Genomic DNA, 288358 nt, shown 5'->3' on the forward strand with positions numbered 1-288358 from the left:
CAGTCAGAATGGTCGGAATTAAATCAGAAATCTTTAAGCACTTGTCTTGAGAGCTAAATTATTGACACGGAAAAATCAAGACAAATAATGTTGCACTTACATTCTAAGAATTTCTTTAATGTACAACGTATTAAATCCACAACTCGGACACTTTGGAGTTTATGGGCTTCCATCACTATCTAAAAATCAATCTGTGGTCTGTTGAAGCATCCCTTATATGTCAGGTTATAGCCATGCAATACAATTGCTAGCGACCGCAAAAGAATGGCCTTATTATTTGTGCGCAATTGAGCTAGCTGCGGGTGGTATTGACCCGTTTTCGAGAGTGCCTTTCAGACCTCCACAATTTCCGAATTCCCCTTAAAGCGGGAGCGATTTAAACAGCCACGGAAGCAGTTTGCCACCATTCTTCTCTCTCGGCCCACTCGAGAGCTAATTTGGGCAATTCAATTGCCTGACCAAGGCGAGACAAAGTCGTCGTCCAAATTGCATTGCACAATCAGCGCGATTGCCACGGTCCAAACTGCGGAGTTTGGCCAAGAGCCCAGGACAGGCATAGAATCCAGTGCAATTGTCGTTTGGCAAAATCGACGGCCAACTGGAGCCAGAGTTTTGGCCAGAGTCAGACTGCGAGAAACGCGATCAACTAGAAAACATTTAAAATTTTAGAAAATAGATTTTCTCAAAAAGCGAACCTTTGCAAGTCCACAAACAAGTGTTAAGGCAAATTAATATACATATACTTGCAGATCCTACATATCGTATGCGAATGCATTCTACTGACACAAAATCTTTTTTACTGTGTCGCATTTTAAAACGAAAGCTAAGCCAACAACTTCAGGTGGTAACTTGGCCCGAACCACCTTGATGCATGGCCGACATCTGCCATTGAAACGTGCGCTCGGGTAGCCACAAAGTTTTAGGCCAAATGTCGGTGGGCGGCAAGTGCTGGGTGACTCATCAACCCGATCAGGTCCAATAGCACGGAAAATTGCAGCGAAACCGAAATTGTTGTCTTATGAAAAGTAAAAGCAAACAGAATTGGCGCCCAGCCTTGGCGCGAGTTGCTGCCATTTCCAGTTACCATTAGCCGGAGGAAGGACATGTCGCACCCTCTGCGAGGGCGTACAAAAAGTGTAGGAAAAACTGGAGAAATACACAGGTCCTGTGCTGCATGAGCGGACTTGGCAGCGATGTCGTCGCCGTCTGACGATGTGCAAACTGGCGAAGTGACAGCAAATGGCGCGGAAACCGTGTGTGCGCCAACGTCAACTAATCGTGGGTGAACGAATTTCTGTATATACCGTCATACCCATATATAGATATACCCATGGAGTCAGAGGACTTCGATACCTGGGCTCCCGGACAGGTAGCCGTTGTTGTTGACGCCAGTAGATTGCAGGTGCCCTGCCTGTGGGTATTCAGGACGGCGCATCCTGATTTGCTTTGACATCTGCATCGGCGATGTGCTTTGTACAATAGTAACTCCGCCAAATGGCAACAGTTTTATTTAATTGAGTGATAACTAAGTTGATGGACAGGTTATCTAAAGCTGTTTTGATCCACATTAATCATTGGACAATATATACATATATGTACATAAATATATATAAATGTCTTAAACTGGTTTTACCGAAAACGAATTTATTTGAAGGGACCCACATATTGCCTTATTTCCCTTTTATACCAGATTTTATGTATCAAACTCTTGTGTATTTTTGTTTTCCGAACTAAAATAGGTATTAAAGAAATAATAAAGCCGCTTAGGAGAAGTAAACCGCACCAATTTGGGAATACCAAACCAGCAAAGCCCTGAGGTGCATCATTCGCCCACCATAAGTGCAATGGTAAGACATCCGAGTGCATCGGATGCAAAGAAAGTGGTCGGAAAGTGCGAAAATATGCTTTCCAGCGGGCCAATTCGTTCCGAATGTTCGTTCCATAAGCTCTGCTGTTGGCGTTGTCCGAAAAATACCACTATTGCCGGCTAATTTCCCAGGTGCATGCTTGCTTGTTAAATTGATGTATAGCTTATGGCATATAGCGCAGTAGCAGGCCAAGTCCGAGCCCAAGTCCATGTCAGGGGCGTGCGGCAAGAGGGGCGGCAGAGAGGAAGGCAGGCAGACAGGCAACGTGGCCAAAAGGGTGTTATAAAGGGTGACTGGGAGGATAGGAGCATAACTGAAAATATTGTGAAAACGGCATTGGCCTCCGCACACAACAATGGCTGCAATGGAGGCACCTGTACAGGTCCCTCTCCTCAGGTCCAACATCCAGGTCCTGTATTTGCGGTCGGGTTTTTGACACAAATTTTGCCGATGACATGTTCAATACACAAAGCTGCGTGCTTAAGTTCGCTCATCCGTATTGTTGTACCATCGAGCCCCGACAGCATGTAGTCCTCGATATTTGCAGCCAGCACGTGTTTAGGGTTGCCACAGCGCCGTTGTACTCTGTGTGCGACCTGGTGGCGTAGGAGTGGGCTGCCTACTTGTCTGCTTTTGAGCCAACAGTGGGAATGCTTTATATATTTTTGTTCATTATATATTTTGAAGTTCAAATTCTATGTTAATATGTGTGCGTGGTAATTTGGTTAAATTGGTAATATTAATTTAATATTTAATAAATTTAAGTATTTAATAATTTAAGGAAGTAGAATGTCTGCATTATGTATTTATATAACTGTGTATCCTGATTTGACCAAGATTTGCAAGCACTGTTGTGACTACTCTGTGCACAGAGCTCTCAACTTCATTAATCATGTTCAGAGGAATGAAACAAATACGCAGCGCCATAGCCATAGCCGATGCTGTCTTCTCTATTTAAAGTACTCTGGCCGGTTTAAACTTGCGTTTCAGGCTGTCAGCGGGTGTCAAATAAATTTGAGAATATATACTTTTTCCCGTTGCCTATTTCCGTAAGCCACATTATCCTATTAAGGGATTTAATGGAGTCACACACGCGCGCAACTTTGTCTCATCATAAATCTGAGAAGCCAGCACAGCGGGTAATTCTCCCTGAAGCGTGAAAAATGCCGGAGGACAGGACAGAAGGACAGAGGGGAAGATGGAAGCCACAGCATTGTTTGATATATTTACCTCATATCGGATATTTATGCCTTTCACTTACCAGGTAGCGTATGGATTTATGCCACAACGATTATGGCCAATGGCCAAAGTTGCCACACAGCCAACTTACCAAAATCCCTCAAATTAGCCGAAAGTTTAAGGAGCGGTCGGGCAATACCGCCATACGTATTGCCCGACCGCTCCTTAAACTATTTAAACTATTTAAATTATTTTATCTGCACCGCAAAAATTTATGAATTTGTAAAACTTTGTAATAACACCCGAGGGACCGCTTTTGGCCGCGCTGCAAGTGGAAATATATTGCCGGCCATTCGGAAAACAAACTGTTTTGCCTCCTTAAGCCATCCAAATGTTGACGTCTCATCGTGTCTGGTTTCCTCTAAAAATGAATTGGACTAAAGTAGAGTTTTGTAAGTTTTTGTTTCGCTGAGTAAAAAAGTTGGCTTCTATATCGGTGGAAATCGAGCGGCCATCGGACTTTGCTCCTATTTAAGTCGGCTTGAACTTCAACCACTGGAGACGGTTTAATTGGTTGTGCCATAGTTGCGGTCTCTTCTCTCCATTTACCCCCGATTCCTTAACCCCTTAATTCATCCCAGGGCCATCACATTCCATAGCCACCATACTTTTTCTGTTCGGCTTGCTGTGCATAGTTTTGCATGTCGGCTTACCACAAAAAGTCTTTTCGATTTCGAATTTATGTTTTCTTTTCCCTGGAGTGCTAATACACAGCGAGAAAAATGTGGATCCTTCATATAAACTTACTTTAAAGAGCTTTACAAAATGGATTTTAAAAACTAAAAAGCCAAAGTTTATAATGTTTCGTTAGATATATATTCGTGCTGTACAGCAATAAGGCCCTTTCTTTGTTTGCTATAAAATAATATAATTAGGAATCGGCCTTTGTGTTCGTGCCGCATTCGTTTCCTCTGCATAGCAGCAACAGATCTGCCATAATAAAATTCGTGTTCTGACATTTCTCAGCAGGCTTGTCACACGTGTCGAAGCGTTGCAGAAATCTCGGCACCCCTCTGGTTCTATTTCCCCTTTTTTATGCCGAGCCCCCGTGGACAATTCAAATTGTTCATTTGCGCTCTCTATGCAAGCGGCGTCCTCCTCGTTTTTATTCCTTGCTGTCAGAGGTTAAAGCCTAATGGTTTTTGCTTTGAAACTTTTGCAAATGCTTTGAAAAGCAATTAGTACTGACAAATGCGAGCCTTGACATTGCTCGAACTGAAAACAGTGCCTGTCAATGCGTTCAAACGATTTGTCATGACAGAGAGGCGAAAGTTTAATAGCCGGACAAAGTAGTGATTGATGGGCTTGAGAGGCAAACGACTCACAAATAGTTTAAACAGATTAATTGTGGAACAATAATCAGATTATTTATATTTGATTTAAAAGTTATACATTCTAAGAAATTGAAATCTGATTTCATTGGAGAAGATGTATATACCAAGACACAGAAATTATTTTGCCACGCTGATCATGTTATCAGCAAGAAAGACTGGTTAACCTGGCTGAAATTTAATTTAATTTCGACATTTTTGCGCACTCAAGCTAAGTAAACCAATAAAGCGAAAGGCAGGTGTACAGGAGCCGGCTGAGACAGAGGCGCAGGATCCAAGGATCCAAGGGTTCCTCTTCTCCTTGCTGCACTGCACCAAAGTTGAGTAAGCTGACTGATTAAATTTACACATCGAACCGCAACTGTTGCACACTGGCATACGAAAAAGTAATAAAAAAGCAAGGAGCCCGAACAAATTTTATATCCCCGCCAGCAGCGGGGAACAAAGCTGAGGAAGTCGAAGTCCTGGCTTCTGTGCATTAAAGTAGGAAATCAATTGATGGTTGCTGAGCAGATGGGAGCCGTTTTCCTTCGCCAATTGCTTGTAAGTGGGTGGTTGTAAAAGTTTTTATATCCCAGCCGAAGTGCACACTGCGTATGAGCAATGCCAGCTGCTTCGGGCTAAGGACCCCCGATGCACCGAATTAAGAAAGATTGAAAAATGGTCAAACTTTATATCGTCCAAATCGAATATCTCCAGTGGCAATTTAGGATTTTTCTATGGCCTATCCAAAGCAGGGATCGCTCACTTCAAATGTTAATCAGAACCGGACAGGCAGGACCCTTCTCCTGCGTCCTCTTACATCCCTTCCCAATGTGTCAAGTGTAGCAATATTGATGTGCAATCTCGAGAGCTGCAACCGCACTGCTCAATTTGCATGCGCCTGGGCACTCGACTGCTGTGCAATTTGAAATGCATTTTCAATGCTCCAGCCGCCCTTCCGAGTGGAAACTCCGGTTGCCGGAGTGGAATGGAGGGGCTTTTACAAGCCCTATGCATAAATTCAAATGTTTTCCCGGCCAATATATGGAAACGGACTCGCCCTGGACATTGTCTCTAAGATATATGAATCGGCAAACAAATGGTAAGCAATTTTTCACAGCGCCGCATAATGCATCGAGTGGTTTGCGATCAATAAGCTCAGTTTGCACCATGGCTGAGCACATTGGATGTGGCACATCCTGTGCAAAGAGTTTATTAAAATAATCCTAAATTGAATGTTGGCAAGGCCATTTTAGGAATTGATCAACTGTTTTCCTTAATAAATAACATAAATTAATCATTTTGTTGATTAAATAATATTTAACATTGTTTTCCGTAATAACCAGATAGCTGTACAACAATAATTAATTGGGAAATTAAAGGAAATATTTTTAAAGTATTTTATTAGAAAAATGTATACTTTTGGAGAAAGTTCCTCATTTGATCTCCTTAGATTCTTTTTAAATTATCTTGCAACAAAAGAAAATTTAAATTCTTAGCCATACCTCTCTTCGCCATTCCACATTTTTAACTCTAAGCCGTGACTCTAATTCACCGACTGAATTTACCAAATGCATTCATGTTATGCCAAATTTTGACTAAATTAATCGATTTTACGTCCACTTCAATTACTTTTAAAGGGATCTACAGTCCCAACCCCCGACCTCTTCGGCCAAATCAGAGTAAACTGATGCAGCGGCAGCTTGTTCACAATGCAATCAGCAACAATAGCAATCCGAGTGCCGTATCCTAGCCACCGCGGAAACGGAAGCAATTTTCATTTGCGTTGAGATTGGTTTTAGCCTGGTGTCGTCCTTGCGGTCGCTTAGGAAGCGCTGCTCCGTCTCGGCGGAAAATGAAGGGGCGGAAAATGGGCGAGGAGGGTTGGGTGGGGTCGGAAAAGCCAGCACATGCTCGGCGACATGTTACCAACATAATTTCAGATGCCACACAATGGGATAAGATAGATGGGGTGGCGCAGGGCCAAGAACGGAAAACCGCAAATGATGCAAGTGTGCAGTGCAGTAAATGTGAATTTTTATTAAATAAATTGCTCGCAGGAAGACCTTACCATTTTTGCGGATTCCATTTTTGGTTTCAAGAATGACACGTATCTCCTTTGGTTTCATAAACAGTCACACTTTATTATGGATTACGGTTATTGCTGTGTAAAATAAATACAATTTTCCGACTTAAGGATACGTGAAAATGCCAAGTTCTGTTATTGATTCGAGGGGAGAACCGAAAATCGTTTGGGCTTCTAGTTGGGTTTCATTCAAATGATTGCCGACTTTTGCTTCTTTTGCTTCTTATGCTGTTGGGTTTGAACAATATACTTTGACATGCCTTAATGCTAGTTCTATATAGGTTTTGTATGTGTCTTGGAAATCTATGCCACTAACTACGTGCTATATTTATGTTTACTTTTAAATTCTCAAACAGCGGCTGCTCAATTTTGAATCGCATTGGCCAAATATACAAGTTTCTCTTTTATCGCTTACAGATTTTACACTTAGTTTTTATGGTTCGCTTGCCTTAATACTTATTTACAGAATACGCTCGGTTTTATCACATTTGAAATGTGTCGAAATGAATCGTGTGTTATACTTTACTTAAATTTAGACCAACTTTATATACAGATGCGCATATAAAAACATTAAAATTAAGTTATAAGTATCTTAGTGAAACACTGGTAAAGTTCGTTAATTGTGAAAATGGCAGTATGGAATATTGGCGTATTCCTTCGGGGAAAGGCCAAATTTGATGATGATCGTCTGGAGTGATTAATGAACTTAATTGCGAACTCAAATCCTAATTACTGCACTTCAATGTGACCCCGCATGGCCATTAATTATACGCCCCGTCGTCCTGTTGCAAACTGCAAATCCAACTCTCCGGCGACTTACGTCGGTGTCGTGCCAACTGTTTGCTGGGCAAACTTCGTAGCTGATGAGGACGCGGTGGCTTCCGATGGGCCCCTGGGTCAGTTAACGCTGACCAGCGGCTCCAGCGTGCTGCTCAGATGGACCAGCTGCTGCTGCACCTCCCGCAAGCTGGCCAGGCTGCCGTCCATCTGGTGGTGGTGCTGTTGTGGTGGTAGCGGTGGTGGGGGCAGGACCACAACCACAGCCTCGGCGGGAGTGGGTGTGGGCGTGGGCATGGGCGAGTGGGAGTGGGAGGGGGCTCCTGGCGGGATAACAGTCGCCGCCGCTGCCACAGCTGCCAGGGTTGTAGCCGAGCTCGGCGAGTGAGACACACTGTACATCAGGCTGCCCATATTGGGATGCGGATGCTGCTGCGGAGGTGGTGGTGGTGGTGGCATCAGCTCGTCAATGGTGCAGACGCGATCGTCCACGGGAAAGGTGAAGTTGATTTCCTTGCCCTTGTCCTCGGAGACTCCGTGAACGGGCGTGCTGCCGTTGGCAGGACTTAAGCTCAGGCTCTGTCCATTCGTCTTCGGACCATTTGGTGCAGCCGGGGAGGTGGCCAGGGTCAGCGTGGTCGTCGTGGTGGGCGAGTTGCCATTGCCCAGCGTTGTAATCGTGGTCGCCTCCAGATTTTTTTCCAGGCACTTGCTCTCGCCTGGGGAAGGCAGAATAAAAGGAAAGGGAGGAGAAACAAATGAGAACCAGCTATGGAATGGCGGTTCCTATCAAGATGCCTTTCAAAAACTAAATTGGTACATATATAGTTATTAAAGCTCTTATATACTCGATCAAATTTTAAAACATACATATAAAAACAAGATTCATTGAATCACACTTTTTTAAAATTAACATAAAGTTCAATAATATTTTAGTTTCAGTATTGGTTATTTTTAATAATTTTTTTTACAGTGCCGTTGTGCAAACTGGGACAGCGAAAGGCTTCGGCGGCGTCACAGTTTTGCACATTTTTTCTGAAGAACTCCACGGGTTGTATGGGTAGGGCTAGGAGTTTTTGTCAGCTACCAGCTGAAATTTTTGACTATTTTTTTCCGTTTTCCCTGCCCGTTTATCGTGGGAATCGAATTTTTGTGTGCGGCAAAAAGTTTTCGTTGTGGCTGGGCGACTGGTTCTAAGGCCATTTCATTGTTTGTGCAGATATGCTACAATTGCGTAAATTCAGAAGTTTGGTTTTGTTTTCTTTTTGCCGACCCTCTGGTCCTTTTTTTCCATGTATTTCGGCAAGGTTTCCCTCGAGTGCGTTCTGCTGAATGGCGGATGCCCGAAGGCCAACTTCAGGTGAGCACAAACATTAGCGCCGGCGGAACTTGGTCAGTGTGAAATTTATTTATTCCCACATTACGCTGGGAGTGGGAAGCGAGGTGCTCGGCATAATGAAGCACGTCCTTGTAATTAATTAAGTGCGGCGACTTTTTCCTTTATTTTTAATTTGGTGAATCATGCGCGTGCCAGTATCCGGCACATAAATTTCCGGATGTCGTTTTCCCCATTTTTACTTCTGCGCCTGCACTTGGCAATTTTCCCAGAGTTCGGGGCTTAAGACACCTCATCATCCCGAACTGCAATTAAATTTAAATTCAGGTACTAATCTGTACTTACTGCCATTCAGGTGGTCCTCCCTCGTGTAGTAGCGAGCCCGATTTTTCGAAAAGCAGGCAACCAAGGATAGTATAATGACGGCAATTAGCACAAAGATGATGCCACCCAGAATGGCCAGAGTATTGAGACCACCTGTCGGTTAATTAGCAGAGATTTAAATGTTAACGTAACTGCGTTTGCATTTTAAATACTCTTTTTAATTGTATTAGATGTAATGTACAACAAGATGGAGAGCTGAAGTCGACTATAAGGGACCTGTTTCCCGCACTCCCTGCTGGGGACATGGAGGTAAGTAAATCGACTGTTTCTGAAAGTGAACAAAAGCTCCACCTAGCGGTATGTAATGGAATTTCTTTTAACTGTTTTACAAATGGATAGTAAACAAGTAACACATTTAAGCAATATTCCCGAAAAGATATTATTTAAGAAATTAATCTACTATTTGATAGCAAGACCTTTACAAATTTCTGACTCGATTGTTTACATATTTACTTCCACATACTTTATGAAAGTACGTGCACCAAACTAATTTGATACCATGAAATATGTATTCTGTATTATGACCTTACCGTGCTCAAGAAAGTTATATGATGTGCTTGCTGCGTTCTGCTCCTCGTCGGTGATGAAAGTCAAGCACGTGTGCAGCCCGTTGATATCCAAATTATTTATTTCTGCGCCTCGTAGGCTCTTCGGCAGAAAGCAAATGGGGTAGGTGTCCCATTTCCACTGAAGCTGCAAGGATGAAAGCGAAAGTGAATGAGATCATGGTCGTGTTGGAAGACGTCATCAATCAGCAACTACTTCGACGAAACCTAATTGAAATTGAATTTTCCCTGCCGATAGCATTTATTTTGTTTGCAACTGCATTTTCACTTACTTGGCGCACGACATTTATTAATTTCCCCATGTGACACTCGTCGCATATCAAAGGATTGTTGTCGAGTCGCACGTTGCGTATGCCTTGGATCCTGAGGGCCGTGTCCTCGCTGATGCCGTGTAATTGATTCCGAGATAAGTCTAAAAACTGTTGGCGAACAGGGGCCGGGAAAATGGCCAGAAAAGTTCAATTAAAAGTGCATTTCAAGAGGATGGACAAAGGGGAGTGGTTGGTAGACAAAAGTTTAATTTTTATTGAAAAACTCTTCCGTTTAAATGACAATTAGCTTAGGAACACGCATGGCAACACTCAGAGATTAAGCTTACCCCAATTTTAGTTTTTGTATACCAACTGCATGTATTAATAATTATTAAGATCTTTAGAAACTAATTGTATTTTAAAAACCGTCATCTTTAAGCTCATAATAAATCCCTGTTGAAATTTTAACTAGTTCACCCAACGCGAAGAAATTATTTATTCCTGTGTGGAAGACTCTGAGAATCAAGCAAAACAATTTGGTAATTTTTGGGCCAGCCACAATAACAGTAGCCAAATGGCTTGAGTGAAGTGTATACACAATTAAATTCAATTAAAATGAAAGGCTTAATGGCTATAAAATGATTGTTGTTGCTCGGGCTGTTGATGCTCCTGCAGCTTTTGTTGTTGCCCAATACATTTGCCATAGAAAGCGGCAACAATAACAGAAAACTCGATGGCAGGACTGTGGCAACAATGGATCCCCAGCTCGGCACCGAAAACAATCCGCAAGCAGAGTGCAAGGACACCAGTTGGTTGGATATAAATTGGAGTGTAAAAAAGGAGCTAAAGAAGAGAGCCTGACTGACATGGGGCACGTACAAAAACCAGGGTGACATACAGACGGATGGGACATGATCCTCCCGGCTGGTAAACGGAATAAGGCCACGGCTTTGGCCCGTTGTCAGAAATGTATAAACAGAAACGGCAAACGGCAAACGCTAACGAAAACTGCAAATATCTCTTCCACCACCCTCAATGCCAGTGATGGTACCTGGCTGCTCGAGCTTCCCTCAATGCATTACAATGAAATATTCTACAAATTGGCCAGGAGGAATCAACAGTCCAGGATGCAGGACAATAGATCTCGGGGACAAATGTGTGCGGCATTCCAGGACGAATTATTGCCTAGGTCCTGCATCTGCTGTGACTGACTTACCTCCAGTTCTCGACACGGATCGATGACCTCCAATGCCGTGTTGTTTAAGGAATTGCCGGAGATATTGAGATATCTCAGCTGCTTGAAGGGATGCAGCAGGCCAATGGGCATTGTGCCCATGTCCGCAATCGCCAGGTGAGTTAGCTGGGGAATGAGCTGAAAAAATAGTTTGGAACAGGTATAGAAAATAATAAATCAATTGCCTATGCATGGCATTTTTCCGGACTATGAAATAAATATTTTAATCTGTAGCAATTCAAAAGGCCACCTCACCTCAAAGGTTTCTCTCATCTCCCTGAGATCCATCAGCACATTGCCACTTATGTTGAGCGTCAGTAGGTTGCTCAGACTTCTAATGGACTGCGGCTCCAGCCGAACCAGTTTGTTGTAGGACAAGTCTAGGAAGGTCAAGTTGGTCAGCTGTAGAAACGAGTCATTGGGTACTTTGGCCAACCGATTATACGACAAATCTAAAGTGGTTTCAGCAAAAAAAACCCAAGAAAAAGATGGCAAGTATAAAGCAATTTAGAGTTTTTAAAAGACCGTCGCGGAGTGAGTATAATGATGACGCACCCAAATGATTAAGACTCTTCTGCATGCGAAAGAGTTGGTCCACCACCACGGACAATTGATTGCCATCCAGCAAAACTTTGGTTAGTCGCTTCACATCACGGAATTCATCCTTGTCGAGAAACTTGAACTGCGCGAAAGAAAAAATAATTGGAAAAACTCTTTTGCGAGGGACAAATAAATGTGGCCGAGACAAACCTCGTTGCGTCCCAAATCCAATTCGCTTAAAAGCGGCAATAAATTGTACATCTGCGGATTGATTTTTTTCAACTGGCAATTGCGACACTTGAGCACTTTGAGTTCCTGCGACAAAACAAATCATCAAGTTTCGCTGCCATAACAAAAGATTAAACATTTGTATTTGTAGACGACTCACCGGCACATCGCGAAACACATCCGGCTGTAAATCCTGCAGCGGATTTCCGCTAAGGTCCAGATACTTGAGTCTACTCAGCATAAAGAAGTTGCGCTGCACGAGCTCCACAATCGAGTTGTCGGCCAAATTAAGGCGACGCAGATCCTTTTCGGTTAAGAGAAGCAATTTAGCAAGTTTATTACGGCACGCACTGAATTAACAATGTTTTATGATCAGGCACTGCAGCTACGGCTAATAATTCATAAATCAGGCAAATATTACCGGGTCCCGGAAACTGCCAAAAAAGTTGCAAACGCTGCACTGGCTTTTCCTGGCAGGGGGCGGTGTGGGAAAGCGGAAAAGTGGAAAAGTGGCAAAGGGAGGCGGTAGAGGAAGTAACTGGGGAGCAGTGCGCAGTGCAAAACAAAATCGAAAGCACATTGAAGACAACGAAACTAACTTCTGTGCACTTGCACTTCCGCCGGCTGCCGGGAAAATTGGGAAAAGTGGACCAGGAGAACTTGAATTCAAGCACGTAGAACTTTCTTCTTTTTCGTCCCAAAAAGTAGTCAACAAATTTGCAGCTGCAACAAGGCTATTAAAAATGCCACACAATTTATTACATGAAGGCCAAATGCAATCAGCTTTGAGACTAAGACTGACAAACTATTGCTTCATACATGCTTATCGGAAATTTACGACTCATTCATAAAATCGGAGATTGCTATTGCTCCCTCCCTACGTGCACAAAAATTCCTTACTGAATAAGCAATCTCCCTGTTATTCCTGGTTGTAATTAAACACCTATATGGGTAACATAAGGATATTCAATTTTAAGCACCGCACAACAGCAACAGATGCAAACATAAGGCTATCAATCTATCAATCAAAAGTATGTTATGTACTTACTGTCAAATGGCGAAACGTTGAACTGGCCATGCGTAAAACTTTATTTTTTGATAAGTCCAATTCCAGTAGATTATCCTGTCCTCGAAAGTTATTCTCTGTGATGTTGGTTATATTGTTCTTGGACAGGTCTGCAACAGAAATTAATAGTGGCATGTATTTTATTGTCAGTTTTCTACCAAAATCAATGCGTCAGGACAATACGAATGAGCAATATGAAAAACTATGAATGCAAAAATGCATTTAACCCGGTTTTCTAGATAAAACGTATTTAAACAGCGCAGTACTCCCTTAGTTTTGACGCAGTTTAAATAAAGGCATTACACATACGCCCCATTGTCTAGCAAAAAACCAGTGGTAACCACGCCCCCTTAAACATTCTGCAAAATTAATTTAAATAGAAATAGGAAAAGGAACAGCCAAGCCAAGCCAAAAGAAATGCCAATTGTTCCGTGCTGCTCTTTGCTGGCAGACCGGAAAAAATCCTTAACTGCAGTGCAACTCTGTTTTTGTAGCTCGTGAAACTCCTGACAAGCGAATGAAACACCAATGGCTGAGGGGGCCGAGCCAAAAAAATAAGATCCGAGCATGTAAATAATTGGAGGGCAGTACCATGGCTGTAAACCGCCAGCAGGGGGCGCTACGGCACACATAAAGCACAAATAAACAAGTTTAAAGCCCCAACGATATCGAGCATTGCTTTCGTTGGCTTTACACTTGCTTTCTGCCGCCACCAGTCCAATCCTCTTTTATTTTTATTTTTCGGGCGCTTTCTGCTGTTTGGCGCATCAATTTCAATTTTATTGACAAGACTACAAGCGTTTGGCAGGCTGAAAGCGAAGTTTCATTACTCTTTTATGTAGATTTTGTACCATCTTTGCAAACCCGATTTCGCTGCACAAAGGATTCTTTTCTATAATTCGGATGTTAAAGTGTACTAAAGTTAATTAACTTTTAGCCAGTATAAATAAGAATGGAGTTAAAGCTGTTATATAAACTTGCATCTTAGTTAATGTGCTTGTAGTCAATTAAAATGAATTATAAAGTGATTTGTAAACAAAAAAGCTCGTCGAATTATGAATGAAAAATGAGAGCTGATGAAAAATGTGGAAGACCCAGCCGAACATTTTAAAATCAGCGTTATCCTGCGCTGTCCTTTCTCGGCCTGCTCATTTAACGTCGTGCGACGCGTCCGCTCCTTTATTTGCCTTTTCGTTTGCGTTTCGCATTTTACGAGGCTGCAGGACAACCGCATCGCTGTTATTCCACCCGCTCCTTTTTCTTCCGATTGCTTCGTATTATTTGCATATCAGCGAGTGGGGTTTTAAGAGCGCGCAGCTGCTTAAATTGAAATCGCTGCCCCCTTTTGAAATTATATGTTCAGGCTGAATTTAAGAGACTCCGCGCTCGTAAAGGCATTGATTACTCACCTAATATCCGCAGATATTTGAGGCCCCAAAACGACTCCGCGCCTATTGCCGGCAGATTGGAGTCAGTGATGCGAAGGATCTCCAGTTTCATGAACTGCCTCAGGGCTGGTCCGATTGTAATGGAATTCCGGGGTCCTCGGATGATAATAACCTTAACATCGGCGTCCAACTCATTTGGCGACAGCAGTGAATTCAAGCCTCCTGTAAAATAAACAATAAAACCACAACAGTTAAAAGTAGTTGAGGTCAAGTAGTTATGTCAAGGACACTTGAACTAATTTTATGCAGCCGACGGTTGTTTGGCGGACTTTGCAGAGAGATCTGTGCTCTGTCTTTTAATTTTAAATTGGGAAATATATTTATTAAAGTATTTAATTTATCAACATTTTTATTGCCTGCGGATTTTCCTAACAAGTGCCTCTAACTATTTTTGAAAATATTTTATGAATTACTTTTTATGGAATTATCATTAACTTTTCCATGTTCCTGTCCTGGCCAACAAGATCATTAATTGCATCCCCAGGGGAGTCCGCCTTGTATATTTGTATGCCAACAATGTCGGTCATCTATTTAGAATTTGCCGAGTAACTGCGAGTAGTATACAACCAGGCAAACGGATCCCAGTCACCATTAACATCGCATTTGTATGCAGCACAATTTTTACTCTCCGCTCAGTTTCATTGTGTTTTTCGGTGGGGCTTCGGATCTGGGCTTTATGCACTTTGCATTTTTCGTGGCCGTGCTCTATGGGCATGTGAATGTCTAAGGGACGAAGTTTCACTATAATGCCCTCATTGTATTCATATTCGACGGGGTTGGCGGTTGGGGGTTGAGGGTTGGGGATTGGGATTGGGATCTTGTTGCTGCAGCGGTTTTATGTTGGCTGAGCACGCTGCGGGAATTTTCATAAAAATGCTGAGCATTAACACTGATTGTAACATATTTTAACGCGCGCACCCAGTTTTATTTTGTTGTCCTCATTCTGTTTTTATTTTTCCTCATTTTTGTTCACGAGCTTTTTGTTGGGCTAAGAGATAAGGGTTGCTCATTAGCTTAGCCGCGGAAATTCTAACAAATTGCAGCTTAGAGCAAATTAGTCGAATTTATTACCGAGGTTTTTGCAGCGTTTATTTAATCCTATTAGAATAAACTTTGTACAAAACAATATTTTAACCATGTACCTTGATTTCAATCTAAAAACATACGTCATAAGTTCCCACGTTTCTCTTTGATTTTAAGCTGGCTCTTCTACTTGTAAACTTGAGGACTTTAGTTTGCCAAATGTACGCAAACACTTAAAGCTTTTTTCCATGGGTTTATTTCAACACGATTAAATATAAATTTCGTTTTCCAATTCCATTTCTGGTGCTAGATCTAATCCAGTGCAATTATTAAAAGCCCAACAGTTTTTGAAATTAAATTAAAACGACGGAAGCATCACATTCAAAGCAATTCGAGGACTTACTATATGTGAGTGCTGTCCAAACAAGCGTTAAATTGAAATTATAGATTTTTGGGGGCGAAAAGCAGAGGAGCAGATGAGCTGGTAGGGGAATGGGGAATCGAAGTAAAAAATTCCCCAGCCACAGCGACGACGGCAAATGACAGTTGAACAAATTGAAATTGTCAGACATTTAAGGGAAATAAATGGCGAGCTTTAAAAGTAATGTCCGGGGAAATCCCCACATCCGTAGATTGCGTGTGAGCAGGGCATTTTCGCATCACTGCTGGATGTGTAATTATGATAGTATCCAGCAGAGAACACCTTATCGGTACTCAAGAAAACCTCCTTCTTTTTCTTGCATAATTTCCCAGCATTAAGTGGGGTTTTTCCAGCTTTCACGCACCCTTACCGTATCGGTTCCGCCTTTTGCATTTATTGCGCCACTTACCTTTTGTGCAGATGGCCTGATAACGATCCAAGTCGTCCATGCTGCATTGGCATTCAGTGGGGCATTTCCTCCTCGTATTGCTGAACATGGCCGGCATTATGCACAGGCTGAACAGGAGCCACTTGAAAAGCATCTGTCAAGGACGAGCCGCAGAATGGAAAGGGAGAAAAATAAATGGAGTTAGTTTAGCATCTCAGTCGGTGGTTAGTGAATGCAATTAGTGGTGGCCTGTTATGCTAAAAGCTAAAGAGTTCAGCAACATTTTCTGGAGATTAGAATATTAAAATGATTATTTAAAACGCTTTTGCACTCGATTTGGGGTTTCCTTTTTTTCAAACCTCAAGTCCCAACGAATGCTAAAACATTCCTCTAATTATCCCTAATTCAATTACATTGCTCGACTATTGAACGACTTGCTGAACTAGTTTACGGTTTCACCTCTGCCCTTCCTGCTTTCAATTGCCGCAGCTGCTAATCTATATATAAAACCACGCAGCCACATACTCCACCTAACAGCCACCGCAGACCCATTCAAATTGAAATCAACGTGGTGTCACATGTTGACATGGTTTCAGCTGCTCCGCCAGTTGTTTTTGCACTATACTATATTTTTTGTTTTAAGTTCAGTGGTTTTGTTACATACTTTCGTTTTGTTTGGCTCGGTGTGTGTGTGTATGTGTGTTTGGTTTGGGGTGTGTGTGTTGCGTATACGCCGTGTTGACCTCGGTGATTTGTGGTCGCCAGCAGCAGGACACTAGGACACAAGCACGCCGTGGCCAGCGATAAACTGTGGCGCTGGTCCCGTGGTCTCGAGGTCCCGATGCAGTCTAACAGGCCAACGTGCTGCATAAATTAGCCGCAGCACATTGCGGTTGCAAAACAACAGAAAAAACAAACTGAAAATCAAAGATTACAGTGGGAAATGCGTCGGGAAGCTACACAGAAACAAAAGCAAGGACGGGTACTTTAATTTATAGTTAAAATGTTATAAATTCATGAAAAAGTTGACTTATTTCTCTAGTTTTTTTCATTAAATAATATCTAAATTATGAAATTATATTTCATGAGTCAACAGTTATTGACTGTCCATATTGTAGATATTGCATTATTAGAAAAGAGCACTTTCTTTCTGTGTGCCGTGTTAACCATTTCCAATTTGCTTAAAGGCCACGTCCGGCGAATGCATTGGAAAATTAAATTTCAGCTCAGGGAATTTTTGGCTTGGACGCGGCGGCTTTTCCTTGCAGACGTTTGCCGGGAACACGCGAAAGCAGAAGGATTTATGCGCAGCATACTTTTCATTTTACATATTTGCCTGGATCGCAGTAGTGGCTCTGCAGGATGCAGGCTGCTGGCTGCGATGGAGAAACGCAAAGAAAGAGTTGTCTGGCAACCGGCAACCGGCAACTTGACAGTTGCCGGCTCATAGTCGGCACCTTATGCATTGTGCTTGCCGGATTTGTTGTCAGGATATTGCCTCAGGGCCCGGCTGAGTAATATTGCCGCAAAGTTGGTGCGGTAAAAGTGAAAAATTGCGACAGCCTCCGCCGCAACTTCGGCGTCAGGACAGTTTTTTGCACTCAAGTCGGCGAAATGTTCCAAAGGAGCACACTCTGGGCTCTTTATTCGCACACTCACACCCAATTTAACATGGCACATTACTCACAATAAAGTTCCCAAAAATGCATTCAAAAATGTAGAAGTTTCGTGAAATACGCAGTGCAAGTGGCACCCTAGCTGAATATAAATTCTTTTTGCATGCGAGTTCCTCAAGGCGAAAATTTAAATTCAAATTGGGTGTCACACCTGGGAAATAATGTTGTGGATTTAGGGATAACAAATAAAAATTTAATCGCATTCTCGTGTTCTATGGCTTTTTGGTCCATAAAGTTTGCCGAACGATAGACATAGAAGAAATCAAAGTATCAAATGGAATATATGTATTTTAAAATACATTACTTGATTTTAAAACTTACTAGGCAACTTACTGCCTGGCAGCAGCAGCATACTTTGAAAGCCATAATCCCAAGCATTAGAAGAAGTTCACATTTAATGCAGAGCAACGTTTCCCAGAGCCAAAAACCAAAACTTAATCACTCTGTTTTCTGTTCTCAGTAAACCGGATTCGTTTGAAGATGGATGGCCAAAAATCAGCATCTGTCTGAATCGTTGGCCCACAAACTGGAAAGCGGATGGGGCCACACACTCAGGAGTAGAGCAACAAAGCAGCTGACGTCCTACACGCTCCACTAGGACTTTTGGGAAACTTTGCGCCGACTGCAGATGGCGCACGCGAAGTGGTCGAGTGGCGAAAAGTTGTGGTTCGCGGAGGCGGAATCCTGTCCTGAGTAGATGTTGATATCGGCTTTCAGCAGGGAAAACTGTTTGTTATTTAAACATTGGCAAATTTGTTTGGCACGCTGCCCACTTCGGAGGACAAACAGAAGGCTGGAAGAAGAGGCAAAGATGGATCAAATTGGAAAGGGGCTGGGCACAAAGTTACTCATACGCCTCTTGGAACAGCGCCGGATGTGGCATTTAATACGTTGCTACTTTTGTAATTGAATATGATAAATCAAAGGCAACTCAGCCCAGAAACACTGAGCTTAAGCCAAAACGGAAGTGGTTGGAGCATTCTTTTCTCTCGAATTACACACACAATAAACTCTCATTTGCCGGCCAACTGAACGGTATTAAATTTACTCAAATGAAGGAGGGGTTGAGCCAAAAAGCCGGTTCAGTTCAAAACCAAATAAATCTCAATTCTAGCCATGGGAGCGAAATCAAATTACGTTAAATTCCCGACAAGAGGCTAAGGTCCCCATAATACGAAACCAAAAAATAAGCATCTGGCATAACATTATGAATTATGCCCGATGGCGGGCGTGGCCGATTTGCGCCTTTCGCTGACCGACGAGGGCAACATTAAAATTCATGAACACATTTATTGCCAATTACTGCAAGGACCCGGACACGTTTCCTGCATATACGTGTACTATATACACGAACAGGACCGGCGAGCTGCCAATGAAGGCCAAAAATCGCAGGTCACAGCCACAAAGAAAATAAATTTCGGACTCCGTTTGGTGGGGATTTTTGTCGGCTGGCCTTGCCAAACGTTTTTTTTACTCCCCGCTCACATAAATTGATAAATTAGATTTACGCTCGAGAAATTATATTACAATATAATATATATTTTCGACCGAAAATTTGTTTTTTATTTTTTTGTTTTGGCCAGACCTTTTGCTTAACGCGCCACCAAATTATTTTAAAGCCCGCGTGTATTTCACGCATCAGTTTCTGATATTTCGACCTGACATTTAATTTATGGCTCTATACGTTCATTCATTTCTTTTTTATTGGCGGCGGCTTTTAAATTATGGCTATCATTTGCGCGGGCCGAAGTGGAAGTGCTGGGTGATTTACTAATCATAAAACTGTTGATTTGGAAATTTTATCAAAAAAATGGTATTCAGCTGCAGTTTTATACGGCTGCCATTTGTTGCCATACTTTGGATATTTATTTCACTTCAAAAGTATTTCGCAAGCAAAAGCGACTTAAGCAAGGGTTAAAAGAATATTTCAAGCTCGGTTGATGTTAATCGTAAACCACTTGAATATTTAGCACTTTCGTTTTGCTCGGCAAATTAAGCCATTTGGAATCCTTACGTGTGGCGAATTCAACAAACATTCTTATCAATTTCCAGCCGCAAATTCGAGGTTCGCGACTACCAAGTAAGCTGCCGGGATTGAGCAAAGTGGCGATGGCGATGCGTGATTATGTCCAGCAGGAATACACTTAGCAAAATTGTTCAAAAATAAAGTACACATTAAATTAGAGGCAAAAAATATTAGTATTCTTGTACTTATTTATTTGTATTCTTTTGAGGCTTGATCCGAGAAACCGTATTTAAATCTAAAGTATAGATTCATCTTTCTGCGAAGTGTAGCAGGCCATGGAGAAGCAGCTCCACCACAATGATAGACACAATGCTGCATGGTCACGAAAGTGTTCCTGGCTGTCTGCCTTCTGCCAGCCTGCCGAGGGCATGAAGGACCTGAGCGATTAGTTGCAGGACGTGCGGTGCATGAGAGCGAGGAGTGTGCCATGTCCTTGGAGAGGGATCCGGATCAGGAACAGGACCTGGACTTGGAATTGGCCACGTGCTGTATGTTGGCCAAGCACATCGCATGCCGCCCGCCCATAAAGCTAAGCCCAGAAAACCGCCGAAGAGCTTTAAGCCACGTCGACCGCTTGGTGACCTTCTAGGGGATTTACATGAGAAAACCAAATTGCCGTTTATGGATACACTGGGATACATCTGTATCTGGGCGATATTGGAATGGAGAGACAGAATGAGAGAGAGACCCCTCTCACACACGTGTAATTGTTCTTTACAAGCCAATGGCACGTCCTCCGCGTCCTCGGTCTTGGGTGCCACTTTCCTACAAAAATAACGTATTTTCCTTGATTTATTTTCACACTCAAATGTGAGAATTTTCATGTAATTGCCCTTGTGTGGACACCAGCAAATTCATATAAAATTGCCAGGATAACCTCTGGGTGTGTGCAATCAGCTGCAGATTTTGTCGCTTGTTTTTTTGGGTCATTTGGTCAATGCGATTAGTTTCGGCCACACCCACAGAGCCCGCAGACGGTCTTTCTTTGTGTGCATGTGTGAGTTCATGTATCGGTGTGTGTGTCTGCGTGCTCTAGGCGGAAGTGCGGAGCAAACGAAGTAAATGGCGGAACGGGGGCAGGAAGCCAAAGCGGAGGGGATGGCATTAAGCTGACATTGGCCAATTAGGCACGGCAAATGAGCAGCAATCTTTTGAGGCAATGATGCCTAAAACAGGGATTAGTGTCCCCTTACTCTTGCACACCCACACCCACACTCACACCCACACGTACGCACACACCTTGACCACCGATATTGACAGCAGAAAAATGCACTTTACAACAAAATCTCGTTAACACAACCGCAATTAAATTAGGTTTAATGAAATCACTGGTTTCCATATGCTTAATTTTGCTAATCCCAAAAATTAATATAATTAACTTGAAACGCTTTTATGAGCAGCTAAATTATTTATTTTTGTAGTACTTTTTTAAATTAGCTTATGGTATTTTTTTCAGTGCAACCCTTTCTGCTTCCCTCCCTGAGATATTGATGCCAATTAGTTCTTCGCCCTTGTTGATCTTCAGCGGCATTAAAGAGCATTTCCGATGATTCCATTTACCTTTCACCTTCCCGGAATTCAGCAGCTGCGTGTGGTCAGCTTCTCTCAGCCGTCTTTACACAACTTGGGTCTTTAAGAACCCTTCACTTCCACTTACGGATACACTGTGTTATGTTTCACTTGGCCGAGCGTTGCAAGATATTAACTTTCAGCGGAGCCAAGCGACGTCGTCATCGTCTTGGCCGCGGTTTTCTTTCAGGCGGACACAAAAAAGACAAAAAATCACTAAAAGTGGGGCCAGTATATACAGAGTCATGGCACCTGTCCGGCTTTAGTTCGTACCTGAAGTCTGGTCATGGTCACAGTTACGGCTCCTTTTGTGCGCTTTGTTTGCCCTCTGATTGCATTTTTAACGCTTCACGCCGCGTGAGTGCATTGTTTTTGGCCCGCTTTCAGCCTCACCTTAATTGAATTGCAAATGCTGCAGAATGCTGCAGAAATGCTAAAGAAATACGCAGTGCACGAGGCACAGGATTATGGCGTACTAATAGCGCGTTGATTGAATTAAGGGATCTCCTCAAATGTTCTTCCTTCAGCCCGTTTAACTTTTAATTATCCAGGCACCTGGGCTCCCAACTCACTGATTTTAATGCACTTTATGTGCGGCAGGAGGAGCTTTAATTTAAAATGCACTTTAATTCCACTTAAGCTGACAGAGAACGCAACACGGAATTTATTTTTATTCAATTGCCAGCGGGCCGAATGAGTTTTAACAGGTAATTCCGTAAATGGTATAAATATTCGTTTGCGGTGAAGAAAATGTCATTGGATTTTGGCAAGCCCAAAGCTGGAACTTTCTCTTTTTCCTGCACAACAAAATAAAGTTGGACCTTTGGCGAAAGTTTTTGATTTGTCAGCTTTGCACTGGGCAAAGGCGCCAATTTGTCGATTACAAAGGAGTTCCAATCCTTAGATATTTCCCTGTTCCGTTTGAGTTTCCGTGGATAAACTTTTCGCTGGCCTTAAATTTCGTAAAGTATGTTTTCAATTAAGCTGCGGAGCCCAGATTCTTGAAGGGCACTCGAGACTGTCTGCGGATGCACAAAAGCCGTGGGGCAACGGCAGCCGAGGCAGAAGATGTTTCCATTTAAATTTATCATTTTTTAATGAGACTCTTAATTACAGACCGGGAAACCGGGAGGGAGAGATTCCCAAAAGGCACGTTACAAATAATGCTACAACGCTAATTGTTTCCGCTTGTTCATTTGGCCACCGCTCCCCACAAAACAACACTCACATACTCACACGAACACACACAAGCTCATTGTGGCAGGACCTGCAAAAGGACACAAAAGGAGCACGCTTGTGTGGCTGGTCCACAGGCTAAGTCCTCTATCTATTTGCTGCACATGCGACAGCCTCTTCATTAGATTCGTCTAATTTAACTGATTTGAGTCACTCCAATTAAATCACAGACTTTAAGTTGGATGGCTTTTGATGGTCTGGAAACAGACATCGAGACTTCTGTCTCTTAATGGTTAAGTCAAATGGCTTTCGATTCGTGGGTGGAAACTCATTCTTTGCTCGAAGGACAATTGAGAATGTCAAACATGGTATGCCTTTCACTGGCATATCTAAGTCAGGCATTTGGGACAAAAATAAACCTGTTAGTGTCAAGGCCGAATCCGAAGCTAAAATCTTAATGAATATTGATAGCTGACCCTGGGAATTATATTTAAAAGTTGAGATGTATTCCAAACGGTTTTCAGGGCTCGTAAAAGGAAAACTGATGTATTACCAAATAGTTTTAAAACAGATGAAAAGTTTAGTGAAAAAGTTTTTTTTTGATTTGACATTAAGTTGTGGTTGAAATTATACACTACAAAATTTTGGGAATGTAAAAGTAGTATAAACGTATTTATTTAATACAAACGATTTGAAAGTGTGTGAATTGATCCTGATCAAAAATATATTACGGCCGGAAACGCTTCCTTCTGCCTGTTACATTCTTTTCAACAAATCTAGTATACCCTTTCACTCTACGAGTAACGGGTATAATCAAGGGTTTTACTGGTGTAATTAAAAAATTTAAAAATATTACCACACCATCTTCTCTATTGCCCCCTTTAAAGCATAAGCCGTTGTTAAAAAAGCCGATTTCTTCATACCAAATTGCCATCCCTATTTCAATCTGTGACTCTTAATGGAATTGACTTGTTTAAACTCCATCAAATCAGGGTCTATCTTGACCCATCCTGCGACCCACTCAAAGCAAATGAAGCTGTTCCATTTCATCGCCACACGTTTCAATATTTATTATTGCCTATTGACACTGAACAGGACGATTGCCGTGAGTTGATGGCTCCTGGATGCCGAATGAAATGGAGACCACGAGTTCTCAAAAGCAGAGCAAACACATGCGGAATTTTGCGATGCGGAGGCCAGCGGTTGGGAGTGCCGAGCGCAAACATATTATTGACATTTTATGGTTGGAAATTCATGGAAAAACAATCAAAAGGGGTGAAGGGTGGCTGCTCAGCCCACGCACGGCTGAGATCCTGTGAAGGGAGTGCCCACTCCTGGCAATGGGCCACAAGTCGATTAACAGTTTGATTGAGTTTTCCTATATATCCGATGCGGTATTTGCGGTTGATGTGTTTAAAAGTCAATACAATGCGACACACCCTCATCCACACACATACACACACACACGGAAAACTGCACGGAAAAAGGGGCAAATGGTAACGAAAAATCTTAATGGAAAAATGCCTCGTAAAAATGTTATGCGGCAAATATTTGAGCGGCAAGAAAGCGAGTTGAGGTCCTGGCAATCGGAAAATGTAATTAAAAAGCCGCTCAGAGACGTACCCCTTTGGCAGAAGTTAAATGCGTCCGAGTGGCCTTCAGCTTTTGTTATAAATATTAAACGACGACACAGTCCAAGGATCCGTGGCCTCCTTTTTGCGCTCGGAAACGGGCCAAGTACTGCTTACCATTGCAAAATGTTTGCCAGTGATAAATTAACGCAGGCATTGACTGGAGCCACTGGGAACTGGGAGACGAAAAAACATATTTTCTTTTCACGTCAATTTGAACAAAATGCCAAACGCATGACCAAGGGCAGTGGGATGACAAAAAACAGGTCATCATCGGTTCACTGAATCTGCTGCTTTGCCCTGCTCTCGGTCCATCCTTCCGAAATGGATTGAAATAATAAGCCAGGGCAGCAAGTGGGGTAGTAAATTGATGAATGCAAATTTAAGAAGCATTTTCCCGATACACTCAATATTGCTTGCTTAGTTTTTAGGTGCGGGTGGACACCCAGAGTTCAATGAATTAATAACCATTTTGACAAGCACTCGCGATTGATCCGAATTGTGACAGACCGAGAATAAAGAGCAGGGACCCTGCGTCATTTATGGCATTTCAGATGAATAAATTAACGCCAACAAAATGATTAATGGGCTCAATTCAGCGGGAAAGTGGACAAAATACAATTTCAATAGCATTTACAAGTTCTTGAAAATTTCTGTAGATGGCTTCATTCATTTTCTATTAATTACTAATTATTATATTTATTTTATAATTATGATTATTATTCGAGTCTTAAGACTTATTATCACGCGACAAGTGTTTTCCGTATTACTCGTTTTGAGCGGACCTAACTTTCGATCGCACTACTAAAACAATTATTTAACTGTAAGCTGGCAGACGTAATGCGGACTTCAGAAAAAATCGTATTAATTAATGCTAGGTTATGATTAAGCGCAGGACCCTTTTCTTCCGCATCCGCTGGCTTTGATAACTAATTTACACACATTTATTAGTCGCTGTGCAGCTGGACAGATAAGCCGGGCCCGAAGGCCTGGTGAATGGTAAATGGCGAATAGCGAATGGTAAATGGCGGATGGCAGCGCGTTGCTCATACGCCATGTGGTGCCTGCGGTGTGCCAATAATGCTGGTGTCTGCTCTTCTACGTTTTCCCCATTGCGAGCGTGTGTCTGTGTCAAAGTGCGCATTTAAAGCTTTTGAGCTTAGATGGGAAATTCTCCCCGCCATTGTTCATCTCGCTTTTGGCTACTGCAATCTCAGATGCGCGACCGAATGGCAACAACCGCACCCCGGGATTCTCAATCCCTCCCCATTTCATCTACCCTACAGTTAAAGCGTCTTTAAACCGCTCAGTCGCCTAAGCTGGTTGCTCAAAGAATATCTCAGAAACTGGGGGAGAAAGTGTTAACAGCGCTGGCTGTAAACTGGCCCATTAACTAGCTGCTCGTTTTAATTAAAAACTACATTTCTAGTCCTTGCCGCTGTTTTTTCCTCCACTTTCGCTGTGCAGATTCCTTGAGCCAAAATGCTGTGATATATGCGTGTAATTTCGTTTTATGGCTCACTCGCACACACTCTCGCTTTATGAGCTATGGTGTTGCTGTTCGCATAATGATTAAAAATTCAATTTAGTCGACGCCCGAAATTAAATTATTTATGAGATGCTTGGCACACGAATGCGGGTCAGCGTGGGAGTATGTGATAAATGTGTCAGAGTTTAAAAATGGCAAATGCCTGGAGAGATAATAAAAGACCACGACAGCCTCATCGATTCAGCAAATTATTTCTCTTTCTTTGTTAATTAGAAAATGAGTGTTTTATCGACCCACTTTTTGTCATTGATTTACCACTAAAGCCACGGTATTTTTTCAAATGTGCTTTTCCTTTTCATTGTATAAAAGCTCATTAAACAATAAATTAAAACTGTTGCAAATTAATTACTTTACTCTGAAAAATCTGTATTGCCCTCTAAATTTCTTACTTGAAGCTTCAACTGACTCATTTTTCACCTGAAAAGCTACTGGGCAATATTTTCTAATTAGCAAAAAGGGATGCCAGAGTCTTGGAACTAAAGGCACGTGAGGAATCCGTGACGGTGGACTCACTCACTGTCTCTATCTCCATCTCCAAGGATGGGATGAGCCCTGTCTCTCTGCCCCTGTCACTGCTCATTTTCCGCTCACCAGTTTTCCGCCCTGCACCTCCCTTTTCCTCTTTCAACGGCATTGTTTGCATGCTTTTCTTGCTTTCCAGCGTCGACGTAAACTCATATACTCAAAGTCTTACACTCGGGGGCCTGCACTTCAGCTCATTCATCAGTCATTCAACGGCCACGGGAACACTGGCAGCCCAAACACAATCAAGGAGCCTCTCGCTCACGCCAAGGATGGCAACATGTTTTTGCAATTTACCGATTTGCGCTGTAACCGAGGCAGACAGGACTTTTTTCGTGCTCCATTTCCCGCCATCCCCACCGCCAACCCCCTTTTCAAGTTTTTCTTAGCCCAGCACAGAGTTGTGCTGCGTCTCCCCGATTTCCACTACTGTTCTCGTTCGTTGTCATCATCAGTGCGCAATTCAAGCGGAATTTCGCAAAATTTACTTTGACGTCTGTGCATTGTGCATCCTCGGGCGAAATGCAACGAGGCTGCCGCTCCTTATCGTTGGTCCCATATTTGATTAGACATTAAAAGCCACTTGTCAGACAATCAAAATAATGTGTCGATTGCGCTTTGATAAACAAATTCATGGGAAATCATTAATGTATGTATACTTTAGTATATAACTGTGGACGGCAGAACGCGTAGTGACGAAGCGCAACACGACAGTGTGCGACGGCAAATACTGTATGCACAAAGTAATGAAAAGCTGCTGTGCTTTTGCATTTTAACGAAAAATAGAAAGGTTGCTAAAAACTGAAGGAATAAAATTTTCTTGGGGATCCTCTGTAGAACCAATAAATAATTTGATGAAGAGTGCGGAATGAGTGTCAGAATGACATCCGTGCCTAATCATGTTAAAGAGGTGTATTGGTTTGATAAAGTCTACGGCAATGCCACAAGGTTGGCAATTTAGTCCTTTAAAACACAAAAAAATGCATTGGCCCAACTGTTTGTTTTGGCAAATCGTCAAAGCAAAGTAACGCATATTTGATTAGATATAAGAAGCCTCCACTTTCCAGACTAAATAATCTGTCAAGTGTGTATGATTGGACGTGTCCTCCGTTTTAATTGTGTAAGGAAAACCACAAAGTCCTTGAAGCGGACTTCGGCTGTGGTTTTATGAGTCCCGCAATCAATTAGCTTTGAGAGCATTAGCGATTCCATTCCGTCAAATATTGGATATCCTTATTGGGCTTCCTTTTGATGTTGTCACATCCTAAACCATTTACGCTCAGAGACATTTTCGCCCACACGCACGGGTGAGCTGTGGCAGAAGCTGATTTTGTCATTTGGTAATTGAAAGTTAATATTTGTGAGTTGATAGAGCGAAAAATTGGCTAAGTGCGGTATCGATAATTTTAATGTCAGCACAAACTCAATTGCCAGACTGAAAGACACACGACACATGTCCAGACTGTTTCAAATTAATACGCCTAATGCAGTGTTCCTTGAACTTAAATCAAGTAGCGAGAATTCGTCTATCTGGCCAACGCAACAGTTTCGAAACAGTAGGCTGTCAAGATACTTCTTCCGTTCGCTTTGCCTCACTATCACTGAAAGAAAAACCTACCCAAAAGCAATATACAGAAAAGGTTTGCAGCCCTCAAAGCTAATTTGGAAATTTAGATTCATATTTTTCTATTACTCTATTTTTTAATCTTTTTTATAAGCTATAAAGTTGTTATTGTAGTATTATATTATACTTTGGGATCATAATTTTGTTCTTTTTCTTTTTTATAGTATTTATTTGGATGCAATGATACGAATTGGCCATGGCTATTTTCCCTCTGTGTCGACACACGCATATGTGGGAGTTTGTTTTTTATAGATTAGCCGCTGGCCATGTTGGCCATAAGCAGGAGCCCAATAAAGGAACACACCACCGTCCTTTTCCAGGACTAAAAGCTGCGAGATTCTCAAGCTCAGTCGACGACTCAATGTTTAAATGTTTCGAATTGCCGACAAGGGATTTGGCATCATGGCATTCACGCCCAGATAAGCGCCAGTAGTGGGCCTTATCTTTAAGGATACTCTCATTTTTCCGCCTGGCCCCGTTTTCCGTGAGTGGAGGCCGAGATTTATTACAAGCCATTTCTCTCGCACAGGACCGGCATCCCACAATTAAAGCCCGTTTTTGCTTTTATTTTTCCGCCTCCGCCACTCAAATAGTTAGTGAAATACTTTCGAGTTGTTAGCCGTCGGGTTGGGTATGCAAATTATTTGCCTTTAATGTGTGCTGAGAACTCTGGCAAAGTTGCTCTCAATTTAGTCATTAGGCTTTGGGCCAAAACTTTTGCTTTCTCTGCGGGTGTGGGGGAAAAACCATTTTTATTTTCCATTTCCTCTTTACTCTGCGAGTATTAATGTAAGCAGTCAACTTAAAATATAATTAAGTCGAGCTTGAGCCTCGGATGACAAAGCAAACACATGGCCAAAGGAAAATGCCTCAGAGTGCAAGAAAATTCGCATAGTATGCGAAAGTGGAAAGAAAATAAAAGAGCCCGAGTACAAAGAAACTTGCAGCATGTGAAAGCCGGAAAAACAGCAAAGAAGGTGGGGTCGACTTTTGGATACTGAGTGCAATCACTTTACATCTAAAGCATCTACCGATTGCTTAAATTGTTTTTTTATTCTATAAAAGTGTGCCAATTTCAATTAATTCATTGTTTTTTCCTCATACTTGGCGCCTCATCCTTGAGCTTATCCGACAAGGAAAGTGCGAAGAATAAACGATGCCAAAGTCAGGCGCGGAATAACTTTGCAGTTTAGTGAAGTTCGCGCCATGAGAGACATAATTATGCGTTTAACACTTTAGTGCTGGCAAAGTGGAACGACCAGGCCTGCGGCAGCCTCGTCCTGGTCTTCGTCCACGTCCACGTCCTCGTCATCTCATCAACCTCATCCTAGCTGGCTGCCCGAGAACAAAAGGAAGCTGATGCCAACAAGAAAAGGAAATTTGTGCTGGAAGTGCACTTCCAGTAAAAGTGAGATGCGGATAACAGGCGCGACCACAACGCGATTTAATGAAGCTGCAAGCTACAAGTAAATCCTGGGCTGTGGGATGAGAAATTAGGGCCCGCCCAATGCAAACTGATTGCAGAAAATGGCTCATTTGCCGGGAAATCAAATCGCTTCACTTCTAAGTGGATAAACACACAAATGATGGCAAATAGCCATGAATGCATACCATCGCCAACAGCCGACGGAAAGGCACTCCGGTGACCTGGTCAAAACGCTGAACGAATGAGCGAAATTGAATGAAAATTATGCTGCCACTCGACTCACTGGGCAGCTGGGCCTTGCCCGTGCCTTCTGCTGGATGAAAAATAATTTTATAAAATAACTTGGCCCTTTTTTGCAGATCACTGAGCTTTCTGAGCTCTCTGCCTCCCGAAAAGCATGGGAGGAAAATTTCTTTGCTAAACAAAATTGAATTGTATTCTGACTGACGCCGGCCCTCAAGGCCCTATTTTGTTTACGTTCTTTTTATTTTCGGCAGCCAAATAAAATGGACGCATTTCAAATAGAATTTTTAAACAGCTCTTTAAGTTTGCATGGTTTACTTTTCACGGAAGGCAGTAGATTACTTTTAGTTCACTCTTTCTAATTTCATGTTATGTCCTTTGAAGCCCATTTAATTGTATTCAAGACGTAAAAAAGTTGAAAATCAATTTTAAATATTTTTATAAAGTTTAAAGACATTCCAAGAATACAATAAAATGGTAATTTGATATAAACAAACTTTTACACTCACACAAAAAAAAAAAATATATATTGAGGATACGTTGAAAAAAAGGGGAAAGGACTCGAAATGGTTACAAATTTTCATGAGCCAACCAGAATCACCGCAGGCATCGTAAAAATGAACATTTGAAGAGCCGAAAGATGTTGAAATGTGCAAACATAAAACTGCCACCAATTGATTGAGATGTAATCAAAAAGGCGACCCAAACAAAAAGCAAAAGGATAAGAGATTTTCTTTGGTTTTTTTTTAAAAGCGACAAATGTGTAAGGGCATAAAAATCATTGCCGAAACGGAAAAGGAACGAAAAATCAAATTACGCATACGCAGTGCAGGCCAAAAGAGAATGCCCATGCTGGGTTATCCAACACATGCCTCATTCCGTTATGGAAATTTGCCGAGAAAGCATATGGGGCAACTTACTAATGCTAACTGGGGTTAAATGTGACTGCCTCTGGGCCACATACATCAACGCAAACATAAATTACTCGCCATATATGCGCATGACTAATTTGCGACTCATGTCTGGCCTTTGATGCTGCCGCCCGCAAAGTTTTAGCATTCATATTTTATTAGCCACAAGTCAGTAAGTTTGTGTTCTAAACAATTTATTAATCAAATGGTCCAGCAAACTATGCTCCGACTAAAAAACCAGGCCAAAGTAACGTCACTCGAACTGAATGCGAAGCTGAAACCGAAACCGAACTGAAACCAAAACCAAAAGTCCAGTCATCTCCGACTCGTGTGTATATTTAATTTATGTGCCCTGTGTGTGACAAATTGTGTGCCGGAGGCCAAGTTTCGGATTTTGTTGTTTGCCTTTCGGATCTCGCAGGGATATTGCCGCCAAATAGAGTTGTCATTGTTTGGGACGCAAATATAGCTAAAAATTCCTACGGAATTTGTCACGCTCTATATTAATTGGGGAAATATATCGATACATTTTCTTACACTTCTATAGAGCTTCACTAAACTTCAACAATTTTCTTGATTGGAATCGAGCTTTTAATTTTCGATTTAAAAATAAACATACCAAATGTAATAAAAATAAAAAAAAATATACCTTTGAACTACAATCGTGATAAAAATTTCTTGAACCGCAACTCAAATCTTTCTTAAATCGAAAAATCTTTATTTATAAAGTTTTAGCTCCTGAAAAAGACGGGTAAAGTTAGAGTCTTAGCCGACTTTTCAAGATTTTAATATGTCTAAAATGACACCTAAAACTACATCACTGGCGTCTGCTGGCACTTTCCCTTGTCCTTTTCCCGACTCCTCCTTCCATAACACTGCTCGTCATCTTGTCTGGATCCCCGCAAAAGTGTTACAAATTTATGACATTCTCCTTTTGCATTCGTCGACCCTTTAAAGCAACTCGCAGCCAATGGCTAAATCCAAAGCCAAACAGCTTCGAAAAAGGTCAACAGAATGCTCGAGGTTAGAGACGCTGGCCAAAAAGCAAAAAAAAAATAAAAGGAAGTAGTAAAAATGTTGTTTTCTTCTCGTTTTACGGTTTTGGGTTGGACATTTACAAAAAATCCTAAAAAACTGTGGAGATGCTGGAAAACTGTAATGGGAGGGAACGAAACCAAGACACTAATGTCGCTCATCTTTTATTAATATTTCTTTGAGATTTTTATGCTGCTGTTTTCTTGCCGCAGGGTGCGCCGAAACTTGCGGAATAGCAGACAGTTGAATGAACTACGAGAAATATAAATCCAGCCAATATTTTCTTAAATTGGATCAAATAAACAAATATCATGTTTCTGTAGCTAGCGAACTTTTCAATGAACTTAATACATCCACGAAAATGCCTTTCTTTCGCCTATTTCCAGCGTTTTAGAACGCTGAAAATCAATAGCCTTTATACTGCGCCTTCAAGTGGCATAAAGCATTCGCTAAACCGGAGGAGTATGAACCCTGTGACACTTGATTTGTTACATAAGGCGTGTGGCTTACTTTTACTGTCATACTTTCTTTTACGCTGCAAAATTTCATAGCAGGAAAATTTCTTCTCAAGTCAGGTCTGCGATGACTTCCTCCCTGTTCCTTCCTGCTGGCGAAGAAAGTGATTTAGCGGAAATTGTTTTTTAATGTGGCAGACATTCCTGAACTATTTAACCTGGAGTGGCAGAGTCACTCTCGCCGAGGCAAAAATGTCAACCATTTATCAATGGATAATCAATAGACCTTAAACCATTTGTTCGTTTTGGGTTGGGTCGGTGCCGAAGGTTACATTTTATAGTTTAGTGTGCAGAAATTCAGTGTTGTACCCGAAATAACTGCGTGGCATGCGATAAGGCTCAGGTACATACATGTATGTATGTATGTTAGAATATGTAAGTATATATCCTCTTAGGGGAGAGGAACACTTTTTTCCCACGAGCTCACCCATGTCCGCACATTTGCCTAAACATCCGCTGCAGCATTTTGACATTGCGGATTACAATAAAAGCGGTTTTATTCGTTTCCATGACTGGCAGACGATCCGAGAGTGACTGACAGATAGGTGAAAGTTGAAAGGGGCGGGACGATTCGTACATTGCTCGTATATAGTGCTTGACATTCATTAGCAACTGGCATGATGTCGTTACGTGTCAACTTCCCGTTTAACCCCAGTATTGATTTTGTAGCCAAATACAGTTTGTTTTTAGCTGCATTCGCTGGGCTTCCAAATAGTTTTATACCCTACATACTCATCATACTACAAATTTAAGCTAAGCTTCAAAATGTTCCAAAGAGCCGCCAGCGGCTTTTCAATGTAAATTTAATTTGCCCGAGTGGAGATTATTAATTTGTGCACATGGCCCGGGTGCGGATAAAATCCTTTGCGTTTTGCACAGCCATAAACTCGGGCAAATAACTTAGTAATCATCATCAGCAGCACTTGCAGGATCATCAGCATTTTGCCAGGGCATTATAATTACATAAGAATGCGCCTTTTGTGGCTGTGTATGTGGCTCTGCTCTTTACAAAGGAATAAAAAAATACTAAAAACAGGACTCGACGGCAGTGAAAACGCGCAGACAGCTTACCTTTTCGTTCTGTTTATGACAGCTCCCAGTCAGCACACACCGAACACTTGCAAGTTTTACGATTTTCAAATGATGTACGTACAAATTCATAGAATTTTATATTGCACAGCGCCCAAAAGCAGGGCACTCCATCTGCGTGTAACTGGATTTTAGTTGTTTAGTTGTTTTCAGAGAAAACTCTGTTTTTGTGGCAGGCAGTCATATTTCATTATTTGCCGCTCAGTTTTCTGCACACTCGCATTAATCAAACATTGCGAGCGAAATAGCCGGTTGCCTTTCGGATGTGGGCATTAAAAACTGTTGCACAACTCATTTGAGACTCATGAATATGGTTGTGCTTTGGCTACCATTATGGTAGAAAAATATTAGATCCGTATTTCCTTCTTGCCAGGTCGTGAACCAGCATGACAAGCTCATTATAATCGAATGCCGATGCCCCGAAAAACTTTTTAATTTAGTTAGGAAAGAAAATAATATACAAAGTAAAAGCCATCATCATCATCTTCGGCATAAGTCTTTTCCAGCTGGCTGCCAATGTATTCGTGTAGGAAAAACTTTTTCCTGCCTACTTTTCCGCACATTTATTCGCCCACTAAATGCAAATTTGTATAATTTGATTTTGTTACATTTCGCAGGAGCCACGAGAAAGCGCTACCTTTTTGATCCATTTTTATTTCTCCGAAAGAAATTCATTTATAGCCGCAAAATTAATCAAGTAAAAACACAGAGAGCGAAAAATGGATTTTTAGAAAATGTTTTCTTAAATGGCATATTTCCATTTCACAACGAAACTCATGCGGAGCAGACGGTATTTATGGAATTTTATGTGCCGTTTTATGGGGCCATCAAAAAGTGCGTTCAATTTCTAAAATTAAAGAATAATTGCGACGAAAGTGGATCAGAGAAGAAAAGGCGGGCGAAAAATCTTTGCTGATTATTGACACTAATTGGTCTTTGGCTTGAAGAGCCAGATGCTCAATTTAGCTTCTAATTAGACGGGATGAAATATGCGTAAATTAGATCATAAATTGAAGGCTCTTTTACGTAATAATGCCATTAAATTGAAGTCACGAGAAAATTAAATAAAAAAGAAACACAAAGCGACTAAGAGCCATAGCAGGACTAGAGTCTTAATATACTTGTGTATATGGTAAGTGCTAATCAGCTGAAAGCTAGTTTACCTATTGATATTATACTAATTTCTCTTGTCACAACATTTATATTAATTCGTATCCAATTACTCACCTTTGCTATAGTAACGATGTCCTGCAAAGAAAAAGAATAGCCTTCATTAATAAACTTGTTTTCAGGTCTCGTAAGCCCTGTTTCAATTAGCAAGAGAGATGTGCGTAAAAATTATTTTTATATTTCTAAGTGAGCCCTCTTGACCAATGTTCAAGTGCTGTTTGAGGGATCTTAGCACATACATATGTATGTACATGTATAACATACAACATATATATTCAAAGGCCAATAAGAGCAGTTTCACCTTGACAACGCCTTAAATTCAATGGCAAATGTCAATCTTTTCAGCCGAATAACCTTTACTAAATATACTAGAGCTTAAGCTGCCTACGGGCAGTATCATTGAGTGAGTGGGATATGTAACATGTATGTGTAAAAGAAACATTAATTCCAATGGCATACGAGCTACGGAAGAATTTATTTGCAAAGGCTTTTGGGATTATATCCAAACTCGGCATACTTGTGACATAGAAATTGAGTTTTCCAATTTAAAATGGGAAAATGAAAATTCTTCTTTCCACCTTTTCTGAAAACTACTAAAATTTTTGTTTTTTAATATAATGTAAATTTAACCAACTTGGTTTTAGTAGGATGTTCGATTGGATGTCCTGTAGAATGTCCTCTCTTGTTTTCATATAAATTCACATATTTGCTTATAAATTATTTATTATAAAGCCATTTAATAAAGCACAAGGGTTTCTTCCATTTTAAAATCCCTGACATGTGTTTCAAAGCGCCGCTATTTTTCATGGAAAATTGCAGAATTAGCCGAGCGACTAACTGGCTGCCCAGTTTGTTTATCCCATTGTGGGCGTGGCTTCATTTGGCGTAGCCGCCAGGGGGCGTGCCAGTATAAGTGGCCTGCACTAAAACTAGAACCAACCTAAAACGCAGGGTTTAAATGGTATCACAACGACGTTGACGCATCAAGCGAGAGCCCTTGGCCATAGTATCCATATGAAGGATTTAAGAGCGAGCTAGATGAAGGCTAGATGTGGGCGTGGCTGGCTATAAAGATTTATGCTGACACTTTACGCTAAGGTCACAACTTTTGGCTAAGGGCCTTCCGAGGAACTGCAATTGGCCTTTAATGCAACTGCAAATGCAGCAGGCATTCCATTAAAATTATAACAGTCATCAAAATGCCGCCGCTGCACAAACTATCGTTAAGCAGAAGGAGAGATGCGAGTTTAATTTTTATTGGACGCTGCACTGCGCTCGCAAAATTCAATTAGGAAGCCAGTATTCTAGGCTAAGGACTCTGGACCAAGAGCTCGAGAAGAGAATCAAGCCAAGCTGCCGAGAGTTAATCAGTTTTGCTAACTTCATTTGAGCAACTAACGGCAGGCAACTTTTGTGCAAGGTGGGTGGCATCCTGCTGCTGAAGTTGGTCTTAAAGCTCACTCTCTGCCAGCCAATTACACGTACTGCAATCATTTACAAAACTTTCCCACTGTACTGAATCGTGAGTTTGCAGACCAGTGCTGGAAAATAGATTTAACTAACTAGAGCTAAAATATTAATTTCATGTAGATGGAGCGGAGTTCAGTTAATTTGAAATTAATTTATTTATATTCTGGCAGAATTGCCAATGAATTAAAATAATAGCCTAAGACGTCACACATGTTAACTGGCAATAATTCCGAATAAAATGTAAAATGGATCGTTAAAATGTTTTGGTTCAAACGCATAAATATAGGACAAGATCTACGTAGTCATAAGATCCAGGATACTCTAAGAAACAGTCAAAGTGATAACACTGTACCATTTCCTAGACTTGTAGGCTTAAAGTTGGCTAGACAAATGTTGCACTTGCATTTCCTACCCGTTAGAGAGGAGATTTATGGCCGGGACAAAAGAGGAATTAAAAGCCCAACTCTGAAGCACACATTAACCCACATTTCGCTGGGGATTTATGGCTAGCCAAATAGGTCTGAAAATAATGCTAAGTGTATGCTCGATTAGCTTTCAGAGATATGCATGCATAACTAATTTAGTTTTTTATCCGATTACCAAGCGCGTATGTGTCAGAAAACAAATATTTATCTCCTGCACATTTAATGTGTTTCTGCCTTTGTCAATTGTATTCAATTTCGAGTTCCGAGTCGACATTGCATCAGGTGTTTGAAACATTTATGAGCCCCGTTTTTGGGTCACTTACTGGCCATCAATCAGAGACGGGTATTTGACCACCAATCAATTCGCCCATAAATCAGGGCTCTGTGTAAAGTCTAAACAATTACAAAACAATTAAATTGTCACACCACACCGAACTGCGAAGAGCAAGCCGAGTGAAGGTTAGAGACGAGGGGAAAGCAGTGCTCGAAGGAAACGCGCTATCTTTTTGGCTCCTTCCCTCGGCGCTTTTCCTTTTTCTTCTGGACATCCGACTGCTGCTCAGTCGACACGTTTCCGGACCAGTGTCCGTACACTTTCACAAATTATTTGCCATTCATTTTGAGGAAATTAACTCTTCTTTTATGTGCTTAGCATTTTACATTTTAACGCACTCTCTATGTTGGAGCTTTATAAATAAATTAGTTACGAACGAAACGTTAAAACTTTAAAATATATATATATAAACTACTATCAATTTCAGCAATAAAAAACATTTTTTTTTGTGTTTTTCTCTAAAGTAAACTTTTTCCTCAGTGAAACCATTGGGACAGTAGGAGGAAATGGAAAAAGTGCACAACTCAAACACAATATAAACTTCATTGGGCGCCAAGGCCAAATCGAACTGGCCAGCTCAACGTCTGTTTTTATTATTTATTTGCAGCAAATTAAGCCCGTCCCCTCGAATAAAAAAGGGCGAGCAAACAAACAGCGAAAGGAAGAGCCGAACTAGCAGGGCAAGTCAAGTCAAGTGTCAGCATAAATGAAATTTCCCACCACAAACTTCCGGGAAAACGAGGAGCAGTGTGGTGGTCGGTGGATTCAACCCTCTGTTAACAATGCATGTGCATAACAAAGGGCAAATGTCGGACTGAACTTTTCACGGTTTCACTTTTCCATTTTCCCTTTCCCTGCGGAATTCGGACCTCGGACATCGACACACTTGGCTGGCGCCATTAAGGTGCAACAAAATGTGCATACGGGAAGTGCTTCCAGCAGGTTTACTTTGCACTCGAACCCTGTTATTTCGCACAATTCAATTGCACAGTCATTTCCGGTTTCGGCGAACACCCCCAGAAAAGCCATTCGGAGCCACTTCGATTGGGGTTACTCCGTGTGAGACGAAGGAGTTCCCACAATTGCTAAATGAACAGGATATTGCATTGATAGCTGCCTTTATGATGTGCAACCTCGATAAGCCCGGTGCATTTCGAAAGCGGTATGTATATTGTAACAGCGTTTCAAAATGGTTAATGGTACACTTATTATTGTTCGATTTTGGATGGAATCCAATGAAATTTAAAACACACTATTGGAATGCTAGTATGAGCAAGTTGAACAAAGTGCTCCAAAAAGCCAATTCCTTTGACTGGTAACTTAATTTAGAAGCCTTTATTATCCGAGAAAGAGTTTTTCTAATTGGAAGCGTTTACCAACTGTCCTCCCCTTAATCACTGCATTTGTGCCACATCCTCAGTGCCACCACCATGTTGTGGTCGCACACAAATGAGCCGCATCATTTCCGCTTCTCCCTCTGGCTTTGAAGGTGTGCGAAATGCTGAAACATTCAGGGACTACTGCAGATAACACAGTATAGTCGGGGTAGGAAAAAACTACAATTTGCCAAGTTCTGGTGAAGCGTTACATTTGTGGGGTTCCGTTCGCTTGAGCTTCAATCACCCGGTTTTTGCCTTTTTCTGCTGCTTTTGTGCTAACTTTTTTAATGAACTTGTTGATGCTGCGTGAGTACGTTGCTGTTCTTGCTGATTTTTTTGTACTTGCTGTATGTTTTTCGCATTTTTTTGCTGCCGCTGCCGGTTGTCTGTCAAATAATTTGCTCAAGTGCGGCGGAATGTTCAGTGCGTTTAAATGGCTTTTGAACTCAAACACTTGGCACTTAATTAGAGTCACCAATTGCACTTCTTAATCTATGTGCAGCAGCAAAACCAAGTCAAGGTTATTTTCCAAGAAATCAATAGATTAATCGGTGACGTAAGATTCCCCACATTCAATTAACTCTCAATTCTTCTGAACTGTCATTTGTGTATTTCACTCTGGTTTTAATATGTGTTGGGTTTATATTTTATGTTTACCACTTTAACTTAAAATCGCCACTAATAGGGGAGTTGTGTATTAATTGGGTTGTATTTAAGTTGAGTAAGCTTCAAGTAATTCGCAGCTTGCAATATTTTGCAGCAGTTCCACATCTTTAAGCTTTTAAATGCCTAAGCATAAATTCAGCCAATGAGTGGATGGCACACCCCTGTTAAGTCTTGAAATATGCAACACACTTTTGGCTTTACATTTTCGGCAGCCCATGAGCACCCTCTCCCTCGACTACCAACGACTGAATTATGAATAATTAATTAAAATTTAATTAATACTGTCTAACTCGGCACAAGTCCCTCCTCCGTCGTAAAAACTAATGCGGCCTGCGAGCTGCCAAGTCGGCTAATAAATCAAGAGCGCGTTAACGAAACTGATATGCCATCGCTACAAAAAAAAAAACGAAATAAGTACGTTGGAGATGAAAGTCCCCTGATGAGAGGGTAAGCCAAAACTTGGTGGCCAGCCAGGCGTTAAAAGCGCAAGCGACGGGCAAACTGGAAATGTAACAATTAATGTCATCAGCTTGCAATATCAACAACGGTAACAGGAGTCAAATAAACAATGGCCACGAGTGGTTAACAATGCCAAACAACGTGGCCAACTACAAAATGGTCCAGTGGTCACCCAGCTTGGCCAAATACCAGATAGAGGCACATCGGGGCGAGTGGCTTCTGCGGCATGTGTGCTGTTTGCATGTTGTTTGACCAGGGCGGCAATGCAGCCTGCATAATTGTTGACTTGTTCTGACTAATTGTCAGGCGAGGGGGAGTATCAGAGTCAAATAAAATCAAGCTGAATAAACCAGGAGAGTCAATCAATCCGCTGGAGGAAAGATAAATAAATGTTTGTGCAAAATAACTATAGTAGTCCCAAAAAGGGTTCATATGTTACTATGCACTCAATTGGGCTACTCTATTAGCTTACCAAAGGCAATGCTGTCCATCAAAGATTCTTTCAATTCCAGAAGAGCATCGATACTATATAAACGGCATTCCACAGCGCTCCCACACATAAATAACTGACCCAACTTAATGTTTCTCAAGCATTCCACGCAGAGACCCAAAATACCCGAGTTAAATGACCGAAAACTGTGCCACATTTTCTACTCATTCTACTTCCCAGGCAACTGGCATATAAAAACGAGGCTAACTCTTAGCACTAATTAAGTCAAAACCTTAGCATTTACCTTGGGGCAGGTGCTTGTGGACCAAAAAGGGATTCATCTTGGGAGCTGTGAGAAGGATGTGTATTAATAGGAAACCCTTGTTGCGAAGGCTTCGGGGCACATAAAAATGTCATATGTCAACTACAGGTTGCCTTGTCAGCACTCATTAAGCTCTTAACCTCGTTCGAGCTAACGCACACAGCCACACTAGGCTTTCTCACACGGACTCAGACATACAGCCCCACTCACACACACACGCACACACACACACGGGGGCACTCAACATCCTGGACAAATGCAAGTGAGCGCTTTATTACCAATGTCGACACGGCTGTACGGAAGAAAGCAAACTGGCAGGACAACAGAGTTTTCAGGACTGTTGTCCCGCTTGAAAACCGGGTTCATTGACCGTGTAGGGTATCAGTACTTATAATGCTGGGAAATTATGAATACCCAGGACTCGAGTAATTGGTTTTTTTCTTTCGCTGCCTTTTGAAATAATTAAACTCGCTCTGTGTTGGGTCCTTCGCATTTCCTTGGCCCGAATGTATGAAATCAAATTAATTACGAAGACGACGAGAGCTGATAGAAAAGGACTCAGAAGGATACGCCGCTTCCTTATGCACATGCATGAAATTTTCTTGTAATAATTAATGCCTCTGCTTCCATCTTCTCCCTTTCGCCAGTGCCATTCATTTCAGGGCAAGTCCCAGGCGAATCTTATCTGGCCTCTTTATCATTATCAACTTCATCAGTTAGTTAGGTAGTGGGCGAAGACGAGATGGGTAAACACCTCGAATGGGGCACATTAGTAGGGACGATTCTATGCGACACACATAGGATATTTAATACAATACTCATAACAGCATAAAGCATCTCAATATTTTTGAGGAAAAACCTAAAGCACACTACCTACTTCAATTGGTCTTATACATATTTTCTTTCCCCCTTCTGTGCATATGTCTCCAGAATTCTTTATGGAAACTAATGTTTGCCTGGTTATAATTTCATTTCTCCGCCTTTGTTTGATTAAGAATGTCCAACACACACCACGAACCTACACATTCAGGGAAAATACGTTGGCAGTCGTAGTCTTAGCTTGCAGTCATTTTGGGCTTAGATATTGGATTTCGGTTCGCATTCCCTTCATTCCTTGACATATCGAATTTTCCGCCTTTGAAACATGGTCAGCATATTGTTAAACAAGCCTCTATTGGACCGTTGATATCCTTGCCTTCGTGTTCTTGGCAATTTTGAGGGACCGATATATTTGTCAGCCTTCATTACAATTATTTCCCCAACGAAACATAGTTGCATTGAAGCTTTCATGGACTGTGAAATGAATTTATGATTGAGCGCAACTGTCAAAGCACAGAAATCTGTCACTGAAAGTGAAAACAAGTTGGGGAAAATCAAATATTTGCGAAAGAAACTTACCGTTCTGTGTGGGTTTATTGAACTTTCAACTTGGTCGTCGTCTGTCTGCAATATAGAGTTGAATATATGTTAATTAATATGCATTAATCAAGGCGAATTAAGCGTATTAAATGTTGACAAAATCTTAATCAGAACCAAGTTATCTCTCTACTTAATTAAGCAAGTAGCAATTCAATTAGTTGTGCTGGCCAAGTTAAAGCCAAAATCACGTGGGAATAGGATCAGCGTGTAACCAGTACACAGGTGTGCTAATAAGGACACACATACATATGTACATATATACTCGGAGAATTCGAGGTGGGGTCATGGTGAGCCGCAAAATCAGAAATGTTAATTAAAATCACTGAGCGTTGAGGCTAGGCGACAGGCATGCTAAGCAGGCCCAAATGTCTGCAGGGAGCAAGAACGGTGTCTCCGGGGAAAAGGGAGCAGAAAAGCCGGAAAACCCCTGACCACAGCGGTGGAGGAAAGATAAATGTTGCAGATAGCAATCTTCCTGGGTTTATTAAATGTGGTGTAAAGATGCCAAATTCAAACAAATTCATTTGGCAAAAGGTAAGGATTAAAATGGGAGGGAGTATCAATGTTTATGAAAAATATTGGTCATATTAATTTTTGGCTTTAGACGAAACCAATTTCATTTCAGAAAATATCCATAAGCCTTGTTTTTAGAGATATTTACCAAATATTGCAAGCCATATTTTCCCATTTTCAGCATTTATTTAAAATGATACTGAAAATTTTGCTAGGAAATTTTTGTTTTGATTTAAAAATTAATTTTAAATAATCAAACCAATTTGTCTGAACACGTTAATTTTATTCAACTCTTTTAGAACCTCAAAGCTGCAGTATACCGTGCCCCGTTGCCAAAAATGACAGACAAAAAGACACGGGGCCACAACAAAACAAAATTGCATTTAAAATTCGTAATGGACGTACCGGAAATACAGAATTCCGATCAGGAAGCACGGGGGTCCGGAAATGAAGTAAAAAAGTGCCGCAAAAAGCACGAAAAGCCAAAGCAAAGCTCACAGCACCCACAAACAAAAAACCGAAGGTTGCAAAATAAACAAAAGAACTGAATATAAGCATTGTATATTGAAAAAATGCAGCGCAAAGGACGCGAAAAGAATGGTCGCCCTTTTCTTTGATCATAAACTGGGAATAATAAATTTGAAAGCAATAAAGAGGCAACTGCGGCCACCTCGGGGCCAAAACAATTAATGTAAAAAGCCGGCACTAATGCACCTGCGAAATTCCTTTAAGTTGCTCTGGGCTAAATTGTTCGATTATTTGAGATCCGGTCTCGGCAACATGACTCCCGACGACAAGTTGCATTTAAGCGTATGCTAACTTTCATTAAAAGCCACTTAACTAGTGCCAGGACAACGGAGACCACACCATGGCACCATGGCGCTATAGCACCATCGGACGAAGGGAGCAAGTTACCCCCCACTGCCCTCCACTTGACCAACTAACCACTTGACCCACATGACCCACTGTGGCAGCAACAAAAGCAGGCGATGGCACGTGGATACTGTGAGTCCGCCCTCCAGGATTCCTGTTAGTTGGCTTAGAGGACTTAGAAGTGGGGCTTGTCTGCCGCCCCTGAAAGGGGGCGTGGCCTGCTCTGGCACATCGTTAGTCAAATATATTTTTTTTCACCAGGCAGTGCAAACTTTTAGGCAAACAGGAAGCCGGGAAAGGATATTTTTAATTAAATTAAATAACAGTGCGTACTGGGAGAGCGAATGAGGGGCGACTTGTGGTCTTTAGGACGAAATGCAAAAGTCAAAACTGCTGCATACTTATGTGGTCAAAAGTTTTAGCCAGATTAGAGATTTTATTTAAAATCTTAAAAGCAAAACGCACGAAGGGACTATGCCACAGAAAGTTCTTGCAAATATCGTAGTACTACAGGGATTACTTCAGCAAATTGAAAGCTTCGCTTTATTAAAAATATTCCTCCATTTCAAATACTTTTCTGACTAATTGTCGTGCAGTTCAAAAGTTTCTGCAGTCAAAGTTTCAGCCTCCACGATTAAACATACTTTTTATAGCACATTGACATGTGAAAAGCAGGCATACGCTGCCACATTTCGATTTTCGGTGTCAACGTTCGCTTATTTCGATTTCATTAGCTGCTATTTTCCTTTAATTTTTTTCCGCCAAACAAACAAACAAAGAAACCACAAAAAAGCAGTCAAAGTTGAAAAATGGCATCGCCGGGAAAAACTGAAAAAGGCCAGAAGCAAAATAAAAGAATGGGGGCACTGCAGACAAAACTTGAAAACTTTGGCGATTCTTTTTTATTTTTGGGCCAACTGTTTTCTTTTAATGCCAAGGCGTGAAAACAAAACTTTTTTTGCCTTTCACTAGGCACTTTCAATCGGTGACGCTAATAGTCCGAAATTGAAATGGATTTTCGAGCTGTGCAAATATGTTGTGGACTTAAAAACAAACAAAATCGAAAAAGTTTACCGAAGAAAATCGTGTGCATTATTAGTTAGAATAAGCAATAGATTTTATCTAAACTGAAATTGGGTCAAATGAATCTATACAGCTATTAAAAGTGAACTTATTTTAGTCTTTTCAATTAAAACTTATAAACTAGCGTAATTTCTTCCTTAGTTAAAAAGTAATTAGTGCTAACTTACTAACTAATATATAATAATTTACCTTTTTTAAAATATTTAGATCATTCTGCACTATAGATTTTATAAATATGTTTATTGAATTTCAAAATAATTATTTCTACAACAATGAAATGCAAATTGAGTGACAGCAAAATGATAATGCTGTTTAAAAAACCATTTTCCTTGTTTATTTTATTCGACAAATAAATATTTTTACAATCTATACGGTATATAATTAACTATGCGCTTTCAAGCTTTAAAAAAAGCTAAAACTGTTGAATTTAGCAAGTGCCAGGAAAATATGCAAATCAAATGATAATCAGCTACTTCCAATGAAATTCAATTTTGATATGTGGTATCTATTACAAATGACTCCCAAACCAATTTGCTTGCTTGTTTGTGTGACCCAAATAGAAGTTTCCCCAAAATTCAGCGCTCAATTTCCGCAAACAAACAATCGAACAAAAGCTATCTGTGTGAATTTAGATATATATACCACGAAGCTCTACGACCCACAAACTGTGTGCATTTTGTGCCGTTCTTGTCCAATGCAGTTGAATTTCACCAGCGGCTGGCATAATTAAAATTAGTAATTTAAAAGGTCCAACTGATGCACGGCGAAGGGGAACTTTACACCTGGCTTACCTCCAAAGCCCCGGGAAATCTATCAATCTCACCTGCCTCTGCTCCAAATTCAATTTTTCGCAGCAAAAAGTTGATAATATTTAGCAAGAGCCCTTCGATCGATGCGGTTATGGATTACTCCGCAGCCAGACAGCTGAAGCCTTAAACAGAAATTGATTGCGTATTTCAACTGTTTCGAAAATGTTAGCACATCTCGGCCACAACTCACTTTCCATAAATTTAATTCAATATTTTTTGTCATTCTATGCAGATTTTTGCCAGCATCTTTGGTTGCCAGAAAAAGCAGTCGAAGGGAAAATATCAACGAGCCAACGAGATCGAGCCAAAAATTTCTCTGGGTATTTGGGTCAGAAATTAATTAGAATGTGATAACTAACGGAAATAAATGGCTTCAATGCGATTTGGTCTGCATAAATATTGTATCAAAGTTTGTCTGTCGGTAAACTTTTGTGGTCAACGGTTCGGCTTTCGATATTATGTTGAGCTCCAAAGAAAGAAAATCCGAGTCCGACGTAACATCAAAAATCTGTATATGGCCATCTTTGATTTTTTGGTTTCCTCAGCGGCAAAGATTTTCAGCATTAATTGAATTCAGCTCCTGGCAAATTCTGTTTTCCTTTCGTACGGGTTCCTTGGAAATTTAGCACTTGTGGTGAGTGCGGTGAGCAAACAACGCGGCCAAAAATGTCTAAAGAATAAAATTATTGAAGTGTTGCCAAGGACTCAAGGACAGCGATGCCGCAAAGTGATTTAGTGCTCGCAGATATTTGGCACAGAAATAATGAAAAAATTAAAATTCTATTTCATAAAAAACTTAAAATAAGAAAGTAAGAGGAACCTGATATGTGAATTGGTAGCTAAGGACCGAAGCTTTTAATTTGTTAGTAGCTGAAGAAGAATTTCTTGAAATTAAAAAAAAAATTAAACTTTTCATTGCTATTTTTTCAGCAAAAGTGTGAAGCCCTCTCAGCCGAAATTCGTAGACTAGTCTAGCCTACTGCAGTGCCTAATTCGCATTAGCTTTAGTATAGCGTAGTTTCATTTTCCTGGTCGAGATGTTCCTGCTTCAATGCTGTGCACTCGTGCACTTTGCCGGCTGCCTCATAAATCTTGAGTGAAAATTTTCGTTTGGACCATAAAAAATTAACAATGCGTAAAGGGGCAGGCCGAAGTTACGAGGCGTACTACTGTGAGGTTTAAGCTTAGCCACGATTCCAGGGAAGGCTAGCCAAGTATGTCCCGGCTGCACTTAAGAGCCACATGCACACACACATTGCACCCGCACACTTCGGTATGCCAGTGTGTGTACGGACAGCCATAAAGGTTTTGTGGCCCAGTTGGGCAGACTCCTTGGATGACAGCCCCTCATATACGCCTCATCGCCCTCAGAAGTGCACAGAAAAAAGTCTTCTACTGGGGAGGAGGAGCTGCTTTCTGAAATCCAACTCATTAAAATGGATAGCTTCTCAGCCTAAACGTCCAGCAAATCATTTATCTAAAATAAAAACTATCTCTTGCAGTGTACTATATTTTATTTAACTTGTTTAAAAACTGAATGAGTTCCTCCGAAATGTTATATTTAAGTAACACATAACGGTAGGCAGCGACTAACATACTTGGATACAAAACATATTAATTTACATTTATTTTAATTTACTTTTAATAAACATGTTTTTTTCCGGTGTCCTATCGGTATTGGGCCCGATATTTGCGGTCAGTTCTTCGACTCTGCATTAAGGAAGCTGGAACATGAGATTTTCCTCCACTCGTGTTTAATTTTGTATGAACTGGCATTGGAGTGAATTGGATCCTGGGATTCCGCCTTTGAGTGTCTATCTGGATGTCAGTCAGTCCATTGCTCGTAAGTGCATTGGGGAGCCTCACTTGTGCACTCCACAAGAAGGCCTTAATTGTGAATATGTGTTAATGTATTCCCTTTAGCACGTTAACATTTTATTTTGCCATTTTAAATACTCCCAATCTGGTTTTAATGCCAGTACAAGAGGAAGAATGGGAAAGGACCCTTGTCCAACGTGACACTGAACACGTTTTAACGCTGAGCAGCTTCTGGCCCCAGTCTTCATAGCTTATGCCCATAGATAAGAGACTGCAGGACCTCCTTCAGTGCTCCCTTCTTTCAACCTTGCGGTTACTCTGCACGTTTTTGTTTTTCCTTTTTTTTCTGCGGTTTGTCAGAGGAATTTTTTGCTGGCGGGATGGCAGTATCCCCTCTTAATGCTGCTGGCCATTTAAGCAAATTATGAAATTTTCATAATTCTGTATTGTAATTGCTTAAAGCTTAAAAGCGGAAAGTTTTCGAAAGAAAATTGTTAATGGCAAATTAATAAAATATTTGAATACCAAGCGGTGCCCTTCTTATTTACTTTATTTTTGAGTTTTTTCTCTTAAATATCTTAGTAGACTCTTAGTGGAAAAGCCTTGTTTCAGTCAATTTCCCATCCATCTGGACCTAATCTCCTGGGCAAACCACAGCAATGAAATAGCTCTGTGATACCAAAAGCCTTTTGTTTGATAACCGCAATCGGGGCTCCACACATTGCGACCGACCAGGCTTTATTTATATTTAATTGGGCTGACCACATTGTTGGCACGTTACACCTCAAATTGTAATTATATCCTTGATGGACTCGGCCACTCAGTGCACGTGCCATTAATTATGAAAATATTGCAGAAACACTTCTGGGTGAAAAGACGCTTTTCCAGCTACCTCTCTCTGTCCCTCTTTATCCATTTCCTCACACCTCAGTAAACAAATACAACCAGGAGCTGGCTTTTCCTCTTGCCGGCACTTGCATTAAATTTAAAGTATTTACCACAATATTTTCGCTACACTTGCCTCAAATTGTATTTTCAGTTCGCCATTTGTAACAATGCGCACTCACACAGACACATGTCAAGGATGCCTGAGACTGTGTGTGTGTGTGTGTAATTTATAAAATGTATTGTGTTTTTCGAGTTTTCGTCTGGGCTGGAAAACTCTGCTTTAGGTCCTTTGTGGCTTTCTCCGGGTTTTTGTATGGTACATGTTTGTGGGATCTCACGGTAGCCAATGTGTGATTTTTACTGGATTCCAAAGGTCTATTAGTTACATGATTATAAGTCCCTAAAAAAAAAAGCTTAAAACGGTAATGGATGTTGTCACTCTATAGAAATATTTTGGGAAAAATAACCTAGCGAAATACTGAATATTAGAACACTGGTCATCATACAAAAAGTTATTTAATTTCTTTCTAACATTAATCCCGGTTATTTATTTTTCGTCTTTGGGTACGTAAACTCGCATTAAAATATTTTTTAGACAGGAACATTTGATAGACACACGTCCTAATTTTCCAAGTAAATTCAATTCAAGCACTAATTGACTCTACTTATTCTCCCTTCCAGTCAAGTGCATGTAACATTTACTGAACCAAATTAAGGACATGAAAAATTCTTGCCAAATTTAGCACGAGGCAGGATGGAAACTGAACTGAAATTGAATAACTTGGTGGGTGTTAAGGGGGTGAAAAATGTCTTAATGAAAATTAGGTAGCCAGACGATATTTTCGTGGGCCACCTGGCAAACTGATTTGGGTTTGACTTCTTAAAACGCCAGGACACGTAGGCAGCGGCAGCCGCAGGACATTTAAGGCAGTTAAATTTTTGGCCACCGAATAGGCCCCCAAGAACGTGCAATTATTCAAAGTACGGAAAGAGTTTTTGCATTAAACGTGTAACTTTTGCCGGAATTTGGAAAGGGGTCCAGGAAAATTGTTCATAAGTTGGAGACAACTTTTCGTTCACTTCTTGCGGCTGAAACGAGCCAAAGAAAACCAATTTCATTTCCATTCCAGTCAGCATCTAATTTATTGCCGCAATTTGCCTAGCTGCCGTTGTTTCTGCATATTAATTTAACATAAACGGCTCACAACCATCACCAAATTGCCTCCAAAATGATTACACGACACTCAGCCTTGTTGTCCTTAATATCCTTGCTGAATTTCCGACGATGTTCTGGATTTGGCAACGCGCCGCTGAAGATCAACATCAAATTACCCTAATCAAATTGTCATTACGCATATTTTAAGTAAATGAGTGCGTGAATTTAGATCAAATTAGCAGGCGTTGGCAACTGGCTGACATTTAATTTACATGTGATTTTCGGGGGTAAATTTTTTACGAGCTTCTCGAGCAGGCAAGCTAATATGGCTCATTTAGTTTATATTTACAGACGAAGGCAAAATGCCTTTGCAACTAAAAAAGTATTTGTTTTATTAAATAAAATGTTCAACGATACAAAAAACTTTTTAAACGTCTGATGACAATGTTTTCGAATATATTAAAAAAATTTATAGGTTTCAAAGCTTAATATATTTATTTACAATTATTCTTTTATATTTTTTTGGGCCAAAAATATAATCCAGTTCCTGTCATGGGCTAAAGATTAAAGTTCAACAAAAACACGATCACAATGTACGAATGCCAAGTTAATTATTTTTCCTGCCACAAGTGCTCCCTACACTCTTCACAGAAACACGCGGTGAAATATATCCTTCCCTGCCAACTTCCAACTTCCGCAAGCAAAGCCCAGTTTTGTTGAGTACTGGAAATTAATCAGGAACGGGTTAACCGCTTGGCTGTGGAGGTGCTTAAAGGCTCCCCCCACTGGGATGCTCGGGAAACAAAATAAAGCTTAGTTAGCAAGCAGTTTAGAAAAGTTGCGAGGAAAAAATAAGTAAATATAGAGCGGAGCATATAAAACTACTAACAAGACATAAATGGACGAAGAATAAGCAAGGATAACTGAAAAGTTTCTTCTATGGAGAGGGAGCATTGTGGAATAGCAGCGCATGCAGAGAACAAAAAGTTCTGGCAAAACACCTCAAGAATCGTAGGGATGGGTTGAACTTTCCACTGAACTGAAGCTGAACTTTTATTTGTTTGACTCGTGAGCAACAAACTTTGGCTCCGTCTTCTTTTTACCCGTCTAGTCTTTTTTTCTTTATATGTAGCTGTAAGACATCACAGTGATGCTAAATGTTACATTTTAAGAAAGCAAAAGCAGCTTCGTTCGTAATGGGAGGGTATAAACCATATTGATTTATGTCTTGGTGGTTTAGCTAATAATAATATTTCATGAGCCCCAAGTATATATTCCCCTGAAAATGGGTTGTAAATACTTTTAGTTTTATAATTAAAAATAGCTAGAGTGGCATAAAAAATCGCCAAGTTCGCAAAACTCAGCAAGGGGCAACCCCAAGTGGAACCGAAAGGAGGAGAAGAACCGCTCTCCAAGTGCACTCCAAATTACTCGAATGATACTTGATGGTTGCAATCAGCGAAGAACCCCAACCGGCAAGCAGACTTCATTATTTTGATAGCAATTAGCAAATTGAGTTCTATAATATTTCTGTTGTCCACTGCACAGCTCTCCCTTTGAGTTGTTTTAATTGTATTGTTGTCTTATGTGTGGCGAAATGTTGTCAAGCAATTAGTGCAGCACGACTGCGTTTTCGCCGCTTGTTGGCGAACACTCTGCGTATGCTTGATATAGGAGCAACCACGTAGGTGAATCCTTTTGGGGTCTCGCTTTTTGTGCGGGCACTTGGCATTTGTAATTAACTTGGTGCATCTCAAAAATATCTGACCCCGAGTGAACTCTTTTTAGTTGAATCCCGAGAAGTTGGTAACACACAAACAGCTGTCGGTAGTAAAAACATTAAACATACAATTACTTCCAAATATGCGAAAATAAAATATGTGAAATGCATTTAGTATACGGGAATTGGTGCGTTTCTCAAGTATAAATTAGTTCATAATAAAGGAACAATTTACAAATTAATGTTTAGGAACATGCAATGCCTTAAAAAACTATTCATAATATAGCTTATGACTGAATGGAAGTCACCCACATATAGTCTTCATTCATACCATCAATGCAATGGCTTATAAAGTTTACAAAAATTCAAAAATTGAAGTACGCATTTTTTCCGACAAATGATATTTAAATTGGATAGTTTCCGTGGCAAAATACATAGGTGAGAGTTTGTTACAATTCGCAACAAGCCGTGGGATTTTGCAAAGTTAGCTTACATATGGCAACGCTTAGGCGCGATTTAGCAAAGCCGATGCCATTTGCCCATCCACACCCTCTTTAACGGCTCAATTATGTCTGCAATTGTTATGTTCCTGATCCATTTAACCTCATCGCTGGCGAATGAGGGCCGCAGCAAGCCAAATGAACTGAAAACACAATTTCTGAGCGCCTGATTTGTCGCCTCGTTGTTTCCCACACACACTCGCCACTCACCAGCGGGTCCCGGCGATAATCCAGATGATAACATTATGAATATGAGGGAGAATATGATCCTTTAAGCTACGATACATTGTGTTTTATGTTTATTTGGCAACGGTTACACAACCAGGCTACAAACCAACGACAAAGCCAGTTGAAAGTTTGGCACCACATTGATCCATGTTCACAATTTTTGGCGGGTCGCGGAGTATAAATAAAAATGCCAAGCTATTCGCATACTTTTACACTCGGTTGCTCATCGCGTCGTGTTGTGTGGTCCCAAGCTCCAAGGACTGGGGACTGGGGAAAGGAGATTTGTTTTCAGATTCGTTGCCGAAGCAGTTTATTTTTATTGCCGCCCGGCGCGACTTCAATGCCATATCGATGGCGATGCCGCCCGGCAAAAGACAAAAGGCAAATGCACCCATTTGTCATTTGGACAACGAGCTGACAACAGTTCAGTGCCACTTGTCACAGCTGAGCCGCGGAAAAAAAGCCCAGACAGCAGAAATCCCAGTGGCAGTGGCTCTTTAAAATATACACAAACAAAAAGGAAAAGATATGCCAAGCACCCCTTTCATCAAATTATGAAACCTTTTTTTGCGTAATGGACTGAACACACAAAGTGCTTTTAATTAAGCATCGATATGTGCTTAAATGTGAAACGCCCTTACATATTTAATTAAAAGGAAATGGTATCCCGCTGCCATCTTCAAAGAGACTTTGTCCTCGTATTTAATTGCGCATTTCATGCATTTTAATGCGACTGGCCACATAAAAGATAGCTCCCATAACCCGAAAGGAAATGTAATGAGCTCAAAACCAAAAAGAGAAATTTATACAAGCCAAGCGAAAATAAATAATATAAAAATGCAAACAAATTAAAAGCAAGGCAAACACATAAATTTTATATGGTTTTCCGCCGAAAAGAGCTTTCTGGCAGCACATTGATATGGAATTAAACGCTCGGGCTGCTAATCAAATGTAAGCACATTTAATGTTTAAATAAACAGAAATGAGTTGATCTGGCGCAAATAGAACAGGCGCAATGAAAAGGACTAGAGCCTGAAAGGACCAAAGCTGGCCTAAGCCTCAGTCCCAACATTTTTCTTTGATTAAGTCCCGCATAAATATTTATGTGCAGGAGCAACAAAAATGCGCATTCATGTCGGGCAAAGTGGTATTTAATTGAGAAGTAAAATATAAGAAGCACGTGGCGGCAACGGAATAAAGATTGTGATTTCCATTCGAATACGATTTATCCTAGGTAAAATTATTTATTCCCGAGAATTTCAGGAATTCAAAAAAAAACATAACGGAAATTAATTTGGATTGAAATTAAGTGAAATTCGACTGACAATAAAAACCAAAAAACAGAGTACAATAGCGTTATTAAACCTGTTTCAATCATCAACTCTTTAATTCGTCTTTTTTCCCTGATCATAAAACTGTAAAATAAACTTCAATATGAAAGCAAACACAAGCGATGTGAGATGCTTCTGTACCCGACGAGGACGCCACTTGAAAAAATACCATAAATTGTGTTATTGAGTTAGCAGTGGGGCTCTCATCACCGAAAAAGCTGAAACAAAACACAAATACGGACCACGAGAGCCACTTTCAGACTTGGCAAACAAAACAAAGTCACCAAAGACTGTGAATTTGTGGGTATTTTGGTGGGGATATGTTTGTGCCTCCGTTTTATTTCTTTTGAAGTGCCACCCAACCAAAAAGAAGCACACAGCTTAGAGTATCTCTGCTTCTTTTCTTCATGCTGCTTCCCTTTAAAAACTTTAACGATTTTTAAATAATTTTTTATTGTCAAGAAATTCGCTGGGGTATGATTGGCATTTAAGAAGTTTTAAGTGCCAACATCGCGACTGTGCCCAGAAACTTTATTTGCGTCTTAGTTTAATTTCTGAGTTTATTCGGATTCTTTGCAAAGTTGAATAAACGGTTGTGCCCATAAACCGAACTCTGTGAGACCAACGACAAAACAATCCATTTGCCATCATTAAATTAGCGACATAATTCCATTAAAGCCAGAGTTGCGGCAATATTGGCAATTTAGCCTATAAATACACGTGCAAAAAACGTGGACTTCAAGGACCCTCCCGACCTTTTTGTCAAGTTAATCCCATTGTTCGCCAATATTGCTTGGCAATATTTTTAAGCCGCATTTATGCGTTCGTTTATATTTAATTTGCATTCATAAATTTGCATAGGTCACCATTTCACTTCGACAAAAACCAAAGGAAAATAAACTTTTGCGTTTGTTTTGCAACATTGAAAACTGAAACACTGAAAAACCAGCGAAGTAAATGGCGCTAGGCAAATAAACTGGAACTGGGATTGAATTGTCACAGCTGCAATTTTTCAAATGTCAAATCAAAACAGAAAACCAATTACTTTCGATGATTAATTACCACTTTCTGAGGAACAAATGCTGCAGACCGCAGAATGATTTTGATTGCGAACTGGGCTAACAATTCGTTTGATTTATGATGCGATCAACCCTTTGCTGACATGTCCCCGAAGTGACGTGGCACTCATCCCAAATCCCCAAAGGACCCGCATCCCAAAGTTTCCTGAACTTGGTCCTGCGACATGAAAATCACCTTAAAATTCATAAGTTACTTCGGAAGGGGGACGAGCGGGAAAATGTACTAAGGGATTCTGGGGGCGACAGGTAGTAACCGCAAGTAAAACAGCAGCTGCATATCATTAAATATATGGGCGCCCGTCGTAATCCTCACCACTTGGCCCCGCGCAACATGGCGGATGCGTAACGCGACCAACTTTTCAGCGCTTCATTTCTCGAACATTTAGAACACCCAATTTTTGGAGCATGTGACACCTTTCCACCGACACTGCGTTTTATTTAACATTTTTGCCTATTTTTTGCCATCAAAGCTGCAGATTATGCGCACAAAAAGCGACAGTTTATGTATGAAATTATGCAAAACAGACCAGCAGACGATAATGATGGTGGTTAGGATTCCTGCGGCTGATGATGATTATTTTCAACAGCCACGACTCTTTAACCCCGTCAAGGCCGTCGCAAAAGTAAAAAAAAGAGTAGCTTTGTTCGAAATGAAAGTGTGTTTTTTTTGCGATTTAATGATTCAAATTAAGGGGGAATTGTTATATGGCTGCATGGAAAGTGCATATTTTAATTACAATTTGCTTCGGCCGTAAGTGACCCAAATTTAAATGTACTTGCATAAAGGAAGAAAAGGTTCTTTTTAACCCTTTGGCAACCGACAGTGTCCTCAGCTGCATGCCTGGTTGCATAATTATGATGCCAAACTGGTTCGCTGACCAGCAAGAAAAACCCTGAAGGAGAAAAAGAACCCTAAAAGTCGAAAACCCAAGTTACTTGAGCATGACGAATGGCTTTGTTGAGTTTACCACTTTTTCAGGAGATTTTATTAAAAATTCTTTAGACACAGGTGCTGTTTGTAAAAGTTTTCAATTCGCCTTCTGCCAAATAATGGGATGAGTGGTTAAAATACTCCTTGCCCTAACGCTGGTGAAACCTGTTGTCGAGGATTAAATATTAATGGCTCCCATTAATACCATCTACGGCCATGCGAAACCAATAAAAATTTCCTAATGTCGCGATATTTATTGGCGCTAACTTATGCTCGAGAGAAAGGAGCCTAAAGTCGATAGCACTCTATTCAGTAATTTATTCGACTCATCCATTGAAGGTTAACTTTTTCAAGGAAGACGTTTAAGCCGAAACCCCCCAAGAGCGGAAGTATATGCGATCTGATATGTTCGCGGGTCCACAGGTAGTGTTTGTCTTGCGGTTTCTGATTGTCAAGACATCCGAGCAGGTGTAAACCAATCTCAGCTCTGAGGTAACTACTCGTGTGCCTTGGAAAGTAGAAGCAAACAACATTATTCGTGGCCTAACGGAACGTTTTTAAATCAATTTATAAATGGTTTATTAGTTGTTCTTCGAGATTAGTGCTATTCCTTATTTATTATCATATGTATGTCGTCATAAAATGATATTTCTATATCTTTAAATATGAAAAGTAACCAAAGGATAATAGTAAATTTGTCAACTATGAGCAAATAAATCTTGGTATCCTTCAGTAGCTTTTTTAACCAATTTATTATTAAATGTTACGCCATAAAGTTATTATTATGGGTTATTATTAAGGTACGGATTCAAGCTTGACCTCTTTCTCCCCTTATTCGTAGCAATAAATTACGCATAAAATTAACTCCAGGTAATGGCATACAAAGTAAATAAAATCCGGGGATCCTTCGTCAAACTTACCCAATGCACAACGGCATGTAAATCGAAAATTACCAGAAATTGTCACTTTACATCACGCCTGCTGCAGGACCTACATATATACTCGTATGATGCTGCACACACACTTTTACACTGGCGACACAGGAGCCGCAATCTGGTCTAGTATTTTGGCAGCGCAGATCCTTTCGTGTATGAGTGTGCGAGTGAATATTCAAATCAGTTGCTGGCTGCCAATAACTGAAACTTGCCACACATCTCACTCACTGAGCGCACACGCACAAGCACACAGTGCCCAAACACACTCTTAAATAGAGTCGGGAAATTCGAATGGTCCCGTGTATTTAGCAAATGAACCGTACTTTCTGTCTACTTTCCCGGCTTCTGTTTTACTTTTTGGCAACCCGCACTAACCAAGTATTTCAGACTGTAGCACGGCAATGCGATCGGCGAACTGCAATCAAGCCAAATGCCAGATGAATGGCACCGTCATTACGACATCCGCAACTCTCGGGCTGCCAATTAACCCGCCCGAAAATTGAATTAGGACTAGGGCCTCCAGGACTGGCTCCTGATGTGTTGCCAAGTCTTATCTGCCAGATCTGCGGCAGAGCAGATGAACTCAGTCCTACGGATGAATTACGCCAAAAGTACTGGGCGGATTAAGCCGAATCGAACTGCAAACCGCACTCTGCGCGACCCAAACGTACACTGAAGTCGGCCGAAAGCGCGCTGAAAGTTAAATCGGAAGTCGAGAACGCGACTCGAGCTTCCAACGGCTCGAGACAATCCGAGCGGCACTTGCAACATGTTGCAAGTTCGTTGCCGACTTCGGGAATTCTATGTTGTTGGGTTCGGACTTTCGATCTTTGAATTTCACTCTTAGCAAGGAGTCACCTTTTTCTTAGAAATTATACAACCTTATAATAGGATACCATAGAACTTAATGAACAAACAAAAATTACATATGATCGATAGAAACAAAGCGTTACAAGCAGAATATGTATGTCTAGCCTTCCTTCTGCCTGTTACATACCTTTCAACGAATCTAGTATACCCTCTTACTATACTTTTTTTGTAAGCGTAGATTAAGAGGGTATACTAGATTCCTTGAAAAGTATGTTACAGGCAGAATGAAGCGTTTCCGACCATATCAGCTACATATGTATGTATATTTTTGGTCAGGATCAATAGCCGAGTCGATCTGGCCATGTTCGAAAGGCGAGATCTCAGGAACTATAGAGGCTAGACGGTTGAGAGATTAAGCATACAGAGTCTAGAGACATAGCACTATGGGAAATTTGACCACTTTTTCTGGCCTAAATTAATAACTCCAGAACGGGGAGAGATATTCAATTGGTGTTTTTTGTATGGGGTTACACTAGTCCATATCTTTTATGGTACCAAAAATTGTGGGCGTGGCACCGCCCTTTCTATTATTTGTAATTTATAACTCCAGAACGAATAAAGATATTTCATTTTTTTTTTTTTGCAATAATTTGCACTAGACCATATTTAAACGTACCCCAAAAACTGGGGGCGTGGCACAGTCCCTTATATTGATATTATTAATTTTCGTAGAGGCTTTCTTTCTTTTTGTATGCTTTTTCTAATCTCAGCAAAAACAACTGATTTCGTGATAGAGTTTATATACTTAATTATTTCACAGAAGTTAACAACAATAGTACTAATAAAAATAACGAAACAATTCAGCAACCGCCTTGTTTAACTCCCGTTTAGCATGAGATTACTCTGAATTTGGAAAAGTAGGGTTAAGTCTAAAATCTATAAATTCTCCCAGAATCGGTAAAAGTGGTTTTTAAAATTACAATAATCTGAACAAGAATTAAATAAGCTACAATATGAGGTATATTTTATTGATGCAATCTGCTGCAATCACTTTAAATCTCTATTCAAAGTTAGGCATTATAAAAAAAAATACTTTTGTAAAGCAACTAAGATTTTTACCAAATTACTGGGACAACACTAGTTTTTTTTTTCTATTGAATGTTGCAAACGCCTAATAGAAGGCCCACTGATTAAAATACTTTTTACAGAATGAAAATTAACGCTTTGGTTCCAAAGATATTAGAACTTTTGTAACGAAAGAAAAACTTAATGTTGCAGATTGTTGTTTTGTGTACGCGCAACAGCTGTTTTAAACAGCAGATTTCTTTGTTGTGGCGCCATCTATTAAAATTTCTGGTATGCACCACTAAAGATTGGTCAATTATGAATGCGTACACTAAATATTATTGTAATATTCCGACTTTCAGAAAATGGGTTTTGGCCAGAAAAAGGGGTCAAATTTCCCATAGTGCATAGGCGCAGCGCACGTTTGTTGACCAATGTTGCCACGCCCACCCTAACGCCCAAAAGCCGTCAAAAGCTGGCAGTTGTGAAATTTGTCCTTCGCACATCCACTAACTGAGTAACGGATATCAGATAGACGGGGCACCCGACTATCAGGGCCGGCGACACAGTTTCATTTGGGGTGTGGAATTGATTGGCTTGAACACTTTTTTGCCTAATCATTTCAAATTTAGAATCTCGCGCAGTTTGCAAAACAAAGTAAACTGCTTCCATTTTGTTTGCATGCTCTTTTTAGTATTTTGCAGATCTTTATGATTCTTTCGTAATTTCTGGCGTGGGAAATCCCCACCCGCCTGAAATTCGGGTGGAGACACCTCCATACACCTTGTCGTTCCCAATACAGTAAATATCGAGGAAAATATATAATGGTAATTAAAATCTAACTTTGTGTCAAACAAGCTAGTAATTAAGTAAGGATTAGAGATAATGTGATAAAGTCTATTATAATCTGAACAGAAGTGGAGGGTCATCAAATCTCATAGTTGGATTTGCAATGATATAAAATGAGGGGTACGTAGTTTCTAGAGAAGTTTAGCCGACTAATTAACTTCACCACGAATAAGCTTACAAATAAAGACTGTTCCAAGCATCGTTCTACGGTTAGCTAGGGAAAGTAACTTAATTAACATGACCAACTAGAATAAGTTAGTATAAGGTTTGCATCCCTGAGTGCATCCGAGTGAACTTCACATTGAGGTGGTTCATTCTCGAGAATCGGACAGACTAGCGAGATGAACAAGGACTTAGTCATGTAACTACTTTCAAATTCCTTTGACCACCTTTTTATAAAACCAACACAAATCACGATCTATGATCTAAAAATGTAAGTTTAGGGTCCAGAAGAACACTAAGATCATGAACCCGTGGTATTCTGCCAAAAAGAGCACCCACATAGGGGTTATCGCCCGTTAATTGGGTTGACACGACTGAAAGTCATTACATTACACTGAGAGCCATTTAAGTTTAGTAATTTATCACGGCACCTTATTTAAAAGCTGTCCAGATCGGATTGTATTGGGAATCCGGAATCAAGGAATGTAAAGAGAGTACTTTTCATGGCAGTGTGACCGTGGGAAAAAAAAATACTGCTATTGTAATCTGGTACTTTCGAGATTTTTTGACGCGTGTGTTCTGACAGCTTGCCCGGCAAATTGTGAATAAAACTTAAAACTTTGTAAGCCTCTAGGCTGAATTCATTGGTAATATTGACAATATAATATTCGAGCACAGGTGCGTTATCAGATGGAGGACTTCAGCGACTCAGACTGTTCTAGTGAATCGGAGCAGATCCATAGGATGATGGAGTCCATAGGACCCGTATTCAGGCTCCGCTCAAGCTTCAGCACACACAGCAGTTCCGTGGTAAGTTCATGCTCGTCCAGCTCCAAATCCAGATCCATTGGCTATACACTTCATTGGACAGGTGGAAATGGCTATGGAGAACTGCCGCACCTCGAATAATTATGGGGTATCAGAGCAAAACCACAGCACAATCTCCGTGCTTGCTGCCAGTTCCAGTTCGGGCATCGGTTCACCTGTAAGTATTTGTTAGCCATCTCGTCCCGGAGTCATAATATCATATGCCAGAGTTACATACGAGTTACATATTACACCTTGATCAACTAGGTTCAACCACCCAACGAGAACTCTGGCGACTCGGACAGTTCAAGCAGCTCCAGTTCCAGCGCCAGTAGCGCATCCTATGTAAGTTCTCGTCCCGTAGTTGCCAAGTGGATACGGAATCCATGTGTTATAATAGCACTTCATTGTACAGGTGCGGCGTACAATGGACTATTCCAGCGACTCGGATCCGTTCTGTTTCAGTTCCAGTGAAACCTCTTCTTCGTCCAGCAATAGCTTCAGCTTGGGCTCCAGCTCCAGCTCTAACATAGCCTCAACTTCAATGGGGAGACGTAGACATAATGAACCGAAGTCGAATGAGCAAGACTCCGATTCTAGCGAGGATTTTCCTCCGACCAAACGGATCAGATCCGATGCCGGGGAGTCGTACGTGCCCTACAACTGCCCTGTGTGCCTGGAAGACGTCCGGGAGAGGGAACCAGTGTCCACTACTTGTGGCCACGTTTTCTGCAAAGACTGCATTGAACGAGCTGTCGCCACTGGGAGGATGTGCCCATTGTGCGGAGTTGATGAACCTGAATTTCATCGAATTTTCTTGTAAGACGTGATATCATAGAAATATCCAAATATCGTAGTATGATTGAAATCATACTACGTTTTATTTAGTACTGCGGTTTTTGCTTAACACGTAAAACTGTGCAATCTTGCTTAAATTATAATCTAACCCAAAGAAACTGTTGCTCCTTCATAACACTTATGGAAGGCAACATCCCCCAGAAACACAATGCAATCGCAAACTAAAACTCAAATATAAGAAGGCAGACAACTTTTGCCATAAAACATGGCGCAAGGACACACTCATACTCGCAGGCAACCCCAGAAAAATGGAAGCACTTCTACAGGGGTGCCCTCCCCCCCCATGGCAAAGCAATGAAAATTCCGACCTACCGCAATAAATTCCGCGGGAAAAACAAAGCAAGCGATGCCAAAATGAGAGTGAAACGGCCAGCTGAAACACACACACACACACATGAATTTAGAGAACTGGAATCACCACCTTAGACACAGCGCTGTAAATCGCGCTTATCCAAAACACAACATGGCATCAGGAGGCAATGGAGATTCAGTTTCAGTTTCATTCAAAGATTGAATAGGAAAGGGGGGGCGTTCCTCCCCTACATCAACAACCTTTGACCTGACACAATGCTCTACATTCTATGTTTTTGTTCGAGTTGCGAGTTCGAATCGCGACTGCGCAATGATCCTGAGGCCCGAACAGCTGTTCTACGCAAGACCTTACCTAGGACAACATGTGCATCCTTATGGGCGTGCGGTCCTTGCAGCCTCAACACCGAATAACTAAGGCAGGCCATCCATGTTTTCATACGTAATACGCCTGCCAGGTTGGATATATTCTGTTAATTTTGTATTTTAATTCATTTTATTACTGAACAGCCATAATAAAAATTCTAAATGTATACGAGAGCTTGGGTGTTTTAGCCCCGGCCAAGGAAAAGGGTTTCTAACACCAATATATCCCTCCAGCAGTCTTTGACAGAAGCTTGATCCCGGAAGAAGCTTCTTACCGCATGCGCTTAGTATTGCCTATGATAGCGGTTAGAGACCATTCTTTTCTTTTTCCAGTGAGCACTTCACCAGCCGCAGGGACACGAGCTGCAGCCACCACAAGGACCACAGCAAGGACTACAGCAACCTCCACAGGGACCGCATCCGCAGTAGGGAGTTCCCCCCATCAAAGGAGCCAGGCAGCCGGGTGGGCAGGGTCCCACGTAGAAGGGATCGAAGCTGCAGCAAAGCATCAGAACCATTTTGAAAGTTTTGGATTTGGGTAGGAACACTCGCGAATCACTTCTGGAATCTGCAGATCTGCAGGGTCAAATGGTACAGCTGCAACTATTTAAAACGGGTTTTTGATATTACACATTTTTTAATTATCGAATTCTAAAATTGGTATAAAGAACAAAACAATTTTTTACAAATTGTTGTATAAATTGTATTTCTTTTTTATTCAATTTTAACGAGCTCGAGCGTACCTGTGATTTTTGTTTGCTGAAGAAATACGTTGAAGCTAGTCCTTGGCTACGAATTTAGAATTTTAGTTCAATTTTTCATATTACTTTTTTGTGTTCTATTTCACGAAAGAGATGTGATCAGTCCAAGCTGTTCAAAATGAATGAGCTCGTCTGGTTTCGAATCACACAAAGCCTACAAAAAGAGTGAAGTTTATTTTCAAGGCCAACTAGAGAATACTAAAAATTTTCTTTTACATTCTGAAAGCCTTCCCATTCGACATCATTGCTGGATAGATCCTACTCCTCTTCCGGTAAATCTGCCGCAGGCGGAGCTTCCTGTTTTACTACCACCTGCTCCGAGTCCATTTTATCTTTTTCGACTTCCTTCGGGGAAACCTCGGAATTCCGTTCAGTCGGAAACTTTGGGAGCAATGGCCCTATCAAGGCACACGCCTTGCCTCCAATGCTTTGTACCACGGAACAGGCGCCATCCATGCGGTCGCCCTCCACTAGAGGAGTTTCCCCCTCGACGGCGGACAGCTGATCCGCCACTGGACCACCACGGCTCACAAGGTCAGCAATCGGATCACGGGATTGGTTAAACACCATGCCGCCTACTTGAGTTACCGATCGGGTCACCACGAAGAACATGGCCACTATGCCCGCAACCCCGATGGCCGTGTGCACCGTTTCCATGTCTTCGGCGAAGGAGCAGGATCTTCTGGGGGATTAGGAGGGTCGATGTTGAATTTTTGGGTCGTCCACTATGACAACTAATTCTGGGGCTACTCTCCAGCGATCGCCGAGATGGTATCATAGGTCGAGCGGGCCAGATTTCGGATACTTCGCGAAATTCCATTCATCAGGACGTTGATGTCATCCGAATTGACCACCGGCTCCTGGTCGACATGGTACTCCGGCGTTGGATCGTTCACCATCAAGACTATTTTACGAACGGGCTGAATCAAGCCGGATACATCGATCACGGGCTCCGATTCCTGATGACCAACTAGAAACGCCTGATGCATGATGATCACCAGTTGGCGGATAACTGGCACCACGCAATCGAGGACGTTGATTGCCATTGGGGCCAGTACGTGGTGTACCACGTGATCCACAGACGATGGCATGACCAGTGTCGATGGTCAAGCCAAGACACTTAAATTTTGAATTTAGAAAACTATTTTCACACAAATTATGATGCGAATTTGATATTAAAATCTAAGTCATTTCGATTGGATTACGTTCTATTTCCCCCGCAATTTTCCACAGTTGATGGTGAATCAATTTTATTTTTGTTGCAAATATCTGTATGAGAGGTGAACCGGTGTGCGGCGTCGAAGTTCATTCAGATTTTTTTCCCAAATTATTCTTGCATTTTCGTGCATTTGGGTACTTGTCGTCAATAGCTGCTATAGCAACGACTATGCCAGCCTCCGGGGGTGTATCCTTTATAAATGTCGAAGTCACACGGGCAAACTGCGCATCTCGGATAGGGGCCAATGTAGAAGGGGTTTACGGCGGGAGTCCAAGGATGACTTAAGTAAACCATTTTCAGCACTCGAGAGATGTCTGCAAAGCTTATTTTTAAAATATATTTCTACATTTTCTCTTTCAACAACTCACCAGAAATGCAAGTAAAATATGAGAAATTAAAACAAATGTTTGGCTGAAACAACACGTATGGTGCTTGAATTTTGAATAAAGAAATAGAAATAGTATGTTTTTGTGTTATTTGGTTGACATTTAAATCAGAAGTGCTGATGCAAACTTCGACTTTAACTTAATTAAGGTAGATTAAACCGAATATACAATAACAAAGGTGGCCACTCTTTTTGATTGCCTTTTATTATACCCGTAGGTACTCGTAGATTAAAGGGTATACTAGGTTCGTTGGAAAGTATGTAACATGCAGAAAGAAGCGTTTCCGACCATAGAAAGTATATATATTCTTGATCAGGATCAATAGCCCAGTCGATCTGGCCATGTCCGTCTGACTGTCCGGAACTACAAAAGCTAGGAAGTTGAGATTAAGCACTCAGACTCCAGAGACATACACGCAGCGCAAGTTTGTCGATTCATGTTGCCACGCCCACTCTAACGCCCACAAACCGCCAAAAACTGTCAGTGTTGAAGACTCTTCTTCGCCCTTCCAATAGCTGAGTAACGGGTATCAGATAGTCGGGGAACTCGAGCGTTTTCTCTCTTGTTTTTCATTCGCTGAATTAGAAAACTCGTAATTTGCTTATTATAGACACTATTTATACCCGTTACTCGTAGAGTAAAAGGGTATACTAGATTCGTTGAAAAGTATGTAACAGGCAGAAGGAAGTGTTTCCGACCATATAAAGTATATATATTCTTGATCAGGATCAATAGCCGAGTCGATCTGGCCATGTCCGTCTGTCCGTCCGTCTGTCCGTCTGTCCGTCCGTATGAACGTCGAGATCTCAGAAACTATAAAAGCTAGAAAGTTGAGATTCAGCATGCAGATTCCAGAGACATAGACGCAGCGCAAGTTTGTCAATTCATGTTGCCACGCCCACTCTAACGCCCACAAACCGCCCAAAACTGCCACGCCCACACTTTTGAAAAATGTTTTGATATTTTTTCATTTTTGTATTGGTCTTCTAAATTTCTATCGATTTACCAAAAAACTTTTTGCCACGCCCACTCTAACGCCCACAAACCGCCAAAAACTGTGTTTAAGACTCTCCTTCTCCCTTCCACTAGCTGAGTAACGGGTATCAGATAGTCGGGGAACTCGACTATAGCGTTCTCTCTTGTTTTATCATGTTAAGGTGTTCATTTTACTTTTAACGTTGCTTTCCAAAAGGTAATGGGGGAATCGGTTGAAATCAAGATGTTGGAGATATTAGCCAATTCCCAAAGGACTTGTGGTCTGTTTTGGGAAGTTCTTTGCAGCACAGCCTTTTCTCCACTATTGCTGCTCCTGCGGCTTCGGTTTTTTTTCGGCCTTCTGTTCCAGTGGCTGCCTCGCCGTGTCCTTGTTGGGTTGTGGGGCGGGATTGCATCGGGGTAGTTGGGACTCCGGGCAAACTCCGCACTCCGGAACCGTGCAGTGGCCCTCCTCCAAGCAATCCGGGTCACAGCAGGGTGGATCGGGTCCAATGTAGCCAGGATTAAATATGCAAGGCATGCTGCAGCACCTCCACTGAAAACGAAGGTCGAGGCAGATGGCAGTGGCAAATTGGGTCCTACTTTATAGATTTTGTGAATTTACATAGACTAACTGGTGCTAACTGGGTGCAATTTTCGGGCCGATTGTAGCTCATAAATGTTCTCATTTCCATGGGTATTAGAACACAATGGAACGGGCAACTAGATGTCCGAGTTGCGCAAATCTCTGAACAAAGCTAGTTAAATTCGTTTGAACATCGGTGCAAATAACCCCCACATTGAACTCTGCCTCCCAAAATCCGAATCAAAACCCAAACGCCCCGAAAATCACCGATTAGTGCGTGCAGAACGCTTATAATTATTTCATAATCGGGCAACACTTCAGTTTTATGGTGACAAAAGCCTGCGGAAAGACAACTGCAACTGCGGGCCATCCAAACTGGGCCACCGAAGCTGAAATGGCTGCAGGCACAAATATGAAATTTAAGTTGAAATTAATGAATAATTAAGCTGCTTTGGGCAGACACTCGCAGCGGAAGTACAGCATTTGCATAGCTAACACAATGAACTACATACGGCCGGCCGGACAAGACTTGGCCGTTCATAAATTAGATATGCAAATGCAGATGCGAATGTGAATGCGAATGGAAAACTAACGGCTATTCCTTTGTCAATTAATCAATCAATCAACGCAGCCGCTCGCTGCGATCCAGAAAGCGATGCGGAAATCACTTGTCCCACATATCTCCGCCTCCGCCCCCGCCTAGGAACTCCATCCATGTGCCATTTCCCCCTGGCCTTCAACTGACTGCATCTCGCTGCATCTCCATTCATCTACATCACGCATGCCAATTTGCTGCAGCACGGTTTTTGATTGCCCGCTAAGTTGGGAGCGCTGTGAGCCCCCATCGAAGCTTATCCTCCGGTTTTAAGGCGATGGCAGAGTCATTAGCATCAAAGGGCCACATGACCAGGGTGACATGACCAGCGCTCCTGGCCGCTCATCTGCACAGTGGTCTTTTGAGGGACCAAAAGAGTATATATGTACATATATACAACTAAGAAACAAAAAGGGTTAAAAGTTTATGTAACGTACATACAAACACTTTTTGTTTTCATTTTGGGTTTTGCCCCAAATGTCTAAAGCTGCTTATTTCGCATTCGACCCACTGTGCAGCGCAGCGGCGTTCAATGTCGCCGCCTGCAGCCATCAAAGTCGTGTGCACTATTTGTGTAATTTATATTCAAAGCGTAACGTGGTGCAGCGAGTGCGTGTGTAGGTGGGTGGGGAAATGGGTGGTCAGAGGGCGTTGGGGCGGGGTGCCAGGGGGACGGTCCGCTTGGTGGTTGTGGGACCGGTCACTCCGAGCGAAAGAGCTCTCCCTTGGGCGGCGGTGCTGCCAGTGCCACTGAACTAAGTGCAGTCGCGCGAACTGCTTTTAAGTGGCGTTGACGATGACGGTCGGCGTAGGTTACTGGCAAGCGATGAAGTGTGCGGGGAAGTGTATTGGGTTTGTCAAGTTAAGCAGAAGAGCCCACTCCCTTTACCACTTATGAACTTAAATAGTTATGTTTTTATTACTCATTATACAATTTCTAGAATTGAAATATAAACCAAGGTACTTGCAGACTTTTAGTTTGCAACCAGGGGTGATATAATATCACCTTTCTTCAGCAACACATTTCTCCCAGTGTAGCCCTTAGATGGCACCCATCCACGCTTCGACATTGTCTATCCGACTTCCGTTTGTCGGACGTAGTTCTATTACTTCTTGGACTCCGTTTCTGGTTTTCATAACTCAAGTTCGAACCCAAGTAGGCACACGCGCTGGAGCCACTTGTCCCGTCGTAACTGTTTGAGAAATGTATTGGAGGCCTGACAAAGTGACCGGAAGATGATACTGCAATAAAAATTGAGCACCCACACAGCGACAGGGAACACCATCTAATGTTTGGCTTGGAAATAGAAAACCAAGTGCTGGAAACGAACATGAACCGTGTTTTATATGCTCTGCGAGTTGTTGGATTTTCACTACTCGTAGTTCTTTGTTTTTTTCTGTTAGCCATTTATTTACAAATGAACAATATTTATGGCCTCTTTCTGAAAGAGTTGCGCGTTCTGTGTATATAGTTTGGGTTCCGATGCGATGGGGTCAGACTTCCGTCACAGCCAAAACATGGAAACGATCTCTTCATACTGCTTATACTCGTACATAGTAGTGTGTATTATTCTGTGGTTTTATTTCGGTTTTATGCCCGCCGCATACCAACCATCGATTATGAATTACAAACTCTGCACGGATGGCAATCAGAATGGGTTTTGTTGAATAAATAATTCTAATTTGCCAGCAATTATGGACTGTCAAATACGATTGTCCACTGATATGTTTTCGATGGTCGCGAAAGTGTGAACTGAAGAACAATTAATGAATTTATAGTTTTGTGGTTTCCAAATCGAGTATAAATAAATATCATTTTAAGTTCGGTTGATGCATTTGTCTAAGCCCATTACAATTTAAATTTGCCTACATATGCCACCCAAAAAATAAATGTTTGAACTTTGTTGTATAAATTTAGTGTAGAAAGAAATTATTTAAGAAAACTTCAGAGAGGCTTGCGTAGGAATTCCTCAATGTTAATCAGGCAAAATATTCATGGATAAGAAATCTAGATCTGTGAAAGCCAATTGGATTTATTGCTGCATAAGTAGCTGAAATTATTGCCAGCCTCTTATTACTTCCAGCAAGTTGCAATTAGTGTTCTCATGGGAAGAATTTATGAGGAGCAATTGCAGAGGCTAAAACAGGAACCCTAAACGACGGCACTTAGGCGATCATAACTTTGCCCGTGATAAATCGAACTGGAATAGCCTGCAGAGATTCCAGATTCTGGCCATGCAAAGCAACTGGCCAAGAGCACAAAGGCGGTAACAAAGGGGGACGGTGGCCCAAAGAACTTGGAGCAGCTGCTGCCGCTGAAAGGCGAGACCGCTGAATGAATTGGGCTGTCGTTGTCTTGGCAATCAGCGCTACCGGGCATAGAAAGTTAACACACCCGAAACCGGCTTCGGTTTCAGTCGATGCAGCCAGTTGAATTTGCCAGTTGGCACACTGCAAAAATGATTAGGCTCCCTAATATCTAAAACTTGCATAGATAAAATCCATGTAAGACAAAGCTACACAGACTTAAATGGTATTTGAGGAATTAAAAATTCAATTTATTAAATTTAATAAAAAATCAATGCATTGGTTGTGTAGCAGTCGTTTTCTCAGTGCTGAAAAGTTGCTGCTTGCCAGTCACAAGTGGCAGGTTGCCAGTTGTCGCTGCCGCAAGAAACTGCAGCGGATGTGTGTTCCTGGGGATCAAGGAGGAGCACGTGGTGGAAAGGGGCCTCTAAGCGTTTAGCTTGGCTTTTGCCTCGGTGCGCTGGCCCCGCGGAGCGCATCCAACTTCGAATTGCCGCAATTGCGTGTCGACCACAATCTTAACCAGCCGAAGAAGCGGCTGAAGGAGGCGAAAAACTTTGAGCCAACAAGGGTACACTGAAAGACATATATTCCAATTTAAATTTCGCGCATGATTTGCGACTCAAAGAATATCGCCATTGAGGAGAACTGTAGTCTTATAATCAATTACCGTTCGTTTTTATTTGGTTATCAAAAATGTTGTCACTTAATTTATCTTTGTTTAAAGCCATGTAATTGAACGCGAATGTAAGCTTTCAGTGTCCACTTGAGACTTTGTGGGAATCGGGGTGTTGGCTGAGGTTCCGTCCCCACTTGAAGCTGTTTTCTATATTCTCCTGCCTGTCCCTGTCTGTTTCCTTTTTGTTTTTAATGAATAAGTTGGAACACCTGCTCGTCGTTCGTCTCCTGTCGAGATCTGGTTCTGCTGCTCAAGTGTGACGGCGCTTATGTGTTCTATCTCTGGATCGGACTTGGTCATTGTTAATACCCCTTGACTCAGGTAGAGTACATTCGGCTGGCAAGTAAACTGAAAACAGAAAACTGAAAAAACTTAGTAAATCTGTGCTTTATTGGGATACAAAATATTGTACATTTATAATAGCTTTATTTGAGAAGATTTAACAAGATGCAAAAATAACAGTCATTATGATAATTTTTCTAATGACTCGTAAGAATCGTAACTTTAATATCCCATTCGATATATTACCGCGGAACCGGCTTGTCTGCATTTGATGCTTTAATTATCCAGTTGTTTGTCGAGAAAAGCAAATAGAGTCAGCCAAAGCTAAAGCTGAAACCAAAGACTCAAGACTCAAGGCTTAAGTCAATAAATAACCTGTTTGAATATCATTACGCATAAATCTGAGCCAACGCATAACCCCTGCAATCTTCATTCATTAAATCGGACTCACCTGAAATCGAGAGCCGAGACATTGACACCGGAGGAAAAGGAAATGTGGGGGGAATGGGAGTCAATGCCACGACAAGTGCCGGCCACGTCAAGTGGCAAAATTAAAACCAATTTCCCAGAGACTCTGCCGTATCACTTGCTCATCAGGAAGAAATAAGAGAACCAAGCAGGGAAGAGTCCTCCACACACGAGTGCTGCAATGACGTCGGAAGGGAAACAATGCGAAAGGAGGCCCAAGAGCACAACGAGATAATTGTAATAAAGAAATTCGCAGCATAATTGATGGAGGAGGGGCTCCGTAATTCGGAGTAGCCGGGGAAGTTCACATACTTGAGCAGTGATGATGCATCGACAGTCGTGTAAACCCATCACCAGCCCATGACCCCATAGCCCCTTACCCCCATCATACACAGACACCCCCACATTTTCAGCCGCCCTGAATGCAAATTGCATTTCTCGTTCAAGAGCAAAAAGTAATTTCGATTGCAATTCTTTCTTTGCCACTGGCTGCCGTTGTAAGTGAATTTCATATGAAGGTGGCTCGATTTATATGGCATTACGTAAGATTCAATTTGCCAAAGCTCGTGCAGTGAGAAAAAATTAAATTGCAGTGAAACACCGTTTCTACAAACATTAATTACGCTGTGCAAACAAATATGAGAAAATAAATTTAGCAATACAACATAATCACATAAATGTCAGTTTGGCTTTTAAGTTTTGTTTAAAAAATAAACAAGCTGATAGGTTCTATAAAACACAACATTAAATATTTGTTATTTGCTTTCAAAAGTGTGAGATTAATTAAGTTTGTTATATGTATATATATATTTTTTTTGTGCGCATACGCAGTCCTGCAATTCCCACTTGATAATGAGCTTTCCAAGATATTTAGTAATTGAAGGATGTACCAGTGGTAATTAAAGAGCCGTGCAGTCAATTCAATGTCGGAAATCAAAGCACTTTTACTGTCGCACTCTCCTTAGACAATTATGTGGCACGACATGCACTCTCGGCTCAGCAAGTTTTGTGGCAAATAATTTTCTTCTGCCTGCAGTTTTCATCAGTCTTTTTTATATATACATATAAGTATTTATATAAGTATTTTGAGTTCCTTTTTGCTGCCACTGCAGACATTTTTAATAAGTTGCCTGGCAGCCGTTGCACGTCTCACTTCGGCAACAACAAACAGTGCAGCTGCCAAGTTGAAAATGAAATTCGTGGCACGAATAGATTTCCAAACATATATGAGAACGAAAGAGAGAGCACGTCGGCAATGACAGAAATTCGAAAATGAAGCAATTTACTTGTATATTTGATACAATCCCCCGTCCTCGGACAGTTGTCAGCGATCTAGGAACGCGAACAGGAATGGGGAAAGTGGGGAATGGGAAAATGGGAAAAGGGGCGGCACTGGCCAGTTGGCGGGCTTATTAAGTGGTTTCCCCAGCCGGCCAAACACCCTTCGTGGTCGGATAATTGGCAAAGCCTTCTCTGGATTCCAGCTTAAATACCAGCTTTAATGGCCTGCAAACTGAGTTCAATTATTGTTTGTTGGCTATAATTGCATGCATGCAGGAGAAAGTTCAGTAATCAGTAATCAGTAATAGATTATATTCATCTCTTATTTATCAGCATATCAATGGACACTATTTTAGATTTTCCGGAAAGAGCGAAATTTAATTAAAGTATCTTCAGTACTATTAGAGATCTATTTATGCAGGGTCCGGGATTTTATGACTTCGTATCCAATAACCCAATACGATAGAACAAGGTTTCCGCTCACGCCGCTAAAACTAACCTAACGTGTTGGTCCTTTCCTATGCGGCGACTATTAAAGTTGATGGCATCCAGTCCAAAATGTTGTCACTAAGAGAACAGAAGTGAACCCTTTAGACCGCCACGAGCCAAACTTGTTGAAAGTTTCGGCTGCATGGCCCAAGAAACCAATAAAGAAAACTAAGGGAAAAGTGCCGCAAAAGCTGCCATAGACCTACTGTTACGAGTATATACATCTGCACCATATACAGTATATATGTATACCTTGGGCAATATGGCAGAAGGTTGGCTTAATGGCTCGATGCTGGAGACCGGGTCTTAAAGGATGGCACAAATAATGAAAGCGCGACGCTAATACTACGTGCAAAATGGTTCTGGCTGCACACGCTGCGTATACGTTACGTTGGCGGGCTTATGCAATGCAATTTTCATTTACATAAATTTTGATGTTGTCTCTGCGAATTGCTTGGTGTGCGGGCGTGTCGGTCCCCGAAAAATTAAACAACACAAGTTTTAGCAGGCAAACTTTTACCCAGCTCACAGTCTTTTATGTCAATTTGCTGGGAAATTACCTTTTTGTTAATAGTGGAAGACGCGAACTTCCCGGCGGAGCAAACATTAAAACTAATTCAAATGTTGGAGCGCCACAAACGCTGCAAGCAGCTTAGTGTAGAACAACAATAAATGCTTATTTAACTAATTTTGCAACACGTATGCAAATATTTACAATGCAACAGCTGCATGTTTAGAGAGGGCGGATTTCAACATTTTTTACAGACAACTTTTGATAAGATTATAGATTCACGAAAATTTTCAAAATTACTATGAAATTAACGGAGTTCCGACATTTTTTAATGTATATAAAGACCACCTAGTGGGAGTATTACGAAACTATTTTTAAATATCGATACCAATTGGCAATATTCTGTAGTGTTTATAGTTCTTGACATCGCGGCGATCATACGGACAGACAGAAATGGACAGAACGACTCGGCTCGTGAAACTAATCATTAAGATATAGTATTGGGGCTGAAATGGTTAAATACGCCTTTTTCACCAAATTTATTAAAGTTGTTTATTCCTTAATAGTTAATAAGCCCTTTAAGCAGTATAGTAACCCACTTATGCCATAGGCAACCCTCGCTATTGTGGCTCGCCATAGGATGTCTGGCAAACGACTGCCATTAAAGTCTTTTGTTTAGTTTTTAGCTACTTCCCACGTGAGTTTCCCATTTTCACAGGGCCCACCTCAACGGAAGCCGGAAAACCGCGTGTCGGCTGCGGGTGTGAAAAATAAGAAGAAACTTGGTGGGTGGTGGGGAAAACTTTGCGTCTGACACTTGAGGGTAACACTTAAACGTTTTGCTTTTATGGACACTTTTCAGCTGATTAATTGCCAGCTTCGACTTAATGCCTAATTAGCGTTTGTTTGTCCGCCGATCAACTGAAGACCCGCCATCAACACCTGATATGGGCGCGAAATTTCACACTTTCGATGAGGAAATGCAAAGAGCGAGCGAGACACTTAATTAATCCTTGCTTACTCACAAAAGAAAAGTATATAAAGGCCGGCCGGGCGGAGAAATAATGGAATACTTCAAGTGGGGTATTTTTTCAGCACATAAAAGCCATGCTTTATGTGAAATTGTGTGATTAAGCTTCTGGCAGGACTTCCCTTAAGCCTCCTCCTTGATCGCGTATACGCCATGTTGTGCCTTTGTAAATAAGTGAAGCCTATTAAATGTCTTCGCAGGACACATTTAATTAACAGACACGAACAACTTATAATTGCCACTCACTGAACGTTGCAGTAAGGTAATTGTTTCTTTTCAAGACTGAAATACTGAAAGAATAACTGACTGAGTGACCAACTGCCGTCGCGTGCGAATATAAATATTTTGCAGGCAGAAATATTAATTACCGCAACATGCGATTTTCCACCGCTCTCGGAAGGCAACATGCCATTAAGGGTTTCTGGCTGCCCGAGAGTGCGAAAATGCATCGAACACTTTTCGAGTGGGAAATGCGCTTGTCGCTTTATGTCGGAGAATAATTAAAAAACCACTCCGACAGGGTCGTCCTTTGCATTTTTAAAAACCAATTTGAGCCCTCCGTCCAGGGTCACTAATCAACAAAAGCTATTTATGGCCAGCTTCCACTTGAAGCGTTTTTTCAGGTCAAGGACAAAGCATCGTGGCCAAATGGGCTGCCAAAAAAAAGCGAAACCATGCAGAAAGCACTACCAAACAATGTTCACCACACAGACATAAGAACATAACCAATGTCAGATTGTAGTACAAAAAATGCCTAAGCAACGTATTAATAATAGTTTGCTTGGTCTCTGTTGGGAGGCCAGAATATTTGTATACCCGTTACTCGTAGAGATAGATTCGTTGAAAAGTACCTGTTACATTAGAAGAAAGCGTTTTCGACCATATAAAGTATGAATATTCTTGATCAGGATCAATTCTTGTTAATTTAATTTTTGGTTCTGTGGTTTTAATTTTTCTATCAATTTGCCAGAAAAATGTCAAAAATCAAATTCGAATTCTTGTTCGAGTTTTACTAGAAGGATTAAAAGAAAGGGCTTTGCCAAAACAATTGGACAGCTTTAAAGACCCCCTCGATGTTTGAGATTTTGTTGTTAGTCCTCCCGCGACATGTGAGAGGTTTGGTTATATTATTTATATGTTTAATTGCAATGTTATGGTACTAGTACTGCATGAACGGATTCGTCGTTTTAATAAAACTATTACAAAAAAAACAAAAAAAAAAAGTTGAGTAACGGGTATCTGATAGTCGGGAAATTCGACTATAATGTTCTCTCGTGTTTCTATATATACATATGTATGTTGTTTATTGCTGCCTGCTTTCAGGCGTCGTTGGTCGGTTAAAATCTAATCAAAGCAGCACTACTCCGTAGTGCAAACTTTGCTGTTTGCTTTAATAATTTTAATTAAAAATAAAGCTCTTGTGCAAATAAGGAGCTTGGCCAAAAGGACCGCAATCAAATGCCAAGTGTCCAATTCGCGGGTCAGTGCCGTGAAAGGTCTCTCTGCGTTTGAGAACATGCACTGTTGATTGCAGAAGACCCGAATCGAAATCAAAATCAAAACTAATTAAAAACCGCAACCACTCGAATGCAAACACATCGTCTCTGTCTATGAGTATCCCTAAAATCCATATGTTTCTGGCGCATTTGTGCGGATTTCTAACCCCCTAGCTAATGAAGCGTTCGTGTTGATTATAAAAAGCCAAATTTGTTTGCCATGCACACAAGTAGAAAATGCACACAGTTTTATCCAAATGTAAGTGTTTAATTAAAAGGCCTGCTAATTAGCATGTGGTCAGATAAATGTCCGTTCATAAAGTAGGCTTAATGTTTAAATCGGTATCAAACAAATGATTTGCATAGATTAGGAATACAAAAAACAAAAAATAGAAAATGATTTAAAAAAAAACGGGAGTCCCCAGCTGAATCATGTACATGTACATGTACATACATAATATTATATATTTTTTAGATTCTGTATCTGACTACTCCTTACCAAAACCCATATTCCATTTGAACATTTTAAGGGCGGAGTTTTTGCAGAAGAAACAACCAGCTAACGAAAATATTTAACATAGTAATTTATAATTACTTTTTTCTTTTTAAACTGATAAGATCCCTTCTTCAATTTCAGATGACAACTATTGAAAAAAGGATCTTTTGCATAAGTTTGTCTGACTCTAGCCGCCAAAAATTTCAATAAACATATTCTGCGCTAATACCAACCCAAATCGACGGGTTGCCATCGGGCCCATTTCAATGCCAATTTCCCTTTCATGCACAACTTGGCAGAGCTTATTGCTTTTCACTCTTCATTGCGCATAAATTTAGCATGTACATGTACGCAAGAGGCCAGGGACCTTTCACGACTCCCCAGTTTTTAGGACTCAGTTTGCTTTATTCTATTTTATGAGATTTTTTTCTAGCCTCATTAGAGCTACGCCAACTTCAGCCCCAAATGCAGGTAATCTGCATACAAAGCGCCAGCTCAGCTGCATTGCACACTTTCTGGCGGCGAACACGTTGAACACAAGGAGATATTGTTATAATAGAGACAGAGAAAAAATAGCACGGAGAGCGAAGAGAAAGCGGAAAATGTTAAGGGGAAAGCATAACAGCGGTTAAGGCAAACTAAATGAGACCCACGTAGCGGTAGTGAGCATGAAATTATGCATATGTGTGCCGCGCTTTTCCAACCGCTTTTCCACTTTTCCCGCTGCGGCAAGGTAAAGCATTGCAAACGGAAATAATTCAAGTGCAATGCAAATCATGGCCCACCACGCGCAGGTAATTGTGTGCTTACCCAATGACGAGCGTTAGCAGGAAGTCCTGGCAATGCCAATGGCAATGCCAATGCCAGGAGCAGAGCAATCCGGACGAAAAACGGAAGACGGGCAAACTGGCAGATGGACAAAAAGCCAGATAAAAGGGCGGAGGATTGGAGAAAGGACTCGCCCCGGAGAAAGTGTTTAATCGAAAAGAGCAAACACATTTCAGGTCTCAAAGCCAGTAGTGTGCCAACGAATTTCCAGGCCTTCTATATGCGAAAAGGAAAAATTAAAAAGGCGATGATCGCAAAAGAACAAAATGCAATTACAAATTTCTATTTTACAAGCTCAATCAGAACATATTGAAATATATGTAAGAAATAACTCAAAAAACAAGGTCAGGGCCAATGAAATATAATATAAGCTAATCTTAGCTTTAAAGTAGTTTTACTTTGAATAGGCACTTAGGAACACAATTTTTTTGCTTGTATCTGATTGGAATCATCAATCGAGCTGCCTGTGTTGGCATAACTTGGCATAATAAATCGACAAAAATCCGAATGCATCGCTCAAATATTAGAGCGTTTATATATGCGATCCGAATTCCCCGACTTCCGCAGACCAACCTTATCTGAACGCTGCAGTTTGAGGCGAGCAAACTTTGTTCCATTTAATTCAATTCAATCCTTGAGAGTTCAACGAATGCGAGTGAAGAAAAAGGAAACGGCGAAGCAGCGAACATTTATTTGGAAAATAAATAAATAGACAGGCTAAGGGGATGGGGGAGCCAAGAGATAGTGAAGTATAAACAAACCGACAGCCGGACAAACAAACTTTTCCGAGAGCATAAAAATGGTGTAAAAAGTACTGCGCCAAGGAAAATCGAAAATGCGCCACATTTGCCCAGCCAGAACATCTATCAAATTTTGCGTTTATTTTCACCCATTCAGGAAAATCAAATGAAATGTGTGAACCAAACCAGATAAAACTACTGGAGAAATACACATACGTGCTTAAAATGTAGTTGAAATCCTATTTCCATGTCCGTGCATCCTTTGGCTCGGTGGCAGGTCCTTTTCTTAAGTGGATTCCAATGGTAGCTTTTTGGCTTTCGGTGATTTGCAAAAGGGGTCTCTGAATAATCGTCCAACTGACGTTTCAAATGGAAACCAGTCCAGAAACCAGAAAAAATCCATAGGTGAATGAGGAAAGTCCCAGCAGACCAAAAAGTATCATTCTTAGAAGTTTTCATTTTATTTCATTTAATTTCCTTTCAGTGCTCATCATTTACAATAATGTCTACGTAAAATTAACATAAATTTGCGATTTTCCAGTAGCTTAGGCGAGTTTTTCACATCAACAATCAGAGCATTGCCATAGAGTCAGGAAAACAAATAAAAAGACAAAAGAAAAGCTGCAAAGTAGGATGAATAAAAAAGCGCGAAATATGCTAAAGTTGACAGCTTAGGGCCTTTTAGAGTCGTGGCGGCGTCAGATGAATGGTAACAACCTCGAGTTGTCAGGACTTATGTTCTTAAGGTAAAGTGACCTGGCTAGAACTGAATCGGTAATCGAAAAGTGCAACGCCTTTAATGAGGAAATCTGTTAATTTGAATCCTTGGGCAGTAATTGAAATTCAATTTATCAGCGCCTTAGAGCAATAACCAATTTCAATTGATGATTATTCAGACAGCTAAGTGACAAATTTGTTTACGTTTAAGCATGTGGAAAATGCAAAACTCAAGCTCAATGCTCATATCAAAATTGTTTGCCGTAGCCCAACTTTAAGTGCTTAACGGCAAGCTCAATAAATTTCCCAACTTACACCGAAATAAGTTTTGCCAAGAGCTCGGAAAGTTTTCTGTTTTTTTATCCCCTCTCGAAAGAGAAAATAATTTTGAGTGTGCTAGAAACAAAATTACCAAATTTGCCTCTCCGGCAAACAAACGAAAAACGTGAGGATCTGGAAATCACTCTTTACACTCTACACATACGAGTACAGTTCGCAGTTATATGTAACTACATTGTAACGACTGCCCTGGGAATCCCCCTACGTACCATAATCTTCATGTCTGTTTGCAACTGTTTGCGCTGACAGCTCGGGTTGGTTTTCTGGGCAGTGTTTTTGGGTGGGTGGGTTCCTTCTCGGGATTGCGTTAGGATGCGATGCACTCCCCTTTGTTCGCTTGCAGCGTGAAAATTGCACAAGATTGCATGTGCTCCTGCCCGAAAATATTTATATTTATAATATTTTTTGTAGCTGTCATTTGTCCGTGTATCTGCTGTGTGTTGGGGTCTGTTTTTTTATTCGTGTTTTTGGGCTAACACAAATTACGGTTTGCGGAGTGTTGCTGAGAGGCGGCATTGCCTGCGGTTGGCAGGAGCTAATAAATCAGAAAATATAAAATTCTATTTGTTCCATATCAAACCCAAAGTAGGCCAGTGTGGGAGAAACTTAATTGGAGTTTCAACTGGTGTTGAGTCGGAGTTACTTTAAAATATGTGTTTTTTTTGCTTAAGCTCTAAGATATTGATCCATACATATAAATTCTTTCAGCTCTATTTTTACCTATAAAAATGCTACCAAATTACACCCTCCTGCTCAAAGGATCTTCGTAACCATCAAAAAACACAGCTTTCAATTTACGAATAACCGTTCAATCATCGCGGCTAATCAAGTGTTTCAAACAGGGAGCGAACGCCAAATGGAAATTGTTGCCTCCAGTGGCAGCTTTGGGTCCAACTTCCCCCATGCAGAAGGTCCCATAAATCACTTGCAAATTACCAGGGAATCGGGAAATCGGGGAATCCCAGGAAGGAGGTGGCGTTGGCCAAGAGAATCCATCCAGGCCACAGCCATTTCTCAGTGCCTATAATAAGCAAGTGAATGCGAATGTGGCTATGAATGTGACTGTGAATGCACAATTATGGTCGCTTCGTTGGTCGTAAAACAAGAAGGGATCCGCTGCCCTTTGACCCGCCTCCTAGCCATTCCTGAATCCATCCTCTTTCACCCAGTTTTCTCCTAACCTTCTACCTACCCCGCTGCCGACTTTGTCATGGTTGCCTTTGCCTCCAGTTGCACAGGCAAAGTCAGCGGCAGCGACATCAATAAAATAAACACTGACAGCGGGTGGCAGAGGGTGGTGGGTTGGTGTGGGCGGTGGGTCGGAAATCAGTGGGTGGTGCTTTCAGGAAGGCCGAGCAGGCTGGGCCAACACAATTGAACACGCGACATTTGGCCAGTGCTTGCTGTTTCCACGATGTTGTCTTCACTGTCGTCGTCTCCACTTTGACTTTTATCTATTGACATAATATTTTTTTATGCTCCTGCAGCTGGAGGCGCTGGTTTTTTTGGAGGCGTGTCAAGTATTGGTGGCGGTGACTCACTGAAATAAGATTTTACATGTAAGCTCAGACAAAATAACATATAATACACCAAACGTAATCATAATTCATTTCAAGAATGAAATTAACATTACTTTATATCTTTAAAAAATTAGGGATACGAAAACAATTTGAAAATATTTACATCTCATGTTTAAATAAGCTCCCGATTCTGTCCAGTGCAGCGCTTTGGTTTTCGCACTTCAGTCACCAAGTCACTCAACGAGTCCCTTAATCCAATGGCTTTGTGTCGGCGGCTTGCCTAGATTTAAGAGTCACATTTGCAGCATAGTAAAAGTGAAGATCCAATGTCATTAGGCTTAGAAAAGGAGATGGAAAACAGATTAAAGAGACTGAGAATGAATTTAAAAGTGAGTTTCAATCCTATTTCCCTACATTTATATGCAAAAAAAGGGAACTGCACAAAAAAATTCTTTAATTTTTTGAGTTCTGCAAATTTCTATTGTTCCATCTTTTTTAACCCTTGGGATCCGTACCTGGGCTCGTTTTGATTGCACCCCATAGAAATAACGAGGTGCCCACGTGCTCCCATTCTCGGGACTCTCCGAACCATTCTTTCAAATAGCTGCGCTTTTTATAACCCACACATCCGGCGAGTGGTGGAGATATCTCAGGCCATGTCCGTTTATGCATGTGTTAAATAAAGTATCCGCCGGCCATTGTAGGTTATGCCCAGTTCAACCGAGCCGCTGACATTTATTGCTTGTTTCAAAATGGGTTAGGAAGTTGAGAAGGGAGCAAAAGGACCGAATGACAACATTTATTACGGGCCGGGCACATAAAACACGACCAGCGGAGTTTATAGTTAAGCCGGTTTAAATCCGCCTTCTAGTCCAAAAGATAATGATAAACGTTCTTTTCAGGTAAGATACTAATTAGGGTACCAAATGTGCATCATCACACTTAGAAAAGTAGTTCTCCTGCTCTTATCTAAAAAATTTTGGAAATAACTTAATAACCATTAAGTGGTAAAAGGGTATGTGAAAAAAGTAAGTTCTATTTTAAAATAACCTATAATGTTAGAATGATTTAGTTAAACTCTATTTTGCAAAAGTTAAATGAAAGGTTTCTGTGTTCAGTAAATGTAATGCTTTTCTTGGTGATTAAAATTAATAAACTCCTCGAGCTTGCATTGTTATCTTTTATTCTTGTGGCAGAAAAAATCTCTTGCCTGAAACTTCATTTTTCAATTTGATGTGTAGCATTTAAATTGGTTTTATTTAGTTACGTATTTTTATGCAGAGAACTTTTGCAAATAAACCCATTTTATCGCGCCGGTGGGATTTGTAATCCACACAAGCGTTATAAGTGCTCCACAGATCTGCGTCCCAATCCCAAAAACCTGGAAAATATCTGGAAAAAAAATCGAAAGGGAGAGAAAAGAAATAAAGAGTTTCAGGGCCTTTTGGTCCTATCCTCGCAGCATTTCAAATTAAAAGCACTCGCCGCGTTTTATTGCTGTGCCTGCATTTTTCCGTACTTTTCCTGCTGCCGTTTTCTCGTGTTGGACATTCAAATTTGTATGTCCATTTCGCCTTATTTCACACTTTCTTGTTTATTATTGCTGCTGTTGGCCGGGTCGAGAAGCATGAAGCGGGAAAAATTTAAGTATTCGAACCCTTTTTCACTCCACGCCTTCTATGCCCAAATAATGCTGTTGCCATTGATTTATTCAGGGACTTTTGTTAACTCTTTTTGGTGTATGCTCCTGTCCTTTATGCGACTTAAACGCCAACTTAATTGTTGTGCCAATGCCCAGAAAGGAGGCAATTTACTTATTTTATGTTCTCCTTATTGGGGGCGAGACCCAACCTTGCATATCAGAAATAAAAAGTGAAAAAGAATCGGAGCATTCCATTAGGTCACTTAATTTAGCGCAAAATGATTAGCGACTAGCATTTTTAATGGTCGTAAGGGTTAAAATTTTCCAAGCGCATTAAAATTGGATGAACATTTAACAGAACAGTAAACAGAAGGCGCACTAATTAAAAACGTGTAGGCAAATTAGAAAATAAATAAGTCAACAACATTTATTGGATGGTGTTAATTTGGTAAAATGCAAAAGTCTTTGTTCTTAACGTGATGTTTTCGTTTCAGTTACACGATGATTGCTTAAAGATTTTAATCTTCAGAAGCTTGTTGATTCTTCCCACCTCCTGAGTACTTCCCATGCAGTTCCTGGCAGTCTTTATTGGCCACATTTCTCCAGTTGTCTTGATCTATGTGATACAGTCTCACCAAGCCTCCGGAAAATATATCTCTCATGGTGGCATGATACACTGCGCGAAAGGCCAGGTCGTAGGCCTCATTATCACTGAGATCCAAGCGGTAGTCGGTGTCCAAAATTCCCAGGGCATTGGAGGCTCCACTGCCCACGGCGAAAACTTTCCCATGGAGCCGCAGGCCGTCGGAGTCCACGTATACCAAACTGGATCCTTCGGGCGACCAACCGGCCAACATCATTCCCATGCAGAGACCCATTCCCTTGTACTCCGCAGCCACGTTGCAGATAAATCTGGCGGCAGACCGGACAGGTAGTCTCTCCTTATAGCGAAGCTCGTGCAGTCGGCACTCCCTGGTCAAAGCTCGATCCCAGTAGGTGCAATCCGCGGCACCACCTGCCATAGTACCCAGCATATACTGGATCACCTGCACCACTTTCTGCAAGCTCTGGGATCCAATAAACTTGCCCGACGTGGTTCTGGAATCCACACACAGGATAATGCCACCCTGGTAAACAAAACCCACCGTGGTGGTTCCGTGGTCGCAATCCATTTGCACTTCACTTTGGGCACTCAGTTTATTGACACTTTCCCGAGGATTTTCAAATGGCGGAGCCATTATGGTGAGGGGATTATCCATGTTACTTGATGCGAGTCTGATTTCTTCAATTGTTTGCTTTGAGGTGTGGGATCCAAAGCTTCTCATAAATGGCACCTTATCCATCCCACAAATGCTTTCTAAGGCCATAGTGAGAGCCACAAGCGTCACAAAGCGCTTGTACAAATTATTATATTTAAAGATTAAATGCAGTGGCTTAAGCCTTAGGTATACACAATGTTATGTTGAATTCCTTCATTTCTGACTAATCTTTCCTGGCATACATGAAATAAGTTATATTTGAGGACCAAGGCCCAAAAAAATATCTATGTTTTCAGTCGAGAGTATCTAAACAAGTAGAACCATTAACAATAGTAGAAGTTCTCTAAGAAAATCATGAACCCAAAAAATACAAAAATAACTGCAAAATTAAGCGATATATAATTTGGCATATATAACAAAAGAGAACGCTATAGTCGAGTTCCCGACTATCTGATACCCGTTACTCAGCTGGTGGAAGTGCGAAGGAGAGTCTTGAACACTGACATTTGTGGGCGTTAGGGTGGGCGTGGCAAAAAGTTTTTTTGCAAATCGATAGAAATTTACAAGACTAATACAAAAATGAAAAAATATCAAAACATTTTTTAAAAGTGTGGGCGTGGCAGCTTTGGGCGGTTTGTGCGCGTTAGAGTGGGCGTGGCAAAAAGTTTTTTGGCAAATCGATAGAAATTTAAAAGACCAATATAAAAATGAAAATATATCAAAACATTTTTCAAAAGTGTGGGCGTGGCAGCTTTGGGCGGTTTGTGGGCGTTAGAGTGGGCGTGGCAACATGAATCGACAAACTTGCGCTGTTTCTATGTCTTGGGAGTCTGTATGCTTAATCTCAACTTTCTAGCTTTTGTAGTTCCTGAGATCTCGACGTTCATACAGACAGACGGACAGACGGACGGACGGACAGACGGACAGACGGACGGACAGACGGACATGGCCAGATCGACTTGGCTATAGATCCTGATCAAGAATATATATACTTTATATGGTCGGAAACGCTTCCTTCTGCCTGTTACATACTTTTCAACGAATCTAGTATACCCTTTTACTCTACGAGTAACGGGTATAAAAACGTTTATGCTCTATAAATGCTAGATTATCCAAATTTGTTCGGAATTTTTTTTGTTATCGCTTACCCAAAAGAGAAAAAACGTGGTTTAGGGAAAATTACATTTAAAGTTCGCGGTTATGAAAAAAGACTGGCTCGGCGCCAGTATGGCTCGGATGGCATCTCTTCCACAACTTCGAAAATTAGCTTTTGAAACGTTTACACGATGAAGCCAACTAAGGGCAACCAGTTCCATTTCTGGAGATCCTCTTCCCAAAGTTAATTTATTATTAAGATGATACCGCCTGGGATAGCAGATATGCCCCAAACAAAGATACTGCAAAACAGAAACTGATGGCGATGTTCTGGGCGACCGAGCCCTGTGATTTGCTTCCATAAACAAAAGCTAATTACAGAGAGCCAAACAGAAGAGGCAAAGTCAAAGAAGTAAGAGATATAACCTGTAGAACACAAATTCAGTAAAAATAAAGGTAAAATTTATTTTTGATGTTTCTTATATATTTAAATATATTAAATCACTAACATGCCAGTGAGCAGAAGTCATCAATCCATCTTAATTTATCTATAAGCCAGATCAGGTATGTAAGAAATATGCAACTCACTAGGCACATTCCAAAGACATTTCGTAGTTCTTTTACGAAAAGATAAATGCCGATTGTGAAGATATTACATATAAGAGAAACTGATGTGACTAAAAAAACTATGAGACTTAAAGGAAAGTTGTCTTTATAGACATGCCCTTACGCTCATAAGTTCCTGGTATCTTTAATAATGACCACTCGTGTAAAAGAATCCATATGGTTTCTGGGAAGTCCGAATAAATCTGATGGGGATAGAAACAGTATTCCTCTTTGGACTTGAGCCTCTTGTCGGAGTGAATATATATGGTTCCGTTCTGAAATTAATCGGAATTATTCTGTTCTGTCTAATAGACAGAAATATATAGCATATATCTGGGTTATACCTTGTACAACGTGTACTCATCTCTGGTCAGACCGCTTTGAGCGGTTTGTGGGCGTTAGAGTGGGCGTGGCAAAAAGTTTTTTTGCAAATCGATAGAAATTTGCAAGGCCAATACAAAAATGAAAAAATATTAAAACATTTTTCAAAAGTGTGGGCGTGACAGTTTTGGGCGGTTTGTGGGCGTTAGAGTGGGCGTGGCAACATGATTCGACAAACTTGCGCTGCGTCTATGTCCCTGGAGTCTGCATTCCTAATCTCAACTTTCTAGCTTTTGTAGTTCCTGAGATCTCGACGTTCATACGGACGGACAGACGGACAGACGGACGGACAGACGGACATGGCCAAATCGACTCGGCTATTGATCCTGATCAAGAATATATATACTTTATATGGTCGGAAACGCTTCCTTCTGCCTGTTACATACTTTTCAACGAATCTAGTATAACCTTTTACTCTACGAGTAACGGGTATAAAAATATGCCAAATATAGAGCAATATATTTACGAAACCACCTAAGCGGAACTCAATAAAAGCACGCAAACAATTTTGTGTTTACAATATCCTCGTGATAAATTCACGCTGCTGGATTGTATTTTTTTCGATCGGTTTTGGAAGCATTTACCATGTGCAGATTAAAAATATGTTTATGAGTTTTTCGCATTTTATGAGGTTTCCAGGATATGCCCAAGAAATGGAAGTCGAAAATTGAATATTAAATAACCTCAAGCCATAAACAGAATTACAAGGCGTGCGAATGTTGTGTAGTTGGATGTGTAAATTGTTTATGATATTAATATCCGTTTATTTGTGCAATCATTTAAAAAGGATTACACGATTAGCTTGGGACGGCGGACATTTATAAACGCTTGAGGCGATGCGGAAATTGTCATTTATATTAATTTTCCTGGATAATACATAAGTTAAGTAGCTGCCAAGGTGGATTAAATGATAGCCAGCGTTGAAGGGGAAACGCTATGTTATGCATTAAATTTAATTTTCGTTAATCGTAAAGTAATAAGGTAAACTAGATTCGTTGATTAGTATATAACAGGTAGAATGAATCCTTTCCGACCATATAAAAGTGTATATGCGGACAAGGGTTCCATACTCCTACAATGACGTTGTATTATTATAAATGTTTATTTTATTATTAATATTTAGCAAAACATGTGTGAGTGGTATTATACTTTTATGAATTTACAAAGGGGTGACCATTTTATGTGTTACACTTGAAATCTCAGCAACGACTGGACTCGTTAATTACATCGATCTCACGTTCTTAATAGCGATGACTGCTTCGTCTCTCTGTCCTTCTTGCTCTTCTTACTTTTTTCTGAATTCTGCATATATATTCTTAGTCAGGATCTTTAGCCGAGTCGACCTGGCCATGTCTGTTAGTCTGTCCGTATGAAAATCGAGATCTCAGAAACTATAAAAGCTAGGAACTTGAACTGATGTTTATTAAAGCTGTTACCCGTAAAGTAAAAGGGACTCCAGAGATATAGACAAGGCGCAAGTTTGTCGATTTATGTTGCCACGACCACTCTAATATTAGTCTTGTACATTTCTATTGGTTTTTTATACCCGTTACTCGTAGAGTAAAAGGGTACACTAGATTCGTTGAAAAGTATGCAACAGGCAGAAGGAAGCGTTTCCGACCATATAAAGTATATATATATTGTTGATCAGGATCAATAGACGAGTCGATCTGGCCATGTCCGTCTGTCCGTCCGTCTGTCTGTCCGTATGAGATCTCTACTATAGCGTTATCTCTTGTTGTATTATTAGTCTTGCCAATTTCTATCGGAATACCAAAAACATTTTGGCCACGTCTTTTCTAACGCACACACACCGCTAAAAACTGTCACGCCCACACTGTTTTCAATTTATTTTCGATTTATTATTTTTCTGTCCCATTTCTTCGATTTGCAAAAAAAACCCCACTGGCTGAGTACGGGTATCTGATAGTCGAAAAACTTGACTTTAGCGGTTTTCTTTAATTGTACTATTCACCAGTTTTTGTAAATCTTGATATTAAGATAAAAACTTCCTTATAAAACTATATTTTGCTGTGTGCATGCAGATGGAAACAAGAAACAAGCTAAGAGCTTGAAAATCCAAAAGTCATCCATTAGCCAAATTGTTGGGGTAATCAATTTTAATGTTCGACCTGACCGTAGGACCACAAAACGTTCAACAATTGAAATGTGTGCGGCCTGTCAAAGGTTAAAGGCGTTTTGTTGTATTGCCAAATTTGCTCTTGACCAACGGCGAAGGCGACAAAAGTGGGTGGACCCCGATGAGGACCACATTGTCAATCAGGAATTCCTTAAACACAGCAATGCTCCGCACCGTTTAGCCTCTTCCTCAACGATTCTCTGGGTTATTTGCCAAAGTCGCAATGGCAAACACTTGGTCTAGTCCTCCGAATTAGGTTTGTGTTTGGGTTTGGGCTTGCCACCTGGTCCAGGCCGGCTGCTGTGTCGAAATTTATGTATTGCAGTTGACTTATTGGGGTCACTACAGCCCACTTTGGAGCCCGACCCCAACGAACTGTGCTGTTGATTCGCTTTGATTTGGCCAGAATGCCCCTAAGCTGGCCAACTGTGTGTGTCGATGCTGCGTTTTGTATTCGGGCTTGGCCGGCTTTGGGGAAGTACCCTATTTAATGAGAGCTAATTATGTTTAATTATTCATTTGGGTTGGTGACATTTCAGATTTGGATAGGAGGAGCTCTTTTTCTCAGCTTCTGGCAGGAAAAATACTCATTTTCTGGCAAACATAATCAATTAGGTAAAACACTTGAAAAATAAATTACAAATAATTTTATTTCGGTACAGCATTTTTTTAATAATTATTTTTGTTATGTAACAATATCGTATATCTGGGAGTATTCATAAGTGATCACGGTGAAATGTAATTTAAAAAATAACGGAAAAAATACAATAAGTTCGGCGAGAAATAATATTCATTTCATCCAAAAGAAGTTAAGTCAGAACAGGTTAGATTGATTATTAAACTGTAGTTCATGAATTGAACAAAAATGTGCATTATTTTTTAAGGCCTTGCTGTGCTATAATTTTAAAATTTTTTGAATTGTACAAAATTATAAAATTGTAATAAGAATTTATGTTCACATGTTGAATTCCACTTCCTAAATATTATGTCATAATATCTTGCACGGAAAAGGTTTTATTTTTGGTTATTTTGGATTTCTTATCATCAGTCTCAGATTTATCAAAGGAATCATCAGGATTTTTACCATCATTGCACACTTGGACTGTAATCACTGTGAAATTTCTACCCGAAATACTAGATTTAATTTTTTCCTTGCCGGACTCAATTTCTACATTGAAGTTACAATTTTTTTTTAAGATATGATTTGATCTTTCTGCACAGATTTCCTCATTCACGGTGTTTTCAAGTTTACGGTCTCGTAAAAGATCAGGAAGCTTATATATTGACATATTATCATTCACATTTTGCAAAAATTTAAATTTATTTGACTGTTTTTTAGTCGGATCAATATTATTAACATCAACATCAGTTGGACTCTCTGCTTCTGTAGAGTCAAATGAGCCTGATCTTAAAATGTTTCTTATCTCGTCTATGTACAGGTCCACATCAGACTTGATTTTAGAAATATCATTAAAAGGAGGACGGGAAACCGCGTCATTTTTACATTTCGACTTGCACATCCCTACAGAGGATTCATTATATTTCATCATTATGTCTGCTGCAGATTTCTTTTGGGCTTCACTCGTCGATCGATCTAGACTTGCTTTGACATCGCATTTTAATGACTTGGTGCATTTTACGTAAGTTTGGGTTCTATTAGAATTTTGTTTTGAATTGACTCTATTGTCACCGGACTCAGTTTCCGCCCGGATTTTAATCGGTTGTGTTTCTTCAGACACAAAATCATTTTCCTTTCTCTCTAAATCAATTTTAGATATGGTGATTTCATGAGCAGGATTTATAGCAAAATTTATATGAAGAGAATAGTTCCCACTAGGGTTAATATTATCGCTAACACTTACATGTGAACCAATTATATTTGTAACCCTTTCGTTCGAGATAATTTGATCTGAAAAGTTGTCACTCAGATGAATGTCACTTAAGTCGCTAAGGCTCACTTGATTTTTAGCTAACCCATTTTCAGTGCCACTGTTTCTATTTGATTCATATTCGATCAATTTGATTTTAATCTTTCTAATATCCATCAAATCGACTAGAACCGGTTCTGATATGTGCGTATCTACAGTAGGAAACAGTTTCTGGACTATTTCCATATCCTTGAAATAATGTTTCGTTTGGGAGATTTTTTTCGAAATATACTTAGTAGGAGCGATCTTGGTTGGACTTCTTTGATTGTTGATTGAGAGTTTAGCCGTCTCAGCTGTTATGTTCTCTTCTCCAAATCTTTCCAGGAGCTCGTCTATTTCATTTTTTATACCATCAACTATTGAATCTGTCAACATTTTAGAGTTGATGCTCGTAAGTTTATTTAACATAACAAGAACTTCATCTGTCAAATTATTAATTAAAGCGCTGTCCTCTTCTGCTCTTAGCATAAATTCCTCAAATTCCGATTTCCTATGATTCATGAGTGCCGTAAGATCTTCAGGTTTTTTTTCCACATTACCATTCACTTTGGTCTGTCCCACTGTACCTATTGCGTTCTGAGTGTGCGCTTTCCCCCCATTCATTAAATATTTTTCCGTCGAGTAGAGTTTTTCCTGTTGAGTACTCACATAATTCTGATCAAGGTCGATTTTCGTTAATGATTCATTTAGATCAGCAATTATCTTTTGAATCCACTCCAGGCCGCCGGGCAAAGTAAAGTCCCTCAGGTGGTAGCCGTCATTTATTTTTATGCACTTTGATTGGGTGGGCGTGAACGTGATAGTCACAAAAATGTCATTTTCGTTATTTTTAACATCAAAAGTAGTTCCGAGACTATTGGCTCTAATCGTTTCTCGAACTTTTTCTATAGCCCTTTCCCACAGTTTAATCTCGGTTTGCACTTTTAAATGTGTCTTTTTCAGAACGTTCTTCCAGTTATCATAGTCATTTTTCATAGTTTCTATGTTGCTGTAAAGCTTCGAGCAGTCAGATATGTCGCCTACCCTTAAATTCATATCGTGCACGGCTTTAAATACAGTGGTAAGACTGGACTCCGTTTCCGATTTCAAGGCTAGATTAATTTTGAGCTGTTAGCAAAATACTTTATATTACTTATTGATGGGCTACTATTAAAGTATTACACACCGAGTATATTTTTTATTTTTGTTTTATCAGAAAACAAATTTGTTTTTATATAGAATTCAACTTGCCGGATTACAAATTTTAACTGAGCACTTTAACTTGCTTTTTTTACATAGAACTCAAATGTTTCTCGATTCGGCTTTTTTCTTCACGTCTTTTATATCCTGGAAAAGGTTGCTCAGACTAATAATAGCTATCTATATCGTAGCTAATACATCTCGTATGAGCGATTCCCATAGACAATTTGTGAAGAACTCATGAACTTGAACGTCATCACCAGAGTATCCGAAGCTTGAGAATTTGCCCACCTTAAAGGACGAGATATATTCCACAGAAATGCTCCAAAGTATGCAGCAACATTTCATCGCCAGAACAAGGCTTTTAATCAAGCCAAGGACTCAGCCACGCTTACAGCCGAGTTTGTATGTAGCACATGAATGTTAACATCTTCCTGCACACATATGCGCTCCTGGGAGACAGAGGCAACATAATCACATGCGTAGCTGCCATTTCCGCTGCATATTTACAGGCACCGTCTCCTTGGACCGCCCGATGATATATAACTGCGATTCGCAGGCTGTAAATTTAAACTTTCAATGCGAGCTGGGAATTTGACATTTACTAATTGCCGGATTATGCGGCTGAAGAGCCCCTTGAAGATGCAAGGACTCGAAGTGCATGCTTCAATCAAAAAACTCGCATTTGTGTAAACTGAATAGCAAACATCTCGCAAATGAAACAGGTTAAGCTGTTCTTCACTTTCCTGCCGAAGGTGGTAGAACCAGGAAACTCGACTTAGTTCTATTTCCGCTTGAGCGGAGGAAGCTCCAGCATCTGTCATCGGCATATCGACGGCATTAATTAATCAACGTTATGCATGTCAATCGAGGAGTGTGCCAGCCATCTCTCTCTAATGCTCGCTGGCATTTTCCTTCTATCCTCTTTTTTCTTCCGACCGAATATCACTTTCGCAAATTGAAGTTGCCTTTCCTGTTTCTCGATTTCTGTTGTTGCATGTGTGGCATGCTACATGGCAAGTCATGCATATTCATTGTTTACAGACGCACGAGCACCCACAAACATAAACAATCACTTGGCAATTTTACCTGATTTTGTTTTCCAAAACATCCAACTCAACCCCAATTAGTTTCCACTTCTCTTCCTGGCTTATTTTCCATTGCATTTGGCTTGGTTTGGAGGCGTGGTATTTGTAAATCAGTCCTTTATCTATTGCTTGCATTATAATCAGTATGTGCAATTAATCGAAATATTGGTTACTCGGAAATCAGAATGTTAAAATGGATTGATTCTATCTTATGACAAGCATTTTGTGATTGATATTATGAGTTTTGGCAAAACATAACATTGTAAGGGATTTAAAAGAACAATTAATTTACCGTATAATTCCCAACAAGTAGTTTAAAGCTAACTCCTTTTTATTGGCAAATTCAAGATATTTGCCTAACAACACCAGATACACGTCTCTTGCTTTCAATTTATATTTATTTATTGGGTTGGACATCCATAAATTCGATGTTGTAGGGCCCATAACAATGATAATCTTCGATATAATTTCCACTTTATGGCTGCCCAGCCGCTAGGCGATAAAAATTTACACATTGATATGCTTTTATGGTAGCATACAATAAAATAAGGGAAGTAAACAAATAAACAATGTATGGAACATCAGAGAGCAATTTCAATGCAAAGAGCCTTAAGACACACAATCACATGCCAGGCATTCTTCCCATTTTTCCACTCGTTAGAATGCAAAAGCGTTCAATGTGTTGACAGTTTATAGACAAAAGGTTGGTCGGAATGGCTAGAATAACTTGTAATTTGACAAAATCCATAAACCATAAATTCCTGGCCAAACCAGCACTGAAATTGCCACATTTCCCAAAGGAAAGTCCTCCATTGTCTTTGTCAGTAGATTTGTGCAAAGACCCCAAAAGAAAACTGACTCGTAATCGCAGGCAATAAAAAAACAGAAACACATAAAATATTATCGAGTACAGTAGAGCGAGTAGTTGGCAACCCTGGGAGTCGCATAAAAATCCCCCAAGACCATAAATCGCCATCAGCCAGAAACCATCACGACTATTAGGTTAAATCAACCAAAGACACGAGCCGAAATCAGCATTAGATGAATTTAGTGCCTACTTCTGGGTATTTATCATGCAATAGTCGGTTCCCTTTTATGAAAGGCCCAATTAAAGGGCTCGTTGTGTGATTCCCTTATAGGAGCTTAAGCTCAAATGAGCTGCAAATCATAAATTCGGAATGAAAGCGGTTAGGACACTTTTTCTTTTATTTTAAAGGAATTTTCGAATCGAATTGAGATAATGTTAATACAAGTTTAAAGCCCTTTGGTTAATTAAATGTTAGTTAGCTAACGAGCACATGTGTTAAAAAAACTATGAAGAACGTAAACGTAAAGTGTAAATGAAATTAAAATTACCGAAGTCGGTCACAGCTATGTTGACAAATTTAACAGTATGCGTTTTTTTCCACCAAAAGGTGTTATTTCTTAAGCAGCAAAATATGGTTCTCGTGTTCTTTTCCCTTGAAACTTAGTATGCGTCCAAAGAAAAGAGAGTTGGAAAAGGGAAGGAAATGGATGAAAGGAAGAAACTGGCAAACATTTCGGCACTTTCTGCCTAAGACACATGCAGACAGCTTAAGCGCTTGATGCTTGGCTTTTCCTCAGAACCACCCTTTATCCAGAGAAGCCCCCATCCCACCCAGACTGCATCGGTTATTAAATTTGCGTGGAACATCCCTTCGGTACTGAGCAGGTTGAGCCTTCGCCTGGGATGTGCGGTAGCCAAGCTCATAGTTTACGGAGTTAGTTGGCCTAACTAAGTTTTGCACCAATTTGAAAAGTTTAGGCCCAACTTAAATCCCCCAGCTCACCGAAAATGCGATTGGAATCTATAGAAATTTGGCCCAAGTAGTAATAAGAATAGAGAAAATAAATGGCCGGCAATTGAATGTCTAAGAAATTTATTTAAAATCGACCCAGGACTAACACAAGTTATGTAATTTATGAAAATGCTTATGTTTTAATATAAACAAAAGTAACACACATAGTGCTCAATTAAATGCAAGGGTATGAAAACTATTAAGCAGTTGAATTTACTCGAAGTTAAGTTTGTTTTAAATCTTTATTGTAAACAGTTAAGTATTCCTGATTAAAATTGCAGATCCCGGTCGTAAAATACTTTACCATTAAACTGATCACAACACCAAATTATCAAGTATCACACGTTGGCAAAGTCCCAGGGTTGACTCCTGTCGATGCTGGACATGTTCCGAGTTGTGAGTCCATCCTCATCTTCGTCCTGGCTGTCTGGGAAATGGCATTTGAGCACGCCGGCAAAATTCAATTAATGGGCATTCAAATGATATAAACCTGCTGAGGCATTTTTAGTGCAGCCGGCCAGTCGTGTGCTCCGTTTCATTACCAGCCGCCCCGAGTGGATTGAGGTAATACCAGGGGATGCATGGAAACTACACCTAACTCCCCTTCCTGCTCACAGGACCCATGACAACTAGAGCACGTGTCGCATAGGCAAAGAAAAACAACAGGTGCGAGGAGAAAAACACGGCAACATCCTTGGTAACAGAAACTAATGCACTAAGAAAAAACAAGGGAGTATGCTATAGTCCAGTGCATGGACACCCGCTTGGGACAGCCATATCTCCATGGAAATGTTGTCAGCTCGTATGTTGACAGACATACGGACAGACAGACATGCAAAAATAGACTCAGCTCATTATTTTGATGAAGAATATAAACCAAGAAATTCAAATATAGTTCGTTCACAGATCCTTCTTTCGATATGACACAAGCACAATAAGCGTAAATTCTTTTCTTATAATTATTTTATTATTATTTTAATATTTTCCAAACCATTTAAAACTTTCTGCAGTGTAAAATCCACCACCTGGGGTAACATTGAACGAGTTGCCTATGGCAACCGAAAAGAATAACAAATAGTTAGGCTTTGGAAAAGTGAAATAGTTTCGGTGAAAACTGAAAGTTAACAAAACGCGTTGAAGGCTGAAAATCCAAATTAAGATGACCCAGCGCACAAAATTTATAATAAATACTTCCGGTAAGCAATGGAGTGTGTAAAATATATTTCTTAACTACGTATTTCCTCAGTCGAATACTTTTCCGCCCGTTTGCCGGGTTCGGAACTGGATGAGCAGACGGCCATGATTCTGGAGTTTCTGGAACAGGAGGAGCTGACGGTTATCTCAGCGGTGCACAGCAGATCCGAAGGCAAAATCCGATTCCACCATCGCATTCCCAATGAAGAACTCTGCCTGCTCTTCTACAAGGTGCCGCAGATGGGGCATATTCACAAGGAGGGTGGAAGTGAGCCTCTGCTGGGTATTTTAACACTAGAAGGGGGCATGGTCAAGTCGATTTACAATTCTGTTTCTCGAGTATTCTCGCCCTCTGCCAACTCGGCCCGGGTAAGTCTAGCAGCACATCATGTGCATCCGATGTGTGTTGGCCAGTGTTTTATAGTGCAGTCTGGTGTAATATTCTACCTGGCTAATGCTCTCACTCGGCTTAACTTGCCCTGCTCTTCACTACGCTCTCTGCAGTCTTAATCGCATTTGGGCATAATTCAATTCAGTATGCAATTTCATTTTGTCAATTATACTTTACCCTGCCGCTACTTTGGCCTGCCATCCAATTTCTTTTTTCAATAGCTTTATGTTCATCCTGCCCTTTGCCTTGCTCTCTAATGTTTAAATATATTTTCAGCGTAGCGAATATGGGCCCGAGTTGAGCGGAATTCTGGAGAACTTGCACCAAAACTTGGGATCCAGCTTGGGATTACCACAGAGCGGTGGGTTTTTTAATACAAGCCTGCCTAATATTAACATGACGAAGAAGATGTAACAAAATATCTTTAAATTGATGTTTTTTCGTTGCACCAGGCATTACGAGTCTGCGAGACGAGATTAAATATTGGCAGCAGAAACTAGGCCAAAAGTCGAGTTCTCGATTGGACCGCGAGGCTGCTCAAGTGTTCATTGGTGTTTTGGAAAATATAGAAAAACAAATCAGGTAATGTTGAATACAAACCCCAACTTAAATTTATCTAATAGCGCCATTGCAGCACCATTGACGGGGCCAATCCGAGTGGCACCATTGAGGAGTTCCTCGACCATGCCCACAGCAACCTGGACGAATTGTGGAGGCTTCCTTACAACTATCCCCAGCAGCGGATGACGGACCTGTTGGACATCATTGGAAAGCGACTGCTGGAGGTCTGCTTAACTCAATTGCTGGCCGAAGACGTCTGGAGCCTCAATTCCAGTCATGTTGACAATCTTATGAGCCAGAGCATCGATACTGTGGACGCTTGGATCCAGCTCTGCGACTCCCTCACCCGTCTATTTTGGCCAAACTACGTGAAGCACCCGTGGCTTGGAGATTCGCATGTGCCTAAGCGAGGGCAACTTTTCAAAGAGCGGCTTAGTGAGATCCGGGGCATCAAACAGCTTTACAAGCAGATTGCCACCTTGCTGGAGGATACCGAGCTACAGGAAATGTTTCAGGAACAGGCTCCCTTTACAGGTGAGTTTTAACTAAACATAATTTTGTTTGAATATAATCAAATAATGTTTTTTAGAATTCAACATTTTTGACACATCCTCGTTGGGGCAGAATAAATGGCATAAGGCTCTGCAGCACTTTGAACAGGTCCTGCAGCCAATTGATGAGCGAATTGCCGCCGCCCTTAAGGGACAGTTGCATAACCACCTGAGTAATCCACGGCAGGTGATCTTCATCTTCTCCAAATACGAAACTCTTATCCAGAGACCTGCTGTACTGGAATTGTTGACCATCGAAAGGGAGCAGTTTTTGCAATCGCTGCACATCCTTTTGCAGGATCTACGCAAGGCTATGGTGGATTCAAATATGGAACCCGATACTGGTCATCTGTCAGTGATATGCAATGAGTGCCGCTGGTTGAAGGTGGTGCAACATCAGATCCAGGAGATCGAAAAAGTTAGCCATTTGATAAGTGGACGGGAGGGTTTCGACAAGATCAACAAGGCAGTGCAGGAAATCAAGGAGGAAACCGAGTCCCTGCTGCGTACTAACTTCGAGATCTGGTCAGGACAGTGCTCCACGGCTGTCAAAAGCGGTGAGCTAAGGTGGGTCCCGCAATTTTGTTAATTTTAAATTCTTCAAAAGCCAACATTGTATAACCATATTAACACTGCAGACTTCGTGACGATCAGGCGGTGGTAAAGTTCGAGAAAGAGGGTCGCCAGCTGATGCGGGTCACCTTCAATCCCAAGCTGGTGACTTTCTGCCAGGATGTGCGCGAATTTGAGAATCTGGGCTACAATGTTCCCCTCGAACTTCGATCCGCTGCCACCCACGCAGCCAAATATATGTGCTATGCCCGCCGATTGCAGCAGATCGCCACTTTCCATAACACGATCGGTGATCGGATGATCCCCTGCCAACGGCCCATTATGTTGAAGAATGCCTTGGAGCTCCAGCGTTTGGTTCAAAGCGAAACGGTCGCCTGGCAGGACGAGTCCTCCGTTCAGCGATATGTTGATATCCTACAGGCGGCCGTTTCTAAACTGTCCTCGGATAATACACTGCTGGTGGGATATCATGAGCAGGCCAAGAGATCAGTAGGTTCTTGATAAAAATGTAGGAATCATTCACTGAAACCATTTGTTTTAACAGGTTTTGAAACTCATGTCCACCGATCTATTGACCCAAAACCAAATTTGGAAGGACGAACTGCGTCACCTTCGTGAACTGGTGGCCACTTTGGAGCGCCAAGGATACACCCACTTGGATGCCTTCAAGCTGCACTGGGATCACCAGCTGTACAAAGTTCTGGAGTACCAGTACATATTGGGCTTGCTCGACATGAACAACAAGTTGCCAGACATACATGTAAATCTGGTATTGCGGCATAGAGAACTAGTCTTCAGTCCACCGGAGGAGGAAATTCGGGAGTTGTACTTCAGTCAGCTGAGACGCTTCATTGAGAGACCCTGTAATTTCCACGGCTTATCTGAACACAGTCAGGAGCTCTTCAAATCCATGGTCACAGTGAACCGCCATCACTTTGGACCACTTTACCAAAGGGCAGCTGAATTGTTTGACAAGTTGGAGGATTTCAAGACCATCTGGTTGCCCTGGATAGCTTTGGGATGTGTGGATGTGGATCAGCTCTGTGGGATTCATTTAAACGAGGCCGGGGATTGGGATCGTAACTTCAGATCGTGCAAACATTTTAGCCAACAGTTGGCAAAGCTTCAGCAGGCAGAGGAATCCATCGACTGCATAGTGATCAATGTCTTGCCTTTGAGATCGGATATTGGATATATTAGCAGAAGGTATTGGGAGTCTCTGGCAAATAGCCTGCGAACTGCTATCCTGACGGATGTGAGTCTGATCCAGGAATTCCTCCAAAGTGCCCTGCAGTTCCTGCAAAATGTACCCATGGACGAGGGTAGCATTAGTCAATCGGGAATGAAGTACGAGAAGATAATGAGTGAGTTGCCGCAAATCGAGAAAACTTTGGATGCCGTTCGAGCAAAGGATGCCTGTCTGGCGGGCTGGTGCAAGGAAAGGGTTACAGCTCTGTCGGGAATCCTGCTGCAATGGGAGCAGTTGCAGCCTCTTCTCGAGAACCATGCAGTGATCCTCCAGCGACAAGTGGATATGATCAAAAACCAGGCCGAGACACAACTCCAAAACCTGAAGAACGAGGCCGAGAAATTTCTACTCAGGTGGGAATCCACAATATCCGAACTGGAGGCCAACGAGCACTCCACTCTCGACGTATTCAAGGAGCGCAGACTCCATTGGCAACAATTGCAAGAGAAGAAGACCCATCTGCTAGAGGAGTGCTCCAAATTTAACATGGAATTTCCATCAGAGATGCTTATTCCCTTCTCGGAAATCGAAGAGCAAATGGAGCAGCAATCGAAGCAGTGGCAGGTCTACGACAGTTTCCTCACCGAACTGCAGCCAATTCTTCAGGAGGATTGGGCCATCTACAGGCGACGTCCCTACGTGCTGAACGAATTCATTGGCAAATGGGAGGGATCGGTTCATGCCTCGATTGATTTGCCCTCCAAGAGAATTCGCCACCAGGTGGAGCAGCTTCAATTGGCTCTACCAATTCTACAGCAACTGCAATCGGATTCTTTGAGTGAACGGCACTGGGCTAGAATATTTCAGCTCCTCAATCACAAGGAATCCAAGCCACTGCATTCCATACTCCTCCAGGATATCCTACAGGACTTTGAGGCCCTGCAATCGGCTGCCCAGGAGATCATTAGTATAGTTCGACAGGCGTCGAGTGAACAGATTGTGAGGCAGGCTTTGATTGAACTAGACCAGTGGTCAGTCACGGCCCAATTAAAATTGATCACTAGGACAGATGCCTCTGGTCAGAGTGTCTCTTTGATAAAGGACTACCAGGAGGTGCTTAACAAGATAGGGGACAACCAGTCTCTTTTGCAATCAGCCAAGAACTCAGCTGCCTTTGAAAGCTTTTCGGATCAGGCTGAACTTTGGGAGAGTCGCCTAAATACGCTGGATTCCCTGTTAAGTAGCTTAAATCATTCTCAGAGACGGTAGGTCACGTCGAGATCCCTTAAATATGTCTATTATAAAATCCTATGCTTTCAAGTTGGGTTTATTTGGAACCTGTCTTTGGGTCCGGGACCCTGCAACAGGAGCAGGCACTATTTAAACGCATCGACAAGGACTTTCGATTTGTTATGCGTGAAATCGAGATGGATCCGCGGGTGACTTCGCTGACGAAAATAAACAACATCACCACCATTGTCAATGCTCTGGAGACCCAACTGGCCAGGTGCCAGCAGAACTTGATGAGCTATATAACCGTGAGTGGCTTACGCAATCCCACATATATCTCATCCATCACAATGCTCAATCCCTTTCGCAGGACAAGCGCAACTCATTTCCCCGCTTCTACTTTCTGGGCGATGATGATCTACTCGAGCTCCTCGGACAGGCCAGCAAGGATGCGGAGGTCATCCAGCGGCACATCCGTAAACTGTTCCCCGGTTGCCACCGTCTCAGCATCCGCCAGGTGGACCCTAATCCAGCCACATCCTCTGATGTCAATCAGTACAGTATTACATCCGTGCACAGTGCTGAGGGCGATGAGCTCAAGCTAAGTCAGCCCGTCGAGATGAAGGGCGACATCGAGGTGAATCACTTCGCCAAAACCGATAATCATTTTTTATTTAGGTACATATATTATTTGCAGAGCTGGCTGAATCAACTGGTGACTGTGGTGCAGGATACTCTGAGAGATCAAATTTACGAGTGCTACACCAGCACCACCGGCGGAAGTGATAACCTCGACGAGAAAATCCTAAAAAAGTATGCCAGCCAGGTGTTGGCCACAGCCAGAGCCCTTCACTTCACCCGTCAGGCGGAACAGGCAATTGGGGGCATGTCCTTGGGAAAACTAAAGCAGCAGTTAAAGGATGAAATCACCCACCTCGCTGCCCTGAAAAACAAGTCCGAGAACGGAACCCTGATCAGCCTCAAACTAAGAGCCCTTCTCCTGGACTTGGTGCACTACTCCGGTGTGACGGAGCAGCTCCAGAAACACAATGTGGTGCATACCAGCGATTGGCATTGGCTGTGTCAACTCAGATATTACCTGGGAAAAATGGGCGGCACATCGGGCGAAGTTAATGCCAATCGACAAGTTTGCGTCCACATGGTTTATGCCGAATTTGAATACGCCTACGAGTTTCTGGGGCAGGCCAGCAAGCTGGTGCACACACGGCTCACTCACCGCTGCTATCTCATCCTCACGCAGGCGATGCACATGGGCCTGGGCGGTAATCCCTTTGGCCCGGCTGGCACCGGAAAGACGGAGTGCGTCAAGGCCCTCGGGGCCATGCTGGGCCGCTTGGTGTTGGTTTTCAATTGCGACGAGGTGAGTGGGGGTGCACCAGAGCTTTAAGATTGCTTCACTTAACTTTAAAAACTCTTATGTTTTCCATTAAACTTTAAGGTATTTTTCATTATTGCTTTAGAGCATTTACTAAATTCCAAGTTCTATACCAAAAGCAAAAATTATTACCTCCTTTTTTCCGAGTGCATGGTAATTCCCCTGCTATACGTCATTATGCCATGGATTGTTTGCAGAATGTGGACACCGAGTCGATGAGCCTCATCCTCACCGGTCTGGCGCGCTGCGGGGCGTGGGGCTGCTTTGACGAGTTCAACCGGCTGCAGGAGGCCACTCTGTCGTCCATCTCCATGCTTATCCAACCCATCCAGAGTGCCCTGAAGGAGCGGGCCAACAGCGTCCAGATTGGCGAGCGGCAGGTGAGCAGGATGAGTTATGGAAGGGTCGAAGTTGAAATTGGTGTGACAGGAATTATGGTTTGATTGGTTGCTTTGGCTCTTAGCTAAAGTGGGCAGTTTCAGACGAACTAAAAACTCAAACTCCCACAACCACTAAAACTTTATTTATAAATTCCTAATAAAGTTTTACTTAAATATTAAGTGGCGGAGTCATGACAATTTTATAGACGTTTTAAGCACACATCCTTTACGAACCATATTTGTACCATTAAGATATCATCGTTACCCTCTCTCAGATACAACTCAACCAGCATTGTGGGATCTTTGTGACTCTGAATCCCGCCGGAGCGGAGTACGGTGGTCGTCAAAAGCTCCCCGGGAACATCCAGGCCCTTTTCCGACCCATTGTTATGCAGCAGCCGGAGCCAGGTGAAATCGCCCGGGTTATGCTGTTTGTCGAGGGCTTTTCCGAGGCCTCCGCCATCGCATCCCGCATCGTGGAGCTGTTTGAACTCAGCGGCAAGATGCTGTCTGCCCAGCGGCATTACGACTGGGGACTGCGGGAACTGAAGACGGTGCTCATGGTGTGCGGAGAAGGTTTGAGAGCTAAATTAGCCAGCGAGGATAACAACCAGGACAGTGCTAACTTGGAGATGTCGGTGGTGGTTCGGTGTTTGCGTTCATCCACCATGTCCAAGCTAGCCCCCCACGATGTCACTAGATTTGAGATGCTACTCCGGAATGTTTTCCCGGAGATTGGCAGCTCGCCGGCGCCAGAAACCCAGCTCCATCAATCTCTATCCGCCGCCTTTGCGCAATTGGGCCTCTGTCGAAGCGAAAGGCAAATTGAAAAAGCCTTGCAACTGCATGAGCAACTGCAAAAACGGATGGGAGTTGTGTTGGTGGGACCGCCAGGATGTGGGAAATCCACCATCATGGCAATCCTTAAACAGGCACTGAGTGGAACCCAGCTGAAAGTCCACACCATCAGTCCAAAGTCAATGAGTCGGATTCAATTGCTGGGACGCCTGGATGCCGATACTCGTCAGTGGCAGGACGGAGTACTGACCCACACAGCGGTGGCGGTCAATCAGGAGCCATCTCAAGTCCACTCGTGGATCGTTTGCGACGGCAGCATCGATCCTGAATGGATAGAGGCACTGAACTCGGTCTTGGACGATAACAAGTAAGTGCATTTTAACTTTTCTTTGTTCTTTTTGAACATTCATTCAATTGCCAGAGCGAAAAGATAAAACCTTCTTGGCATACGAACAATTTAAACTCAAAAAATATGCTTTATCCATTACCCATTTATAAACAGCTGAATTTCATTTTCAGCAATCGTTTGCTGTTTATATTTCGCTCTTTTCTGCGCATAAATTCGTAATAATTATTTTGCGGCTGGCCATACTATATCATATATCATATCATATAGGTATACAGTTATCGTTATATCGTATTGTAGATCGTTTCATCCTAAACTCGCAAATATTGTGTCTCCTATCACTTAGCTAAACAATATACGTACAGATCTATAAAACAGAGAAATGCTTGAAACGATGACGACATAGAATCTTATGACGGGGAAGCCCTTAAGCACTTAAGAAACGTAATGCGCATTGCGTAACGCAACTTAATACGTATCGGCATTTTTCAAATGGCGTCTACTTAACATACATTAAAATAAACATGGGTGTGTTTCAGTGCGAGTGTGTGCGTATGAGAGACCTTGGCACACATCCTTTGGAGTTGTGACATAATAGGAATAGGTTTTGACCCAAGTCAATACAATTAGGTTCAAAGATGGTTGGGAATTAACCAATGATCTACCAACTTCAAATGAATAAGAAATTACAAGAAAATTTAAAGTTTTTCTACCTGCACTAAAGCTTAAGGTGCATTTTATCACAATGTGTTATCAATCCAAAGTTTATGAAATATTATTTTTGCTGACCTTTATCGAGAATGTTGTTATGTTTAAAATGGCAATATTTCAATCACCTTAAAATGGACTTTTATCCAGTTGTACATTACATTTCAATGTCGATATGCTGTGTCCTTTGACAAAACTGATTTCTTTGAGAGAAATATTTCACTCTCTAAGCTAAAGAATAACATAACAAGTTTCACTTTGGAAGTATAATTTAAAAAAGCTTCCATACTGTTCTTAGCAAGAATTCTTGTTAGATTCGTAATTACACATACCATTTTGTACTCGAGCACATATGGCAGCGTAATACATATAGTCAAATGGAATTGTAAATCACATAGCTAAATTGATCACAACTCCAGGTGTGTGTGCCCTCAAACTTTCGGATGCGTTCAGCTGGCTAGAGGGTTGAGCTTAGAACTACAGGTGAGAGTCTCTCACTGCGGAGCATGTTGCAGTTGCTGTGGCGGCGCAGGTTGCTGTTGTTGCTGGTGTGTTGTAGGTGGCGGGGGCGGCAAGGCCAGCGAGGGGGGCGGCGGCGGAGGAGGCAGTGAGCGCATGTGTTGCATGTGCGCCTGGGGGGCCATATGCTGGAACATGTTGCAGTGTTGTTGCTGCTGCAGATGATGTTGCTGCTGCTGCTGTTGCTGTTGCTGGTGCTGATGGGCGCTGAAAAGATGCTGCTGCTGCGGAGGTGGCTGGGCGGGATTAGCATCGGGACCTGTCTGGAGAACTATCTCGGGTTCGAGACTAATGACCATTTCCGAATCATCCTGTTGCTGCTGCTGTTGGGGATTCCTAAGCGAGGCCAATGCCGCCGCCTGAGCGGCAGCCATCGCCGAGGCGGAGATATCCTGTCCATACTCTTGCTTGATCCCATTTGGTGGACCTGCATACAGAGTAGCACTGAGATTCTGATGCAGGATAGGATGGCAAAGCTGCGGCATCAGCGTCACTCCAGCGATAGGTAAAGCGGGATGGCCAAAGCTGCGTGGCGGGTACAGTTGCTGCAACTTGTTTAGCTGCTGCAAGTGCGAGGCATGGGCGGGGGGCGTGGCCAGTTGGGTGAGTTGGCTTGACATCATTCGGTTCCGCTGATGGGCGAGCTGGTGACTCAGCTGCTGTTCCTGCAGATGCGTGGGCGGAGGTTGCTGATGCTGCTGCTGTTGCTGTGGCACCTGCTGATGCTGCTGCAATTGTTGCTGCTGCTGCTGTTGCTGTAGCTGGGGCGTGGGTTGCTGCTGGCCTGGGGGCGGGACTGGTGACACACCCACTTCGGGCTTAACCACAGGCACTGGCGGTATCATGGCTGCGAATTCCGGCGGCAGCTGGGTCGGATCCGTGACAAGCAAGCCCTTCTTTCGATCCTTTCGGATCTTATCCCTTAGCTTTTCCAGCTGCCTGAAGGCCTCGTTGGCTCGACGAGCCTTCTTTCTATCCCTGTCACGTTCCTGTTCCAGCCTTCTGTACTCCGGATTCATTCGCTTAATTCGTTTTCTTTCCCGATCCCGCTCTCTTTGGATCATTTTCAGTCGCATCTCCTCATCGGGGGTCAACTGTAGGCGTATATAGAAACAGAATAGGGAAAACATATTAAAGCACAGTGTTTTAGGCCACAAAAACTGTGGTAGTTTGTTTGTCTGGTTTGGAGGGTTCAAGAAGTGTCAACGGTCCTGGGATCTTCTAAGCCCCTACCCCCTAATCTCTCAAGCCATGTGAGTGTGTGTGTGTGTGTGTCGTGTGATTCGAGTGTTCGAGTGTGGGATTATGTTTATAGATAATATAGAATATTGGAAAAATGCTACGTTAGCACGTCGTGCCTTCTTGCGGAATCGATCGCGCTCGCGTTCCATTCGCCGGTACTCGGGATTCAGGCGCTTGATCCGCTTCCTCTCGCGATCCCGCTCTCGCATGATGAACTTGTGGCGGGCCTCCTCCTCGGGTGTCATCAGCTGAAATTACAGAGAGAGTGGTTGGTTGGCAAACGGCAGTCAGCAGAAGGGGTCGTGTCTCGAGCAGTGTTCTTGTGTGGCTAAACGTGGTCTTATGCGGTAGTATGATCTCCTCTTATTTTGTCTTGAAACCAGGGTATTCCACATCTTAAAAACTTCTTAATTTGAAATGTTTTCTCGCAGGCTCCTAACCTTGCCATCGGGCTGGAGGATTCAGTTCGGGAGCAATGTTAACTTTATTTTCGAAACAGATGATGTGAGGCATGCCTCACCAGCAACCATTTCCAGAATGGGCATTGTCAATATGAGGTGCGTTTTTACTTTAAAGTTATAAAGAACAAAGTTTAATCCTTTTTTAATCTATGATAGTTACGACTACTATCCTGCGGACGGGATTCTTAAACATGAGCTATCAAAGGAACCATATGGCGACCTGTTGCAAAGTTATGTGGAAGGGAATTTCCAATATGCTGTTAATTGGCTGGAAAGTCAACTTTTATTGGCGTGAGTTGCCTATTTCACATAAAACATCCGTCAGTCAAAACCTTTCATTTTCTGCAGTCACCTGCCTGGTATAAATCGGGCCCACCTTCTGCGCTCCCTACTGCTACAACTTCATGATTGTCAATCTCTAGAGGAATATGGAGCAGCCACTCTGCGTGCTCTTTTCGGTTACATACCCAACGATCGACAGCGGGAGTTTGCCCAACTGATTCTAAAACACGCCAATATTTACGTGCCTAATCCTAACTACGCTGAATTGACTCACTACGAACGCAATAGAAATTCCCTAGAGCAATATCCAGTGGACGCAATCGAGACACCAGAAAAAGGATCCCAGTTAATAATTACATCCTACATGAAATCATACTTGGACATTCTGGAAACCCTGCTGAAATCTCAGGGTGCAAGAATAGCGCCCTTTATGCTCATTGGTCCAAGTGGGTCGGGCAAAACCCTGCTCCTTCAAAAAGCGGTGCTGGAGAACTCAGGCTATCAGTTGGCCACCATCAATTGTTCTACTCAACTGACTCCCAGGTATATTTTGCACACATTAAAGACGCACTGCGTCACAGTGAGTGGCATCAAGGGAAGGGAGTACCGCCCAAAGCAAGCGAGACTAGTGCTGTTCATGAAGAACTTAGACCTCTGTCAGCAGGATTCTTGGGGAGCCTGTGAAGTAGTGGAACTGCTACTTCAATTAGCTCAACGAGGAGGCTTTTACGCCGAAAACCTTGAATGGATTGGAGTAAGCGGTCTGCAAATATGCGCCTCTATTGGCGGAAACACCGGGAAAATCGCGCCGCGCTACTTTGCCATTAATCAGTTTGTGCGAGTTTCCAGACCCACCAGCCAGGACATGCTAGAAATCGTCCAGCGGCGATTGGAACCCCTTTTGGAAGAGCACTTCAGGGGATCGGAAAATCGGGGAAGGTCCGGGGTTAATTTGCAGCACGTCAGCGAGAGCCTAATGGACTGCTTTGAGAAGGTTTGTACCCTCACCTCCTATCCATTTGGGAATTCATCATCGCAGGACCTGCTAATTGACTTTACCCTCTTTTAGCTGCAAGCGACGTTCACCAACGTGGGAGCCAGACAAGCACACTACCAGTTCAGCCCCAAATGCATCATGAAGCTGCTGGATGCCCTTGTCTTTTATCCTGCCAGTGATTTCAATGAGGTATGTTTTGTAGTGAGAAAAACGGCAAGACTATACTCATAAAGGGGTTTCGAATTGAAATCTCGCCGCTGTATGTATCACACATAATCATAATCACACATATCATAATCCGAACTTATCCGAAATAATCTGATTAAAAACCTCTGTCCCTTTGCAGGCTCTAAACTGCGAGCTATTAGGCATGTTCCGTGACAGATTGATTAGCGAAGAGCATGTCCAGCAGTTCGAGGGTATACTTAAGCAAACGATGCGCAAATACTATGGCAAGGAGGTAAGTTCGCTGTAGGATTTGCAAACTGAAATCAAGCTAATGCACTGAATCCTTTCAGAAGGTCTTTTTCGTTCCTAAATCTCCAAAGTCGCGGGGTCATCTACACTGCCTAACCCATGACGAATGGATGGAACAGGTTCAGCGGCAGGTTACTATTTGCAGTGAGTAAAAATGGTTTTATGTCCGTGTAGCTCACGCATCAGTTGCAGTTGCCCACTGGTAATTCCGCAGTTTCAAGACAAGAGGAGGAGATGGGTGATAGTATGGGGTAATCGGGGATAACTACACTGGGCCTGGGCGTCAGTTTGCGGAACCGATCCCTCTCGCGTTCCATCTGCCTGTATTCGGGATTCATGCGCTTGATCCGTTTCCGTTCCCGGTCTCGCTCCCTCATGATGAACTTTTGCCGCGCCTCCTCCTCAGGGGTCATCCACTGAAAGTACACATATTCATTATATTTCGTCTGAGCATCAGATTTATACAAACAGTACTTAAGTAGCAATTCAACGTCAATGATAACTTATGAAGGGACTTATAAATATAATATTGTGTTGTTTAATAATAAATGCCAGATCTCCTTACTAATATTGGATTATAAATTGCTGACCTAGAAAAAATATTATTATCTTATTCCATCAGATAGCGAAAATTACACCATTCCATCACCTATCACGGAGGAACTTCTAAGTCACGTAGCAAGAATAACCCGAGTTCTGTCACGAACCGATGCCCACATGCTCATTTTGGGGCCATCAGGAGGACGTCATCTGGATGCCATATTTGCGGCAGCTACATTTCAGGAGGCCAAGGTGGTTACTCTGCAAGGAGGACCGTCCTACGATCTCGCCGACTTCTACAATGATCTTAAAATGGCGATGCAGGCGGCTGCTTTGGAGCAGCAAATGAGCTATCTGCTTATCGAGCATTGTTGGCTAAGTTATGTTCCTGATATATTGAAGCCCCTAGAAGCTCTGCTCGAAGGAAGTGAGATCCTAGAGCTTTTTGGCGAGGATCTGGAGACGGTGGCGAGTACTCTAAAACAGGCGGCACAGCTCGAGGGATACCAGGAATCCATGGGGTCATACTTCCTAAAGCGTAAGTACATTCTACAGCGTTTTAATTGCTTGAGCGAGCTCTAGATGTGATAATCCCCTTTAAGGTGCACGTGAGTATCTCCACATTATTATTGTCTTGGATCCCAGTAGTGCCAAGACACATGACTACTTCAACAACTTTCCTGCCCTGCATCGTCAGATGGATTTGCTTTATGTAAGAGGAGAATCCAGAGAAACTATTGCCATTCTGCCCAAACAATATATTGAGTTGCTAAATGAGACAATCGCGGGTGGAGGAGGTGGCCGTGGCAAGGTACCGACTTGCAGTCACTTTGCAGATATATTGGATGAACTGCCTTCAGAGGTAACATCACAAAGATTTTACCAGCTTATCCGTTCGTACTTCCACATGTATACCGATGCAGCCAATGTAATCGATCAGAGATTGGGTAAACTGCAAATGGGAGTTGATAAGTTGGCCTCTGCACACGGCTTAGTGGATACCCTAAAATGCAATGCAGCAGCTCAGGAGCAGGCTTTGGGGGAAAAGCGACAACTAGCCAACGAAGCGTTGGAGATGATTTCCTTCACGATGAGAAATGCCAATGAACAGAAATCCAGCATGTTGGAGCTTAAACAGCAAACACAAAAGAGCAGCGAGCAACTAAAGATTCGACAAAAGGAAATCCAACAGGAACTGGCAGAAGTAGAACCAATTTTGGCAGAGGCCAGTAATGCGGTCGGTCAAATCAAATCGGAAGCCTTATCCGAAATCAGATCGCTAAGAGCCCCACCAGAAGCTGTGAGGGATATTTTAGAGGGCGTACTCCGACTAATGGGCATTCGAGATACTTCTTGGAACAGCATGAAGACTTTTCTGGCCAAGAGAGGTGTAAAGGAGGACATACGATCTCTGGATCCAGCTCGGATTAGTCCCGAAAATTGTGAAGCAGTAGAAAGGCTGCTTCTGGCCAAAGGCGACTCATACGAGTCCAAGAACGCCAAGCGCGCTTCTGCAGCAGCTGCTCCTTTGGCTGCTTGGGTGCAGGCTAGTGTCCGATATTCCAGGGTCATCCAGAGCATCAAGCCCCTCGAAAGAGAACAGAATGAATTGCAGAAAAATCTTAATGCGGCTGAGGACGAAATGCAAGAGTTGGCCAGTGGACTGGACGATGTGGATAAGCGGGTCAAGCAGTTGTCGGCCAAATTGCAGACGTACACTCAAGAAGCAGCCGTTTTGGAGCTGAAACTCCAAGAGGCAAGTGGAACCTTGCAGGCGGCAGAGCTTTTGGTGGAAAAACTAAGTGCAGAATACGCCACCTGGAGCCATCAGTTGACGGAGCTCAAAAAGGCCCACAAAACACTGGACGGAAAGACTCTGTTGATAGCCATAGCTATTAATTACTACGCGGGTTTTGGCCTGGAACAGAGATGGTAAGTAAACGGTGTGCTTTTATCTCCATTTCATGACTTGTTATATGCTCTTACTCACAGTTCATCCCTCAAACGTCTGGCGGCAGATTTTCATTTGCCCGACTTCGACCTCCAGAGATCACTGCTCACGGAGCAGCAACAGATTATTTGGGAGAGTCAGGGCCTGGCGCGGGATGCTCAGATCATTGAAAGCGCCGCCCTACTCAGGGAAATGCTTTCTCTGCCCTATGGAGCCTGTCCAATTCCACTGCTGTTGGATCCCACACAAACTGCGGGGGCTTGGTTAATGGCCCATCTTAAAGGAAGCGGAAAACCATGCGAGTTGACCACTCACGGAAACGAAAGGCTATCCTATCAGTTAGAGCTGGCTGTTCGTTTTGGAAAGACTCTATTGGTCACTGATTGCGAGCAACTACGTCCTCCTGTCCTGCAACTTCTGCAGGGCCACGTTTATGTGAGGTTCAATAAGCGACAACTGGCCATAGGATCAAAGTTGGTGGATCTTCACGAGAGTTTCCAGTTGGTTTTGATAAGCAAATCTCATCGTTTGGATTTGCCAGAAGAGCAAAGGAGTCAACTTAATATTCTGAGATTTACTGTTACAGCAGCTGGCTTGGCCGATCAATTAATGTCCAAAGCCATTGTCTTAAAAAATGGGGAGTTGGAACAGCAGAGGGTAGAGTTGCTACAAAGAGAAGGACATCTTTTGAAGCAGCGAATGGAAATGCAAGATAACCTACTGGAACAACTATCAAAATCAGAAGGCGATATACTAAAGAATGAGCAACTTTTGGAAAGTTTAAACGAGATCAAACAAGGCAGTGCTCGAATAGATGAGGCCCTTAAGCAAAGTGGGCAAATAAAAGCTACTTTACTAGCTCATTTTGGTTCCTTAAGAGAACTCAGTACCAGGGCTTCAACATTTTATGCAGGCCTCATCCAGGGTTATGAATTATCCGCTCTAGTTTACATTGAACTATTTTTGGGAGCTCTTTCCAAATGTGACCGAGATGAGTCCAAAGTCTATGAATTCCTTGTAAGAAGTGTTTATATGAATTTAGCCAGAGCTACTTCCAGAGATAGCCAGCTATCCCTATCTCTGTGGGTTTGTCATCAGGCATATCCCGAAAGATTAAGCCCAAAGGAATGGGAGCTGTTTGTGAACAATTTCATGGGCAGTTCTGATGGCAGTCTGATGCTTAGTCAGTTGGGAAAACTGCCCGACTGCATGACTAGGGAAGCGCAATTAAAGCTGGCTATGTTAATACAATTGTTCCCAGATTTGCGAATCAAACTCCAGTTGGAGAAGGACTATATCTGGCGCGGATTCATTGAGGCTCAAGCGGATGATGTGCTGCGTAAGTTACAAAATAATTTAGTTAATTTCATCTTTTTCAGATCTAGTTTCCAACTTACAGCTGCCATGGGTTCCAGCTTCCAGCGTGTGCTTATTGCTCAGATTTTCCGACCCGACTTGATGCTTCACCAACTGCGAAAAGTGAGCAGCGATCTGCTGGGAATCTCCGCAGATGCCTCCACCCAACCTTCTGTGGAGCAGTTGCTGCAGCAAAGCAGCTGTGATAGACCGATTTTGATGGTTAGTCATGCGGAAAATGATCCAACAACTGAATTGAGAAAGTGGGCCAATCAAAAGTACAGGGAAATGGCCATTGGAAAGGGTGCTGAGAAAAGAGTTATCGCCGAAATGCGACAGGCTGCCATAGATGGCCATTGGTTATGCGTTAAGAATGTCCATTTGGCACCTGAATTTCTAACCCACATGGAAAGGGAATTGAGTGAAATTCAAAAATCAAAAGATTTTCGATTGTGGCTGCTGTGTGAATCTACCGATGGATTTTCCGAAGCTGCCATTTATAAATGTCTGAAAGTGCGTTATGAGCAGCCAAAGGGACTCAAGCAGATTGTAAAGCGTTTGCTCCAGAATTTCGCTGCTGAACCGGATCAAAAGCTTAAAAACCAGCCGAAGAGTCTCAAGATGAGACTCGTTTATTTTGTCCTAACAGCTGTACTTCAACAAAGGCGACAGTTTATACCCCAAGGTTGGTCGAAGTACTATGAATTCGGTGAGGCAGATCTAAAAGCAGCTTTGGGCATCCTAAAGTTGATGGATCAGCAACTTAATTCGGGAAAATGCGATTGGTTGCTGCTGCAACGTCTCAGTGAAGCGCTTGCTTTCGGCGGAAGAGTAAATAATCAGAGGGATTTGGATATACTCAGGAGCTATCTGAAGCAGTTTTGTTCAGCGGATGTTTTAAGCAGTCGTTGGTCGCCCCTTGGAATAACCCTATCCATACCAACCAGTGGTCAAATGCAGGACTACTACGCTGCATTGGAAAAACTTCCTGACACAGATGAGCCCAGTATGTATGGTTTGGCCAATCAGGCACAACAGCAACGCGAAATTGAAGAGGCTAAACGAGTTATAAAGGAACTCAGGGGATTGCATTACGGAAGAGGTTCGGCTAAAGATTCAGGAGGACCAGGAGAGTCCAAGGGAAGCAATCAGCTTACTAGTCGTCAGAAGCTGGAGCAGCAAATTAAACCCTTACTGAATCTGTGGAGAAAATTGGCTGCATCGTGTACCATAATCCAGACTATGAAGGAGGCAAAAGCCGATGTCGGCGAATCTCCATGGGCCCTTTTTGTGCTGGCTGAACTGAAACTGGGGGCGGATCTGTACGACATAGTTCACCAGGCCTTGTCGCAGATGCATGCCTGGCTTAAGGACTCGCAGGAGGTGGATGGCAACACTCTGAGAGCTCTGGCGGAACAACAGGTAAATAATTGGGATACAGCAACCTAGCTTGCAAATGTATAAGGGACTGTAATTCGTAGATTCCTGCCAGTTGGCTTAAGCTGTGGTCTGGCCCTGGCAGCAACAGTGCCGTGGACTTTTTAAGAGCCCTAATCGTTCGAGCCCAGGCTGCCGAAAGTCGATTCCGCGAGCAACTGCATCTGGATTTTTGCGAGGAAATCAATTTCGTCCAGGTGTTTAACTGTGAGAACCTTTTGGCCTGTTTCAAGCTGTTGCAGTCTCAAAAACTGTCAGTTTCCACTGAACGTCTGGAGTTACAAACTTGCGGGTCCTCAAGCTTGGAAAATGATTCATCGGATACAATACTCAAGCTGGCGCCTCTAAAGGTGAGTAAGAATTAGTATATTAGTCTTTAACCGATAAACTTACAAAACCAGAAAACATATAGTATTTTACTTACTTATGTTCAAAGGTAATTTCCTATTCGTTAAGGAACGTACATATTTTCAAACCAAAAATCGGAAATTTAATCAATCTCAGGATAATCAGCCAAAAAATATTGACCAATTCCCATTAAATATTCCATAACTACGTCTCTCACGGTAGATGGCGCTTTGGTTAAGTTCGGGACACCCATTAAATACCCTAAAGCTTTACAAAACATAGTTAGCAAAAAGCATTATTTCTGACTTTGGAACACACTTTTCGAACAGACACCATTTTCCGACCCCATTTGATGAGTTAGTATATCATATAAATTCGGAACTGAAGATACTTCGTGCATCCATTAGTAGTAGTATCAATCACAAAACTCTGCTATGGCTTAACGTCACAGTAGATATGTACACATGTATGTTGCTAGCCCTGAATTGGTTCCCCAATCCGAGATCCCAAAAGATATCTATTTATCTTTCGGGACCAAGCCTGATGACATCTTCTCTCCCTCTTCCCCGTTGGCTTCTTGTCTTTGTTCCTCACCTTCCCCATTTTGGCCATAAAATGTGTCTCCATCGCCGTCTCCATTCTGGCCGTTTCCATGGCTTCCGATTCCGTAATCCTGCGCCTCCTGTATTCGGTGCGCCGTCGCCGTTCAATGCATCGAAATTAAGTTGCAAATGTGCACTGGATGCCCGTTCTTTTCAGTTTTCTCACGCCGCTTTTTTTGTTTTCATTTGATTGACATTCCGGTACAAGAGGGGGAATTAGCGATGGCACCTTGGTCGATGCCTATCGATAAGCAGACCACAGAGAAGCACAACTTTACATTTTACTTACATTTACCTTACATTTGTGTACACAATTCCAATCGATAACTATCGCAACTCAGTTGTTGCGAGGCTTATATGCCGACTGTGGAGGGTGTACTCGCTAACGCTGATGGGTGTACTTGCTAGAAGTAACACTGTACAAAAAATAATGTTATTTCCTTTTTCTTTTTATATAAATTGGCAAATTGTCTTCCTGATTTTATCTTTTTTGTTGCTTTCAGCAATTGTTTTAACAATGGCAATAATAATAGCACTTGATGATTATTTTTATATATTTAAAACAATATTTTAAAAGAATATTAATAATTTACTCAGTGGTAAAATAACTAAGCTTGCATGGTGCTTCTCCTTTTCCATTGCAGATTGATGGCGCCCAGAGTGGGATGGAAAAGTCGAACCCTTTCTACATCAAGTACAAAATAAAAGAAGATGTCAGTCAAGCGACTGCCAGTTCCTCAAAATACGGAAAAAACTCGCTGTATCCCACCCAAAATGCAGAATCGAAGCCAAAGCTGCCTCTATATTCTCGGAGCAGCCGCGACAAACTGATTTGCCACCTGAATGTTGATATTGTGACGGGAACGGCGGAGCAAATTCTCTTGGCTGGAACTGCGCTAATCGTCGAAGATTATTAGAAAGCACTTATTATTATTCTCTTAGGAATAGACTTGTGTAGAAACCAGAATAAGTTAGACTGACACTTGAAAATTAGGCAATTCACCTTCCCAAATATCAAATAAAATTGAAGCAAACTCTTTCTAACACAGTTGTTCCGCCCTTGAGAAGCCCACCTTTGGTCCCAACTAATTCTTAGTAAATATTTAAACAACCAACAATTAGGCAGCCAAACGCAAACAGCACATTGGGCCATTAAGCATTCAAGGCGAGGACACAGAGTGCCAGGAGGTAATTGATTTCCATATGTCTCAGTGTCTGTGTTTATTCGGGGATGCCCCCAAAAATTAATTTGCCACTGCCGAAGGGATTTTATTGCGTCCGTGTCCCTCATAATCTGTTCATATTAAACTAATTGCCGTAAATTTCAACAACAAACTGCCATAAATGTCGGCATACTTTTAGTTGCCAAGACATCTCCGGCATCCCCCCGGGCCCAAAACCATTTTAGCGTCAAAAACTTGTCTTAACTTTAATTAAGTGGCATTATGTTCAATTAGGCAAAAGTTTCCAATATGCAAATTAACACAATTTGAGGGTAAAGTGCTTCCCGGTGCCGAGGAAGGGGCGTGGCAGCCAGCTTCTGTGGCATATAAAGTGCCCTACACACAAATCAAAGTGCCTCGAATCGGTGGGCGTGGCAGTTTGTTAACACATTTTGCAAATTTAGCTATGCAAGACTTCTCAGATTTTGTTGTACGTCTTTCCTAACTGCTTGTGCTGTCGGCTGTTGAGAATAAATAATTTAATGCGCTTCAAATGGCAATTTAGTTTGGCATTAAGGAATTAAGCTGCGCGATAAGGCTGAAACGGGAAATGGATAAGGATATAAAGCTAAGATACATAAATTCCACCCCGAACTTCGAATCAATTAGCTACAAAGAAGAACAGTTTAAAAACCTCCTTCCTATGTACTTTCCTTTCATAAGGACAAATTGGCAAAATACTCGCAAGCCGCAACCACATTAATGAGGCCCTTAAACTATTTCACCCGCCGCAATGTTGGATTACCAACTTAACAAAATAGTTCATCGCATTTAATGGTAAAGGCTTGTGGTCTGCTTGTTTCCAATTCGCATTGAATAATCCCCACAAAGTTGCAGCTTAATTATTTGCCCCGCCCCAAAAGCCCCCAAAACTTGCATTGACGATTAAATTTCGAATGTCTAATTTGCAGTTGATGGGCAGGCGAATCCGTACTTTACACTCAAATGCACAAATGTATATCCTCCTTTGGCCGGTTTTCTGTTTGACAAATGTCGGGACCAAGCGGACACATCCTTGTAATCCTTGCCAGCCTACAAGCAGCGGCATCGCTATCTAATTGCAGCCGCCTTCAATGAGCTGGGATTAGAAATTAATTAAAGTATAAGTATAAGGCTAATGTGACATTTGCATGTGTTTTCCGCCCATTTGGTGGTACGCTGGTACATACACACGAATATGTTCCCAAAACTGCCACAAATGTAAGCCCACTAAATGTGATTAATCAGTTTGCACTCATGCCGGACTTTTGACTTTGCAGCTGGGCCTCGGCCTTTGTCAAAGAGTCGTCTTTGACTTTGGCTCCTCTTCGGTGGCACCTAATGACCCGGGCTGCCATTTAAATGGCAATTCCCTTTTACCATTCACTTGAATGCATTTGAATGACCACTTACTCCATTTATTGGGTGCCCCTTTGATGGGGTTATTTGGCTTTATGATCATTTAGAACCAAACTGTTCAACGACACAGAAATGGGACTTAAGCTATTTTTAAATATTTGATAATGAAAGGTCTGTTGGTTTCGGAGAATTTTGCATATGTCAGGATATTTATTTTTTTGCACTTTCTGAACAGATAAAAAATACTTTAAATTGTTTTTCCCCCTTTCTATTTCACCAAGGGTAGTTTCACAGCATAGAGTTATCCTTAAAGCAATATTATTAATTAACTTTGAAGTTTCAATGGAATTTGGCAATAAAGCTCTTTTTTCTTCGATTCGCTTGTTTTAGCAAGAAAAGCTTCAGCCTCTTTTGTGTTTTCTGCAATTTGATACATTCGCCCTATTATTTGAGGGTAATCCTGATTTATCTCACCTCGCCTGCAGCGCCGAAAAAAGCGAAACTAGAGAATATTTCATGCATAATGCGGAGACAGAGGTGGGAGGGGAGCGGTGAAGGATGTAGAGTCAACAAAATGCAGATAACGCGATGGCAGCTGTGACTTTCCTTCGTTTTTAAACAGGCTTTGCTGTCAGCGGCGGCATTTCCGGTTCCGTTTGCCGGTCGCTGACTAGCGCCACCTGCCGGCCGCTGCTGTCGCTCTCCCTTTTTGCACATTTGGTACGTGATATAAGATATTTTTTCGTTTTTTGCACTGGGCTGGCAATAAATAGCATTTTTGTTTCGGCAGCCGCATTTCATATTTGTATTCGGGCACTTGCACTTCTTTGCCGCTTTTTTTGTCTTTTGCTTTACCATGGAGCCGTTCTTCTTGTTGCAGTAGCTGCTCTAACCATGGCTTTGTATTTATTTGCGTGTAAATTCAGTCACGTTCGCTGGAATAAAAAGAGTAAAACGCGGGTGAAACACGCTGCAATCAGCGTTTTATGCATTCCAGCCGGGGAGTTGAGAGTTGGGAAGTCCTATTCAAAAGGCCGCTGCTTTTGGTGGCTTTTTTGCCAGGGTCTTTATTTTTACCCCCTCCAGCTCTCTCCCCTCCTCTTCCGCACAAATGTGCATAATTTTAGTTAAATTTTTGGCATTTTATGCATGGAAACGTTTCTGGGTTAATTTACGTGGGCATTCGATAATTGTGTCGCCCCCAAACGAACCCCCCTAAATCCGCGCTGCATGGCGCAAGCAGAATGTGAGAAATAAAATTGAATCAAGAGCTAAATGAAATGGAATTTATGTCCCACGTGTGCTGGAACTCGGACTCACCGTTGTCCAGGCAACAGGTGCACCACCATTATCGTGCTGCGGAATTCCGAAAAAGAATGCACCATAAACTAGCAGATGCGGACGATGTGCTGCTTATGACAGCCCGAATTTAATTGTGTCTTGAAATGCCGACATAAATTATACAATCATTAAATTTATCTCGATTTATACATATAAAGTTTTATTCGTTCAACTATAGTTAAAAGTGATCCTACACTTTTTGCTGCCCCAGAGGTCAAGTTGTAATTAGTTTTCCAATTGATTAAGCTATGTTGAGTAGCCAGAAACGCTCAGAGTGAAAACTAGAGTACATGAATCGAGACCGAATTTAATGGAATGAAACTTTTATCATTGCTCCCCTTACTTCATATGAATGTCAGAACAATTAGGCAACAGTTATCTGTCCATTACACCAAGAAACTCTCCGGATAGATAGGACTCCATTCCCTTGCCCCTTGTACCCCCTTCCGCCTGTCGTCATAAATTTTGCGCCCCAAGGCATTAAACAAACTAGCACAAAACTCATTTGGTAAACAGGCAGGATATGCAGGATGTGCGCAATGGCTGTTTGTGTGTGTGGGGTGTGGAGTATCTGTGTGCGGGATTAGGCGAGTGTGCGTGCACTTTCAACACACTGCAAGTGTTGCAGTTGTGAATCTTGAAAGTTTTCGGCCCGGTTTGTCCAAAAACTTTTCGTTACCGCTGCCTGCTGGTCATGTTGCCATGGATTTTGCAGGGAATTTGCAGCTATTTTTTTCAAGGGACTTTGCATACACGGAGGTCCTTAGCCTTGGCAGCGACTTTGGGCCGCAAAGTTATGGTCGGAACACATCAAAAGCCACGTTGCCCCAGGTTTTGCATGCTCTTTGCCCCTTTTTGCGGTCCTGCTAAGAACAAAGTGCTCCGGGAAAATGCTGCGAAAACTGTGAAATCTGCGAAAATGTGTTAATTAACCGAATGCGAGCGTATGCTTTGTTTTGGGAAAATTAACACTTGGATGCGTCAAACGCAAGACATCTAATTAGCCTGCTCATGATAAAGTGTGAATCTAATGATATCAAAAGGCCACAGGGCTTATTTCGATACGCAATTTGATATTGGAGATACTCAATACATAATGAATTGGTAGCAACCACCGGTAGGTGGCGCTAGAGTGACTTGCTGCTTTCATGTTCCCATTTTTTTTGTGGCAAGTAAGAAAGCGATGTAATTTCTAAAGTGCATGAAATTCAATTTAGCATAAAATAGGCTTACCCTTAAAAATTTGAATGAATTTAAATTTGTTGAAGCAACGAATAAATCTGGTAAGTGCACTGACTAAGAGCCACTCATATAAACATCACAAAGACAGTTTAATTGGTTCAGCGCTTCGTAAATTGAGAACCGCATTTGATAGTTCATTAATCCAAATTGTGAGCTCTCCACAATTAATGATGGTTGCTCTGGGATCCGTTGGCTCCCTTCTTATGGCTCCCATATCCAACATTCCACCTAGTTGATTTCATTTGTTATCATCATCATGTCGAGCTCAGTGGGAATGTGTGGGTTTTGGTCTCAATTTGCGTCTGCTTCTGATTTCTTGTTTGGTTAATTTATGCGCTTCGCTAGATAATAAATTTTATATTTACGTTAAACACAAGGAAGAACGAACTGAAAGTCACATCAGACTAACCATATGTTGTCTCCCCTATTCCACGATTTTTCTGCCCCGACAATATGTCATTTGTTCCTAAACTCACCAGCGTCCTTCGCTTTCTCCCCACCTCCTCAAATATAAATATATTGTATATATCCCCTGCATTGTTGTTGTCTTGATTCCGAACCATTTGTTATCGAATTTGTTTGTGCTTATTTCGTATGCCAAACGGCACAAGAGTCCTGTTCCCCGTTCCGATTCACAGGACTGGCGGGATGGGGCTCTCCATGGGGCGACATGTGTCCTTGTGGGCTCTGCACGAGCTTCTCCATCACATCAGATCGAGTCGCTGCGCATCGCATTGCCCAGATATATGCATGTTAATTTGCTGTGATTCAATAGGTTCCCATTGAGTTATGGAGACACTCGGCACGGGAAATCCTCCTGGGATGAGCATTCGTTTGCATGTGTTTTTGGCCCACTTGATGGTTGGATGGAGGAAACGAATTAACTTTAAATGGGCAAGAATTATACTAACACATTTTAAGCGGCAGAAGAAAGAAGGAAAAGCCGTAAAATATATGTGTTAAATAAATCAAGTTTTAAGCAAAAAACAAGAGACAGTACGCCGATTATCAGATACCCGTTTCTCAACAAGTGGAAGTGCGAACAAGTGGCATACCAGTAGAAATTGGGAATCGGCGTGGCGACATCAGGACACAAACTTGCGCTGTGTCCCTGCCTCTGGAATCTGCATCTGAATCTAGTCCCAACTTTCCAGCTTTTGAAGTTCCTGAGATCTCGACGTTCATACGGACAAACGGATGGAAGGACTAACAAAGTCGGATCGACTCGGCTAGTGATCCTTATCAAGAATATATGTATATACTTCATATTGCTTGTTACATACTTTTCAACGAATCTAGTAAACCCTTTTACTCTACGAGTAACGGGTATACAAAAGCGAAAAATATGTTCATCAACTTTTTTGTGAGTAAATTTGTTCAAATATTTATTGTCAAGTCAACTGGACCCAATAATTATGGTATAAATTCTCCTGTCTAAGCAAATTTATTTTCAAAGTTTCATTTGTCACTTCTCCGAAGCTGATAGCGAACTTCTTTGGCGTTTCTTCATTACACAAATTAAGCAAACTTGTTTCGGACAACTTGAAAATTTCGGGACGAATTTCATTTACAAGTAACTTCAATTGATTTCTCTTGTCACATTTCCCCAGAAAGCCTCTCCATCCTGTCCCTTGGCATGAAATTATGTTTAACATGCTTTCAAAGGAAATTCTTATAAATGTTTATGCATTTCCGCTGCGCATCCACAAACTGCTTCGATATACCAGAAGCTTATTGAAAACTTTTACAAACTGTTGCCCGATTCCTCAGGGGCATTTTATCTTTATGCCAACACAGGCCAACCGACTTTGTTCGGGGTCATGGGGTTGAGGTCGAGTTGGGAGGTTGGATGTTGGAGGCTTATTCCGAGTGGTTTTTGTATAAAAGCTGTTTGTTGGCTGCCGAGATTTTTCATGTTTCTTCGCCTTTTGGGGGCGGAAATTGGTCGGAGTACTCTTCTTATTGACTACTTACGAGTACTTACTTATTCAGAAACATGTTCCGACCCTTTTTAAGCCTAATATAACTCATCAGACATGTTTCCTGGAAATCACAGAAATCATTTTCACTTATTAAAGAAAACGAAAAGTGGAACTATGTATTAACACAACTAACTTACAGAATTGTATTTCAATTTTCAGTACGCCCCTGTTGGCCGTTTTATAGAAAAATAGACCTACATAAACTATTTTCACACATTTGCATTAACATGCAACATATGCTACATACAGCATACAGCATACATCAAAAAGTTGCATATTAATTTTCCTTAGTATTTTTATGTTTTTGTGTCCAGCTGGCTAAAAACATTTTTGTTTTTATTAATTTCCACTTCAAGTTGCAGGAGCAGGATACCCTGCTCCCCAGTTCCTCCTCTCCTGCGTCCTGGCAACGTAAACTTTTGCTTAAAACAAACAGGCAACGTCACGTGATGGACGGTCAACAACTTTGGGAGCAACAAGACAAACAACATTGGAGTTGACGGTCGGCTTGATATGTAAATCATATAGCCAGATGTGCTCAACATTTGCAGGGCCGTGTTCCCATGTTGATAAATCATAATATGCCCAGTGAGTGTTCTTCTGTGCAAATGTATAATGCTTTACATGGAAATTTCTAAATTTATTAAGCATTATTTTACGTTTGTTGGCATTGCAGTTTGAGTAATGAGAGTGGTATATTTATTGGGGGAATATTTTAAATGCTTTAGAGTAGCAGTGTGCTTAAAATGTTTAATTATGGCGTTGATATAAAACATACTTGTTAAATAGTGATAAGCCACAAAAATGTCTGTGGATAATAAGTATGGTACATTGTACAAACTTCCAAAAGTAACTAAATCACTTTTAATTTTACATTTAATTCTGTTTTATTCATCTCATTCAGCATCATAGCCCTACCTGCTCAGCGAATGTTTTGGCGGGAAGACAGGTTTTCGATCTGCGTTGATTGTTTATTCGACTTTCCTTTGCTCTCGGATGCACGGAAGTAGTGCGTTTGGTGCTTCATTTCTAATTCGTGGCTCTGTCGTGCTGAATTCTTTAAAATTCACAAAACCGGTTGGTCCAGCTGCGCATCCTTTTTGGCTTCTGCTCCTGTTCTGCCGCACAGTCGAAAATCCGAAATCCGACGCTTTATGTTTGCGTTAACGTGTGCAAAATCTGATGGTTGGCACTAACTTGCGGATTTAGGTGTTGAAAATTATGTGTAAAATGTGTCACAGTTAAGCTCCGCCATGTTCCGGGCCAAGTTTGGAAGAAGGGGCGTCCAAGTGGGTGGGCGTGGCGGCCACGCTACGTGGCGAGTGCTAAATGTCGCCCAAGGCCAGGCCACGCCCCCCCCCCCTGACCACTAAGCTGCCGCTTGCAAATTTCCCCATTTTCCTGACTGCGCATCCAGCAGGTCACATTTTCGAGTCATAGTTTTCGGCGCTTCCATCGCTGCATATGCAGATGAGCGGGACACACTCACACACAAAAGACAGTGGAAAATCGGGAAAAACTAGGAACTAGGTGGGGCGGGGGGAAAGGAGGGGAGGGGAGGGGAAACCCGGGATTGGATGGCAGAGCGTGTGCATTATACAAATGAGTTTATGCAATTTTCGACTCAACTTGAACTTTTCGCAGTTTTTGGCCAACTTTCGGAGTAAACTTTCGTTTCAGATTTAATCGTTCGACTAAAAAAAATATTTAAGAAATTTGATTAATTAAAATAACATTTTCTACAATTTTGCCAAGTTTCTTGATTAACACTGCGCTTAATGTATTGCCAAAAAATAAATTTGAAAGTTTTCTGGGCCATGTGCAAAACTAATTTCTGAAATTTAAAGCTAACTTTATGGCTATTTTAATGAATTGGGAACTCGAATAAGTGTAGATGTTTCTTTGTGCCCACACTGCTTTCATTTTTAGGGGTTTATTAATAACACTATTTCGCAATTTAATATTTTATACCATTTGTCTATGATCGAGTAAAAGTTTACAACCAAACTACTTGAATATATGGAAAAGTCTTTGCAGGCTTTCCTTTCAGGCAAGGCCTCCTCGACTTTAATTTTCATATAATATTATTTTCCATCAAAGCCTGTGCGTGGTGTGTCATTAGGCTGCATATACTACTTTGGCCTCGAGCCCTTTAGACCTGCATGGCACTCGAATCTGATCCACCGCATTCTGTGCTCCTGTGTATCCTGTGCAGGCTGGGCATCCTGCACAACAGGCTTTGACCCGGGTGAGCTGGGATTCTCAATTAAAATATTTATTAAGCACTTTTGGCGCAGGCAGCAAGCAAATTAATACCAAGACCCTTGCCATGTGTCATAAGGCCCGCAGAGTCACGGAAAAAACCAATATACTCGTACAGAAGAAGTTATGGGCACGGTGAATAATTTTGTACTTTTTATATCTGAAACTGGCTGCAGTAGTTGATCCAATGATTTTAAAATGTATAATAACATGTGCATATCAGAAGTTTTCAAAATAACTTCTACATTAAGAAAACACGTCGCTCAACATTCGTTATTATATGAAGCAATGAAAGAGCCTCGCCCTTCAACACATTTCGCTCTGTGCAGCAATCCGCAGCTTGGGCTTTTTTACAGGACCCCTTATCCTGGCCGGATCCTCCCGTTGTACCCACCGCATTGCTGTTGCAACAGCGGCGTCAACATTGCACTTGCCGGCTGCCAAGTTTGGCCAACTAGGCAGAAGCTACACGGCCAGAACGGGCAACAATCCAGTTGCCAGTTGCCAGTTGCCATAATAGGCCTTGGAAAAATGCAACTGCCAGCTGGTTCAACCCTTTTCCATAGCAGATCCCCTTCAACCACACCCGCGCCATACCGCTCCCCTCGAAGCGCACATACAAAGTCTGGAAAAGCGTGGAAAATCTAAAATATTTATGCGGCCCGGCTGGCGGCATCCATCTTTCTGCAGGCGCTTCCTGCTTGTTGTTCATCAAAAAGTTCGAGTGGGCGAGGGTCGCGGAAAAGAAGCGGGGGAAAAGTCATACAAACTCAATGAAAAATTGAAAAACTATTAAAATTCTAAATGTAAGCAAATAAGAAGTTTCGTCTGACTAGCTGGAATCGTAAGTAGGCCCAGGCAAAAGTCGACTATCTCGACTGCTAGATACCCGTAGGAAATGGAGGTAGCAACTCTTTCCATCTGGCGGAGGCTACATAAATTCCTCATTATTACCATATTAAGTGAATTCGAATAATTGTTGGCATGTCCATGCCATGCTAATGCATTTTGCAACCTTTCTGCCTCTGACAGACTTTATCGGAAATTGGGCTTGTCGAAGAACATATGCACTTTATAGAATCGCAACCGCCAGTTACATACGCCCTGGGTAATTTAATGGTTAAATTAACTACTGTGCGGTACACTCAAAAAATGTTTTATGAACTTTAACAGCTAACAACGGTTTTACAGGAACTAATTACAAGTTATATGCGTTATATTATTACAAGAGATATGCTTATGGCAATTTTCAGGATTAAAAATTAAAATTTTTTGGAAAGAAAGTCCCGGCTGGCTTAGCTCTAAAATTCATCAAAATTAAAATGTTAATATTTTTCGTTTTTTATTTGTATTTTGGCACTGCTTCCTGTATATACATTCTTGAAGCTCGTTCTTGGGACGCCTAATTTTACGAACCAGGTGAGATGAGAAGTTACTTATATTACACATATTAGGTAAATAAAATAAGGCCTTAAAACGCAACCCAATATTCAATTAGTTCATATTAATTGACCAGTCAATTTCTCAGCTTAAGCGCATTAAGGATAATTGCAATTTGTATTATGTAAATTGCGAGCGCAAAAAGTAAAAGTGGAAAATAAGCCGAAGGCAAAAATAATAATTTGGTAAAAAAAAAAACAGTTAATAAATTTAGTGCACGTCCATCGTCTGAATTCTTTTCATTTTAATTTACACTTTTTCAGAACTGTGATAATTGATTTCCAATTGATCGAGCATAAATGCATTTAAGTCCCAAAGTCGCCAATTTTCCAATCCACTTTTTTGACACTCACATTTCCTTCATTCAACGCATATAAGGTAACTATTATTTGGCTTTGGAAAATCCTTATGTGAGTAAATAACAAATCAGTTATTGGTCGAACTGTTGCATTGGATTGTTGCTTATTGGCTTTGGTCATTTCTCCATAATTGGTTTTGGCGATTTCATAAAATTGTAATGAAAATTAAAAATCGAATGCACACTTTTTTGGTGTAAAAATCGACGCATTGCGAATCTATCTTTACCAGTTGCTGCCGTTTAAGCCTAAATAAATTTTAAATCTCATAATCCTTTGATTTGCAAGAATATCCGGAACAGACCGTGTCGTTCCCCCATCACAAACATTTAGAGCTGTACCCGAAATTGGGTCGGCATTTGAGTATCTGAAGCGTTTGGCAGCAAAGAGGGCTGGGCAATTGAAACGGCCTACCAACCTGGCCGACACCCATACACGTGCAACTGGGAAGGGGGCTCACACGGATAGGCAACCGCACGGTCCCTACACGGTAATTATCTAACAAGATTACGCAAAATGTTCCCCCCCGGCGATGGAAACGGAAGCAGCGAGGGGGAAACGGGGGCTGCGTTTAGTTGGGGCCTGGGGAAGTTCGGGGGAAGGCGAGGCGAGGCAACAACGCCCGCTGACAGTGGACAGAATGCAAAATGTTGTTAAGTCGCTGGCAAAACGCTCCGATGCACAAGTGGACTGTTGGGTTGGTGGTTATGGCTGCAAGGGCGCAACATCCGAAGAGCACCGGATTGCAGCAGACGGAGGTGTTGGATTACGGCGCTTAATCCTGCGAATTTCTCGCTTTTGCAACTGGCTTAAAGAGAAAGTGTGTCAGTCTCAGGTGTCCTTGCATCTGCTGACGAATTCCGCTTCCAGTCGGTCGGATCAGCCACAGATGCTGGAATCATTTGCAATCCCCATCGTGAGTTGGATGTTCGGCAGGCATCACCCAGGGGAAGTTGAATTGGATGGCAACAAACTGATGTCGGACTGCAGAAGCCTAGAAACATATCGGGTATCTGAACTAATTACGTCTGAATTAAACCGAGGTAATACAAGGGCATTGAACTAATTACGTCCGGCTTAAACCGATGTAATTCGAAGGCAATTGAAATGAAAATTAAGTGCTTTTTACAGAAACGAATCATTTTACATTTTTGAAAGTCTGTTCAAATTATTAAAGTTGATTTTTCATTGTGACTCTCAACCATGAGATTTCGTTAGTTAAAGGCATTGTCATCATTTTTTTTCACTCGCTATACTTAATCGACATGTTTTTAATTTTGTTTCTCATCGAAGTAAATATTTCATGTTAGTCCTCTGTGACTTTTAAAAGTTTAAAAACACTTTCCTTGTTGCCGGTCGAATTTTTTGTTCAATGCAATTTTTATGCACTCCAGATGCACGTAGAGCTCACAGACTGCCGTCGATATTTTATGTATATTGTTGAGGGATTTTATTTGTTTACGAGTATGTGCTTTTTGCCCAACCAAGGTCTGAGCGTTCTGTATCTGTGGGTGTTTTTCTGGGCGAGGAAAACGCGCATCAAATGCAAATTTGTCCCATCCTTTGTTTGCACTTTTTATTCATTTTGGCTGCTCTGCGCTTCTCCATTTGTTTGCCATGTGTCTGCGTCGGGGGATAATCTCTATCCCTACTTGGAGCAAGTGCACCTGCACACGACCGGATTACTCGCAAGTACTTGCGTGTATTTCAAATATGTATATTAGTACCCCAAAGTCAAACAATTGCAAATGCGACTTGTAAACAAGGCACCGGGAACATATATTTCATTGCTAGCAGTGACTTAAAGTCGGTACCAAATCGTGGATCCATCTCTTACAAACTTGTACTAAATAGGCAGCAGATACAAAAATACCCCTCTTTTCCTAACACATTTGTATGCACACTCGAAGTATCATCTATTCGAAACAATTGGCAGCCCACAGAAGCTGGCCAATATTGACACGATCCGCGTTGGATTCCCACATAGGTTTGTCGGGCTGCTGTTTTGGTGTTTAGTAGCGAGTTTCAAAATGTTTTTGTGTTATATTTCTGCGGCAGCGATTTGCGGTGGCCGTGCAAATGTTTTGTTATCTAACGCTGCTTTTAATTGATTTTCCATGTGCGGTCTGTAGATTTGTAATGGCTGTAATGAACTGCAATTAATTTCGGCCACTGCCATTGTGAAGCACCGCAAAAAACATTAGCGTTCAAATTGAATTAAATTCAGTTTCGAGTATGGCATAAACAGGAATTTGTGAAACAAAGTTTGCGTTTTGGTAATTTGATATTTTCTAAAACCACTTTAATATAAATTGATGTGTCCTCAGATTGATTGGGCGCAAAATAAAGTGAAATGAATTTTTACCCAACGGTTTTGGATAAACTTTGTTTTTTAGGCTCGCTTTTGTAGCTTAAGCCAGTACAGAAAACGTGGGCAATTCCGCTTATAAAATCCCTTTTACTATTTCAGATGCCCTCTGAATTCATATGCTGCCAAAGCAGGGAACACTAAATCAAGGTAATCTTGACAAAACCGCTTGAGAAGAAACCAAGTCAAGGCCAAAAGCTTTTCAAGTGGGTGCAAAGCATCAGCGAAGGCAAACCGCATCAAAATCAAGTCAAAACCTAGACAAGCACACTTGTTAGCTTATCATGTTACCCATGTTAAGCGTATTAATGGCAGAGAAGACGGCGACAACGATGACAACAACGACAATAAAAGGGCGTCAGCCAGGCACACAAACAAACATCGAGGATGAAGTAAAATATTAATAGCCAGCTACTAAAATAGCTCGAGCCTGAATCCAACACAAAGAATCAGCATGGGGGCCAAGAGGCGAAGAGGCCAACGAGTTTTGAGGTCGCCCAAAACCAGAGGAAAGTGGGTGGCTGGCCAACTGGGTGGTTAAGCCACTTGGTAAGTCCTGGCTCAGACAGAAGACAGAACTTGGTGCGCAGCCAACCATGAAGCCATCGCCCACATGCCTGTTTCTGGAACTCTGGCTTAACCTCAGAAATGTGTGCGGATGCCTGTTAATGTGTCATCTGTGCTGATGCCTGGCTGCGTAATTATTACCTTAATTTATGCGGAAATAGTTTGTTTCGAAATTGAGAAGTATGTCTGTTACCTATAAGGTCCTGGGACGGCCAACTTTGTTTGTTAGAATAGTCTTGAACTATCATAAGTTAATTAAAAACGAAGAAATATGGGATTTCATATCGTAATTATCATTGAGGTATGTGTAAAAACCGCGTTTCCATTTCCAACCTGTGAGCTTTGTTAACTTATTTCAACTGACATGGCATGCGGCTCTTTCTAAACATTTTCCATAACTTTTTCAACCATGTTGCTATCGCACGCTCCTTTGTTTCTTTGTTTGGGATTTTAAGTATGTATGGGCATAAATTGCCATTCATTGACAACACAAGCGTTAAGCCAGGGGGCGTGGCCATTTGTCATGTTAAACGTTAAACACAAAAACCAAACAACGGCCCAGACTATGCCATATATTGACATATTGCCGGGCTTTAGTTTCCTGTTTTTGATACGTCGGACTGACTGGCCACCAAGCGACCGCGCCATAAAAATAATCAACATAAATTGTGAAGAGCCAAACACTGTTGGGGGAAACAATAACAATAAAAATAATAAAGCAAAACAATGCCAGAATATTTATGGCCACTGCGAGAGAAGAGAAGAAGAGGTCCTGCGAGCGAAAAAAAGGAAAGATTGTTATGTGCCCAAATGACTGTGAAAAAAGCTCCCCTCCATTTCCCCGTCTAAATATACTTTTGACTGCGTCTGGCGGCGTAAGCAAATCAACCAACCAGCACTGGGCCAAATGGTGCACTGGGAATAGGCATCAGCAAACATGGCTCACACAGATACAGATACAATGTGCTCACACAGATACCCACCACCCACACACACACTCACAAGCATCGCAATGCATCGTTAGCCCTAATGCTTGGTTACCAACAACAGTTAGGGCCCGATCTCCACGCCATGTGGCTCACCATAAATTTTCCACATTTTCGTTGCGATATTTATTTATAGAGGAGTTATCTTGGGACAGCTATATAATTGTGCTGAGTTTAATTATGAAAATATTCAATTTTAATGTTTCGTGCGATTAAATCCATCCTATTTTGTATGTCTTTCGCTGTTATTTAAAGTGCTCTGGCAAACTACAGAATGAATGAGTTAAAACTTTTTTAAATTTAGCATACCTTTCGGAATCGAACGTCGGCGAGTGCAGACGTGTTTCTTTCAAGCTACGAATAGCAAGTTCTAAAAACTACAACAGTATAGTGAAAGTTAAACACAAAGTGTAAAGTGCAGTTTGCACAACTAACAATTATTGACTATAGTAATTATTTACTAAAATAAATAATTATTCCATATTGTTCTGGTAATTGTTATATGTGGACTTAGAACAATGAATCAAAACGACATACGTTCTCAGCGACAACGTGAACAAGACGAGCGCCGGCTCTCTTTACAACGCAACAATGCATACTTTTCTTTCGTCTCACCGCAAATCGGTGATCGAGCACCCTCACCTTCAACTAACTCGAAACTTTTGCCCTCAGAGAACGACAGACCGCGTTCTTGCTCTCCCTCTCTGCCTGCTTCGGCTCACAAGTCGTGGAGCGAAGAGACCGCCTCTCCTACCCCGCTCCTCTCGCAGCGCCAAACGACCGTCCCGGGTAACTGTAACACTGCAATAACGAGTGCAGTGACCTCACTGGCAACTGTCACTGCTACCACAACAACAACTTCGTCAGCGGCCCAACTAATTATCGCTGTGCCAGCTGTAAATAATTCAGCAGCACTGACCGTTTGCAACAACAATAATGCACGCAAAGAAGAATCAAAACAAAAGCAGAAGCCGATTTCGACTGTGCAGACTGGCATGGATCGCTACATCCAAATCAAGAGAAAGCTCAGCCCTCATAACAATAAGGCAGGTAATCAACCCAAAATCAATCGAACCAACAACGGCAATGAAAACTCTGCAGTAAACAATTCAAACCGATATGCTATCTTGGCTGATTCTGCGACTGAACAACCCAACGAAAAAACGGTAGGGGAACCAAAAAAGACCAGGCCTCCACCAATTTTCATACGAGAACAAAGTACAAATGCACTTGTAAATAAACTCGTTGCTTTGATTGGTGACAGCAAATTCCACATTATCCCACTTAAAAAAGGAAATATTCATGAAATAAAACTACAGATCCAAACAGAAGCAGACCACCGCATAGTGACTAAATACCTAAATGATGCTGGTAAAAACTACTACACATACCAATTAAAAAGTTGCAAAGGGCTACAGGTTGTACTTAAGGGCATTGAAGCAACAGTGACACCAGCTGAGATAATTGAGGCTCTGAAGGCCAAAAACTTTTCTGCAAAGACAGCTATTAATATTTTAAACAAAGACAAAGTTCCGCAGCCACTATTCAAAATAGAACTCGAACCAGAGCTCCAGGCACTAAAGAAAAACGAAGTGCACCCAATATACAATTTACAGTACTTGCTACATCGGAGGATCACCGTGGAGGAGCCGCACAAACGTATCAATCCAGTTCAATGTACTAATTGCCAAGAATACGGCCACACCAAGGCATACTGCACCCTTAAGTCCGTATGTGTTGTCTGTAGCGAACCTCATACTACCGCAAACTGCCCCAAAAACAAGGACGATAAGTCTGTGAAGAAATGCAGTAACTGCGGGGAAAAACATACTGCAAACTACAGAGGCTGTGTGGTGTACAAAGAATTGAAGAGCCGCCTAAACAAACGTATTGCCACAGCACATACATACAACAAAGTCAATTTCTACTCTCCGCAACCGATTTTTCAACCACCCCTAACTGTCCCAAGCACTACTCCAACAATTTCTTTCGCTAGCGCCCTAAAATCCGGACTAGAAGTGCCCGCCCCACCGACAAGAACTGCTCATTCCGAACATACACCGACAAACATCCAACAAACACAACAAAGTGGCATCGAAGCTATGATGCTATCCCTACAGCAAAGCATGAAAGACTTTATGACGTTCATGCAAAATACTTTGCAAGAGCTCATGAAAAACCAAAATATCCTGATTCAACTTCTTGTATCTTCAAAATCCCCATAATGGCTTCCCTACGGATATCTCTGTGGAACGCAAATGGCGTTTCACGGCATACACAAGAGCTCACACAGTTCATTTACGAAAAAAACATCGACGTAATGCTACTATCAGAAACGCACCTCACAAATAAAAACAATTTTCATATACCAGGATACTTGTTCTATGGTACAAATCATCCAGATGGTAAAGCTCATGGAGGCACTGGAATACTCATCAGAAATCGCATAAAACACCACCACTTAAACAATTTTGACAAAAACTACTTACAATCTACGTCCATAGCCTTACAACTCAACAATGGTTCAACGACTCTAGCCGCAGTCTACTGCCCACCGCGCTTTCCAATCTCTGAGGATCAATTCATGGAATTCTTTAACACACTAGGTGACAGGTTCATCGCAGCGGGTGACTATAACGCCAAGCACACCCATTGGGGATCTCGACTTGTGACGCCAAAGGGTAAGCAATTGTACAATGCGCTTACGAAGCCAGAAAACAAGCTAGACTATGTATCCCCGGGTAAGCCTACATACTGGCCAGCAGACCCAAGAAAAATCCCAGACCTGATCGATTTTGCAATTACTAAACATGTCCCCCGCAACATGGTCACCGCCGAAGCACTAGCAGATTTATCCTCAGACCACTCACCTGTTTTTCTAAATATGCTAACTCGCCCCCACATCGTCGACCCACCGTATAGACTCACAAATTTTAGAACAAACTGGCCAAGGTATCAAAAGTATGTCTGTTCACACATAGAACTAACGACGGCATTATCTACAAAGGAGGATATAGACAAGTCAACGGAAACTCTTGGAAACATTTTAGTTTCGGCTGCAAAGGCTTCAACCCCGCCAGTGACGTATGCAAAACCAAACTACATCAAAACTAATCGCGAAATCGAGCGACTGGTATTAGATAAACGACGCCTACGAAGGGATTGGCAGTCTAATAGATCACCAATTACAAAGCACATGCTTAAGATAGCCACACGCAGGCTTACCAATGCTCTCAAACAAGAGGAAAAAAACAGCCAACGTTCATATATCGAGCAACTCTCTCCCACCAGCACTAAGTACCCTCTTTGGAGAGCTCACAGAAACCTAAAGACTCCAATAGCGCCAATTATGCCACTACGAAGTCCCTCTGGCACCTGGTTTCGAAGTGATGAAGAAAGAGCCAGTGCTTTCGCTGACCATTTACAAAATGTATTCCGACCAAATCCCTCTACCAACACATTTATTCTCCCTCCTTTAATAGCAGCCAATCTAGATCCTCAAGAACCCATTGAATTCCGACCATGTGAACTAGCAAAGGTTATCAAAGAGCAACTGAACCCAAGAAAATCGCCTGGCTACGACCTAATAACTCCAAGAATGCTCATTGAACTCCCAAAGTGTGCTATTCTTCACATCTGCCTGTTGTTCAACGCAATCGCCAAGCTTGGATACTTCCCTCAAAAATGGAAAAAGTCGACCATAGTAATGATTCCAAAGCCAGGAAAAGATAAAACGCAGCCATCATCATATAGACCGATAAGCTTACTAACATGTCTTTCAAAGCTGTTTGAAAAAATGCTACTCCTTCGGATTAGCCCTCATCTTAGAATAAACAACACACTTCCAACACATCAATTTGGCTTTAGAGAAAAACATGGAACCATCGAACAGGTCAATCGAATCACGTCAGAAATTCGCACTGCTTTTGAACATCGAGAATACTGCACAGCCATTTTTCTAGACGTCGCGCAGGCATTTGACAGAGTGTGGCTCGATGGACTTTTGTTTAAAATAATCAAGCTGTTGCCCCAAAACACACATAAGCTACTGAAGTCATACCTATATAACAGAGTGTTCGCAATAAGATGCGATACAAGCACTTCACGCGATTGCGCAATCGAAGCTGGAGTGCCGCAAGGCAGTGTACTGGGTCCAATCTTATACACCCTGTATACGGCGGATTTCCCCATAGACTACAATCTAACAACCTCCACGTTCGCTGATGATACCGCGATACTCAGTCGCTCCAAATGCCCAATAAAAGCCACCGCACTCCTATCCCGACACTTAACATCTGTAGAACGATGGCTTGCCGACTGGAGAATTTCAATAAATGTTCAAAAATGCAAGCAGGTTACCTTTACCTTAAACAAACAAACATGCCCACCACTGGTCTTGAATAACATATGCATTCCACAAGCCGACGAGGTAACATATCTGGGTGTTCATCTGGACAGGCGGCTCACTTGGCGCAAACATATAGAAGCCAAATCGATACATCTTAAACTTAAAGCAAGGAACCTCCACTGGCTCATAAATGCTCGCTCTCCACTTAGTCTGGAGTTCAAAGTTCTTCTATACAACTCCGTCTTAAAACCTATCTGGACTTATGGCTCCGAGCTGTGGGGCAACGCATCCAGAAGTAACATAGACATTATTCAGCGAGCACAGTCAAGAATTCTGAGAATTATCACTGGAGCGCCGTGGTACCTTCGGAACGAAAACATACACAGAGACCTAAAAATCAAATTAGTAATCGAAGTAATAGCTGAGAAAAAAACGAAGTATAACGAAAAGCTGACCACCCATACAAATCCCCTCGCAAGAAAACTAATCCGAGTATGCAGTCAAAGCCGGCTGCACCGCAACGACCTCCCAGCCCAGCAATAAACTTATTAGGGCATTAATGAAAAAACTATCACTAAGTGAAAGTTAATTAAGTTAGATTAAGATTTGAACACTTATTGTTAGTCTCTTAACACAAAGGGAAGATTCAATAAATAATAAAAAAAGCAAAAAAAAAAAAAAAAAAAAAAAAAAAGCATACCTTGGAATTTGTACATTATTTATTTATTTTAATTAAGTACAAAGCAATTATCGATTGATATTATATATATATATACATATATTACAGTTGACCTCCAAATGGTTTTTATTTTCGCTTATAATCAATCAATTCAATTCAAGCGATCTGCGAAAATAATGAATTAATTTCAGACAAATTTAATCATATTCAAATATTTGCCTAAGCTTGTTTGACCCGAATCGAGATTCAGCGAAGGTCCTGTTCTGCGGGATCCTTATCTGCTGAGCTGTTAAACATGCAAAGTCACTTTGTTGAGATTGTGTGTGTGGGAGTGGGAGTGTGCTTATATGTGCAAACAAATTAAGGCAAAAGCCAAATATACGGAATATGCAAATGTTGCTGCTCTTAATGTTTGTTGCCACTTCAGCTGTGGAATGGGGATTTTTTCTTGCGGTTTTTATTTTGATTTCAGTTACATTTTTTATTTTGTTGTTCGTTGGTTCTTTGGCAGCCTAAAAGTTTCTCTATGTAAATAAGAAATTTATTTTTATGTATGCGCAAGCCTAAAGTTGTAAAATTGTTTGTTGCCGCTGCTATTCGCTCGGCTTTTCCCACTTTTCTCAAGCTCCTTCATCTTTTGTGGGCCGGTGCTTTATGGCCGGGTTCCTTAATTTAGTAGTTGGCTCTGAAGACGTAACTGTACATTTGGGAGTTGGCCCTCTTTTCTCTTGTTGCAATATCTTATGATTGCCGGCTGGATAATGTCTATAATTCCACTGCTCTTCTCAGTTGCTTTAGCTTTGCAGTTTAATTTACATTTTTATGTTGCCTGATTTGAGTGGCATAAGTGAGTTTTTGGGAATGCTGGAATCGAGAGCGTTGTGCAAAGTCTTTTGAATTATTATGGCATTCTTATGATTTTGGGTCAATATAGAAAATAAATAACAAACGCTATAGACATAATCATAGAATCTGTAATTAGGTTGTCTTGAATTATTACTTTACGTTTTTTAGCCAGCGTTTGGAGATATTCCGTTTTGCAATACAAATTCGGTGTACATATATGTACCTATGCTAAGCACAAAATTATAAATAGCAATTTAATATCATCCCCCATTATGCATTAACATGCATTTCATGACTAACCCACATATGCCGGAAACCATAAAATTTTGTTGCCTACCTTTTGGGGCATCTTGCACGCAAATTTTCGCCCATCGAAGCAAACAGGAAACGGGGAAAAAATAATAATTTACAGGAAATCAATATGGAAACGGGCGTAACATACTGAAACGCACAATCATGGGTAAAGGAGAGACAATTGGCACTTCATCACTTAAGCACCTGAAAGGCATTTTTCACTTTCAATTTCGGCGCAATGCCCCATAAAATCAAGAAAAACGCTGATAGCACGCACACAAGTGCCACCCCACCAATACATGGACAGGGTCTGTCAATCGAGCAGCTGCTGTGCAATTTACACGCACGGCAGCCAAATTGACAACCGTCTGACAAGAACAACAGCAAAAGCAACAGAAACAGAAACAAATTCAAATACGCGGGCAACTGAGGAGATATCCAGCGAGAATTGTCAAGCGCTGTACGTGTGCACTTTGGTCGCAATCATAAAAAACAATTGAAATGTAAAATATAACATTTGTTTCCCTTTTTCCATACGCCCTGTGAGGCGGGCTATATGACAGCCAATAAAAAAACTATTTCCAAGCTTTTGGCATTGCCGAGATATAACAACTGAAGACGTAAGAAAAATATTAAAATATTTGTAGAAAACATTAATGATACAAAAATATCATACTATTATACTATTTATACTTGGAGAACTAGCTTCATTTTTCGGTATATTACAATTATAATTAAATTTTAACTAACAAATTATTTTGAGCATCAGTTTATAATAAGCTCAATATATTGTCGCTTGTTAAAAACTAATAGTCTGTCATAATTTTTTTTAGAGAAACCCCCTATTCGCATTACATTCTATTGAAGGCTTGGTCTATAGCAACTCCAAATCACCTGGCACCAAAAGATTCCGTGGCGTTGTTGTAGCTATCGATGCTTTCAGGAATCGCGCGTTGATTGCGTATACGACGAGTCAGCCAAATGCACACACAGCAATTTCTGTTGTAAATTGTTCACATTTCTCACACAGGTTCTAACAAAAACAGCGTTGAGAGAGCACAGAAGCAGGAGCGGAAAATATAAAAGTATAAAGGCAGGCCAAAATCGTCTTCGTCATATTTTCAGCTCAAGGCTGGCAAACAAATTTCGGTCACAGCCCTTTTGTCTTCACCTCCTGTGCTTTTTCCCATCTCCGCCCCCGACATCTTGCGTTTCTTTCTTTTTTGGGCGCCTGAGGCGTTTTGAGTGAAAAGGAAGTTGCGGCGACATGTTGTCAATAAATTGACAGCAATTGAAGGTTTATAAAACACTTTTTGGCCTTTTCCTTACGAGACGGTGGGAGAGTGTGTAACAAATATTTGACGGAAAAACAGAGCCGAAAGCAATAAATTGTACGGTTAAAGCGATTTGTTCAACTTATTTCGCTGTCGAGTAATTGGAATTTTATTGAGTTTTTGCCAAGCATCTTTAAAGCTCCAGAACTCTTTAAAAATCGAACATCTACTTTTAGGGGACGCCGAATCGCCTTCCCTACTTTTGGCGACCAAATCCAATTTTCCAAGAATTAGCCTCTTGTCTGAAATTAGAGCTTGATGCTTGGCGTAAATCAAAGAGAAGCCAGCTTCCTTTCAACCAAAAAATCTCCCCCTGGTGCCACGCACTCAAGTTGTAATAAGTTTCCCTCGAAATTAACATGTCACCGCCGAGAGACATTTGTGGTCACAGAATGGCGGTTTAACAGTGGTCCCATGTGGAACCCATGTGGACTCCAGGGTGGGGTTTTTACCTTACAAAGCTGATTTTCGAAAAGTATTCATGCCCCTTCTGCTGCCCCACAGAAATGTTATCCATTCGAAAATGGTTCTCCTTCGCATTTTAACAGATGTCCCCTTTTCTGTGCACCGGCAACATGTGGCCCATCAGCACTTTGATTGACATTACGGTAGTTTTACAGTCATCACTTGAACTTGGTCAACATTGGAAATTGTTCCGAATATTTGATTTTAATTTGAAGTGCTCCATGTGGGTACTTTGTTGCAAGTATAGTAGTTATAAGTTGCAGCTAGGAATGGTTATTCACGATATGTTTAGTATATACACTCTACAGCAAGCTCAAACGGGCTAGTTCATTTAAGAAATTATAGAAAATAAAAAGTAATAATTTAATGCTCTTAAAAAGGGCCTAAGGGAAATAAATATTTTACTTAAATATGTAAATTTTATGCTAATGTAGAGCCGTCACCCATATTACTGCTAGGGGAGAACAGGAGTTAATTGCTGGAAATACCTCATTAAGTAATTGAACATATATAGATTCTGGTAATTGGCAATTAATCTTGCATGTGTGAAAGAATCATATCCAGTACCTCAGCAGTGCTTACAATTTTATTTTTTTCGATCACTAATTGGCGGGCAAACAATAGAAAAAACGCCAGGTAATATGGAAAAAAGTTGAGAGCTCGGAGTCAATGTGGATGATTAATTAAACACATAAATGACTCTGCGAATTTGCATTTTCAGTTTTAGTCCATAATGAATGGGATTCAAGAGCGAGAGTGTTGTGTACACATGAAATTTTGATAAGTGTGGTGGGCTAGAGGAAGCCATACAATGCGATCAATGTCCTGAATAAAACATGAGACTCGAGGTTGTTTTGAGACTTTCGGTCTACAAAATTGGATTCGCAACCTAAGTGGCTGCCTGCTGGTTGCCTCCTCCTCTGCCTTTGCCTCTGCCAAATCGATGCGAATCAGAGCCACTTCAAATTACACCTGTCCCAGACTTTTGGCTAATCCCGCAGGCCAGACAAACAGACACACCCAACAAGGCGAATTATTGGCAAGTCGAGCAACAACAACGGCTTCTTGGCTGTGGACAGTAATCTAAGCAATTGTGTTGCTCTATTTGCATGCCACACTCACACGCATTTACCTGCCGAGTATCTATATATGAGCAGGTTGTTTGTTATATTTGCTAAACGCTTACTACATGTACAGAAACACAGCGGGAGTCAAGGGGCACAGTTTCAGGGAAAGTGCCCACCCACCGCAAGTCATTTACATAAATATCATTTGGAAGGCCTGGAAGAGAAAACTCCAATTCCAAAATGTGAATTCAACGATTTATTTGCTGGTTTTTCCTTTTTGGAAATCTATTTCAAGTACCTGTTCTCGGACTTTAAAGGAAATCTTAATCCATTAGGTATGATTTTAGGGCAATCTAAATCCGTTAAGGGGGATTAAAATAATTTGTTTAAATTTATAATTATTCAAATTACCAAAAATTACCAAAAAAATCAATTTTTTACATATTTTTGTACGATTTATTAGAAAAACCATTATTCACTTAAATGAAAAAAAAAATATAAATCATTTTTGGGCGAAAGTGAATAGCAGCGGAATAAGAGAATGGTATTTCTTTTAATTGTTGTGCTGAAACTCTAGAAAAAAATCAATATAGTTTATAGGCTGTAGTATGATGTATTTGCCAGAGTTGTTTAGTTATTTGTAGAAAGCATTAGTATGTCGTGAATAGACCTCTCGGAACAACTTTAATTATTCTCTTGTGCTGGCAATGTTTTGGCTAGTGGAAATTGCCAAAACTCCGGCGCCCCTGCGTTTTACACTTTCTCTCTCCTGAAATTTTAGACAGGCAACGGTGGAGCTTTTGGTTCTTTCCGTTGTCGCCCAGTGGTTTTGTTTGGTTTGTTGTTTAGTTGTCTCTGGCTGCTGCTCCTGTTTGTCATTTGTTTGCAGATTTCAGTGTAGATTCTGTGGCTCCTTTGGCGCTGGCTTAGTTTATTTATTGTTCCCACACCAAGTCTCGGGAGGTCCAAAGGAAAATATGTCAAGGTGTGCCGCAGGAAAGCCGAGCTTCTGTTACCACATCCCCTCTCTTCATTCCAAGCCCGAACTTTCTATCATCCCCATTAAGCTTGACTAATGTTTGCATCGGCCTTGCGGCTGGTGTTGGCTCAATTTTTTGGCGACATTGTAAATAATGAAGACTTTAAGCTGGGTGAAATTAGTGCTGTATTGCTCTTTGTGTGGCCCCCTCTTCGTCCGTCGACACAAACTAAGCGAAGGCGTAGGCCAGCCACAGAAAACTCAGTCTAATGAGAATGTGGTAAACACATGTGCATAACTTGCCATGGAAAACCAAGACCCATTGTTTACGGCTCACTAATGGAAAATAATATTTAACTTGATTCATTTTGCATAATTGCAAAAAAAGAAAGTGTTGGCTTCTTTTGGTTGATTATAATAACGCGTTTAACGCCCTATGAATATGTATAAACAACTTGTTGATTCCAAAAAGACAAAGAAATGATTTTGTAATTTTTCCAGTAAAACAATGGCCTACAATGTGTTTACAATGCTTTTCCTTGCTATAAAATAACACATGTGCGTCTTTTTAAAATCACGGAGAATTAAATATTGGGAAGACATTTTTGAAACATTTTACCCATCAGGGAGTTCATCCTATTTTACACTCTTGCATTCAAATTTCAAATGGCGTATTTAATTTTCCCCTTAGTAACGTTTACGTTCTTACGTAACGTTCTATTTGCCAATCCTTTGTCGAGTATAAGGGGATACTAAACTCGTTGGAAAGTATGTAACAGGTAGATAAAGCATTTGCGACCCTATAAAGCATATATAGTCTTCATTAGAATCACTAACCAAGTCAATCTGAACATGTCTGCCTGTCCGTCCGTTTGCCTGTCTGTCTGTATGAACGTTGCGATCTCAGAACCTTTAAAAAGCTAGAAAGTTAAAATTAAGCATTCAAATTGTAGAGATATAGCCGAGTAACACGTATCGGATAGTCGAGTAAAACGACTATAAGTTTCCTTTTTATTATACTTTATGTTTTTGATATTCATTTTGATTGCGCCTATTTTGCTGCGCTTTCCCGTCATCCCCCTTTTCAGCTTTGTATTTAATTTTGTTTATGCACAACTCGGAACACATATTTGAGATTTCTTTGGCTTGAAAGTAGATTTTCCCATATCTGGCACTATTCAGCCGGCAGTCCTGGCTGTTGTCCTGTCATTGTCCTGGCTGCTAGAGAGCTTTTCCCTCCAGCACTACTACTACAACAAATGCCTGTCGTTGTCGCTTTCCCATGTCGACGTTTATTTATGCAAATTTAATTTCCATACTAAACGCTCTTTGTGTGTAAGCGTGGTGAATGCGAGTGTGTGTCTGCTCGAAAAATTCACTTTGCCTTGCCCATTTTGGCCTGATTTTACTTACTCTTGTTGGGTGCGAAAAGCTGCAGCTCCTGCTCCTGTGGGTGGCGCAAGTATTTTTCCGTTATTGCTTTTTATCAGCCTTGATAAGTGAGAGGGCTGTCGCTATTTCCCCACTAGTCCGCCACTCCAAGAAATTTTATTACACTGCGGCGTTAAAATTGTTTGCTTGCTAATAGAAAATGATTTTTTTTACGCCCAGCCACGCTCTTCATTTGCATGCCTGGGGCCAAGGGAGCAATGTCCTTAATTAAGTGGCAGCACCGCGCGGAGGAAGTAGCAGGATTCTGGCAGGAGTCACAGGCAGGAGTAAGCGGCTTGTCATATGTGCTTGTTCAGTTGAGTGCCTCAGCCATCAGAAAGTTAATTTAAAATTTTCAGCATAAACCACCCAGTAAGTTTTCCGTTTGCTATAGTTTTTTCTCCTGTTTTTTTCGGTTATGCCAGGACCTTGCCAGAAATCGGTTTTATGTAAATGACGCTCTGTGGCAGATAAAACATTTTTTTTTAGTTTCCCTTTCTGGTAGCTTGAGTTATTGGCAGGCACAAAGAGGGCGTTTTGGCATTGAAGCTCATTTCGGGATAATTCACCTCACCCACATATGAACATATTGACCATAGGAAAAAGTGTCCTTTGCTTTGGATTTCCTCTTATCATGGCTGCATTTTTTGTGGACCACCCAAATGACTCTATTCGTGTGGTTACGATTTCATTATACGGCCTTTTTTTGGGCCTCCGTAATATTCATTCGTTATTGTGATCTCCACAAAATTTTGGGATTTGACGTGACAATATTCTTTTCCACGCTTGTTTATTTGTATTCAGGTCATATTACTGAAAGGAAAACAAAATTATTCAACGCATTTTAAATTATCTTTGTGTTCAACTGTGGTCAGATTGAATTCGCAGATATGTGTAAGGCCGTTTTGCAGAAACTTTCGCTTTGAAAAATACGTAAAATTTAACAAATGAATCAAAAATTAACTAATATTTTACTGAGCATTTTGGAAAATGTTCATATAAATATTTAGCTCCGTGCTAAGTTATTTCTTGTGCAAATGCATTCCTGTGTAAAACGGTATGATAGAATTTTGGGGCATAACTTTACAAAAAATTTGATTCTTTGCAGAATTAGTTCAATATTCCATCAAAAATGTCTCTCATTTAATTAATTGTATTACGGGGACAGCACTCAAAAGGGCCGAATCCCATTGAACTTTCGCCCATCTCTTGACCTCCCAGGTCGCTCTGGGCCAAAACACATGTGGATCCAGGGCCCAGACGACAGACAGGCAAGGTCTGTCTCTCGCAGCATGTGGCCTGCTTTACGGCGCATAAGGGATACAAATTTTTTGGCTACTGCCGAATTGCTGGCTGAATGGCTTTGCAGGGAACTAAAAGGACTGCGTGTGGCATTCGTGGAATTGGGTAAATAAGAATCGTAGGGACGTCAAGTGGCGGTGTGAGCATTTGGCTGGCGGGCAACTTGAAAGTTATCAACGCGCCACTTTTGGCGCTTGAATTAATTTTGTTTTCTTTTTTGAATTTTTTTTAAAAGCGAGAAAGAGTGAGGTGGCGGAACGGATGTCCTGCCATAACGCAAAGCACACCGGAAGCGCCAGCAGACGCTGCTGTTTGTCGTTGAAAGGAGCTCGGCTAAAAGGATTCCGCCGCAATTTGTTTGATGTTTGCTACGTGTTTTCAAATATGTTCCGCAGCTTCAGCTACCCCCCCGTCCTCGTTGGCTGGCGACATTCGGTGCCGGCCAATTGCAGCAGCAACGAATGCTGGAAAATATTTCACAGAAAATTCTTCAAACTTTCCCAGGCAGACTTCTTTTTATGCGACTGCGGAGGATGCTATAAGAAATGAGCATCCCATGGCGTCTGAGCATTTGTTTTTGTGTGCTGATGCTTGTCTAATAATAAACTGCGTTCCAAAAAAGCTTGGGAATAAGCTTGCAATAAAATATATATTTTCTTTTCGTACCCGTTTGCCACTGTCAATAAGAAGAATATGTGGATAATTCAAATCAATAAACGGGAAAATGTTTAATCCATCAGGTTATACCAAATGTTTATATTTTTCAAAAATGAAAATGAAATTGAAAACATTTCACCAAGCCTTTTTGTAAATTAACACACAATCTCGCCATACCAATTAATTTATTATAAATGTATCAAACCAAACCACACGATGGTGTACAGAAACTATAACCAAACCCATAACCGAAAAAGCTAGCAAAGTATAATGCTTCCGGTTCGCACTTGCGGCAAATAAATGGTGTGAAATTTACATAAAACAAAAGTAAATGCAAATGTAAAAAAGGCACACACGCAGGAAGCGGAAATGAAGTTTATGGCTGCCCATCTCTGTGCCCGTCTCTGTGTCGGTGTAAATATGAGGGGGTGTCGGCAGGAAGTAGTAAAATCCCTAATAGAAATGAGGCGTGGCAGGGCAAGGAAAACCACACAAAACTAATTTCCCCAAGGCGCGCTGCGAGAAAAAACTCATCTCAAATGGGAGTAACACGCCCCGGAGCAGCAAAACACCAACAGCCCATTGAAGCAGACAAGATTAGCGCAGTTTTCCGGATTTTTGCGCATTGGGAGATCTAATGGGGCGTGTTTCTAAATAGGCTATATATGAAAGGTCTTCTCCCGCTTAGTTCTCTTCAGGCCTTCAAGCTTCTAAGATGGTAAAAAACTCAACTGTTTAGATCACACTTAATTTGTTTAGTAGTAGAGACTATCATAAACAGAAATGCATCCGGTTTTTACTATTACTTATTAATACTATTTGACTTTCTATGTGCCACTTTAATAAATTAGATTATAATTTTTAAAAAATGTTTATAACTGTGTACCATTTTGAAGTCCATAAGCAAATATTATGTTATTATTATTATATAATTATTATTGTCAGTCCATTTAGAACTCAATTTAATTAATAAAGCTTTGGTTTAACTAAACTTGCAACTGAAAATTTGTTTAAAAATTATGACGTTTGGTGTTAGTTAGTTAGCTGACAAATATATATATATACTGCAAGTGAATCCAATTCCCTCTGGTGCTTTTTAATCCTAAAGAACTTTTTGCAATTGTTTCATTTTCTCCACCGAGTGTTTATTTTCGCCCCTCCCCACTTTTTCACGCCTCAAAAAGTGCGACAAAGTATAAAAAATGTGGCTGCCGCACAAAGGATACACTTCGGGTGCACAACATGTGCCGTGTGTACAACTGGAAGCGTAAAAAAAATATATATATATAAATTAGCAACAATCCATCAACGACTTTTTTCCGCTCCTCCCTTTTTATTTCGTAACCCCGCTCGTTGTGCTGCCTGCTCCTCACTTAAGTGTTATTAAAGCCGACGACTGACGACTGTCTGCCTCTTAGGCATAATTGTTGCTTTACTTAGCCCGCCCACTTAAGCCCCCAACACCCAGCACCCACATCTCACTACCCACCCACCCGTCACCCTTGAAAGCTGCACCTTTTACGCTTTTGCCTGTAGTTTATTTCATTTGTCTGCCACTCGGCAGCATTTTCACTTATTTCTTTGACTTACATTTTCTTCTTCTTATTTTTCGTGAATTTTTTGTTTCGCATTTATGACTTTTGCCTTTTAGTGGCCTCTTAAGATGCCCAAAGTGTTTGCCAGCCCACGCCGCGTATGAGTAATGAGGAGGAATGCCGCACGATATTACTCATTCGCCCGTTATTCCCCTGTTGCTAATAATAAACACCTTTGGGGTCCTATCAAATATGTGCATTAAATGAAGAGCGGAAGTATATACTTGATAGCTTGACAAATGACTGCAATTTAGTGGTCCAAAAAAGTTTTCATCACCTAATTAATGTGATTCCAGGTGATTTCATCTCAAGCAATAAGCATGGAGAAATGCGCCATTAAACTGCTGAAAATACAATTCAATTATGGCTTTCAATGGGCCTCCTTATATACGTACATACGTGCGATTGGCTGTTTGCTTTGGGTTACATATCGTGCTAATGCCAGTCACGTCATCTACATGTCGGAGGCTTATCAAGGTCCCAGGCTGTTGGCCAGGGACTTAAGTCTGCTGCGCCCGTATTTAGAATATTTGTGGGTTCTCCCCTGCTTCTTAGTCGAATAATGTTGCCACTGCAAATTAATTTCTCAAGAGCTCAAGAGCACATGTGACGAGAAGACAAACACGAATATTCCCTTTTCTAAACACTAGCTAGGCAAACAATATCGTGTATATTTACTTGTACATATTTTGTAAATGCGACCTGAGAGTCTCAGGCATTATGTCGTCGCTTGTTAAATCTGTTCAATCTGGGCGTGCGATGACATGTGTTTGCGTCTAGTCCTTGGTCCTTGTTCTTGTTTTTGCATTAGACCGACAACTTAGTTATGGGTGAAATTTGCATTACATATATTAAAAACTCACCCGAATTATCTGGTTGTTGGAGTGAAGGCGTTGGCATACCTTAACCGAAGTATATCTTCTTTAGCTAATTAGCACTATCAAACATATCGAATCCTTTGAAGGTTCGGTTTTTGCTAAAAAGAACTTGCTGGAAACACTTTTTTTCTTTCAATACCTTTAAAGGCAAGGCAAGTAATAAGTAATAATTTTATTATTTCGGGCCGAATTAATTTTTCAATCATTTTACCAATTTGTCCAAATGAAAATAAAGCCGGTCATAAGGAGATAGCAAAAATGAGAAATATTCTTTTCTACTTTCTACTTCTCGATTTCTGGAGATCCAAAATACGCATCGAAGCGTTTATTTATTTCATTTTCCATTGGGCACTTACGTATTGCCAGCAATTTTTCTGCATCAAATGAAATTGAAGTTCCGCTGCCCTGAGTCCTGCCAAAGTCCTTGCCACGCCCACCGATCAAGGCTATCAATATCCTGGCGTAAAAGCGGAAGAAAAGCGAGTGCGAGTGCGATTCGAGGCGAGGCAATCAACAGAAAATACATTTACCCCCGCATTTGGCCAACCATTTTCCCAGCCTTTTTTCCTCATGAAATTTCTCATGCTTCACTGCTGGAGCATAAGGGGAAAAATTTCCGGGGAGAGCAGTCAAAACATTTGTTCATTTCCGTTTCACGACAATATTCATATTAGCGGCAAATTTCTGTGCCTTCGATTGGAGATTTTCGCTCAATAAACATGCCTGGGCATTGGTCCATGACGATTGCTCTGCCCCCAATTTTTCCTGGTTTTTTGTTTATTTTAATTTCGGGACCGGGAGGCGGGAAATGAATTTGAAATCCAAACATTTCCATTCATACACGTTATTATTTATTAGGCATTTGTGCTGATGTTTTTATATTTATAGCATTGGTACGAGATTTATTTTTATTGCCCAGTTATTACGCATATCGGTATGATAATAAATATTCCAGCCAAGAGAAAAGGCAACTCAGAGCTGCAAAATGCTGGCGATGCTCAAGTGAAAGCTCTATTGAAGCGTGCCATTTCCACAGCATTCAAGTATTTTCTACACCCGAACTAGATTAAATTTAATGCATACATTTTGCTTACACTTTGGCAATTTTACCATTTCCTTTTCATTCTTTTATTTTCATTTTATTTTATTTTTTGGGGTAAGCCCCTTGAATTAGTCTGGGTAATTTTGTTGCCAATTCGAGAGCTCTTCGAGAAGGCAGTCCTCGAGTCTGTTGTTCATCTATATATATTTATATCCCAGCATACATAACTATTTCTGTGAACTCATGCATTTCAAAGAGTTATTGCAGTTCTTTGCATCTTGGTTGGCTTTTGGGTGTCAACGAACTTGGAGAGTGTTTTCGCATTTGCGAGGTAAACGTTCCATAAATTTAAAGCACATAAAATTCCATGCTGTCGTCTGCTTGTCGCTTGTGGCATTAGTTGGATGAAACATTTGCCCCATGAAAAGTATGGCAGTTTGAATAGACGTGCTGAGTTAGACCTTTAATAAATTTAAATTTCAAAGGCCACTCATGACATCAGCAGAGACTTAAGCATTCATCTTGGAATAATAAGGATGTATTCAAACTAAAAATTTATTTGAAATAAAACCTGAGAAGGTTGTTGTAAATGACATATAAATTAATACACAGCTATTGTAAGGCTCATAATTATTTATATTCGTTTTCTTTAGCTCGTGAGTAATCAGTAAACTAAAATTACTAAATGTTTTGTTCTACCTTTTTGGTTATCAAATACGATTGCTTATGGTCGGCCGTTTGCACTATGTTTTAATTATCTTGTGACCATGTACGAGCCGACCGCACTGATTGTCTTCCATACATAATGCAATTAATCAATGACAAGAGCCCCGATTGACGTAACAATTCACTTGGTTCTGCATTCCGTGCCGCTGAAAGTGCATTTGCGGGTTCAAGTAAGTAACTGGAACCCTGTTTCGAGTTTCCAGTTTCCATTTTCCGGATCCAGAAGCATCGGCAGCAAGAGGCCAACTAAATTTCAATTAGGTTTAAATGTAAGCACAGTAAATTGCGCAAGTGTCCACGTGGGCAATCTATTTGCATTAGTCTGTGAATGAGAATGTACGGTATTAATGCGTAATTATGCTAACAAGTCAAAGGTCCGATCTCTGACCCCAAGCCCTGATTCCAGTGCGGCTAAATCAGTTTAATTATAAAAGATTAACCAGCCGGTGTCTGACAGATGAACTCGCAGTTGCTCGCCATGGGGATTAATTGAAATGCCCCACACAAAGTCAATCCAAATCCAATAACAATGCTGTTGCCCGCCGGAAGTTTGTTTTCGGCAACTAATCCCAAATGATTAACGAAAATGCGCGCGAAAGTGTTGGAATCGGAATCCTTGGAATGTCCTGTTCTTCCACAAAACTTTACTGCCCATCCCCATGCCCTAGCACTCTATGTACACACACAGCTCAAGGCACATAATTCATTGAGGCCCGGCTGTTGTTGTCTGGTGTGTGTCAATATTGGCGAAGGGACATGGAAAGCGTTCACAGTGTATATATTTGTAATAGCGATGAGGACGTGAGCGGAAGCTGACAATCCTCATAAAGGATAATCAGGATCAAGTTTATACCTGCGCTTTACAATTTAAGCGGGTTAATGCAGCATTTGGGGTTCGATGACAGCGTATTATATTACACGCCGTTTGATATTTGAAATCAAAACATTTTGTTAGTAAATAATAGTAAATAAGTAAAGTAAAGTAGTAAATAAGTAACCAATAGATAGTTCTAATAATATTCCTTAAAATTGTTTATAAAAACCCACAAAAATTTCAAACTAGACAATTAACTTGATCCTCGTATTGAGTAACATTCTCATCTATTTTTTTAACCGGGGTCCATCGCTAATTCGTAATGGTGACAGCCCGTGCCACACCGTCTTGTTGCGTGAGTGTCGGCTAGGCGCTTGGCGCTATATGCGTGCGGAATTCAATAAAAATTCTAATGGTTTTCTGATGATAATCTCATGACTGTGAAAATCAAACAGCCAAGCGTTTCCCGGGCAATATTTGCACTTCGGTCTGCGATTGGGTTTGGTTTCGGTTTCGGTTACGGTTTCCTGTCGACTCGCTCGACTCGTATCTTCCTAAATATTTGCCACGCTCCACGCTGTCAACTTGGTAGCTTCGATTGAATTCCTTTATCCGCCATACCACTTTGGGCTACAGCTCCAGCTCCACTTCATGCTTCGTTAACTGGGAATTCCTGCCAGTCGTGGTGGCATACGTTTCAGTCTGTCTCCTTTTGTTCGGGGACATACCTTTTTTCCGTGCCGAAGCCCACATATTTGTTAATACCTATACCCCCGCCTGGCGGGGCAGCATAAGATTGGATTTAATCCTATTTGCCGCATTTGCTGCTTGGTTAGTTTTTCATTTCGCTCACAGCCGTCTAGCGCATCCTTCCATGCCATTGATTTAGCCGTTGCACTTTGACATTCTGATTGGCATTGGCCTTACTTCCCATTGTTTTGAGCTTCGACTTAGCTTCACCCCTCGTTTGCATGCGGGAATTAAAAATAATATACACAGCCTAAGCTTAAAGTTGCTTTGGGGCTTACGTTGCAAATAAGCGTATGAGCAAATATTTTTGTATTTTCATCTGTCTGTATTTTTAAACTAGACAAGCAGCCGCCGGTTGCAGACGTCTAGTGGGACCTGCATAAAATGCAGACAATATTAAAAACTAAATGAAAGACAAACACGTGGGGCAGCTGACTTTTTGTATATGTATTTAGTTAAAATAAATGAAATTATGAAGTATGTTTTGTTAAATAAGAAACGGATTCCTTATCTTTTGTGTATATTTTTGATTTCGACTTTATTATGCATAGGTAAACGGTGCATATCTTGATTTTCCTATGTGTATCTGGCAGCTCTGTCTACCGACTCGAAAGAAATCCTCTATTTTGCAGAGCATCCGCTGGCACAGTTTCCCTTTGAGCAAAGTTGTCCCGATATCCGGACAACTTTCGCTGAAGTCATTGGACCAATCGCATGTCCCGACTGCGGTTGAAAGCCGCCGTTGGCGATGGCGATAAGTCCACACAAAAGTCATTAAACTTGTACTCGCCACTTTTTTTTGGGCGTGGCCGTGAAAGCGCTGGCTAAAGTCAACTTTTATGCACATGTTCGCCGTAAATTCGATTCAATTTCTTGGCACTCAGCGGGCCAAAATGTCTGTGTGTGTGAGTTAATTTCCGGTTCCGGAGTTTGCCTGCAAATGGCTCAGCAAATTAGCGACAAAACTTTACGGACGCCGCAACACAGGGCAATTAAAAATACAAGTAAAACGGCAGCAGCAATAATTACAACATACTTTTGCTGAGGAAGGAAAAACTGCCGCATCAGCAGAGCAATAACAGTTTGGTTCCCGCATCCTGGAAGAGCTGGAGCGTCCTTCATATTCAATTCAACTTTGTGCAGCTTTTGATTTTAATTAGGGCCACTTAAGACGAAATGCTTGCTGCTTGCCATTTTCTTTCCAACCAGTGACCAGTTTTATCCCTATTTATCTCCTATTTTAAACGAAAATGTGCACACGCACACACAAAACAAATTGTCCTGGGTTTCCTGGTGCCTCTTGGCATCTTAAGCGGTATTCTTTTAACGTATAATTGCTGTGCGAGACTACAAATTTTTCACAGAGTTTTCCTCCTGCCTCTCGGCTGCGGTGAGACCAAAGCCGAGCGAAAAAAACAGACAAAAGTAGTTTTGGTAGCTTAGCAAAGCGACAAAGGCGTAATACATCACAAAAAAAGCTGGCAGAGAAAATTAACGAGTGGGGTTAAAAACGAATTTTATATGCTCTAAAAACTGTGTAATAGTATTTGATCATAGAATTTAAATAGTTTAATCACATTATTTAATTATTAAATTAATTTGAGTAAGAGCATACAATTTTTGGACTTCTCTATTGGGCTAAAATAAATTTTTAAAGTTATAATTATTTGTATCACTTTACCAAAATTAATCTAGTTTATCAGATTTTCAGGTTCGTTTCCTCTGCGGCATAGTCCTTTCTGCCTTGCATCATCGAGCTGCTGCGGGCCAGGACTCGAATTCACATTTTGTCAAGCGTTTGCGTGAGTGTGAGTGTGCGTCTGTGCTTGTCTATGCTTTATGTGTGCGGTGTGTTTTGCCTGCGAGTGCACAAAGTTAAATGGTTTTTTCATATACTATCCGAGAGCCTCTGTCTCGTTCGTCTACTCTAGCGCCATCTCTCTCTGCCTTGGTGCTCGTGTTTGCTTGTGTGTCTGCCAAACGGCATTTGGTTTTCAGTATTTGCCAGCGGACACAGATAACTAAGTACGAATGAGTTTGGGTGCAAATGTGAAAATAAATGAAGTATTTAATAAACTGATGAGCTTGATTGATTTCCATTGATTGTTAAATAAATCCAGACCTTATAAATAATGAACTTTTTCAGGGATGTGTGATTAAATACAGGCAATTGTATTTGATTTAAAATTCTTCTAGGTAAAAGTGTCACTTGACAAAATATTAGTGCTATTGTACGCTTTTAAATTTAAACTAGTCTTAACTAAGTGACGCTTACACCTAGTTTTTGATGTTTAAGCTATTTACATCTTGTGGGCTTTTGCTTTAAATATTATTCGATTTCTCCGTTCCAAATCGACTGAACAGGCATCGACTGAAAGCATTGAGTATACGACGCGTTGGCCCAGGTCAAAGAGCCTCTGGTGAAGAGTTCATCAGGAACTTTCGCCGCGACCGCCTCATTGTGATGCATTCGTTTCCTGTCAAATCAACTGTCAAATAGTGAACGGTACTTTTGATTATCAGCCATTTTTCATGCCACCTACCCGCTACCCGCGCAGCCATCTTTGAATTTTCCCCACGGAAATGCGTGTGCCGTGTGTTTGTGCGCGTACCTTGGTTTGCCTTGGGTACATTTAAATTTCCATTTGAAATTGGCAGCAGTTGGGCGGGGCGAAAAGAGGTTACGGAGGAACCGACAGCTGTTACAATATTATTGACTCATATCGCATGCACGGCACAAGCTCACGACGAGTCCTGCAGGATACCGGATTCAGATACTGGCATTAGCTCTGTATACTGTATGGATTATACGCCAAACATTTTCCAAAAGAAATATATTTGTGTTATAATAGAAGGAATTAACAGGAAACACTTTAGTAAATATATGTAATTTAAATATCATAGCTTAAGAAGACTCCTGTCATCTTTTGAAATTATTGAATTAATTGAACTTAAAAAAAAAAAAAATATCATGAATTGGAAGCTCTTTACATATTTAAATATTCTCTTGTGGGCCGCATAAACGTTTAAGCCAGTGCGAGCAAGCTGTTCCCTACCTTCGTTTCTGATTTGCCATCGACCTGCAACTTGGGGGTTGAGTTTTGTGTGCGGCGAACTTGGCATAAAATTAAGTGCTCCATTTTAATTGAATTGATGTCGGTCGAGGAGCCAAGAACGTGTGCCAGCCTCCTTGGAAAGGTAGCTTTTGACAATCTTGTGTCAATAAATGGCCGGGTGCTTCAGCCACATATGCTGCCAATTCTGGGGTTCTGAATACCTTTTGACTTTGCTTTTTATGCTCTCCAGTCTCAGACTGTTTTATTTCGGTTCAGGTAATCATCGGGGATCTCGACAGGCACGTCTTCGTTGTGAGTTCCTTTTTTTCTATATTTTTTTTTGTCTCGAGGTGGCAACATCTGTTTGATAATGTCTGCCAAATGTTTATCACTGTTTCACTGTTCGTATTCTTTTTGTATTCAGCTCTGTTTATGCCCTTCACGAATGCATAAAGCGAGATTTTTCTGAAGTTTGGTGGCTGAGAAGGATCTATAAGACTTAAAGGCAAAAGGTCATGAATACGTTTTCTAAGTTAAATACATGGCCATGATAGGGTGATTAGACTAGCCATGTTTGGAATGCCAAACATCAATTTAATAAAGAATACAATTATTCAATCAGCAAGCCAATAAAATGTATTGGTCAAAGCAACAAGTATTAAAAAAGTTCAGCTTTAATGCCTTCTATTAATATTATATCCATACATGACCGGCAGTATATGGATTTATTAAAGTTTAACTGAAATATAATATTTTTTTCTGTTCAGTCCCATTTTAAGATTATACCTCCCACAACATTGACCAAACATAAATAGTCAACAGGTTAAAAAGCATAAATCAGTGCTGACTTTTTGCCGATGACTCTGCACTGGGAAAGTGTCGTTTAATTTCCAATTTTCAGCGTCGGTGCCGGCAAAAAGTTGCCTTTCATTTTCCCATCGAACCCTGCGTTAATCGCTGGTGTCATGTGGTGCCCCAGTTCCGATCCAACGATACGTCGCGATGCGTTCAAGTGGCGTTTGTTAAGTACAACACGCTTGACATCATTATCGCGACTGTCAACAGAAGCTGCTTACCCCGAATCTGTTGATTATGTTGTTGCTGCCTTCGTCGAGGAGGCTGTGAAGTTTGCCCTCTGATTGACAACTTTCGGTGGGTTCAAAGGTCCCCGAAACTTTGCCCCCCTTTTGTCAATTGTCACTCGAATCCAATTTAACACAGCCATACGCGCAAGTTGGCTGCCTGAAAGGAATCGTAAACAGCGTTTTAAACAACCACGCACCGTGCCGCCGAAAAAGGCATCAACATCATTGGCATCGTCATCGTTATCTGACAGTTTGCGTTTGACAAAAGTGTCGAGGCGTTAACGGAGCTTGCAGCTGCCTTTCACTTGGCGGTGGCAACCCTGGCAACTGTCACAACTTTTTGCATCATGTCACGCACCCTAAGTGACACGCCAAAGTTTCGGGAAATATTTAGCTCAACTTTTCGCTAAAAATGGCCGATTCTTTAAAACAGATCTATTGATTGTTTAAATGGAATGCTCGAGACCCAAGAAAAATCTTTTTACTACTGGGTGAAAAACAAAATAATCGTTGTTTGTGTAAGATTTACAACATTTAAATGCGTAACATCTGCTCGCTATACAGAACGACAATGTTAACAATTGTAAAACCTTTACATTTGAACATAAATTAAATGCGCTTCTTGATTATGTATTCGTCTCCCCGAAATAATGAAATACCTTGGAGTCTTTAAACAATTTTTGCGTTTTATTGGCAAAAGTTTACCCATCTAAATAAACACAAAAAGTTTAACACGGGTTTCTTTGACTTGTGGTATGCAAATGTTATGCAATTTCATTTTTGGCTTTAACATACCAAATAAAATGTTTTCCCACCCAGATTAAATAACAAAATCTTTTCCGGATGAAACTCCCCCGAGCTAGCCGCAAAAGGTAAATGAAATGTGCAATCTGTGCGAATCGGAAAATCGAAAAACTTTTAGCCCAAAAAATTTTGCCAACAGCCAAACATGGCTAGCAATGTTTCAGGGGAATCTGTTGGAGTAGCAAAAGGGTTGTTAGTCTTTAAAAAAATAAGTTCACTTCTCCGTAGATAAATATTCACTTATATTATTAACATTTTTCTGGCTTACCCCTAGTAAGAAAACAGTATTACAAACCTAAAAAAGAAATGTACACAACTCGAATTTCAGGAAGCGTATTCTCTCTCTGGCTAATAATAATAATGTTTACCTTTTTGCCTTGAATAAAAGGCTAAGCCTTATGTTCCACTGGCATTTAACAAAAAATAAAAGCATTTCGAGCTGAACGCATAGAGACCGAGAGGAATGTGTGCTGTGTGAGAAGCCCAATGGGAGTCGTATTGAAAAATGTGTCAGCTTCCATGTTGAAAATTTGCATTTGGCAACGAGTTGGTCAAACTAACACCTGACATTGCAAAAGTATGTGTATGAGAAAAATATTTTTTTTTTCGTAAATTCAAACATTTTTGCACACGTGTGTGTTTGTTTGTATGTAGGTGACTTGTCATGAGCAGTTGGAATAGTTCGCACATTTCCATAAAATATAATTAAAGGCAACTCACCGGAGACATAAGACGGCCAGATTTTTGTGTAAAATACCATTTGTAACTCTGGAGATTTCTTGCATATTTTGCGGTGTTGTCTCAACATATTTAGCCTAGCTTTCAACGCAATTATCGTTACGACTATTGTGGAAATGCGTCAGTGAAGCATTTCCCCAAAAATAATTGCATATTTTATTGTAACTACTGTTTGCAACTGACAAATGCCTTCTGTGCTTGTTTAATTGTAACTACTTCTAATTGGAAGCATCAACACTTGTTTTGTGCAGGCATCTTAATTAAAACTCAGCTATACACACGTATGTAGATACTCGTATTCGTACACACAACCGCAATGAGTCTGCTACTGAAGTTTGAATGACTGCCAGCGCGCTGCAGCGGAGCTGTGGCAGAAATCGAGTATACGCCCCTTGAAAAATTTATCTGACATTTTCGCTCGCTTTGTTTCGAGAGGGAAGCTCCGCCAACAGGCAAGAGCCAAAAAAGAATTCACGCTCGATTTGAAGCTCATCCCGGCTGTCTATCAGCAACAGCAGGCACACGCAGAAAAGAGTTGTTAACTTCAATATGCCCGCTCCCAATATGAATTTAAATTCCTATTTATGAAACCATTGCCATTTAACTTACTTTAAAATTAGTTGCCTCCAGAGTGTATTAGTGTATTAGTGGCTTAGTCCCATATGAGAAAAACGTAAAATGCAGTCTACCTGTGCACGTTCCATTTTATGTTAACAACAAGCAAACAAATTCTAATAGTAATACGAGTATATGCTTGATGGCTATTTACCACAATTTTTCTCAAGTGCAATCCTCCGAGTGCCTTCACGAAAGCGACAGTTGAATGGGTCCCATCTCAATGAACATGCCCCGAGTTCCTGCACCACACTCATTAGATCTGTCCATTGATATTGGTACGAGATGTCCTCCTCTCTGGCTGACAACCCGTTTTTGAGTTCTCTGATATTTCGTCACTTAGGCGGCCCAGAGTCCGGGAACCGATTTTGTTTTTACATAAGCGGAGTGCGGGGGAGCGAGAAAGGTCCTGGAATTTTCTGGCTTTTCCGGTGTTATGAGAGTCATAGTCATTCTGCTTCACATCGCCCTCCCCATCTCCCATTTGCATGAATGGATTGGGGGAGATGTTTGCCCGAGATGTTGCCCCAGGCCAGAAAACAGGACATGGACCAAACAATGGTTAACCAATTTAGTGGAAAGTGTGGGCGGCGGGTGTCTGAGCGTCTGTTTTGTGGTTATGATCCGGCTATGGTTCGGAATTGATTTTAAATTAGCTTCATTTGCAGTTCGCTTTGGTGGCTTTAACAGGACTATCCAAGGTAGCTTTAAATGTTGTCTGGGGTATGAATAGGAAAACGCTTAAGTCTGAATAGGTCTGGAGGTATTTGGAAATAAACAAAAAATGTTTGTGTGACTTAACAACATATTTAATTCTTATTTTTAAGCTAAAAGATTAAAAACTTATCTTACAATATTTAAGAATCAATTTCTTATAGATTTTCTGTTTTGCTTGTCTTTTGCAATTTTAAATTGTATTTGCTTATATAATCCATCTGTTAAGCTTTTCATTATTATCTCATCTTTTCATGAAAAGAATGTTTTCCTCGTGCTGACTCTTCAAATTTTATGCTTATCATATAACCGGATTACGGGAATTATGCATTCAAAGTGCAGAGTGACGCCTGGCAATGACCGAGATGAAAGCTGAAAGTGCGAAGCGAAACAAAAGGCGATGTAGGTACGAAAATTGCATACAAATGCAGCGGGATGCAGGTCACATCTTAAACTAGTGCTTAGTTTAATGCGTTTCCCCGGATAACTCGACACTCCCGAAGTGAGTTGAGCAGAGTTGGCTTACTTCCGGCAAAGTCTGACCGTTTTATTTGGAAATATTTTCGCCAAGCCAACTGTTGTCTGTCGCTCAATCCTTTGCTATCTCACTTACACGAAAAAAAATGCGTTTTTTTATAAAATGATTCCGAATTTAATTTAATAAATCTATTAAAAGTTATGTTTTTGCGAAGAAACTGTATTGTTTTGTGGTCTGTGGTCTATTGTTTTTTTTTATTATTTTCAAAGACAACTTTAAAATAAAATTCAAAATTTATAGTATACTAAGTCAAAACAAAGTGCAACATTAAATTAAAATTTAATAGAATTCCCAGAAAAAATACTTTTAAATAGCAGTGGAAACTTATAATTTTTCTAGTGCATTTAGTTAGCTTGTGTTTGTTTTCCCTCGGTTGGTTGTCAAATGCTGGCCAACATCCTTGGAGTTTTCCATGGAGTTGCAGGGGCAGTGGGCCAACTGACAAATGTGCTGGGTTGAGCGTACAATAGATTTGCAGGACTATCTGTAAAATGATTCGTCTCCGCTTGGGGGAAATTTAATTTCCCGACTCAGTGGGAGCTGCAAAATTATTGAGCCAAGTTTTTGGCATAAATTCTTGAAGTGTCGCGAATAATTTGAGCTTTCTTCAATTTCGCCTAAGTCCCCTGCCAGGTTGGGGATTTCCCATCGCACTTCTGAGTGCTATTAGCGCATTCATTCATGCAGCTCGGAATTGATGTCAGGTTCTTTGACTTACGACGGTCCGCAGCGGGCTCTTTGGCGCATTGCCTTTATGAAACTCATAATTCCTGTTTTCGCCCACTACTTCCTTGCCTTCGGCCATTTTTGGCATTTTTTCCTAGTTCCACTTAAAGTGATGAAAGTGAAAAAGCCTCTTTTTTTAGAATGGGGTTTTTAAATGTAGAGGTAACTTCTCGGGAGGCAGCCGAGGTAGACTCTAGTAATGGCAATGCATATATACAAGTAGCAATCGTTATATCTGATAAACCTTTTAATTGTTTGCTTACAATAATGATGTTATTAATTAATTGATATTCTTATTTTTTACCATTTAAATACTCTTTAATAATATATGCACTTAAATAGTTAAAGGGACATACTAGATTCCTTGAAAAGTTCTCTGAAAAGATGTTCCGTCCGTCTCAGGGACTATAAAAGCTAGAAAGTTGAGAGCATGCATTTTCGACGACGTTGTTTTAGAACATTTCCACGCCTACAAGCTGCAAAAAGCTTTCTCGCCCACAATATTAAAAAATGTTTGGGTTATTTTTGATTTTACTATTTTTCTTGCCAATCGCTAAGCCAACAGACTGTTGAAGTTTTCCCCACTCACATTAAAATGAAGAGTATCTGCTAGTCGCGGATTCAAATATAGCGTTCCCTTGTGTTTTTCTTTAGTTCTCGTAAGCATTTTCTCCTAGGAAACCCCTATTGAACATTTGCCAGTTGTTAAATTAGAATATTACCAGTTTTGGCACGCGGCCGCAGCCTTTGGATAATTTAATTATGCCAACTCTCATGCATATTTAATGTAAAAGCTTTTTAACGCCTTACTTATTTATGTATTTTGAGCATTGGAAATTTATTCTTTGTTATTGAAAGCAGTCAGGGAAACTTCCAACACTATTTGGCCTCCAAGTGTTTTCAAATCCCACGCTCAGTTGAAGGCTAATTAAGAATACTTTTTGGACAGCGTTTCTGTTTATGCTTGGTGCACTAATTGCTAAAAACAAGTTTTTGGTTGTACTTCTAAACTGGCAGCAGATCTGCGGGGATCGCGTCCGAATCGATTTTCAATTTGGCAGTATTGAATTGTGGCCTGCAGTGGCAACTTGACAGCGAATTTCCCGACTGCGGTCTGTCGTTTAGATAGGCCGACCATTTTCCCAGGGAAAATTGATAAACAGAAGAACGCCATGCCGCCCAACACAAACATTGCCATCTGCATCTGTTGGCGTTCATTTAAAAAGTGTTCGCAGGCCAATATTGATAGCGTTTCCCATGCGAGGGCCAAGCGGCCTCTATTGCTTCAATTACTGGCAAAAAAAGGAAAATGTGGGGAAATGAAAGCCTTGTTTGGCAACTATGGTCTATGGTCTGTGGTCCAGTATGGGTACGTTGGTTTTTGGATGCCTTTACCATTTTTTCCCGCTTTCTTCACCACCCCTTAAAAATCAATAGGCGTGGGTGGGCGTGGCCACTTCAAGGCAAACATCCATCGATGTTCTGAATGTCCATTGCTACAAAAAATTTCTTTAAAAAAGCAACATAGATATTAATAAAGGTTGGCGTTTAATTCATTTCGAACATAATACAATAATAATACAGTTCATAAGAAAATATGGTAATAATTAAATTTTCCAAAAAAAAGTATTATTTGATAATTCAATTTCAAAGCTATCTGCACAGAAAAATATTATTAACACAGTGCTTACGCCAAACGCCAGTTGGGTTGCCTGTTATAGCCTTCATCATACCCTTGGCAATTAACGAATAACCAAAATCCCAAGGTAGCGGCCCAATTAATTACCACAAAATATATTCAAGTGGGCGGCAATAAAATTAAACATAATTACAATCGCCCTCAGCCAATACAATCAATGAATAAAGTGTACACGCAAAAACATGGATGCAGTGCACACAAATAGGCAAACACCAATGTAGCGGCAGAAACGATATAATTTCGCACAGTAAAGAAAATATTCTCGTTAGCTTTAGCACAGAAATCGAGTGCCCATTGTGAATCGTTGGCAAAAACTAAACTACAAATATAAACAGAGCATATACATACATATACAATTTACTGGCGTCCCAACACAGATTTCCAGAAATAAGAGGGCAAACGTTGCTTTTTATTAGCAAACGCGTGTTGTACCAGTCGTACGTGCCTCGAATTAGTTTTTTGCGATTTGAATAAAATGGTTTTGAATAAATTTGAATACCACACCCCGAACACGCACTAGTACATAACTACGAATCCATGCAATTGTTAACTGGGCAATGGATATTCAGCACAGGGCAAACGACATTCAATTGTCCCTGGAGGCAACTTTGTAATTAGGCAATCGCAAAAACCCAACGATAAATGTAAAGTGAATTAACCCTGTACATAAATGATGATCAATGGTACTTTAAATTCAACTGAATTATTGACCTATACGAGAAAAGTACATATTTATATCATTTTTTTAAACTACACGCGTATTCAACACGATTTTACACAGTTTTCCTTAAGTACATATTAAATTAATAAATTGGAGCTTCATTTCTATTAGGTACTCATTAATCTTATTTATTAAAAAAACATCTAAAGCAAAGGAGAGAAGCGGACAATTGAAATCGTTTTTCTAGATGTTGACTGTAAAACTAATTACTGCCAAGAGAAAAGTCTCTACAATGTATTTGAAGGATATTCCAATTCTACATATCGGTAGAAATTGGCAAGCCTAATACAAATATGCCGCTCAAGAAAGATATAACTCATATTATTACGCCATTATTCACTCTTTGGTGTTTTACAAATAAAACAAAATTTTTGTAATTAATAATTTCATTAGCGTTTAGAACGCAATTAAAAGTTTGTGATTTTTCCATTAAAATCAACCGTATATATATTTGTATTTGTACGCCAATTAATTGAGCCACAATTAGCTGACTCCTTCCACAAATTATACGTATTAACCGCACTGGCGTGACCGGGTCACAGGTTAGGGCAGTATTGAGTGGGCACATAAAAGTCGTGCATTAAATAAAACACACTCGTAAAATGGGAGCTGTGCGCCAATACAATAATAAATCTACGTGCACATCTGTATGTGTGTGCATGTGTCGGCATTTAGGTGAGCGTTAACAAGCCAAGGACTTGTATAATATTTTCTAATTTCTCAATTTCCCGCACTTTGACATCCGGAACTAATAAAAATAAATCGCACTTTGATATCCGCTGCGCATTGCGTTCGTTCATTTGGCTTCTTGTTCCTTTCCCTCCCATTTTTTCAATAATCGTTATACCCACACTCATAAAGGTACACAGAAAAAGAATAAGTTTTTGTATTGGAGTATTCGTTGTTTTAAAAAATTCGATTTTTTTGTTATTCTTCTATATGTTTGCTGCACTTAAAACCGACCCAATTGAGCCAATAGATCGCTTAAAGGAAAATGTTTTTTTGATTAAAAGTTTTTTTTTTTGTGCAGTGCACACATATACAGCGCCTGTCTACACAGGGAAAGCCCTATCGGATGTCAGTGTTGTGGCCCACTAACATTTTTATATCATTTTTCGTATTCCTTTTTCATTGTTTTCCCTCTCCAACCCACACTTTTTTGGCCTGGCGAGTAAGCGGCAACAATAAATAAATGCGCTGGCATTCCCATAGACTCGCACAGATACTTTTGCTCACACACGAACAGCGATACAGTTACAGGAAATTTATAGATCCAACCGGATGTGCGTCTCTTTGGTGACAGAAACAGCGAGATAGGAGACATAGTTGGAGAGCAGGCCCCATATCCGGTGCATACCCTATATATAACACTTTGTGTGTGTGTGTGTGTCTATTACATGTACAAATAGCAGCAAAATGACCAACTAAATAAATAGTTTTCGAACCGCACAGAGGCAGGCGGAACAGGCAAACAGAAGTGTGGCACCAAACTAGAACTCGCTTCTGGGGCTTCCCAATGCCCAATTAGATTGCAGCTATATTATTTGCTGCGAATATAGGCGAATATATGGTTTTACCAAAGGTGCATGGGTGTGATTGAAGAGCGCCAAATTAAAATAGAATCCTGGCTGACACTCTTCCACTCTTCCGTGTATCCAGCCCTATTCGGCTGGTAATTGCATTGCACCTGTATTGCACCAACTCAATTTCCCAGGCCCGCCCTCTGAGCACAGCCCCTTGGGCAATTGTTCCGCTCCAATCGAGCACTTTCGGGCTCCCCAGCAATTGGAAAATAGAGACAAGTCTGCTTTTCTGCTCTTCTGCTGATTTCCTGCTGCTGGCATCGTAAATCCTGCCGGAGGGATAGTTCGGGTATATATATTACCGGCCTTACTGCATAAACGACTCAGAGAAAGACGAGCCAAGGCAAGCGTATTATTGCTTCAGTCTTGCTTGCAGTATTTATATCTATTCCGAGGGTTGCACACTTTGGGAAAACTTCAAATATGGTTCATAATCAGAATTCCTCTGTTACGTTACAATAACATACATTAAACATATTGTTATATATTTTTTTTATAGCACAGAAGTCTTATCACTTGGAATATTTTCGTTTATGTTGCTGTTTTGGGTTGTAATATTTTCTGCAGTGCAGCACAATAAAATTTCTCGAGTAGATGATGAGCAGCGAAACGCTCTGAGATACTCGTATATAGATATATGTATCTGCTTGCAGCAGGAAGAAGCAGGTCAGCTAATGCAACAAAGCTGCTTATCGCTTAACGCTCGGTGTAATGCGTTTAAACTTGATGATTGATTCTGGGCAGGTCTAGGCAAGTGTGGGCAAATGCCACTCCCCGCCCTGACAACCCAAGCCATCTAAGCCATTAGCTGCAACTAAGTGCAGATACCGATAGAAAAGTGAACAAAAGTTTCTTGGTCAAACTTTAAGGGGGTTTGGCTGTTCGGCTTGTTTCGGGGTTATCCAAGAACAGCCTAGGCTTAACGCCGGGAAATCCCTTTTCGCTAACGCCCACCCCTCCCAGCAGATTTTCCTCCTGCCGGCGCCATTGTTCCATTCATTTTATGTTGCTGCCTGCGTTTTATTGACTGAAGTGTGGCCTGCTATGGCAATGGCGGCCATTGTGCCCTAAACTAAAACAAAGTACTGTTAGAAGCACTTTCCCTTCTCACCCTGTCAATGTATTGGTGTGTGTCAGTGTGCCAGTCTGTCTGTGTCTGTGTGTGTGTACGTGTACTGGTTATGGCTCGTTATATGCGTGCGTGTTACTGCGCAAAGATGCCCCATAAATTTCGCGCGTTTTCTCCTTCAATTTTTTCGCCTTGCGCTTTGTTTTTAATTTTTTTCTCGTGCTATTTTTAGTGTTATTTTTTATGACAGAAAGAGAATGGCACAATTATTTGTGGTGCTGAAAGTTTTTGTGCACCATATACGCGTATGAGTGGCGATCTTTTTCTAAATTTAATGACTCTGGCAGCTCTTGACCACTAAATCAAAATGGTATTGCTCGCTCCTATTTCTTTTTGTCACCTAAATTAATTTTACGATGTCTGAAGTGGCAAATGGCTGCAGACAGTTTTTACATTTTGTGCGCTTTAGTAAGGAGCAAAAACTTTCAAGACTTTTTGCAGCTGATACCAGCTAATTAGCTGAAAAGGCTTTTACCATCGAAATAAAACTACAGACATGAAGATTGCAGAGAAGAACGAAGGAAATTTCCGCTGTGAATAAATTCAAGGGGAGTCCAAAGCGAGAAAGCCATAAATTTGTTCATTAATATAGACCCACGTAAGTGTGAACAGAGAGGAATAAATGTTGCAGACATGTACGTTTTACCACCACTTTCGAGTCACGACAGTGCACTGCAATGGCTTAAGTATTGCTAAATTCAAATATAAGGTGTGTTATGAAAATAAATAAATATTTTTTTTAAGTACTGCTTGCATGTCTTTTGTTCTTGAACATTTCTTAGATTGTGGTAGCTTAGCCTTGAGTTCTGAATTACTATAGTGATTTCCAGTGAAATTCTTCAATTGTATTGAGTCTTCTCGCAGCCACCATTTACTTAAAAATACTTTCACTTGCAAACAGAGCCCCAAAACAGTGGGGCATCCGAGCGGCTTATTTGCCTGGTGCTCCAGCACTTCGGCACACAGTATTTATGGCCCGGTGCTGTAGTCAAATATTATTTCACGCACTCGAACTCACGCACGAGCAGAGGGACAGGGGGCAGGGGACATAGCAGAGGTGGCCGGATCGGTTGGAAAGCGAGGCTTTTGTTTGCATATTTTTTGGCTAGCACTTAACGCCGTGGCAGAGGCGAAGAGCCGACCACAATGCCCAGGTTCAACATGCCATCCCACCAACCAAACTGCGGCTGAACAGTCCGCCGTATTCCCGCCGTATTCCCGATCCCGGCCAGGGGCTTATCCCGAGCTCTATGGCTGGCTCTCTGGCTCTCGGGCGAGTTGAACTGGCAGTATGTGTACATGCATTTTTCCATTTCCACATTTAAAACGCCGCATTTCCCTCTTTGGTTTCTGTATTTGCAAATTGTTAATGCTTTTGTTTTTCCCATTTCCATCGCGACGATGACGCGGCTCAGGTAGCGTTAAAACTTGTTTAAAAATTTGCTATTGGATTTCTTTTGTTCGCATTGTTTATTTATTGTGGCAGTCGGCAGCGCAAGGAGTGACAAAAGGGACAGATAGTGTGGAAAGGGGCCGGAAAATGGGTGCCAGGAAACCCGGAGATGGTTGACAAGTTGGCCCCGCATACATAGGTCATCTCAGTGCTTCCTATAAATTTTTTCGTTTGCCCGGTAGCGCCTTTGTCACTTTTTATTGGGCTTATCGGATTGCGAGTAATATTCCTGGCAAATTGAATATAAATGCGCTTAAGCTGAAAAGCGCATTAACCAAATTGAGTATCAGCGTCTCGTTGAGGTATCACAATTTATTTTTAATACCATATGTTTAAACAGAGAGCCCGCAAACAAACGTTTCACTTTGATTGGGCGTGTTTAATTGGAAATATTTAAGCAATAAAAAAAATAATATACAATATACAATATAATACGCAAAAGATTCAATTAAGCGGCCTTAAATTAATCGACACAAAAAGTTCATATCGAAAGACTTTGCTTATAAAGTCCTTGAATATTAGGGTGCCCGTCTTACATATTCTAATATTTTCCTCGAGCTAGCTAACTTTAAAGTTTGGAAGAACTCCGTATTCCCATTTAGCAGATGTTTTCTTTTCCTGCCGTCGACAATAAAACATTTTATAATTCACCTTGCTCGTATTAGGCTAATTAACTTTCCGACAACTTCGTTTTGCTCATTTCATAATTGAAAGGACGAAACTTGTTACTTTGTCTTTGCTCACATATGGAAAAGGAACAAGAACTTCGTTTACGTTGGCCAGCAACGAAATTAAGTTAATTAGAAGCGAATGAAATATGGGAAAAGTTAGCATTCAAATGCTCCAAGTGCCCCCTTGCCAGGTTCGTGTCCTTGTTGCCGAAACAAAATACATATTTGGGCATTAAATTTCAGGGGGTCACGTCTTACACTTCAACAACATCTCCCCCCCGTAAATAAGATGGCTGTGACAATTGCGTAAAATTGTTGAATTAAGGGCTAGCCAATGTCTGGTCTGTGTTTTGGTTTTCCGCCAGGTCCTGGCCCGTGTCCCGGGAAAACAGGACGGCGGGGCGGAGCATCTGCGCGCAATTTTAATAGGGAAATTCGTTTGTGCCCACAATTTGGAGACACGCGGCGGTTGAAAGATTGGCGAACTCTTACACCGGCAGCACTTAATGTAATGTCATTTAAATGTTCTTCGTTAATTATGCAGGTAATTTGCCATGGCTTTCCAAATGGTTTATATCAGTTTAAAGCACACTTTGATGTCGCGATTTGCCAAGAACTTAAGTTGGCTAATTTTCCGCTGGCTCTGGTTTCGGGTGGCTAATTAATGTTCGTGCCCCCCAAATTCAATTAGTTAAATTTTCCAAGTGTGTCAAGTACGTTGCTGGTTTTCGCCAAAGAGCCGCTTATCAAAGACACTTTACACATTTTTGTTGTGTTATTTCGATTATTTTCTTTTGTCACCCTAAGCTCTTAGATTGAGACATTCCGCATTAAAAATTAAGCTAATTTCCGCAGCGCCATTAGGAAAATATCACGACCAAATTTAGACCACTTTGATTTTTGGTGCGCATTTGATCTTAACATATAATTTGATTTGCTCTGTCGAGTATGAATATTTGCTATTTTTACAATCTTCTTGAAGCGATTTTCCATGTTGCTCTAAATCAATGGTTTTGAAATTGAAAGGAGAGAGAGAATGTAAGGGAATGAGAATGTGCGAAACTTTTTGCTTAATAAAGTTTTAAGTAATCTTTCAAGTAACCGAAAACAGCGCAACCAACGAATTTGGATATACTCGTATACTGGGTAAAAGAAGCAAAGAATTTGGCTAAACATAGTAAATTAATTTTAAATTGTGTCAATGAATTGTTCTTATTTTCTTTTGCTTTCCATATAAAAATTTTCCTATATTGTCGGGCAATAAAGCCCCATTAAGTAAGTTCCAAAAATGCAATACAAAGGTCTCCAGCAGCAAACAGCATCCTATTGTCTTGGCATAAATCAAGGTGTGCTTGAACATAAAGTTCAGGTGTTCGGCTCTACAAACAGAGCGAAATAAGAGGAAAATGCGGAAATCTGCATTAAGCAAAAGGGCATTTGGAAGCGGTGGCCAAGCCAGCTGCAGAAATTAAAAGCAAATTTCCGACACTCCAGAGGGCTTTCTCCTAGCCGTTTGGCAGCTTTATGAGACGGCCTTAAAATCACGTTAATGATATTTACAAGGGCGGTGCTGCGAATTTTGCAAGTGGAACGGCAGACTCACTTCGGCCTTTTGACCAGAGACGCTTCCGTTTCCGCCCCCCGACCATGGTGGTAACTGTGTGAATTTCCCGGAATTTCCCGGCCAACGCAAGTCATTTGCATAACAAAGTCCGACGAGCACACACACACATACACACACACACACAGTTGGTATTTACAACATTTAAATTAGACATTAAATTTGAAAGATGGGCTGCCAGGGAACTTTTCCCATTTCTCTCTCAGGTGTTGTCTTCTTTATTTGGCCTTACGCTTTCCGCTCTTTATACTCTTCTGCCAAATTTATTTAAGCTGCAGATAATATTTGGTCTGTTGATTTACTTATTTACTTTGCTTTTATGGCACTTAAATGACAATCCGCCAGTTTCGTTGCGTGAGATTTGGTAAGTGTCGAGTGTTTTCTTGGGGTCAATTACGGCGATAAGCGTAATTCCTTTTTTTGCCAGAGTACGACCAGTCTATATATTAACTTATTGGCAATTACAGAAGAAGAAAGCAACTGGAGAGTCAGCAAGTTTGGAAATCGTAAATATGTTCCGGGAGTTCTAGTTTAGTGCGAACATAATTCAGCGTGATTCATGGGTTTGAATGGGAACTGCCATTTGGTATCGTTATTTTAGGAAAACAAATTCTGTAAGAAGTGTGTGTAAATATTTTCTTTTCAAATTATTTTCAGCCAAGCAGAGTTTTGTTTTTCAATACAACGACTATTTTCTGATTTCTTATTTAATACATTAAGCATAGTTCTCAAAAGTATTAGTTATGCCGAAATTATGAAGAACTCTTAGGGCGATACTTATGTAGGTAATATTCGCATCCTGTGGTATCGTCGTGCAAATAATTGCCAAAATGTACAGAAAATAGCTTTCGAATTTTCATATATGCAGAACCAACTGTAGATTGTATATGTATTGTAATATGCCCACTTATGGCCATTAGGACTAAGAGCGTAGCAAAATACAGGGGCCGAAAGCGCAAATGAATACTCATACAAAAAGTTTATCCTCCCTATCTTTTTTTGGGGAACCCCAGACTAGATTTAGAGCTATAGCCCTGCTACACAGGCGAAGGGGAAGCAGATGTACTGAGGAGTACTAAGGAAATCAGCACATTTGGTTTTAACGACTGTGCTCCCCAGCATTTTTTTCTCGTAGCAACAAAGAGTATGCTCCAGTGATGGCAGTTTTTTCCTCTGGTTGTTTTCTTTTTTTTTTATCCAGCCAGCCTGTTATTGTTGCTTTTTGCTATTTAATGTGCATTTGTCGTCGCCGGTGGTGTTGTGGGGGTTGTGATGGCATTCGAACTTAGCAGCACTGCAATCACAGAACGAGACGCTAACTTTGCTGTCAGATGGCATTTTTGTATTCTACAAAATGTTGATTCCAGATTCAGTCGAAATATAAACAGATTTGAAGCTTTTCGCTGAAGACATATAAAAATATGACATTTTCTAGCGTAATATTTCTAGATTTCATTTAATATGCATATCCATTCGCATTCATAAGGCAATCAATCTTCGGCTATCCCTAGCCAGGCAGCCAATTCGGCTTCTTTTCTGGCCCGGTTCCCTGTGTGGTGATGGCGGTGTCCTGTGAATTCAAGCAGCTGAGCAGCTGAGCAGCTCTTGAAATATGCAGACAGATGAGCCGGCAACAACCATCACCCACGACAGCAACAGTGGCAATGCGATGATGGCAAACTGTTATTATGCAAACAAATTACATGGCGGATATTTCACTGTGGAAAATAAACGTATCGAATTACAGGAAAAATGTTTGGCGGTTTTAAGTAAAATATGGGATTTATATTAAAAATTTGAGATATTATTTGTATGGCTTTATATTTTGACTGCGGCTAGATTGAAATAAAAGATAAAATACATAAGTTAATATAGTTCTCCCTTTGAAAATGTACAAAATGAATCTTTGTAAATGCAGTGCTATTTATATAAGCAGCAAATTATTTTGTAACTCCCCGAAATTGACCTATTGAAAACTATTTACTTTAAAATACGGTTTAAAAAATCTTTTAAGGAGAAATTACTCTTGAGAATATATCTCTTAACTTGTTGTTCCGCCAGTGTCTGAAGACTTAAATGGACCACAACCAAAGCTCCCATACGTTTCTATGCGTAGTTGAGCAGTTATTATTTGGCCATTTCGGCTGATGCTTCGTTTATTGCCAAATGTAATTAAAATATCCAATTAGTGCAGGAAGCAATCTGCATATATGTATATGGGCCTGGTGGCCAGCACTTTTATGATCTCCGTTTCCTGTTGGCCACATAACTAATGACCAAGAGGACAGCCCCGAGCTCGAGCGGCAACATAAATTCCCTTTTGGGTAAAATTAATAAAAATGATTGCAGTCGCCTGTCCTCCTGCTACGTAGAATGAATGAATGGCGCATGCCAGCTGTTGGCCAAACACGCTTTTGATTGCCAACAACACCCGGAAACTACAAACCAACATTGTTGTAAGCTGAAGCCAGGCCCAAAACAAAACATGAGGAAGAGAGAGCTAGTCGGAAAAAATGGAACCCGTCTTTCATCAGCGCGTGCATAACAAGCAGCTCGGCTCAAACTAAAGCTGGACAGTCAGACAGTCATGGGGAATGGACCAAAACTATGGCAAAGAAATGGGCCAGGACCACCACCGTCCTGTCGCTCACTTGGCTCATATGGTGAGCGATAGGGATGGGCTTGGAAAACCATTTCGGATGTCCTTGGCGTCGCTTTCCTTGTGTCATGCCACTGCAAAATGACAAACAGTTCGCGGGATGTGATGCAAACCCAAAGCAAACACGAAAAATAAGACGGGATGAGAAAAAAATGAGATTGGACTTTAAAATACCTATTGATGTTATTTCTCATGGTAGAAGTCCACCGGCTTGAACAAAAGTTATTTGTTTTTTATTTTGGGCAAATATTTTTTTTGAAACTTAATTTTATTCTTTTTTGTAATATAATATAAGATAATTTAAGTGTATGTAATTAATGTTCACTTTGCAATTTTATTAAATGTCCAGAGAAGGCAAGTGTTTCCTCATTTCCATAGAATCCATATTTAAATGAACATTCTCATCCAAAAAATTCCATTTGCAGAAGCCTGTCTCCAGTAAAGCCCACTCCGTTTGACAGGCAGATATCCTTAAACTCAGCTGCTGCTTAAAGCGCCTTTTAATCCAACACGGTGCTCAACAATGGCTTTTTTAGCCGCTCCAACCACATCGCACCACCAGCCGCAAAAACCGACTAAAGCAACCACAGTGGTTATAAGCACTTCACATCTAATCAATTATGCCATCTGCACATACCGCTTTAGCTCTTAGAAGAGCACATTGGCCAATGCCCACATAACATTTAAATATACATGAAGATTTTAAAGCTCCGCGCCAAGGATCAGCTATGCAACGAGGGAAAAGAGAGATAAAATATAGCCATACAGCCAAATGAAATTGTAAGGAAAGCAGCACGACCAGCGTGAAATAAACAAAGCAGAAAGGGAGGAAAAAAGTCAAGAAGGAAGCCCAAACAGGGACAGGACACTCCAGCTGCAGAGGAATCGGGACGGGATCCGAATCAGATTCAGACTCCGACGTAGAATCAGCAACAGAAACGGCAGCCTGGATACGGAAAAGAATCTGATACAGGAACCAGAGCCAACATTGCATGGCTGATGGTGCGCTAATTCCGTTAGCAATTTCACTTGCCAGTCGGGAAAGTGCGCAATACACGAAAATAAAAATCATGTAAATTTAGCTGGGAGTCGCCTTGGAAATGCTCTTTAAAAGTCTGTTTTTGCATAACGAATAAGAAATTGAAACTTTTTTTTCAAATGATTTAGGGGTAATATAGGCATACTCGTAGTAAATTTTATATACATTGCATTATTAGATCCAAGTAAGGAAACACCACTTGCTTTATCGACGCAAACTTTATTCTCCGATTTTTCTGTTTTTTAACAATTGAAATTAAAATAAGCTTAATAGGAGCCCAACTGAACTGATTCTTAATAATAATACTTATTTGATGTGTTAATAATACCATGTGATAATTTTATAGTTTAGTTTTCTGATAGTTTTATTGGGTTAGTTGAGTCAAATAAACACAATGTTGTAGTCAAATCTTTGGTTCTGCGGGAAATCAACTGCAAACGAACATATGTATGCGTGGAGTTCTTGGAACAGAAACTCACTTTTCGAAGAAAACAGAGCAAACATCCTGTGTCTGACGGTAGAGAACCAAACAAATCTTACGCTGCAATGAAAAACGAGGCGAAACTGCTTAACGGCTGCCGTTTTCTGCTGCCATTCGTCCTGTCAAATGTGCAAAGGAAAAAAAAACCGAGGGATAACAACAAGGAAGCGGGAAGTAGCGAATGAAATGGCCAAGCAAATTGTATTAGTGCGGGAGTGTGTTGGCCACATTGCAACAGATTAACGTGCTTTACTTGGCTTAAGCATTAGCAAACCGAGGGTCGAGGAGAAAAATGGGCGAACCTTTGCCCCAAAAGTGGACGCCGCACAAAAGTAACGTTAATTGCATTGAGGGCACACATATGTGGTCCCAGTGGCCCTGCATTGCCCTCCTTTGACATCCACAAAAAATTTTAAATAAAGGAAACCACGCACACACTCACTTGTTTGCTTTATTTCCTCTTGCTGGTTGCCGGTTGCCGGTTGCTTGTTTCTTGTATTTATTTACATTAATTGGATTTCAATGTGTAACAAGCAGATACACCCGATATAAATTGGATACCAGAGCCGGAGAAAAGGCGTCCTCAAAGCCTCAAAGGAAAATTCAAAGGACTCGGAGAACTTAAAGGCCGGCAGAGAGGTCAAATCTGAGAAAAAAGAATGTTAACTTTTGGCCATAGCTCTGATACGCACGGAACGCAGATACCAAATTGATTTAAAAATGCCATTAATATGTACAATAAGAAATAAGTCAAGTGAATTGATTAATAAATATATAGTTGGTATTTTTAAACGTATATTAAAGCGGTGTGAAATGCTGGTGCAGTGGATAAACTTTAAAATCAATAAAATACTCGGACTATCCACTCAATGACGAGATTAGAAGTAATGGTCTAAAACAATTAGGCAGCCTCTGCAAACTGGCTAAATCACTGGGTCATTGTGGGCTTAGTAGAACGAATGATGTGGCCCTGCCAACCGTGTTAGATGGAGTGTGTGTCTTTGTGTCTTTGTGTGTGAGTGCGGGGAGGGCGGGGCCAGAATCTCATTCTAAAAGGATATGTCGGACTTACCCGAAGTGCGGGGAAGGCGCAGCCAAGTGCAGTAGCGACACTAACAAATGAACCCTGTTCGGGACCATGACAGTGGAGAGTATGGAGGGAATGGTGGCAAGCTCAAGCATATTGAGCGTAAAACCAGGAGACTTAAAGGTACATGCACAGAAGTGATACTACTTAGACATATGTCTTTCGCCCGCCCGGCTCGCTCACAATTTATGGTAGCAAGAAGGGCAGCCAGCGAACCATCATCAAAACCGACCAGTGCAAGCCTTTCGCTCTCCATCCATCATGTTGGCAGCTTTTGCATAGACCAAGTCGAGTCCTTCGGCAGGAAAAGAAGCATCCAGGAGCTGGGTTAAAGGGGAAAGGCCGAGGAAAAGCCATTTCATTGTGCCAAGTGGCTGTTTATGATGTTTTTGCTTCCCGGAAGTTATCAGTTGCTCCGGCCCAGGACCACAGTCTCAGTCTTCGGACCAGGACCACGACCGAAAGTCAACTCTGGGTGTTGCCTTAAAATGTTGTTAGCTTGACATTTTCTTGCCTCACACCCTGCCATTTTATTGCAGGCTGGTTGTCAAGTTCCACTCTAGCAAGGGGTATTTAAGCTGCTAAAAACCTATGTTAAACTTGTAAGATAACGTACTGTCCGTGGCTTCAAACAAGCCCTATTTGAATTTCGGATGCTCCAATATGTATACCTTTATATAAATAATATAAGCTTATTAACTTCAGCAATAATGCAGACGAAAGAAAACGTGGAAAAACTTAATTTCATGGAAAGCTACTTACAAACAGAGTTTCAGCAGAATTGCGCAGAATTGTATTTAAATGCACTGATAGTACATGAGATGTGTTTGTGCATTTCAAAAGGATCCTATATGGCAAGGGAATATAATATAAGGGAATATGAGCTCCGGTGCTTGCACTTGAGCCGTGTAGCATTTCTTTTTGGCCACCCTCAGGGCTTAGCCAACAAATGGTTTTCTTAAATTGTTTGCCATTTTCCATTTTTGGTCCTCCCAGTGCAGTTGTTATTGTAACTCTTAGTGCGGCCGTTGAAAGCTTCCTTAAATAAATTTTTTGTAGCTCACAGTTTCCGCATTTTGGTGTGGAAGACGAGCCTCGGCCGAACAGAATAACAAGCTGATGGCCAAAAAAGAAGCATCCGCCTGTTGTCCTGGCCAAAGCCAATCATCAGCTGGCTTGCCTATTTGAGCGCCCTAGTCGAAAGCCCCAGACCCCAAGCTTCCGGCTCTCGTTCGCTTTAACAATGTTAATAATCTTATTTTGTGCCTCAATGGACTTTTCCGTTCCTTTCTCCCTGGGCCATGGCCCTTTGTTCGCAGACGAGTGCAAAAAGCCCAGCAAGACCAAATATGCATGGCATTTTATTGCATACCTTAAATGCAATTTTTGTAGCACAATTTTTGGCGCTGCTTTTTGGTAACTTGCATGAACGGGAAAAAAACTTATCCACTGATTTTTGTGCCCTTCTGCGGGCCAATTTTTTCGCTTCCACTGCGACTGCCGTTGGCCCAAACAGCAGCCTTTGCCATTTTTATCATTCCGCGCAAAGTTGCTGCAGCATTTGTCCTTTGCCATTCCCAGTTGCCCTAGTCGAAAGGCTCAGAGCCTTTTGCAATGCCATTGGACGACATTTTGCGCTTGGAAATAAAAGCCTGTTAACGGCAATCGCTTTAAATGACTTCTTGTTTACACATGGGATTTCATGGTATTTTTGGGGAATCTGTTATACTTTTTGAAAAATAAGTTAAAAGTATGTTTAAAATTGTTATTTTGTATTGCATCGAATTGTTTACATTTTATTACTATTCCAGCAATACTCATGGTAACTAACAATAAACTATTATGTTATAATTATAATATATTATTTTTCTTGTGAAACACTCAAGTATTTTGATATAAAAACATTTTTCAACGAAAATAATCCTTTAGTAGCCAATAAGAATTATGGAATCAAAGAGAATTATACAACTCAAACCCCAAAAAAGAAAACAAGGTGACTAAACCCTATTACTAGATGATAAAAGCGTAATAGATGAAAGCGGATTTCCTATACAAGAAAAAGCGAAAATTGGGTGGTATCATATTACTTAACTTTAACCTGGGTCCGGCAAAATGTGTGGCGGGAAAAATTATTCACGAGGAATAACAAAACTCTAACAGATTACCAGGAGCGTGAAACGACATGGAACGGAACTAAAGCGGACCAAAAGTAGTAAAAGAGGGAGTCGAATAAATAAATAAATAAAATCAGGAGCCAGCCCTGATTTCGTTAGGGGTCCTTTTTCGTTTGTACTGCTCCTGCTCCAAGTCCGATTTCCGGACCCCTGCTGCAAATGAAACCCAGCCAGGCGAAACTCAAACAATAAATGGCATAGATAATGCCCTAAAATATTCAATTAGTTTATAGCCACGTTCGCCATTTACGTGTGCTCCACGGATGCTCTGGGCCTGGTCAAACTGAAAAACTTCAGCAGCAGAACATTTCCAAAAAATTAGAGATGTTTCGACCGCCGTTTTTGTACCTTTTTGATATATTGTGTGGGTTTTTGTTCTGATTCTTTTTTTTTTTTGGTTCACGTACTCTGCAGCCCTTTTAATGGGCAGCCGTAAAATGAGAGGCGGAAAACAAGAGAAAAATGTTGCATTAAAATATTTTTATTGCCTGCTGAAGTGCAAAAGGAAAATTCGCTGAATTAAAGGGCACGGCAAAAATTGAAAATAAAAATTAGATAATGGGCGAAAAGGGAAGACATGATAGAACTTTTACGGGTCATAAACTCATGTTTTTAGTGTGCAATGCTGCTAGTAATTTATGCCTTAAAAAACACCAATGGTACTTTGATATGGAAAGCTCGTTCGATAATGGGGGACAAAATACAAGTGGAATAAGGAATTAATAAAATAAACTTGTCGCACATTCCCATTGAAGAACTTGTTTATTGAAAGTGTATATTTTTGTATTATTTTTTTAAAGCTCTATTTCGTCGAAATATCCTTTGATCTCTTGTCAAATCCCAAAAGATTCTAAATAGAAACATCAGATTACCATTTGCAATAGTTTAAACTCCCACATGTTACCGACACCACGCTTTCTTTAAAGCTCTATTTCGTCAAAAACTCCTTTGATCTCTTGTCAAATCCCAAAAGATTCTGATGTGTCAAGTGGATTCGCCTACTAATCACTCGTGCAAAGACATTTCGCAATCAGCGAACGAATGCCGCTCCATCCCCTCACTCACTCATTACTCACGCATTTGACTGCTGTCGCAGACAAATTTGGGTTTAGCATGCACATTTGCCAAAGCCCTGACAAATTAATGCACATTTGCGATAGCATCTTCAATTCAAATTCAAATCACGCGACATGTCGCGGACTTGGCGGCAGACACATGCCATTGCAAACCAAATGGCAACTCATTTGACGCACCTTTCCATCAAGACAACGGGTGCGATGGCGTTGTCTCCGTCATTTTTGGTCGCTATTGTTTTGGGCCAGCGCGTTTCTCATGGAAGCTTGGCGCCCAAAACACTCATTTGCGTGGCTCCAAGTCTGCGAGTCTACTGCGAGTAACCGAGTCCACGTCGCTCTCTTGCAAATGCGCAACAATTCGCTCAAGTGTAAGTAAAGCCAAGAGCCTCGCGATTGGGAAACGAGTCTGGCGAGGATGAACCTTATCCTTTTTGGCAGAGCTCATCCCAATGGCGTCTGCGGCATTGACAAAACACTTGCACATGGCAACGGGCAGGTGAATGCTATTCTGGCTCCACGGCTGCTGCTACTTTTTATGCTAAGATGCCCTAACGGAAGAGGAGGATTCCTAGTCCTCACAGCGTATAAGTAAAACGGGAATAACGCGAATGCTATAGCTTAAAGCCGCCTTAAAAATGTTAATAAAACCTCGAGATGTTATCCCTAGTCAAGCTTACCATTTGCATGTTCTCAAAGATTTAATTTTAAAGAAGAAGACATGGGTAGCAAAGATTATCCCACCTTAATCCCACACGTAAAAAAATTAAATAAAGTAAATAGACACAGGAAATGATATTTATATAATTATCAGCAATAGACGAGCAGTCTATTAAGCACGCTTAAATAATAAAATAAAACTTAAAACTTGAGTTACTCGTGTTAGGATGACAGGAATATCTTAGAAGCACTCAAAGAACATTAAGTGAATATAGTACAGTAGTATAGTATATATAGATGTTAAATAAAAAGCTAGTTTAATGTAGATTTTTCTACTTACAGTTCTTCTATTGTGCATCCCTAAAAAGGCTGAGTATGGATATTCATTATTGTGTTTCCAACGGCAAGCAAAAGTAAGATCGTGCCACCTTCATCTCTGGCGTTGGCATCGGTATTGGGGACTTGTTCGCCTTTCTGGCAACTATTGTCGCCTGCCACGCCCCTTTCGCAGTCTCAGACAATCACATAACATGTATAAATGCAGAATGGCATAGCGGCGCTGTCTGTGCACTTCTGTATCTGCATCTGTATATGTATCTGTACCTGTATCTGCAGTTGTGTCTGGCTGTCTGTCTCTTTGTGAGTGTCTGTGCTCATGGCGAGGTGAATGCATTTGGCGCACACGTGCTTTTCTGGCATTACCACCTCGAACTCCCCAGTTGCTCGTATTTTGAGGATCCCATCTCCCCACTATATAATGTATTTGCGCCTGGGCCCAGCGGCAACGATTCCAAAGGACGTCGCTATTGTGAGAGGTCCTTGGGTGGGCTAGGCAACACGTTGCCAACGGAGAGATAATAAGCCTGACGTAAATTAGTTAGCCATTTTGAGTTATGAATGCGCATTTCAGCGGACTGCTTCGCATTTGGAAGAGTACTCCGAAATGGATCGGAATAATTTCCACTAAGCTTTTTCTAGGTAATGAAAGTTGAAAGACAAACTGGGACTGCGAAAGTGTTTTAGATGCCGAAAGGTTTCATTGTTGGCATAGCACCAGAATTAATCTTTATAAACTCATTTGCAATCTAAACTTACTAAATAGACTTATAATGGTATTAACTATATTTCTTATTGTCTTTCTCTTGTCTTTGTCTATTTAATTAACTGAATTATATTATGTTTATCAGCCAAGGAGTCGCGAAAATGATTACCTGAACTTTTGCATTTCAAACAAAATCACCTTGACTTTCTTATCCCAACTTATCCGCACAATTGGCACTGTTAAATATTTTATGCCGAGAGAAATACGATGTACGCATAATTAAGCATTTCATGGTGCAAACAAGCACACTCAGAGTCTGGTGACTAATATGCCCAATCATAAAACTAATCCTCATGGCAGAGGAAAAACCTCATTAAAATAACGCATACGCAACGTTGTGTGTTGACAGACGGGGGAGTACATAAAACAGGCAGGCCCAGAGGCCATGGTTAATGTGTCTGCCGGCCCAAAACCAACCCAGGTTTTTGCGGCCAAGAAGTCTAACCAGGCGAAATTAACATAAATGAATTTGCAGCTGTCCGTAAGGGAAACCCATACCATAACCCTTGTCCTCAAAGTGCGAGAAATGTTCAGACAAATGGCCAAATCACACTGACCTGCAGTTTAATGTGGCGAGACGTGTGTGGATGCGGGGTTCTCAGGGGCTTTGGGGCTCGGGTCCGAATTAAAGATGAATGAAAACTTGTGGCAACACGAAATAAATCATTTATGCCACGCTAAGTCCAGAGCCAGGGCATGAAATGAGACTGGAGCAAAGGTGCCAGGCATATTAAGTAACGCACTGGGCTTGTGCCTTCGATTCACAGGCTTTAAGGCGACGACGAGGCACTAACCTACAGCAATATGAATGCGAAAAGTGTGTCAGCCGAACTAAAAGTTCGAGAGAGAGAGGAATGATTTCAGGACATGCGCAGTGCTGTATGCGATCCACAAACAATTCGAACTTCGTGTTTTGACTGTTAACATTGACCAAGAAATTATTCGGAATGGCTAACGATGGCAGCATCCCAGAAAATTCAGTCAAGCGGCGTTGCTGTTACCGAGCACAACACACATTATCCTCGACTTTCGTTGGGAGTCCAGTTTCATTCGCAGAAAATCGCGTGAATTCGTCGTGATTTACCGGCACATTGTCTGTTTATTTTTCTGCATGTTGTGCCAGGTCGATTGTCCATAATTGACAGTCCTGTCACTCGAAATCGAGTCAAAACGGCCGAGGGGAGCAGAGAGAGCCAACAAAGTGTGTGTTAAGTGCTTGACTTGTTGCCATAGTTTTGGTGTCCTTATCACATATATATATATATATATATATATATATATATATATAGATTTATATACGTATAGTTAAGGTGGCAGAACGAGCAGCTCATTAACCTAAGGTGTCGCTAAGGAAATATATCAACATCCCGTGGTTAAATGCAGTTATAATTTAAACTTTATCCAAAAATCAAAATTTACATCAATACTAAATGAAATCAAAATCAAACATATAATAATTGAAAATCAAAGTATCAGAGTGAAACAAGAAGAATAAATATTGTTTCTGTCAAACGAAGCAAAACCGACTAACAACACTGTAAAAGTGTATGAATCAAACCACTACCATAAAAACCAGAATATATGAAGATTTTTTAACGCAGTAGAGGATCGTACTTCAATGGTATCCAATAAATTCTCATACAAAGAGTAAAAATTAATTCCATATTAAGCGATTAAACGAAAAAGCGGATGACACAAAACAAAAAACAGACCAGTATCGCAACAAAAATCAGAATCCATCAGTGAACAGTGAACGGTGACAAAAAAGTTTATAATAGAATTGTGCATAATTCATAATTCATTTTCAATGCAATGCAGAACTACTGATTCAAATTAATCGAAATTAGATAAAGTAAACAAGAATAACATATGCTTATTAAATCACTGATAAAAACTTCATTTAATCGAGATTCGTTTGACCTAAATCCATGCTAATCGGGAAATATAGCAGTTTGATTAAAGTGCAAATGGCAAGAAGCAGCGGAAATTTTATTGACAACGCAGTGGCGGAATGCATATAAAATAAATATTAAATTGCATAGTTTTAAACGGCAAACGTAATTACAATATATCAATATATAAATGCATTAAAATGCTCCTACAAAATTTTATAACTCTGTGCAGTCGCGTTTTTGTGTTGGGTGCCGCTTAATTGAGCATGCATTAAAATAATAGGCAATATAAATAATCTCGTCATAAATATAAGCGAATGCTTACATAATTTAGGCTTTTGAAACATTTAAAGCCACGAAGTAAAAAAGCGCATATCTGTCTATTTGCGCTTTCGTGTGTGTGACTGTGACAGTGTTGATGAAAAAATTCTTTAATTAAATACACGGCATAAACAATCGGCCAGCTCGGATTACCATTGGGAGTACGCAGAAAAAAGATTCAGCTGGTAAGCTTAGACTCGCAAAAATTGCATTGATTTCTCGTCCGATTCAGAGGATGAAAATTGAGCAACATTTTTTATTTGAAATTAATTGACTATTCAACCACAAAACAGGTACAAATAACCCGCAGGTGACCACTGATTGGACTTTATCAATTGAACCAATTTGTGATATTGAGTTGTTCGTAATTCCCAGCTTATCCACATATACACATTCAATTGCAATTCAATTTAAGTGTATACAATAGAAAAGTTTTACGAAAAGACAAAAAGTAAACTCCTAGTTCACTGGTTAATAAATTATTCATTGATGGCGAAACTTATTGATGCTGAATTAATGTGGAAGAACAACAAAATAAAAGTTTCAAGCGGAAGGAAAGTCGGTCACATTTAATGTGATTTTCATTGATTTCCCTTTGACATTTAACGAAAAATTAATTGATTTCTAATGTTGATAAAAGTAAAGTAAGCAGAACACTTCACAACCTCCCCTCTGTGGCCCACCCACTGAACACCTACACCCCGCGTATTTTTGTTGAGTTTTTTCCTCCTTTTTCTATTCTTACCTCCCCCAATCTTGGTTGTCAAAGTTTACTTTGAGTGTTGATTTTGGGGACGAAATAGCAAGCAAGTCTCCATCAGTCGAGGACTTTGTGTTGCTATTGCATGTAATTAATTTTCCAGCTCGGAGCTGTCGCGAGTTTCCCTGGCAACCAGAAAAGTAACCGGTGAAACTATCCTATAATTAATTTATATGTAGCCTAAAATGTTTTGACACATTGCGAAACATTTAGTACTGCCCTCCAGCATAAATTTTCAATGGCGTTTGGGGTTTACAAGCCAAAGGTCACAATGTGCATATTTTCAATAATTGTAGGCTATCAATTTTAAACTTAATTCCGCTTATGAACACTATGAATATTCTTTCATGATAAAGCACAGAAGATGAATTTTAAGGTTTTTAAAATAGTCGAACTATTAGTCCTAATATAGAGACTTGTTTATTAAATTGGATACTTCTTTAGTAGTATTTATCATAAGGTATTTTTTGCCTGGTTGTATTAAACATAAATAAGTCTACTTTTTGTTTTCAGTTGCCCAGATACTTAGACGATATTAAAAATATTGTTAAAAAGGTATATGAATGAAAAAACACTTCTCTAAAGCAGATTCCATTACAGACAGTCCCTCTTAAGATTATCATTTAAAATCTAACTAAGCAACGGCTTGTTGCACTAACAGTCACAGCTGCATTCGCCCGCCGCGAGCCCATTGCCACCCTTTCCTTGCCACAAACTGCGACGTGCTCAAGTGCATGACAAATACGGTGAGGTAAGCCGGGGAATGCAGCAACAGAGGGAGACGTGGCAGGAGTTACTCCAAGCCATGGCCATTATTAAAGCCACAGCTCAGCCAACCGAGTGTGTTTGGCAGCTTTATCGGGGCCTAATGCCTATGTATAAGGCTAAAATTCGAACGACGTAAACAATTTGTAAGTCATGTGTAAACATCGTAAGTTACTAGGCGCATTCGTTCGTTCGTTCCAATTATAAGCACTTAATGTAGCACCGGGGAGGATCCATACGCCACGTAGGCCCAACGTGCATATATTACGCATACGCCACGTTCGCCGGCAATAAAAACAAACAAAATAAACCCGGAAGGGAAGCTGTCTGACTGCTGCTACCCCGAGTTAGTTAAACAGCAGCCAAGTAATTAGATTTTTCCTCATGAAGCAGATAGGCAAAGAGAGAGCGAGAGCGAAGAGCGTAGGAGCGTAGGAGCGGGATGGCGCATCGAGCCAAGTAGTGTGCAAATACGAGTAGTTTCAAGTGCAAACAAAGGGCCTGCTGCCATACAATTCAATTATAAAAAAAATCCCGTCGGAAGCGAAAGCAGCCACATTCACAGAAAACTTTCAGCGGAAAACTTAATGCATTTAACGCGTGTGGGGCAAGCAAATGGATTAGTGAACAGATGAAACTTTTGTTATTCTCGTTAAAATCCCGACATATCCCACCAAAACAAGCCCACCTGCCATAAAGTTTTGCGTTGTCACATACCTTTATATATATTTTGCCATATGCCACATGCCAAAATCTCTTTTGAGCAAAAGGAAAACAAAAATAACACAACTGCAGCCCTTTGGGTATTTTCCGAGTTTGTTTGTGTATTTGCGTTGGTGATGCCCTCCGAAAAGTTGTGCTTGAATCTCACATTACACTTTGGCTAGATGTGTGCTTTTCGCAATTTTTTTTGCTTTTTATCGCGCCAGAGCCAAAAACACGTGACTGCAAAGACAGGTGGCAAGTGGGCAGAAAAAATGGGAAGCATAACTTTGACTGTGCACCAATTGACGTTGGGCAAAAAGAGTATGACAAAAGTATTAATAAACTTGACCGTCATTGTTTAATTACCCGAAAGTAGTTAAAGCTTTGGTATGCAAACAGTAATTACAAGAAGGATGCTTTTTTGATCAGCCGGAGTAAGCTGCTCTAAGCTGATTCGGCTTGGGGGATTGAATCTGAATAAAAAGAACTGAAAAAAGAGCTACTTAAATGAATTCTGGATTGTATAAACAAAACCTTGTATTTTCATTGCTTACCACTTTTAGACTTTTTTTTGATTAGATTTTGACTGGCATATTCTGTGCTTTATATATTTTGTCCTATTTTTTTAAATTATTTTTCTCCAACTTGAACTAAAATTTGTATTTTGTGGTAGATATAACAACTACAAATGAGTTCATGTTTTATCTAACATCATCAGTAACTCATTATACCTGGCTCACATTATAAAAGACAACAAACTCGCTGCTTCGGGCGGAATGATGTAAACCTCATCGATGCTTTGAATACCAGGACTAGTGTTCTTGTTGCATATATGTATAGGTCTTCAGAAAATGCATACGACCCCCATTCGCCGCAGGAGTAAGCTTGCGTTACCTGGCTGGGTAAATTTTAAAGTCCAATTTATGCATATTTTAAATAATACGGACTTTGTGCACACGCAAAGTTTATGCGACCACAGAGCATCCTAGTTTATAGTATGTCTGCGAATAGGTGAATCGCTGGCAAGCTTTGTGTTTTGGCTTACTCATAGACTGCAGAACCCAAGCTCCGTTTTTGAGCAGATACTCGCATATTCTACTTGTGCGCATACCAGATAAAATAGCTGTATATAAATCATGTCACGGCCGAGATAAAGGCCAAAATATTCTTTTTCTGAGGGAAAACTTATAAGGAATGGTTTTAAAAGTGAGGACTTGACCCGGGTTTTCTTTTTTTATTCGGAATAGAATGCATTTATAATGGTCCAGTGCAATGAGTATGCAAGTATAATTGAATTACCTTTAGTGATTTTTCTTTCAGATATGGGTCGGTTCTTTCACATGAATATAAAGTATATTTTATATTTTCGGTTGAACTCACATGCTTACCGGCAGGTTATTGAGCACTCAACATTATTTGGCCATAAACCTTTTGAATGTTTTCTAAAATTTGTCTTATTTTAGGGTTTTTTCTTTATTTTGCTTGATAAGATTTTTACGTAAAAGGAAATATTCCTCAGTATGACTGAGCAAAGGAAAATATTGTTGGTTGCCCTCCTCATGTGAACTGGACATACAAATGCAAAGTGGTTTTTAAAGTTAAATTATTTATATTTTCAGGAGCTTTCCAAATGTGTCAATGGCTTTAAACGAATATTATACCGCATAAGAATTTCAACTAAGGAAAATAAATAAAAATCAATTTCCGTGTACTCAATAATTTTTTTGTTGGTTCAGTGGGAAAGTACCTTCATAATTCCCCCAGCGGGCGTAACCACTTTGGACTTTCACTCGTTTTCGATCTCAACAAGTTTGCCCCAAGAATGACGCTAATCCCCAAGTAATTGTCTGCTTAGCGCTTACTGTCAGTTTATTGAGATTTTGTTTTTCCCTTTTCCATTCTCACCTGTCGCACGTAGTCAAGTGTCTCGATACTTTTTGCCCTTCCTGTGAAATTCGTAGGAGTTGCCTGGAAATCCCCGACACACATAGTTATCACGTCGCAAACTTTGCGCACTTCATTTTTATCATGTGATTTTATTTATTTTGATTTTGCTCCTAAGAAAGTTTCCGGCCAACGTCTAATGATGTTAACTGCTAACGGCTTATCCGGTGAGACAATCGCCCAGGACTGAATAACGTTGACAGGCCGTCCCCTATAGATAGCTGCCTCGAACATAAAGTTACAGGATTAAGACCGGAGTGGCCTGGTTTCAGCTCCAGTCTCATCCATTGCTCCGCTCTTAATTAATACCGGGCATGTGCTGAAATCAACAATTTTCTCTGGCCAAAAAACTGTTCGTATGAGAGGGGTCGTTCGACGCAATGAACTGTCTCTTCGGTGCACTTAATATACATATATAGTTTTCTTCACTTTATGCTGGCCGTCTTGTGGACGGGTATATGCACCTACCCAGAGTACAATTTCAATTTTCTCGTACTACCAAGGGAAGGGAGTGCAATTATTTTTGCGTTACTTTTGCACCCACTTCACACTGCATGCGAAAATGCACATACGAGTATCCTTGTATATGCGAATAACTGGATATATGTCGCTTACTGCACTGCAGCTCTGGGGGCCCATTGATGGCCATAAATTTTTAAACAACAGAAATTACAATTACTGACCACCGGCAAAGGGAAATTCGATGGGCCAGCGGCCAGCGGCAGGAGATGGGTAAATTGTGAAGGATGCATAATGAAAGCAATCCATATTAAAAATATAAATCACGCACTGCGACAAGGATGCGGAAGATGGGACTGTGGTCTGGGTGGGCGAAGGACATATGCCGTGTGCCTGGGAACAATAATAATATGGCCAGCTGTCAGGCGATTCGCCTGCGGCAGAAGCCCGGCCAAATAATTAATTGGCTGCATTATGGCGCTCAAAGACTGGCTCCTCGGTGAAAGTGGGCAAAAGTGCCCGGGGCATTTAAAGTGACGGTCCAAGCGGCAACCGAGCCGCACTTCCAATGCCACTTCCACCTGTCAATGGCAGTCATTCATTGCTGTCATCGGCCATTCCATTCCGGGGCATAATTTTCAACTTGTTGTGGTCGCCCAATTGCCGTTCATTAAGAGCGCGTAATTGTGGGCACAGTGGTTTGGTTAGGGCCACCTTATCCGCACTCAGTGGTTCAGGGCCCAGTGACACGTGAGATGGTCCTTATCGCCAACAGGACGTTCTCGAGAGGTCTTCGATATGGCTCAATCAATTGAGGCACATATTATGATAGTTGTAAGGGAAAATAAAGTTTTAAAATTATTATAGCATATTTCTGTGTAGTTAAATACTAAACAATATAATGCTTAAATGAACTTGTCAATTCAATTAAATTATGAACGTTTACAATTTCGTGTTTAATTATAAAACTAAATATTATAAAATAATAATGCAGTTCAATTATGTGGGTGAAGCATTACTTTTGCTTCTTAAATTTCCTTTAGTGCTCACCATATATTTTATTGATTGCAAAAAGACACATTTATTTTAGTTTTTTGTTTACATCCTGCCTTCTAGCACATTGGCTATCGAGCCATAGTTATTTATTTTTCTACTGGCTCAAGATGGCCAGCTGCCTGCAGCTGCCTTAGAATGCACAACATTTTAGACCCAAGTACACGTCAAGTCAAGACCCAGAAGCAGAAGGAGAATGCAGGGCGGGATATTAGCCTGCATTCCGAGCAGCTGTTGTGTCATTGTCGCCGGGCGGTATCTTTGTTTTTATAAGCTTTCTTGCATGTAATCAGTTAAGGATATTCATGGACAATACTATGATTTTAGTGCACACACACATAGTAAGAAAAACACCATGGCTTGTATATATGCTACACAGAAGAATATAAGTTTCGTTGATGAAACAATCGGCCCTGTGCCTAATGTATACCTCTTTATTTCACTTGACTTTCTTGTTCTGCTTTCAGCATTTTTTTAAAGGTTTTTACTATTTTTATTCGCTTTCCCAAAGAACTCAATCGAATCAATACTTGATGTCCTTAACTATTGCAACAAGTTACATTTTCCCAGTGTACTCATAGTCGGCGGAGATTTGTGCATGTGCTGGCGCCACATCGCAGCAAGGAGCCTTGCAATAGAAAAAAGAAAACCCAAGCTAAAAAACAAAAAGCCAAAGAACGCTGCAATGCCATGCAATGCCATGCAAATCCTGCTGAGCAACACAACTCAACATGATGGCCAAGCAGCCGGCCACTCGTGTCCCCTGCCCAGTTCCCATTTGCCGTCAACAACTTGCTTGTCCTGCTGGTCCAGCTGTATGGCGATATATGTGGCTGCCCGGCTTAAAGCCCATAATCAGGCGATTTGCAGGCATTAGTGATGGTGAATGGAAGGCGGCGGGGGCGTCGGGGGTGGCAGTGTATCCTGCTCTTCGAGGACACAAGGCAGCCTGTTGTCGTACGTCAGCTTTTGTCTATGGTTGATCATTTGCTGGCCAGTGGATTTAGCCCCTAATACTCTTGAAAATGTCCCGGACAGTTGTGCCCACTAGATTCTCATGTGGAGCTGCTTAAGGTGGGCTTACTCGTGCCGAGAAACAAGACGCCTCTTCAAATCTAAATTGGTTACTCTACTTCTCTAAGAATGAAAAAAAATCTCGGTAAGAAAAGTTTATATATAAATTCCTACAAACTATTTTTTTAGTCTTTTCTGTACTTATTTTACGCATATAAACAGTGTAAAGGTCTTTTTCAGTGTTCTGAGTTGACTAACCATTTTTCGATTGGCATAAAAAGTTGCCTTCAATTTGCTTAAACAATCTGAAAATGCTGGATTGTTACTTAACTGCTGCTTTGTCCTTAACTTTTTACCGCCCTCCTTCGACTATGAACTCTTTCTTATCGAGCATCGTAATCTAAGTTAGACCAAAAAAGAGAGTAAATGGCCATCTATCTTCGGGCCTTATGGAAATCCGTATTCCTTCTTTGCCAGGCTTCAAGCGCACGCACTACTTTGCACATCGTTCGTGCATTTCTTCTTTTACACCTGAAAAAATTTATTTTTACATCTTAAAATAATGATAAATAAACAAACTAAGCGCACCTCCATAAAGATCTTAATTTAAAACAATGAGATGTGTGGGGCCTGGTTTCAGCAATGTTTAAATGTGGGAATATACAAATCCTTTATGTGTATCTTTTCACCACCGTTTTTCCTTCGTCCACTACAAAGGAACAGGACTTTTTTATAGCTCTTCAGTACAGCTGCTGACATCCCTTGGCTGCAGCTCGGCTTTCATTACGACGATTCTGCTCAGCATTTCCATTTCCATTGCCACTGCCACTAGCACTGCGCTTATTTTCTTGTTACACTTGCTCCAAGAATTATTGCCTTTGCATATTCACTCCGTGCTGTGTGTGTGACTGCGCTTTTTTCATGCTCCTTGGCATTTTTTGCCGGAATTCTTTCCACAAAAATGACAGCTGACACTTGCGTTTAACCGCACAGATTTGCTTTTAGTACGCTCTCGTGTCGTCCCCAGTCGAATCCTTTATCCCCTCCTGCGATTGCGGTCCATCTGTTAGTACGTTCGTCTGAAGCCACATTGTAATTGTCGTTTGTATTACCAGCAAACGACGACTTGAGGCGTTGTGACTGCGGTTTCCTCCTACTCTGGATTATTCACCAAGCAATCAAATGCAGCTCCACTTGTAGCCCCATCTACCCTTTGTGGTTTTCCCTAAATCGTTGCAAAAAAAATTGAATTCCATTAATGTAGCAGGGTTTGGGGGCTTTACACTCGAAAGGGCTTACAGTTGGGAGGTATTGACTTTCAGGGAATGAAAGAAACATTTTTTTTTTTTTTTTCGCGCGAGTTCCACGGCCACACCTCCCGCCCAACCGACCGAGGGGCGCTGCCGTGTATCGTACGGCTCGAATCGCGGGAAGATAGACGCGATATAGAAGACAGTAAAGGACGAGGAAATATATGTATGCTAGTAGTAATATCTAAGAATTCGTTAAGTATGTTAGTATTGATCGCTTTAAAAACGGCAGAGAGTCAGAATTAGAGATAATAGGATAGAATCTATTATAGTCAGAACATAATACTCTGTAGGGATCATGCAACTCATAGTTAGATCTACACTGATTTAAAATTAAAGGTACGTAATTTCTAGTAAATCTGCTTGGAACAGTGAAGTTTAGCCGACTAACCAAGTCGGGACTATCCACTTCACCACGAATAAGGTTAAAAATAAAGACTGTTCCAAGCATCGTTCTACGGTTAGCTAAGGAGGGTAAGTTAATTAACATTAATCTACTCGAATAAGGAGGTAATCTACGGTTTGCATCCCAATTAAGGCGCCGTAAAGCAAAAAGTAAGAAGTTCTTTTGAACCGATTCAATGCGGTCCGAGTAAACTTCATATTGTGGACTCCAAACAGGTGATCCATACTCGAGGATCGGACGGACTAGAGAAATAAATAAGGTTTTGGTCATGTAAGGATCATCAAATTCCTTTGACCACCGTTTTATAAAACCAAGCACACCCCTGGCCTTATTGACAATAGACGAAATATGGTCTGAAAATTTAAGTTTAGGGTCCAGAAGAACACCAAGATCATCAACATGTGTTATTCTGTCCAAAGAGCACCCACTTAAAGTGTAAGTTGCGTGAATTGAGTTGGCACGACAAAAGGTCATAACTTTACACTTAGAGCCATTTAAGTTTAATACGTTATCACGGCATCATGTTTGAAAGCAATCTAGATCGGATTGTAAGTCCAAATGGCGAGAAATGTCCTTATATTGCAAGCATAATTTTACATCATCAGCGTACATTAGTACACGCGAATGATTTATTATTAAGGGAAGGTCGTTAATAAATAAGGTAAAAAGGAGCGGACCTAGGTGGCTCCCTTGTGGGACGCCGGATGTGACTCGGAGAATACAAGAAAGAGAATTTTTAAAGAGGACCCGTTGCGTCCTGCCATTCAGATAACTTAGAATCCAATTTAGGAGATCAACAGGGAAACCTAATAAATCAAGTTTTTTTATTAAAAGTGAATGATTAACAGAGTCGAATGCTTTACTAAAATCCGTATAAATGACATCTGTTTGAAGATTATTTTTGAAACCCTGTACTACGAAGGAGGTTAGCTCCAGAAGGTTAGTAGTTGTTGATCTGCGTTTCATGAAACCATGCTGACATGGTGAAATAATTGACCTACAAAGGTGCTGCAAGTGAGGAGTGATAACGTTTTCAAAAAGCTTAGGGATAGCAGACAATTTGGAGATTCCTCTGTAATAGCTTGCATCCGATTTGCTACCTTTTTTATGGAGAGGGATCACAAAGGACTCCTTCCATATTTGGGGAAACTGTGTAGATTCTAGAGATAAGTTAAACAGTTTTAGTAGAGGTTTGCACAAGGCTTCCGCACAGAATCTAAGCACACAGCCAGGAATTCCGTCGGGACCTGGCGAATAGACAGGCTTAACTCGCAGAAGATCATAAAGCAGTGAGCTTTCGTTTAAAGTGGGACAGAATATTAAATTTGACTTTGATACCGCGTAAGAGTAAGGTCGTTCGGAATGAGGTAACGTAGAATATGTGGTTTGAAAAAACTTGGCAAATAGATCGGCTATTGCCTGATCCGATGTTACCGAAGTATTTTCAAAAAATAGCGAGGAAGGGTAACTAGTTGTTTTACGCTTAGTGTTAACGAAATTATAAAACTGTTTGGGATCCTGTGCGAACTGGAACTTACAACGGTTTAAATAATTCTTATAACACTGAGCATTAAGCACGGTAAAATTTAACCGAGCACTTACATATTTAGAAAATATAGATTGAGAACCGGTATTTTTAAATTTTATATAAAGTCTGGACTTAACATTTCTTAGGTGTGTCAACTCTTTATTAAACCAAGGTGGTTTGTTAGAAGTAGACGGATAGTACATCGGAACACAAGAGTTGAAAAATGATTTAATTGCAGTATAAAAAATATCTATGGCATCGGCCATTTTGTTGCAAGAATATAGATCGGACCAATTAAAGCCAGATATAAAAAGATTTAACCTCTGAAAGTTTGCCTTACGAAAACAATGAATTCGTTTGGTTGACTTTTCTGGCCTCTCTTTTATTACGGTACCTGTGTCAATTGTCACCTCGAAAGTTGGATGGTATGGATCTTCTGGTTGACTAAGAGGTGCTACTCTAGTCAGAAACACACTTTCAGGACTTGAAACAAAACATAGATCCAATAAACGACCAAGAGAATTTTGAATATAATTAACTTGCGACAACGATATGTCAAGCAAGCCGTCAATAAAGTCATGCTGTGCTATAGGCAGGAGAATATTTGACTGTTCCTCTGTGTATTCCAAATTCTTTAATGGTCCTAAAAAAATTACAAAACATTTTATGTGAACTTCTCTTTTAAACTTATGTTAAATGCATGTCTTATATTATATGTATATGATGAAACTAGTTTAAGGACACATTAAAAAGATAAAGTTAAGTGGATAAGTCATTCATAATTAAAAAAATATTTTACAAAAATATCCACATTTTTAAACTGGTTTTTCCTCTTGTTTTTAAATATATTCTATTGTAATTTTGTACCCAACCTTTTGAAGTTACATTTAGTTTAGATTAGAAAAGGGGAGAGGTATTGTTAAGATACCTGGGCTGTAAGCCAAACAGTTTTCATTCGCCGCCTCAATGGAACCCCATTTAAATCTTCACTCCTATTAATCATGTTTCCATGGTCCTGATAAATATGTTCGATGCTTCACACATGATGAAATTTTGGTAGCTACAACGCCCCAAGCACGCAGATTTCCCTTCTGTGGGCCAGGCCAATATCAGCAATACATGGAAAGCACTGTTGATTTTTGAAGTATGTATTTCAAGCATAGTTAGTTGCAATGTATTGCATACCAAGGAGAGCCCACTCTTCTTTTTTTTTAGGAATTTATTACTTATGTTGAGGCTTTTCATTCAGCTTGCTATATAAAGCCGTATTCAACATTTTTACGCACTCTTATATTAAATATAAATATATATTATTTGTTAAACATATAATGGCATGTAAAGTGAGCTTCGAATTTCGCGGTCCTAAAACTTAATTCTGTGGTAACTGTGGAAATACTAAAACTTCGACCTATTTTCCCAAATAATTTAATCAGATGCTAAACAAGCCCTATTTAGATATTTTTGAAGTCTGCTCTTAAATCTGACAAAAAGTGGAGGACTATCCAATCATCCACTCGATAATATGGACAAAAAACGAGCATAAAGTCCAAGGGTAAATGGCTTAGAAAATGTTCACCAACAATTGCCATAAATAAAAGTCACTCGGGCCACATAAATAAAGTATCGAACAGCAAGAAGGACGCAGGTCCATTGATGATGACAAAGCTGACAATACGCAAATAAGATTTGGCTCAAAAATTTATTTAATTTCATTTTATTGGATAAAAGTCAAAGGCGTCGAAAGTCTCAGACAGAGGCAGACACAGACGATGAGGGAAAATCCCGCCGTCGGGAAGGAAGTGGAGAATGTTTACCATCCAGCAGCGGATCCGTAGTCAAATCATTAATCTTTTTGCGCTGAATCAGCTCAAAGAGCTTTGGCCTCTTTTGGCGAGACGAGGCGAGCGGGCTGAATAAACAAAGCAACCATTTTGATGCCAAGTCATTGGGCAGAGTTCAGCGGCAGTATGAGTCTTGGCCATTTGCAAATGAGTCGCCAGCATAATGACCATGAAGCTATTTGCTCGACAACAAATTGCCAACAATTTTGCACACTCCATTGACTTTGGCCTTCCTCTTTGGCTTGTTCAATTTTCATTAATTTACTTATAATTATTTGCCGACATTTTCATATTGACTCTGACCGGTCTTTTGTTCGGCCGTCTGGCAGTCTGACCGTCCGGCCTAAGAACACAAGTCAAATTAAAAATTTAAACTCAGGCACGGGGACATGAAAATTGCTTCTGTGCTTTTCCCATCCCATGGCGGCAATAAAAAAACAGATAGCAATGAGAAAAATGCGCCTGTTAACTTGTTCATTACCCTAATGGAGAGTTTTTCCCATGCATTCTCCTTCTTAATATTCCTTTTCTTTCACATTCGGTATCCCTTTGGACCTTTTTGCTTTGCCAAGGACTCCTTTTCTCGAAATCTTGTCCTCCTTCGGTTCGTTGCCCCAACATCGTGTCCTTTTTGTTCCATTTCGGTGGAGGGGAAAGGGCAAGAATGAAGCAGGCTGTAGTACCGCCTTAATAGAGTGAAATTCCGCACTGTTATATATTTCATTTAAATGACATTTTAATTAATGTCAACAATTTTGCCATTGTGGCGAGTCGACGCTCTCATTATGATGTCCTCAGAATTTACTTTCTCCTACCATCAGCTTCAAAATTTTTTTACTGTCTGGCGCTTTAATGTAATTATTTCTAATTAGATATTTTAATTATGCGTAAGTCGTTGACAGTCTTCTCAGGGGCTATTGCTCATTAAAGAATTTGTTTTTTTTGCTGCGAAAGCCAGTTTTTAATTCTTCTCCAACGACTTATGCATTGTAATGATTCAAAAATATATGTATGAGCTACATTATAAAAACAATCACACATATTATCAAATATATGTATACTTTTCACATAATTTATGGTGAATGAAACGAATTGTGAATCTGGTGTGTTTTCCTGAAATCAGGTATTGGTTGTTTGTTAGCTCATCATATTTTATTCAACAAACTTAAACCATTTAAATGACATTTAATTCAGAGACAGCAGGCCAACGGATTTGATATCTCCATAATCTTAGATTTTTCTAGTGTTAATTCGATAGACAAAACGAACAAAGTCGAGAGAGGATGGCAAATAAAAACGTCAAAGCAAAGTCAGCTACTAATCACAGCTTAATGTCGGTTTTAATCCCAACCAGTCACTGCTGACAGTCAAATGCTTGCCAGGTCGAAATCTTAAGTTTCCTAAAAAATAAAAATACACATAGGCTCTATAAAATTGCCCACAAGAGACCAGCTAAATTCAAAGGCCCAAAGAAATGAAATCCCTTACTTATTTTCGGTAGGCCAAAAAAGGGCACAACTTTTAGTTACAATAAATTATATGCAACAGTTTAAAAAAAGGCAAAAGAGTTAACTTTGTAAGCAGTGGTAACAGCGGACTCCGAGCATTTTTCGTTGCCCAAATAAAACACTTGAGGGAATTGCACATAAAACGACTGACGGATGACAGGGGGACGGAAAAGGGTTAAGGCCATCATTGGCATGTGGCGAAAAAATCTTTTCATTTGGGAGATGCCAAATATTTGCAGGTAAAAAATAGACGACGGAAAAGGGACAAATCCCAATATGCCAGGCACTTTATTGCAATCCCTTTAAACAAGTTTTTCGAAATCCTTTCCTTTTTCTACATACATACTTGCTTGAACGCCTTCACGTGCGAATGCGGCAAACAAATGTGTAAGACTTTTCCGGCAAACACTCGAAGTTGTGTGCTTCCTCGGAATCCTTCCCCCTTCCCCTTTTTGAATCCTTTCTATTTCGGCAAATAAAATATGGAATTACTTAACGGCCATGTCAGAGCGCAGACATTGTCTGCGTCTGTCTATTTGCTGGCGGTTGCCTTTGTGCTGGATTTTATTTGTTCTGATGTGATTTGTTTAGCTCAGCAGTCCCATATGTCAGGTTGTCTTTAAAGTCTCGTTGAGAGTTCCCTTCTCCGACTTTCAGTTTGGAGGATTATGCGAAAGTAAGTGCTACATGTGACTCTGAGTCGGGGCTTTAAAAGTAATTTTCCTTGTTTGTCCAAATTGTTTTTGTACTTTAGGCGAGCAGCTGGGCTTGATTGATATTTTCACATCAACAATTGTTTAGTAGCACGGTGATTGGAACATTACATTAAATATATCACTGTATTCCTGGGTTATTCTAGCCTATAGATATTTTAACGTGTGAGGATAATGTTAGGATATTAGACTTTAAAAATTTAGTACGTAAACATTCTTTCCGATGTTCTATCTTTACTAAAACTGTGATATCTTCCGGTACTGTTCTATACTATATTTTTCGGTGAACACAAAAGCAAAAGCTAAAGCTAAAGCTTTCGCTTTTTGAGCAGCACATTTTCGTATTAAGATTTCATCTTGTCTGACCAAATTTGGCACTCTTCATAAAGCTTCAGCATATAAATACAATTTTTATGAGAAGGGAGCATTTCTGAAGAAGGGTTGCTGGTGGGTGAAAAAAACTCATCAGGAATTCAGGATGCGTGGTCTTATGAAAACTTGATGCCTCCGTGATGACACTCATTGTCTTGAGTAAAAAGTGTGGCAAATGACACAAGCGAAGAATGGGTGGATGAGGCCTGAAAATTTTGGCTTTTATAAAATTTCCAGAGCACCCACACACGTTAAAGTCGCGGTCTTTTGTTCCGCATTCCCCCAAATGCTTTTTAAGTATTTGCTACACACATTTTGCTCGAGCGGCAAATGACTTTCAAGCTGTCATTTCCTCCGGATTTTGCTCCGTTTCTCCTGTCAGGTGTCCCCAGTGCCTCTCAGTGCATAAAAAAGTTTTCTAATGAAAAATTCAGCTGCTCAGTTAAAGTTTTTGCTTATGAAAATGCAGCTTCCAGTCGAGGAGTGACCATATAACAGCGAGATGAAAATGGAAATGGAGCATTCCAGAATAACTCCCCGAAATTGGATGCGGATGGCTTAAGCTGCACAAACTGCACCTCGAATTGCGAAATGAAAAGTAATCAAATTCTTGTTACTAGTTTGCAGACTCGTAAAAAGGTTGAGACAAGTTTTTACTGAACTCTAACAAGTTCAGAATCGTGAAGGTGACGCTTTGCCATAAAGGTGTACGGGAGAGCTAATAAACTTGAACTACTGAACAGAATTGTTGCAACTTATTTAATTAGAGTTCCGGCAGTTTGTTGTTTCGACTTTTCCAACTTTCTTTAGGGTTATGAACATTGCTTAATATATAAGGCACTGTAAATTGGCTGTATTACTAGTCCTACTGCTGACAATGTTCATCAGTATATACATAAATTGTATTTACATTAAAACAATGACTCCTCTTAAAAATCGTATGCCCGATTCAGTTCAAAATTAATTTTGTTCTAGTTAAGAGATGGAAATTTCATTAAAGTTCACGCCACCGCCATCCGCATAATTTATAAAGTGTCGAGCTGAAAACTGCCCACCGAGCAGCTTCAGCAGCAGATTCCATCTAGGAACCCAGTATCCGACCATCCAACCGACCAACCGAGTAACAAATCCGTCCATTTACCCATTGAAGGTCCGGCTGCGGCCATAACAAGGCGTGACTTACAGCGTACTTGAAGGGCCAGAATGAAGCAATTTTAATTTGCTGCTCTTGGCTGGATAGTAAAACATCAGCAGTGGCAACAAGATGGAGAAGAAATCCGGAAAGAAAGGGGCTCTCGGAGCCTCCCACTCAAAGTTTTTGCAGTCCAAAATGCAGTGGGTAGATCCCAAAGTGTTGCGCTTCATAAATAAAAAGGGGGGAGATTCCCGGCCAGAGGATGTGGTGCTGGATGAGCGGCAAACTTATAGCTCTGTTGGCCAGTGTAAAAGCATATTTTCTGCTTTTAATTGCAATATATTCTTTTAGACAAAATGACTGATGATGGTAAAGTTGGCGCTCCTTCTCCCTCACTCGCTCGCTGGATATTTTCTTCGCACAACCAGCAAAAATATATTGCCATGAAATTTGCAGATGGCACAGGAAACGGAAACCCAACGGAGACAGGCATGTCTCCACACTGGCAAACTCCGTTTGACTGCTAAATGAACAAGGGAAACTCGTTCTCCGCTTTCTCTCAATTTCCCCACCCGGATTACACTTTCAAACAGCTTCGAGGCACTCGGAGCATTGCGGTTCCTGGTCACTGTGGTTCTTGCTGTAATATTTTATGGCGCTACTGCGAGAAATCGCTTTGCTTAATCAAACACGAAATTTGTAGCTCTTGAATATACGTTGAATCTCGAAAAGTAAACATCGTTTCACATAACGCTAATCAGTTTTAAATCAGTCGTTCGTCGGACTTTTCCAAGGTCTCTAAATGTATTGCTGCATACTTCTGGACATCCCTGCAAATATACATGGAATCCAAGCTATGATTTTTCAAGTGTATCCTCCTCGAATCCCTTCTTCGACTTAGCGAAACAAATAACTCTGAGATAAAGAGAGAAAAAGGGTTGGGAAATTCGGGGAAGAATAACTGAAGGGGGCGGCGCTACAGAGGCTTTTGTCTTAGCCATCGCGACCGCCATTTTGATGATGAATAAATGAAGGCCTTTGTGTTTTTGGACGTGGCCAAACAGAATTTACCACTTTCATTTACTCGACATGCACTTCTCCAGTTGAATGTAATAATAAACGTCTCCAGCAGTACTTTAATCTTAGTACGCCAGTTAATAAATAAAATATTAATGCCTAGTTCACGTTTAGTATTCATTCACTTGATTTGGTGAAAGGTTTTCAGAAGCTGTGCTCTTTTTATCCTTATCCCTTATTTCCTTCTTAATTTAATTTTCACCGAATTCAGGTTCTTTCCTTCCCATTGATATATTTCCGCTGCCCCTCAAAATGGCAAATCGCTGAGAAAACTCATAATTTTTTTCCTGACCTGCTGTGAAGGCAGCGTAAATTTTATTATTGGCAATGCCAACTGCACGGGCTCCACCAACTACAACAAAGTTTCCGGCCAAAGTTTTAGTTTTTTTCCGCGCCCTATCAGCCATTTAACACCCCCCTGAATCACCCCTCAAACAAATGATTAATGAAGCTTTGAAAATTTGAGGGCAAATTTAATCAAGCGCACAAACAAATCGAAACATTCGACGAAAAAAGTGGCCAACTTACGATAAGCTTCAAATTGGCGCAATATGCTCAGGAAAAAGAGAATAGGGAATGAAATTATGTTAATAGGAAGGGAAAAACAAAAGAGCATTGAGCTTAGAAAATAAATTATGCAATAAGTAGGATTCTGGCGCCCTGTGATTTATTATTCGATTTTTGACGTGCGTTCATTACAGCGGAGTGGATGGCTGAATAATGATGCCCTATGCAAATTTTATGATTTATAAAAAATGGCTAAATAATGATTGAATTTCAGAAAGTCAAAACAAGAAGTAAGGCGTCTCTCATATAGAACTGAAATATTAACTGAAATATATATATTTTACACTTACTTTGAACTCAGTTGCAGAAACGGTATAAACAAATTTTAACGCCTAAAATATTTTTTTAATTTCAGTTGGCCAATGACCCTTTGACTTCAAAGTATCTAAATGTGAGTAACTTTAATCTCTTTATTAATGAATGCAGTAAAAGCTAATATTAATTAACTACGTAACTATACATTCTATAATCCATGGAACAACTTTTTATTGGCAAGATCCCCCCTCCATTAAGAACTAAAATAATTTGAAAAAATTAAAAAGGAAAAGAATTCTTTGACATTTAATATTATAATATTTAATAAGTAAATGACAAATAAGTTTTAATACGTTAGTTGACTTTCTTAAACCCTCTTCACAAATACTATCTCCTCTTAACCCGCAATCCGGTTTAGACGTTTACTTAACCCTCTTCGTCGGCACGTGTTTCAAATTTGGGCAAGGACTCAAGCAGCCGTACCTTTTCATCCTTAAAGACAACTTCATTCATCATGCTGTCCGCTTTGTATATAAATTTCATTAAACTTTTCGAGGAACCCCAATAATCAAGTGGGCATTTTATGCGTATTTGTTTTCTGACGTATTCATGAGCGCCAACTAACGCCATCAATTTGCGAAAAGTCCCAGCAGCTCGAAAATATTCCCCGCGTGACAGACGAGGGCCTAACTTTTGGCATTTCTTGGTCCCGACCTGAACACTTGACAGGACCTGCTGTCCCGATGGCCTGATGGCCTGATGGCCCGGTTCGTGGCCCAATTATTATCATAATGCCAAATGAAGATGACAACATTGACAGCATGTTGGTTGCGGGGCCAAGTTTTAATGATGCTGCTGAATTCGCCGGCTGAGAGCCAATTAATCACTGCCGCCCAGTGTCTCTGTTTGAGTGTCACTTAATTTTTTATGATACTCCAGCCCGACTTAGCGTCAAACGATTCACGTTCAATTGTTTTATGCCGTCTGCGCTTTGAGGTTACGAGTGCTTCCTATAAAGTGTTTTCCTCCTCGGGCCGCAAACCACATTCTCCCATCTCCCACCTCCCATCTCGCAGCGAATTGTTGTCGAGACTTTCGAGCCATTTTGAGTGCCTGGCCAGAAAGTTTTCTCTCTTGCCCGAGAATGAAACCGTCAATTTGCCGCAAATATACGTACATACATAGGCGGGGGATCAGGAGGGGAAATGTATACCAACTACGAGAAGTTTTTAATGGCCATTGAGGCCAGTTTATGCAGCTGCCACTCCCATTCAGCATTTACCAACCATCCGCCGGCGGACCTCAATCCAACCTCCCTTATGGTTTGTTGCTATTATTAAATTAGTTGCGGGCGATTTGCGGTAATTAGGGCAAAATTTAATGGCTCTTTGAACTCATCTGAAATTTTGAAAATATATGTACCAACATCATGAGCTTCTATATTTAGCTACACCCGTTCGCAAACCTACATATATTCGTTGATATAAGGTTAATAAATAAAACGAATTGCGAGTTATATTGTACATCACGGTGAATATTGCTTACCATATAAGTTTCGGCTTTGATTGAACTTTGTTTATGTGATTAATTCAAAAGATATTCATACAATAAGATATTAGGGATATAATTAGGGCGCCTAACTGCATCGATTGGCTGGCAGAGTACTCCCACAGGGAATTGCACCTACCATTTGCCTGGCACAATCTCATTATCTCCACACGAAACATGGATACAATACAGTGCAACAGAAATCCCACCAGGTGCATAATCCTCTTGCTGCCGACACCTACAACCACCTGGGTCTCACCAATCTGGTCGTGCATGATGCTGAATCTTATTCGAGGCATCAGCAGCGGTATCACCATCATTTATTTATGCGTGGCGCAGCGTCGTAGCATGGATGCATAATGGGCATGACGACATCTGCTGGATTCACGCGGTGTTAATAACACGTCAACATTCGGGGCGTATACTTCATGTATGCGAGCGTGTGCAGGGGTGCATGGAAAGGAGCATCAAGTATACGCCATGATGGCACCTTACACAATGCTGCCTCTGGAAGAAGAACGCCATTTGACAGCCGCTGCAACTAAACGCATTTAATGGCCAACGTTGTCTGCAGCGCTCTGCGTCTTGCAAATTGCAATTGATTAATTGAAGTGCCGGCGGTGCTGCAACCACATCCACACTCACCCATTACCGTCTCCACAATGTTTAAATGGCTGTCACATCTGCCACTCGAGGAATAGCGAAAAGAGCCAACCAGGAGATCTTCTGTCTTATTTATGAGTCCTAATAGCGAACCAGCCCACACAAGTGGGGCATGCATTCGTTACAGGTGAAGTAGCATTTCACCTAGGGAAATTGAAAAGTCTAGCAATGAGTGTCATATCAGCGCAAATTTAATTTCATATTGAGTTGAAGCTTCATTACATCCGCCAATTCTTACATCCGCCAATTATTAAAGATAATTTGGTAAATCAATGGGAAAAGTCGCAAAATAAAAGGCTACAATGAGAGTAAGTGCAGGAAATGTAAAATTGGCATTAATTAAATTTCATCTTTACCATTTTTCGCAACTGAAAGAATAAAACAAGAAAAAGGGAAAACCAGGGGATAATCATAAAAGCCGCCCAGTAAATGGCATTTCCAGCGTATGCCTGAATATTACTCCATTATTATATGGCCGGGATAAACATTGTTACAGCCCTTAATACTTGCCAATCGGAATTAAAGTGACAGGAAATATTACATGCATTACGCCTTGAAACTGCTTTTTGAAATACCTCTGACACGCGTTTCCCTTAATTAAGAAGAAAGGAACATTTACTTCCTCACCAATACACACTGTTGAGGACGTGTTTTATACACGCGTATGTTGGACGGCTCCCAGAAACAATATTTATTGTAATTCATTTGTAATGATAAAAAGAATGGAAAGACTCACGCGAATGGCATATAAAAAACAAAATCGAGGCGCTGAATCAAATTAAAATTGCACCCACATTTAATATTCATTGGAAATATTTTGTAACAACAATAATAATGCTGCGTGTATCTCGCAAACGACTGGCTGAATTGAACGGATACTCCACGGTATATATACATATAAAATACAAATACGGTATACACACGTTTGATGTGAAACAACAAACCAAACTGTCGTGGGCGGAATGGCAAACACATTGAAATCCCCAAAAGCTAGGGTAAATTTATTGATAAAATGTGCTCTGGCCCCATCAAGGTTAAACGATTGGATTGAACAAATATAACCATAAAATGATTGGCCCCAAACGAATTAGAAATGTAATCGCTTTTAAGTCTACATTAAAAGGCTTTTGAAAACCAATTAAATGATTAATTTTCAAATCAATATATTACTAAAACTTCTAATTACATAAAAATAACTAATATCTATTTAACAAAAATAACAATCTTACATTAGGAACTTGACCAAACATGGATAACCTAATTTTAAAACTTATGTAAAACCTCTCTCTGCTTTACAAAAATTGTTTAGTTTTGAAAAAATTGATTTTTTTTTTGTTGAATAACAAATTTAGCAAGAAAGGAAGCTAGTTTAGGTCGAAGCTTAATTATATTTATATTAAAAACAAAACAGAATGCTGTAGTCGAACTCCCAGACTATCAGAAAAAGACAATTAAATGAAAATATATTAAAAATGTTTCAAAAGTGTGGGTGTTGCAGTTTTGGGTGGTTTGTGGGCGTGGCACTAAGGCAACATAAACTTGCGCTGCGTCTATGTCTCTGGAGTTAGCATGTTCAGTTCCTGAGATCTCATCGTTCATACGGACAGACAGACGAACGGACGAATAGGCGGACGAACAGACGGACGGACAGACGGTCATGGCCAGATCGACCGGTTAGTGATCCTGATCAAGAATATATGTACTTTTATGGTCGGAAACGCTTCTCTCTGCCTGTTACATACTTTTCAACGAATCTAGTATACCCTCAACGGGAACTCTTCATGGTAAAAACGAGAATATTATTTCATTATATTTCTTTCAATTCATTTTCTGACTGTTTTTAAGGCCGCTCGTTCGACGTTAACCAAAGTTATTTATTTTTGTTTTCGGATAGCATTTTTCCATTAATTTAAGAATTATAAATTATAAATTATAATAATTATAATTTATAATAATTAATAATATACATTATAAATTGTCGAAAAACGGATGTGAACGAGTTTAAAACACTTTACCAAAAAAAACGAAGGTAAACTTTTTTTTTCAATATTTTTGGATTATTTCAAAGGGGTTATATAATACCATATAGTGTTCCTATATTTCCCACTCCGACGTATTTACCAAGGTTTAAGACCGGCTGTTGATACTGATCATATATACATATATACTTGTAATAACCGCAAAATGTCTCCCTTACAGCTTTTCAAACTTTTAACTAAAGTCAATATACCCTCTGCAAGTGCACAAAAATATGCCTTTTACTTAAGATTCTCTTGCAGCCTTCGTCAATGTTATTGTTTTATTTAACCCAATGTGTACGATTTCATTGATCAATATATTATTAAACGCATTAAACAATCAATTAATAAACATTTTCTCATCTGGGACTCCTATTATAGGAAGTCAATTAGTTGCATGACTTATTCGATCAATATAATTTTCAATAGTTGTTTGCTGAAAGGAAATCTGAATATAATCAGATTATTTGCCTCGTCTTAACTAAGTTTTGCAGCAAACAGAGGTCGCTCATGATTCTGTTTATTTGGCACATTAAATTCTTGGCAGGAACATAAGCTCACACTGTGGACATTTGATTAAATGCCCGTTTCTAACACACGCTTATAAATACACATGCATCTATCAGGGATAATGAATTCAATTAATTTACTCCTGCCAAAAATACAGGATTATATACACACAAGATAGGCCTTCATATGACCTCCTACCTCCGTCTCATCCTGAACTCTATCCTCGATGTCTGGGCATCATTATGATGAGTGATTGTTGCTGCTGCGAGTGTGTGCGTGTGTCGAACATTTTTCTTTGCCGATGCTGGGCATATACTCGCATTCTTATTCTCAATTTTTTCCCATTTGTGGCGATTCTTTCCCTTTGTTCGTCGCACGTTACTGCGGTTTTATTAATGTGTGCTAAATGTGTTGTCTACTTATAATATACGACCTACTCACTCATACATATACTTATGTGCACCAGACGCGAATGCCATTCAAATGGCTTATTTTTATGGAGTTTCATGAACTCGAGACTCTGCAATCCTAAGTGATTTGTTTGCCAAGGCCGTCGGTGTGAAGTGTATGTTTATATACCTCAAGTGCCAACGATTTTCGTCCTATTATTCATTGGGACAATAGGCTGATGGCTATTTATTATTCTGTACGTAGGAATTTCGGCCTTCAAATGGTCTGAATAAATTGGCACAAGCGGAAGAGATGGACTATTTTAGCTAATTGAAGCTGAAAAACGGTCCCAGCCAAATCAAATCCTGCCCATTGATTTCCATTTTGATTTTCAATTGAGCCAATCTAATCGAATGCATTTTAAAAGGCCAAATTTTTGGAAACCATTTTCGGTTGCCTATTGCATCCTCGATTTATATTCACAAATCAGCAGCGGGCGACATTTGAAAAGCCAATTTCATCCGCATCGTAACGCAAATTTTCCGCCTGGAGCCAAACTAATACATAATTAGTTCAATTTCCGTTGTTGTCGATGACAGCGAGGCATTTTCAGAATTTCCCCTTAGCTCGCTCTGCAGTGCAGTCGTCTGGCTGCATGGAAAATTCCACTAACGCTGCATTTTGTGGAAAATTTCGCATGAAAATATATACATACTTATATAGACTCGGGAAATTTATTCAATTAAAAGTTTGTGGTCAATGGTCCAATGACGTTTAATGACCAATAATCATTCACCAACTGTCCTTAAAGGGCTTCTATGAAAATGCATTTAAAGCCAATACAGTGGCCTTGTGAATCAAAAGTTTTGGGCCAAAACTAAACATAATGCGTCTATTTGCCACTTAATGAATTTCTTCTCTTTTATCCCTTGCCCGCGAAATACAAAAACAGGCCGAGATGGCAAATGGAAAACCTGTGTCTCATGTCCTGTGTATTGTTCGGCGTCTTCATTTCTTGGCTTTTGCCAACTGGCAACTTTCAGCCAACCGAGTGGCAAATAAAATATCGCCGCCACATCTGGGGGACGTTTTCGGGAGCGGAGCATCTGGCGCAGAGCTGCAAAATTTTCGTTTCTGTCTGCCAAGTTAAATGTAATTGTAATTTTTAATTTTAAGTGCTCTGCCAGGGAGTGAAAATAATAGAATGCGGGAAAATGTCTGGTGCGCCAGCATTACAAATGTTAATTGCGCAACACATAACTCATACTCTGCATTATTCGTACTGTTAAAAGGCGGGGAAAGCATTTTCCTCTATGTATGGCTGCCCGGAATTTCATGTAATAAGTAAAGCTCATGCAAATATTTGATTTCCATGCCAGGTGAACTGATGCTCTGCAGTCGAATTTGTCAACCAGCAGTAATTTTACTATAGGGTATTGATGTGTGTTGAGTACCTTTCAACGTTCAAATGTAAATGATTTAAAAAAACCCAAGTAGTATTATTTCTACTATTATTATTAGCAATTATGAAATATAAATTTAAGAAAAAAGTAACAAACTTGGCACACGCGGTTCATGTTAAAGCTGTGTTACACGGGCCTTTAGAGGGGGCACCTGCTTTTGAATGAAATCGATGCCTGTCAAAGGGAGCTTTGTGCAAAATGCTTGATGCTTGCGACAGTCAGCGAGGCAATATAAACTGTCCGCTCTTGTGTACACACTACCCCCTGCCCTTTGCCCTTTGCCCTTTGGCGCCCAGCACTTATGCCTTTTGTGCGATACTTATGGCAGTGAAACTGATAAAGGGGCCGAGTTGGCCAGCGGCTGCCTGCTGCTTTTGCTGCTGGGCAAAGCATAAATTCGGCGCTTAACGGTGCCCACATGGAAGCGATGCTGGTTTTTCCGTCGCCAGCGGGTAAAATACCCCTTTGTCCCATTGAAACCCCAGCCCCGTTCCATTTTTGAATCCGCCCGCACTGACCATTGTCCTCGCACTCGCACTCGCACTCGCAGCAATTGCAATTGTTTTCTATGGTGCCTGCATCGATGATATGGTCATGACTTGGAGTTCAGTTATCTTAGCCGCTTGCTCTCATGTTTCCCACCCGCCCTTTCTCGGTTTTCCCCAACGCTCTGGTTTTAATTTTCACCCTCACAGTGGAGAAGGTTGCGATTTTAATCAGCACCGAATCGTTGATTGCCGCCCAGTTGCACCGCCTGTTGTTTTCACTGCGCACTTGCAGTTGATTATCGGCTTCGCACTTGGCCAGCCACTGAATCGAGAAGAGCTTTATGGTCTGCTCATTAATAATCACTGATACGGTCAGTTGTGTATGCTTAGAGACTTTAAACTTGTGCCCGGAATAGGGGTACTTTGCATAGCTGTATGGCAACTTAAAGCACTGATAATGTGGCAGTGAATTGTAAGTATCAACAAGTATCTGTACACGGAAAGGAGAAGTGCTATTCGAAAGGATTTAGATCAGCCATAATTCTTATAAACTTGTTAGACATTCGCATCAACGACTCAATCACTTTTATATAAAAACCCCATCATAATGGCACAACAATGTATTATCATGAAAAAATAATTCAAATTAAATAATAAACTAATATAACAATGTTATTTTACATAAAATTTTAATTTAAAATTTTAATTTACGTTTAGGAAATTTAAAACAAAAGTGTCAATATATTCGCAAATATCATTAGTTTTGACCATTTTAAAAGTTTGCGATAATTGTTGCCATGCTTTCGATCCTTTTCGTGAAATGTTTTTATTAGTGCCGAAATCACAGAACCAGTTTGCATAGCGACAGCCCCTAAGCCCATATCAAATCACAGCAGTGACAACATTTCGCGGAAATATAAAAAAACAAACACACGCAAACGGGAGCCAGAGCAAACAGATAACAAATTAAAAATCTGGCGAGTTTGCTTACATTGTGTGGCCGGAACTTTGAATAGCAGGATGGGGCATATGGCCAGAAATATTTTGCTGGTTACATAATTATTTTGGTTTGGCCTCTGGCGGATGTGGTCGCTTAACTGCCGGGACATCCGAAACTGCAAAATGCAGTTGATGGAAATTTATTCAGCCCCCGTGGCATCAAATCCTCTGTTTTTCCCCCAACAGTTGCTAGCAGCGAAAAATTCAATAAAAGTCCGGTTCGCTTCCCCCTCCTTGTGTTGGCCTGGTCAATTTTTCTAGCTAATGATTTGGTTTCCGCGCTGCCGAATGTGTGTGTGCATAGCCCACTGCGGTTTTTCCAGCGCCCACATGTGGGTGTGTGCGTTAAATTTATGGCTTGCCAAGTGGTTAATTGTGAATACGTACTCGCGGCTTGGGTGTTAAAATGTGTGGAAGCGCTGGTGGCTCAGAAGTGAAATGGACTCAAATTCCTACGACGAAAGCGCCAGAATGGTCCTCTAGTTCCTTCTACAAATAAGAAAATAGAGTCAAATGGTCAGAAATGCTGAAAAATGTTGTTTCTGAATTGAATTCAATTTCAAAGATCCAAGGCGCCTCCAAATCTTCCAACAAAGTTCAAGTTGTGTGTACACTTTAACTATCAACCATTACTACTAAAGTCCACAACTAATGTGCTTTTCCCAAACTCGCCGTTTTGCATACTTTCCACCACTTAACTACGGTTTCCCCCGGGTACAGAATTCTGGCATTTGTGCGGCTCAAAGCTAATGGACAGAGGGTTGAAAGGGTGTGGAGGGTGCTGCGTGTTTGGAGGTGCCTGTGTGTATCGAACAAATATTCCGGTTCGATCCCGAACCGCCACCTAATGAGAAATCCTATTAAGTACAAATTTAATCCTCTAACTAATTTCACAAGCACGCCGGGAGCAGCACGCACAAATTTGGGAGCTCCCATGGCGAGATGTGGCATTCCCTTCCCGGAACATCCTCCCCGGGAAACGCGACAATGACATTGGCTTTCTGTGAACTAGCTAGTGCGCAGAACAAAAATATTAAAACAAAATAAACATGTTGGTTAAACAATAACTCAAAAAAAAAGTATGAATACAAAGATTATTATAAATATTAATTTGGAAAGCCAAAAAAACAAAAAACACTCCATTGCGAAATGGAAAATGTACTTATTTGCAGATAGTCGATTTTATTTAAAAAAGATATGTCTGTCCCAAAAGTATGAAAAAAGAATAATTAAATTTGTTGCCTGTGTCAAACCGAAAATTTGCACAGGCGATTGAATCAATTAAAAGTTTCCCACAGAAGTACGAGTTGCAACACCAGCTACAAAACTGCACAGGGCATGTAGTAAGAAGTGTGTTGAATGAGCAGAGAGGTCCTCCATAGAACCGAAACATTTCGACCATTTTACCCAAAAATTAACAACAAATCTCAGAGGAAAGAGTGCGGGACGGACCCCAAACTTCAGCTTGTGTGATAGGTAAAGTGCACAAGTTGTGGTAAATATTTTGAGCGCACTTTATTGACCAATATGTGTAGCAGTTGCCAGTGGCAAAATGCGAAAATGTGGAAAATGCAAGGGCGGACAGCCAGTCAATTGATGTGGCTCTTGGTGATATGGCAAACTTTGCCGGCAACCCATTGGGACAAGTTTCCGCCCACAGCGGAGAAAGCCAGTGGAAGTGACTGAGTCGTGCCAAACTTCAGAGAGCTTCGAGAGCGCGAAATTGGCTTTTTTAATTGCCATACGCAGTTGGTAGAGTTATTAAGTCGTGGGACTGGCTAAGCTGTTTGAATAATCCAGAAATGTATCTGATAATATTTCCTGTGGAGAGGGTAAATGCATAAGTAGGGTTATTATAATTGTTATGTCAAGGCGAATTTTTAAAGATTAAATAAACTTATACATTCTTGAAGTTGAAGTGTGTAAATGGTCTGGGACAGATAAAACAGCACTGTCACAAAGATTTTTCGTTGCGTAAAACCCATATAAATTGATTGGCTCACATGTAAATAAAATCCCGGACACTGGCATAGTGTCAGCTTAAATGTAATTGCTTGGAATTTTAATGAAATTGAAAGACTCCATGCTGATGCAGCTGCAGCTGCAGCATAAAATAAGAAGTAATTGGCAAGCAATAAAAAAAAGGCTAAGAAACCCGAGAAGACTTGGCTACAATACCGTGGCAAGTGAGTGTGCAAGTGGGCAAAATGGAAAATGCGGAATGGGAAACTTCACATGAGCCCTCGAATGTCGAATCTATTTGCACTAAGTGTTCGTTAGAAAATGTTTGCATAGCAGCACTCAACGTCATTCAAAACACATGTAGAATCGTCGGAGACCCTTGAAGAGAGTGAGAGAGCTCCTTGGGCATGGAAATAGCGTGGGAAATGGGGGAAATTCGGAACAGGCAGTGGGAAGTGCGAGGCCTTGACTGAGGGAGTGCGATCTGAGTGAAGGAAATCAAAGAAAATCAATAAAAGGCAAATTGTCGTAGGAAAACAGAAATGTGCATCATTTTCACTTTATGCAAATTGCAAAATGTGTGATGAAGTCGACAGCATTGCCGGCGTGTCCCGTTCCACACTTTTTCAGCTTTCCCAGCTTTTCCGCCATTTCTTTCCTTCTGCAATCATCATGAATGAATACAAATACAAGTAAATGTGTGGCCCGCCCCACATTTTGCGACCACTCCCCATTTTGCACTGTTTGTCATGTGCAAATGCAATGGCTGACAAAAGGCATTTGCATATTTAATGTTATTACGTTATTTTGCATGGCACACAAAAATTTATGTTTGCATGCGACAAAACTCTCAGACATTTTCATACACCCAGACTCATCGCATTGCGAATGCGCATATTCGTTATATTTCCCACAAATTTCACAATAATTCCCTTACAACTTTTGGGAAGTCAGAATGGTAGTGAGTCGAGCAAAATCTCGTGCCGCACTTGTGCGCCATCGTCATCACCATAAATAATACAATTATTGTCTGCTGTCAGTTTAAATTTACGCCCATTTTGAGGCTGGCTAGTGAAGTAAATATCAAAAATGCACAACGACGAGAAAAAAAGTTTGATGATTGTTGAGTAATGAAATTCCATTACAAACACATTTCAGATTACAAAGCCTGTCTTCCACGTCATCAACGCCATTATCCAAGTAGTGGGTAGTGCAGTCTATTTCCGAATTTTATTGTCATTCATTTTGGAAAAAATAAAGCCTCCGGTGCTTGAAGGATATCCGCAGAAATTCTGGGTAATTGCAATTGCTATTAGTGTTTCCAATTCATTTATTCACCAATCTCTTAAAGAATTGATAACTATGAGTGCTCACTTATTACACACAATTGTCTCAATTAAATTTGTATCACTAACACCAATGACGATTTGTATCGAAAGCGAAACAAGGATTATTTGCAATGAATATATAATATAACCAAAATAAAATTTTGCAATAAAACGTATTAAAGCCTGCAGATTTTGGGGCCTTAAAGTATATACATCACACTCATAGCATTACACGTCATGTCTCAATATTCCCAAATCGAAATAGTAACAACATGCTTTTGCTTCGAAATATATATTACCTACGAGTGATACGAGTCGCAATTTATGATTATACCCGTTACTCGTACAGTAAAAGGGTATACTAGATTCGTTGAAAAGTATGTAACAGGCAGAAGGAAGCGTTTCCGACCATATAAAGTATATATATTCTTGATCAGGATCAATAGCCGAGTCGATTTGGCCATGTCCGTCTGTCCGTCCGTCTGTCCGTCTGTCCGTCCGTCTGTCCGTCTGTCTGTCCGTATGAACGTCGAGATCTCAGGAACTACAAAAGCTAGAAAGTTGAGAATAAGCACACAGACTCCAGAGACATAGACGCAGCGCAAGTTTGTCGAATCATGTTGCCACGCCCACTCTAACGCCCACAAACCGCCCAAAACTGCGACGCCCACACTTTTGAAAAATGTTTTGATATTTTTTCATTTTTGTATTGGTATGGTAAATTTCTATCGATTTGCAAAAAAACGTTTTGCCACGCCCACTCTAACGCCCACAAACCGCCCAAAACTGCCACGCCCACACTTTTGAAAAATGTTTTAATATTTCTTCATTTTTGTATTGGTCTTGAAAATTTCTATCGACTTGCAAAAAATCTTTTTGCCACGCCCACTCTTACGCCCACAAACCGCCAAAGCTGCCACGCCCACACTTTTGAAAAATGTTTTGATATTTTTTCATTTTTGTATTAGTCTTGTAAATTTCTATCTCTTCGCCAAAAAACTTTTTGCCACGCCCACTCTAACGCCCACAAACCGCCAAAAACTGTCCTTCGCACTTACACTAGCTAAGTAACGGGTATCAGATAGTCGGGGAACTCGACTATAGCGTTCTCTCTTGTTTTAAATTCCACATCATCATAATCAATTTTTAAAGCTTAATGTAGTAGCGCACGCACATACTTATGTGAGGCACACATTCATATGGCGCCTCAAAGGACTCAACGGACCCGAGATACCAAAGTGTGACTTCGGTCACTTGGCTTTGTCAGCCAGGAAACCAATGGGGCAAGTCAGCCGACGAGGTGAGCAGGATGTGTGAAACAAGGACACGAGTGGAGAGGCGACCGAAATGGAAGGACGAGTGCAACTGGGACTGGCTCTAGCGTCTTCTGGCCGGCAATCATGGCAACCGCAAATCATCATAGATATTTCGAAAATTTCATTACATTGTTAGGTTTTGCAGGCGACTTGGTAAAGGTGGCAGGTTTTCTTCTTCCTCTTTCCTGCACTACCTGCCACACGCCACGCCCACTGACCCATCTGGGAAATCTCGCTGTTACACAATACACTTGGAAAAAATACTAATTGAATTTAATATAATATTATAAATAATGTATCGGAGTTTGTTATTTAAACATATATTACATTATGTAATTATTTAAATATTTGTACTTTACTGAGAAGGGTTATAATAATTTGCAAACAAATTTAATAATTTGTATAAGATTTTTTTTTCCTATTTATACCCGTTACTCGTAGAGTAAAAGGGTATACTAGATTCGTTGAAAAGTATGTAACAGGCAGAAGGAAGCGTTTCCGACCATATAAAGTATATATATTCTTGATCAGGATCAGTAGCCGAGTCGATCTGGCCATGTCCGTCTGTCCGTCCGTCTGTCCGTCCGTATGAACGTCGAGATCTCAGGAACTACAAAAGCTAGAAAGTTGAGATTATGTATACAGATCATAGACGCAGCGCAAGTTTGTCGATTCATGTTGCCACGCCCACTCTAACGCCCACAAACCGCCCAAAACTGTCACGCCCACACTTTTGAAAAATGTTTTAATATTTCTTCATTTTTGTATTGGTCTTGAAAATTTCTATCGATTTGCAAAAAAAACTTTTGGCCACGCCCACTCTAACGCCCACAAACCGCCAAAAACTGTCCTTCGCACTTACACTAGCTGAGTAACGGGTATAAGATAGTCGGGGAACTCGACTATAGCGTTCTCTCTTGTTTCTTTTACAAATTACCCAATTGTAATTTAAATAGTTCTCAGTGCATTTCTGCACTTGGCTGAATGTTATCTGCCATGCCAAATGATGTCAATAAATGGTTAGATGAGGTGTGCTTGTATGAGTCCCTGTATTATATAACTCCCCACCCAGCTACTCACACACACACACACATACGCATAACAGTTAATGACGGCTCTGAAAATTCCCAGGAAGAGCAGGAAAAGCACAAGTTTCCGACGGAGCCGAGCCGCCTCCCGTTTCCCCATTTTCCCCAAACCAGCAATTTTTGTGCCGTTTTTCTTGTTGTTTGTGTGTTTTTTTCCGCTTTCCCCGTGTCCTGCCACTCCCCATCCACCCCCTTTTCCGCTTGTACCAACCATTCTCGTCCATTGTCTCATTGTCTGTGCGTTCATGTATGATTTTTTATTATAAATAAGCTTGTAGGCATGTGTCAGCTAGAAGGGAAAAGCCCTGTGCGCCAACTAAACTCTGGCCGTAATCTGAAATGGTAAGCAACAGCAATGTCTGGCAATCATGGTGTAACTGCCAGGAAACAACAAAAACAGAAAAAACGAGAAAGTGTGTTTTGACATTAAAATTTAAGATTTAAGGAATCCATTGGTCGGAATTTCATTAGGTAAACGCTGCCAATTTCGTTTAAATGAAGTCGACTAAAAGAAACGAGAATGAATATATCTATAAGTAATGATCTAGAGCTGACATAAGAATAATTTATGTATAGGAATAAATAGGAGTTTTACCTTAGCAAACAGAATAATAAATTCGTTGAAATACACGTGAGTATGTAATACTGATTATATATTGATGCCAGTTAGCTTGTAATCACAATGCTTACGTACGTGTGGAAACCAAACGAAAGCAAACCGGTTTCCTTAATAGCAATTTCTTTTTGTACTTACAGAACTCGAATTTTATTGAAATACTTCATTCCAGCAATTAAAATGCTGAGTAAAAATTACGGAATTGTTTAAGAACGAGAAAGCTCGCTTAATAATCCCATTCAGACAATCTCTTTTAATTTATTTATGAAAATGTCTTGTAGTCTCCTCGCATTGTTAAAGCAAATCGTCTTTGGCGGAGCAATTCAAATTGAGCACCCATAAATACTTTGAACAATTGCCGTCGGCCTGGTTGATTGTTATCTCAGCGCAAATCTGGCTCATTCAATAAAAAATAAAGACACACAATCTAGGAATACACACATGCTGCATTCGTCTATCAAAAGCAATTTTATCTAACTTACAAATTTCCAAGAAAGCAGGAAGGGCAACCTTTTGCTGGCACACGATATATACATCTAAATTGCAAACAAATCGAAAGCCGCAGACGTTGTGGGTGTGGATGAATATCTCAATTGCTGAGGAAGTTAAAGGGAAAATCCAGGAGTCGGCTGCTGAAAAAGAATACACATTGCCTAGGGCTTATTTGTCGATTGTGCGGCAATGCAACACTTTTTGCTCAATCCCCAGGTTTAAATGAATAATGGGCAACAAGGGGCAACAAGAGGCAACTACGTTCGCCATTCGCCAACTACGCTCCACCCCACTCCACTCCAGCCAAGCCAATTTCAATTCCCTTCGCCATCCACTCGAATCCTTCCTGGAAGCTGTGGCTGCGTCATTTCCATCAGTTGATTGCCATTATGTTGTTAAGGTGAAAAGCGCTGGGACATTGTTGTTGTTTTTGTTGCTGCCGGTGTGTGACAGGAATATAGCGACACTTGCAACAGCACACAAACAAACAAAGTGCAATGCTGTTATTGTTCTGCTGTTGAGTGGAAAATGAGTTTACACTTAAGTAAATCACTTTTGCGCTTTCATATTGACAAATGAAATTAACCCCGGGGACAGAGGGGAGCAGCACCGACAGCTTCTTCACCGAAGCACGCACACGTAAGACATTGCGTATACGCAATATCTGGCAAGGTCTGCTTTCCTGCATTGTTAACGTGTTTATTAGTGAGTCAGATATCCCTCCGACCTGATTCGGTAAAACCGAGCCGGCCATAAAGAAAATTTGATTTCGAATTGGCAGCACAAACCTGAGAATAAAGCTGTGGGCTGGGAAAAAAGGTCAGAGGTTGCAGGGCTCACTCAATTTGCTGGCTAATTTAATATGCAGGCTGCAGAAAAACCTACCGAAAAGTAAAATAAAGGCACACCAAACATTTTCAGCTCTCGTAATTGGATTTTGCAAAGTTATTGTCTACAAGCCGGCAACCCCTTTCTTTATCCATCCTTTCCATCTCGCACTCGCTGCATTTGAAATATCGAAAAAGTTTCTGTATAGGAAAGGGTTTCCAGTCCTGAGTATGAGATATGCATGCTAAGTCATGGCTGACCAGGCATACGAAAGTTTAAATGACTTTTGCTTACTCTTCGGCCCAGTAAGAAAAGTACACTCACACTACAGTTGTGTGACACAATAACTTTTCGCCTGTAAGCTTAGTTTAATTTAGTTTAACAGAAGAGAACGCTGTAGTCGAGTTTCTTGACTATCAGATACTCAGCTAGTGGGATTCCTAACAAGAAATTTTTAAATTTTTGTTTGGAAAATCTATAGATATAGGCAAGAAAATATTAAAATGAAAAAAGTAAAAAAAATAATATATGTATATTAAGTTTGGGCGTGGCAGTTTTGGATCGGAAAATCTTGCTTCTACCTCTTAAATACTTTTACATACTTTTCAAAAAATCTAGTATTTCTTTTACTCTATGATTAATGTATATAAAAAGGTAACAGACTGTAAGAAGACCACGATGTCTTCACTGTATCCTTGCACGGGACTAATTGAATTTACAACTTTGCAAATCGGTAACTTTTCAAATTTCTTAACTTATATACCAAAAACGATTCATATTTTACTGTGTATGTGTGCGAAATATTTTCCTGTCTTCTGTCCGGCAATTTTTGTACTTCAATTATTTAGTTAATTTAACTGACTTGGTATTCTTTTGAATTTTCCCTAAATAAGACGTAGTAAAAGTTAAATAATATTTGCGGATCTGAAAGGGCAGAAAAAGCATATCTTGTTTTAAACCAGAACTCTTCTCATACTTAGCATAACTTGTCATGTGCAGAAAATTACTTTCACGTCAACAAGAATACGAATTTCCTGCGAAAGTTCCTTTATTTTTGTTTGTAAAACTTGTGTTCAGCACACGCAGAGCAAATTCCTTAAACTTTTCCGTTGTACGCATATCAGAAAAAGGAGGGATTTTCCGTGACTTTTTTAAAGAATTTTTATAAGTTCCCACAAGTACAACGCAATGATTGTCAATCAATACAAGGTGAAGGTTTTAGACGTGTAGTTCTTAAAAGAATAATAATATGTCCTATCTGTGTTCATAGGTGTGCTTTAACAAAACTCATTCAAAATTAAATAGATTGTTAAAGCACCTCACTTCTTGGATTAAAGAGCGTATTAAACTCGGTCTGACTCTATCTACTGATGGAATTTTAGCTGTAACCAAACACATGCATAATGTTTATAATGAAAAGTGCAAGAGCAGGCATACGTTAAAGTTTTTGCCATGCTCTCAAAACAGTTTTCCACCCATTTTCCACCTTTACCACTGACATTCTTCCCGTTACATTCTCCCACCCGCGTAATCTTTCTCTCAGAGCTTTGAACCTACACCTTCCGCTGTAACTCAAAACTGTTTGCTGCCAGTTTGATACCGTGTGTGCGTTATTTTCTGCTATCAGCTTCTTCCTGTTGTTAAGTTTTGCCAGCCAACTTGTGTGTAAAGTGGGTTAAGAACTAAAATTGAGGCAAGTGAAAATTATAATGCCACATAACAGCGGAAATTGTTGAAAAAATCAATTTAGCAGGGCAGACAGACCATACTGCACATTATGCTAATGCCCATTGAAATCTCCTCCGAGATCCCACGAGCCCCGACCCACACAACTCGCATAACAATGCCAAGCGATAGTAAAAATCAAATATTATAGTCACAAGGTAAGGACTGCGAGTGGGGAATAACACTTTTCAGGCCAGGACCGAAACAATCTGGCGAACGGAGAAGTCAATATGCGCCTTGCCTGGTGCAGTTCTTAAGTTGGATAATATTGCGGTCGGCTTTGCATAAGGGAGAATGTGCTACAAAAAGGGGAGAATCAAATGCACTCAAGAAATATATTTTGAATTACTAGAGCTGTAGGTTTTTACCAAAAGTTATAGGGAATATTATTAATTTGTATATACATGATCACTTACTTTGAATCCTTGAAGCTGAAATGTGTGCATTACGAGAAGTAAAATGCGTAAATAAAAACGTTTTTCAAGTTTTTTTCCTTCCCCTACTTTCGTAATTGAGAAGTGTAATTTTTAGACAAATATTTTTTTGTGAGTGCTGAAAGCGGAAAGTCGCCTGCAACAATCTGCAACGTCTTAGTTTTTAGCCGACTGTTGCCCTCTTTTGACTGTTAATCGGCTGCAAAAACCAAATGTACTCGAGTGGTAAAAGTTCCCAGCATGGCCATCCAACTGTGAATGCAAAAAGTAGCAAAAGGAGCAGCCAGGACAGGAAAAGGAGCAGCAAAGGGAGTCCAGGATCAGGCGGCAAAACCGTTGCTGACTGGAAGATGCACTAATGCGGTTGGCACACATCACTTGCTCCCCTGGTCGATTGGCAGTTGTTGTTGTTATTGTTGTTGGTATTGTTGTTGCTTTTACAAATTGTGGCCAAGAGTGCCTAATAGCAATTCAATTTGTTCCAAAACGTAAGCTTCAAAGTGGCAAGAACTTGGCGATGCAAGAGATTGAACGGAGCTCTTGAACTCTAAGGCGGCTTGCGGCTGTATATGAAATCGAAAGGCATTGGAAATTGAAGGAATGAGGTGCATATTCAGAATTGGTATAAAATAATCTGTAACAAGGATACAAAATAACAATGAAAACTTTTTGTTTTTTGGAAAATTCTATTAATGAGTATATTATTAGAAAATAAACTACATTTAATTAATTTAGCATGGAAGTTTTAAGTTTAGCATTTCAGGAATAGTGAAAGCAATTAAAGCAATCAAAAAAGAGAGGGGAGCATGCAATTGCAATCGGGTCTGCAAAAATGTTTCAACTGAATTGCAAGGGAGATTCTCCTCAGGAGGCGTTGAGCTGCTCTGGGATATACAGACGAGCTGAAGGGATAAATGAGCGAAAAGCTATTAGGATCTGCCGTAAATTCAACAGTTTATTGGCTCCTTCGCCCAAAGTGCAGCCAAAATATTTGGCTCTCCTTAATTGAAAATGCAGTTGGCCAGGAGGAGAAGGGCACACGGCAAAAACACCCATGCAACCTCATCTCTGTCTGGAGCATTTCTAATGAGCACTTAACAATTACATACCTCCTGAGTACGTTGGCTGGGCATGGGAATTCTTTTCCATTGACTGTCTTTCTTGCTCTTACTTGAACAAAGTTTAGCACATACTTTGCTCTACTTTATTTCCCAATGTCCTTTTAATCAAAAGCCATCTTGACTGGGCCAACAACAAAGACATCCCATCGACTACGACTTGCACAACGGGCATTCAGCATCGAACAGTGAGCAGCAATCGATTTAGTTGGTGGGATGGGCGGGCAAAGTCAGCGAGTGCTTTTCCAGGAGCCGGAGAATGTACCTTGCCAAGTGCTCTTCAAGATGCACTCATTTAATTGAGTGACCCAAAAATGAACGAGCTGCATGTTTAATTTCTCGCTCTTGTGCCTCTCGAGCACTGATTGAGATCCCAGGGCAGTCGATTGCTCTTTAAATATTTAAAGAAATTCCACTGTGAAAGGGCCGAGCTGCTGTCCGCCAGGAGTCACCAAAGGCACTTAAGTGGCAATAGCTGGGATGCTGTGATGTTGACTCTAGCATTAGAGGATGGCATGTTGGGCAATATCTGCACTTGCTTCATGATAATAATTGCACGGAGCATTATAAGTCATGATTGCACGTATAAAATGCTTTCCCGTCAATGATTTGGTAGCCATCAAAATCGCCAGCTAAACCATAATTAAGGATAATGAGAAATAAGTTCGCATAACAATTTATAAAAGTAAAACCAAGGCTTTAAGCATTAGCGTCTCCCTAGTGATTCGCTGCAGGACATTATCCTGTACGCAATTTGGACATATTTGGCTGGCCATCTTCTTGTGGGTAATATCAACATGGAGCTTTTCGTAAACAAGGCGATTGCATGTTCCCAGTGAATTAATAAACCAGAACTCCACGGCCATACATGGGGAACATTCATCCAAGCCCACAGTTCCCAGTTCCCAGTTCCCGAGGGCACCACCCCACTTTCGTGCCCTCCCAGAAACGCACATTAATGTGAGTACATAAAACGAAACTGTGATTTTCCTCTTTTCCACCAAGGTTTCCTCCACTTTTTATACATCATGATTTTATGCGGCTCGAAGGTTAATGATATGGATAGAGGGCGGGGAAGACTCAAAGTGCTTCAGCTAATTATGCGCATGTGAAAAAAGGTTGGTGGGGTTTTTGGGTGTCATGATCCGGCCACATTAGTTGTATTATTCTAATTAGGCGACGGACAAATTAATCGGACTGCGAAAAACCCAATGAAGTGTGGGGAACACACTCGATGGGTTGGATGAGCGCATGGAAAAGCACTTTGGAAAATGGTCAGACATTAGCACCACCAGCTGGTTTTCTTTTATATGTTTCTCCCTTCAGGTGTAATTGCCTGCAATTTTCCCTCACTTTTCTTCGGTGATTATTGCGGTCTTTATTTGACCCTTAATGTCGATTGTATTGCTCTCGTTTTTATAACAATCAACTAGCTTTACCTCTTTCGCCCTTAAAAGCACTTAATTTTTAATAACCAGCAGTTAAATGCTTGGACTTGGAACGCACATTGCATTTTCACTCCATTTGGACGGCATTACTTGAGTCAACATGCAATCAATATGATATATTATGACCAGAGTGTAAAACGCTGTTGTGTAATTAATAATAAATAAAATGGGCATACTGCGAAATGCTGGGATCATAAAAGCTAGGGGCATATTTTTTTGTATTGTATTCTTTCCCAAACCATAAAGTTCGGTAAATATTTTATCTGATCGAGAGAAGATAGAATCCCTTGGCTTGTCCATAAAAATATCCATAATTAATTAAAGGCAAGACTTTTTTATGTGTATCTTGAGATACAAGTACCAGGGCATAAATCAAATCAAGAGAAAGGCTATCACGTTGATCACGTAATTGATTATGTAAGCTGTGCAGTGGGTGAGTCCTTGGGTGCGGTATATTTGCCGTATATATAGGGGAAATGCTCCTTTTTGTTCCACCAAGTGATTTCGCAATTAACAAGGAAAAGTTTGCTGTCATTTGGGGGGCCAAGCGAATGGATGTCCGAAGAGAGGAACACGCAATCCCCCAGCACGTGGGCATTAAATGACCGGACTACAGACTCAGAACTCAGGACTCCGGAATACGGACTGTGGATTTTGGACTACGGGTCCAGTCCGGTCCGATGGCATTCGGACTGCCGGAGTTTGGCATTGTTGGTGCTGCCTTCCCTTTGGGACGTGACAATAAAGCGCCGAACCGTTAAACTATTGTGCGCCATAAGGATTAATGTCATTTACATAATTTGCTCATGTGTGAGTGTGAGCGATGGGTGGTGGTGGTGGTGGAGGTGCTCCTAAAAACCCCTAAAGCAGGAGGACACGCGCTTCGGTTTTTCGGCATTTCAGCATTTTGGCCACTCGCACGAACAGCTGCAGCAACATGATTGAGCTTTCAAATTGCTCAACCACGCTCAATCGTTAGATCCCCATGGTCTTACACTTGGCAAAATGCTGTTGTGAATTTTTAATGCCTTTCCTTTTATTTGCGTACCTTACAAGCATTGCTACCGGGAAAGTGTTTGTGTAGGTCTCACGCCGCGAATATTTATTGTATATGTTTACTTTCAAGTTTTTAAACTTAAAATCAGTTCTTCCCTCCAGTGTAGCCAGCAAAAATCAGAAACAGCAAAGGCAACCGAAACATAGCATCCGAAATGGTTGACAAACATCGTAGATTTGTTTAATTCGTTCTGTATTTGGGCGGACAACTCATCGAGTTTCCAGTGCTTAACCATTCTTAGTCAGAGTCCGCACCTGTCATTTGTTTTTCGGGCATATTGCTCCGTGAACATAATTATCCATCTGACTTGTGTTCATCCATGTGCGATGCCAGGGCATTGGTTTGAAATTTTTCGACAATTACCGGACAACCGCTGTGAACAGAGTCGAATGGTTGTCCATCATCTAGTTGTACAGCTCCCATTTATAGGACCCAAATAGTAGGGGCGTTGCCCGGGGAAATGGCAAGAACATAAAAACTTTCTCCCCACACTGTCAAGCCACAATGGAGTCCCTTTACCACGCACGAGAGCAGGATAGTTGCGTTTTTGGGAAACATGATAGGGGGTCCTCGTGAGTTGCATCATCCCCACAGTTTGGCATATCCCAGTAGCGACAATTGCATTGGAAATTGGATTAAGCACATGTCACAAGGAAATCAAAAGCAGCTGTCTGCGAAAAAGGAGGGAAAAAGTGCGAACCAACATCCTGAAGATAATCAACAGAAGTACGATTTTTTAAATGTATTACAGAAAGAAAGGATTTGAGAGTCATATATAAATAAACCTTAAAGGAACTAACTAAAAAATTATATTTATTTCATTGCTATTTTAAATAAAAATTATATTTTAATAAGCGAAAGCCTAATTCAAGATCTAGCCTTATAAATAGTAATATATTTCTAGAGAATATTTTCCTAGGCGACTTGAACTAACATATGTCGCTCGTAAAAAATCCTTCCCATGAGCTGAGCAGACAGTGACTATTGCATCAAGGCACCGCAGCACCACCCACTTAAAAACCACCCGGCACCACAATCATAAAGAATCATGGAGAGAAATTGTTGAGCACAGTCGTCATATCTAGCCATAACTCATGCTTTGTCCCCTTGTTCCTCGAATCTGTCTGGAGCCCACGCCACGCTACGCCATGCCACGCCCCCTTATCTGGTGGCGCGCCCCTCCGTCCAGCCCCTTCCCCGCCCAAATCTGTAGTCGCATTTGGATTCTGCTTTGCGTTTGGCACTGGTTTCGTTGACGTGACGTGACGCTGGAGTTTTGGCCTGGTTGGCTGGTTGGCCAATGACAATGACATCGTCATGTCCTTCGCAGAAACATGAGATGCTGCTCCTCATCGTAGTCTAGTCTAGTCCGATTCTCCTGTAGATCCTGAAATGTATATATATGTACGAGTATATTTATATATATCTATATGTATGTGAACCGCATGGAGATGATACGTGGAATTCGAAAAGCGCGTGCCATGGCTTACACGTGTCAGTGGTCATGTCAATTGTCCGAATGAAGTGCGAGTTTAGTTTGTCCCATGTGAAAATTTGAGACACTCACCATCCGGAGAGTGAATTGTTAGGTCCTGGCATTGATTTGCAACTGTTGATGAGCTCCATCAAAGGGCTTTTGGCTAAGCTATCTGGTGGTGGATTATTCTATCATTATCGTTATAAAATTAAATAACATGTAAGGACATACCCCAAAAATATTATACTAGGAATGAAGAAATGCAAGCATATAAGCTTTCCATACCCAACAAAACTCATTTTCTCTGCGTAAATATAAACATGTTACTTGCAAACGCAAGGCTGCATACAAAGTTCCCCCAACTTAAGTAAGTTGTTGAAATTTGGGTTAAATAGAGCTCGCCACTAATTAGGCAACTAACTAGATCCTCTGGTGATGAGACGCCAATAAGGTCGGAGTTGATGATAATCACGATGATGCAGCAGCTTCCTCTGGGAAATTGAGCACTACAGCGAACACGTTGAGCATTAATAACTTGTGATTTATAGCAGGAGATTAACTTTCGCCCATCTCACGCCTGCATAAAATGGTGTTAAATTGCTACCAGTTCGATGAAAGTTTGCCCGAAAGTGTCCGTGAGAGTGTGTTGCAAGAAAAGTTTTCGTCTCTAATTCGCAGGGATGGGAAAGTATTTGATAAATGGTCTGTGTGATTGCCGGATGAATTTGCCTAAAGAGTTCTGCTTGCACGGGCAGACTTGGGAATTAGCCAGAATAGCAAAAGAAAGTGGTGCTAACTTCGCATTCTATATCATTTTCACATATTTTTGTAAATATTTTACCATTTTAATCGACTCACCCTTTATTTCACGTAGCACAGTAGAGAGTAGGCCCTCTTAAAGCGACAAACACTTGACATAATAACTGACAGCATTTGCATCTATTCCGAAACATAATCACAATGTCGGTCTGCGACCCTTCAGCGATTTCTAAACTGTCTTTTGTTGTGCCAAGCTCACAAAAATCACAAAAAAAAAGAGCTGGAAAATAAGGAAAAATGGAGAAGCGTGCATGGAGTGCAGATAAGTCCCTGTTTTACCCATTCCCCTTCGCACTCTGCTCATTGTGAGAACGCCACAATGCACAATTTTTACGCGCTCTACTTCTTAAATTAAATAGCAGTCTTTCTCAGCGAGTGCGTGAGTGTGTGTGAGCCATTCCACACATGCAAACTGGGAAATCACACACACAGGCCGGCGTATTGTCTTTTGCGGTTGCTAGAAAACAAAACGTCGAGAAAAGTGATTCATTCCACAAAAGAGACAAGCTCCACAAAAAAAAAGAACGAGAGCAGACGAGGCTCAAACTCAAATGCAATGTGAAGAAGTTTATTACAAAAACTTCGAAATCCCCTTTTGAGAGTATAAACACGACCACCCCACCATCATTAATCAGTTCGCAAGGCTTAAGTTTAATCGAAGCAACGGATTTTGGATCATCAAGGCGATGATAAGAGCTCATACTACAGCACATTTAGGGTCAAATTTTTGGGTACATAAAGTTGCTTTATTGTTATGAGACCCCAATGAGACATAATGGCACGTAAACGGAGCCAAAATGGCAACAATAAATGCAAATAAAGCCATTCTGTTTTATTTGCCTGACTTCGGTGAGCTGGAAGCAAATTTGCCGACGTTATTTAATATTTTAATTATGAAAAGGCTACTGTTTAACTCATTTGCTCTTTTGCCTGTTTGGCTCGCAAATATGCACATCGTGCTTTAAGTATGGGGGAAAAAATGTGTCACACAATTATTCAATTTCGCTTTTATGTGCTCGCATTTATTGCATTTTTAATCGCACTTAATATTTCAGCTTGTCGCGCCTTGTGTCTCCTCTCGTATGTTGGTATTTTGTATTTTCTCCTGTACAATATTTATTATGCCAATAATTTGTACTATGTTGCCCTTTGACTGCTTTTATAATTAATCATCGAACCTGGAATCATCGCAGAATTTAAATACCAGCAAGTGTGATCTTGTTAAGCCGGCCACTTTCTTTTATTTTAATTACAATATAAAGAGTTATTCAAATTGTATGTATCAGGACACTTCATTTTATAAAATTCAAGCTTATTTTACAGAAAAAACCAAAGTGTGTTTAACTTTTGAGCTTATATCTACTCTAAGGATGCTTTGAGCAGTTATATCTTCTTCTCCTCCTTTTATGTATCCGAATACGCAAATCTTATCTTCATGCTTCTCGTTTTTACTCTTTTGCAGGGCTGGCAACAACTTAAGCTGGATTCAATGGGAAGTACAAAATCGCAATAATTGACAAATCCAGTTAAAAACTGTCCAATTCCCCAAATGAAAACACAAAACCGACAGTAAAAATAACTTAAAGTCCAGGCCAAACAAGCAAGGCGAGAAACAACGGAGACTGAGTCCTCAAATTGGCCCAGAAAATTGCATAAAATTGCAGCTAGCCAACAGGAAGTGGAGAAGTGACAGGGAGAGATACTACGGCGATAACCAAAGGACACAGACGGGATAAATCCGAACGGGGTCAGTCATTTACTGCACGATTGCCAACCCCGACCAAAAGAGCTGAAAGTTTAATTGCCTCTGTTATTCGGAAAGGAGCAAGAAAGCTGGAAAAGCAGGAAAATCGGGAAAAGCAAGAAAAGCAAGAGAAGCAGGCGACGCAGTCCAGGCGAATGCAACAATTAAAATCAAAAAGTTTCGGACAAGATGCTGCTGCCTACGCCGTGGCGACAACAAATCCCAACTGCTGAGCGCATCCATCGACAGCCTTTCCGAGCCTAAGATCCTGTGGAAAACCAAGGATACGGACTGCACAATCCTTCAAGCGAAAGAAACGGACTGAGACTGACCGAAAGAGAGGGGGAGAAAACACGCTGGCGAGTGGCGGGCCTTTTAAATCGCCTGCTTCTAACTTGAATGGACTCAGCCGCATTCGACATTCAAATGCATATTTGGAAACTTTTGTTAATTGGTAAGTGCCAGTCCGTGTTATTTTATGCTTGATGAAAACGAAAACTTGACCACTCTCCCTGATAACTTTTGCAGACCAGAATTAAGCTGCACTACAAAAAATTGATAAATGGGCATTGAAAGAATGTTTATTATTAGTAAACAAAACAAAACCTAACTTTATTTAAAAATTTCAACGAATTTTGCGAAGTTACAAAGTGTATATCAGACAAGCAGTAAAACCACGCTGATTTCAAACTTTTTCAGACATTAAAATTGATAATAATGATAGAAAAATACTCTGAGAAAAGAGGATCCGGCTTAGGGATTATATTAGTATAAGCAACAAAAGCCTGAAATATTCACCCCTTCGAAATGTTTCCCAAATTTACTACTGCCTTAAGTTAGGGCAAGGCACAAAAAACAAGAGATAGGCAACCCTTTTGAATAAAGGGTTAAAAGTTGCCGCTCTCATATTTCTGTTGTTTATTTTTCCTTCGCCTTTCCTCTTTTTCTGTTCATATTTAACTTGGCCAAAGAGTTCTTTCCCGGCAAGTGGAACAATTTTTTTTTCCTGAGCATTTCAGCAAGGCTGGTTTAAATAGTACTTTCACCTACTTTCTTCCGAGTTTAAGTTGTTGAGGGCTAACCCACGAGAGTAGACTCTCCTCCAGGGCAGCCAGAGAGCTTTTTAATTATGAAGCTGCATCTCTGGGGTGAATCTGCGGCGTTTTGTTAATTTATGTTTTCGAAGTTTATTAGAAAACAGAAGCTTGCGAGGAAAAGTCGCAGATGCTCAGCGGTTTTGAAATTCATTTGCTGCACTGACGAGCATTTTGATAAGCACTTGCTAGTGAATTTTTCTCGTTAATTTGGACAATCGAAGCGTGTGTTTTATTGATTATTTGTATTTCACGCTCTTATCTCAGAATTTTTGCAAAATACTTTGCATTAAAATGTACTTTACATTTGCGTTGGCACTTAAAGCATCTTTTAGTTTTTATACCAATTCGAACTTAAATAGTTCAACCTTCCCCCACTTGAAAATTAATTTTAAGCGTTTGGTTGAAACTTTTAGCTGCGATTGCCATCCAATTGCTTCGCCATATTAACAGGCAATCAACTCTGATTAATATCGAGCACAAAGCCCTTGCCGCTCGATTCAAGTTCAATTTCAATTTGTGACCCGCATCCCACTGCCGAAGCAATTGCATTTTTCCCTCAAGTTTGGAACTTTGACATGAGGACTTGCTGCACTTAATAAAGTTATTTATCTAGATCAGACTCTGCAGTTTAGCTCGAGGTAAAGACCATGTGCGTTGAGGTGATTGATGGCATCGATAAGTTCTTATAAATTGCAACCGCTTGCGGCGGTCATCCAAGTCACTTTCTTATACGAGTATATATGTACATATACATATACATATGTATGTATACTTACATATATTACAGACAGATAAGCCCGTCTTAAGCTTTGACATTCCGGCAGTTACTCTAAATTGCGCATACTAAAATTTGCATGAGCTGGTGAAAAAAAGGAATACTAATCTCGCTGCTGGAAATTCCATTGCATAATTACGCCTTCGCCGTCGCCATCGCCACTGATTTCGACCCCAATTAAAAGTCAACTGCACTTGAGACTTACTTTGGCTGACCACACGCCGCAGCAGAAAAAAAATCGGAGTAATGCAGAAATAAAACTGCTGAAACTTTTGCACCAAATACTTAATGAGTGGCTCATAAAAATTCTCATATATATGCAAGTTAAGTTTCACAGCGGGCGAGGTCGAAAAACACAAATGTCAGACGCAAACAGAAACCTCAACAATTAAACTTTGACTGGACGACTTTACAAACTGGCAGACCAAACTGTTTTATAATGTATAAAGGTTTTCTGGCAATTGCCAAAACATAATCACTGCGAATGGCACAAACAACTCGGCCAGAAGACTTATCCAAGTGAACATATGTGCAAATGGCTAGGGCCGACTTTTGCAAACCAAAGCCTTTGTGGTCCAGACGTGTGGTTAACTTGAGAAATAATATTTAAATAAAAGAACAACTTTGAATGCCGTGAACACCTATAATGGAGTAATAATTGTGGCATTTCTGGTGAAATGGGCGATAACTATTTTCTGCTAAAATATTCCATTTCGCATTTAAGCCAAGGCGCTTAATTTTTCAAAAAATATTTGAAAGAGGTGAAAGCAAGTTAGGTGTGGGGAAATCTAAGTTTAACTCTCCACAAAAGCTTTATGGCAGAACTCAACGAGGGATGGCGATGTCTTATAAAAGGAGTCCTTTCGAAGAGCTTTTATGGTGCCTGTGGTACTTATACACTATAATATAGTCTTCTCCTTTTTTTTATAGAAAACTTATATAATATAGTCTTCTCCTTTTTTTATAGAAAACTTATAGCATTAAATATGTCTAGAAAATGAATTTTTATTTATCATTGGTACTTTCTTGTCATAATATTTAGGGTATAAGACCGACAGTATTCTAATTTCGAAATGGGTATAAGCAGTAGTATAAGGACTTTTTCAACACTATAAGAAAGCTTTCGCATGACTGCATGCGTATAAAAGTTTTTCGGAATGCTTTAATGAATACATGTTCACAATAAATTTTAAAATAAATCCCACTATTAATATTAAAATCAGATATTTTACAGTGTTCTCTTACTTATAGCAAAACTGTAAAGTGTTATACAACAAGTTTAAGAGAAATGGCAGAACAGAATGAGATTTTTGGATAGTCATTTCGAAATCAATTAAAAAATAATTGTTAAGGTGACGAGATACTCACCAGCGCTCCTTAGAAAATAAATGAAACATCTAGAAAATGTCAAGTTAACGCAAAACTTCACATTCGCACGTCGCACTTAAGCAGCATTATTCAATTTAGACGTCAGAAATGTCATCCGTAATAGAGACAAACTCAAAAGGCAAGAAAGTCGCAGAGAACTGCGGCAATAATACAAACAAATTAGAAATTACGATGCGACAGAAATGACATCAGAGGGGCAAAAGGACGAAGCCGTGGCAGCTAACCCGCAAAACCATTCAGCATGTTAGCACCGAAGATAAGAGCAGCTACTACAAGTGCGACTGTGGATCTGACTGGGAGGACAAACTACAACCGGAGGGGAAAGCCAGCTTGAAACTATAATTTGTAGGTTGTTGCAGTCTGGCAAAGCCACAAAAACACTCGTGTGTGCGTGCGGAACAGTGAAAAAAATTATTAAGTAATGTATTACGACGAATCATTTTGGAGGACTTTGGTATCCAAAAGTCGCCAATGTAGAGGTAGCCAAACTAGCTTACTAACCCAAAACTCAAATTTCCTGAGGAAGGCAAGCAGAGAAACCTGGAATGAGTTGTTGGTAAATTATGTTATGTATTTATTCTCTGTGTATTCACATGAGAGCCTGGGGTTTTTATTATTGTGGCTTCATTTGCAATGCACAAAGGGAGCGGGAGCGAGGGAGACAGAGGGAGGCTAATGCGTGGCAAGTTGGCGACCGCATCTAAAATGAAAAATCTCAAGCCCGAGCTAGGCAAGGCAACAACATTTTAGGAAAAACAGGCGAGCTACGATCCCAAGAAGGGACAACACTTGTGGCTTTTCCACTCACACTTATACTCACACGAGCAGTGTTGCGGGTGCTAAAATGGCCACAGCCACAATTTGTGTTGTCACGAAGTAAATGTTGACACTTGACATAGACAAATACAAATACATGCGGACACACACCATCACGCACACATTCGAACGGAGAAAGGGGAGAGAGTGAAAAAAGAGTTGCTAGCTAACCCGTTAGGAGTTTGTTTTATGCTTCCGCACACTTGACATTACACTGCCATTGCACATCCTCCCCCAACGCCGCTTTTTTCTCCCATTTCTCGTCCGGTTCCTCCCTTTTTTGGCCCTCTTTTGTTCGTTTTGTCCGTTTTGTAGGGGATAGCAAGGTTATTTGAAAACCCGAGAGCAAAGGAGCTCAAAAAAAGTCAAATTACTAGGGCTGCTTATTTCACTTGAATTTAATTGCATTTGGCTCTGCGCGGCATGGCCACACTAAATTATTTATTTTTAATTGCATCTATATAACACTTGGTCACACTCGATATTAAACTTTAATTTTCATTCGGAAAAGCTAGGGTTTCCTGTGAACGCATTAAATTATAATCTACGGTTTCGCACAGTTGTTAAGCCTTATAAAGGGTTGGATATTTTTCGAAAAATATCTAAGTCCTTCTTTGCATATTGAAACTTAAAATCCTCTTCTAGGGTATCACCAAGATGACTTTGACCCACCCCGGGATTGCTTATTTGGATAGGAATCGCTGCCTAGCCCCTCCCACCACTTATGTGTCGTTCGTGCCGTTATTCAATTTTACTTTGACTGCTAAGCTCACTCCAACACCCACACCCACAACCAATATTTTCTCTACCTCCGATCCCTCCACCTAGCCTTTAGTTGCCACTACTCGACCAACCTCCCCATAAAACCCCCACATGCCCCCAGGCACCGTGTTCGTGACACTCTCTGATAGCAAATTATTACAGTCTGATGAGTTCGTCCTGCTGATGAATGAATGCCGAGCCAATAAATTGTGCTCTGGGCCAAAGATACTGGACCATTTTTGTTTTGCCTGTCTTCCCTGTTTTGTTCATTTTTTTGGGGGTGAGAGATGAGAATCTTGTTATATTCAAAGTATGGGTCACATCAATTTGTTTGCTTTATTTAAGTTTCTGTTTTGATAAAAATTGTTTGCATACTTTGCCAAGTCAGCTGCCAGGACTCTTATGTTTGTCCATGCATTATGGAGTCCTCAGTTAGGGGACAATATTTTCACAGGACCCATGGGGATTATTTTTAGTCTCCCAACACAACTTAATTAAATATACCTTTTGCGAATTAACCACGTGCATAACTCAGGACCAAAGGCAGAATTCAAGCCGTAACCAAGGACCGCAAATGAGCGAACTGCCGCTTGTGCCCAAATATGTTCAACGAAATTAATTGCACCGGTGAAAAGAGCAGCCTGCTCAGGGCACATACCTGCGTATCCTTATTGGTATCCTTACTATAATGCGGTAAGTGGGCAAATGCATTCCAGCTGCTTGAAGCTGCGACCCCACCGCAATCCCTGCACAATAAACTACCTTGCGGTTCAAAGTTGATGCCCGGAAACTTTTAGGAATTCCTCGCGTCCGCAAGTTAATTAAAGTGCTTTATATCCTGTTGAGGAATCCGTGCACTTGGCAGTTTATCTTCAGGTTCCTGACTTTCTGGCCATCGACATGGCTTAGTCCTTTCCCTGGTAGTGGCTACCCACCATATTTATATCTATGCTTTTCGAAACCTCAAAGCAAAATATCGTTATAAATATAGTGAAAATGAATGAAAATTTACATTAGTAAATTTAAGTAATCGGATCACAAGTTGTTGCCTAGAACACATCTACTAAAGGAGTTCAAAGCCATTTCTCCGTGGCAATTGATTGATTAATTCGACGAAGGCATAATTTGCGGTGGCATTAAATTGAAATGAATCGATTCAAAGTAAAGTGTCATAGTTCAGCCGGCAACAGGACGCAGTGCAAAACTTTAATGCGACAATTTGCAGCTGCCACAAAGACGCTGAAAACAAGGGAATCAGCTGGAGAGACGAGGAGAAAACTGTAGGAAAATCGTGGGCAAGAAGACAGTTGCAAACTGGCAGAGGAAAGTTCTGCTGGGAGATGTGGGAAAGCTGGGATAGCGAAGCGGAAGCAAAACTTGCCGGCAACTTGCTGACTTCTCTGAATGAAAATGAAGTTGAAAAACCAGCGAGGGAACCGGAGAATTGTTGGAATATGCCGTAATGATTGCAAGAGTTTTTGATTGTGACAAGGCACACACACTAGAATAAGTCAGGTTACATATACAGACGCCTAAACGATGATAAATGTCCAGGCAGGCGACACGAATTTGTCAGGACCCTAAAAATAGTTCCTGATTAGGATCTTGCCTGCCACTTTCTGGGTGGCAGCGTGCAATGGCATATAAACTGTGAATTAGCTGACTTCTGCGGGCAACATTTGTCTTTGATATTAAAATAGCCCTTGGCCTGGGGTGTTAAAATTAAATAATTATTTATGCATGGCCCAAATCAAAATTTGGAATTTGACAAGCAGCAGCTGTCAAAGTAACAGCAAAGGATTTTATTGCTACCGCCGGAGCTTCAGGATGCTCATGCTTCTCTACCTGATTGTCCTCTGTGGAGGAAGTGGCAGATGACTTCCTCTGGCTGAACCACATCCTGTGCTTTCCATTTTTGCCGTATTCTTTGGGCTGTGTGATTCTTGAAGCGTGCTTCTAGATGCACGGAAAATTTAAATTGAAGAAATGTTGATAGAAGTCAAGTGAGTTGAGACAGTGATTGCTTAATGGTGCAATTAATTACACATTTTTAACTAGATTCGATTTTAAAGTGTTGATATTGATATCTGTTTTGCACTTTCGCTTTTTCAAACTTTTGTAATGCCTTTAAAGTATTTTACCTGATTGTTTTTATAACCAAGTACTGTAATTCATTATACCCGTTACTCGTAGAGTAAAAGGGTATACTAGATTCGTTGAAAAGTATGTGACAGGCAGAAGGCAGCGTTTTCGACCATATTAAGTATATATATTCTTGATCAAGATCAATAGCTGAGTCGATCTGGCCATGTCCGTCCGTATGAACGTCGAGATCTCAGGAACTACAAAAGCTAGAAAGTTGAGATTATGTATACAGACTCCAGGGACATAGACGCAGCGCAAGTTTGTCGATTCATGTTGCCCCGCCCAGTCCAACGCCCACAAACCGCCCAAAACTGCCACGCCCACACTTTTGAAAAATGTTTTGATATTTTTTCATTTTTGTATTAGTCTTGTAAATTTCTATCAATTTGCCAAAAAAAATTTTCCACGCCCACTCCAACGCCCACAAACCGCCAAAAACTGTCAGAGTTGAAGACACTCCTTCGCACTTCCACTAGCTGAGTAACGGGTATCAGATAGTCGGGGAACTCGACTATAGCGTTCTCTCTTGTTTTTGAATTAATTTTGTGTCTTGCCTTGGTAACTCCCACTTCATTTCCTTTCCCTTGCCTACTTCCCACAAGCCCTCGAGTATTTAGCTGGCACTTATTTAATTTTCATGTAAAGTTGATGCTGAAAAAGTTTTCCTCGCCTTTGTTTAGCAAAAGTTAAAGTTAAACTGTCTTCAGCTTAAAAGCCAAGCAGTTTGCCAGCGTATTAGAAATTCCAGTACGCAAAGTTGGTGTTCGCTGGTGTTTTTTGTGTGCTTCTGGCAGCGGCTTCCTTTGACACGAGAAGGTGGATCCTTTGGCTCTCATCCCTGGCAGAGATTCCTTGGCTTCTTTATTTACTTGTGGTTGGACACCATTGGGGCCAAGTTTTCATTCTGCTTGCATAATTGAATTCTTTTTGGGGTCAACAAGTGGTTAAGAATGCCATAAATGCGAGCATTATTGGTCAAGATTATGAGATTGCAGCGAATTAAAATCAATTTAACTTTAAATTTTACTTACTTACTATTGGCCTTAAATTAAATTACTTTAAATTAATTAATTTATTATTAAGCGGAAACTAATATTACATATTTAAAGAAAATTCATTTAATAGTAGGAAAAATACAATTTTTATCTTTTTTTTATTTTTGGCTGTCTAAAAGTCTAGAGTATGCAAGCGCATTTATTCTCTCCATCAGGGCAATAATCAAATAAGAGGAAAAACGTAAGCCAAGCCAGCTGGCATTTTGCTGGTTAATTTATCACCAACTTGACTGAAATTTAGAGCAATATTTATGCTGCTACCATGTTTGTCCATCAAAATATTAGCATAAATATTTTCTAAATTTGGTATGCCACACACATGCTGCACACAGCTGCAAGGTTTTGCCCTTGTTGCACGTCACATTTGCATTTGCTTTTAATTTTCTCACTGCATATTTACATAGTTTCGCTGCATTTGAAGAGCGTGCCTGATTAGGCGCTTCATTTGGTACTTTCGATAATAAATAATGCAATTTTAGGTCCCTGGCTTACGGCTTACGGCAATTTATGCACCTCATTATTATAGATCGATGAAAAGGTATATAAAAAGCGCAGACAGTTTTTCTCACAATTTGTCACGTTTTTCTCGAGGGAAGGGAGGTCCCCTTCTCCTTATGAAGGCCATCTTTAGCTGCTAACGAGTGTCAGCTGCGGCGGCGAAATCTTTGAAATTCATGTTCGGCATGCAAACGATGTCACAAAGCGCCGCCTGCCAAGATATTTGCCTTGACGAGCGTGTGTCAAGCTGGGTGAAATCCTTTGGCACTGCCAAATCGAATTTCGTCTCCTGCGGATTAAGCTTTGAGCCCAGAAATGGCGAATTGTGGCCGAGTTTCCTGGGTTCACTGCACCCGCACATCGCAGCCACCATCCATGAGGAAGCAGAGTCCTTTATTTCAATTGTTGTTTCACTGTTGCATAAACGCGGAGCAGCTAAATGCCTTGAAATATACGGCAGCAATTTGTCAGAGTGTGCGTGCGCAAGAGACAAATAAACAACAATTCATTTGTACGGAAAAGAATAGACGAGAGCAGAGTGCACTCGCAAAATAAGTTTCAATCAACTTGGGGTGCTTTAAGTAAATGCAACTAATTAGCGAGTTACTCTCGCAGCCAAAAATCATTTTAAGTAGATCTTAACTATCTTTTCAGTTACTTAAGCAATATGAAAATACGAAATGTTTATTTACTACTTCTGCAAGGCATTAAATTTATCTGAGCATTGTTAGAAAAGTAAGTGCTTTATCTGATTTATTCGAGTGCCGTATATAAACGCACTCACTCATGCAGTTAGTGTGTCACCCTGGAAACCCTGGCAAGCATGGCAAGCTTGGAATACTACACTCTGTGGCCAACTGTACTCGTTCTTTCGCATCATTCATATGAGGATTCATGCCATTGGCATTTATCTTCGTTCTAAACTGGGCATTGTTTCTACTTATTTGTGTGGGCAGTCCCCCGTCTTTTGTAGGTTGATTTGTTCAGAAAATAGACGGTCAGACAGGACATGTTAATGCGTTGGACAGTTGACAATCTACCTGGGACCTGGGAGTGGCTTACCCCTTCAGGCATTGGCGTATTGACCGCATCTTTGGCCATTTTGTAATAGTTACACTCGTTCCAGAGCCCAGTGCTATTGTCATTAGGAAAACGCATTTCAATGGTAAGTGCATGTCTGTAGCCGTGCAATGACAGCCCAAGGCTTTAGCATGCTGCCTCTACGGCTTTTTTCCATCATATCGCCTGCCACATTGTTCCATCCAACTGCAGCTCGGTAAAGTTAATTGAAATTTAGAGCTCTCGAAATTAACTTTTCAATTATGCCTCCGCAATCGAATTCTGTACAGAATCCCAGCCCATGGCTGCTTTTAATGTTTGCCAGTGCTGCACTGGCGAGTTTATAGCATGTTAAATGTGCTTTATGTTGACAGTGTGGTTGCTGTATATGCAGCTCAAGCACTAAGATAAATTTTTGGAAGAGGAAAGGAAAGTTTTGATTAAGATGTCTATAGCCAAATGGTGAAATTGTGTAGATTAATTAATTGGAGGATTTCCGCTTACAAAAAGTGTATTTATGTCGCCCTTTTTAACTTTATTAAAGAAGAGTTTGATTTCTTGAGTGATTGCTTAAAATATTTCAAGAATTTATTATCTTGTTCGCGTTTTTTTTCAGTGTGCCCTAAGTGATCGCAGCCAAGTCCATTACCATCCGAACTGCTTTCTGTGTATGCGGTGCTGTTCTGTTCCGTTGTTGGTGGACAACATGTTGACAACAATAACAACGAGTGCATACATGCCTCGTTGCAGAAATTATAGACATAAAAGCTATGTGCCAGCCATCCTGCCCAGGCACACATCCGGCTAAAATATCGTTCTACTCGGCCAGAGCTGACATGACAGTAACTTCAGCTGCAATGCCAACAACGGCAACAGCAACAGCAAAAGCAACAAATGCAACGAGAACAACATGGGAAAGACCGGCAACAACGCAAACTGTTGCACTGTCTTTGGTTGCAGAATGACATTCATAGGTGGTTCGAGGAGGGGCAACATTTTGGACCAAGCTGGGGCATAAAAACTGCATTTATGCATGTGACGTGTTGCTCGCCCCGACACGCCAGCAATTTGGCATAGAAAGCCGGGGTACAACGGAGCAGACATTTTTGGGGATAAACGGAAGTGAAGTTTTCGGGTTCTGCATCGGAGATTTTCCTGTCATTGACCACCGCAACGAGCGGTTCGGCAGCGAACAAAATAAAAAGTGCTGCTGACATTTTAAATGCAATGACAGGTGGGTGTCAAAGCGGTTCTTCCAACTCCTTGGACTATAACTCATTAAACAGATCGTGCTGTAAAAGCCCAGCCTAGTAATGTAGAATATCCTGGCAGGAGGTCAACATAAATACTCCGTTTTTGATGCAGGTTTAAAATGGATAATTTCAATTTTCTATATTGCAAAATATGTATTTGTTAAGCAGAATTTATTACAATTTTATAGAGATAAGCTTATAAGGCTTCTGTATAAACCCTCTGTGGCTTTTCAATTCGTTTCAAGCATCTATTATTATTTCCATGTTTGTTATTGGTGTTTTTTGTTTTTTTGCAACGCTAAAATACGGTAACCACTCCCAATAAATCCTCTTAATGAGAAAACAGCAGAACAAATCCCAAAACATATCCTTTTGAACGTGCTGAGTGTTTTTCCCCGTTCAGATTAAAGACCTCTAAAAAATATGAGGAAAAAAAGTGAAAACCCACTCCAGCTGCTGAGCACTTGAAGTGGACGTGGACTGCATCAATGCAGGACGTGTAGATCGGGCGAACCATATACAAATTTCTGTAGTTTTTGGGGTCAACGGGATAATGCCGATGGGCGTGGCAGATGCCCCTAACGCACATGTGCCAGTAATTTACATGCCTGTCTATTTGCCGGCGCTTGGAGGTCGCTGGCTGTCAGGACACTGGTGAGAAAGACAGATGGATGTGGTGGGAAAGAGGGAGGTGGGTAGGTTGTGAAAAGCAAAAGAAAAAGCTGGGCAAAATTTCGAAAGAGAGAGAGAGAAGGAGCGCCAAAAAATTGGACATGTAAAATTCGCTAGAAAGACGCCCATTGCCAATGCAAAAGGCAACCTTCAAAACAGTTGCATGCATTTTTCAATTTTAGAATGACGAGGCGATGGTTTATACGCCACACCCCCTTTATCCAGCCTTTTTCCTTTCTCCCTTCCTTCTTTTCCATTTTCCAACCCTATCCCCCGCCCCCTGCCACCCTTGCATGCAGGCGTTGGTTTTTCTGCTGGCTTAAAATTTCACCGCATGACATTCATCATAGAGCAGGACCACTGTGGCCCCCAGCTGTGTGGGATGGGTTAAGGCTGCCACTGCTTTTTTCGCTCTGTGTATGTGTGTGTGTGCTAGATATTTGGGTTTGTTTTTGTACTGAGCAAGGGAGCCGGAGTGTGTGTGTGTAGCCAAAACAAACATTGCAAAATTTATGTCGTCTCATAAATTTGTAGCATAATTCTGGAACTGCTGCTCTGCAGCCGCCACTCGAAAATGTTTGGCTGCAATTTTGTGCTTCTGGCCAAGAGCAACCCAACACGACCCGCTTCGACCCGGATTTGCCTTTTGGACCAACTTGGTTTGGCCTTTGAGCCGTTTGCCTGGTTTCTTTTCCCTGTTTGTTGGTCTAACGAACCGCGTAAATGCAATTTCTCGACTTTCTTTTTTGTTTCCTTTCTATTTGGTCGCTGGATAAATCAAACATTTTAAAGAATTTAACCTGGAGCTTATAAGCCGATAAAGCCACTAAACAAAAAATATAAAATGTATTTAAATATCCATTTGTAATTATTTCTAATAATTAGCAAACTAACAAAATATTTTACTAACACTTTATGTATACATATATAGATTCTTTCTATATATATTGAGCAACCATACATTTTAAAATACACATATCTTTCACATATATAGCTATCAAAGCTCAGCTATAAGGCTCGGGCATAATTTGATGGGCTCAAAGGCTGCAACTGGTTAAAAGCTCAATAAATTGTGTGAAATATTCATATCTCTTGTGGCAGCTGCACTGGCAATAAAAGTCCAGCGAAGTGTCGATGGCTTAAAAGAGGCCACCAGAGCATTTCACAAGGCTGTCAACAAATGCCATTCGCCTAAACTTTCGGCATGCTAATCACGGCATTGAAACCCACGGAATCCGCATAATCGGGCTGAAACTTGGGAGCTGCCGTCATCAATTATTTCCGGCTTCGGGGAATTCAGGACTTAAGTCACTCGGTGCGCATCTCGCATAAATCAGATATTAAATTATTTGCACTGTTGGTGGCTTAATGGCAAGAGTCACAGCTTGCGAAGTGTAATGCGCTTACGTGGAATTAGGTTAATACCCGAAGACTCGGCAGATTGCGCATACGCAACGTATGCTGCCAGTTGCAGTGGTAGTTAAGCGACTCTTTGGTCATGTCACTCAGACGGACCCTCTGACTTATGCATATGCAAGCATGCGGGACCAAAGAAACCAGGTGAACCAGATAAACCGACTGGGAACCCAAAGGCAGGAGCCAGAAACCAAATCTCTTGCCAGCGACAGCTAAGAAGCTGGGGAAAACTTTCCCGAGGCTGTGCAGCAAGTAAATGCACGAATTAGTTATATGAGGAGAGTGATTTCCCTGCTGCACTCAAAACAATAAGTGAGTGCAGTTATCTATTCTAAGTGTATATTTGTTTTTTTGTAAGACCATATACGAGTAGTATTAAATAATCAGTCTAGTTGAACCATTTTTGATCATTAATTATCATCATTAAATGTGAAGAATGAATATTTATTTTTCAGTTCACCTGCTATCACCATAAACCAAACATAAGCAAACAAATTATACATATTTGTACCCTCTGTTTGGACTCTTAAACGGTTGCATTCACCTTTGTGGACTCAGCCAAAAGAAGTAGTAACTCTGATTAAGCCCGATTATGGTGGATGATAGTTAACTATGATCATACCAGCTTCCGAAAGATGTACTTCCCCTTAGAAAATGTTGCCGAAATCTGACCGCAAGCATTTTTGCAACTTTCGGCTGGAAAATAAACTGAACTTTTACTACGACCAAAATTGCGGCTCCAGCAATTATTCTTGCTGCTCTTTCGGCAAACAAAGGCCAACAGAAACACGGGGGCAGTGGATCTCCTTTACCAGGTTTACCCGGCCAACGAAACGGGTTGGCAAGAGTGAAAGCCACCTTCGCTTCAGCATAACATCCTTCCTGAGTGACTTTCCTTTGCCGCTTAGTTGACTTGCAAAATGGCTGAAATTTCAGCAGGCAGCCAAGCGGGCCCAATTTGACCTACATGCATGGCAAAGAGGACGAAAAGGCCGAAAAGGTGGACAACAGATTTTAATAATTCATTGAAATCAACGAAACTAAAGCATTTTAAAGCCCCTTTTTTAAGCTGATTCGCTTATTGAATTTACATTTTATCTATTTGAGGTTGGGCTTCCGGCACTAATGCCCAGATTTGTAAATTTATCAAATCCAAACAACAAGAAAACGTTATACCTTCTGAATTATGTTGAGCAATTTGTGGCTGCATTTTGGAGGGAACAACTTAAGCTTTGTCATTAATTTAGCTTTGAGGTCGCCGGCCCGGTCAGCAGATTTTCAGTGGACCACAAAAAATGGCTTTAAATCCATTTTATGGCCATGGCCATTAACCGAAATTTGTTTGTCATGTGAGGCAAATGCTAACGATGATTCGCATACGGCACATGAAACATTTTTGAGGCGAGCTCCTTTAATTTTATGGCAGACTCATTTGCCTCGAGGTAAAAGTGTAACTATCGGCAGTTGAAAAGACTTTTTTTTACAGGAGAAGGAAATCACGCATTCGCCGGGGTAAACACATACATTTTTAGAATTGGGCTACAAAACTTTTTTTGGGCCCAGAACTTTGCTCATTTAAATGCTTATTAAATATGCCTGGTTAGGTTTTTAGGAAAGGCCGTTTGCTGAAAGGGTCTGAACGTATAGAGCTCGAAATGGGGATACCTTACAAATAATATATAAATTATTTGTCTTTATTGGCATCCCCCCAATAAAATAATTCTTAAAATAAATCTGGGATACGTTATTACTAATTAATACTTCAAAAATGTTTCGGGTATAAATAAAATAGCAATAAAGAATATCTACAGACTGCATATGAAATGTAACAATTTAAACTACGATATTTTATCGTATTTATGAGCAAAAAAGGTTTATTTTGAGTTCCGGAATGTTTGTCGATGGTTCTAAAACGCAAACGCTAAAAATAAAACCAATATGCCATTTAATGCCAACGGCGTCGGAGGAACGAACCCAAAACTATCCGGGCACAGTGGTAAAAATATAATCAAAATAGAAATTGTTGATTTTTCGTTTCGCTGTGCATACTAACGAGTTTTAAAACTTTAACCCACCAACCAAGCAACGCACTTCCACACCTCCACACTTCCACATACACATTAATGTTAACCCATTCCCGCCCCCTGACACATTTACTCCCAGCGCATTCGATTTCATTTTGCATTTGTGGCCCTTGTCGTTGCCTTTTTTTGTGCCGTTGCCAACTGGCGGCCCTTGTAATTTCCGCTGCGTGTTTTCCTTTTTTGCCTCGTTTTTCCAATGTTGTTACCCTTTTTACTTTCGCTTTCACTCTTTCGATGCGAGGAGCAGGCTTCCCAGAGCCATTAAGCTCCTTGAATGCCCGAATGCCCCAATGCCTGAATGTCCTGGCTCCTGTCGCTAAACTGCTAAATGTCGCATAATTATCGTATTTCACTGCGCGTTTTTTCGTGGATTTTTCGGTCCTCCCCTTTGTATGTATATGTCTCTCATTATTGTCTGCTCCTGCTTTTTGGTAAATCCTCTTTGAGTAATACACATATTTTATCGCTTTGAATTTGACAAGATATTTTCGGCATAAAACGAAATGGGTTTATATTCATTTCGGGCGAAAAAATATTTTCGACAATTATATTTTCCAGCTAATTAGAATGGTTTTTCAGGGAAGGACTTTTCAGTGAAAGGATTCTGGCTTCGTGTGTACTGTGTTCGGCATTCATGTGAATTGCTAAGACCCCTTATATGTCGGCCTAACTATTTATAATATTCGTTGAGCACACATTATCTTAGGGCCATTAAAAACTTTCCGCGCACTCCAATTAATGTTGACCATAACAATTAAAATCATTTGAACCATTCCAGCTCACTTGGGCCAACGTTTATACCATGTATTTCCACTTTCCTCTGCAGTAGCCATAAACTATTTGCACAAAACTTTTCTCTTCGCGGCATCGTTAAAAGGACAACCAGTGGAGCTTCAAGTGTCCCTTTTGCAGACTCCCCCAAAGCCGCAAAAAGTTTTGAAAGTCCTGCACTAATCGTTTGACACACAGACTTACCCACACATACTGCAAAAGGAATATAAGTGTTCTGAAAAAAGTAGACAACTTTTTAGGTGCACAAAACACAATACACAAGTTTTCGTTAATATATTTTTGGCTTCCCATGCAGCAAGTATTGTTTTCCCTCCAGTGTTTTCCTTTTGGCGCCTCTCCCACTTTTTTTTTCTTTTCCCTATTTATGTCTTGGCATTTTTTTACGATGTAGCCAGGCGCAAGACAACGTTTTATTATTTTGTATCGTCTTATATCCGTTACACTCTTCTTTATTTTACGTGGCCCAGCGAGCCTAAAAGTTTTTCAAACAATTCCACCCAGCTGAGTTTAAAAATAATTGCTTCTTGGCTTTGTGGGTATCTGCTTCATCCCTCGGTTTAGTCTAAACGTTTTATGGTTTTATAAATACTTAATATGCGTTGTAATTACTTTCAAGCGTCTTATCAACGTTTATGATCCTCGGCCTATAGTCGTTCGCCGGGTCCTTTGTGTGAAAACTAAAATTGTGGCCGGATTGTGTGCGGTTTCATTAAAGGGATTCGACCCGCTTTCAGCCATTCTTCCATTTCAACTCTGTGGCATCACACAAATGGTCAGTGAACAAGTGTGTGGAATGCTTATGGGGTCGGCTAAGTGTGAATTTAATTAGAATTTTACTATTAAGCCTTGCAGACAGCTTTTGGAGTGGGTTAATGTCATTGACGCGCTTCTGAAAAGAACCCCGATTTGGGACACCAGGAGCTGAGTGTGTGTTGACCATAATGTCTCCATTTCATGGCCAATAAAGAACTGAACCAAGGCTCTGGGCTTCCAAACTCAATGTGTTGCCAAGTGCGAAAACATTGCAGGAGTTTCAATTCATATGAATAAACACATGCCTTTACGTACGTATATATGTATGTATGTATTATGTATAAAAGATGGCCGGCAGCACACAACATCACAGTATTTGCAATAAGCCAACAAAACGTAGAAAAGGCGACAAATGCCAACAATGGGGTAAAAAGTGGCCAAATAAAATCCATAAATCGCCAGACAATGAAACAGACATGACGGTGAAAACGGGGGAAATGTAATAAAAATACAAGTCACAAAGCAAGAGGGTCCTGGCAACCGAACGGGGACTTCATTTCTGCAGAAAAATGCAATGCAAAGAGAACAAGAAAAATGCATTTTGTTGTGGAAATTTTTCGGACTTTATTCCGTCGTCCATCTCGTTTTTAATAAAATGTGCCAAGCCCAACTCAAGTCAGGTCGGTTCCGCCGGCTTAGACTCAAAAGCGAGCTAAGCTCACTCAACTGTAGTTATTGCTATTTTGCTCCTGGTCAGATCCCCAGATTCCCAGACTCCTAGATTCCCAGACCCAGCAATATCAAGAGCTGTCGAATCTGGGCGGAAGGACAGCACATCCCAGTCCACACACACTCGCCCAGCACTTGACCACATTTGAAAAGAGTTATGAATATTACAACAAGGTCTGCAGGAGAAACGTGGCTGGGGGTTCCCCTATTTTTATGACCCCAATGTGCTTGTGTGTGTGGCGTTGAAATTGTTATTTTTCTTATTTATTTCAATTTATGAGATTTTTATATGCGCACTTTTGTGGTCTCAGTTCTCATGCAGCAAGTCGAGCAGAGTATATTGCCTTCTAAATAAGTTTTTTTTTTTATCAAATTTATTTATAAATAACAGCTCAAAGGAAGTCGGTAAATTCTGCAGCATATAAGGCACCCGATATCAATCTAAATGAAGCCTTTGGTTTATTGCACTATTGGTCCTCTGTCAGCATTTATTTCCATGTTCATTTCCATGTTCATGTTATCCGGTTCGAATAATAGAACCGTCTTATTCAATGCAATTCAGATATTTTGAAAAATTTTTACAGACAAACAGAATTTAACCAGAATACACGACAAAAACTACTGATTCTTGCAGCTTAAATAAAGTTTAAAGGGTTAACTTTTAATAAAGTAATCCAGTCGGTTTCTATGTTGACTTCCCCGATGAACTAAAAATAAATCGGGAGCCAAGTGCTGCAAGAGATTCGAGCAAATGAAACCTTAACAAATTATCGCATCCATTACTTGGCAGCCTTCTGAAACCATTCGAAGATTAGGAATCCCAACCGCCATTGCCACTAATTCAATTTCAAGGAACACGCGAAAAAGACAAAACTAAAGTATCGGATGGGGCGAGCTAAATATATATATATATGTTATTTTCGCTGGAAAACTAGTTTGAAGAGACTACAACTCGGTCACGAACTGCCATAAAAAGCGCAGTGAAAATGGGAAAGCTGGAAAATGGGTGAAAAAAAGGAGGTGGCGGTCATATCGAGGAGCGGTGCTGAAAGACTGCCGAGAGTATGTATTGGAGTTGATATTTGCGCATCAGTGAGCACATTGAACTGTCAATGCCAGAAAAAGGAGCAGGCGAAGAATAAGTTCGCTGGAAAGTGAGGGGAAAATAGGGGGCAATGGAAGCCCGTCTCCATTGCCAATTTATCAATTGCAGTTGGCAATTGACAACGACGAACCCGACCACTAATGCAGCCATTGCCGTTTGAACCGAGGGTTGAGTGCTCCATTGGGGAACTGCCTCATCATCTCGTGCGTGTTGAAAAAGTAATTACATCGTGGACTGCCAACTATAAATAACAAAGGGGCCGCGCAGCAACGACACAGTTTTTATTGCAACTTTAAAGTGTCATTTTGGGGCATAAATATTCCCCACAAAAAGATCGCTCCTCCAGCTCGACTCCAGCCTCTTCGGTTTTCTTAGTCTGCATAAATCAACGTAAATGAATGCTATTTAGTTGATGGCACAGGCCAGGAAATGCGCCGCTTAGCCGAACACGCTCACAAGGATGCACACGCAGCTCCTTAAAAATATACACCTGGAGAAATGTGTTGAATAAATTTAAATATAAGTTTGGCATGTAAGAGCTTACAATTACTGAAGCATTTTCATTTTATGAAGTTAACGCAAATGTTACCGATAGCAATTACTTAAAATATTTCCAATAGAAAATATTTGGTAGCTCACAACATATATAAAGTTTATTGCACAGCATATATGTTTATACATATGTCCTAATAAATGTTAGGCATTAAAGACGTTCTTCTGTAGTACTGTACTCCTATTGTAATAATAAGTAGTAGTAATCAGAAATATACTATTTGATATTTTAAAGGACTTAGGTCAAGTGCATATGTTTTGAAAAGTGCACACAACTCTGTTGGCAGTCTCCAACTGGTTGCAGTTACAAATGCAGTCAGTGGCTGGCATTTTCCACATGCATTTCTCAAACGTTCAAATGTGTACGGAAACCGAAGCCAAGTGCAGGCGGAGCTCTGATGTTGCCAACCGAAGAAAGATGGCCCAGAGAGTGAAGTACTGAAGCCAAGGGGCTGGGATCTGTGTGTGTATGTGTGTGTTTGGCACTTCCGTTTGATATTAGCCCGCGCTCTTCTACGAATTTAGTCAACATCCACAAACATTGGCGAAAGCACTGGCCCAGCCCCACAGTGGGCTGGTTTTCTGGGGGTTAATGCATTTCTGCGGTTTTGGCCAGACTTGAGGGGATGCGTTCGGAGAGCATTTTGCTGCGTCTTGAGTAACTGAAGATGTTTGGCCTGGCAGCCAAATGCGAGGCAGACAGGCATATTTTGCATACTTTGAGGCTAAATCAGCTACTTCCATAAATGCAGTGCGGAAATGCATAATATAGCTCAGACTGCTGCTCAAATCGCATGGCAAACGCCGAAGACTTTTGAGATACTCGTATCTGCCTGAATCTGGCATTATTTCAGCATTAAGGTCATCAGACGCCACTGCACTAAGGTTGACTGCTGGGTATTAGGGGTAATAATAAATCTACATTTTAGCTTAGATAGATTTTTCTATCTATGCTATATTATACATATTCATATGAACGGTCGAAAAAAAGCAGGCCAGATTGCGCAATAAAGCACATGTTGTTTGTTTAACATTTATTTAAATGCCTGTTCAAGTTTAAAAAGAAAAATACTGTGTTTTCATTCTCTTAATTAATGCTTTAAATATGATAATAAAATATGTTTATCTATGATTTTTTTAGTAAGTGATTGGAAATCCTTGAATGGCATTAACAGAACCGAGAGTAAGCAGAAAAAATATTTACAAAACATGCAACTTGAATTTTTTTGCTTTCATTATAACATAAAGCCAAATTCGCAATGCAAATAAACAAAGTGGAGCGTGGAAATTAAATAAATAAGTTGCAGAGTTTTTTCGTCACTCCATAAAGGGTTTCGAGATTTTTCAACAGGCGATACTCAGATTCAGGGATAATGCCTTTGACAGGGGCGAACACTCAGGTTGGGGCGTCGACAACATTGTTTTATTAAATACAAAGTAATGGTCCTGCCACCCACACATGTTCGTATACCCACATACATGCACCTAGCCACTCGCTCACGGACTTACACACACACGCATGCAGACATGGCCGCACTCTGACTCCGGAACGGCTTAAATCATTTTCCAACTTTCCTCGTTTTTTCATATTTCCTTGTTCTTTTATTTTTGTTGCGAGGCACTTAAATTATGCAACAATCGCTACATACACGTACACTTGTTCATCCTCACAGCCGCACATACAGCACCATGAGTTATGGTGACATTGCCCAAGTTGCGAAATGTAATGCTTCAACTGTCAGTTTAGCCCCGAAAAGGGCGTTGAACAGTGTCCTCTGCAGCATTAATTGAAAATTCTTTGCATTTTCTGATCACTCTCAATATGATTACCGAGGACCTAGGTAATTTAGCCATCTAATCCATCGGATTTGTCCTTGCGTTTGCCTTTGACAATTTTTGGAAGTACCGTAACATAGGAAGAGAAAGCGGCTTATGTTGGGACAAAAAGAGAACTTAACGCCATGAAAAACGAAATGGATTTATTCTGTAAGCTGGTGGTAATTTAAGAGAGACACTCTGTTAAAAAAAAATAACATAGCTGTTAAGGCTAATGGGTTTTCCGAGAGCATCTGGCCAGGAAGTCTTTTGATTTTCATAGAAATGGCTGGTAATGTTATGTGTGGTAACAAGTATTAACGTATATTCATTCACTTAGCAAATATATGAATAACCCGTTAAATATTTTGTTTATATTTTTATTAAATATATTTATGTTTGGCAAACTGTAAATACGTTAATTTTGTACAAAATATTACTTTTGGGTCATGCCAACATGGTTATTCAGACTTGTTGAGTTAACAGAGCGAATGCTTCGCCATCCGTGCTGTTAACTAGCATTGGCAGCCGGCAAGAGAAAATGTCCTTTCATTGGCGAAAGCCGGCTATTGGCAACCTACTAACCTAGTGAGGCCTCTCACACAATCGCTTGTTATCACATTAGGAAAGGTCCTTTGAATAGCAGTAAGTGCCACTGTAAATGCTACTGTACAGAGAGGACTCTGTACACTGCAGCATCCCGACGTCGAAGTCGCAGGACACATTTTCAGTACATTTTGAGTTGTTGACGGCAATGTGCGTGTTCTTCGGCATCCGAGACCCAAAAAAAAAAATATGTGTGTGCACTTTCCGAGTGGCTGAGTTGTGAAAAGCATGAAAAATTACACCCAAATGTAAAGTGGCTCCTTGGTGGACAGGAATGTTCCTTCAACAGAAATAAAAACGGGAGATAAATTATTTTCATGTGATATGATAGCCGAGAATTCACTCGCGTCGCGCTGATAACGCACAAATTTCCATGGCAATCAATTTTAGTCGAAATAATAATGAAAGGAATTAAATTGAAATATTCGCGCTAGAATGTGGTATCGTTTAAATGCCAGTTTATCACAATCGTTGCGTGCGTGCGTCTGCTTTAATTAATATCCATCCCAACCGCGTGCTCTTGTAATGATTAATGGAATATGGAATCAATTAACTCAAATGGTTAAAGAATGGTGTCAAACTATCCGCGGAATTTACACGCACGTTAACAATAATTAAGCAAAGCTTTTCGCGGCAAAATGGTGTGAAAAGTTTTGAAAAAGAATCCGCAAAACTTTCGGGGTGCGCTCACGTGGAAAAAAATATTTGTGTGTAATCAGGAATTTAATTAAAAGTAATAAAACTAGTGCCACGATGCGCTACCATTTGGGAAAGCAACGGGGAATAAAACATAAAAAATTAAACTGTTGATGGTCGGCACCGTAAAAGTGTTTTAAATTATTCGTTTAATACAGTAGTATGGCATAACACACATACCGAGCAAAGATTATTATCATGAATTTAGTTTTGGTATTCAAATAAGTGACAGAGCTGGGATTCACCTAACCTAACAGCAATTTCTGCGCTTATAACTATATCATATACCATATGTATATTAATTAAATGTACAAGTGCTCCCATTTGTGAATACAAATAAGGTATTTGATTATTAGTTTCGAGTTTGTCATTGCCTAAATCACTTATAATGGTGGTGCAATGACACCGACAACAAATCCATAAATATTGTGTTAATTTTATCTAAAATGTGTGACTTCAATGGAGTGCATTTCAAACCACCGCCCGTCATAAAATGGATTATCAATGCCAATAAGCTCTCTTGTATAATGAACTGATAGATAAACGAATCCGCTTTGGGGCAACTCAAACAAATCTATACGATTGCGCATAAATATATTTACTATATAACTAATTGCGCGCATAACGCAAACAATTATGGCCAGTACAGCAGCAATGTCACCACATCGCATTCGGGGCTCAAATATAAAACACTAAGCGGCTTGTGAGGCATTCATGTTATATACACATTGTGACAATCCCGAAAAAGCGGGAGCCCATCAGAAACATGATTAATCTCAATTTATGACATCATCATCAGAGGACGAGGCTGAAAATCAGAGCTGCAAAAAAGAAGAGTCGCTCTCTGCGAAGCTCTAACGATCAAACTGGCAATTAATCAATCAATCAAATTATCAATCAACACTTTACGGTGAAGTGAAGCAGGAGCCTCGCAAACTAAGCCATAATTGACATTTATGACTGGTGGGCTTAAGCCCAACTAACCCCAACCGTTTGCATGCGTGAATATCAGAATGCTGCCATCCTGATTCACGGACAATATGATTTATGCAGCAGCATAATTAGTGTCCTGGATATACAGCGTTCGGTAGCATTCGGTAGGCCGTGTACCCCTGTCATCGTTGCTATTATCCTGCTGCCCTAATCACATTTCGCATAATGTGTAACTTAATAAAATAATAATATTTCCAAAATTATGCTTTTGCTAATTAGTTGCATAAATCAAGCCGTAAACCAACCGGGTGGACAACCAGAGTATCCTGGCCCACTGCCTTGCTGCCCTCCTAATTGATTTGAGTTGTAGACACGATTTTTGCATTTATCCCATCTAATTAAATGGCACTACACCAGCTGGGTTTATTCCACCATAAACGTTACCAAAGGCAGAGTGCCCAGAGTACCCGGAAGTGCTCCGAATCTCGGCTATTTCACACCTCGGGTTTCACCTGGCTTTCGCTTGAACTTTCACTTCCGATTCACCAGCTGCAAGTGAAATGTTTGCCGCTCTTAATTTATCATCTGGGGTTCATTTGCCGTAAGTGAGTCTGCGGTGTCATTACTTTTTGTGGCTTTCGGGACTCGAGCTGAGCCCTACATGCCATCACATAAAAAGCGATGCTTGGCATTATGATTAGGGTACGTGTGTCAGCATTGTCTGGATAATGGAAGCGGGCTCAGAAAATGTTAAGCCAGGTTAGGGAAGCAATTGTGCTGCGGCCCGGATAACTTGTCCGCCTCGGGACCAAATTTTACTCTCTGCGAAATCATACGGTAATCCAAAGCCAACAGCCATAAATCGCCCTGATTGCCTTCAATCTTGTCGAAGGTCCTGGAACTGTGCGCTTGAATTTCTTACTTATCGGGCTGCTCAGCATTGGAAGATAAGTATTAATGGTTCAGCCCGAAATTGACGATAAATTTTGGCAATGCATCAATGATCGGAAACTGATGTAAATCGCAATTAAATACATATGAGAATACCCAGGCCGCAGCAAATTTATCTCACTTAAGAACCAATTGGTATTACCAAAAATTATAACTTGGTCTCCTATTTTTTTAATGAGTTTTCTTATCAAAGGAAACTGTAAGTCGGTGCCCTGAACTTGTTGCAGTGAGAATTTATATTGAACTGAAGAAATCCCCAGTCTATTTATTATCAGTTGGCATTACTTTGAGGTTTGGCACTCATCCCACCCTCGCAGTTTATAGCCCAACTCCAAGCCCGAAGAAAGTGCAGCAATAAAATAAAATTATTATATTCGCCGGCTCTGTTGTGCGGCAGATAAAATAGTTGCAACTCCCAGCGCTGCGACAGAAATTGGCCATATATCCCGGGGATGTGAAATCGAGCCATTACACAAGCCAAAAGCCGCGGGTCTGCGATTCCGCCAAATGTCTCCCGATATGTGGGCGGGAATTGAATTGGGAAAGGGTGAAGGGAAAGGAGTGGAAGGAGAAGGCAGCCATGTGAGCAATTTGGTAGCCTCCGAGTCTGAAGCCCTGGGCCTGGGTGACGGGGAATCGAATCGAATCAGGGGCCCGCAGTTCACAGCCAGATAAGCAGCTGTGATTTATTGCATCTAATTGCTCACGAGCCGATCCGCGAACGTGCCCCAATAACATTTGCGGGCTTCACACCTCAGCGGACTCGAGCCGGGTGCCCGATGCCCCAATGTCCAAATTGCCTCAAAACGGCAGCGGAATGTTATCAATGGACACATACATTTTGTGGTTGACGGCTCCTGCCAGCCGCCAATCAATTTAAACTAAAGTGGTTACGCTTCATCAAAACCACTTTCCAATGTCATTTTGGGAAAAATCGAAAGCGTCGCTGTTTATGAAATTAAAGCAGACCATTTATTTGCAGTCAATTCCTGAAAGCTACAACTTAAAGTATAATCTTAAGGTAAAGCAAATTGGTACAATCAAATCGATCAAGCAATTCTGAGCACTGTTTCTATTAGCAAGAAAAGGAAAGTAAAGTTGAAAGCATTGAAATAAGCCGATTCGCGAAGTAACAAAGCAAAAGTAGAAGGTTCATGCAATTTTGCACAGCAGAAAAAATATAAAAATGAAATAAAGCACAATTTGAGCAGCACCCTCAGAAAAATCTTGTATTCTTTTTGCAACCATCAATGGGCATTAATAGTTCAAGAAGGGAGACTACCCACCTACTCAAAGAAATCGATGGTGGTCAAGGGTCAAGGGAAGAAAAACGTATAATTCCAATCATTAAATTTGCATTCAACAAGAGAACAACTGCAGGTTTTACTTGCTGCCTCAGTTTAGCAACCACAATTGCAGAAGGAGGAGCTCTTTTCATTAAATTTCTACCAGACACACATGCATAACATTTTACACTCTCTTGAAAGCAAGCTAATTTATTCGGAAATGTTTGAGCAGCGCAAATAAACGAGCGAAGCTACATGACAACAATTTAATGAAATTCACAGTGGCAGGGGCAGGAGCAGGCTAATTAAATAACCACGCCCACTTCAGCGCACCTCGAGCGTAACCTTTGCCCTGCCTCGCCATGCCACGCCCCCTGCGGATATTTCCACCCACTGACCTGCCAGGGAATGGATAACTTTATAACTCGGGCTAACTTATTTTTTGCCACTCGAACGCTTTGCTTTGGCTTCGAGCAACTGGCCAAAAAAATCCTAAGCCCACTTGAGTTTAAAACTTTACATCTCGTAACGAGCGATGTCCACAGGATATTTAAACTTTAATGGAGGTTAATTTGTAGTTCTCTTTTCTTAATAGTTCTCAATTGTTTTGATGTTTGCGAAACAAGTACGGAAATGAAAATACCAAAAGGTAGATTTAAGTTAAGTCAAATTTAGTTCACGTAAATCAGTTAAAATAAGTACTTATTTCACACTAATTAATTGTTAAGTGCAAGTTATTGAAACCAGATAATTACTTGTGCCCATCTAATTAATAAAATGTCTTACGAGCCCCCAAACTGCTACCTATGGACAATCAAAGGCCTCAACGTTTCATTCTAAATATCTGACAGCCCAATGAGCACCACCTGTCTGTAACAAATAAATCCCTTAAGCTCAAAAAACATTTCTAATTAACTTTTAAGCCACAGAGCAGAACGCAAGCAGATACATTCAATTTTCACAGCTGAAATTTAAGCTATTCAAATTGCACTTTGCTCATAAACAAATACGTAAAGATTTTAAAAGTTGCTAAACTTCGAGTTGTTGCTAAAACTTTGCCACTGAACTTTGCTCAACCATCTATTGCAAATATTACATATACAAAAAAAAAAACCGGGAAGGAAGGCAAGTGAAAGTTTTTCTGTGTAACGTAAAAATTGCTCACTTTGTTTTCCGGTGAACCCAAAAATAAAGTTGCTAAAATAAAATTTAATTTCAACCTCTTCCTCGTTGTCGTCGTACAACTGAAAAAGTACAAATAAAAACGAAATGGATAGAGAGAAGTGGGTCAATAAAATGCTAGTAATGCATAAATTTGCAACAGAAACTGGAACTCGCAACTGAAAAGCGGGAATTGTGCTATGCCCCCAAGGAAACGGGGCAGCATTAAAATAAATAAAAATTAATTGGTATGTTACCAGCCGTTGGGAGTGGGAAAACACCGACTACATGGACGGACTGGAACAAGGTGCTGGGCGTTCAGGAAACTCAACTGGAGTCCACACAGTTGGCCAGCTGAGTCAACTGCACAGTCAAAAGTGGGCTATGCATATGCATAAGGGGCGTGGCAAGCAGATACAGGCGGCGAGTAAAGAGGACTTTCTCCTCCTCCACTCCAGTTCAAGTGTATTAACACAGCAAATAAAGAAAATATTACAGGAAAGTAAAGCGAGGCAAATCGCCTTACTCTTCAAACGGCAACATTTTCGCTGGGTTTTCCCTTTCAGCAATAATCCTGAAGACCGCAGGGAAAGGCAAATAAAACGTGACGGGCTTTATTATGTTTCATAAGAAAAGCAAAACGTGACGAGATTTTCCCAAATAGGCCGAATGTTAATTGAGTGAAAGCCAGTGAAGGATACCTTTGCTAAGAACCTGCCGAGTGTATTTAGTGTGTATCAGAGATAGGGTATTATAATTATAGGTACATGAATATCTTGTTTATTTTCATTAGTAGTAGGCGTGTGTGACGACACTCTTAAATTTCTAGAGATGTATTAACCAAGTCTACCCGCTGGAAATCTTTTAATCATACTTGTGGTTGCTCAGACTTACGCCTTTAACTTGGTCTACCAGCTGGCCTTTGAACTTTGCCTAACTTCTTAAAAGTAATCTTGTGTACTTATGGCAACATTCTTTTCAAGTTTTCTGGTGCACGAACTTTAAGCTACCTTTAAACCTGGAAAAATGAAATTTCAAAACTTATGACTTGGCCAACTTTTCCAGAAAACACAAAACACAAAAAAAACCTTTGGCAATTCCGAAATGTGCACAGAACTCGTTCATCAAATCATTTTATGGTAACTACGGAGCAGATTTTGTTACTCTAGGTAGTAAGAAGTGAAATGCATCCCCGGGAAATATCAAACCTAGCAAGGATAAAATGCAAGGCAGTTGCACCAGCATTTTCCCAGCCATCGAAAAATCATGGGCTACGGAGGAGAGAAAGTTGGGGAAATGGGTCACACGGCTGAGTGCATTTTTGGCGCGTCAAAGATGTCGATGTGCAGCAAAAGCAGCTGGCAGGGAGATTTCCACCGGCTTGACAGCAGGCAAAGGAAAAGGAAAAGCATTGGGGAAAATTGTATCCTGTTTATGCCTATGAGTGTATATGCCTGCCTATGAAATATGCTAATGATCAACTTGAGACATGTTCAAATTATTGTCACTGCTCCGGGTCTTCCGGAATTCTTCCTTTAAAAAAGTGAAAGTATCTTCATTTCTTTTTTAAGGAAAGAACAACTCTGGCGGGAAAACCGGAAAAGGCCCCCAAACGCAGCCCGCTGCTAATTAAGTCAGTTGCTCATTGCATTATTACTGGCGTCATATTTTTACAGTCCGCAACTTCTCGAGTATAATTCTTGTTCGCTTCTATTTTTGTTGACTGTTGCCACTGGCAACGTTTTGGCACTTTTGTCTGGCTGCGCAAATTGCAGACAAATTAATTTTTATAAATTTAATTAGTACTGCATACTGGTCAGATTACCCTCTGGTAATTTAATAAGCTCACAATGAATGAGCTGAATTTTTCGTATACTCGTAAGTGATAGACGTTTACGAATAAATTAAAGGAAATTTGTACATATTTACCAGCCAAGGAAGCCACAGGGCGTGACAGGTGACTTGGGGATCATTATGTAGTACCGGACAAACAACTGGATGACATACCAACCTCTCGCAAATTTTATTTTCCGTTTTAATTGCGAGTTTTTGCGCTGCCACTTTTTTGTTCAGGAGCTAACTAAGGCGCAACAGCGGAAAGGGCTTTTCCACACACCCATGTCCTCAAGAGGAAAGTCTGGAAAATGGGCAGAAAAAGTTAACAGGAACAGCAAGGAAGATGCACTGAGAGAAATCATTCTTATATAAACGCGAATGTTTTCCGCGACTGGGAAACATGACGTTGAATATTATTTTAAGCTTTAAAAGAAGAAGAAAAAATTCCATAACTCGTAAATGTAAATAGGTAGTAGCGGGAAACACTTTCAAAATTTGGTGACATTCTTTATTTAATTTAAAAGTTCTCTCTTACTCCTTTTTCATTGTTTAGTTTAAAACTGAAACAATGTAAAAATATTGAAGTTAAGTTAATTTTTTATGTTCAGCCCCAATAACATTGCGCGAATTATTTTGTAAACTAATTCTTTTAATAACTTATTATTGACTGCAGGTGTCGTATTTTTTGTATCTTGCACAAGCAGTGCTCTTCCTCAGCGCCTTCCCATTTTCCCACCGTGAACTGTGAGCGGGGAGTGTGTGATTGTAGCCAATGCAAGGACGAGTGCACAGGATCCTGCATTAGGTTCCTGCACGGTTCAGTGCTTCAAACTTAATCCTTGCTCTACTGGCGCCTCTTTCTCCCCGCGGCTTCGCTTTTCCGGCTCCACCGCCGATTTCCCAGCTGTATGTGTGAGCCGTTAGTGTATAATTTTAAAGTTGGATTAAGCAAAGGCGACGAGGGCAAGCAGGAGCAACAAGGATGCGCACAGAAAGGAATGTGTTGGCAGAATCAGGTCAACTGTATGTGGCACTTTTACAGCTTATTACGGCAAACGAAATGGCCCGCCCACCGCCCTTTTCTGAGCACTATCTGTTTGTCACCCTGCAGCCTTTTATGGAGCAACATTATCGCATAATGTAATCATTGGCCCAAATGATGGCATGTCCTCAAGACAAATTCTTTGTTATATTAGCCTTGGCAAGCCGCGCTGAAGGCACGTCCTTGCAGTTCGTTCATAAAACGAGCAAAACGGAAAGAGAGAGTGGGTCCAATAAAATAATAAAAGTAAGTTTAGTTAAAGGCAGTGCAAATAACAACACCTTAGTGGCAACAGCTTGTATCTCGGGGCTATAAAACGGCCATTAATTGGCTTTTCACAACGGCAACGACACGGAAAGAGACTGGAAAATGGAGTGGAAAATAAATACAAAACCAACGGCATTTAGTCAGCTATCTTAAATCTACTACAGACGTGCAATTTAATTAATTTCCATCGATTCGTGAATCCCCGACTGACTGGAAAAGTTGCGCGCACTTAAAACTGAAACAATAGAAATCATTCTTGGCTCAGATGGCTGTGCATTTTCTGGCCGAGAAATGCAGCGGGAAAATGGCAAGGGAAACTAATGAGTTTCCGCTAAAGTTTAAGTGATTTGCGGTCAGATTTAGCTGCTTCACTTTTCGCAGTGATTCATTTTCCGCCCCCACTTCAGCCCCACTATTCCCTCTCAAGAGCCCAATAATGCAGTTTTATGAGTTCTCAGTCTTTTATTTATTCACATACTTTGGGCAATCTCTTTCCGTTCTGTTTGAGAGTTATTTGTATATCTTTCTGTTTAGGAAGCGAAATTTGCATATTTATGGGACAGTTTTGTAGAGCGAAATAAATCTGCGGGCCATAATGCAAAATGAGGTCCGGTTGTAAAAAAGCCCCTTTTGGCCCCAAGTATCTGCCTTATTGATCTATCTCAACGAATATATTAACAACAAAAATTTGTTTACATTGCGACGGCAATTTGATGTTCCAACCAAGATTACGCCCCGGCAAAAGAAGCCAAGTTATTTATTGTGTTTTTCTTGTTAAGCATGAAATGCCAATCCTTTTGTGGCCCGGGCAACTTTTTAATGATCCAAATGCTCGAGTGCTTGGGTAACAAACAGCAATTTGTCAGGGCAATATAATGCGAAACTTTTGTTCCACAATAATTGATTTACTTTGCCTCCCTGTCGTCAATCAATTGCCGTGGCGAGCACTCATACGCCACGTGGTACCGCGCTCAAGCGCAGACATAACGAGCAAACAACAGCAAACTCTCCTTGGCATCGGCATTACATGCTCCGCTGCTGATAACGGGATAGCTACAGCTCATGCGACTGTGTGCGTGAGCGTGAGTGCTTGAGTGTGTGCTGTGAACACATTAGGGGCGTGGTCGGACGCCCTGATTGATGTCACTTTAGCTGTCTGTTCAACTCGCGATGGCATCGATGATGGAAGCCCTGGATTCTCGAGCATTTTGCAGGCGCTCCAGAAGTGCGATCTTCGAATTGAGTGATGGGCTACCGAAACTACTCGGGGTTGAGTGGATAGGAAAGGACATTGGGACAGACTGGGCGTATTTCCAAAATAGCTGACTCTTAGCCAAAGAGTTCAACAGTGGTTTATCACTTTCAAAGTTAAATAATGTGATGGAGTTTCAAGAATATGCAAGCACTTGTTTACTGAGCTATGAAATTAATTATAAAGCTTCTTCTTATTGAAGGTATATTATATATAAATTTGTTACATTTCTTTCCCACTTTGCCTTTGTATAAAGATTTTTCTAAATACTATGGGTAAGTCACTCTTTTTTGAAGCGATTTTCCGCATCATTTATTCGGCGAACCCCCCAGCTCTAAGTAGAAAATAATAATTCCACATGAGACCCGCACAATTGCGCCATTTATATGAGTTCCAGATCCTCCGTTCTGTGAGAGGGTATACGAAAGTTTTTTCGGCACGTGACAAAGGGCTGGGAATTTGGGAAAATGCGGAAAATGAAGGCGTGGCTGATGTGTCTTTGGCTTCTCGCCTGCTCTCGCGATTCCGTCAGCCGCAAAATGGCAGGCAGAAATAATGAGGCTTACATTTATGAAATTTATGCGTGACACCCACTTGAATGCGAAAGCGAAAATGAGTTTGTCTTTTGGCGAAAGGCAGTACCAAAAGCGAGTGTCTTTGACGCTTATCAGCGGGTCGCCAAGGAGCGTGAACTTCCCTAATATTGCGCCTTTGTCATTTTTAATCTTAATAAAAGAAAGTTTTTGGACAAAAGTGCCGGGCGAGGCGTTTTTATTGCGCCACTAACAAAAGTCGTGCGAACAAAATGTTTATGTCACATGACAAATTCGTAGGGAAGAACAGTAAGGGGCGCGTCATTATTATCAATGCATGTTGACGAGGATGGGCGTTGTGGGATGGCCAAAGTTTGCGCAAAACTTTCACATGAAATAAAATCAAAATATCATAAACACTTGAGCTGGGGGCGTGTGTCTGGTCTGGCCAGATATATATTTATTTATTTTTATGCCCGTCGACAAATGCCATTAGATAAATAATACCAAATAGAATTGGCCAAGGAAAAAACTTTTTCCCGGTCGTTTTCAGTTTTTCTTTCTGGCCCTTGCAAAGCAAATAAATAGAGCCAATAAAGGCCTTGACAATTGATGAGGTTTTCTATTTCCACTGAAACTTTTCTGACACACTGGCCTTGAGATTGCCCCGATTGAAAAGTTGAAGAACTGAAAATGCCAAAGTAAAATCCATTTAATTCCTATCGCGTTTACTTTCGATCTGCTAGAAACCAAGCATTTTCTAGTATTTAAAAGCGTTATTGCCCTGCTTTTAATCCTGTTTCGAATTAGTCCATGTATATGAATAAATTTCCCTGCCTCCGCCACTCTAGTCCCATCAAAAAAAGCAATACTTTTTCTGCCATTTGACTGAACTATAACGCTATAACACCAAGTAGTGTGCGCGTGAGCGTGTGTGTGTTTGGGTAGGGGTATGGGAATAAAATATACACTGAAATTTTTATTGACTGTCGCACTGAAAATGAAACTGCAAAAACGAAAAATTCCAGCGCAAATCAAATAAACATTCCGCATAAAATAAATTCCGGGGCATATCAAACAGCGCCACCCCAAAACTGAGTCCGAGCAAATAGAAAACAAATTGCATGTGCAAAGGGTGCGGCTGGTGGTGATATTTTATTTTCGGTGGAGTGGCAGCGATTGCATTGCAGAGGAAAAAACCAAATGCTGGAAATCAAATAAATCAAATGCTCGTAAATAAATCATTTGAATTTATTTTCATTTGCGCCAAAACGAAATGTTGACAAAATAAAAGCACATAAATACTCAACGCCCGAAAACACGTCGATTTCGCATTTACCCAGCCCATTCAAGGAGCACACACGCCTACATACACATACACACACATATGCCATATGCCCGACGTGAGCAACAAGAGTCCTGCTGACTGACATCGGACAGGCGGATGAAAGTGGCGAAAGTGGCGAAAGTGGCGAAACTAAGGACCCAGAGATCTCGTGAGCCTGTCACGAGCCAACAAAAGCTAAAATGTTATTTTCACACTTTCAGCTTTGCAGCTGGGCTCCTGGGCTCCTTGGATCCTCGTCTCTTCGGCTCCTTGGCTCCTCTGGTGTCCTGTTTCCGTTTGTGTGCCCTCCACTTGCGGTTAGTTATTTTGGCACAGCACAGCAATTGTCCTCTCGCCACATTGAAAGACATATAAACGGCGGTCGTATTGCTGCTTTTATGGTATTTCATTTTATTAGTCACCAACTGTCGATTGTTGTATATCCATGACAACATGACACGTCTGCCGCAGTAGAGTATCTTTATAATAAGACTATTATGGCTCACTAAACCGACCTACGGACTTACAATGTTTTGCTTCTTTAATGGCACTTTACTTTATTGATCTCAAGTGGAATTCCGATTCTGGGAAATCTTCAATAGACAGCTCACCGCATTCAAAACGCATCAGGTGAACAAAAATGAAGTATATTCAAAATGTAATATTACTTTCAGAAACAGTTTTGTCTGCTTGGAATTAATCAAAATTCGAATTATTTCTTAGTTAGATTGAATGTAGTGAAACCTATTTATACAGAGTCCAAAATCATTCAGAGTTTTGACCGATCCCAACTTAATATCCCCTGCTGCCGAAATTTTAAGACAAATTAACAAGACGAGCCCTCAGCTCCGCTCCAAATTGCAGCTTTCAGGATGCTCTGACGAAGGTGGCGCCGGAAAATCCTTTAAGCCCGGGAATTGCTAATGCCAAACGTCAGGCGGAGAACTACTAGAACAAGAGTTTCTGAGTTGCTGAGTTTCTGCTTCCTGTTCCCTGCGGTCGGATGTCTTCAGCTGCAGCTGTACATCTAAAATGAATGCTGGGGAGTTGGGCAAACTGCAAAAGTTGGCCAGCATAAAACAAAGAAATCAAGCTGTAATTAATTACATTTTATTTGGGTTCCGTTGGCCCGGAGACGATTGATTATTTCGTGTGCGCATATTTGCTGCTTCATTTGTTTGCCAGCTCGGCAAACTTGAGCCAAAGTCCCACTTTCCCGAGCAGTTTCACCATCTCCCAGCCGACCTTCCCCCCATCCCCCCATCCGTCTTACAGTGTCTCGCTAATTGAATTGTTAAGCGCATTTGATGCACTTGCCAAGTTGCTCTTTAAGGATGCAATTTTGCTGGGAACTGCTCGTCGGCGAGCGTGCAAACACTCGAGTGGATGAAATGGATGTTTGTCTGCAACAGGCAGCAATCTACTCTACTGGCTGGGCTTTTCCCCGGAAACCCTGCTTATAATTGTTTTCCCCGCCCCGCCCCGCCTAGGCACTTTTCCATCTGCCGACCGCCTTCATTCACTTTGTTGTTCTGCAACTGTGAACAGCATCAACAACAATAAGGACATACATATGTTGCCTGCTTGTTCGGGCTTCGCTGTTTTTACAACTTCAAGTTTTCATGTTTTTCCATTTATGTTTTTTCTACTTCCTTTATGCGATTTTATTTTTTATTATTCCGCTCCTCCGCTTTTTTTAAACTTGGTTCGCCAGATGTTGGCTTTGGCTTTGGCGCGGCTATGTGGGTCACTCACTTTTTGCGTTGTTAACTCATTTGAATTGCACGTCAACAATTGTGAAAACAAAGCGAAAACTTTTGCCATTTGTTCGCCCAACAACAAACAGCATTCGACAGCACCAACGCTTACAACAACAAGAGCAATAAAAGCAACAAATTGTCGGCGGTTCCCAGAATGCAAAAGAGCTTTCGACTTTAGTTCTATCTGATAATTCCTTAGATCATCCCCTAGAGCAGCGTAGATACATATACATACATGTTTTAATTTTAAGGAAAACTTTCCAATTGCGACAATCAAGTGCACTTTGTGTTGCAATGCTTAATTCGTTGGATTAAGTCCCACTTATGGATTGTATTGTTTTTATAAATGCAATAGAAAGATTAAAATTTGTAAAATGTATGTTACAACTAAATGTATGTTAACGGGTATAACGCTCCTTACTATTTTTCAATTTCACATATGTATTTTCGTAAAGTCTATGTGCATCTCAACTGTTATCTTCTTTATTTGGAAGTTCCGAATTTTGTGCTTTAAAATGTGGCATTTTCAAGCACCAACTGTCAGCATTTTTTCCCAACTCAGCAGGTGGTCGACAAGTTGGGGCAGCTGCCTTTCATAAATAAACGAGTTGATTTCCTGTGGTCTTCATAAACTTGTCATTCCACATCCATTTGGTAGATATCACATTTCTTTCGTTGCTCCTGCCATTTTCTTGCAAGTGAACTCGGCTAATTTACTTGGCTGGTTTCCTTCCCCTGCCCACAAAATCCAACGTCTTTGGTGGCGGCTTGTGGGATCGGGCAAGTTTATATTCATTAAACTTCCGCCACATTTTGCGCTTTATATTTTGGCGCTTTCAAATGTCGGCCCGGGACACTCGACTGAAGCATACCCCTCATACAGCCCCGACGCCCTGAAGAGTGGAGTGTGCGGTTAGTTTTGGCCGGAAAGTTTATGCTTTTGTATTTCCGCCGGGGCTGGGCAACAGTTTTACCCACTTCCTCTTCGTTATTTTTCTTTTCTGCTTTGGCCGACTTCATCTTGGGCCGGAAAAGTGCAATTTCAAAATTTGTGCAGCATTGAGGCTTTCTTTTCTTCGGTCCGTTTCAAAGAAAAGTTAAGAAACGAGCATGTTTAACTTTTTGGCAGGCAAAGGAGCATAAGACAGCCGGCCGAAAACAAGAAAAACTCTTGTTTGCCGACTTCAATTTCGCATCTCCCGTTTCATTCGATGCAAGGCAGCAGCTGCCGTTTGAGCAGGAGCTTGCATAAATTTGCATAAATTGCGTTAAAGGCGGATTATAGAGCTGGCAAAATGACTTAAAGACGGCAAGTCTGACGCTAATTTCCCTGACCTCAATTTTTCCTCCGCTTGGGTGCTGCTCAGCAAATCGCTGTGAAATCGGTATAATGTCGGCGGTGCGGACAAAAACAAACTTGGGTCCAAAAAGCGTTTTAGAGATTTAACAAGAATCCTAAGTCTGATGCTGATTGTTGTTAAGATACATAATATAGAATAGCATTTTCCTTTGGTGTATTATGAATACAAATTTCGTTACGGCACATCAATTTCTCTCAGTGACTGCTCTATATTTTTATTCATATTTCAACGTGCCAGTTGGCTGGCAATTGATTTGGCCAGCTTGTCTTACGGGCTTATGACAAAACCACCAATAGCCCATCAAAGTCCAAGCAGGCTATTTGTATGCGGTGCTCGGCGCCAGAGCGAAGCAATTGAGTCACTAATTACTTTGCCTTGGCTTTAATCGCTTCGCAACGCAGAAGTGGATGCTTCTCCGCCGGCCAGCTGTCCATTAAAAGTCCCTTCCCAAGTGGTCCAAATTGTTAAAGTACATTTAGGGGCGTTTGGACGGGAAAACGAGGCTTCGCCTTAACCCCTTATAGCATAAACAATTAAATATTTAGGAGCCTGTCCACGCCTCCGGATAAAGGTCAAGGCTGTGGCCAGGACCAAAAAGCTCCTTGGGCGGCTTTCGGGCTGCCTTAGCTGCGTTAATTGGCACGCCTTGGCCGGCTTTTGTTTGGCCTAGGCCCAAGTTAGCTAATGGCCAACTGTTTGAGCAGCGTTTGAGAATTTCCTAGGCAAGTTTGGCCATTCTAATTGCTGAGACTTAAGCTCTATCTCGCCTGGAGCTCTAGCAAAACTAGAGCATATCCTTGGCAGCAGCTTGGACCTCTAAATAACAAATCTGTTGCAATAAAAGTAATGAACAACTTTTAATGTTATTAAAAGCGTATTCTGTATAAAAGGCAAAGTCCTATGCAAATGATACAACTTCAAAAGATACTTAGTTTATAAATGTAATTATAACAAGCAAAATTGTGTATATATACACATGTATGTGTATATATATTCTTAGTTGCTTACCATGAATTTCTTTTAATAATCAATCATAATCATAACATACAACTTTACGAGTTATTAGCACCCATTGTGGCGTTATCAAAATCATAATTATTCTTTACATAACTAGTTAACCTCTCCCAACCTTGTCAATCATTAAAAGTTACTTTCATATTTTTGGGAAACAAAACTTTATGTTAACCAAATCTAATTAAGTGGCCTCGAAAACGACCGCAACTGCTGGAAAAGCTTGCTTAGAGTTTTTGACAATGTGACAAGCTTTTAATAGCTACGGATTATGTTGGCAATGGGGATAGCCGCGAAGAGTGTGTGTGCCAGACATTGTTGCTGACATAAATAAACGAACAATTTTAATTGCCATGCCTAGGACAAAATGTAACCATTCAAGACTCCGCCAAAAAAAAAAACGGATAAACTCAAACAATTTCGTTCAAGGTCGCGCCGCGAAGTGAAATTTTAATTTATGTAAAATATTTTTGGTGGCTTGTGTTTCTAGCTAGTCGCTGAGTGCAAAATGATAGCTTGAGTTGTACAAACGAAATATTAATGCCAACTACTATGAAACACGCGCAGCGTTTTGATTTGTGTGAACGCCATAAAAGTGCACAGCGCAAATTGCAAAAATACCTCAAAGGCAACAACCACCGCAGCAACTCATTAAAACTAGTGCAAATCAACAAAGGGAACGGCAAAACCGGAAAGCTCGAGAATCGCGAGCTGGCACAGGCAAAGTTATCATTTTAATCACAGGAAATTGCGGAAAGGTGTCGCTGCAGAAGAAAGAAACCACCCAGGAAAACACCTGGCCACCCAAATCGACGCAAATTAATTGCTTAACGCTTTGCGACTTTCAGCAGTTTGTTCACTTACAGCCGCCGAAATCGCTTTCGCTGCCACTGCAACTGCGTAGTTATGGTCGATCCATTAAAAATCTTTTGGGTTTTGACAAATAGCACCTATTTGGGTAAGTGTGTACCGCCATTTAAATACCCAGCATCTGAGATCTGTGTGTAGCTACTTATAAGTGCACATGATTATTTTCCCATGCGTCCCTGCATCGTTATGGCAATGTAAATGGTATTGTGAAAATTTCATGAAGTGTAATTTGTTGCGGAGGCGAAAGTGAAAGAGTCTGAGATTCTGGCTCTGCACGTGGGCACGTGAGGGATCTTGGCTAACGACGCCCCCGGGGATGTGGCTGCTCCTTACCTTAAATTTGCATTTTTGGTTCCCGGCCCTTCCCGACGCAATTTCCTTAGTTGATTTCCTCTCGACGTAATGAAGAATGTAGCGAACACCCTTATGGCTAGAAATACAAAAAAATTCAAAATGTTTCTTTGTTCTATATAAACAAAAGTCTCTTGGATCTTAAAAATATAGCTCAAACTAGTGTTCTTCCATATACTAAACTATTGCCTACATTTTAGGCAGTCTGTTTAATAACTCGCATCAATGTACCACATTTATAACATAGAGCTATCATAAAGTAGAGAGAATTTCCATTTAAAAAGGGGTATTGGAGCTGGAGTTAATAGTGTCTTAAGCCAGTGTTTTAGCCAAGAAACTGAAGTTTGGACAAAGACACTTGTTAGAATGCCAGACTGCCCGACTGAACTGCGACCCGCAACTTGAAGTGCAACTTTCCAGATTAGATCGAAACTTTAAATGAATTTCTGATTAGGATGACTTTTCATATTGGCACACACAAGCCGTGACACGGCATACATATCGTACATATATACATATGTATTGCGTACATCTTCACTGATAAAAGTGCAATTGCTGCGAACCAGCTTTTTAATTGCGGCTTTCGGCGCTGTTCCACCATTAACCCTGTCATCACAGCCTAGTGAAAGCCATCCCGCTCGTCGGATGTGGGTCGTAATTAACACGCCGGTGCACCGCGGTGGACCGTCCTGTTTCTTAATGAACAGCGGCGATGAGAGCGATGAAAACGAGGCCCATAAACAAGGTCTCCACCTCACCTTGTCCTCCTGTCCTTCTGTCCGCCTGTCCTTCTGCCCGAGAACTCATTATGACTGGCAAAATATTTGTCAACTCATCAGCGCTGTGGTGGGGGTCTGGGAATAGCACCATATTTTTTTATATCGGTACACCGAACTGTCTACACTTTCCCCCTGCTCTTCCGGAATATTTTGTTTGGCTGTTTGTCGCTTTGTTTGTCACTGTACGCCGCGCACACTTTTTAATTAGTCCTTGCCGAAAGGAAACTCACAGGAATTTTAATGCGGATCGCAATGCAGGAGGTGAATGGTAAAAAAATCTTCTAGACATTTCATAAGTTTAATTAACAATTTTTGTGTGTTGGCTAACTCGCGGAAAGCCCAGCGGATAAAGCATAAAGCTGAAGTGCAGGTCACTTCCGGCATCGGATGTCGGTAACGAAGATCATCATCATCATTGGCCCGGCTAATGAATACAAATATTCCGCGCTCTTGGACCCGGTTTTAATTGAAATTTCAGCCCAACAAAGAGGCCCACGCCAAAGGGCCCGAAAAAATTCGAGCTGGCCATCATCAAAGTTAATGAGCTACACGTTACTGGATACAAAAAATGAGAATTGAATACATGACCGACTGGGTCCAAGGGTATTATTTGAATTTCGTGGGGTTCAACGAGTTCATTAAACGGATTTAATTGTACTTTGTTTTTGAAGGAGATGAGTCTGTGCAAAGGGTTTCCCTTGTGAGATTTGTTTTAATGCTTACACAGCAAGGGGTCAATATGGATGATCCTAACAGCTAACTAAGTAATGGCTTAGCCTTAAGATAGCATAATAAATCATATGCTTTTTTTTGTATTTTAAATTGTATGGTCCTATCGATTAACTATTCGTGTACTAATTATAAATTCCTTTTTATTTATGGGACATTTATATGGAACGTCAAGTGTCAGCAGCAGTTGTTTGGAAGAACACAGTGTGTTGGCGGCGGCAATAAATTAATGGTAAAACTAATTATAAAACTCCCGTGTCCCAATCACTTATGTCGAAAGTCAAATGAGTTGCCATTATGCTAATGTCAGACTGACAAACGCAGCGCAACAAAGCCGAACCCTTGGCTTTTAACATACATCAACATAATGGGCGTGTAAAAACTGTCAGGCAGTTTAAACTTTTGCCACATGGCGTATCACGCATACGCACTGTTAACATCCTTCCTTTTCCGCCTGCCAACACTATGGGCATTAAACTAATAATAACTTTTACACGCACAATTGGGGGTATTTTGAGGACTTCACCATCGCACCATCGATCTCTGTCAATATTTGTTTTAGTTCGGATAACCGAAAACTTTTTGCATATCGCACAGAAAACTAAAGCGAAAACTTAATCTAACGTACATGAGTAAACACAACATAAGATTATCATAAACTTACTGCAAATTTATTGCGCGTTGTTTTACGTGGGTGTTTGTTTGTGTAAACTAAGCGCTCTTAAACGCCTAGAGGATTAAAATATTGCCGCAAAAACATTATGGTTATTTATTCGCACTCTACTTCTGCACATTTTTGGTCGTGTTTATTTATCTGTCTGTTTGTTTTGATGTCAAACGAGTCACCCTGAAAACTAATTAGCAAATTAAAATTTGTAATTTATTTATTTGCGGCATAGCTTTGAGGGCGCTTGTTTAACTAGATTTTCCGCCAAAGTAAATTATGCCAAAGGGCATAAAGTACGACCTCAGTCACCAATAAGACAATTTCGGTTTTCTTTGTATGCCAACACACTTTGAAGTCTGTTGTCTGCCAAATCTTAATCAGTTAAATTACCCGAATTTAGATTAGTAGTGATACTGGAAAATGACAGCAATTATTTCAACACAAAATCAATTTGCATTTCATAAAGAACCGTAATAATTTCTTCAAATCCAAATAAAATTCATCTATCGCAAAAGCTCGTATTAAATATAAATACAAGCAAAGACTTACAAAAATACCACCCAAAAAGGGATAAGCTTTCAGTTGTCAAAGGAAAATAGCTTCACATTTTCTCCTCCTTCCTGTCAGTTTTAATGTGATGCGCTTTGTTGCCTTTTGGAAAATGTAGCTTCCTTTTTTTGCCTCACAAAAACTACTTTGACTATTTCTGACTTTGCGAGAGTCTGCGTCTGTGTATCTGTGTGTTTTCCATGGCTGATTTGAACAGCTCTGACATTTGACGCCACTTTGCACACATTTTCCCTTCTCCCCTTTTTATTTCTTTTGCTTTGCTGAACAAAAAACCAAAAAAAAAAAATAGAAACAACAAAAAAGAATTCTAAAGCAGCATATAAAATAGAGAAATGTTTACGGGGTTGCAAAAAAAAAAATAAACAAAATAGTGCCAGCTGCCAGTCATTCATGGACTGACATATGGCTCACCAGCAGGTGGGCGCAGATGCGGCAGGGGGCGTGGCTGGGCTTGTTAGTGTGCCAGTTATGCGACCATAAATAGCTGACGGCAGCTCAACTGCCACTGCCCTCGGCCACGCCCCTTCCGCCTCACGCCTCCACCTGCACGTTAATAGCTTAAAGTGAGCCCTTTTGACTGCCCCTCCGCCAAGCGATGGAAAAATGCTGGAAAGTGTGGAGAATCGGGCGAAAAGCGGAAAAGCGAGAGCATGCTACCTGGCTGATGACTTGGGCGCAGCCCACTTTGCTGCTCAATTTAACGCCAACAAAAAGGCAGCCACTTTAACACAGCTACGCGGCCATCAAGGGGTTAAGAAATGTGATAATACAGATGAAGGGATTAGAGAACTAAAATAAACATTCATCGCTTATCTAACACAACTGAAATTGGTAGTAATTTCAGAAATATTTATGATGAGTTTCTCTGAAGAATCTTGAAATAAGGGATTCCCTTATACATCGTAGTAAAATAATCAATTACATTTTCCTTGAGACACAGATATGAATGTTCTTTTCCAGATTTTTTTCTAGTTTTATACAGACCACTCGCACTTTTATAGAAACCCTTACGTTTACCGAGCCATAATGACAGAGTGCCAAAAAATTAAGTCAAGATACCTCGGGGCGAAAGAAAAAACGGAGCAAAATGCAATTCCAACTGCCAGCAATGTTTGCTCATCGTGTTTGCGTGTGTGTTTGTATTTATTTAGTATATTGTAGCAACACGCATGGGGTCCTTGGAGTTTTCTTCCTAAATGCTTTTCACTCAACTCACTTTTTCTTCTAGTTTATACGAGTTTTGGGCTTGGGCTGATGCCCCTAAAAACCAGTGTATGAGTGTGTATGTGTTTATTTTGCTCATTTCTCATTTCCTTTCATTTTCTGGGCCAAGAAGGACTAACTCGTAATATGTCGACTTACCTGCAACCCAAGTAAAGCAAAGAACTAAATTCTAAATTAGATTCTATTTGTCTTAGCCCATAGTAGAGTATGAAAGACCTGAAAAGCGAGAAGTTCACTCAGTTTTTATATTTTTATATTTTTTTTTTTCATGAAAAGAATTTTAAGTTGACTTGAGCATTCAAACGAATGAATGATGTGTGTGAGCGGAGAATTTTGTAAGAGCGCTGCCATAAACACACTTCACAGAAAAAGGGTGAAAGCTCATTGCATTTCAAATTTTCCGACGAATATTTAATTGGTTTCTCAAACTGCTCAGTCCTGCAACTTCTGACAAAATTCAATTAAGTTACTTGCAAAGCAAACAAAGCAAAAACAAATTAAACGTTCAACAGATTCTGTAATGCCGTGCTTAGGCAAGTCAAATATCGAAAGTTTGCTCAACACTTGCGCTTGGTCACCAAAAATTGTATTTTCAATTTATGTCAGCTGCAAAACAAGCGTAAAAATTATAAAGTATCATCTCAAGGACCTGTCGCATATGTGCTTTTTGTTTGCGCAATGGATAAATAAATTGCACTTTTGCAAAAACGTATATTTCCTGCTAAAACTGGAAATTTTCGAAGGCAGCTTTAAAAAGAAATTAAAGCTATTAAAGACTATACATGTCGAGTGCATTTTACAGAATGCTTTTGCATCCAAGAGGATTGCCCCGGCAACTGTCGTCCTTTCAATATTTCGTATACGCATCGTGCGCCTGCTGGCAATTTAAATTCTTCCTTTTCCAAACTGCAGATATGCTCTTTTATGTTGTGGGACCGCCAGTTCACTCTGGCTGCTCTGGCTGTTAACGAACATTTATTCTTGTTGAATGTATACATTTTATCGTGCTCATATTTATGCCCAAGTTGTGCAAGCACTTCGTGTTTTTTGTAAAAACAGATTATTGCTTCCGGCATGTGGGATCCGATACAGAAACAAGGCGGAGAACCTTTCAAGACATGCTCAGGCTCTTGGGAAAATTGAACGCTTAAACCACTTTGTTATTTGCTAGTTAGGTTGACAAAAGACGCATCTTGAAAATATTTTAGTAGTCGAATAAAATAGAACTTAATTATTTAGGGAAAACTTAAAAGCTTGAGAGGATTTCCTTGTTAATGACCCGACTTTTACATGAAACTCATATTTTTCGGGAAACAATTGTCAAGCTCACCAAAGTTTATAAACATTGTCAGGGGGGATTGCAAAAATCCACGCTTATTTGTGAAGTGCAATTTCCTTCCGTATTTGCCTTGAGCTCTCCTAGTCGAGTAAAACTCATTAACGCACGTTCCCGTTCCGAAAACTAAACTACACAACTATCCAGAAAGTTTTGTTTGGCAAGACATTAGCAGGAAATAAGCAAATAAAGTGAGGCAAACAAACGTAGCTGCGTTTGCCGAAGGGAGAGCCGGAAAATCCCTCAATTCACAGTGCACTTTGTGAAAACTTATTTTGCTTTCGACTGGAAAAGGGGGACACAAACTTTTTGCTTTGAGTAGATTGTTTTGTGATTTCTGCTGGCTTTTAGTTGCGCAGCATATTCCTATGATTCACTATATTTGACTGAGGTCTTTATCTAGTGTAGCAAAGGGCTTATATGCCAACAGTTTACCTAACAAGCTAAGAAATTAGGAAAATCAATCTATTGAATTAGTTGAGTGCCAACCAATTTTTCTATTTTTGCATAGAATTTCCCAAATGTATTCTTAATATTCCACTAAACTTAAAAGTAACATTTTGTGTACTTATTTAATAAAATTATAATGTGTAAGCTTAAAGTTTTAGTAAGTTCGTATTTATGGCATAGCCCTGATATTTTCGGTGTGTAGTAATTTTGGTGAAGTACGAATGTGGGGTGGGAGTACTACCCTCTTTTATGCCTGCCACGTTTCGAACATAAACGAACGAGTATACGACTTCCTCGACCGCAAAGGAGGCACGCGCGCAATTTGTCAATCAATAAATTTGCCATAATTAATGCTGCTTATTGGCATTTCATACACTAAGAGCATGCAACCAAGCAATCTATTTATACAGTATGAGTATCTATATCAAGGCTGGCTTTCTTTTTCTTTCTTATTTGCAGTTACAAAATTTGTACGCATTGGTATTGCCGACAAAAACGATTCACCGCCATATTTCGATAGATTTCTGTACGAGACTGAAATCGATGAAAATGCCGATTTGCAGAGCACTGTCCTCGCTGTCAACGCCAAGGATCACAATGAGTGTGAGTAACAAAAATCCCAGCACTGCACATAAACAACAAACCGGCCCTTCATCAGGTCTAATGTGATTTTGTCCTTCTATTGAAATTAGATTTTAGCTCGAGTGAGGATATTCGTACTTAATAGCTCGAGCAAACGAATATATATTGCATAAACTACCAATTGATTTCATTAAGCGTTTCTTTAATTGTAATTGCCCCGGGGAATGAGCTCATATCATGTCCAACGATTTGCATTTGAAAGACATTTAGACGTAGACAGCTGCTTCAGGGAGAAAGTCCATCAAGAATGTCAGTAAATTTTGGCTACATACATGTGCATGACAGAAATATCCGAGCAATTAAAGACTTGAAACGCTTAATTTATTCAGGGCACAGCTATCATTGCCGTTATTGGTTTGTCTCATTACATTTTCAATTTAACAACAAAATTGTTGCTACAATTAAAATATTTGTTAGGCTCAATTTAGGCTTTATTTATTTATTTCCGCAACTATAGATTCACACTGTAATTTATACGACGTCAATTGCAATAATCCCTTTACCTTCTCACTTCTTGTAAACTTATGTAAAGGCTGTAATAGACAGTTATTATTGCTAGATTTCGCAAATCATTTTCACTCGACTTGAGTCATGAATCCTATAACTTCCTTCCTTATGCCACAAAAAATTATACGAAAAAATACTCGTGCGTAGAGGACGTCATAAACATTTGGTAAAAACCAATTTGGCAATTTCCCTTATGGGGCCACAGAAAATGTATGCATAAATATTAAACAGGCGTTTCAGAATATTTGCCCCTTCCTCGTCGTCATAATAGACATTTACAACATTTATATATTTTAATACAAAGCAACGTCTGTTTGTGTGTGCAGCCATTGTCAAATATTATTAGGCATCGGCCATGTACCGCAAATATTTGCGAAATATTACAAAAATATAAATGCTCAGTAAGACCAAAGATACACAGCAGAAGATACAGCTCATAGTCATGCATAAATCCATAAAATACAAAGACAAGCACAAGCGAAGAGCAAGTGAGCATCTAATATGAGTATTTGTATATCTGTCTATTGATTCCCATGCGGAAATTATTATTGTTAATACGGCGAGGGATGGGGAAAGTTCTTCCTCTGCGGCAGATACGATTTGCAGCACGAAAAACATTCAAAATCTCATTGAAAGCGTTTAACAACTTTTTCCATACCGACGGCAAAGGCAACGACAAACTCGTGGGTAGAACTTTGTCTTGTCTTGAATCTGTCTCCCCAACAGCAACAGCTCTCAAAGGACATCCGAGAAGACTGTGAGTCCTTGTTGTCGCCGTCGCGACGACTGCGAAAAAAGCATTAACCCGAATTGGAAAAAACCGGAGCAGAAACAACAAAAGCACACTGTTACAAATATATTTCGTGCATACAAAATACATGGTATTGTATATTAAGAAGAAATAAAAGCTGGGGACTACGATTTAATTGTTATACCGTTCAGTGAATAACATATGAAAATTCTATTACATCATTCAATTACAAATCAACTGCTTAGGAATAACAAAATAAACATGGTTATATCTGTGTTTATAAATAACCAAAATATGGGAAACAAGTTTACTTAAAATCATTTAAATTAAATTAAATTCAAAGGTATACGCTGCCACAGCAACGAACCCAGTGTAATCCCACCAGAAACGGGAAACAGAGCCGGCGAACGGAAAATAAATGGGCACACGAAAATTTTGAACTACTCGCTGAAGGAAGGGGATTTTAGTTGTATGTGTGAGTCGCATAGAATATGAATTGAAGGCTGAGTCCAACAAAACAGGGTCAGGACAAATCTCTTACTCTTACCGACTCCTTGCGTTGCCATGTTTGTGTCTACTTTGAAATACGAATGGAGCTGTAAAACTTTTGTGCCATTGCGTGCCACATTGCGAATTTATGAGCGAAAAGATTATTTATTTGAATGTGCGCGAGGAATTGCCATGTGTTGGCCAAATGTTGTCACATTCGAACCAGTTCGAAGAGTTCTAGGCGGCCAAACAAAGCTCATTTATTTCCCTGGCATCCCATCGCTTTAAGAACTCGTTTTTAAAGAGCCACCCATGAGCTGGGTGGGAAGAAAACCCGGAGTCGCACAACCTTTCAGTGTGTGCCATAAAAACACTTATCCGGCACCCCAACTTCAAATAAAAAGGAAAGAACAAAAAATGAGCACACGAAGAGCTAGAAAGATCAAAAAACCATGGCAAAAAGCGAGAATGTTTTACCCTCCACTTTTTAAAATGACTTTTCATGCTAAATAAGTACACAAACAACATCGCAAAGGTTCTGAAGGACGAGCAGGGATACTTTTACTGCCTTTTCTGCTCCCATGTGAGCCTGGGTCTCTGGTGTCTGTATATTAATTTATTATCATTATCAGTGATTTAAAAATGGCGTCATGACGTCGTAAATTGTAAACGTCATTGTCTAAGACTGGGGACCACTTAACACGACTCGCCTGAGCTACTCCCGATGCTTACGTTGTTCTAATGGTCTGTTTTGAAAAAAATTTAAAAAACAAAAATAAATAGGTTTACGTTCGTTTCAAAGGTTCTATTTTAGCGATGGCCTGACAGAATATATAATTAATGTTTCAAGCGAGGGCGGCTGAAGGAGTTGTTTAAAGAAATGTGAAGTAATTTAAAAAGCTAAGTGTATTTTTATTGAATTTGCTGACGTAAATATATGTTTTATAGAAAAATGGGAAAATAATTTGGCAACAGAGCACAGCAAGCATAGCAGTTTACTTGTCTAGTTGAAAGTGAACAGATCAAATAAGAAATATATTAAGACCCAAGAAAATTCATATTTATTTACTCCAGGCATGAATCACATAATGCAAAAATGTATACTGACTATGGAGGAGGAATCTCGGCATATAAATCTGACAAAACGATGTGGTGGTAACTGCAACGAAAGAAAATTAGAAAAATTATCAAGCCCAATTGTTCCAGGCGTCAGTTGTATTTCACGGAAGCGATCGATTCCTTGGGAGGAGAACACACCTGAGAATTTTTCCGCAAAACGAGCACGAAAGCAGATCCCAAACAGGAAGTTAAAAATAAGTAGGGATCCTGAGGTTCCAAATAATTTTTTGATAGATTTGCCAGTATTAGGAAAATTATCAAGCCCAATTGTTCCAGGCGTCAGTGGTATTTCTCGGAAGCGATCGATTCCCTGGGATGAGAACACACCTGAGAATTTTTCAGCAAAACGAGCACGAAAGCAGATCCCAAAAAGGATGTTAAAAATAAGTAGGGAGCCTGAGGTTCCAAATGATTTTTTGATAGATTTGCCAGTATTGCTTGACACTGACCCCAGTGATTGGGAGGAAGGTTCTCCAAAATCAGAGCTTCAGGCGGCCAAATCCAAAACTGAAGATAGCAGAAATCTGTTTACCTATCAGCAATTAAAACTTATTTGCTGTGAAATGATGAATCAATGCGAGAATCGAGTAGTGCAGGAATATGAAGTAGCATTGACTCAAAAAATGGCAGAGCAGTATGATACATTCATCAAGTTCAACCACGACCAATTGCAGCGAGAATGTGAACATAAGGCCAGTTATTTGTTGTAGTGAAGACTATATTTTTATTTTTTTTTTCGAAAATTGTTTATATTAGTTATCAAAGAATGAAGTAATATCTTTGCAGCAATAAACTGGATTTATATTGTATTTTTGTATTTGTTCTAATACAAATGGTTTTTAATGGCTTAAATTAGTGTTAAAATCTGTTTGAAAAGCTACAAGAAACTTTCTGATCAGCTCTCCAACCAATTCCTTAATTGTGCAGAAAGCTATTACGGCCCACAAACAGCAAAAGTGGCCAACTTTTAATGCCTCAAAACTCCAGCTTCCTGACATCCTGCTCATCCAGTTCCCTTCCCGCGCTCAGCTAGTCGAGCAGGTTAAGCGATTTACGCGTCGCTAATTTACGCTAATGTTTGCCTTTCACATTTCCGCATAAATGCACAGACAATGTGGCAACGTCAGCCCCGGCTCCTGTTTTCCACACTTTTCCCCCACTGCACCCCGCATGCTCCCTCCAGACGTGTCCTGGTTGTCACATACGAGAGCATTTCCATATTCCGCCACCAAGACAACACTTTTGCAGGCTGTTTAAACATGAAATAAGTAAATTATATGGCATCTTGTTGTGCCTGGCATTCTTATGAAACATTGGGGGCATGTCCTTGTGCTCTTTCTCGTGGGGGAAAATGTTTTTTAATGAACTTAATTATTTCAGCTACCTCCGTGGCTGCCATTTTGATGCTCTTTGACTTTGTTCATTGTTTTTTAATCTTAAGGCAATCCAAATTTATTTTGGAGGAGCCTCTTTGTGGATTACTTTGTTAAATACTTTTTTTAACAAGAGTTAGAAAACCATTCGATTTCCATTGATAAAATATCAAGTTGATTCAGTAGCAACATGAAAAAATAAAAATTTAATTCAACCAGAAAACTTAATTCTTGACATAATTCGATTAACGCAGCTCTTTTGACTGATGATCATATCACGAATTCCAAATCTTATTTTACTAAAATGTGATTTATCTTCATTACGCATACGCCGAGTGCTCTGGGCGTACGTAGTAAGCCAATCGAATTACCCCCTTGGTTAAATTTAATCTGTTTTAACGTCGAGCTCTCATTATCTCTTTGCAGCGACGAATATTCGATACCAGATCACAGGCGGTAACATAGGCAATGCATTTGCCGTACAGAACACCACCGGTGTTATTTACGTGGCAAGTCCACTTGACTACGAAACGAGGCCAAGGGTAAGTAGTCGACTACTCTGCGATTTCCACAACTGCTGAAACTATGGGTTTTGCTGCAGATCTAGTCTAAGCTGAGAAAAAAATTAATATTTTATAACAGATTTTGGAACTTATTTTGGTATTAACATAATTTGACTTATCAGTACATACATATGTACAAATGATTTATTGATGCCACATGTTTTGGTTTGTGTATCCACTTGTCTACAAGTTGGTGCACATTTTTTTTTAGTCCTAGTTTCTTCGACTAGGTCCTTTCAGTTGCATGCATAATTTATATATTTTCCCGCTTTAACGTTGAACAACAAAAAAGGGAAATATGTAAAACTATGCAAAACTTTTCGGGGTGCTCTCCAAACTTTCGACCAGGCAAGCCAAGACGTATACAAAAATGAATCCAGAAAAAAACCAAAAATTCGCTTACATGTAGCATTTCTATCTCAAAAAACTTCTGGGGTACAGAGGATATATATAGACAGCTGGCGTTACATTTCCCATTGCGCATTTTTAACGTGATTGCCAACACACTGATCTATCACTTGGAAAAATCAGTAAAGATTTCTTGCTATCTCTGAATAGATATCCAATTTACTTCAAAACAAAAGGGATAAGCTGATACTTGAGTATCTCTATAAAATATGGGAAAGGTATTACAAGTAGAAATAAATGTACCTATGAACAATGATAGATGGGTGCACTTTATATCGCAATTCTATAAAAAATAATGAAAAGAACTAGTAAACTTTTTTTTTTGTGTGGAACAGAGGCAGACACACATAGAAATCCGCACCCTGCCTAGCGTAGTCATCACCTATACGCAACTTGTTTTGGCACCCCAAACAGGACTGAAAATCCGTGTAGCTGTCAATATCCAGCCATGCAACAAGCAGTGGCAGTGCCACAACGGCCAAAACAACCAGCCACAGCACCCGGAACGTGTGTTGCCAATTTCGTATTTGGTACTACTTTTTTTCACTTTGTTTTGTTTCAGCCGTGGAAAAAAAATTTCGCAGACCATTCATGCGAATTTGGCTTTTGTTGTTCACATTGCAACACAACAGGGGCAGTCTGGTAATTGAATTAATTGAGTTTTGCTGATGAGCATTGTCCTCTTTCGTAATTCACCATAAATATATGTTTAGCTTTGAAACGTTTACGCTAGATTATGAGAAAAGTTTTACTCTGATTCCACTGTGCTGAACTTATGTTAGTGACGGTTAATAATTTATTTAAATTAATAAATTGCCTAATTAGGTTTGCCTGGCCTGACATAAGCTTTATAATGTTAAAATGGGTAATTGGACCACTTATACAATAATACATTATAATAATACCAAAATACCATAACTATCTTGTATCTTACAGTACGAACTGCGCCTGGAGGCAACTCGGAATCGCAAAAATAATTACACCACCGTTGTGATCAACGTTCGCGATGTCAACGATAATCCACCGGTATTCGATCGTCAAACATATCGTACACAAATCACTGAGGAAGACGATCGCAATCTGCCCAAACGCATTCTGCAGGTTAGTTTTCAGTTGAAAAGCCATTGCCTACTTTTCAGGGCAGCACTTATCGCCTTATTGACTTCACGCAATTTAAATATAAATACCAGCGGCAGCGTAAGCAACACATTCAATACGTGAAATTTGCATAAAGTGCCAAAAACTGATCAATAAAAAAGAGAAAGAAAAACAGGCCGTGAGCAAACACAATAGGCTGGAAAACTCAAGTGGCGAACGAATAGTGACTGAGAAAAGGAATACAAGCGGGAAAAAGGTTGGGAGGAAATTCTGCACTCGCGTGGGCCAGTTCAGCCGTAAATATGCATAAATACTCATTCATTAATAACAACGTGATAGTTTCGCAACGGCAGTAAAATGCGTACACAAACGCAAATACATACATCAACTTCATGAGTACGCACACAGACCACTCACACTTATATTTTCACAAGCGACTTTTATTTAAGCCATTATTTTTCAACATAAAGGCCAGTGTGGAAAAAGTCGAGTTTATGGCCACATCAACATTTATATACACTTTAACGGGTGCATGAAGTAAAGGCCCACTTATGGACTGCCATATGAGATAAATGGGTAGAATGTTAGCTTATATAAGAGCTACAATTATTTTTCCACAAAAATAAATATAAATCAAATCAAATCAATACACTCTAAGCAAATGGTTGCACGGACTGCGGCTCCTCAGTTTTAACGTCTTATTTTAATTATATGCATATTTTTTATTAGGGCAGCTTTATAAATAACCGAAAGTGACATTCGAATGATTTATTACGCGCACTTATTTTCAAGAGCATTTCATTAATGCCAACTTTTTCATATTTCTTTAACATTAAATACAAATTAAAATTGCACAGCTCAGCGGTCATGTCCAAACCAATAAACAAGAAACGATGAAAAACAAGGCGAGTTTTTAATTACACATTTATGGCGGGCCAAAGTGCGGCCGGAGGAGCATTGTCACGGCAGGACCCATTATGGAGGATATATGGATATATGTTTCTGTTGCATACATACATATATGCTGCAGTTGCACGGATACAAGGTGAATGGAATGCGTTTGCTGTCGCCGACACCTTCGGAGCCAAATTGATTTCTGTGCTTGGAAAATGAAATGCAAATATTTTTTATATAAAGCGCAGCTCTGGCGAGGATTCTGTGTTTGAGTTTTGGCTGGCAAGGCATTTCAATTACGCCCATAAGTGTAGGCGGGGGAATGTGTGGGAGTGTGGGAGTATGGGAGTGTGGTGGCGTCCTGGCGAAAGGACAATGCACGCTGCTCGAAGGATCGCTTCCGCGTCCGAAATGGGCGGGCAGTAATAATGGGCACAATGATGGCACGTAGACAACTCTTTTGTCATATCAAATTGTGTTCAACATTTAACGTAAATTGTCGCATTGTGAATGTGCAGCGGATGGGAGCTGAAAACGAGGATGGGTGGAAATGGCAGGCACTTAACACGTGACGATGATTTAATGGACCAAAGACCCAGAGGATATTGCTACATGTTTGGTTGTAATTCAACTGAAACTCAGTTTTCTTTCATTATAATAGAAAATGGGTTGCACACATGCATAACTTTGGTTTTGTTTCCACAATTGGTACAGACAATCCACCCAGATACTTCACTTTACACACGACAAAGGCAGAGAGATAAGATTCAAACTGTACAAGGCAATTATTGCTTTTAATTGACACGACAACTGTTTGAAGGATCTACTATTGTCCTGTTGTCCTCCCCGTAGGTAAAAAGCTTTCAGTTGTTCCACAGCGAGAAATGATATTCAATTCAATATGTTGGTTTAATTCTTTTTTAATTTTTTTTTACTAAAATATCTATAATTTCGGTTTACATATCTCTTATTTAACACGTTAATGTTTTCGTAGCGATTTTTATCATTATAAGTTGTAGTACTTAAACATTTTACATCGCAAGGACTGTGTTTTAGACTGTGCTTTTTTTATCCTTAATCCTTCTTTTGCATTGTTGCTTGTTGTTAAGAAGCAATTACAAGAAGTTGTAAGTTTTCCTTCTGCATGTAAGCGGCCAAGGAAAATTGAGGCACTTCATAACCTGTTATTTGTAAAAGGACTAAAACAAGTAAAATTCTTTCGGAATTTTCAAGTATAATAATGGGTAGCGTTTCAGTACTATTCCATTAAGTTGATTTTATTCAATTGCTCAATCCCCAAAAAACCAAATCAAAGTCGATAACCATTTTGCCTATGATCAAATATTCCAAGAAAATGGTCCTAAATGCTGATTTAATTTACCAATCACAAAGCGAAAACGAAACAAAATAAAACAATAAGACAAGAGAATAAACCGAAATCCGATTGAATAATTACATAAATCTCGGTTATATTAGCATTTCATTCCTTTTTTTGTCAAAAAATATTTTGCGGCCATCGTGGGAGGGTCCGAAAAAAATGTGCAAAAAATAGTAGAGCAAAAAATCGAAGCATAAATTTACCAGCAATTTTACGGGCTAAAGGAAAAACACCTACCACGCCCACCGTCCAGATTTTCCATCCCCCCCGGACTTTCCCCGGTTCGACTTTCACGTTGCCCTTTATTGGACATTTAAAGCATTTGGCTCATTTACATATTTGATTTATAGCCACCAATTTTGTAAGCAGCGTCCAGTTCAGATTCCCTCGAATCTGAATCCTTATCCCCACCGTATACTGCAGTTTTTGTTACTAACCATTTTCTTTTCCATTTCATTGCAGGTCACAGCCACCGATGGCGATGTAGATAGACCAATAAATATTGTATATTTCCTGACTGGCCAGGGCATCGACCCTGATAACCCAGCGAATAGTAAATTTGATATAAATCGCACGACGGGCGATATTTTTGTTCTCAAGGTAAGTGGGCGCCCGTTCACCTCACGTTCCCTTTTAAACAGATGCCAATTTCGAGTCCCCTCGTAAAACGAGCGTAATGAAAGCCAGTTAAAATTTCGCGTCGGCCCCTTAACAGCAAACCGTGCAAATGGCGCGCAACTCGAAAAAAGCTGGAACAAAAACGTGGAAATAACTTTTTCCTTTGTGACCATGCTTGGGGGTACCTACTCTATAAGCCCCGGGAGCCTACTTTTTTTTTGACTGAAGGCTTTCCCTTGGCCGTTTACAATTGAGCCACAGTTTACGCTCGCACAATGGCGCTTTATATTGTTTATATTGTGTGACGAGTGAACAACTAAAAAAATGAGAGGGTCACAGCGATACGGAACTGAATACACCCTAAATAAATGCTCGTGAAATGACATTGTGATCTTTGCCGCCACAATGGGAGAGTTTTGACCAAGTATAGGGAAACATAACATATTTAATGGGCATTCAAAAACATAACATTTTTAATGGGCATGCAAAACCAATCACATTTGAACACACATTTTTTAACAGGATCCACATTTTATTTTGAGCTTCTTTAAAATCGAATGTAACCAACCAAAAAAATGAACAGAAAGCGTTAAGCGATTTGACACCCCTTTTAAGTTTTTTTCCCTGGACACTCCTTTCATAACCGAAAAAGATTGAAACGCGTTCAATATTTACCACACTCTCTTTTCAATTGTTGTCACCCCCTACCATGGTCCGCTGTGCGAGTTTTGTAAATTATAAAGCTTTTCACGCGGTTCGGTGGCGTATGATTAATTTAAAACTGTGACAGACCACACACACAATCCTAGACACAAATGCCACGCCCAGTGGTGCATGAACGAACAAAAAGTAATGTCATTTAGATGCAAAAAACTGCCACCGTCGGTTGTCAGATACATAGACTCCAATTAATTTCAGACAAAGATGATAAAAACAAACGAGTCAAAGTGGTTCAGTGTTGCTAACCAACTCTTGCAAGATTAAACGCTTATGGTGTAATGTAAACTCTATTAAAATAACTTTAACTTGATCATTTATTTGATCATGTAATTTAAATCATATAATTTAAGCTGAGCAAGTACCCCAATCGCGGGGCCCATATGTTCTTGGCTCTGATTTGGTGTTAAATTATTACAAACCATTCTTATATGATTGTAGACAATTAGGTACCAGATTCAGATAAGATTAGGCACTCGATATAGCCAAACATTAAAATAATACATTTGATTGATTTCTCTAAAGTCAAGAATCTAGCTGGAAAATAGGTGCCAACACTATTGGACCTTCCGATGCCTTTCAAAGAACGAGCCACAAAAAACCCCACTCCGATTCGCATTCTGCATAAAATGTTCAAATGTTGCCGCTGGCGGTTCGCTTTATTTGTTTTATTGCTGGCGGATGGGGCAGTTCACTGATGCGATAGGGTTAAAAGTGGGCTAGTGGGCGGTGGGCAGTGGGTGGTGGTGGGCAGGGGGCGGGGCAGCGACAGCATGTGGCATTTGTGGTTTTGACGCTCTACAACCGACCACATGTAAATGACGTTCGTCGTTCGTTATTGGTGCGCGGTTGGCTGGCATAAAATTGTGTGTAAAATCAAGCGGCAAAATGGGCTTGGAAAAAAGAGTTCAGTTTGTAGGGATTCGAGGTCCTTCGATTGCCGGATGCCACTTGCTGACTGCCTGACGGCTTTTAATTTGTAATTGCGATTGCATTACGTGTCACGTGGTAGTAGAGCCAATTTTTTCCTGTTTTAATTGAGCGAACTACGGTTTAAAGTTTATTTGCCGACAGCTGAGAGAATGTCAATCAAATGCGTTGTCTGGTTAGTTACTAAAAAAGTGACATGAAATCTGGGTCACATAGAATACAACAAATCCAAAGAGGGCAAACACTTAGGTTTATTAAATTGTATATTGTATTATACGCCATACTAAACAATATAATGTCTGTAAGGCCAATAGCCTCACGCTTGCATGTGATATGCTTAACATCAGAAGACCTTACATTCGATTTACTTACAAATATATTTCTCCCTCCCTCGTTATATGAGCTTTTTGACCACTTAAATATGCTCGTAGAAGTAACATACGGAGATTTTTGTTGTGTTCTAAGAGTAAATACAAGTCTTAGCTTTCATTTACTTCAATAAGACTACAGAATTAATTCATCGTAAAAGCAAATTGTCCTTCAAACCGACCACACATACCAGCACATTGAATACATTTCAAGTGTGTTCTCTATGCATTAGCTGAGTAAGCAATGTTTAAGGGTAATTTGAATAGGGGCCAAAGCCAAGCCAAGACCAAAAGGTTGACAGGCTAAGGTTGTCCAACACACTGGCACACACAAACAATCACAGTCAATGCTAAGGGGAATTTTCATCGAATGGATGGCTTTTATTTTGTCATTGCCAATGCAATTTCGTGTGGATAACTCATTTAATGAGAAATCTAATAACAGACTTCTGTGTGTAAGACCACCTACAATCGCAAAGCCACCAAAGCCAGATTAGGAGCAAACAACAAGCGATGGCCAACGGCTCAAGGGTTTCCAAGGTCTTCGTCTGTGGCTGTTACTGTGGCTGTGGCTCAGTTACAATTTACCAAGGGGCATAAAATAATTTGCAAACAAACAAACAGCTGCCAAATCAAATCTCCTTGCGATACACTGCAAGAAAACGGATATACCAAAGTTAGTTAAGGAATATCAAATATCAGGGCTTAACTTCCTCCACTAAATTAGAGTAAAATGAGAAGAGATGGTTTGAAAGAGCATTGAATTGGTACTTCTACTACTAAATCCGGTTAATAAATAACTCTCTTGTATTTCCGAATCCACAGCCCCTGGACAGAGATCAGCCCAATGGGAGGCCACAGTGGCGCTTCACAGTATTCGCCCAGGACGAGGGCGGCGAAGGGCTTGTAGGCTATGCGGACATCCAGGTGAACCTAAAGGACATCAACGACAATGCGCCGCAGTTTCCGCAGGGCATCTACTTTGGCAACGTGACCGAGAACGGCACCGCCGGCAGTTCGGTGATGACCATGTCCGCCGTCGACTACGACGATCCCAACGAGAGTACCAACGCCAAGCTAATCTACTCGATTGAGAAGAACGTCATCGAGGAGGAGACGGGGGCGCCCATCTTCGAAATCGAGCCGGAGACGGGACTCATCAAAACGGCTGTCTGCTGTCTGGACAGGGAGCGAACGCCCGACTACTCCATCCAGGTAGTGGCAATGGACGGCGGTGGACTTAAAGGTGGGTTGTGTAAGCGCACGTGGCCGGGTAGTTGGTCTCGCTGCTGTGGGTGTTAATATCAGTTCTCAGAAGAGTTAGATTACCAGAGGCCCTAACCTTAGCCGAAGCTTATAAGATGTCTGTATCTAGAAACTCAAAGGGCTTGTACATATACTACAACTTGATAGACAAATTGGACAGTCTTGGTACCGAAGGATATGACATTTTGTTCAGTTTGGTATGAAAATTAATTTTGTAAATAAATTGAGCAAATTTTGCAAACTCTGTAAATTATGAGACCACCATCATTTATCCTTCAGACAACCAATTTACACGTAGACCAAAGCATATCAAATGCTCCCCAGTAATTTGCCCATTTGTCTCCCACTGCATCTATCTGCTATTGACGCCCATCTGACGCACTTCGTCCGACTTGTTTGCTGTCCAATTTCGCAGGTACTGGCACCGCCTCCATTCGCGTCAAGGACCTCAACGACATGCCGCCGCAGTTCACCAAGGACGAGTGGGTTACGGAGGTGGACGAAACGAATGGCACTTACATCCCAGAGACGCCCATTCTGACGGTGACGGTTCAGGACGAGGACGAAACGAACACATTCCAATACAAGGTGGTGCCGAACAGTGGTTTCGGGGCGGATAAATTTGCGATGGTTCGGAATGGCGATGGAACGGGCTCACTGAAAATCATACAGCCCTTGGACTACGAGGATCCGCTGCAAAGTAGCGGATTCCGGTTCCGCATTCAGGTCAACGATAAAGGCGACGATGGTCCCGGTGGAAGTGACAAGTATCATGTGGCCTATTCCTGGGTGGTGGTGAAGCTGCGAGACATTAACGACAATGTGCCAAAATTCGATCGGGAGCACATCGAGGTTTCAATCTATGAGGATACAAAAGTAGGAACCATTCTCGAGCAATTTAAGGCCACGGATGCCGACCAGGGGGGTCACTCCAAAGTAGCTTACAAAATAGTTCGTGCCACAAACCGGAAGAGACAATTTGCCATTAGTGATAGAGGAGCAGTGAGCATACAAAGACCTTTGGATCGGGAAACTCAGGATAGGCACCATATTCAGATTTTAGCCATTGACGATGGAAGCCCTGCTCGAACGGCAACCGCAACTCTGACCGTGATAGTTAAGGATGTCAATGATAATGCACCGACTTTTGCCCAGGATTATAGGCCCACCTTACCTGAGAATGTGTCTGGTAAAAAAATTCTGGAGGTGGCAGCCAAGGATCCCGATGACCGACTAAGGGGCAATGGGGGACCCTTCACCTTTCGACTGGATCCTTTGGCCAGCGACGAAATAAGAGCGGGCTTTAAAGTGGAGTATGACCGAAGTAAGTACTTTAAATTTTATCTACACATCTCTTACCTAGACAAAACTAAAGCAAACAAGTTTTTGTTATTTGCAATTTTAAATTACGAAGTACAATTTCTAGCTTTAATAAAAACCAACAGTTGAATGTAAGTTTCGTAGCACATGTATTCAACATAGCCTGGGGCAAATCGCTGTGCATCATTAATGAAGCAAAAAATGTTTAAACGCTCGCTAAGCCAAACATCTGTCGAATTAGCGCAACAAAAAATCGAATGGAAAATAATCGCTAGCACTTGAAAAATTAAAAAACAAAGTACAGCGTATATTTAATGCATTTGCCTGATTAAAAATGTATTCAATGAGATATGTTGCAGCTATTTATAACAATTACGCATCTCATTTAAGTAATTATGCAAATTAATATCAAACGAATAGGCAGCCTAATTTTTTATTTATTTAGAGTTTGCATTTGTGTATGGACGAATAATTAATTCAGCATCTGAAAATTAATTATATATTTAAACACCCCAAAGGCTTTTGGGTCAAATCGTTTATTGGAGAGACACTTGAAACTCAAACACGTGCCAGGTCAGGAAAAAATTAAAAAAAATAGTAATAAAAACACATCAATGAGGATGGATACTAAAGCAGAGGGACACACAGATACCAAAGTGAAATGTGCCCTGAAATTCAAACTGGCAAAGCAGAAAAACTGGTCGAGAAAATTGAAAAACTTGCTGTCAATGTCAGCGACAGCATTCAAGTGACACCTCAAATTTTCTTTCATTTGATCGATTTTATTGGGGTGTTTTTTCTGTTTTTTGTTCAGGACTCGGGTTTTTGTTTCAAATAACTCCCAATAATGGCTTCACAAAAAGTATAAAGCAATTTCCATTTTACAAAAGGGGAAAGCAGAGAAAAAATTGTAAATCAAGATTAAGAGAGTGGTTTTCTGTGTCCACCTGGCTAAATGAATACACTAAACTTTGATAATATAATATTTGTAGAGAAAATTAAATGCTTAGAAAGCCTGCTGCATCTATAAGAAAATATCAAATTAGGGCAAATTAAATTAAAAAAAAAACAGCGAAATCTCAATCCTTTCTTGGAATTTATTACCTGAAACCAATCATTTGAGTACTAAAATTACAGAAAAAAAATTGTACGCATCTTTGTACACAGAATTAATTTACTCCGCTGATTTTTCCATTCATGTGTGTATTAGGCCTCAGATTGGGATAGAAAAAATCGAAAAACCGTTTTATTAAGCAAGAACTTCAGTTTCGTGCATATACTCCTTCCTTAGGAAAAACCCATGAAAGGAAAACACCAAATCGCAATGAAAACAAAGCCTGCCGGACATGGTCAGCTGCACCAAACGAGATGAAGCCTGGAGGCTGAGTCCTGTCCACAGTTCCATCGCTTTCTATTTCTCTGGTTCTGTGGCACATTTCGACCAATTTCTCTATCTCTCAGTTGGCTTTTACAGTGCAATTTTTTTTTTTGTTGGTTACTAACTTTGTGGCACAAACAATGCTGATGATGCTGATTGTCTGGAACATAATTCAATCACCATTACTATGCAAACACAGTTTGGCTTTGTGGCAATTGCCTCGAATGAATCGAATTGAATGGAGTGCGAAGTGGTTCAGTTTCGAATTGCAAGTTGTTTGGTTTTAGCGTTTTCTGGTTAGTTTGGAAAATGCAGTGGAGCAGAACCGCGGTTTCCGATCTGGCGAGCTTTGAAAATTGATTCGCTTTTATCTTCAACATCATTCTGGTACAAAAAATCCATCAATTTGGTTACACTATTTTAGTTTTCATAATTTAAATTTTTCACAACTAATTTAAAATATCCTTTCAGGAGGTGACAGTGGAAATGGGGTGGCCATTATCTCATCCCTACGTCCCTTTGATCGCGAGGTGCAAAAGAGCTATGCCATCCCCATCGAGATTAAGGACAATGGAGCTCCTGCCATGACGGGCACCAGCACTCTTACCCTCACCATCGGCGATGTAAATGATAATAAAATGCAGCCCGGCAGCAAGTCCGTGCTCGTGTATAACTACCAAGGACAGTCGCAGGATACGCCGATAGGCAGGGTCTATGTCAATGATCCCGATGACTGGGATGTGCCGGACAAGAAGTACTACTGGGAGGTTCAGGAGCATCAACGATTTAAGCTGGATACGGATACTGGAATTCTAACAATGAGGGCCGGAACGAGAAGAGGTCGCTATCAGCTGCGGTTCAAGGTCTACGATCGAGAGCACGGCCAGGAGGATATCCCCGCTAACCTCAGCGTCACAGTGCGCGACATAACAGCAGAGGCCGTTCAGCAGGCTGGATCCATGAGATTGTCCCACATAACCGATGAGGATTTCGTTAGGACTTGGAACCCGGTTAAGAATCAAGTAGAGCCCTCCAAGCTGGAGAGATTTCGCAACAAGCTGGCCGAGCTGTTGTACACAGATAGAGATAATGTGGACGTATTCAGTGTGCAACTTAAGGAAGGTTCCCCCTATCCCCTAACCGATGTTCACTTTGCAGCCCGTTCTGCAACTCAGCAACCATATTTCAAAGCCGTACGCCTGAATGGCGTGGTGCAAATGCATCGTGAGGAGATTGAAAAAGACGTGGGCCTGAACATCACCATGGTCAATATAAACGAGTGCTTGCATGAAGGCAAAGGGAAGTGCGGCTCCAATTCCTGTACCTCCAAGGTGGAGTTGGGCAAAAAACCCTACACGGTTAGTGTGAATCGCACGGCTTTGGTGGGTGTTCGCTTGGACATCAGTGCTCAATGTGTTTGCCGCGCGAGGAACTTCACCCACCAGGACCACAATTGCAGAACCCACCTTTGTTATAATGGCGGTCGGTGTGTGGAAACCCGAAATGGTCCGAAATGTGTGGCCTGTCCGGTGGGCTATAATGGCCCGCGATGTCAGCAGTCCACTAGAAGCTTTCGCGGCAATGGCTGGGCCTGGTATCCTCCACTGCAACTCTGCCAGGAATCGCATCTCAGTTTGGAGTTCATCACTCGCGTTGCAGACGGCTTGATACTATACAATGGACCGATTGTTCCACCAAAGCCCGATGAAACCGTGATCAGCGACTTTATAGCCGTCGAACTGGAGCAGGGCTATCCCCGACTACTCATCGATTTCGGTTCGGGAACTTTGGAGCTGAGGGTAAAGACGAAGAAAACCCTGGATGATGGTGTCTGGCATCGCTTGGATATTTTTTGGGATTCCGAAAATGTCCGCATGGTCGTGGACTTCTGTCGCACTGCTTTGGTCTCCGAAATGGAGGATGGCACTCCGCCGGAATTCGATGATAATGCCTGCCAGGCGAGAGGACAAATTCCCCCCTTCGCTGAGTCCCTGAATCTGAATCAACCCCTTCAGCTGGGCGGACTCTATAGACAGCACTTCGATCAAACCCTGTACAATTGGCAGTATGCCTTTAGCTCGAAGGGCTTTGATGGTTGTATACGCAACGTTATCCACAACTCAGAGCACTACGATTTGGCTTTTCCCGCTTTGGCCAGGAATAGTTTTCCCGCCTGTCCGCAGACCGACGAAGTTTGCCTGAAAACCGAGCACACAGCTCGTTGTTGGGAGCATGGAAATTGTGTGGCCAGCTTGGTTCAGGCCAAGTGCCACTGCCAGCCGGGTTGGATGGGTCCTGGCTGTAATGTACCCACCATTCCTACGACTTTTAAGGCCCAGAGCTATGTGAAATTCGCCCTCAGCTTTGAACCCGACAGATTTTCCACCCAGTTGCAGCTGAGATTTCGAACTCGAGAGCAGGGAGGCGAACTTTTCCGGGTTAGTGATCAACACCACAGGGAGTACGCCATCCTGGAACTTCGAAGGGGCCACCTCCAGTTCCGCTATAATCTGAACTCCATGAGAAACGAGGAGCAGCTGCTGACCCTAACCGCAATCGCAGTGAACGATGGCCAGTGGCATGTGATTCGCATTAGTCGATATGGATCGGCAGCTCTAATGGAACTGGATGGCGGGGAGTCGAGGCGGTACAACGAGTCCTTTCACTTCACAGGACACCAGTGGCTGAGTATCGACAAGCAGGAGGGTGTTTATGCGGGCGGCAAGGCCGAGTATACGGGAATCAAGACCTTTGAGGTCCAATCCGATTTTCAAAGAAGCTGCTTGGACGACATCAGGTAAGCTCATATGCTGATTAGAGCCAATTGCGTTGAAGAGATACTCTTTTCAAAGGGGTAATACCAACAATGCCTTACTTACAAACTATGTACTCCGTTTGCTTTTAGAAAAATAGAAATATTCACTCAACTCAAAAGACTATTTAAAATTAAAGTAAAAGTTGTACAGTTTAGTATAAAAGCCAATATTGAAAAAAATAAAAAATGTACACACAACTGAACACTATTTGGAATATGAACAGAAATTGTAACGCAGAAATGTTGAACCTAAGAGCGAATGGGTATTTACCTTAAATTACGATTGGAAGGAGCACACAGGAGTAGGAATGCAATAAATATATGTCCCTCCCTAGCATCTTAACATCTGTTAGCCAAAGATAAAGGAAAAGGACCCCCCGATTGCCGGCATTCATGCGTAGTTTTCCCATTTTTCCCATCTTTACCCCTTTTCCACCAACAGGCTGGATGGAAAACACTTGCCCCTGCCGCCCGCCATGAATGGCACCCAATGGGGCCAGGCGACGATGGCCCGCAACCTGGAGCGGAACTGCCCCTCGAACAGGCCGTGCTCGAATGTCATCTGCCCCGATCCCTTTGACTGCGTCGACTTGTGGAACGAGTACGAGTGCACGTAAGTATAGCTCTTTCGGATGCACTTCCTGGGCATTCCCTTTGTGCTTTGTGAACGGTGCACAGTAATTTATTGGCCTTCCAATTTAATTATAGTCCTCATTGTTCGCCTTTGCCAAAAGTAGTAATTAAATCGAAGCAATATCAATTACAAATAAAATAACAATTTGCTGGACAATAGAAGATCGAATTTACCTAATTACCTCACAGACTTTTGGCTCTGTTTGACTAGTGGGCCAAATTCAAGTGAAACATAACTTTGAGAACTGAACGCCATTACGATAAAAGCAGCCAGGAGTGCTACATACTCGTATCTATTTATTTCCGAGAAGGACTCCCTGCCATTTTCCAACTGCAGGCACACAGACAATGCCAAACAGCAAATTGACTTCGAATGCAAAACAAATAATATCAATTGTCATTGCCTGTCTGCCTTCGCTCATGCAACTCAGGCACAGGAGTGGAAATGTACACTGAGAAATATGTAGCCACACAAATAGGAATAGATAGTGAATAACTACAAAATGAATTAGCCAATAATTTAATAACTAAAGTAGAAGATGAAGGACTTTACAAAATATTCTGTTATTATTTTAAAGCATTAGTATTTATTTGTCTCTTCATATTTTTTTTTATCTTCTAGGACATGACAATTGTATCAATGCTATATTTTTTAGAAGTCTAAACTTTTGATTGAAGTTCCTAATTCCTAAGCTTAAAATTCGTTGCGTCGTGTTCAATGAACTCGGTTCGACTATATTGTTCGAAAAAATGTGTATTTTCCGAGTGTTTGCACATGGAAATTTTCACATTTTCCCGGCTGGGGATGGTTGGAAATCTGGGGCACGACTCGTGATCCTGGAGCTTCTGCTCCGCAACACCTCATCAATGATGGGTCGCAGTGGCGGTACAGGTGGATGTGGTGGTGAATGTGGAGGTGACTGTGAATGTGGCGATGAAAGTGGCAGTTGCTCGCCGAGAGCAGAGCACATTTTCCACATCATTAGTTTTGCGGAGTGACTCCATTTGAGAGCCGACGACAGCGGCGAGGACACTCAATCTTGCACTGCATCATGTCCTAGTCGCTCCTCCGCCATTCGGGGCAGGAGACTAAGCACCCCAGCTGTGAGCTTCTCGCTCCATTTGCTTTCGGGAACAGGAACATCTGGGCGTTCTGCTTTCTAACACGTGTTCGCCAGGATAGCATCCTTGCGGTCTTTTCCTTTAGATTTTTTTAGCAGAAATAGAGAAATTTAAATAGTGTCACACGCTTCGCCTTCAGGTGGCGACGTGTCATAAATTATGCTTACTTTAGCCTCAATTTCGTTGCCAGTTGTGGGCAGCAGTTTACGCAGTGCTCTGCTGGAATTTGTGTCACTCACTCAGGACACTAAGATGTCGGACAAGGGGCTGCCCTCAATTGGAATACGGAATGACTTCAATTTAAATGTGCAAAGTGTGTGCGAGGGGTAAGGTCCTTCTCGTCGCGCTTAAAGCTTTAATTTCCCCATCGCTGAGTTGTCCAGGGATTCCAGTCCAACCAAAACTTCACACCCTTAATGCGCTTTGGAAAATATTTGAGAGGGCCCCAGCTCATGGGGGAAATTATTCCATCCCTTGGTTGCACAACTTTGTGTGAAAATAAAAAGTTTTATTTCGGGAAGAAATGCGCAGAACAAAAGCGCACTTTACAATGTTCCGCTTATAATTTTGAAAGCCAGAATTACCTTTTTTTGGGTATATTTCATGTGTTGTAAAACTATTTACTTTGTTTTGAATTGTAAAATTACTGACTTAAAATAATGTAAATTTAAATAAAAATTATATCCAAATATCACACATAATTTTAATTGTAAATGTGGAATGAAAAACGTATCTTGTATTATTTAACTTAATTTTATTTTATTTTATTACTAATGTATACGATTTGTGTTTCTTACCTGAACGATCATTTTGTTTCATTTGTATAAAGGACTTTGTTTTGCCAAAAATGTATGTCAATTACATTCACGTTTTAAAATGTTTGAATTTGTTGCTAGTGTCAGTGAAAAGTTGCAGGGAAATCTTGCGACAGCATACATTATCCATATCATTCCAAAGTTTAGTTATTTAGCTATTAGGTCTCTAGGAAAAAAGCAGGGAAATCCTTGTGGCATACGTTTCGCTCTCCATTGCAGTAAGCGGCTCTGAATTCGTAATAACTCTCGTGTCCGCCGAATTTGTCGTTTCAGCTGCAGCGAGGGGCGCATCATGTCCTCGGACACCAAGGGATGTGTGGACCGCAACGAGTGCCTGGACCTGCCCTGTCTGAACGGAGCCACCTGCATCAATCTGGAGCCCCGGCTCCGGTATCGATGCATTTGCCCGGAGGGCTACTGGGGCGAAAACTGCGAGCTGGTGCAGGAGGGACAGCGCCTGAAGCTGAGCATGGGCGCCCTGGGGGCCATATTCGTTTGCCTGATTATCATACTGAGTAAGTAGACGGGGGTGACCGCAAGTGAAGACTAAATGGCCCCTGCCACCCAAAAGCCCCTCCCACGCCGAATTTTCCCATTCAAGTGCCACAATTAAGCGGCTTAAGCTGCAACATTTTTGCTTGGCTCGGAAACGCCCCCACCCAAAAACACACACTTCTTCCATGTTAATGCAATTTGCTGGGGAAGCCCGTCTTCCAAAAAAAAAAAACCAAGAACCAACAAAAATACAACGACACTGACATCTGTTTGGACAGTCGTGGCCGTGTGGGGCTAAAAAAATAAAAAGGTAAGGGGTTAACATGGGAGGCAGCCATGCATTTTCAACAACATAAAGTGGCAACAAATCCTGCATTCGTTGCTTTATTTTTGCAACACTTTTTTATGCCCAGGCAGGGGCAATTTGTAAGTTTAGCTACGGAAAAAGGAGCACGAAAATATTTGCATAGTGGCTAATTAAGCTTGGCAAAATTGCAGAAAAGTTTCGTTTTGCCTGAAGAGCTTGTTGGAATTTTCTAGCAAATTTCAAAGACGTAGACAAAAAGTCTTTCATCATATGTACTTTAATATATAAACAATAATCGATGGAAAATATATAGAAAAAACTGTTAAAAAATAAACAACTATCATCTATTAAAATATAATTTTTTACATTCTTTCTGCTATTGACAAACTTATAATCCAATTAATTAAAACTTAATTTTAGGCGTCGACTAAAATAAAACCTAAAATTTTTCGATGGGATTTGAAAATGCTGCCAAGCCAATTAGGACCATTTTATTGCTTGAAAAAATCGCAGAAAATGGAATAAAATTTCAGCCACGCTCCGACCACTTAATGGATTTTGCGAACGAGCGTTAAGTGGCTTTGGCCATTCGGCTATTTTTCCCACTCCGCACTTCCCAGTCCAATGCAAATGCGTTTTCTCGCACGCAATGCACGACAATCTATTTTCGTTTCGCCAGCTCGTCTGGGATTTGAAGGGATTTTCAATTAGCGCCACACTTTGGGCCCTGTTTCGGATGGCTTTTATCCACATCCACACATATATATTTCTGCCTCTTTCGCCGTGAATTCTGGCAAACGCCGTAGGCCATTTACTTTGGTACTTTGGGCCACATTTAAAAGTGACGCTGATTTATCCGGCCGCGTTTGGGCCAACTTTAATGAGTACTTGCGCCAAAGTTGCAGCTGGGTACAATCCAGGCAACAACAAAAGGCCAGGACAGAGCTAATTAGTCGCTGCTAAGGCAGATAATTACACAGTTCGCTGCGGGCGGGAAAACAAAGGCCTAAAGTGGCCATAAAACCGCTAAACCGCAAAATAGGCGCAATAAATAAACGGCGAGCCGTCGCACAGAAGTACTTTCATCTGCGCCTCCTTTCAATTTTTTTATGATGTGAAAATATCTGAAGACCCGAAGACATAAAATCTGACAGCCGCAGTCCTGTCCTCCCCAGTTTGTGTTGATTCGCCGTAAAGTGGCGTAAAGTTCCCGAGCTCCGGAGTTCCGGTGAGGCGGAGTGCAGTGGTGGTGGACAAACTAAATAATTATCCAGCATTATTTACAGTCAACGCTTTTTCATGTTCTGTTCGTGCCGAGCGCAGGAGCGCAGGAGCTCAGGATGCTCCAGTGTAATCTGTGAATCGCTGAACTGTATTTTAGCATAAGGTTTCAAGTGTCAGAGTGGAGCAAGTACTGGGGAACTACTAGTACAAACTTGATGAGCTGACCTGGTCAGCAAGTTCGGGGCGGGCAGCAACAAGATATTACCCGGTCCTTGGTCCTTTTACAGTTAAGTGCAAACAAAGGCCGTTAAAGAGCTTTCGGTCCTCCCAGGCTTCTGTGTATCTTACAGCATATTTTTGGCTTTGTTTTTGCTAGTTTTTATGTAGGTTAGACGCTGCTGCTCCCTTCTTCCTTCGTCCTTCGTCATGCTCCTCCGGCTGTTGTGCAGCAGTTTTTCGGGGTCTAGCTCTTGTTTTATTTTTCTTGTCGGAGGTAATGTTGATTAAAGGTTGATGAATGAACAGTTGGCCCTGGCCTGCTTAGCAAAACACTGTGCCATCTATCCCAAACGCAACCTTTAAATTGGGCTTTCATAAAATATTTTTGGTCAAAATTTAAGAAGCAGATTGGCCAGCTTTATAATTAAGTTTAGTGCTTTGTTGTGCAGTTGGATTTTCCACACGTTTGAACGGGAAACTAAATTCATAACTTTCCCTGGTCAAAAAATATTTATTTAGCACGTTTGCCAGTTTAATTGTGTTAATAATGGCTGCTGGGTCTACAAAGAGGAGCTAAATTCGGAAAACAGGTGTACCTTCTTTATTTCATCTTACTCTATTTCCCTTACCTAACCGCAAAATTATATCCACGTCTGCCAAAACAATTAAAAATAGTCCTGTCGGTCATGAACAACTTTATGAAATTTTCTCTGATTTGCAAAAGTTTCGAAAACAGATTTGGTGCGCTTCGCTTTTGGACGAATTATCGAAGATTTCCGTTGGTTCTTTCTGGATGGGGTGGCACATTAATAGCAAAACTTGTGCGGCAAGATAATTTAGAAAGTTTTGTCGCTCCTTTCTGCGGCCAGAGACAAATTTAATGCACTTCAAGCCCTGGCCAAGAACTGGTAGTAAACTATTTTCGGTTCAATTCGGTACTCGGTTGTGGCTTTGGGTTTTGTGTCCTGCTGCTGCTGTTGCAACTTTATGCTGTAATTGTTGCATTAAACTTTCCAGCTCCCAGAGACACAGGACGACTTGAATCGGGCTGAATGGTAGTGGGTGTTCCGATGGATGGATAACATAGTGGTCCCCCACTTTGACAGTCATTTGCAGCTAAGCGGATTACAAGTCGGCCAAAAACATTCGCATTCGAAATGCACATTTCGAGTGACTCCGAGTCGTTGTAGCATGAAAACTTGTTAAGTTTGGTGTCCTTTCTGCGTTTGCCTTTATACTTTAGTTTGCTTAAGTAGCATAAAGTTATTAATAAGTTCCCTCCACTCAGCCACTGCAACATATTCTGGGCAACTCCCAAGCACTCTCCTTCTGTTTGTCGGCTTGGGTTTGCTGGGTGGAAACACAAAAACAAGAAAGGACGCTGGTTTCGGCAAGCCGTAGCTTTTATTCCCTTACAGTGATTATCGAATAAGACAGTTTATGGTCAAATGCAATGAAACTTATTTCTTTTCTTTCGGATTTCAATTCAACTTGTTTTGCAACTGTGACTTTGGATCTTGATCAAATGACCAAAATAATGCGTTATATTGATCCATCCCGTTTAAGTTTATATGCTACCTTTAATAGAAATAAGACTTTTTGGAAGGTTTCATGCAGAAAGCAATAAAACTAAAAGACTAGGACTAAGAGACTAGGTCAAACGGACGGACAAACGGACGGACGGACAGTCGGACAAGGCCATATCGAGAAGGCTGTTGATACTGATCAAGATTGCATACATGTATGCGAATGACTACTTCACTGCATCGCAAACTTCTAACGGAAGTCAAAATGCCCTTTGAAAGGGTATGAAAAGACGACCGCAAAAAGAGAAACTCACTCGTAGACTTGCATTTTATCATTTGCGCTTCAGTTGACAGGAATATTAACTGGGCTGCGGCACTGTGGGGTTAAGCAAACAGCTAAGTAAAAATAATTAAAACTCTGGCACGACTTCTCCAAAATGACATGCCAGCCAAGAATGTTTCCTTGGGATTGCCCAACCCCGTTTTTTGGTTTTTAATGCCCCAGCATTTCTTCTGGGCTAAGCGGATTCATTAGTTGCAATAACTGCCAGCTGACTTTCGCAGAGACCGGCACAAAGTTCATTTGTAAGGACAGAGCATAAAGCATTTCTCTACTGGCGAGTTGATTTCCTGTAATTGATGGCACTGGATGCGACTTGGAATCATTATCTTCTTAAATTTCTAATGCTTTATTTGTTGGCACCGTTTCAGGGCCATAACCTAGATTTAATTTAAAACCCTTGCGGAGGGTATATTGATTTCAATCATTAATTTAATGAGTCACAATATAAATTATAAATAGAAACAGTAAAAAAATATAAATGGAAAGAATTGTATCTTCTTTGGTTTAATTCGCTCTAATTCGCTGTATACCAGTTTTTGACAAAACATTATTTTTCGGTTTAATTCAAATCGGATGACTATATCATATAGAAATCGTATCAAAATGACTTGAAAATAATAAACAAGATATCATAGTTTCGTTATTTCTAACCATAAAGTGCTCTAATGTGGTAACAGGGTTTTTTTTTTAATTTATTTTCAAGAAAGGTATATAAGATTCGGCTAGCCAAAAATAGTTTCTTTTTAAAAAAATTTTCATATATATAAAGTGGGGGATGGTTTCAAGAGCATTCAAAGCTTTCATATTCAAAAAGTTTAAGAGTGGTTTTTTATTTTTATATGTATACAACTGAAGTGTGGCAACGCGAAAGGAAAAACAAGACAGCAATTTTTCCTACATTTAATTACCTTCATTAAATGAAAATGAAGCTGTTGTTGTGGCACTGACAGTTAACAGACACTCAACAGACTTCCATTCCTGCTTTAAGTTTTTGTTGCACAATTTCAGTTCATTATTCTATTGCGAAAAAAAGGAAAACAGACTTCTAGTTGGAAAGGGGATTTTAATAAGAAAGACAACCAGGAGAAGAACAAGAATAGATGGAGTTCAGAAATGTTTAGTTATTTTTTTAAGATATTAAAGAAAACCATGAGGTAGGAAAGAATAAATACTTTAAATGATATCATAATGGCTCAAAGTTCAATTATATAATATATCGGACAAGATTCTGATATTAAGAGATTTACTCATTTTTAGGAGGTATATTAACTACTACTAACTAACTCGACTAACTCACTTATTCCATTTATCTTTTAGTTATATTGAAAGTAAAAGATAATAAAAAGATAAATAAAAAATAATACTTTTACTAGTGTCGAACCAACGACATGGTGATTGCGGCCACTCTTCTCGCTAAGAATCTGGCAATTAACCTATGTTTTCCACCTACCTTTTAGTTCTCGCACTGATCTTCGTGCTATATAGTCGCAAACGCAAGACGACCAAGAAGAAGAAGCGCTCCGGACCCGAGAAGGATGTCCGGGAGACGGTAATCAGCTACGAGGACGAGGGCGGCGGCGAGGACGACATGACGGCCTTCGACATCACGCCACTGCAAATACCAATCAGCGCACAGGGAGGACCGCCGGACATTGCCGCCTGCAAGATGCCCATAATCTGTAA

At 40.7% G+C, this 288358-nt stretch overlaps 14 protein-coding genes and 1 long non-coding RNA gene across 24 annotated transcripts in view; 6 read left to right on the plus strand and 9 right to left on the minus strand.

Annotated features, from left to right (window-relative positions):
- Window positions 1–6538: 6538 nt before the first annotated feature.
- LOC6529427 (insulin-like growth factor-binding protein complex acid labile subunit) lies at window positions 6539–55775 on the minus strand. The gene is made up of 15 exons (XM_002090395.3): window positions 55084–55775; window positions 41214–41258; window positions 34388–34408; window positions 16190–16322; window positions 14298–14498; window positions 12871–12998; window positions 11983–12126; window positions 11805–11909; window positions 11610–11736; window positions 11310–11506; window positions 11037–11192; window positions 9842–9988; window positions 9534–9696; window positions 8965–9096; window positions 6539–8002 (listed from the first exon to the last, which is right to left on the minus strand). The coding sequence occupies exons 4-15, from the start codon at window positions 16320–16322 to the stop codon at window positions 7404–7406; spliced, it is 2232 nt and encodes a 743-aa protein (XP_002090431.1). The 5' UTR covers window positions 34388–34408; window positions 41214–41258; window positions 55084–55775; the 3' UTR covers window positions 6539–7403.
- Window positions 55776–58529: 2754 nt separating this feature from the next.
- Window positions 58530–59747, plus strand: LOC6529429 (putative protein TPRXL). Its single transcript, XM_015196856.2, has 5 exons — window positions 58530–58606; window positions 58663–58794; window positions 58856–58969; window positions 59059–59136; window positions 59207–59747. Exons 2-5 carry the CDS (start codon window positions 58675–58677, stop codon window positions 59612–59614), a joined length of 720 nt encoding a protein of 239 aa, XP_015052342.1. The 5' UTR covers window positions 58530–58606; window positions 58663–58674; the 3' UTR covers window positions 59615–59747.
- Window positions 59748–60435: 688 nt separating this feature from the next.
- Window positions 60436–60842, minus strand: LOC6529430 (male-specific sperm protein Mst84Db). The gene has a single exon (XM_002090398.4). The coding sequence runs from the start codon at window positions 60840–60842 to the stop codon at window positions 60666–60668; it is 177 nt and encodes a 58-aa protein (XP_002090434.1). The 3' UTR covers window positions 60436–60665.
- LOC26534552 lies at window positions 60436–61742 on the minus strand. Its single transcript, XM_039372466.2, has 3 exons — window positions 61302–61742; window positions 61068–61239; window positions 60436–60927 (listed from the first exon to the last, which is right to left on the minus strand). Exon 1 carries the CDS (start codon window positions 61740–61742, stop codon window positions 61344–61346), a length of 399 nt encoding a protein of 132 aa, XP_039228400.1. The 3' UTR covers window positions 60436–60927; window positions 61068–61239; window positions 61302–61343.
- A 58-nt stretch (window positions 61743–61800) lies between these two features.
- Window positions 61801–62217, minus strand: LOC6529431. The gene has a single exon (XM_015196682.3). It carries the CDS (start codon window positions 62174–62176, stop codon window positions 61832–61834), a length of 345 nt encoding a protein of 114 aa, XP_015052168.1. The 5' UTR covers window positions 62177–62217; the 3' UTR covers window positions 61801–61831.
- Window positions 62218–62318: 101 nt separating this feature from the next.
- LOC26534879 lies at window positions 62319–62800 on the minus strand. Its single transcript, XM_015197361.1, has 2 exons — window positions 62673–62800; window positions 62319–62618 (listed from the first exon to the last, which is right to left on the minus strand). The coding sequence occupies exon 2, from the start codon at window positions 62596–62598 to the stop codon at window positions 62449–62451; it is 150 nt and encodes a 49-aa protein (XP_015052847.1). The 5' UTR covers window positions 62599–62618; window positions 62673–62800; the 3' UTR covers window positions 62319–62448.
- A 1032-nt stretch (window positions 62801–63832) lies between these two features.
- Window positions 63833–64353, minus strand: LOC6529432. The gene has a single exon (XM_002090400.4). The coding sequence runs from the start codon at window positions 64204–64206 to the stop codon at window positions 63988–63990; it is 219 nt and encodes a 72-aa protein (XP_002090436.1). The 5' UTR covers window positions 64207–64353; the 3' UTR covers window positions 63833–63987.
- A 15719-nt stretch (window positions 64354–80072) lies between these two features.
- Window positions 80073–81173, minus strand: LOC6529433 (proteasome subunit beta type-5). Its single transcript, XM_002090401.4, has one exon. It carries the CDS (start codon window positions 81036–81038, stop codon window positions 80190–80192), a length of 849 nt encoding a protein of 282 aa, XP_002090437.2. The 5' UTR covers window positions 81039–81173; the 3' UTR covers window positions 80073–80189.
- Window positions 81174–85924: 4751 nt separating this feature from the next.
- Window positions 85925–88336, minus strand: LOC6529434. Its single transcript, XM_002090402.3, has 2 exons — window positions 88246–88336; window positions 85925–88187 (listed from the first exon to the last, which is right to left on the minus strand). The coding sequence occupies exon 2, from the start codon at window positions 88113–88115 to the stop codon at window positions 86136–86138; it is 1980 nt and encodes a 659-aa protein (XP_002090438.1). The 5' UTR covers window positions 88116–88187; window positions 88246–88336; the 3' UTR covers window positions 85925–86135.
- Window positions 88337–92267: 3931 nt separating this feature from the next.
- On the plus strand, window positions 92268–111740 carry LOC6529435 (cytoplasmic dynein 2 heavy chain 1). Its single transcript, XM_015196857.3, has 25 exons — window positions 92268–92363; window positions 92414–92730; window positions 93029–93113; window positions 93205–93334; window positions 93387–93847; window positions 93903–94431; window positions 94503–94926; window positions 94982–96891; window positions 96948–97164; window positions 97227–97493; window positions 97554–98237; window positions 98450–98632; window positions 98908–99797; window positions 102677–102802; window positions 102863–102997; window positions 103055–103982; window positions 104058–104174; window positions 104332–104445; window positions 104504–104606; window positions 105085–105540; window positions 105605–106934; window positions 106995–108292; window positions 108353–109731; window positions 109791–110096; window positions 111341–111740. The coding sequence occupies exons 1-25, from the start codon at window positions 92327–92329 to the stop codon at window positions 111611–111613; spliced, it is 12699 nt and encodes a 4232-aa protein (XP_015052343.2). The 5' UTR covers window positions 92268–92326; the 3' UTR covers window positions 111614–111740.
- LOC6529436 (putative mediator of RNA polymerase II transcription subunit 12) lies at window positions 99938–110920 on the minus strand. Of its 4 annotated transcripts, none has more exons than XM_039372169.2 (4): window positions 110689–110919; window positions 104732–104878; window positions 102347–102493; window positions 99938–102097 (listed from the first exon to the last, which is right to left on the minus strand). In XM_039372169.2, exons 1-4 carry the CDS (start codon window positions 110746–110748, stop codon window positions 100979–100981), a joined length of 1473 nt encoding a protein of 490 aa, XP_039228103.1. In that variant the 5' UTR covers window positions 110749–110919; the 3' UTR covers window positions 99938–100978. The 4 variants fall into 4 exon arrangements, with proteins under 4 accessions (XP_039228103.1, XP_002090440.2, XP_039228104.1 ...); XM_002090404.3 differs by having other exon boundaries at window positions 102362–102493; window positions 110689–110918; XM_039372170.1 differs by lacking the exon at window positions 102347–102493.
- A 9523-nt stretch (window positions 111741–121263) lies between the features above and the next one.
- Window positions 121264–152715, plus strand: LOC120321131. 2 transcript variants are annotated; one of them, XR_005560701.2, is made up of 2 exons: window positions 121264–121503; window positions 152283–152715. It is a non-coding gene; the product is annotated as an uncharacterized LOC120321131 (long non-coding RNA). The 2 variants fall into 2 exon arrangements; XR_005560700.2 differs by lacking the exon at window positions 152283–152715 and adding an exon at window positions 122169–122946.
- Window positions 138359–139192, plus strand: LOC26536149. The gene is made up of 2 exons (XM_015197467.3): window positions 138359–138651; window positions 138782–139192. Exons 1-2 carry the CDS (start codon window positions 138486–138488, stop codon window positions 139093–139095), a joined length of 480 nt encoding a protein of 159 aa, XP_015052953.1. The 5' UTR covers window positions 138359–138485; the 3' UTR covers window positions 139096–139192.
- A 20718-nt stretch (window positions 152716–173433) lies between the features above and the next one.
- The window catches only part of LOC6529437 (putative neural-cadherin 2), a 117279-nt gene continuing 2354 nt past the window's right edge, over window positions 173434–288358 (plus strand). The window contains exons 1-13 of one of the 4 annotated variants that reach the window (XM_015196859.3): window positions 173434–174834; window positions 192162–192197; window positions 217311–218046; window positions 261817–261960; window positions 266665–266780; window positions 268146–268310; window positions 271042–271179; window positions 274038–274458; window positions 274894–275802; window positions 277648–279973; window positions 280434–280604; window positions 282835–283076; window positions 288133–288354. In XM_015196859.3, coding sequence (XP_015052345.1) covers window positions 217992–218046; window positions 261817–261960; window positions 266665–266780; window positions 268146–268310; window positions 271042–271179; window positions 274038–274458; window positions 274894–275802; window positions 277648–279973; window positions 280434–280604; window positions 282835–283076; window positions 288133–288354 — 4909 coding nt within the window. In that variant the 5' untranslated portion in view covers window positions 173434–174834; window positions 192162–192197; window positions 217311–217991. Of the gene's footprint in view, window positions 174835–192161; window positions 192198–217310; window positions 218047–239090; window positions 239699–254871; window positions 255340–261816; window positions 261961–266664; window positions 266781–268145; window positions 268311–271041; window positions 271180–274037; window positions 274459–274893; window positions 275803–277647; window positions 279974–280433; window positions 280605–282834; window positions 283077–288132; window positions 288355–288358 lie in introns of those variants that run through there. The other 3 variants (XM_039372798.2, XM_039372799.2, XM_039372800.2) reach the window with 3 other exon arrangements.
- Window positions 264696–265674, plus strand: LOC26534473 (akirin). Of its 3 annotated transcripts, none has more exons than XM_015197333.3 (2): window positions 264696–264901; window positions 264953–265674. In XM_015197333.3, the coding sequence occupies exons 1-2, from the start codon at window positions 264823–264825 to the stop codon at window positions 265573–265575; spliced, it is 702 nt and encodes a 233-aa protein (XP_015052819.1). In that variant the 5' UTR covers window positions 264696–264822; the 3' UTR covers window positions 265576–265674. The 3 variants fall into 3 exon arrangements, with proteins under 3 accessions (XP_015052819.1, XP_015052818.1, XP_015052820.1); XM_015197332.2 differs by having other exon boundaries at window positions 264698–265063; window positions 265142–265674; XM_015197334.3 differs by having other exon boundaries at window positions 264698–264898.

Source organism: Drosophila yakuba, chromosome 2R, assembly GCF_016746365.2.
Source record: "Drosophila yakuba strain Tai18E2 chromosome 2R, Prin_Dyak_Tai18E2_2.1, whole genome shotgun sequence".
NCBI lineage: Eukaryota > Metazoa > Arthropoda > Insecta > Diptera > Drosophilidae > Drosophila > Drosophila yakuba.

Excerpts from the sequence above, each read along its gene's own strand:
- LOC6529427 (XM_002090395.3), bottom strand. The coding sequence starts at position 16,322 with ATGCTTTTCAAGTGGCTCCTGTTCAGCCTGTGCATAATGCCGGCCATG. Across the intron at positions 11,507-11,609 it reads GAAGAGTCTTAATCATTTGG|ATTTGTCGTATAATCGGTTG; the intron begins GTGCGTCATCAT and ends AAACCACTTTAG. Across the intron at positions 9,989-11,036 it reads ATCCGTGTCGAGAACTGGAG|TTTTTAGACTTATCTCGGAA; the intron begins GTAAGTCAGTCA and ends GTTCGCCAACAG.
- LOC6529429 (XM_015196856.2), top strand. The coding sequence starts at position 58,675 with ATGGAGGACTTCAGCGACTCAGACTGTTCTAGTGAATCGGAGCAGATC. Across the intron at positions 58,970-59,058 it reads GTTCGGGCATCGGTTCACCT|GTTCAACCACCCAACGAGAA; the intron begins GTAAGTATTTGT and ends TTGATCAACTAG. Across the intron at positions 59,137-59,206 it reads GCGCCAGTAGCGCATCCTAT|GTGCGGCGTACAATGGACTA; the intron begins GTAAGTTCTCGT and ends TTCATTGTACAG.
- LOC6529430 (XM_002090398.4), bottom strand. The coding sequence starts at position 60,842 with ATGGTTCTGATGCTTTGCTGCAGCTTCGATCCCTTCTACGTGGGACCC.
- LOC26534552 (XM_039372466.2), bottom strand. The coding sequence starts at position 61,742 with ATGGAAACGGTGCACACGGCCATCGGGGTTGCGGGCATAGTGGCCATG.
- LOC6529431 (XM_015196682.3), bottom strand. The coding sequence starts at position 62,176 with ATGCCATCGTCTGTGGATCACGTGGTACACCACGTACTGGCCCCAATG.
- LOC26534879 (XM_015197361.1), bottom strand. The coding sequence starts at position 62,598 with ATGGTTTACTTAAGTCATCCTTGGACTCCCGCCGTAAACCCCTTCTAC.
- LOC6529432 (XM_002090400.4), bottom strand. The coding sequence starts at position 64,206 with ATGCCTTGCATATTTAATCCTGGCTACATTGGACCCGATCCACCCTGC.
- LOC6529433 (XM_002090401.4), bottom strand. The coding sequence starts at position 81,038 with ATGGCCTTAGAAAGCATTTGTGGGATGGATAAGGTGCCATTTATGAGA.
- LOC6529434 (XM_002090402.3), bottom strand. The coding sequence starts at position 88,115 with ATGAATTTAAGGGTAGGCGACATATCTGACTGCTCGAAGCTTTACAGC.
- LOC6529435 (XM_015196857.3), top strand. The coding sequence starts at position 92,327 with ATGACCCAGCGCACAAAATTTATAATAAATACTTCCG. Across the intron at positions 97,165-97,226 it reads ACTTGATGAGCTATATAACC|GACAAGCGCAACTCATTTCC; the intron begins GTGAGTGGCTTA and ends TCCCTTTCGCAG. Across the intron at positions 104,446-104,503 it reads GCAAATACTATGGCAAGGAG|AAGGTCTTTTTCGTTCCTAA; the intron begins GTAAGTTCGCTG and ends GAATCCTTTCAG.
- LOC6529436 (XM_039372169.2), bottom strand. The coding sequence starts at position 110,748 with ATGGAAACGGCCAGAATGGAGACGGCGATGGAGACACATTTTATGGCC. Across the intron at positions 102,494-104,731 it reads AACTGACGCCCAGGCCCAGT|CTGATGACACCCGAGGAGGA; the intron begins GTAGTTATCCCC and ends CTGTAATTTCAG. Across the intron at positions 102,098-102,346 it reads AGAAGGCACGACGTGCTAAC|TTGACCCCCGATGAGGAGAT; the intron begins GTAGCATTTTTC and ends ATACGCCTACAG.
- LOC26536149 (XM_015197467.3), top strand. The coding sequence starts at position 138,486 with ATGTGGATCCAGGGCCCAGACGACAGACAGGCAAGGTCTGTCTCTCGC. Across the intron at positions 138,652-138,781 it reads TGTGGCATTCGTGGAATTGG|CGAGAAAGAGTGAGGTGGCG; the intron begins GTAAATAAGAAT and ends TTTTTTTAAAAG.
- LOC26534473 (XM_015197333.3), top strand. The coding sequence starts at position 264,823 with ATGAATCACATAATGCAAAAATGTATACTGACTATGGAGGAGGAATCT. Across the intron at positions 264,902-264,952 it reads TCTGACAAAACGATGTGGTG|GCGTCAGTTGTATTTCACGG; the intron begins GTAACTGCAACG and ends CAATTGTTCCAG.